Source organism: Orcinus orca, chromosome 7, assembly GCF_937001465.1.
Source record: "Orcinus orca chromosome 7, mOrcOrc1.1, whole genome shotgun sequence".
NCBI lineage: Eukaryota > Metazoa > Chordata > Mammalia > Artiodactyla > Delphinidae > Orcinus > Orcinus orca.
Genome location: NC_064565.1, coordinates 98729138 through 99017495, shown reverse-complemented (window position 1 = coordinate 99017495; position 288358 = coordinate 98729138). Strand labels below are relative to the sequence as shown.

The 288358-nt window shown below is 39.2% G+C and overlaps 3 protein-coding genes across 11 annotated transcripts; 2 read left to right on the top strand and 1 right to left on the bottom strand.

Moving 5' to 3' along the window:
• The first annotated feature begins 175117 nt into the window (after positions 1 to 175117).
• LOC125964978 (uncharacterized) lies at positions 175118 to 176345 on the top strand. Its single transcript, XM_049712192.1, has 2 exons — positions 175118 to 175357; positions 175971 to 176345. Exons 1-2 carry the CDS (start codon positions 175118 to 175120, stop codon positions 176343 to 176345), a joined length of 615 nt encoding a protein of 204 aa, XP_049568149.1.
• FN1 (fibronectin 1) lies at positions 176120 to 245505 on the top strand. 7 transcript variants are annotated; one of them, XM_004262746.4, is made up of 46 exons: positions 176120 to 176498; positions 177396 to 177524; positions 178490 to 178627; positions 180003 to 180134; positions 181102 to 181239; positions 183707 to 183865; positions 186090 to 186281; positions 187059 to 187238; positions 187895 to 188071; positions 189103 to 189255; positions 190728 to 190856; positions 191878 to 192021; positions 197677 to 197798; positions 200194 to 200374; positions 200569 to 200745; positions 201572 to 201700; positions 201803 to 201892; positions 202740 to 202934; positions 203897 to 204169; positions 205488 to 205754; positions 211723 to 211817; positions 213243 to 213411; positions 213850 to 213936; positions 216269 to 216460; positions 217710 to 217982; positions 219097 to 219279; positions 221422 to 221511; positions 223606 to 223875; positions 224811 to 224927; positions 225596 to 225760; positions 226286 to 226441; positions 227123 to 227236; positions 228062 to 228331; positions 229501 to 229688; positions 230535 to 230622; positions 231478 to 231654; positions 232433 to 232522; positions 232765 to 232944; positions 234072 to 234161; positions 235119 to 235585; positions 236585 to 236723; positions 238942 to 239106; positions 240985 to 241110; positions 241634 to 241740; positions 244321 to 244431; positions 244752 to 245505. In XM_004262746.4, the coding sequence occupies exons 1-46, from the start codon at positions 176348 to 176350 to the stop codon at positions 244821 to 244823; spliced, it is 7437 nt and encodes a 2478-aa protein (XP_004262794.1). In that variant the 5' UTR covers positions 176120 to 176347; the 3' UTR covers positions 244824 to 245505. The 7 variants fall into 7 exon arrangements, with proteins under 7 accessions (XP_004262794.1, XP_012388494.1, XP_004262795.1 ...); XM_012533040.3 differs by lacking the exon at positions 217710 to 217982 and having other exon boundaries at positions 235479 to 235585; XM_004262747.4 differs by lacking the exon at positions 217710 to 217982.
• Positions 245506 to 255144: 9639 nt separating this feature from the next.
• ATIC (5-aminoimidazole-4-carboxamide ribonucleotide formyltransferase/IMP cyclohydrolase) lies at positions 255145 to 285750 on the bottom strand. Of its 3 annotated transcripts, none has more exons than XM_012532420.3 (16): positions 285618 to 285750; positions 285194 to 285320; positions 283963 to 284039; positions 283041 to 283107; positions 279615 to 279703; positions 279159 to 279310; positions 278670 to 278826; positions 270282 to 270407; positions 269334 to 269441; positions 268420 to 268505; positions 267322 to 267411; positions 264666 to 264794; positions 259112 to 259204; positions 257757 to 257939; positions 255702 to 255857; positions 255145 to 255376 (listed from the first exon to the last, which is right to left on the bottom strand). In XM_012532420.3, the coding sequence occupies exons 1-16, from the start codon at positions 285634 to 285636 to the stop codon at positions 255257 to 255259; spliced, it is 1779 nt and encodes a 592-aa protein (XP_012387874.2). In that variant the 5' UTR covers positions 285637 to 285750; the 3' UTR covers positions 255145 to 255256. The 3 variants fall into 3 exon arrangements, with proteins under 3 accessions (XP_012387874.2, XP_033284000.1, XP_033283990.1); XM_033428109.1 differs by lacking the exon at positions 285618 to 285750 and adding an exon at positions 285428 to 285450; XM_033428099.2 differs by lacking the exon at positions 285618 to 285750 and having other exon boundaries at positions 283963 to 284136; positions 285194 to 285322.
• Between the last annotated feature and the right edge of the window lie 2608 nt (positions 285751 to 288358).

The window sequence follows — 288358 nt, the reverse complement described above, 5'->3', positions numbered from 1 at the left end:
ACAGAAAGAGTATTTAACATAGTTGTTAGTAGTTACTCATCTTCCAGAGACATTAGAGACAGTATATTTGTTTTTTCCTTCATTTGTTTACTCATTTGTTCAAAACACTATCTAGTACCAACTTAGTCTACAAGGCATTGAGAATACAATATTGAACAAGAAAAAATCAGTGGCTGTCCTTAGGAAAAATTAGAGCGTATGGGTGAATACATACACGTTAGCAGGCAATTATGTCACAGTGCGATAAATGCTACAAAATGAGGACGTGCCAGATGCCAAGAAGAAAGGGAGAGGCATGTGGACTTGGGGATTGCAGCTGTCTCCTGGGACAAGTGACATCTATACTGAGACTGCCGGATGAGTAAGGGCTAACCAGTCAGCGATGAGGAAATACAGAAGTAGAGGGAACAGCAGGGACAAATGCTCAGAGTTAAAAAAGAGCTTTAGATATTTGAGGATCTGAAAGAATAAAAACAAAACATGCCTGATGACTAGACAAGTGAACTGGGGCCAGATCCTATGGGACTTTGCAGATTGTGTTTCAGAGTTTGGACTTGGCTCGAAGGGCAATGGGAAGCTGTGAAAGCATTTTCAGCAAAGGACTGACATCATCAGACTGGTATGTGTTTTAAAGTAGTACATATAAGAGAAAATAACAGTATGGAAGGAAAAGTGTTTGAAAAACAACTTTGCTATGATACTTTTGTATGAGACAAAAAAAACCCTGAGATGACACCCCCCTCACCAGACACAAATTTCATGATATTTTATTATTTGAGCACAAGTGGCAAGAAAGTGTACAACAAAATATACCTGAGGAAATATGTCTACAGAACACAAAGTAGCATTTGGATGAGGCACTACTTGATTCCATCTTAGTAGAAAGCTGTCAGTAATGGAGCAAGTTAAATAATGTGCCCAACGTTCACAGCTGCAGATGCAGGATTCACTGCAATGGCCCTGGTAAGACTCCTCCACCGTAGCTGGAATTCTCTATTTTACCTTTTGAACTTTATCTAAATATGTTTTTGATGTTTGCATTTCTGTGATGATCATTATCAGCCTGAAAAATCCAGGAGAAAAGTCTCAAGACCATCTTTACTGACCTCTACTTTCTAAGCCCCCTTCTTTGAACCCCATTTTTAGATTAATGTTCTGCATAATTCTTTCAGACTCCTGCCCTGTTCACTTGGAGCTTGAATTATCCAAATGGATATCCAAGCTGATTAGATTAACCAGATAATCACCAAAGTCCCATTCTGCCCTGTCATGTAGACACAGTTTAAGTGGTTAAAGGCTCTGCTCTCTTGGCTGTGATAAAATGAAATGCAACACCTTCATCAGTATCACTTTTATTTCCCTCTGCCTTACTTTAATGGAATCCATTATTGAGCCTTTTGACTTTTTGCCTCGTCCTAAAATCACATAATATTTCTCTAGAGTAGTATTGTTATTCACCTTTTTGTCATGGTTGAAATATGTGTACAATACTGACATGTCTATAAACCAACTTTATTTATTACCATGCTGACAAATTGTGAAACAGTTGATAGGTAGATATCAGTAGAAAAATCCTTGCTATGGGAACAAATTCCAGTATGATTTCATCCTAGTAACTAGTAATTTTTAACAGACTCCAGTAACGTATATGCCTCTCTCCATAACTGGACCATAAACCCTTGGAGGGCAAGTGTTATAGGTTGAATTGCATCACCCAACCCAAATTCATATTCATATTGAAGTCCTAAACCTTCAGAACGTGACCTTATTTGAAAATACGGTCATTGCAGATGTGACTAGTTAAGATGAGGTCATTCTGGGTTAGGGTGGGCCTTTAATCCAATATGACAGGTGTTCTTAAAAAAAAAAAAGGAGAAATTTGAATATAGACATGCATTCAGCAAGGATACCAGTGTAGACTGGAGTTATGCTACCACAAGCCAATGAAGCTGGGAGAGAAACCTGGAAGAGATTGTTTTCCCTAGCATCTTCAGAGGGAGCATGGGCCTACAGAAACCTTGATTTCAGACTTCTGGTCTCCAGAACTGTGAGACAATAAATTCCTGTTGTTCTAAGCTACTATCTGGTTTGTGGCACTTTGTTATGGTAGCCCTAACCAACTCATACAGCGAGGATTATGGTTCCCTCATGTTTTTGTGCCCCACAGGGACTCATGAATGTTGGCTGAGCTAAAGTTGCAATCATAGACCCCAGTGGACCTGAAGCTTGAGCCAGGTAGGGCAATGAGATGCCTGGAAATGGGACCTAGCAAGATTTCCTCCTGGTCTTGAGATATGCCCTCGGGAATGTGCTGGGGTTGACACTAAGTACTTGCACCTGATGAAAAGACAAGCATGTGGTCAGAGCATCTACTGATTCCACAGTCCACCTCCACTCTGAAAGAGGACGACAAAGAAGTGTCTTGATGGGCCAGATGGGATGCTTATTTGATGGGGCTGAAGCATCTATACCAGTTTCATAAGGACACTCAGGCTTGGGAAGCTTACCCCCCTCAGTTCTTGTAGACAAGTGTGTGGAAGCAGATGTACATTTTACCTTCATTAAAGGAATCTGTAGCCTTTGCCTTTCACTCAATCATATCCCCGGTCCATTGTGACTCATGAGAAAAATTTAATGAAGCCTGTCCCAAATGAGCCTCTACTTAGGATGAGCCTACTAGCCTGGGATGGAAAGGTACTGGTGGGGATGGAGTGGGGGGGTAGATAGGACTAGGTTTCACCTTTTTGTTTTATGAAGTCTTTTTTCCACTAAATATAACACAGTGGGCTTTAACTTGCTTTGTCTCAGCTGCACATCCCAAGGAAGAGGTCATTGCCCTGTCTACTCCTACACAGAGTAAATAAATAATAATCCATCTCATTATTTTAAATTTCTAAATTTGGTAGTTTGTTGGTTGAGATATACACACACACACACATACACACACCCACACCCACACACATCTAGATATACAGTCATGTATGAAGTGCATGAATCTTAAATCTTAAATGTGTAGCTTGATGGATACACTCATGTCCCTGCCCAGATCACCAAGATCTGGAATATTACTGGCACCCCCAGAAGATTTCCTTGTGTTCTTCCCCAGGCCTTTACGTGTGCGATTTTTAGTTAACCTCTAATTATTTTTTCCTAACCCTGCTGACAAAGAATGCCTTCTGAACATTTAAGAATCTATGGCAGGGACTTCCCTGGTGGTACAGTGGTTAAGACTCCGCACTTCCACTGCAGGGGGTGCAGGTTCGATCCCTGGTCGGGGAACTAAGATCCTACATGTGGTGGGGTACTGCCAAAAAAGAAAGAAAAAAATCTATCGCAGTTCACAGAAATCCCGCCCAGAGCTTGTTGTGTTGCCTCTGTATTGTCCGCATAGTGCAGTTTGCAAACTGGCTGCCTGTGGCTGAAATCTGCTCTTCAAACATGGTTTGTGTGGACTGCAAAATGTCTTTTAAGCATTGAACCATATTTAAAATTAAGGTATTTCACATGAAAATCCAAATATGAACAGGGGGAGAGGAGTTTCTCTTTTAAAAATGAGAAATTGTGTATCCCCTCTTGGAGAAAATCACCTGGAGCTGGGTAGTGGCTGCCCTCTTGACACCAGCAGAGGAAAGAGGAGCCACCTGTCCCCAGACTTATATAAGGTCAGCGTGTGCGCTCCCGCCAGCTGACCTCACGCATGCGCATCACCTGCATGGTCCTTGGAGCAGCTACAACTAGACAAGATGGTAAATGTAAGTTAGACTTTTAAAAGGGGACTCTTCAACCACCCGGAGGGAAAAATTAGCTTCTGTACTACCAAAATATTTTTAAAGGAAAATGGAATCGGCTTTTAAATTAATACACTGTTTCTCATAACCCCTTATGGTGATTTGATTTCTGAAAATGGCTGTTTGTTATACACCATTCCAACTCGTTTTACACAGACATACACGGAGGCTGGTGTCTAACATCTGGGTCTGGCTAATGTTTAATTTTTAATATAAACATTATACGGGAAGGCACTCATTTGTGGTGTGCCCACAGCTTCAATTTTGTTGTTGTATTTTTTCTGCATAACTAGCTCCATTAGATCTCAAACTAAACAGTGAATCGACTCATCTTTGTGATTATGTTCCAAAGGAGAACTCGAATCACCTTGTTAGACTATGCTTGGTGTTAAACACTATCTGTATGTATATCTGAAAATTCTCTGTAAATGGCATTTGAAAGTAGGACATAACTATTGTCTTTCATAAACACCTAGGTATTTATGAAACAAACTTATTATAACAGTTCCTCATTCAAATACAGTATAAAGAAAACTACATGGAGTGTAGCGGGTTTTTTGGTTACTTTTTTTTTTGGGGGGGCCATACGCGGGCCTCTCACTGCTGTGGCCTCTCCTGTTGCAGAGCACAGGCTCCCGACGCGCAGGCTCAGCGGCCATGGCTCACAGGACCAGCCGCTCTGCGGCATGTGGGATCTTCCCGGACCAGGGCACGAACCCGTGTTCCCTGCATCGGCAGGCGGACTCTCAACCACTGTGCCACCAGGGAAGCCCTGTATTTATTTTTAAAGATCTTTTTGATGTGGACCATTTTTAAAGTCATTGAATTTGTTACAATACTGCTTCTATTTTATGTTTTGGTTTTTTGGCTGCAAGGCATGTGGGATCTTAGCTCCCCTACCAGGGATCGAACCCACACCTCCTGCATTGGAAGGCAAAGCCTTAACTACTGGCCCCCCAGGGAAGTCCCTTTAAGAGTAGTTTTAAATATGATTCTGAACCTATTCATCCTCTAGGTTTAGGGAGAGACAAGGTCATCAGTGGAACTCATGCAAGGCCAATAGCCATAGACCTTACATGTAGACTCACTCAGCTTTGGCACTGCCAAACCAATGGGTCCTTCCTCTGAATGATGCCAGAAGTCTCAAACACATCCATCAGATATCACCTTTCCATTCCACCCTAGTATGATTTCACATAAGAACATCCTGCTACCTTTCCAGCCTCCTTCTCCCCTGCCCCTCTTTAGAGTGACACTTCTCCGATGTTTCCCAAATTAGTTGTTTCCAACTTTTCTCTTCCTCTTGAACCTAATTCTATTAAGCTTCCATCCTGGCCTACTGCAATGAAAGGGTTCTCAAATTCTATGATGCAAAATCTAATAACCAGTGCTTGGTACCATTCCCATGTCCTTGGGTCCATCTCTCTGCTTCTTTGCCTAAGGACTTTCTCCAGCTCCTTGGTCCTCATAGAGCCAAGGACTCAACCCGCTCAGAAGCATTTCTCAACTAATGAAGACAGGAATTGAGAGATAGATATTACAGATTCCATCTCTTGGTAGGACAATTCTGAAATGTGTTCTATACGGTCCCTCAGAGGATCCACTGTGGAATTGAACTCCAGCTTATAAACACTCCCTTTATTCCTTTCATTGGTTTTTCTCCTTTCTTTGTTTCAGTTTCCCCACCTCCTTGCCTGTGCTTTCCAGGCTCTGACCTCCCCGTTAAATTGTATTCATTCCAGTCCTCGTCCTAGGGCTGCTTTCAGGAGAACTCAGACTAAGATCTCTTTTTTTTTAGTCAATGTTTACTCCTTTGGCTACTGGGGATACTGAGTCCCAGTTCTATAAATATCAACAGACTTTGACAACCTGCAAAGGTATACACCCAGCCAGGTCCACTCTCATGAATCTGGGACTGCTATTTCCAGCCTCCAATCAGATGTCTTTACTTGGATATCCAGTAAGAAGCTCGAACTTAAACTCAAATGTGTTCTTCCTCTCAATATGCTCATCTTTTATCTTTCCAACCTCTGTAAATAGCACCCCCAACTTTCACGTTGCTCAGGTTAAACTTGGGAGTCATCCTTATTGTTATGCTTTTCTCTCACATCACATATCCAGTCTCACAAGGCACCTCTACCTTCACAGTATATCCAGAAATGAACTGTTTTGTTCAGTTTCGTTTTTACCTATTTCATCACTACTGCTCTGGTCCCACCTCCATCGTTCTTCACCTGCATTATCAGAATAGCCTCCTAGCTGGTCTCCAGCTTCCATACTTGGTCCCTTACAATCTATTCATTACCCAGCAGTCAGGATGATCCTGTTGAAACTAAGTCGTACTATGTCCCTGCTCCACAGAAATCCCTCAGAAGCTCCCCATCACACGCTTAGAATGGCCTACCTTCTGTGACCACTGAGCTCCTCCTCTACCCGCTTCCTTCACTCTGCTTCAACAACATTGACCCTTTATTGCACCTTGAACACGACAAACACACTCACCTCTCATATACAATGAGGGTATTATTTCATGAAACCTTAGTTTTAGCCATGATGTATGTGCTTGTGTATATTGGGGTCTATATAATATTGATTTCTTACTTTGGGCCATAGTTTCAAAAAAAGTTAGAAAAATACTTGCTTAGATGTTCACCTGAATCAGATAGCCCTTCCTGATGAAGGACTGAAAACTCCGTGAATTTATGTTTCAATATTCTCTGCAGTAGTCTATCTAATATTTGTAATCTTGTTGCGTACCTAAAACAGAACCCCAAAAACATAATCTAAGTGTTTCAACTCCTGAGACTTGAGGTTCTAATTAATTAGGCTGTTCAGATTACTGGGCATAGCACATTTCTCTTGCGGTCTTTATTCATTGGGTAAAAGGACTTTACACAGGATTTCTCCCAAACCATGTAATAATTTAATTTAACATCTTTCATCACTAAGAAAGTAGGCATATACTAACATCGAGGTATGGACATTTGAAGAACTAGTAGCACATATTAATTGAAGACACATAGGAGGGAATAACTTTCTTAATTAGAGAAAACATACAAAAACTCATGTACTATTTAAAACTTTCCATTTTGACCAGCATCCTGAAATAAGGAAATTTATTTTATTTTCTCTATGTAACTTTATTTAATGCCCTCTCAGAAGTTATTTGTCATTTTTATGATGGTATCCTTAGAGATGGCATAATAAATACTGCACAGAAAACTCCCATCAAAAAAAAATGGAAAGTAATGTAAGGATGTGAACAATGTTAGAAAGAAGGCCAAGCCTAGATATTAGATGTGGGTTGGGTATCATGAGAAAAAAAAAAAAAGCTGCAAGAGATCAGATGAGCAGAGATGGGAAGATGAAGTAGGAAAGAGGTGATTAAATATTCTGAAGGATGATTTTTGTACCATCTTGGAGTTCAGTTGGTATAAATAAATGTGAGAACCATCAGTGATTATTATTATCATCATTACTATACTCATCTAGGAAATTATAGCTTATTTGGTACTTTATTCTTCATATTAATGATGTGAAGTGTCATGACAACCCACTAAGAAAATAAAAATGAAAATAATAAATCAGCCTGCGGTACTTAGAAGCTTAACGAAATCCAAACACTTCCCAACAGAAGAGGACTCAGTGACACAGAATTGGCAGTTGTTTGTTGTTAGATCATTAGTTTTTACTGGTCTTTTTTCCCGATTTTAAGAAGGAAACCCTCCTTTCTCCAATAATCAGCTTGGATTCATTTAAAGACACCTGGACTGAGGTCATCAATTGGAAAAATAGAGTAGAAGCATCTTTCAATAGCTTAACTAACGTTTTCCAATGGGTTTTAAATTACAGTCATTTTTATTTAAAATACAGACAAGGCTCATTGAAATGGATTTCTTTTGCTCTAAGAAAACAGTGAAAAGAAAAGCCCGCATATTTCAAACTTGTGTAAGGAATGCATGACCAGATTTGTAATGACAACTTCGCCCATGCTCTAAGTGGGGTGGAGAAAATGTTATCTTCGAGTAAATGCTCAAGTTTTTACTGGTATCTAGGAAATGAAAGCTTTGAAAATTGCTGCTGGTGCTTCTAAAGCTAGGAATATCTTTAGTGGGAGACATCATGTCTGTTTAAGGGCGATTTTCCTCTAGAAGTTGGCCTTTCAGGGGGTGAGTAAAGACTTGGACTCCACACAGACAGCGGCCCTGGCATACTTTGCATTTACAGCCCAAATAAAGCTACTTTAACATTTGAACTAGATGCATCTTGTGCCTACTGTGCCCCTGAAGATTATTTTTTAAAAGATTTACTTTATCGAGAAGGTAGACTATGTTATAAATTATTTAATTTGTTCAGCAACTTTGAAAATGCTAATTTATTCACGCAACACCTTTTGCTGAACCCTATCAGGCACTTTACTGGACCCTCAGAATATGGTGGTGAGCAAGACAGGTCCCTCAATGAACCTATATTTCAGTAAAGTAGCTGAGCAAGTTACAACTAAACCAAACAAATGAAACACTTGTAAATGATGACAAGTGGTATGAGACAGAAAATCATAGAGAAGGTCAGGGAAGGCCTCTATGAAGAGGTAAAATTGAAGCTGATCCAAAACAAGAAGTCCTTGACTTAATGTGAAGCTTGTGCAAAGGTCCTGAGGTGGAAAATGAGCTCGGTATATTTAAAGAGCTTAAAGAAGACCAGTGGAGTTGAAGCAGAAACAGCAAGGAGAGAAGTGTTCAAAGATAAGGTATTGTTTTTATTTTAGGTAAATGGGCTGGCATTTGTTGATAGATAAGAGAATGGAAATTCAGAGAAAGTAAGCAATACCTTCAATATTGAACAACTAGTAAGACCGCCAGTCTTCCAAACCAGCTCTGTCCAATTCCAACATTCTTTCTGCAAAGCTACACCTAGTTACCTGCTGAATGCTCACCAGCTTTTTAGATTGTATGTACTAGTTTGGGATCACTTAAAATTGAAGCTCACTCAGATGTGCTCCCTGTCAGCAAAGTGAAAGCTTGCTAATGGCCGCTTTGCAGCAGTGGCAATGCATCCTATCGAGTGAGGTGCCTGGAAAGGCTGTCCACCGTAAGGAGCAGGACGTGAGTTTTCTGTGCCTCCAGTGAGACTGGGGAGCTTATGGAATGAAATTTAACACTTCACAGTCCCAACTCATCGAGTTTGGGATGTGATAATTTGGCGAAATTAAAAGACATTCAAGGGAAGGTCTTCAATAATTATTGAATGTCACTATTCTGCTTATTAAATGAATTATGTGTGTGTGTATGAATATGTGAATATGCCCATAAATACATACACTCACAAAACCGCACAATATTATTTTTGTTTTGAATCACAAGTGCATACACTACCTTTAAAATGATAAATTCAATCATAAAAATGTTTAAAAAATAAGAGATTAATTCCAATTTACTTTTTAAAAAATGATCAGACTTATTTCTATGCTGAAGATAGGCAAATACATACAGAGTCCAATATTATGCTCAACACTTTATACATGTTAATTTTATTGAATCTTTTCAATATTCCGATGCCGTGACATTTAGAAAGTCTATTTTACAGGTGAAAAAACTAAGATTCTGTGAGGTTATGTAACCTGTTCTATTTCACAGAGCTAGGAATCACCAGTGCTGGGCTGAGAATTCAAGTCTCTTTGCACCTCACCAAGAATTTGCAAAAATTTGTCTTTTTTAAGAGGAACCATTAAACTGATGATGCATATTTACACTCCCATATTTCAAAGCATTATCTCCTTTCTGGTTCATGCCTTAGGGATTACGGAAATACTTATTTCTGTAGAGGTTGTTTTCATATTGAAAGAGGAAATCATTTGGGCCTTTTATCTAAACTTTTACCTATTTTTGTGATTAATTGCCTAGGACAAGCCAACTTTCCTCCTTTCATCAACTGAAAGATGCAGAAATGTCTCTTACTCAATGCTTTGTTTGTGACAGTAGAAGGAGGGAGACGGGTGACAAAGGGCCATTCCCCTTTCAACCAAATCATTTGAAGGGCATGTGCCAATATTTGTTCCTCCAATACAACACGGTTCATTATATTTTCATGATGACAGCACTGGAAAATAGGTAGATTTTCTGCTTTCCCGCTGTTAATCTGTAACTAGTATTTTGTGTAGCATGTTTAAGAGAGAAGGGTTTAGGGTACATGAAAGAAAGGAAAACATTAGAAGAGTTATTTTAAAATTTATTGATACATGCTGCCTGACATCTCAAATTTTAAAAAATAATAACAAAAAAGCCGCACTCTTACTGAATTGCTAAGGGTGTGTGTGTGTGTGTGTGTGTGTGTGTGTGTATCTGTAGACTACCATTTGTAGTCGATTACTCTAGAATCACAGATTTTATTATTTAAAATGGAAATAAGCATAGGAACCAGAAAGAATGGATGTATTCTTCTTTATACTCTGTTCACAATCAGGATATACATAAGACAGGTCATATCAGAATATGAATGTTTTGATGTAAGCATTACTACTACTTATGGCATTGTTGGTCTAGATCAATTGAGGCATAATTCAAAAAATAGATGTTCTACCGGGACATTTTGCTCTCATCCAGTAACACATTTCAAGAAGAAGCAGGTATTTGGCTCACACAACTTCTACCATCAGCCTCTTGGGCCTCATATTCCCAAGTATAGGCTTGATTTGCTCCTTTGAAGGGGGAGCAGAGGTGGAGAACTTAACACCATGACTCAGTGTTTGTAGACAGACCACCGGGCTTCCAAGAAGTGGTCACCAGAAGGCACCTTATAAATGGAAGAAGAAAAAGAGGACAAAGTTTCACTAAATGTGAACCTAATCCAGGCTGCTCAATTTTTTATGAAATGGAATGTACTTTCTTCAATGAACATAATGCAAAACTGAGACCAGATGTTCAACTGATTTTAAAAAGTGGGTTGGGGGAAGATGAATAAGCTTTGATATCATTGTGGAGAGAAGCCATATATGTACAGGCTGTGGCTGAATGAGAAAAGGGATGCCCATCTCTATATCCTAGGGCAGAGCAGGATGTAATGCTATCATTGTGTCCCTTCAGTTATTTGGAAGAAGAAAAATCTATGTTGAGAGTCAAGTGCCTACAGCTCTATGGCAATAGTGGATGGCGAGAACCATAGACATTACTATTTGAAAGGGCTCTTACCTTATCACTTTTCCCATCTCTTTCAGAGCATCCCCAATAGGTGAACTTCCTTTAGAGGCCACAGAGATTGTATTTATCCCTCCCAAGCAGAGGCAATACGATTGCAGTTGTTAGAAAGTTCTTTATTAGTCTGAGTAAAAATATAATATAGCCACTGTGCCCAGTACTGATGTCCAGAAACAGAAAGCTTTAAAAATCACATATTCCTCTATGAAACATGTAGCTGCTTTAATGTTTGAACATACCTATCATATCTTCTTTAATCTTTTCTTCTCCAGGCTAGACCATTTCATTTTTTTTTTCAAATGTTCCCCATCTGACATGCTTCCATATCGCTCACAGACCCTTTTGCTGTTCTGCAAATGTTCTCAGTTTGTTAGTAGTATTCTCATGTTTTCACACTAAGAATTGAGCCTTGTATTCCAGTTAAGGCAAAGTATACAAGAAGCAGGGCTGTTCAGGGTGACATTTTCCCTTCACGTCCTATTAGGGACATAAAGCTAGATTTAACCATACTAAATCTGGACCCTTTGTCTAAAGATGTAGGGTCTTCAGCTATTCCAAGTTTTAGATTGCTGAGGCTACTAGCAGGGACACACGACAGAGGATGCCCAAGATCTCATTCCAGGACTCTTAAAGGACCCTAGGATTAGGGGTCCGAGGATTAGGACCTAGGATTAGGATTAAGATAATGGTGGTATTAGAAAGAGGTAGAAAGAACACTCTGGTTACTTTCAGAATCTTATTTAGAGTACACATTTAAGGCTCATAGTAACTTCTAATTATGGTTTTTTATTTTATCTTTTTTTCAACTTTATATGGGTTAAAATATTTGTCCCTAATCTGTACACGTACATATATTGAAAGAGTAAGCAAATGAAATACATAGAGAGGGACTACTATTTGCCAAAAACTTTTAGGCATGTAATTTTTAAAAATAAATTAATAAATTTATTTATTTATTTTTGGCTGCATTGGGTCTTCATTGCTGCATGCAGGCCTTCTCTAGTTGCTGTGAGTGGGAGCTACTCTTTATTGCGGTGCATGGGCTTCTCACTGCAGTGGCTTTTCCTGTTGCAGAGCATGGGCTCTAGGAGTGCGGGCTTCAGTAGTTGTGGCATATGGACTCAGTAGTTGTGGCTTGCGGGCTCCAGAGCACAGGCTCAGTAGTTGTGGCACATGGGCTTAGTTTTTCCATGGCATGTGGGATCTTCCCAGACCAGGGATTGAACCCATATTCACTGCATTGGCAGGCAGATTCTTAACCACTGCACCACCAGGGAAGTCCTAGACATATAATTATTGAACAAAAAGAAAACTTTGAACAAAGTGTCTTCAGAAACTGTATAACCCATCTATCCATCTATCTGCATAAGTATATGTGTACATAAATGTGCATATGTGTGTATAGTGTACATGTATGTGTGTGTTTATGTGTGTGTGTATTGTGTGTCTACAGAAATGTGTGTGTGTGTGTATCTTGTTTCTTATTAGGAGCACTTAGACCTTAGTGTACCTTGCCCAGAAATAATAGTCAAAATCCTATGAGCTACATAAGCTTCTTGGCAAGTTATTACCCGGTATCAAGTGGATTCCAGGGCCTGCATAAAGGTCTACTTGAATATATGGCAGAACTAATGCAGAGTATGATGGGACTATCAATCCCCAAATCTAGGAACTATAATTCTATTAACTAAAGCCTTCAGGCAAGTCTCTAATACCCAATACTTACGTAATTAGTTTTTGAAACTAAGTGTTCCTATTTATCTCAGGTTGCCTTCTTTTTGTTCATTTTAATCTAGTTTTCTGACCTATGAAGAGTATTTTGAATTTTGATTCTATTACATGTAGTATTAAATAACTCTCTTTTAAGCTTTGAGTTCTCTGAAAGCTTAGTAAACATGTTTCCCCTTCAAATCATCAGTAAAATGCTAAACAGAACAAAGTCAAGAGCAATATCTGGGGCACTTCATTAGAGCTTTCTCTCTGGTTGACATGGACACACAGCTCCTCACTTGTGGTATGCGGATTCAAACTAACCTAAGGATATTTGGAGAACTGACAATCAAGTTGAATTTCTATTAGTCACCTAAGTGTAGACTTAGAGTTTCTTAAGTCTTCCATCTAGTTAAATCAAGATTGGCTCAATGCTAAACTGATTTCCAACAAGAGTGCCAAGGTAATTCAATGGGGAAAGAATAGTCTTTTCAACAAATAGTGTTGAGACAACTGGATATTTATACACAAAAGAATGAAGTTGGACCACACTCACACCATATTAAAAAAATTAATACAAAATGAATCAGAGACGTAAATGTAAGAGCTAAATCTATAAAACTGTTAGAAGAAAACATAGGCATAAGTCTTCATGGCCTTGGATTAGGGAATAGATTCTTAGAAGTGACACAAAAGCATAAGCAAAAAAGAAAATATTTGTTATAAATTGGACTTCATTAAAATTAAAAACATTTGTTCTGCAAAAGACACCATCAAGGAAGAGGTAAAACAAGCTACAGCATGGAAGAAAATTTTTACAAATCATGTTGCAAAAAGGGATGAAGTACTGATACATGGTACTACTTAGGTGAACTTTGAAAATGTGATGCTAAGTGAAAGAAGCCAGTCACAAAAGATGATGCATTGTATTATTCCATTTCTATGAAACGTCTAGTATAGCCAAATTACAGAGACAGAAGTAGATTAGTGGTTACCTCGGCCCACGGGGTGGGGAGAATGGGAAATGACTATTAATGAATACAGGGTTTCTTTTCTGTGATAAAAATGTTCTAAAATTGATGGTGCTGATGGTTGTACAACTCTGTGAATATATTAAAAAAACACTGAATTGCACACTTTAAATAGGTGAATTGTATGGTATGTAAATTGTATCTCAATATACAAAATTACTCTCTTAGAGTCTGGGGCAGTGTTTTGTCAATGATGAAAAACAGAGGAAAGATTGAACAACTTAACCATGTAGCCCCTAACTGTCCCAATTTTCAAAGAAGAAATAAAAAGAGTTTGATTCTAGAAGCCACTGGTCAGCATCCTTTTTATAACTTCCAGAACAGAGAGTTTACAAACATTTAGGAAAGGACGTGGTGAGCGTTAAGAGCTAATGTAAGTCCATGCTATATCAACACCATTTCCCTTTTGACAGTTTTAGTAGGTTGGGGGAGTTCTGTAGACATAATGCACCCTGATTTCAACTAAAAGGATTCTGGTATACTAAAAGTATTTTAAAGATGAAATGTTTCTGCTTGAAGAATATCTCATTCTAGATAATACTTACTTGAATACAGATCCTGCTTCATCAGAAGAAATTTTTTATGGCTTCCCTAGTTAACTGGAATATGTGTGGCCTGCAAAAAGCTGGTGTGAGACTTGGATTGTTGGAGGTGTAAGACTTGAATCTCTAACAGATGTTACAGCTTCTGATGGTCAGCTTCTGGAGTCATTTAGTAGGTGACTTCAATGGTAATGAACAGCATTAAAACAGAACATAAATTTGCCTATAATGAGGCTATATAATGCTGACTGTTACCAAAACCAAAGTCCCAGGGATCAGCTTGAAGAGGAAGTGTCACAGGAACAGTTTTTTTCTGGACGTGTGTGTTGCTCTCTCTCTCTCTGTCTCTATAGTTGATACTGCTGTATAATTATGAAAAAGAGAGCAAAAAACAACCCAGATATAGACAATTACAGCTCCCAGCCATTGGGAATAGTGAGTCTAGAGTGAGCTGCTGTCTTACAAGAGCCATATATGCTCATCTTTTCCCAACTCTGTGCTCAGGGGAGTCATTTGAGTAGCCTGAAATCATTCATGGTGGGAGGATTTACACCAGGAAAATTGGCAAATGCTACAAACCTGGACTTTATTTCCCCTGGAGATCCAGTTGTTAAGCATTTACCAGCACACCCCTGGCAAGTCTCTCAGTGCTGGGCAGCTAAAGCAGTGCAGTGCAAGAGGACATATCTCTGAATGTCCACAGCATGCAAGTCTTGGCACAAAGATGCAAAGATGGGAGCTGTAATAATACACACTATATGAAGCAACACCCATGTCCACAGTGAAGAACAACACTGACTTAGAGTCAAGGTTAAAATAAAATGTGCTAGTACTTTAAATTGAACAATAACAACATCCAATTTACACACAGGTATATATATATATTTTTTTTTTTTTTTTTCTTAATATCTTTTTTTTTTTTTTTTTTGCGGTACGCGGGCCTCTCACTGCTGTGGCCTCTCCCATCGCGGAGCACAGGCTCGGGATGTGCAGGCCCAGCAGCAACGGCTCATGGGCCCAGCCGCTCCACGACATGTGGGATTTTCCTGGACCGGGGCACGAACCCGTGTCCCCTGCATTGGCAGGTGGACTCCCAACCACTGCGCCACCAGGGAAGCCCTTTTCTTAACATCTTTATTGGAGTATAATTGCTTTACAATGCTGTATTAGTTTCTGCTGTATAACAATCAGCTATATGTATACATATATCCTCATATCCCCTCCCTCTAGCGTCTCCCTCCCACCCTCCCTATCCCACCCCTCTAGGTGGTCACAAAGCATTGAGCTAATCTCCCTGTGCTATGCGGCTGCTTCCCACTAGCTATCTATTTTACATTTGGTAGTGTATATATGTCAATGCTACTCTCTCACTTTGTCCCAGCTTACCCTTCTCCCTCCCCATGTCCTCAAGTCCATTCTCTACGTCTGCATCTTTATTCCTGTCCTGCCCTAGGTATTTGTTTTTCTCCTTCTGACTTACTTCACTCTGTATGACAGACTCTCGGTCCATCCACCTCACTACAAATAACTCAATTTTGTGGGAATGTAAATTGATACAGCCACTATGGAGAACAGTATGGAGGTTCCTTAAAAAACTAAAAATAGAACTACCATACAACCCAGCAATCCCACTACTGGGCATACACCCTGAGAAAACCATAATTCAAGAAGAGTCATGCACCTCAATGTTCACTGCAGCACTATTTACAATAGCCAGCAACCTAAGTGTCCATCGACAGATTAATGGATAAAGAAGATGTGGCACATATATACAGTGGAATACCACTCAGCCATGAAAAGGTATATATTTTGATAGACTGGTCTGCTTCTTGGTATACAATTACAGTAACCATTCCTTGATCTCTTAGGAACAACTTTACATAGTCATAAAATTCACGAATTCATTTGCCTGTATTTTCCTTTGTCTCTGGCTCACAACAGCAGGTATCAAGGATGATATCTAGCTACTAAGAGAACTGTCCTTATAAACCATGAGTGAATAAGTGTAACAACTTCAGATTAATAGGAACAGTTAGAATAGAAATGTAAAGTAAGTATATTCAAAATAGATTCTTGGGAAGACTGAAAATGGAATTAGGTGGGTATATGCCTATGCCTATGTACATTGTGGCCAAAATTCCAATGGAAAAACCAACATCAGAAAAACTGGATTTTGTTCCCCCCAAATGCAGTGTCAGAAACAGCATGATCTGCTCTCTGTGGAACAACACCCAGAGGCCTCTCTCGTGGAAAGGCAACATCTGTTTGAAGAAGTCCTTTGAAGAGAAACCATATAAACCTGTGGGAACGGCATGGTACATACACTCCCTTGTTTAAGGAGTGGCCAGAAGAAGTAGGGAATCAAGCCCCGAAGGCAGAGGCCCTTCAGTTACCTTGGCTAAGGCAGCAGTGCTAATTCCAGCCTCTCTGATGTTTAACACATCAAGAGAATGGGATGGAGGGAAACAAGATTATAACTGACATCGACCTTGCCAGTTTCCTGGCATTCTATCAAAGCTTGCTTGGGTCTACCTCTGCATATAAAAAAGTTAAATTTGGGGGAAAAATCTGGGAGGAAGGATTTGGAAGTTCAGTTGCATCTTCCATGCCCAAACCTGTCCTCGTCATTAGCCGACAAGAAAATTTATCAGATCCAATAATCCATCAGATCATCTAGAGCAGGGGTTCTCACTCTAGGCTCCTTGGATAGAATTCAGAGAGTCGTGAACTTGGACTTTAAAAAAAGACATCTTTATTTTTCCTAACCTCAAATTGAAATTTATGATTTCCTTCAATTAGGAAGGTAAGCAAAAAACCACAGTGACTGTTACTATGATTCATTCGTAATAGAAATCACAGATACTTTTCTATCACAATGCAGTGGTTGTAGATATCTTTACAAGCTACCTACTCTCATCACCATTTTGAAATGATGAAAGTTGGTAAACTTGCCACTCCGTCTTGTTATTTAAGAATTAATAAAGAAACACATATATTGCTACATCAGAAATTTGGTGTTTTAGTGGGTTTTTATTTTTTTTGGTGTTTTAATGTGTTGAAAACTGTACTTCAGTGTGATTGGTTTCTTTTGTGATTCTGTGTAACTCTAGGTCTTTTATTTTAAGTGTTTCAAAACATGATCCAGAGAAAGAGTCCACAGGCTCCATCAGAAGGTCAAAGGTGTCAGTGGCACAGAAGAGGTTAAGAACCAGTGGAGGCATGGGCTTCCCTGGTGGCAGAGTGGTTAAGAATCCACCTGCCAATGCAGGGGACATGGTTCGAGCCCTGGTCCGGGAAGATCCCACATGCTGCGGAGCAACTAAGCCCGTGTGCCACAACTACTGAGCCCGTGTGCTGCAACTACTGAAGCCTGTGTGCCTAGAGCCATGCTCTGCAACAAGAGAAGCCACTGCAATGAGAAGCCTACACACCACAACTAAGAGTAGTCCCCGCTCACCACAACTAGAGAAAGCTCACATGCAGCAACAAAGATCCAACACAGCCAAAAAATAAATTAATTAAATAAATTAATTAAAAAAAGAAAGAACCAATGGAGGCAGAGGTAAAGAGTCACAGGGGCAATAAGTCTTTCCTGAAGGCCGTCCTTCCTATGTGTCAGAAGGAAAAGAAAGGAGGGTCCGACCAACCCCATATTCAGTTATAATCTCATTTAAAGTTTGAAGACAAAGGTGATTTATACAATACTTCCACCCTTAAGGGGAAGAAAAAGGGAAATAAGTAAAAACATTAAGAACCTAAATTCCCAAGGAAGTGAGGGGGAGGAAGAATCGGAAGACCACTTAAAAGTGTGAAAGCTTTCCTTTGAGGTCAGATCGGATAATCCTGGGTCATGGAGTGCATGTCTGAGATGGAAGCAGAGACAAAGAATCTTTTGAGGACCAAAGCGGTGAGTAGGAAGTCGGGACAACCCTGTGGCCTGTCGACTCTGCCGTTACCGAAACTTCTTGTGTGATCCTGGGCACGTGACATGACTCTTGGCGATTCAGCTTTTCCTTTTCTTGGCCCCGCTTTCTATTCAGCTGGCTGTGCAGAGGTCCCAAGATAAACACTTTGCTGAGAGACAGCATGGATCATTTTCTTAAAGGAAAGACAATGCCAAGGATCTGCTTCCAAGTCTTCAATGATGGCTCCACTCCTGGCTTTAATCCCCACCCTGTGTCCTACATTTATTCTTGATCTCACTCTTAGCTCAGCTTTCCATCTGCTGCCAGGTCATTGCCTGCAGCTGTTAGAGAACCTAGCTCTCCTTCACAAGGCCAGCCTGCATGCAGAACTAAAGAAGGGACCTTTGCCTTATGCTATCTTCTCATCGTTGCACCACTGTTTTTCTCCCTGGGACTTTCCTCTCCCTTCTAGCAAAACCTGCCGTCAGACCATCCATGAATACTGGCACACAACTCTGTGTTTCTAAACTTGATAAACATAAAACCTCTTTAAAAAAAAACAATGGTCACTTCCAAAGAAATGGGTGCCAGTGACCAGAGCAAAAGAGTTTTGACTTTATAACTAGTAAAACTATTATATGATTTTGGAAGTAAAAATGCAGTATGTGAAGAATATACATGAGAATTCCTATGGGTCCATGGACCTCTGTTTGAGAGACAGCAGTATTCGCGTTTGATGACAGCTTTGTGTTAGTCTTTCAATGGTTATTTGAATGTTGACAAAGATCAAAGTTTTAAGCCAACAGGATGAAGCTTAGATGATGGAATTTCAGGCATCAGGAATTGGGCAGTAAGAAGCAGTGGCAAACTGGAATCCTTTTGGACAATCCTAGAATCACGTGACATTGCTAATTACCAATTGTGTCTATTTCTGACGTTGGGCTTTATGATTGAAGCAATTCAGGTAACTTTTAAAATAAGGTCACCATACTAAACTGAAAGAGACCAGAGGCCACCTTAGCTATGCCAAGGATACAACAATTACAGTTATCTGTTCTCTCAGCAAAAGAACAAATTTAGCGCTGGTCATCAAGATGCTTGCTGTGCCAGTCTCACGCTTGTTTTTAAAGATACTATTCAGTTGATCCACAGAAACTTTGAGAACAACCTCTGACATTATTAACCAGAAATCAACCTCCTCAGTTACTGTCTACTTTTGAAAAGTTGGCTTAGAGATTTTTTCCTTGAATAATCCAGCTCATCAGAGTTTCCACCGTGCATTGCAGCAGAGCTAAAATGGTTTTTCTATAATCCTGCATCCTTACGTTTACATTTCTTTTCCATTTTCAAGCATAAAACCATTTTTCCCCACATCAAACTTAGTTTTATTAGGTTGGATTTCAACTTGCGTGCCAGGCAGAGGAAAATGTAGGTTTGAGCACAGAAGTAAAGCCTTTCTAAGAAAGGCCAGAATCAGGAAAACAGGAGTTGCTTAAGACTCCTGCTTTTACCATACTGACTTCTGAACATGTGACCACCTGGCTATCTGGGACCCATGCTGATCTATGGACCACATGTACGTGATCTTTGTTCTCCTTACACCCGGCTATACTTCTTCTCAAACCCTGCCTGCATCCCCATTTTATGATGAAGGTAAAGTTTTTGCATTCAGGTAACTAAAAATATCTTGGCCAGGACAACGCCAATTTATTTATCTACTCCTTAGCAGGTAGACATAAAGCAATAGGTGTAAGGAAAGAGACCATGGCTCATGAAGTAGCCCTGCATGGCTTTCAAGATCCTGACTTGTACCTCCTATTCACAAGGCAGAGCAAAAGAGCTGGCTCCCAGGTGTTCTCCTGAATGGACAGGTAGTTGTGGCCTCTACCACAACTGTCAAGACTGCTAGCGGTCTGCCAGCAGTGTCTGACTTGCTGTGAAGGTGGGCAAGTCTTGGATAAGTGTGTTCTTGCACAAATCAGAGATGCAGAGCCTTCCTGGCAAGCCATAGGTAAGCATGCTTTCATCACTGAAAAATCCACCATCCCCCTTCAGATCAGGATGAAGTTGATATCACTGGGCATCAGCAAGCACATGACCACATGCTTTAGAATGTTTACTCTGGCCCACTGGAATCACTTAACTTTTGAAACCCAGTTATTTTAGATTCCAAAGGAACTTATTTATAATCTGAGTTTTGGAAATGTTTTGGATTCCATAAACTTCCCCCCTCCCAAAGTAATAACTTATATTCACACATTTCTTTTCTCCAAGCACCTGAAAGGCAAAACATTTTTCTAACCACTAATGATTACCTTATGAATATTGCATTTAATGGGCATTTAGATCTACCTATTTTGCATTCATTCAGATTCATTGCACTCAGTGCATCAAAACAGAACCTAGTGGGGATCATAACATCAAGGAAATATTTATACTTGTAAGTTTTTTAGGCTTAAATTAAGTTGTGCCAAAGGTAAGCCAGTAGAACCCTTCAAGGTTTACTTCAAAAGGCGTTCTGTTGTATAAGCCTCATACTTTCTCTTCTTGGTTTAGCAAACTTTTAATTTCTTCAGCAAAAGCATATTACCTTCCCATTCTCAACCACACCACCAAACATATGCATATTAAGAACTGATACCAGAGAAAAGAGAAGTCTTAAAGGATGGTTTCAGTGCAATTACATAGGAAATGATTTTCTTTGAACACGCACATATGATAAAACTACATGAGAAATTGCTGTTCTTCCTTGCAAGACAAATCTAATAAAAATTATAGCTACAGAATGTTTAACCATAATGCACAGAATGTCAGGTGTGTTCTGATGAGCTGAATTTCCTAATTGGTGGAAAGTTCAAATTCCCACTTTTAGTTTCAATTTTCTCCTTTGCTGAAAATCTTTCTGAAATGCATTTTTCTGCTTTCATAAGAAGTGAGGGGACTTTCTTATTCTTCATTTTAAAGGAAAAGAGGTTAGTGACTGTCGGTTAGCTCTCTGCCTCCAAATCTTTACTATTTATCAGAATAACAGAATTAGCTAATTTGAATTTAACTATTCATTATGGATCTTTTCAAATACACACACATATATAGTATACATTGAAGTGTTTAAATACAAATACATATGTAAACATAAATATTGATATAAGAATAAATACAAGCAATATAAGGAATCTCTTCTCACCCATCACCCACCCAGGGTCAATAATTAAAAATATTCCACCATTTTTTTCATCTATCCCAGCAACTCCAACTCTTTTTCTCAGTAGTTAAAGCAAACCCCATCAGTGTGTACCCAGTACCATTATGAACTTCCTTTTTAAAAACATAATCACAATAATATTATGCTCGACAAAAATAACAATAATTCCTTAAAATCATTTCATACTCAGTCCATGTTTAGATTTCCTCTATTGTTTCAAAAATGTGTTTTTATGGTTGATTTATTTACACAAAGTCCTAAACAAGGACTGTGTTTGCATTTGGTTGATTTGACTTTAAGAATCTTATCTATACTAGTTTTCCCTTTCTTTATTTCACATTGTCCATGCCATTAATTTGTTAAAACAAACAAACCAGCCAACCACTGACTGGGCTGTTGGTCCTCCTTTGTATCCTTTCGTATTCTGTAAGATTCCATCTGATCATAGACTTATGGTTGTATCTAATATGTTCCCAATGGCTTCTATTTCCTATTAGACCTAGTGACTTAATAGATGCATATGCAATTTTTAAGGTCAGAACATCTTACAGGTTGTACTGTACACTTCCTACTGCATCACATGAGTAAGGACAGAATATCTGACTGTCCCATTCTTCATGCTATCCATAATGATCAGCTGGTTCCAGGTATCTGCCTGATCCATCCTTTATAAAATTTCCATCAACTTTTCAACTAATTGTTTTAAGAAGTCTGGATAATCACTGCCTCAAACCATTAGTTCCTTAGCTGTTGCAAAATGATGACTGTCTCATTTTATTATTTCTTTTGCATGTGTTGGCTGGAATTCTTCTAAAAAGACATTGTTTTTCCTCATCTATTTAGTCATCCTGAAATAAGAGTGAGTACAGGAAAGACAAGATAAATACTAAATTTTTTAAATTTAGCTATTTCCAGAATGAGTTGATGTTCTAGCCACTAACAATGACCAATGTTTTGCTTTGTTCATATCACTAAAAACTCATTGAGTTGTAAAATATTTGAAGTATTCCAGTCATTTTCAGTCAATATCTTTATAATGCTCAAATTGTCCCAACTTAGGGCAGTGGGAATCCCTTTGCATTGGGTCCTATATCCTTTTGGCAAAACCCTGTAGTTTTCAGTAGCCTTGCTGACTTCTGTCCCATGTACCAGGATAGAGAATACATTTCTGCCTCAGACTTGAAATCAACCATTTCTCTAAGGAGCTCTGATTCCTTTGAATGGATAAGAGTATAGAGAGAGCATAATCTGGGTGCAAGGGATATTCATTGCTACTGGACTGGCCCTCTTTCCAGGACTTTTAAGTGTACAGAGCAAGGAAGTGCATATTTTTATTTTAAAAAAATGATTTAATAGGAATATTTCACAACCGAATTGTACATCACAAGGTTTCCTCTTAAAACTTTTATTTTATATTTATATCTCTTTTCACCTATGCTGAACAACATTTATTTATTTGCTTATTCACTTTATCATACAAGTTTCAAAAAAAATACCAGTGTTATTACTAATAATAGGACTCCTGAATGCATTTCTTTTTGTCCTTACATATACTCTACCTAGGACGGACAGTCAGCAACCATGTTTTTTTTTTTTTTTTTTTACAACTTTATTGGAGTATAATTGCTTTACAATGGTGTGTTAGTTTCTGCCTTAGAACAAAGTGAATCAGTTATACATATACATATGTTCCCATATCTCTTCCCTCTTGCATCTCCCTCCCTCCCACCCTCCCTATCCCACCCCTCTAGGTGGTCACAGAGCACTGAGCTGATCTCCCTGTGCTATGCGGCTACTTCCCACTAGCTATCTACCTTACGTTTGGTAGTGTATATATGTCCATGCCACTCTCTCGCTTTGTCACAGCTTACCCTACCCCCTCCCCATATCCTCAAGTACATTCTCTAGTAGGTCTGTGTCTTTATTCCTGTCTTACCCCTAGCTTCTTCATGACATTTTTTTTTCTTCTTAAATTCCATATATGTGTGTTAGCATACGGTATTTGTTTTTCTCTTTCTGACTTACTTCACTCTGTATGATAGACTCTAGGTCTATCCACCTCATTACAAATAGCTCAATTTCATTTCTTTTTATGGCTGAGTAATATTCCATTGTATATATGTGCCACATCTTCTTTATCCATTCATCCGATGATGGACACTTAGGTTGTTTCCATCTCTGGGCTATTGTAAATAGAGCTGCAATGAACATTTTGGTACATGACTCTTTTTGAATTATGGTTTTCTCAGGGTATATGCCCAGTAGTGGGATTGCTGGGCCATATGGTAGTTCTATTTGTAGATTTTTAAGGAACCTCCATACTGTTCTCCATAGTGGCTATACCAATTCACATTCCCACCAGCAGTGCAAGAGTGTTCCCTTTTCTCCACACCCTCTCCAGCATTTATTGTTTCTAGATTTTTTGTTGATGGCCATTCTGACTGGTGTGAGATGATATCTCATTGTAGTTTTGATTTGCATTTCCCTATTGATTAGTGATGTTGAGCCTTCTTTCATGTGTTTGTTGGCACTCTGTATATCTTCTTTGGAGAAATGTCTATTTAGGTCTTCTGCCCATTTTTGGATTGGGTTGTTTGTTTTTTTGTTATTGAGCTGCATGAACTGCTTATAAATTTTGGAGATTAATCCTTTGTCAGTTGCTTCATTTGCAAATATTTTCACCCATTCTGAGGGTTGTCTTTTGGTCTTGAGAAACCATGTCTTAAACTGATTTGAAATATTCTTTATCTGTATAATGCTACCAACTTGACGTGAACTCAAGTTTGTTTCTATTTACTTTTTTATTTTTACAGAAATTACTTTTTTGTTTAATTTTACAAAATATCTATATAATTTCAAAGTCAAAATTATGACATTACAATACATCGTATTACTATAATAAGACTACACATCCAGAGACATTAAGCCCACTCATTTTCTTTCTCCCCTATCAGTAACCACTTTTATTCATTTTTGGTTTGTTGTTCAATTGCTTCTTTTTGAAATCTTAAAAATATTTACATATTTACATACCCTTTTCTATGAAAAAAGGAAGCATACTATTTACACTCTTCTATACCCAGCTTTCTTAACGTAAACATCCTAGAGAATGATCTATAGCAGTATATAGAGATGTTTCTCTTTCTTTTTATATTTACAGAGGACTGTATTGTATGAAAGTCCCAGAGTTTATTGAACCAGTACACTGCTGATGGACATTTGGATTGTTGCTAAGCCTTTTTTTCCTCATACAAGCTCTCATGCAATAAAAGACTTGTCCATACTTCATTTCATGTTTTTTCCAGTGTACCCTTGGGATAGTTTCCTAGAAGTAACAATAGTGGGTCAAAGAATATAGAAAATGTAGTGTTTCTAGTTATTATCAAATTTCTATCCATAAAGTTTGCACCATTTTGCATTTTCCTTACCAGTGCATGGGAGCAACCGTTTTCCTACTGCCGTCAATAGTGTGTTTTGTCAAATTTTTTACATTTTGCTCAATCTGATAGGTGAGAAATGGTACATCTGTGTATTTTAAATTTTGATTTCTCCCACCAAAAGCATGACTGAGCGTCCTTTATATGTTTATGGGTCATGTGTGTTTCTTTATCAGTGAAAGTTCTGTTTATATCTTTTACTCATTTTCAACCAAGTGGTTGGTCTTCTTTACCTCAAAACTTAAGTGATCTGAATATATTAGGGGCATTAAATTCCTTCACAGAGGATCGGTGCCGACCAGCTCTCACCAGCCCGAGAGTCTTGTCTGCTCACCCACCAGGGCGGGTGGGAGCTGGGAGCTGAGGCTCGGGCTCCGGAGCTCAGATCCCAGGGAGAGGACTGGGGCTGGCTGCGTGAACAGAGCCTGAAGGGGGCTAGTACGCCACAGCTAGCCAGGAGGGAGTTGGGGAAAAAGTCTGGACTTGCCTAAGAGGCAAGAGACCATTGTTTTGGGGTGCGCGAGGAGAGGGGATTCAGAGCACCGCCTAAATGAGCTCCAGAGATTGGTGCGAGCCGCGGCTATCAGCACGGACCCCAGAAGCAGGCATGAAATGCTAAGGCAGCTGCTGCAGTCACCAAGAAGCCTGTGTGCAAGCATAGGTCACTATCCACACCTCTCCCCTCCTGGGAATCTGTGCAGCCCGCCACTGCCAGGGTCCTGTGATCCAGGGACAACTTCCCTGGGAGAACACGCAGTGCACCTCAGGCTGTTGCAGCGTCACATCAGTCTGATGCCACAGGCTCATTCCACATTCCATACCCCTCCTTCTCCCCGCCTGAATGAGCCAGAGCCCCCTAATCAGCTGCTCCTTTAACCCCCTCCTGTCTGGGCGGGGAACAGACACCCTAAGGCAATCTACTTGCAGAGGCAGGTACACATCCAAAGCTGAACCCCAGGAGCTGTGCAAAGAAGAGAAAGGGAAGTTTCTCCCAGCAGGCTAAGGAACAGCAGATTAAATCTCCACAGTCACCTTGATGTACCCTTCATCTGTGGAATACCTGAATAGGCAATGAATCATCCCAAAATTGAGGCAGTGGACTTTGGGAACAACTGTAGACTTGGGGTTTGCTTTCTGCATCTAATTTGTTTCCGGTTTTATGTTTATTTTAGTTTAGTATTTAGAGCTTATTATCATTAGATTTCTTTATTGATTGGGTTGCTCTCTTCCTTTTTTTTTTTTTTTTTTTTGGTACACCGGCCTCTCACTGTTGTGGTCTCTCCCATTGCGGAGCACAGGCTCCGGACGCACAGGCTCAGCATCCATGGCTCACGGGCCTAGCCGCTCCGCGGCATGTGGGATCTTCCCAGACCGGGGCACGAACCCGCGTCCCCTGCATCAGCAGGGGATTCTCAACCACTGCGCCACCAGGGAAGCCCTCTCTTCCTTTTTTTAAAAATATATTTTTTTTTTCCTTTGGTTTTTTTTTGTGTGTGTGTGTATGTGTATGCTTCTTTGTGTGATTTTGCCTGTACAGCTTTGCTTTTACCATTTGTCTTAGGGTTTTTTCTGTCCTTTTTTTTGTATACTTTTTAGCTCTTGTTATCAGTGGTGGGTTTGTTTTTTTGGTTTTGGCTGTTCTCTTCTTTCTTTCTTTTTTTTTTAATACTTTTTAATTTTTTTATCTTTAATAATTTTTTACTTTAATAACTTTATTTTTTTCTTTTTCTTTTCTTTTCTCCCTTTTCTTCTGAACTGAGTGGATGAGAGGGTCTTGGTGCTCCAGCCAGATGTCAGGCCTGAGCCTCGGAGTGGTAGAGCTGAGTTCAGGACATTGAGCCACCAGAGACCTCCGGCCCCATGTAATATCAGTTAGCAAGAGAAATCTCTATCTCAATGCTAAGACCCACCTCCACTCAAATATAGTGCTGAACACCCTATGCAAACAACTAGCAAGACAGGAACACAACAACACCCATTAGCAGAGAGGCTGCCTAAAATCAAAATATGGTCACAGACACCCCCAAACACACCACCAGGTGCGGTTCTGCCCACCAGAAAGACAAGATCCAGCCTCATCCACCAGAACACAGGCACCAGTACCCTCCAAAAGGAAGCTTACAAAACTCACTGAACCAACTTTAGTCACTGGGGCAAACACCAAAAACAACAGGAACTACGAACTTGCAGCCTGTGAAAAGGATACCCCAAACACAGTAAGTTAAGCAAAATGAGAAGACAGAGAAATATGCAGCAGCTGAAGGAGCAAGGTAAAAACCCACCAGACCAAACAAATGAAGAGGAAATAGGCAGTCTACCTGAAAAAGAATTCAGAGTAATGATAGTAAAGATGATCCAAAATCTTGGAAATAGAATGGAGAAAATAAAAGAAGCATTTAACAAGGAACTAGAAGAACTAAAGAGCAAACAAACAATGATGAACAACACAATAAATGAAATTAAAAACTCTCTAGAAGGCATCAATAGCAGAATAACTGAGGCAGAAGAATGGAAAAGTGACCTGGAAGATAAAATAGTGGGAATAACTACTGCAGAGCAGAATAAAGAAAAAAGAATGAAGGGAAATGAGGACAGTCTCAGAGACCTCTGGGACAACATTAAATGCACCAACATTTGAATAATAGGGGTCCCAGAAGAAGAAGAGAAAAAGAAAGGGTTTGAGAAAATATCTGAAGAGATAACAGTTGAAAAGACTTCCCTAAAATGGGAAAGGAAATAGTCAATCAAGTCCAGGAAGCACAGAGAGCCCCATAAAGGAAAAATCCAAGGAGAAACATGCCAAGACACATATTAATCAAACTATCAAAAACTAAATAAAAAGAAAAAGTATTAAAAGCAGAAAGCAGCAAATAACATACAAGGGAATCCCCATAAGGTTAACAGCTGATCTTTCAGCAGAAACTCTCCAAGCCAGAAGGAGTGGCAGAACATATTTAAAGTGATGAAAGGGAAAAACCTACAACCAAGATTACTACACCCAGCAAGGATCTCATTCAGATTCAATAGAAAAATTAAAATCTTTACAGACAAACAAAAGCTAAGAGAATTCAGCACCACAAAACCAGCTTTACAACAAATGCTAAAGGAACTTCTCTAGGTAGGAATTGCAAGAGAAAGAAAAGACCTACAATAACAAACCCAAAACAATTAAGAAAATGGTAATATGAACATACATATCGATAACTACCTTAAATGTAAATGGATTAAATGCTCCAACCAAAAGACATAGACAGGTTGAATGGATACAAAAACAAGACCTGCATATATGCTGTCTACAAGAGACCCACTTCAGACCTAGGGACACATACAGACTGAAAGTGAGGGGATGAAAAAAGATATTCCATGCAAATGGAAATCAAAAGAGCTGGAGTACAATACTCATATCAGACAAAATAGACTTTAAAATAAACACTATTACAAGAGACAAAGAAGTACACTACATAATTATCAAGGGATCAATCCAAGAAGAAGATCTAACAATTGTAAATATGTATGCAGCCAACATAGGAGCACCTCAATACATAAGGCAAATGCTAACAGCCATAAACGGGGAAATCAACAGTAATACAGTAATAGTAGGGGAGTTTAACACCCCACTTTCACCAATGGACTGATCAACAAAAATAAAAATAAATAAGGAAACACAAGCTTTAAATGATACAGTAAACAAGATGGACTTAATTGATATTTATAGGACATTCCATGCAAAAACAACAGAATACACTTTCTTCTCAAGTGCTCATGGAACATTCTCCAGGATACATCATATCTTGGGTCACAAATCAAGCCTTGGTAAATTTAAGAAAATTGAAACCATATCAAGTATCTTTTCTGATCACAATGCTTTGAGACTAGATATCGATTACAGGAAAAAATCTGTAAAAAATACAAACACATGGAGGCTAAACAAGACACTACTAAATAACCAAGAGATCACTGAAGAAATCAAAGAGGAAATTAAAAAAAAACCTAGAAACAAATGACAATGAAAACACAACAAACCAAAACCTGTGGGATGCAGCAAAAGCAGTTCTAAGAGGGAAGTTTATAGCAATACAATCCTACCTCAAGAAACAAGAAACATCTCAAATAAACAACCTAACCTTACAGCTAAAGCAATTAGAGAAATAAGAACAAAAAAAACCCCATTCATAGCAGAAGGAAAGAAATCATGAAGATTAGATCAGAAATAAATGAAAAAGAAATGATAGCTAAGTTCAATAAAACTAAAAGCTGGATTTTGAGAAAATAAACAAAATTGATAAATCATTAGTCAGACTCATCAAGAAAAAAAGGGAGAAGACTCAAATCAATACAATTGGAAATGAAAAAGAAGAAAAAACAACTGACACTGCAGAAATACAAAGGATCATGAGATATTACTACAAGCAACTATATGCCAAAAAAATGGACAACCTGGAAGAAATGGACAAATTCTTAGAAAAGCACAACCTTCCAAGACTGCACCAGGAAGAAATAGAAAGTATAAACAGACCAATCACAAGCACTGAAATTGAAACTGTGATTGAAAATCTTACAACAAACAAAAGCCCAGGACCAGATGGCTTCACAGGCGAATTCTATTAAACATTTAGAGAAGAGCTAACACCTATCCTTCTCAAACTCTTCCAAAATATAGCAGAGGGAAGAACACGCCCAAACTCATTCTACGAGGCCACCATCACCCTGATACGAAAACCAGACAAAGATGTCAGAAAGAAAGAAAGAAAACTACAGGCCAATATCACGGATGAACATAGATGCAAAAATCCTCAACAAAATACTAGCAAACAGAATCCAACAGCACATTAAAAGGATCATACACCATGATCAAGTGGGGTTTATCCCAGAAATGCAAGGATTCTTCAATATACACAAATCAATCAATGTGATACACCATATTAACAAATAGAAGGATTAAAACCATATGATCACCTCAACAGATGTAGGAAAAGCTTTTGACAAAATTCAATACCCATTTATGATAAAAACCCTCTAGAAAGTAGGCATAGAGTGAACTTACCTCAACATAATAGAGGCCATATATGACAAACCCACAGCCAACATCATGCTCAATGGTGAAAAACTGAAAGCATTTTCACTAAGATCAGGAAGAAGACAAGGTTGCCCACTCTCACCACTATTATTCAACATAGTTTTGGAAGTTTTAGCCACAGCAATCACAGAAGAAAAAGAAATAAAAGGAATCCAAATCCAAAAAGAAGTAATATAGTCACTGTTTACAGATGACATGATACTATACATACAGAATCCTAAAGGTGCTACCAGAAAACTAGTAGAGCTAATCAATGAATCTGGTAAAGTAGCAGGGTACAAAATTAATGCACAGAAATCTCTTGCATTCCTATACACTAATGATGAAAAATCTGAAAGTGAAATTAAAAAAACACTCCCATTTACCATTGCAACAAAAAGAATAAAATACCTAGGAATAAACCTGCCTAAGGAGACAAAAGACCCATATGCAGAAAACTATAAGACACTGATGAAATAAATTAAAGATGATACAAACAGATGGAGAGGTATACCATGTTCTTGGATTGGAAGAATCAACATTGTGAAAATGACTATACTACCCAAAGCAATCTAAATATTCAATGCAATCCCTATCAAAACACCAATGGCATTTTTCACAGAACTAGAACAAAAAATTTCACAGTTTGTGTGGAAACATAAAAGACCCCAAATAGCCAAAGCAATCTTGAGAAAGAAAAACGGAACTGGAGGAATCAGGCTCCCTGACTTCAGACTATACTACAAAGCTACAGTAATCAAGACAGTATGGTACTGGCACAAAAACAGAAATATAGATCAATGGAACAGGATAGAGAGCCCAGAGATAAACCCATACACATATGGTAACCTTATCTTTGATAAAGGAGGCAAGAATATACAATGGAGAAAAGACAGCCTCTTCAATAAGTGGTACTGGGAAAACTGGACAGCTACATGTAAAAGAATGAAATTAGAACACTCCCTAACACCATACACAAAAATAAACTCAAATTGGATTAAAGACCTAAGTGTAATGCCAGACGCTATAAAACTCTTAGAGGAAAACATAGGCAGAACATTCTATGACAAAAATCACAGCAAGATCCTTTTTGAGCCACCTCCTAGAGAAATGTAAATAAAAACAAAAATAAACAAATGGGATCTAATGAAACTTAAAAGCTTTTGCACAGCAAAGGAAAACATAAATAAGATGAAAAGACAACCCTCAGAATGGAAGAAAATATTTGCAAATGATGCAACTGACAAAGGATTAATCTCCAAAATATACAAGCAGCTCATGCAGGTCAATATCAAAAAAACACAGAACCCAATCCAAAAATGGGCAGAAGACCTAAATAGACATTTCTCCAAAGAAGATATACAGACTGCCAAAAAACACATGAAAGAATGCTCAACATCATTAATCATTAGAGAAATGCAAATCAAAACTACAATGAGATATCATCTCACACCAGTCAGAATGGCCATCATCAAAAAATCTAGAAACAATAAATGCTGGAGAGGGTGTGGAGAAAAAAGAACACTCTTGTACTGTTGGTGGGAATGTGTATCGGTACAGCCACTATGGAGAACAGTATGGAGGTTCCTTAAAAATCTACAAATAGAACTACCATATGACCCAGCAATCCCACTACTGGGCATATACCCTGAGAAAACCATAATTCAAAAAGAGTCATGTACCAAAATGTTCATTGCAGCTCTATTTACAATAGCCCAGAGATGGAAACAACCTAAGTGTCCATCATTGGATGATTGCATAAAGAAGATGTGGCACATATATACAATGGACTATTACTCAGTCATAAAAATAAACGAAATTGAGCTATTTGTAATGAGGTGGATGGACCTAGAGTCTGTCATACAGAGTGAAGTAAGTCAGAAAGAGAAAGACAAATACCGTATGCTAACACATATATATGGAATTTAAGAAGAAAAAAAAATGTCATGAAGAAGCTAGGGGTAAGACAGGAATAAAGACACAGACCTACTAGAGAATGTACTTGAGGATATGGGGAGGGGGTAGGGTAAGCTGTGACAAAGTGAGAGAGTGGCATGGACATATATACACTACCAAACATAAAATAGATAGCTAGTGGGAAGTAGCCGCATAGCACAGGGAGATCAGCTCGGTGCTTTGTGACCACCTGGGGGGGTGGGATAGGGAGGGAGACACAAGAGGGAAGAGATATGGGAACATATGTATATGTATAACTGATTCACTTTGTTATAAGGCAGAAACTAACACACCATTGTAAAGCAATTATACTCCAATAAAGTTGTAAAAAATAATTATTTATTTATTTTTGGCTGTATTGGGTCTTCGTTGTTGTGCGCAAGCTTTCTCTTCTTGCGGTGAGCAGCGGCTACTTTTCGTTGTGGTGGTGCATGGGCTTCTCACTGCTGTGGCTTCTCTTGTTGCGGAACATGGGCTCTAGGTGCACAGGCTTCGGTAACTGTGGCACACGGGCTTAGGACTTGTGGCTCGTGGGCTCTAAAGCACAGGCTCAGTAGTTGTGATGCACGGGCTTATTTTCTTCACGGCATGTGGGATCTTCCCAGACCAGGGTTCAAGCCCATGCATTAGCAGGCGGATTCTTAACCACTGTGCCACCAGGGAAGTCTGACAAGAGGTTCTTGAATGGCCATTTATGGAGGATTTCTTTAAGCAATTTTCACATTTGTTTTTAGATTAACTGTGCCATAAACCAGGCAAATTACACACACCAAAAATAAAAGATCTTGACAATCTTGTATGTAACTGATAGACAAGAGGGAATACTTTCAGGCAGCAGTCACAATTTTTCCTTGACTGCTAACATCTGCTTGCTAACCCTTGCACTCATCCCCAGGGTGCTGGGGTTTGTAAACATTACTTGACGATTACACACTGAATATTATAAAAACGTGTCTCTCAATCCACACCCAAAACCCTCCAAAGAACATTTCATATTTTCAGACTGTGGTCAGCAGGGGACTATTTGTAGTTTCTTAACTAAAAGTTAAATAGATCCTTTATTAAAAATGAATTCCTGGATTATCCTTGCTGGAAACAAGATGGCCATAAGCCGCAAGGTCAATTTTGAAGTAAAATGCTATAGAAATTGAGGTTGTTTCTCACCTCTCCTGATAGGAAATGCTGCAAATTATAAGAACAGATTATTTACTGAAATGAGCATATAAATAGCCAGACAGCTATTTCTTTGCTTTTACAGACTTCAAGCCTCCAAACCACTTTTAGGAGTCAAGAATAAAACTGTATAATTTCTGTCAAATCTTGATATTCAAGTAATGCTCACAGCAGCAACGTAAAATATAGAGTTTGATAATGAGAAAAAAAGATACAATATTTCTAAGAGAGTAAAGTTTAAATGCAGAACAAACACCTGAAATAAAAATTATTATTTTAGACAGATTCAGTACTTTTCTGTTGACAGAAATCAATAGGGCTACCACAATTAGCAGACATTTGGTACTGTCCAAAACATTCATAAAACATTTGGTCCATGCCAAAAGGTCCTTGAAATTTGGTTCTTTCCAGAATGTCCATGAACATGTTTGGTCCATGTCAAATTGTTTTGGACAGGAACAAATCCCAAGTTCCTTTTGGCATAAAATATCAAGGACCATACAAATATCAAGGACCTTTTGGCATAAACCAAATGTCCTATGGACCAAATGTTTTATGGGCATTTTATACAAGACCAAATATCAAGGACCTTTTGGTGTGGACCAAATGTTTTATGGAAATTTTGGACAGAACCAAATGGTCTTGCAAATATCAAGGACCTTTTGGCATAATTCAAATGTCTTATGGGCCAAATGTCTTATGGAGATTTTGTACAGAACCAAATATCCTGCAAGAGATTGCCACAAGCTGAGAATATACGATAGGAAAAGAAATACCACTCAACTCCAGAAGAGCCTTCTGCATTATAAAATATTTATAAAGCCATTGTGATTCATAAGAATTATGCTACTTACATAATGAACATCCTAAATGTAAAATTATGGGTAGGCATACTCCCAAATCAAGTTCCAAGTAAAATAGTGAAGTAATATTCTATGAAAAGGAAGAAATAATGAAGAGAGATGAGAGAAAAGAGAAGAAATATTTGAAACTGCCATAAAAAGAAGTATTATACATTTATCTCTTTGCTGTCTGATTCTTTTTTCCTTGTATATGGTCATTATGGAAGAGGGACATAATGAAAACTTTGGAAAAATTACTCCACACTTGGACATAAAGCGTAGGAAGAAAACTACCAAAGGTTGATATATTTTTTTAAAGTGATTGATGAGGAGACCTTCAAAATGGCAGAGGAGTAAGGCATGGAGATCACCTTCCTTCCCACAAATACATCAAAAATACATCTACATGTGGAGCAACTCCCACAGAACACCTACTGAATGCTGGCAGAAGACCTCAGACCTCCCAAAAGGCAAGAAACTGGGTAGAGTACCTGGGTAGAGCAAAAGAAAAAAGAAAAAACAGAAACAAAAGAATAGGGACGGGACCTGCACCTCAGGGAGGGAGCTGTGACGGAGGAAAAGTTTCCACACACTAAGAAGGCCTTCACTGGTGGGGACAGGGGGTGGCTGGGGGGAAGCTTCGGAACCACGAAGGAGAGCACAGCAACAGGGGTGCAGAGGGCAAAGTGGAGAGATTCCTGCACAGAGGATCAGTGCTGACCAGCACTCACCAGCCCAAGAGGCTTGTCTGCTCACCCGCCGGGGCAGGTGGGGGCTGGGAGCTGAGGCTCGGGCTTCCGAGGTCAGATCCCAGGGAGAGGACTGAGGTTGGCTGCGTGAACAGAGCCTGAAGGGGGCTAGTACGCCACAGCTAGCCGGGAGGGAGTTGGGGAAAAAGTCTGGACCTGCCTAAGAGGCAAGAGACCATTGTTTCAGGGTGCACAAGGAGAGGGGATTCAGAGCACCGCCTAAATTAGCTCCAGAGACAGGCACAAGCCGTGGCTACCAGCGCAACACCAGAGACGGGCATGAGACGCTAAGGCTGCTGCTGCAACCACAAAGAAGCCTGTGTGAAAGCACAGATAACTATGCACACCTCCCCTCCCGGGAGCCTGTGCAGCCCGCCACTGCCAGGGTCCCGTGATCCAAGGACAACTTCCCTGGGAGAACACACGGCACACCTCAGGCTGTTGCAACAATGTCATGATGGCCTCTGCCACCGCAGGCTCGCCCTGCATTCTGTACCCCTCCCTCCCCCCTCCCCCACCAGCCTGAGTGAGCCAGAGTCCCCTAATCAGCTCATCCTTTAACTCCCTCCTGTCTGGGCGGGGAACAGACGTCCTCAGGCGACCTACATGCAGAGGCGGGGCCAAATCAAAGCTGAACCCCAGAAGCTGTGCAAACAAAGAAGAGAAAGGGAAATCTCTCCCAGCAGCCTCAGGATCAGTGGATTAAATCTCCACAATCAACTTGATGTACCCTGCATCTGTGGAATATCTGAATACACACTGAATCATCCCAAAATTGAGGCAGTGGACATTGGGAGCAACTGTAGACTTGGGGTTTGCTTTCTGCATCTAATCTGTTTCTGGTTTTATGTTTATCTTAGTTTAGTATTTAGAGTTTATTATCATTGGTAGATTTGTTTATTTGTTTGGTTGCTCTCTTCCTTTTTCTTTTTTCAATATATAGATTTTTTTTCCTTTTTCTCTTTTTGTGAGTGTGTATGTGTATGCTTCTTTGTGTGATTTTGTCTCTATAGCTTTGCTTTTACCATTTGTCCTAGGGTTCTTTCTGTCCGTTTTTTTTGTTTGTTTGTTTTTTTGGTCTTTTTGTATACTTTTTAGCTCTTGTTATCATTGCTGGGTTTGTTTTTTGGCTTGGTTGCTCTCTCCTTTATTGCTTTCTTTATTTTATTACTTTTAAACTTTTTTCATATTATATAATTTTTTTAAATTTTAATAACTTTATTTTATTTTATTTTATTTATTTATTTCTTTTTTCCTCACTTTTCTTCTGAGTCATGTAGCTGACAGGGTCTTCATGCTCTGGCCAGGAATCAGGCCTGTGCCTATGAGGTGGCAGAGCCGAGTTCAGGACATTGGTCCACCAGAGACTTCCTAGCTCCATGTAATATCAAAATGCAAAAGCTCTCCCAGAGATCTCCATCTACTCGCTAAGACCCAGCTCCACTCAACGATGAGCAAGCTACAGTGATGGGCACCCTATGCCCACAACTAGCAAGACAGGAACACAACCCCATTCATTACCAGAGAGGTGGCCTAAGATCAAAATAAGGTCACAGATACCCCCAAACGCACCACCGGATATGGTGCAGCCTACCAGAAAGACAAGATCCAGACTCATCCACCAGAATACAGGCACCAGTCCCCTCCATCAGGAAGCCTACAAAACTCACTGAACCAACTTTAGTCACTGGGGGCAAACACCAAAAACAACAGGAACTAAGAACCTGCAGCCTGTGAAAAGGAGACCCCAAACACAGTAGGTTAAACAAAAAGAGAAGACAGAGAAAGACACAGCACATGAAGGAGCAAGGTAAAAACCCAGCAGACCAAACAAATGAAAAGGAAATAGGCAGTCTACCTGAAAAAGAATGCAGAATAATGAGAGTAAAGATGATCCAAAATCTTGGAAATAGAATGGAGAAAATATAAAAAAAAATTTAACAAGGACCTAGAAGAACTAAAGAGCAAACAATGATGAACAACACAATAACTGAAAGTAAAAATTCTCTAGAAGGAAACAATAGCAGAATAACTGAGGCAGAAGAATGGATAAGGGACGTGGAAGAAAAAACAATGGAAATAATTATTGCAGAGCAGAATAAAAAAATAGAATGAAAAAAATTGAGGACTGTCTCAGAGACATCTGAGACAACGTTACATGCACCAACATTCGAATTATAGGGGTCTCAGAAGAAGAAGAGAAAAAGAAAGGGTCTGAGAAAATATTTGAAAAGATTATAGTTGAAAACCTCCCTAATATGGGACAGGAAATAGTCAATCAAGTGCAGGAAGTGCAGAGAGTCCCACACAGGATAAATCCAAGAAGAAACATGCCAAGACACATATTAATCAAACTATCAAAAATTAAATAGCAAGGGAAAAACAACAAATAACATACAAGGGAATCACCATAAGGTTAACAGCTGAACTTTCAGCAGAAATGCTGCAAGCCAGAAGGGAGTGGCAGGACATCTTTAAAGTGATGAAAGGGAAAAACCTACAACCAATATTACTCTACCCAGTAAGGATCTCATTTAGATTTCACGGAGAAATTAAAACCTTTACAGACAAACAAAAGCTAAGAGAATTCAGCACCACAAAACCAGCTTTACAACAAATGCTAAAGGAACTTCTCTAGGCAGGAAACACAAGAGAAGGAAAAGACCTACAATAACAAACCCAAAACAATTAAGAAAATGGTAATAAGAACATACATACTGATAACTACCTTAAATGTAAATGGATTAAATGCTCCAACCAAAAGACATAGACTGGCTGAATGGATACAGAAACAAGACCTGCATATATGCTGTCTACAAGAGAACCACTTCAGACCAGGGAGACATACAGACTGAACGTGAGGGGATGGGAAAAGATATTCCATGCAAATGGAAATCAAAAGAAAGCTGGAGTAGCAATTCTCATATCAGACAAAATAGACTTTAAAATAAACACTATTACAAGAGACAAGGAAGGACACTACATAATTATCAAGGAATCAATCCAAGAAGAAGATCTAACAATTGTAAATATGTATGCAGCCAACATAGGAGCACCTCAATACATAAGGCAAATGCTAACAGCCATAAAAGGGGAAATCAACAGTAATACAGTAATAGTAGGGGAGTTTAACACCCCATTTTCACCAATGGACCAATCATCAAAAGTGAAAATAAATAAGGAAACACAAGCTTTAAATGATACAGTAAACAAGATGAACTTAATTGATATTTATAGGACAATCCATGCAAAAACAACAGAATACACTTTCTTCTCAAGTGTTAATGGAACATTCTCCAAGATAGATCGTATCTTGGGTCACAAATCAAGCCTCGGTAAATTTAAGAAAATTGAAATCGTATCAAATCTTTTTTCTGACCACAATGCTATGAGACTACATACTAATTACAGAAAAAAATCTGTAAAAAAATATAAACACATGGAGGCTAAACAATACACTACTAAATAGCCAAGAGAGCACTGAAGAAATCAAAGAGGAAATCAAAAAATACCTAGAGACAAATGACAATGAAAACACGACAACCCAAAACCTATATGGGATGCAGCAAAAGAAGTTCTAAGAGGGAAGTTTATAACAATACAATCCTACCTCAAGAAACAAGAAACATCTCAAATAAGCTAACCTTACACCTAAAGCAATTAGAGAAAGAAGAACAAAAAATCCCCAATCCTAGCAGAAGGAAAGAAATCATAAAGATCAGAAATAACTGAAAAACAAATGAAGGAAACAGTAGCTAAGATCAATAAAACTAAAAGCTGGTTTTTGAGAAGATAAACAAAATTGATAAACCATTAGCCAGACTCATCAAGGAAAAAAGGGAGAAGACTCAATCAATAGAATTAGAAATGAAAATGGAGAATTACAACTGATGCTGCAGAAATACAAAGGATAATGAGAGCTTACTACAAGCAACATATATGCCAAAAAAATGGACAACCTGGAAGAAATGAACAAATTCTTAGAAATGCACAACCTTCCAAGACTGAGCCAGGGAGAAATAGAAAATATGAACAGACCAATCACAAGCACTGAAATTGAAACTGTGATTGAAAATCCTCCAACAAACAAAAGCCCAGGACCAGATGGCTTCACAGGCGAATTCTATCAAACATTTAGAGAAGAGCTAACACTTATCCTTCTCAAACTCTTCCAAAATATAGCAGAGGGAGGAACACTCCCAAACTCATTCTGCAAAGCCACCATCACCCTGATACGAAAACCAGACAAAGATGTCACAGAAAAAGAAAACTACAGGCCAATATCATGGATGAACATAGATGCAAAAATCCTCGACAAAATGCTAGCAAAGACAATCCAACAGCACATTAAAAGGATCATACACCATGATCAAGTGGGGTTTGTCCCAGGATGCAAGGATTCTTCAATATATGCAAATCAATCAATGTGATACATCATATTAGCAAACTGAAGGAGAAAAACCATATGATCATCTCAATTGATGGAGAGAAAGCTTTCGACAAAATTCAACACCCGTTTGTGGTAAAAACCCTCCAGTAAGTAGACATAGAGGGAACTTACCTCAACATAATAAATGCCATACATGAAAAACCACCGCCAACATCATCCTCAATTGTGAAAAACTGAAACCATTTCCACTAAGATCAGGAACAAGACAAGGTTGCCCACTCTCACCACTATTATTCAACATAGTTTTGGAAGTTTTAGCCACAGCAATCACAGAAGAAAAAGAAATAAAAGGAATCCAAATCCAAAAAGGAGAAGTAAAGCTGTCACTGTTTGCAGATGACATGATACTATACATATAGAATCCTAAAGGTGCTACCAGAAAACTAGTAGAGCTAATCAATGAATCTGGTAAAGTAGCAGGATACAAAATTAATGCACAGAAATCTCTTGCATTCCTATACACTAAAGATGAAAAATGTGAAAGTGAAATTAAAAAAACACTCCCATTTACCATTGCAACAAAAAGAATAAAATACCTAGGAATAAACCTACCTAAGGAGAAAAAAGACCTGTATGCAGAAAATTATGACACTGATGAAATAAATTAAAGATGATACAAATAGATGGAGTGATATACCATGCTCTTGGTTTGGAAGAATCAACATTGTGAAAATGACTATAATACCCAAAGCAATCTACAGGTTCAATGCAATCCCTACCAAACTACCACTGGCATTTTTCACAAAACTAGAACAAAAAATTTTCACAATTTTTATGGAAACACAAAAGACCCCGAATAGCCAAAGCAATCTTGAGAAAGAAAAACGGAACTGGAGGAATCAGGCTCCCTGACTTCAGACTATACTACAAAGCTACAGTAATCAAGACAGTATGATACTGGCACAAAAACAGAAATATAGATCAATGGAACAGGATAGAGAGCCCAGAGATAAACCTACGCACATATGGTAACCTTATCTTTGATAAAGGAGGCAAGAATATACAATGGAGAAAAGACAGCCTCTTCAATAAGTGGTACTGGGAAAACTGGACAGCTACATGTAAAAGAATGAAATTAGAACACTCCCTAACACCATACACAAAAATAAACTCAAATTGGATTAAAGACCTAAGTGTAAGGCCAGACACTATAAAACTCTTAAAGGAAAACACAGAACACTCTTATGACAAAAATCACAGCAAGATCCTTTTTGAGCCACCTCCTAGAGAAATAGAAATAAAAACAAAAACAAATAAATGGGACGTAATGAAACTTAAAAACTTTTGCACAGAAAAGGAAAACTTAAACAAGATGAAAAGGCAACCCTCAGAATGGAAGAAAATATTTGCAAATGAAGCAACTGACAAGGATTAATTTCCAAAATATACAAGCAGCTCATGCAGTCAATATCAAAAAACAAAGAACCCAATCCAAAAATGGGCAGAAGACCTAAATAGACATTTCTCCAAAGAAGATATACAGATTGCCAACAAACACATGAAAGGATGCTCAACATCACTAATCATCAGAGAAAAGCAAATCAAAACTACAATGAGGTATCACCTCACACCGGTCAGAATGGCCATCATCAAAAAATCTAGAAACAATAAATGCTGGAGAGGGTGTGGAGAAAAGGGAACCCTCTTGCACTGTTGGTGGGAATGTGAATTGATACAGCCACTGTGGAGAACAGTGTGGAGGTTCTTTAAAAAGCTAAAAATAGAACTGTCATACAACCCAGCAATCCCACTACTGGGCATATACCCTGAGAAAACCATAATTCAAAAAGAGTCATGTACTGCAATGTTCATTGCAGCTCTCTTTACAATAGCCAGGACATGGAAGCAACCTAAGTGTCCATGGACAGACTAATGGATAAAGCAAATATGGCACATATATACAATCGAATATTACTCAGCCATAAAAAGAAACGAAATTGAGTTACTTGTAGTGGGGTGGATGGAACTAGAGTTTGTCATACAGAGTGAAGTAAGCAGAAAGAGAAAAGCAAATACCATATGCTAATACATATATATGGAATTTAAAAAAAAATGGTTCTGAGGAACCTAGGGGCAGGACAGGAATAAAGATGCAGATGTAGAGAATGGACTTGAGGACACAGGGAGGGGGAAGTGGAAGCTGGGAAGAAGTGAGAGAGTGGCATGGACATATATACACTACCAAATGTAAAATAGATAGCTAGTGGGAAGCAGCCACATAGCACAGGGAGATCAGCTCGGTGCTTTGTGACCACCTAGAGGAGTGGGTTAGAGAGGGTGGGATGGAGACGCAAGAGGGAGGAGATATGGGGATATACATATATGTATAGCTGATTCACTTTGTTATAAAAACAGAAACTAACACACCATTGTAAAGCAATTATACTCCAAGAAAGATGTTAAAAAATGCAAAAAAAAAAAAGTTATTGACACATTTAAATGGAAATGATAATGACTTTCTCTTGTCCTCATGCATTTTCTGATCAACAACTTCCTGCTTTTTTTATAAATAAACTCATTAAGTGATATAAACTAATTAAAGGATATTTTGCTAAGTCGTATTACTTTAAATCATCACACTTTTTTTCCTTCCAGAGTTTTTTATTATTGCCCAACCAAATTTAAGCTCATTGAAACAAAAAGCACAGTTATTTCAAGAAAAAATTCTTCAGTTACATATACATTAAAAAAAATATTGTAGAGGTCTTTGCTGAAGTATGAAACATATTCATTAGAATATGTGTTCCATAAAAGCAAAGCCATTACTTTGTTCACGGCTGTATCGCCAACATCTAAAACAGTTTTCAACAAATATAAAGCATTTACGGTAGTCCTCTCTTGCACAGAAGTAATAAAGAGCTCATTTTTTCCCCAAATATAATTTAGTTAATCTTTATAATTAGGAAAAAATAGTGTTTATTGGCTGGAAGAAATTGGAATGAGGTTTAAGGAATTCAGGAGGTGATGTTGATTAAGTACTACTGTGTAGCTTAAACTACTGAATACGCTTTCGCAGATAGTGTGTGAAACAGTGAGGCTGGGTCCCCTCCTACTGCTGTTTGACTGTAGATCAGAGCCAGCTTCCTGGCATGCAACCTATGCAGTTGTGCAGGACCCCATGCTTAGAAGGACCCCATGCTTGGTTTAATGCTCTACTGTTGCTTTTTGAAATGTCTATCTTATGAGCAAGGGGACCTACACTTTTGTACTATACTGGGTCCTGAAATTATGCAACCAGTCCTGCTGCAGAGAGTTTCTACAATGATTGAGTCAGCAAGAGAAAGATGCTGTATGGATGACCAACAATCCAACACATAGAAGACAGATTAGGAGGGACTACATGAGAACCCATACACTCCAAAGGTCTTTAATAAGAGAAAGCTCCAAATAATATCCATTCGTCCTTTTTCTTTATGTTTCCATTGTGCCTAAAAAAAATCTATATAAGGGCTTGAGTTATCACCGTGCATTTATCAGCTTTGACTTTTTAGCTGACAAAATCATAATTAAGTTCCAAAGTCCCAGTAACTCTCTTAAGCAGGTAAGTTTTCCTTTCACAGCTCTCAAGAACCATGCGCCCACCCTACTAAACATTTCAAAGGTTCTAATTTTACTTGGTAGGTCACTCTTTGTAATTCAGAAATCGTAGTCCTCAAGAGAACTGTAAAGTCAGCTTCTTTAAAAACATGAAAGTCACATACTAGGGCTTTACAAGTCTCTGAAATCTGAAGGCTGTAGTGGGACTCTAATGTAATGTCGACATTCCAGACACGTCACCAGCACTTGTATTATACTTCCTGTGTACTACATGGTCCACAGAAAATGTCCTTCAATCCATTGAGACATACCATTTGCCATGACTTCAGCTCTTTATACTTAAGATTATATCGCTAAAGGAATATTACCACTTCTTACATTTAAATCTTGAAGACATTTACAATGTAGTAGTTTGGAGTTAAATATCCATCTTTACTCTTCTGTCACAAGATGTAAGGTTGGACTAATAATCTATTTTGGTTGGTAGTGAAAGAGCACATGACATAGTTAAACTCGCTCATTGGGTCATGGATCTATTTCAAGCAAATGATAAATCATGTTCAATATCATCATTTACGTGGTATGTTTGCAAACCTAAAACTACCACAGAAAGAAGAAAGTCCATAAGACTATTCCTTAAAGTGTTTTAGTTTAATTAAAACTAGAACCAGATATATTTGAAAAAGTAGATTTCAGAACCATTTTCATCAATCCGTAAACATGCCTTGGGTTTGGGATCATAGGTGTTTAACTTGGGGCAGACATTTCCCACCTGCTCCAGTTGGAAAACCCTGCTTTCACTGTTACCTTGATCACAAACTTACAATAAATCTCTATTGCTAGTTACAACTCCTGCAAACTGAGGGACGTTTATGAGCCCAACACTGTGCCAGGGATTTTATATACACCATTTTATTAAATTCTTATACTGTTCTGTAGAACTCTGAGCAGTTCAAGCCCCTGTCCCACGCCTCTGCCTTGCTTCTCTAATTGGACTTCATCCATACCACTTTCCTATTTTTACGTTCACATCTCTCTACTTTGCATCCCCCAATCGCCGTAGCAAATTTCAAGGAGTGATGCGTTCAGGAACTACACTGAAAATATTCTTCTTTGTCACGTGTCACTCTGTCTGGACCTTCCTTCCTCCCTCTTACTTATCCAATGTCTTCTCCTTCAACATCTGGTTTAAGTCTTTCTTCTTCCATGAATAGTATTCTACTTGTCTTTTTGCTGTGAATTCCTGGTGTAGAACTTCCGTGAGAGAGAACTAAAAGCATGAAGGGCAGGATACACAGCATGAATAAAGGAAAAGAGGCAGGAGCATGTGGAAGGTAAGGGGGAGAATGAATGGGGTTGTGCGGCTGGATTACAAAGTGGAAGTTGAGAAGTGAAGGAGGAGTAGGCCAAACAAAGAGTCAGGATCAGATTGTTAAGGACATAAGAGTCTTAAGTTCTCTTATAGGCAGTGGTAGCCACTGAAAGACTCTATAGCAGAGGAGGGGCCCAATCAGAATCCTGCCTTAGACAGGTCATGCTGGTGGCAATAGGTAGAGGATGGATTGAAGAGTGAAAGGGCAATGAAAAAAATGGGGAAAAAATCACGAAAGGACATCAGCTAAGTCAAAAGTTTAGCTGGAAGACAGCAGAGAGAGGCTATGTGAGGTAGGGGGTATGGAGGAAGACCATTCCTGGCTGAAGGAACAGCACGTACTAATGCTTCAGGGCAGGAACATGTTTGATCTATTGGAGGAATGCCAAGGAATCCAGTGTGACTGGGCCATCGAGAATGAAAGGGAGAGAGGCAAGAGATGAGGTCAAGGAGCTAGAACAGCCAGGGCCAAAGTACGCAGGACCATAGAGGCTCCGTAAGAATTCTGACTCGTACACATTTGTGTTTGAGGAAACCATTGGAGAGTTTTGGACAATGAATTGAGATGTTCATATTAAGTTTTTGGAAGCATCACTGCCTCCACTCTGTAGAGAATTAGCAACAGGCAGGGTGAGTACAGACACCAGGTAGGGCTATTATAGTATTCCCCATGGAACATGATGGTTGGTGGCTTGGACCAGGGAGTACTGGTGGAGCTTGCAGAAAGGCCTGATTGACAGGACTGTGTGTTGTGTTAGTTACAGAGTGTGGGAGAAAAAGGAAGCAAGGATGACCTCCAGAGTGAGAGCTTATCATTGACGGTGGATAAAAACATAAAAAGCAGTGTGAAGGCAAGGCATGAGATGCTACATGCACCCTAATTGTAAGGATATGTCTTATACTATTGAATGAAAGAATCTTTTCTTTAATAAATGCCCATAACATCTTCTTTTCCCTGCTTAAATTTTCCTGAGCATCAGATATCCTTGAAATAGCAGCCCAAAGCCCCTTTCCAGTGCCTTGAGTGGGATGGTTTACTCCAAATTTGCCATATCTAGGATTTGACTTTGAAATATGATTTCCTTCTGAAGAACCCTATATTCTAACCAGAATAAGCTGTGTTGTCAAGCTGTTTTTTAACCTTAACTTTCTTAAAATAAATGGGTACAGATTATTAAAAAGAAGGGTTGGGGCTTCCCTGGTGGCACAGTGGTTGAGAGTCTGCCTGCCGATGCTGGGGACACGGCTTCGTGTCCCGGTCCGGGAAGGTTCCACATGCCACGGAGCGGCTGGGCCTGTGAGCCATGGCCGCTGAGCCTGCGCGTCCGGAGCTTGTGCTCCGCAACGGGAGAGGCCACAACAGTGAGAGGCCCATGTACTGCAAAAAAAAAAAAAAGAAGGGTTGGACGTGTTTTAGCTTTATACTAAGTCACACACATGGATTTCAGTGGGAAATGGTTTCCTCAAAGTCATAGAAAGGGTCTTTTGTTATAAATTTAAATTGGAATTTTTTTTTTCACTAACAGATGAGAGCTCTGTGCTGCAGCCAGTATCCAGCTTTGCAAGTTCTTAACAGCTGGAATCAAAATAAACTTCTTTCTATGAAAATGAGCTCATTACTATTTGGTTTGCACTGATGCTCAATAAATCCACAAAGTGCTTCTCTAGATCTGAGGAGAATTTTGTGAAACTGTACAAGGAATTTTTAAAACAAAGTTTTAGGTCTGGCAATATTAAAATTAGAATATCTTTTTGCTCCCCCTTTATTGTGAAGACAGGTCTCGAAGCTGAACAAATTATACGTATTAGTATGTATATATTCTAAAAGATATACTCAGTTAAATTTAGTATATTAAATATGTTGCATTAAAGTTAATGGCTAAACCAATATTATGTTATAATCTAATATTATAAAAGAAATCATAAAGCATAATAATAATAATCACAGTAATTATATTTTTATCACAGTAGTTATATTTTTAAGTTTGCCAGGCCCTATGCTATATGCTACCTCATTCTGTAAAACACGTATCTTAAATCATGTAGAAAAGTGAAAAAGTAATACAATTAGTTTTAGTTGTTTTTCTGCCTTCACTCTGATGTTAATATTTCTATGATGAGATCAAATCCCATCCTCAGGGTTGATTTCATTATGTCTTTAAAGTAAGTTTTCTTAGCACTAAATTTATAATAAAGTAACTTAAAGATGTCAGCTACTGGGAGAAAAAAAAACAAGCCCTGGTATAAAAATGTCTTAGAAGCAGGAACAAAGAGTGAAAAATCAATTTTTGGTCTGAATTTAAGTATGTCTCAAAATTTTTAGCTGAACGTTTGAGTCAGTTAGGAAATAAGAGGGAATAAAATAATACAGTAAACTTACTAGGTCTTACAATTTAAAACTATCCACTTCTTAGTCAAAATATGTCCAATGTGCCATTTTTATATCCCTTTGATGTGAATTCCAAAAAGACTTAATGGAGAGACAACGGATAGTGGACCCATAATTAAAACAATAATGGCTGTGAAATACAACCTCTAAAGTAATTTTAGTGTGAACTTCCCTCTGTGAAACCCATAAAAAATCATAAATAACACAGTTCGATTTTGATCAGCTGGGAATGTTCTAATCAGCTCAAATTCCATTATCTTTGAGCAAAGTCCAAAGCTTCCATTCACTATTAAATGAAGTGAAGGCCTCTAGCAGACCTATTCACTTGAGGATGTAACCTTTAAATGAATGCCACCTTTGTAAATGCCACTTAAGAGGATCCTCCTAAAAGCCATAGTGAGATGCCACACTGGCCTTCTTGTTGGAGTTTCCCAAGGCTGATTTCCTTATAGGAAAGGGGAGAGTGATGTCTGGCACCAAAACCAGAGATTCCTGGGGTTTTATTCCCAAACTCTACGTCTGACCACATTCAACCTGTAAATTTCCCCTGTGCAAGATTTCACAACTCAGAACAGTGTTTTACTTATGTGTGCCTTGCAGAGTATAATGTCCCTCTGTGACAGGATTGCACCTTAGGATATGTGAAGGAAAGGGATTCTTAAACAATTTTGAGCACCATGACTGATTGGCTTGCCCCATCCCCGAGGAAAGATATTAACAATATTATGTTTTAGATCCAGTTTACATGTTATAGGCATGACTCCTATCCTGGAATATTTTGTTCTGATTTCAGTACCTGCATGCTATGGGATTCAAAGAAGGAAACATTATTATCTTATTTTACTCTTGATTTATTAAAACCTCTGACATGCTTTTCGTGAGGTGAAATAAAATTTAGGCCTCCTTCGAGAAAGTAGGACATAAGAATGCTGAATTAGGTCCTTCCCTGGTGGTGCAGTGGTTAAGAATCCACCTGCCAATGCAGGGGACACAGGTTCAAGCCCTGGTCTGGGAAGATGCCACTTGCCGTGGAGCAACTAAGCCCATGCACCACAACTACTGAGCCTGTGCACCGCAACTACTGAAACCCATGCGCCTAGACCCGGAGCTCCACAACGAAGATCAGCCCTCGCTCTCTGTAACTAGAGAAAGCCCTCACACAGCAACGAAGACCTAATGCAGCCAAAAATAAGTAAATTAATTAAAAAAAAAAGAATGCTGAGTTATTAGGGCAATATTCACTGTTGCTATGTTGCCTGTGATGGTAACTTCCAGACGCTTTAGAGGAGGTGGGAAAAATTGTCAGACACAGAGCCTTTACAGCATACCTGCACTAGTTAGATTATGAGGACACAGCCGAAATTTCTGGCTAACCACCCCCTGCTGAGGTGACTGGCTTGCTAATCAAGCAGTATCTTCCATTTGGCCTGTATGCAGCCATTTTAAGAAAAAAAAATTACAGAAGACTCCATTAATGTCTAGCTTAAAGGAAATTTTTCTATTTGGAATGTGAAACATTTATTTTTCAAAATACTGTACAATATTTGTACAATTTTCTCTGAAAGTGTGCAATCCTAACTCAGCTCAGGAAGATGCTCAGAGACATAGAATTCTCATCTCCGTGGTTTGAGGTTCCATCTTTATTCCCTGAACTTGTTTTATAACCTGGTAGGAGACCTCCTAGTGTGTGAAATGTACAAGATATGGGGAAGAGGCCCACAAACCCTATTCCTAAAACAAAATCTAATTTTTCATTAGGTAGTAATTATTAATTAAGTATATTTTAATTGGAATTTTACCATGCACCATCAGCTCTACTAGGTATTCAAACATAGATTTGAATCAAACAAATGCAATCACAGCTGTCATGGAGCACAGGGTTTAATGGGAGATAACATACAATAACTGATTAACTCTTGGTGCCATATCTGGAATGGTGGAGACCTACAGGGGTGATGGGGAAGTGCAATGGGTCAGGAGACCTAAACCAGCAAAAGGTTGGAGAAAGTAGGTGTCCCCAAGGACTCCCTTGAGGAAAGAACTCTAAGTGAGAGCTGAGGTTTGAATCAATCAGAGAAAAGGGTTGAGAGAGAGCTGGAGAGGGGGCGGGATAATGCTGGAAGCACAGGAAGGGACTGTGGGAAACCACAAAGGGGATTTAAGGGGGCAGTGGGTATGATATGATTATACATATATTTAAAGCTGAGGAAAATACAGAAAGGGAATGAAGTTCATTAGATATGGAAAAATCGGTGAGAAGCCTTTTGTAAGAGTCTCAATGAGAGATGCTCATGGCTTAGTCTAGACGCATAAAATTCCATCCAAAGACATTTAGAAAGACTTGAATTTTCTCTGAGCTAAACTAGAGCTTGGGGACATCAAGCAGGGGTGAAAGAGTAAGGAAACAGAAATACCAACCCACGGGCAAAGTCATAACATTTGGAAGTTGGGGTGTTTGGAAAAACCTTGCCTATTTTTCAGTTTTGGCTGAAGTTGGCACTGTTATTATTACCCTACTGAAAAAAAGAGGAACGTGCTACTTGACAAAACTTGCAACCAACGTTTTTGGTTAACGAAAGCTGCATTTATTTTGAACAACTTTTCGTTTTATTTCAGTCTTGTCTTTGATCTGACTCCTGTCAGAACCTTTCTTTCACGAGAGGATTTGAATATTACAGGAGGCAACATCTGTAATTTAAAACAAAGTGGTCCAGTTTGGCCTAGTAATTATTTCAGGGTGGGTTTCCAAAAGAGGGATACATCTATGGTAAATGTGCTGTACTGTCCTGCCTTTCTTCCCTGCTCAGCTGGCATCCAATATCGCCTCATGCCTTTCCTAACCTAAGTTTAAATCCAAGCCATAGGTGATCAAAATTATTCACAGATATTAAACAAATCTACTAGTATACAAGCACAGGAAGGGATTTTTATCTGTTTTTCTTTCACTGTGTGCTCCAGAACCTAGACACTCAATAAATAGTCATTGAAACAATGAACAAACAAATGTGGACCAAAAAATGTTGGCATAATTCAAAATATTTCATCTTTTATTCAATGTCCAGGGCTTCCTGAACTCAGAAAGTACATTCTCATTCCCCTGGCATTCAGAACCTCCCCAGTACAGTCCCATTACATATTTCTCTTAATTTAACAAACCTATATTATTCCTGTCTCCCCACAAAATGATTTTGGTTTTCTGTTTGTATCCCTCTTCTTATTTTGCTCCCTTAGCATGGAATTGTGCTTTTCCTCCCCCATCCCTCACCCCCTAGGTCTACTGTCAATTTTTTCTCCATCCTTTCAGGACTATCTCAAAGGCCAGCTCTTTCAGGAAGCCTTTCCTAGGAGCTTCTCACCATATCTAGACATACTCACTCCTCTTAAAAACTCAAGGCAATTTTTCTTTCATTACATCTCATTTAGCCTGCCTTTTATTAAAATTAGTTGTGTACCTATTCTATACCGTTGTATAGTTAGTATTCACTAAGGAAAACTGAACCACTCTAGAGAGAATTGAGGAAATTTATTATGTAGGTGATGAGAGATTTAACAAAAACAAATAGTTTTAATGAGACAAACCAGAGATCAACAATAGCAGGAAGCCCTTCCCTCACGTGAGGCTTGTGAGACAATGAGAGAAAGTGGTAGAGGCAGTATTGCCAGAACCCAGAACCATAGGGCCAGAAGCATGGTTGGAGCTAACCAACAAGATCTGGGATCATGGGGAAAATACTTGTCTCCCAGGAGTTGTAGTAATTGAAGAGACTCAGGTGCAGCCAGCATTGCCACACAATTACACAATTCTTCTCCCCTCAAATGTCTCCAATGCCTTGATTAGCCAAATCTACTTGGAAATCAGTTGACAAGGGAGCCTAAAAAGGGAGATACAGTTCCTTACAATACAGAGAAGAACAGGAGAACAAACAGGCAAATGACCTGTCACTATAATTTCAGGAGAAAAAAAAGCAATTTGACTTTTCAACACCTAGTGAAATGTCTTACACAAAATATTGATTAAATTTTATTATATCCCACTTCTAAAAAGGGGAGTGTCATTCTGTACAAAGATGAAAATAAGAATTTATACATGAGGTGTTATGTAACCAGTAATTCTTTCTGCGTGTCCACTAACCATCAACATAATTTTTAAATCATATGAAGCGTATTTTTTTATAAGCAAAGTGTCATTATGAATTTGGCACTCCATCTCCAGTAAGTTCTGCCTTTCCCTTTTTCTCTGAGACTCTCTTAGCTTGTTTGAGTCACCAGAGCACAAGTTCTAGATCTTGTTTGGGTCTTGAAGTCCTGTGAAAAACTGATGAAACTGTCGATTTTCTGCTGGGGGTGAGGTGGGATAGAAGATGATATTTGCATATATACTCAATGTTGCATACAATTTCTGAGAGTTTGCATAGCCCAAAGCCTGCCCGTTAGTGTTCCGTATCACAGAATAGTGGAAGTCTTGACAGTCACCTATTAATCAAATGAAAGTTGAAAATAGCACACAGCTTATACCTGATGAGCTACCTTGGTTTCCTCAGTGTGGTCAACTGTAAGCAACCCAAACAGATGACTGGAGTCTGAAGAGGCATAGTCTAGAGCCTCAACATGTTCTCAACTGGGAGAGAAAGTGAGAGGCCCGCGTACCGCAAAAAACAAAAAAAAGATCACATTAATTTACAATGCAAGATACACTTTACATTCCTCTATGCTCCCCCAAAAAAGACACTTACAAGTTGCTGACATATTTAATCAGATTTTACTGTGTCTCTTGAGTTCTAAGTTTCTTCATCTTTTATGTCAACTCTGTCATGGTATCTTTGAATCTAGTCTATAGCCTGTTAGATGATAAACAATGAATTCCTATTATACTTAAAGAAAAACCACTCTCTAGCCCAGGAAACCTGGTTTTCAGGAAAAAATATACCAAATAATATACCAAAAAAGATATGCCCCAAATCTTAACTATGCAAAGATTGAGAATATGAACTCAAAGTACACCCAAGGTTTCCAGGCACAAGTCTACTCTGTCCTTTTTCCCAGACAGGTATGTGTCCAAAGCCCCAGACTAAATACGCCCAGACCTCAGGCCACACTCCTGAAATTCCACATTGCTTTGAGTGAATTTCCAAAGCTGTGTCAAGGTGGGGTCCTTTAGTAAGCTGACTCAGGAAACATATTCTGGCCTTCTATTTTGGAATAGGTTTATACTTCAGGACCAGGCTGCTCCTAGGTGGGTAGCTGTCCTGCTGGTGGTACATCTGACCCCACTGCACACCCACTGATTCAGAATCTCCAAGAGCGGGGCCTGCACATCAGGTGGAAAAGCACAGTTCTAGAGAGTATAACCTCCCGTGGGGGATCTTGTCCTGAAAACACCCTGGACTGTAATAGAGCTTTTCTTCTAGGGAAGGCCAAGAGACAAGATTCCATCAATATTCTAGAGGACATTTGCACTTTGTTTATTCCTTACAGACCTCAGGAATTCTAGAGCTGCCAGGATAGCTCCCACATCCCCAGGCCCCGGGCCCACCCCAGCACCAGGCTAGCCACGGACCTAGACTCCAGACTGGCTCTGTGGACTGAGGTTACAGGCTGATTCTCGAAGCCCCAGGCTCCAGGCTCACCCTAGCACCAGGCTAGTGTCCAGGCTGGCTTCCACAAAACCAGGCTCCCAGGCAGTTCCAGTACCACACTGGACTCTGAGGACCCATTCACTGGGCCCACTCCAGTGGTCCCCAGCGCTTGGTTGGCCCAGGGAACCCAGGCTCCAGTCCTACCCCAGGGCCCACCCACTACCCCCTTCCCCAAGGGGCTCCCCAATGGATTGTAGAATGAAACCCCTCTTTTAGCCTAGCACTATCTGAAACACTGACTTCTGGTCTTGACATCTTTTCTAATTTTTCCTCACTATTTCTCTTCCAATACCATGTGCTTCTGTATCTTATAAGTTTCTAGTTCTGTGTGTTTTTTACTAATATTTTCTCCATCTGAATGTCCGACACCAAATATCTCTTATTTTTGAAATATCCCCTCTTTCATGAAGCCTGACCTCACCCCCGCAGTCAAAAATACCAACTCCCCTTTTGGAATACCTACTAAAGTTATAAAGTTTCATTAGAGTATTTCTCACATTTTCCTCTCTTTCATAATAACCCATACATCTCCTTTATGGCTTTCTTATCTTGGTATCCCCCATAAAGCCTGCTAGCATGGTGCTTTTGGCAAAGCAGATGCTCCTCATATTTTGATGGAATGAAGGCTGCAAGTAAAATACTACTGCAAGATTCAGATGCACTGCATCTACAATATTTTTATATTTATCTGCTGAGGTCACTCCTTTTTGGTAGTTGAGATTTGGAAGAATAAAGTGTTATAACTGGAAATCAAACTGAAAATTACAGTGAAGAATGTAGTATGCTGTGTGGGCAGTAGGGAAGTTCTTTTACATAACCCATTGTTAGTTTTCTGCATCAACTTGGCTAGACTATTATCCAATCAATTGTTCAAACGCTAATCTTGGTGTAACTATATTTAATAGATGCGGTTAATGTCTCTAACAAATTGATTTTAAGTAAAGGAGATTACTTACCTTCCATAATATAGGTGGGCCTGATTCAATCAGTTGAAAGATCTTAAGAGCAGAAATGAGGTTCCTCCGAAGAAGAAATTCCACCTGTGGAGAGAGAGCACAGCTTCAGCTCATGACTCTGAGCTGCTGCCTGTCTTTCCTGACAGATGCCCTATGGATCTGGGATTTGCCCGGTCAGCTCCCACAACTGTAAAAACCAGTTCTTTGCAATAAATAAATAAGCAAGCAAATACCAGTCATCCTTTAGCATTCATGGGGGATTGGTTCCAGGAGTCCTCACAAATATTAAAATCCATGGATGCTCAAGTCCCTTATACAAAATGATGTATAAAATTGTTGAATTCACAATTGTGAAACCCACGGATGTGGAGGGCCAGCTGTAAATAAACACATTCTTCCTACTGGCTCTGTTTCTGTGATGGAACTCAGACTGATATACTTATTATGAAAATTTTCACCTGAAATTTTAAAAAGTTCGTGATTTTGTATGTATGTATGTACGTGCATATACGTGTTTCATAGATATATGTGTACTCATATACATACATACATAAATACCCACACATAGTACAGATTAAAACAATAAAAGATACCTTTTTTGCCTAACAAATAAGCAAGGTTAAAAATTATGATAGTGCTCAATGTTACTGAGAGTTCTATGAGATGAACCCTATATGACTGTGAATAAGAATGCCTTTCTCAGAAATTTAAAAAACATACAATATTGCTATTTTAGTTAGAAAAAGAGAATTTTTAAAAGTCACAGAATTAAATAATACTCAAGAACATAAGATTAATAAAGAATAAGTTGCCACTTATTTGGTTAATTGATACCTCTTATTATAAAAGCTGCTGTCAGCTAAATCAAGCATTAGATTAAAAAGTGTCATTCATCATCACATGAACAATGAATCTCGACACTTGGTAAGCCTCCCCTGACTCAGGACAAGCCAAACAGCAGATTTCCAGTTGGCTCTTCCAAAAGGGACATAGGAGGGGCTCGAACTTAGCTTGTCTCCCCCGGAAGGAGTCACCACTCACAAGGCTGTTCTCTTACTGACTCAGGGGATGTGACACGTCCAGTTGCTTAACAATTGATAGCTTGACAAATTTTAGTTTAGTACATTGATATTACCCTGTGTGTTGTGAGTGTAATGAATAGAGGAAAACAGATTTTCATAACGTTAGCAAAATATTTTTCTCATAATATAATTCACACAAGCCAACTTCAATTCTTCAGTGACTTTAGATTATAAAAAGTCACAGCTAGAAGAGATTTTAGACCAACTCTCTCTTTTCACAGGTGAGGAAGCTGAGGGTATGAGAAGTGAGGTGATTTGCTCAAGGTCATCCCAATGGGTGGGGACAAAGGCAAGACTGTCATCCAGACCTTCTGTGTGATCTTACTATGTCACCATGTCACCTTCCCTTCTTACTTATGACTTGTTTGGGTCAGAACAATCATTAGCCATCATTAAAGCATAATAGAGACAAGAAAAAATGAGGTTGAACCTAATAATTTTCCTTAATTATAGTTATTTCTTTAAATGTATTCATGTAATTGTATTCAGTTATGCTGTCAAAATCTGTAGCCACCTGCTCCACATGGCAAATATACACTTGAAATGTGTCTAGTATGACTGAGGAACTAAATTTTTAAGAATTAATTTTAATTAATTTAAATTTAAAATTTTAAATGTGCTTGATTAAATTATTAAGAACTTTTAAGTTAGGTTTAGAACAATGTGGATATGTGAATCTACTTTTCTAACTGAAAATTTTATGAAACCTAAATGAAGAGCAAGTATTATTTTCAATGAAAATTGAGACATACTCTGTAAAAAAATATATACAGGATTTCAAAGACTTAGTACACAAAAAAGAACATAAAATACTTCATGAATAACTTCTGTATTGATTATATGTTGAAAAGGTAAGATTTGGGGATAATTAGGTTAAATTAAATGTTATTGCAACTAATTTCACTGTTTCTTTTTACTTTTTCAATGTGGCTACTAGAAAATTTTAAGTTACATGTACGGCCCTCATTATATTTCTATTGGATGGGGCTGATAGAGAACCTCAAGTTTTTTTCAGATTTGTAATGAAGTGTATCTAAATAGCTCTTGTAGGGGCACATATGAACAAACTTCTGCTGCTACTCACTTTGGATCCTCCTATGCTGGTTTCTGAAACATATCAATTAGAAATGAACACTTGCAATTTGGGATGTTGGCTTTGTGATTTATTCCTGGTGAAATAGACACCTGTAGAAAATCTTGGGGATTTGAGAGTTAAAAAGCAGTTGAAGGAAATCATTGATATACAGGGGATCTATGTTGCTTCCCTCTTATCACAGCACATTGATATCACTCTCATAAATCCTGAAGGTATTATATTTTTAATAGTGTCTGAGCCCTGGATGTTTCATTGATGAATATTGTGGACACTCTGAGGCTCCAATAGGACCTTTCTCTTGAATAATATATCCCTTAATGCTACCTCCCACTTTCAGTCTGAGTAGTTGTAACAAACTTCAGACATCCAACTGATATCAGGTTTCTTAGCATAATTTCATTTGGGGCTCGTAACTGAAACCATTGTGTTTGTTGTCCATGACATCTTAGACATATGGTATGTCCCTCCTAATTGGCGGCCAAATATTTCTCCTAGGCTTTGGTTTCCCTTTCTGCGAAAGAGCAGGCTCCCTTTGACATGCCATGCCATCCCTTGGGTATATCATGAACCTCCGTTTCAGATGCTCTGAATAGTGTCTCGACTGCCTTCCATTTTTAGCACTCAGATGTCCTTTGAATATCTATTATGGGCTGAATTGTGTCCCCCCACCAGAATCCATTTGTTGAAGTCTTAACACCTGGTACCTCAGAATGTCACTGTATTTGAAGACAGGGTCTTTAAAGATGTAGTTAAGGTAAAATCGGGTCATGCAAGTGAGTCCTGATCCAACATGACTGGTGTTCTAATAAGAGGAGATTAGGACACTTACATGTGCACACACAGGGGGGAAGACCTTACGAAGACACAGTGAGAAGGTGGCCATCCGCAAGCCAAAGAAAGAGAGCTCTGAAGAAACCCAACTCACCGACACCTCAATCTTGGACTTCCAGCCTCCAGGACTGAGAAAATAAATTTCTGTTGTTTAAACCCCCTAGTGTGTGGTCTTTTGTTACGGCAGCCCGAGCAGAGTAACACAGCATCCTTCTCGGTTGCCCTTGATTAAGCGTCCCTTCTCTAGACAATCATCAAATGCCTTTTTGTTGGATGTCACTTTTATTTGTCCTTGAAGGAAGATGTTTCTCCATTTGCCCAAAGACATTAGCTCTGTGGCGCTCCTCAGTTTCCTCCAAAGTGAATCTTATATGTGCCAGGTTGTCTACTTTTTAAAGTCAGACCATCCCATACATTGCCTCCAAATTTGATGAAAATTCCCCTAGCCAGTTTTTCATGATGTGTTAATTAAAATAGAGAAGCCATTTAATTTTTATAGATCATGCTTAGATTCTAATAACAGTCAGCCTTAGAGAATTTAAAAAGCAGTGAATGGGGTAGAAGGAGGAAGGCCTGTGCAGGATTATGGATCCAGGTTGAAATTTGACTGTGTACTTATTCCCTCGGTGGCCTCAGGGAAGTTTTAATCATCCTGAGTCTCTGTTTCCTCAGCGTTACATTAGGGTTACTAGTCCCTACCTCAAAGGGTTACTTGGAGAATTAAATGAGATAACATATGCCAGGCTCATGGCAAGTAGTACCATATAATAAATATTAATCCTCTTGCCCCAAAGGGAATGAAAGTCTCTTTGAAATATGACTACAGATTCTTTTTAAAAACAACAACAGCTAAAGTGTTTTATAGTTAAAGAAGGGGGAGGAAGAACATCTGTTTATGGTGCCCTTTGGTGAAACAACATTCATTTAAATTCTAGGGCAATGATGTAGCCCTAATTCTCTAGACCCTGGAAAGCAGTTAGTTGGAAATGCACCATTGTTTAGCGTCTCTGGAAGGAAGGGGGTCCTTGATGAGCTTTAAACACTTAACACGTGGTAAAAACACTTTGCCACATGACTCAGTTCTAAAGACTTGTTTGCATCTTTCCTTTTTTTCTGATCAAAATAATAATGGTAATGCTTAGTTCACTAAGAAGAAAATTTATGCCTAACAAATTATTTATGGGAAGTTTTTAAATAATACACCTAGAATACCCATATTTATGCATTTACACACATACTTACTCACATCTACCTATCAGTAAGAAGTACCATGTCAATGCGAAAGATTTCCCCATTCATATTTGATTGAATTCCACAGACACGTGGGTACTAACTGTCGGCAAATTTCTCTCATGCTTCTGAATGGAGAGGAGACAAATAAATTGAATGCAGTCGTGCCCTCAAGTCCTGGCCATAACTCTGCTATTAAAAATGGAATTTGAACTCAACATCGCATGATTTTAAAGCTCTTAGAAAGGTGCTGGGTGAACATTAAATGGAGTAGAACAGCTGCTGGCCCCTCATATCTCTTTTCTAGTTAATTGCTACTGACGAAACTGGTTAGTCCCCTCAGTCTGACTGCTCTTGGGAACATGTCCAGGCCAGGAAGATGGTCCCTTCATTAGACTGCATTCTTCTCACTCAGCACTCTGCTCCCTGCTGGTAGGACAAAGCCTGAGTATTAGTTCCTCCCTGCTGTGCTGCTAAATTGAGGGGGTCTGTTATTAATCCACACACTCTTCAGAAAAGAAAAGAAATCAATCTATCCAGATATTTTAAATAATAACACATCAGCAAGGTGATATTCCACCAACACAAATGACAAAAGCGTCCAGTTCATTTATGTCTTTTTCCCATCAGCTTTTCCAAGATTCAAAGGAAATGTGACTCTTAAAAGTACAAAGCAATTAAAATACAATCCTGTCAAATGTTAATATTTTACATTTCCTCCCTAAAGTCATTAGATTAGAAATAAAATATTTTTATAAGAAACATTTATTAAAGGTATAACTAGGTAGTAGAGGTGATATAGAGATACATAAAAAGATGACTATTATTGAATTGGTGAGAATTACTTTGGATACTGTATTAGATACTGTATTTGAATTTGGGGCTGCTGTAACAAAATACCACAGACCGGGTGGCTTAGACAACCGAAATTTATTTTCTCACATTTCTGGAGGCCAGAAGTCCAAGATCAAGGTGTGGGCTGGTTGGGTTTCCTCTGAGGCCTCTCTCCTTGGCTTGCAGATGGTGCCTTCTCTCTGTGTCCTCATGTGCTCTGTGTGTGTGTTCTAACTTCTGCTTCATATAAGGGCACCAGTTATATTGGGTGAGGGCCCACCCATATGACTTCATTTAACCTTAAGTACATCTTTAAAGGTCCTATCTCCAAATACAATCATATCCTGTAACCCTTCCTTCAGAAGGCAACTGGAGGTTCTCTATTAAGAAGGAACGGTGAAGCTAGAAGAACAAGGTCTTGTTTGGATAATATGTATCAATGGCAGTTGCATTCAGTAAAATAAAGACCAAAGAAGAAAACTGTGAAACCTCCCCATGTGCACTCTTGATCAGTCAACAATTTAAGAGAATTTGAAAACGCTGGATTGAAATGTAGTTATTTTGTATACAGTAGTTCCCCTTACCTGCGGTTTGGTTTCAGTTTCACTCTCTGAGGTTTCAGTTACCCGTGGTCAAAACAATAAACGATTCATAATATTTTTTTGCTTTTTAAAAAACTTTTATTGGAGTATAGTTGATTTACAATGTTGTGCTACTTTCTGCTGTACAGCACAGTGAATCTGTTATGCAGATACATATATCCACTCATTTTTAGATTCTTTTCCCTTACAGGTCATTACAGGGTATTGAGTAGAGTTCCCTGTGCTATACAGTAGGTCCTTATTAGTTATCTATTTTATATATAGTAGTATGCATATGTCAATCCCAATCTCCCAATTTATCGCCCCCCTTCCCCCTGGTAACCATAAGATTGTTTTCTATAATACATCTGTAACTCTATATCTGTTTTGTAAATAAGTTCATTTGTACCATTTTTTAAAAATTGTGTGCTGTTCTGAGCATGATGAAATCCCGAGCCGTCTTGCTCCATCCCGCCTGGGATCCCCAACCATTGGCATCCTCTGCTCCTGACACCCAACCATCACCGCCATTGTGGCTCAATGACCCAGGATCACCTGAAGCACAAATACAGTCAGAAGGGCAATAGTTGCCTAATGCTACGTCGCAATGCCTGCATCATTTATCTCACTTCATCTCATCAGGTAGGCATTTTATCATCGTATATCACAAGAATAAGGGTGAGAACAGTACAATAAGATCTTTTGAGAGAGAAAAAAAGACCACATTTACATAACTTTTAATACAGTATATTGTTATAATCCTTCCACTTTATTATTAGTTATTGCTGTTAATCTCTTACTGTACCTAACTTATAAATTAAACTTTATCATAGGCATGTATAGGAAAAAACATGTATGTATAGGAAAAAACGTAGTATATATAGGGTTTAATACTATCTGCAGTTTCAGGCAACCACTGGGGTCTTGGACTATATCTCCCTTGGAGAAGGGGGAACGATTATATGTACAAAGTGGAGGTCACGTGGTCGGAAAATTGAGCACCAGACAGGGTCAGGGCTTCTTTACTTCTCATATCCATCCAAGTACCCTGAGACCCATTCCTCCTTGGAACCAGATAGAACCTGAGAGCCCATCAGTCCAACCTGATTAATCCTACAAGTGAGGAAGCTGAGACCCTTGGAGGAAAAGCTTGCCCAAGATCAAAAGGATGTAACACAGTCAAGGCTACAATTTCGACTCACAGCTTCATGACAGTGCCTTTTTCACCACATCATATTTCCTCTTGCTCTGAAATTCTTTGGCTGTTTCTGGAGGTGTTTTTGTTGTCAAACCACCAGTATATTGCCCTCCTTACAATGTATATATTTATATATATTTTAATACTGTATAACGCAATTATATATACTATAAACAATAATATATACACTGTCCTCTTTATATTTTATGTATATTAAAATATAAGTATAGTATACTATATAACATATATTACATAACACACTAATACAATTGTTTTATATCATGTATATATTTTGTGTTGTACATATAACGCCACTAGTTCATCAGGCTCTGACTCTGTCAGGGCAGCTGCTCTGCAGTGTCCCCTCTGGCTCCTCATTATCTCTCCATCATCACCCCCACCAACCTCTTTTGCCGGACAATCCCACAATGTTCCCCCTATAGCTCCACGCTTGACTCCCTTGTCAAGGTCTGTTTCTCAGATTCTACAGAGGATCTGGTTCCTAACTGTTTGCCTGTACTTGAATCCTCTACTTCCCCAAACTCAGGTGTGTTCTCCTGGTGTTTTTATATTTCCCTGGGCTTCTGACCTGGTTTTTACCTGGGGCCCTATCTTCCTATGTGCATTATCCTGTAATCTTGCTGTGATACAAAAATCTGATCTGAGGCAATTTTATAATAAATCACTATAGCACACAGGAGGAAGTTAAGAAATTCTGGCTAAAGACACTTCTCCTTTATGTTCTTTAATCCTGAGTAACATTTTCCAAGCAAAAAAAAAAAAAAAAAACGGATAACAATATGTCTTAGTTTTAGTTTTCCATTCTTGCTATTTTTATTTTTTCCTTTTTCATTTAAATCACTAACCCAGCTCCTCCCAACCCAATGGACCCAACCCAACAATTATCCTCTGGGTCCTCTCTCCTTGGGTTTCATCGAACAACCAAGTATTCAACACAAGCTGAGAACTGTGAACATAAAGTCATTGGATAACTGTAACACCAATCCCTGCCAAGTAAATGCCTTAATTAATTCATAGTTTATCTGTTAGAAAAGTCAGCTAGTTCAGTTTTGTGTTTTACACAGACATTATTTTCTTTTCATCATGCTGAAAGCCAAATTTGGTTTTAGTGCAAGCTACGCTCTACTGAAACATTAGAATCATGAAACTAACCTCCAGAAGATCTAAACATGGGTTTAGATCTAAACATCTAGATTTGAGGCTGGCTTACTTCAATTAGCCCCGAAGTGGTAATCTAACTAAATTTCTCTTAAAAGCCAGGCAGATATTTGTTTTGGTTAATTTTCAAGGACTGAGTTTTTGGCATAAAAAAGACATTGTGAGAATAAGAAATTCAAGTGACTAATAATAACACATATCACTGCAAACTCTCTTGTACCGTCTTTTGACTTTTCCACTGATTATGAGAAACAGCAATGTCCCAGCTCATGCGCAGAGTCAGTGGCAGAGCAGAGAAAGCTCCACTGGATGGGAGGTACTCTGTCCAGGCAACTTTGCTCTGCTGTGCTTTTTCCATCTGCAAAAGGTTGTGAATTATACTCTACTGGCTAGGAGTTAAGTCTAAAGAATGTGTCTATACTGAAAAGTCTACGCATAATACAAGGGGAAAGGTTTACTACAATGAACACATAAAGCAAGATGAGCCTGATTCACCTACTAACGTTCTTTCTTTTGAAACATTTTTTAAACATTATACAGCCCAGTTACCCTTTTCTACAATTTACAAAATAACCATAAAGGTGACATCTTGTAGGAAGGAAGAGTGTGGTCTCTGTGTGCAGACCACCTAGGGATATGCCCTGCCACTTATTTGCTGATCTAACTTCTCTGTGTCTCAATTATTTCATTTGTAAAATGGAGATAATCTTATCACCCTCTTTTTTGTTGGTGCGAGGACTAACTGAATTAATACATGGATAGCGCTTAGAACGGTTTCTAACACGTGGTAAGCATTACACATACACAAAGTTAATTGATATACGTAATTTAATGGTCAGTCTCACATGTGAGGTTTAATGAAGAGTCTTATTGTTATTTTTCTTATTGCATTAATGTGAAATTATTTATATACTGATTACAAATTATCCTCCAGAGACTATGGATTGACATAGTATATAACAGTCTAATATTCTACATCTGGCCTTCCCGATGATATTTATTTTGCAAAAATTATGCAGGGTAGCATTATTGGGGTTTTAACACAGGGAGAGCTGGGTAGAGAAAGAGGCAAGGTAATAAAGGCAATTAAGTATAGTGTTTATCAGTAACCAACAGTCTCCAGGGGACCATTTACATGATAACCTCAAACTACACCTCCACAGATCCTGGGGCACAGTAGCTTCTCGAAGCTGAATTTCATGAAACCAGCCGCTGAAAAGGAACTTCCATGGAAAGACTGTTTGGGGCTGAGGCTACTGACTAAAACACCAACTTTGGGGAAGTACATTTGGGAAAACCCTGATTCATAAAATTAGAGAAACCACACTCTGCATATTTATTATTTTAAAGTCTATCCAAGAGGGGAATCAAATCAAAGAGGACTTATTTTTATTAAATAAGATTCTAGAATTTGTTGCTAATTAGGGGCCTTTAAAGACAGTTATAGGATTAAAGGTTCAACTTGAACAACTTCTTTCTTTCTTTTTTCATCCGCTTTACCAAGCACATACATTTTGAACCACTCAAGCAGATCACATCAAAAAGATATTGAAGAATTTGTTCTCTCTTATCACAGATAATTTTTACAGAAAGGACAGTTTTAATTACTTTTTCAAAGTGGATTTGGTACTGAATATACTGAGAGTATAAGGACTATACTGCTGAAATTTTTACAAACAATGTTAGGTACATGCTGTGTAGTAATCAATTTAAAAACTTATTTTTCAGGTAGTAAGAAGGTAATTGGTCTCCTCAAAAATATTAAATCATTTTAATAACTGTTTAAGTTAAAGATCTGGCCTGTGGCTTCAGAAAGCCAAATACTTGCCTGATTAACATCATGTAGAATAAACACCTGAAAATTAATACAAATTTCATTTTTCATTCAAAAGGACACCGTTCATTACTCATGGCCCTCCTCAGATACCAAAACAGTGCTTTATTCCTCCTCTTGGAGCTAGTCAACCACTAGATTTTAAACATTTGAATATTTCTGTGCTACAATCTTTTTGCCCATAAAACAATTATTCCTGAATCTATTTTATATCATAAACAATAAAGGTTACAAATTTCTTTGAACTGTTCACATGGAACAATTTCCTAAATACATTATCATACAACCTCAGAACAAGGAGAGACAATTGAAGTCCTGATAGTTTCTGGACCATTTTTCCACCATCTGTGGGCTCTGGTATTTTGTGTACATTATTTCTAATTATTCTGGGACAGGAAAAATTGTTATTTATACCCACATGTATATTTATCTCTCTTTTCTTCTAAGGATGGTGGAATATGGTGATGGAAGGATGTGGGTAGGCAAGCTTGGAGGGACTCAGGCCAAGTTAAATAAATCTGCATTAAAAAGAGGGAGATTGAGAGCTATGGTAAAGAGCTGGGAAGATTTACAAACCGTACTTGGCAAGAAACAAGAGAGGAGAAAAATGATTTTGGAAAATATGGAAATAAAATACAGTGGAGGGTGCGATGTAAGCCCCTCCTCCCATTTCCCATACAAATTTTGAGTAAAACCACTCTACTAAAATGGTATGGTCAGAGTGGAGTCTTCACCGTGACTGTGAAGGGGGGTTGAATTGGCACTCTGAGCTCAAACGGATGGTGTACAGGACTGCTGCTTCTGGACTACACTACCACACCTCTGAAGCCAAGTGTTGACCCCATATTGTAGAAGACGATCTGGGGCTCTGAAAAACTCCATGGGCTTCTCAGGGTCACCTTCTGGTCAAGCAGCAGAGTTGAGGTTTGAATCAAGTTCCCTCCAGCTTCTCTCCATGTTCTTTCTGCTGATTATTTCCTATCCACTGAGAGACATTGTCCCCTAGACTGAGCTCTTAAGATTAATTCATCTGCTTCCCAAAGCCTAACAGCGCCTGGAACATCATAAATGTTCAGTAAAGCATTTGTCACTAATGATAGGTGTAGATATTTCATGGTGGCCCTAGACTGTGAGCTTCCGGAGGGCAGTGTTGTCCTGCTGTTCTGCCTTCCACTGCATTCTTAGCACTTAGCCCAGGACCTGACACAGAAGAGGAGCCAAGCAAACGTTAGAAGAATGAGTTCTCAGATAACCAGTATCTAGTCTGCAGGTTCTTTCAATTCTTAACCATTTTTTGTCATCCATTTTCAAGATGATAACTTTCTAGTGGAATAGTCAAGCATGGCAACTTTTCAGATTTTTAATAATGTTACAACTATGCTTAAATTGAAAACATCTTCATCTGCAATCTACCTTTCTATTTCCAGAATTTGCATCCCATGAGAGATATAATGAATATCCATGGTTGAATTTTACAGCGATGCTTCCTCATCAGCATATCCAACAACTTTGGGCATTCTGAGACAGAAGGATTTAGCAATAGATTCCGAAGTCTTCACCATTCAGTTCTTTTAAAGTGTATCATTTTTTCATGAAGATTATACTTCTAGGTCAAAATGTATGAGTCTTTGCTGGATGCCTCACGGATTCTAACACTGGGCTTTTTCATTTGACTGCATGATTCATTTCAAAGGAAAGATTTCTGATTTCAGCCTGTGGCTTAGAGCCCTAGATATTATCTCAGCATGGGCATGTAGAACATAAATGCCATTTCCAGCACTGTGCAACACAGCAGGGCATGAGTAGCTTGCTGACAAATAAACTTTCCTAGGAGCAAGATATGAAATAAAACCTTGGAGAATTTAAACTTAAGAGCTAGTTTTGTTTACCCTTGCTGGGTTAATCAGATGCATCCTATCACATTGATTCTTCCACTCTCATAACACCCTGTATCACTTCTAATAGAACTTACCAAAGGCGTAATTTCACAATTATTTGTATGATGCTGTGATGAATGGCTACCTCCCCTTACAAGATTATCAGATGTCTGACTCTAAGCTGTTATTATCGGTTGATTGTTTGGTTCACTATTACATCTGCATAGCCTAGCACAGGGCTTAAGTATTCAATAAATGTTTCTCAGTGGATAAAATGAATGATTTTACATTTATAACTGGACAGGGTCTGTTTCCTAGAAGAAGCATGAACAGCGGTAGTTCTTAACTTGGCTCCAAACATAGCCCTAAACCAATAGAATCAGAATCACTGTGGATGGTTAATAAAAAGCAGAGTCTTGGGCTTTGAATCAGAATCTCTAGGGATAGTGGCATGGCAATCTACCCTTTAATTACAGACTACAGATAATCTCAGACATACTAAAACTCGAAAACCCACTGCTACTTAGTTCTTTTATTTGATAGCATCGTGCACTTCAAAGGGAAGATTGCCATTTTCAGGCTAAGAATTAGAGCCCCAATGTTATCCGGCACCCATATATCGAAGGCAAATGCCACCAGAGAAAGTCAAGAGTTCACTCAACACTGGTCGCACTGTATGTAGACTTGCCTTCGCCACGTGTGTTACTTCCATTCATCTGCTTTACTTTAAGAGGGCATGAGTTCTAACAAAAAGCTGTGCTTGAGATTCTGGAATTCTCATTCTCTGGGGACAGACATGCAATTCTTCTCATCAGTCAAGAAGCACTGCGGGGGCTTCCCTGGCGGCGCAGTGGTTGAGAGTCCACCTGCCGATGCAGGGGACACGGGTTCCTGCCCGGTCCGGGAAGATCCCACATGCCGCGGAGCGGCTGGGCCCGTGAGCCATGGCCGCTGAGCCTGCGCGTCCGGAGCCTGTGCTACGCAACGGGAGAGACCACAACAGTGAGAGGCCCGCGTACCGCAAAAAAAAAAAAAAAAAAAAAAGCACTGGGCACAAACATTTCCAAGCCAAGTGTGTACATTTGATGTGAAAAGCACACCTCCAATTAATCATCTTGTTCCCGGCTGGAACACTTTCCCCAGAATTACTGCAAGAATGATTGAAGGACCATTCTCACCTGTTTTCCAGGCACAAAGGATTCATACTAATTTTGTCTTTGACCTTCTTTCCCTAATTTGGTGTATTTGTTTATTGTTGTCAGATTGTAAGCTAGACACTTCTCAATCAGGTAGCTGTAATGGGCAAAATGTTGACTCATTTTGTAAGACATCTGGAGAGGGGGAAAGTGTTTTGTTTACTGAATTTGAATTATGAAAGGTGGGAGTGTTTCAAAAAACAAAAATAACCATATTGCTTATAATTTGTGCTCCCGAAATGCTGTTTAATAGCCAGACCAAGTCAAATAACACTTTGTTCCCACTTGCTAACAGTGAATTTCCAGCGGGGCTGGTTTCACAGAGTAAACCTAACGCAGTCTTCCATTCTCCTTTACCTGTTTTGCTATATTTCAAGAGCATGTCTGCTCTTTTTTTGGAAAAGATTGTTTCCATCCATCATGTTCTCCCTTATGTAAAACCTAAAACAACTTTTGTCTTTTCCTCTCAGATCTTAAACGAAGCAATCGATTATGACTGCATGAGCGAACTCTTTACACTTTAATGAATTCTTTATCTTAGAGGAACATGTTGTGTTTTATGCTTCAAAAGGGGCGGCAAAAAATGAACCTCAAAGTCAAATTCATCCAAATGTCTGTTGTAATTAGGGTGGGTTTAAACATTGCCATTCATCAGCACTAAAAAAGCAGTGTAACCTTTCGTAAAATTTATAGTTCTGAACTATCTCACCATTACCCGTCAAGCATATTTGAATTTTCTGAGTCTCCCTTTGGGTAAATCTTCTGAACCCTCTAGCAAGAGCTTTTGTTTTGTTGGAAATACAGCTCCCATGGGACTGCCTAGTTTCTCAGCCCCCATGGGACTGCCTAGTTTCCCAGCCCCATGAATACTTGGAATGAGAAATCTCCTTTTTTTCTGGAAGTATTGTGCATAGAATAGATGCCAGCCATAGATAGCACCTTCTTGAAAGTGTGGACAGAGCCTTAGTTATATTAATACATCTCTGCCTCCCTATCAGGTGTCAAACCTGGCAAAGGGAACTTGATTAGAATGAAGACATTTTCCAAGTTGACTAGGGGTAAACGAAGCCAGCTGTCACAGCAAAATTACCCAGTACCAGATGGTAGTCACTGTTGAAAACCAAGGACATGTCTGTAGATGGATAGTTAATCCACCTTAGAGAGGATGAAATGGTTAGGTCAAGTGTCCACTTCTTTTCTAATAGAAAATGGGAAAAAGTACTTAGAATTTGTGCTACAACACGAAATAAGAAAAACTCATGCAAACGTCTAAATGATTTAGCACTTTTTTCTCATGACTTTAAATTCAAAGATAAGGACACAACCTAAAATGTTGAGATGATAACAGACCCAAATTAGCACTTCACAGCTGGACACAAATGCAAAGTGAACCAACAGTTTTCATTGTCTTGTCACCTGCAGCTAATATAAAGCATACATTCTCCCTTTCCCTCCCCAAAACCCTTTCCCAGTTTCCTGCCCAGACCGTCATCCTTGGTGACAGCTTGCTACACCAGAGGTTGTCAGAATGTGAGCCCTATGCCAGTGGCATCAGTAGCTCCTGAGAATTTATGAGAAATATAAAATTTCAAGTCCCACCCTAGACCCACTGAACCAGAAACTCCGGGATAAAAGCTTGGCAACCTGTGTTTAAAAGAGCCCTCGAGGTGATTTTGATGTTCACTAAAATTTAAGAACTACAGGCCCAGGTCATGTGTCACACTGACCTTAATTACAATTTGTTTTATTTGCCTTTAAGATTTTCTCATTTTATAAGTAGCATAAGGGGAACAGGCGTCTAGGTGAATGAGAGAGGGGTCCTACAATCCAACAACTTTGGGATGTTAAGGGTTGCAAAATGTAAACTTTCTGCTGCTTCTCCATCCTTATTTTCTTGATTTCTCCACAAGATATCGATGGCATGTAGGTGCTTTCATGAATCCTTAGGCTCCACACTTTCTACATTTTATAAGAAGGCCTGATAAGTTCCCCTTCTCCAATTCAATAAGATTTTGTCTACTTTTTTCCAGTAGTTTCCAATTAACAAATTCTTAGAATTTCTTTTATCATCTCTAAAGTTTTCTCCCACTACATTAAATACTTATTTTATTAAATACTTATTTACAGCAACAGTTCTCAATTTTGACGTCATATTAGAATCACATAGGGGAGCTTTTCAAAAAAATTCCCAATGCTGGAATGTACTCCAAACTAATTAAATTGAAATATCTGGGAGTACGATCTAGACATCAGTACTTTTTTTTTTTCAAGCTCTTAATTGTGCAGCCTGAATTCAGAACCACTATGTTATAGAATATATATGCAACCTATTTTAACATCTTTCTTTATTAATCTTGGAATTTAATTCAGGATCTGGTTATATGAACACCCATGTATCAAATACTCTTTTTAATCCATTAATCACATTAAAAAAAACTCCATATACTTGTGCAGGCAAAGAAAATGACTAAACAGAATACTTTCTTCTTGGAATTCAATATCAACAAAAGTTGACAATGCCTTACTTAGGTCAGTGATAGTAGTCTACTGAAAATATGATTTTTTTAGTAAAGGCCAGTATTAAAAGAGAAGAAATAAAAACTCATTAATAGAAACAAAATTTTGGACTCTTTTCTTATATTTACAACTTGTTTCTGATGCAGATTAGCTTCAAAAGAAGGTCTCGAAAGCTGAGTGCTACCATGTGAGTACATCCCTCCCTAAGAATGTAAGAGAGAATAGGGAGCCACAAGCTATGTGAGAATACAATCTCAGGCTCCAAGTAGAAAACAGAAGCTGCTTATCTGAGAGTTCACAGATATCTACTTTCTGACATTTCTACTAAGGCTTCAGTCACTCTTAAGATGCAATTTTTAAAAATATAATGGAAAGGAGCTTTCGTTCTTACCAATGTATTTACATTGCATAACATCCTGGGTAATCATGTCCAGAGGAGCTCAAATATATGAAATGCAGAAACTTCAACCTTGATCATATGATGCTGGGAAGCACAAGCCAGCAGAAGCAAAGTCATGTTTTCCATAGAAAAGCAAGTCTGACTCCAGTGGATTTATATTAAGAAACTGATACATTTAAAAGAAATGAAGGAACACAAAGCATTTCTACGGAAGTTTAAGATTTATGCTTATTGAGCATACGGGACACTCATGATCATATAACCGGTTTGTGGTACAAAGGAGAATATAAAGAATCCCAGAGTTATCTGCCATAGCCCTTAATTTCACTGCCTAGTCAGGGGTCGGCAAGCATTTTCTGTAAAGAGGCACATAGCAAATATTTTCTGCTTTGCAGATCATACCGTCTGTTGATACTACACAACTCTGCCACTGTGGAACAGAAGCAACCACAGACAATAACGGTGAGGTTGGGTTCCAGTAAAACACATTTTACAGAAACAAGTAGCTGGCCAGCCCTGGCTAACAGGGCAGGCATGGCTGCACGCTGGTCTAGCGCATCATTTCTTTTTTTCTTTTTTTTTTTTTTTTTTGTGGTACACGGGCCTCTCACTGTTGTGGCCTCTCCCATTGCGGAGCACAGGCTCCGGATACGCAGGCTCAGCGGCCATGGCTCACGGGCCCAGCCGCTCCGCGGCATGTGGGATCTTCCCAGACCGGGGCACGAACCCGTGTCCCCTGCATCGGCAGGCGGACTCCCAACCACTGCGCCGCCAGGGAAGCCCCCTTTTAAAAAAAAAAAAAAATTATTTAATATTTTTGGCTGCATTAGGTCTTTGTTGCTGTGTGCGGGCATTCTCTAGTTGAGGCGAGCAGGGGCTACTCTTCGTTGCGGTGCGCGGGGTTTCTCGTTGCGGTGGCTTCTCTTTGTTGTGGAGCACAGGCTCTAGGCCTGCAGGATTCAGTAGTTGTGGCTTGCGGGCTCTAGAGCTCAGGCTCAGTAGCTGTGGCGCACGGGCTTTGCTGCTCCGCGGCATGTGGGATCTTCCCGGACCAGGGCTCAAACCCGTGTCGCCTGCATTGGCAGGCAGATTCTTAACCACTGCACCACCCAGGAAGCACCATAGTGCATCATTTCTATGTGTGACCACACAACTCATCTGCCTTGAAAGTCCCTGCCTCCACCCACCCTCCTATGCTGGTGCGGCCTTGAGATCTGTCGACAGATCTGAGTCTTCTTACCACTCCTCCAAGGTAATTGGATCCATTTCACCTTTTAGGCTGAGGACTGTAAAATCATGATCTCTAGGATAAAGCAGGCTCTTATAGCCTGAAAGCTTTTCTTATCATGCCAATTGCCTCCTCTGTATTTCCACTTAGATATTCCGTGGGCGGCTCAAACTCAACTCAAAAGCCATTGTTTTCCTCAGAAGACCTGCTCCTCATTGTGGACTTTCTGTATAAAGAATGGCCCTCCCATCTACACAGTTATCCAAGCTGAAGACCTGAGAATTAGAGGCAACCTACAGGGCCATGGCAATGGCTAGGTAAGATGTGGCAGCTGCATACCATAGACTACTTTTCCGTGCTAGGCAGCATCAAAAGCCATGAATTTCAGATCCATACGGCAGCATGAATGAATCTCAAACACCCAGTGCTGGAAGTGCCAAAGGTAAGAAACCAAACATGCTCTGTGATGTAGTACCATTTGTGTAATATAAAACTCATTCAGGGCTTCCCTGGTGGCGCAGTGGTTGGGAGTCCGCCTGCCGATTCAGGGGACACGGGTTCGTGCCCCAGTCCGGGAGGATCCCACATGCCGTGAAGCGGCTGGGCCCGTGAGCCATGGCCGCTGAGCCTGGGCGTCTGGAGCCTGTGCTCCGCAATGGGAGAGGCCACAGCTGTGAGAGGCCCACGTACCGCAGAAAAAAAAAAAAAAAAAAACCCAACCCATTCAATAATAAAAACAACACTGTTTTTCAAAGATATAAAAATTCTGGTTCATAAATCAAAAGCACTGAAGTGGGGGCCCTTGAAGTGGAGGCTGGGGAAAAAAAGAAAAATGATATCAACAAAATAAGAGAAGAAACTTACCAGAACAATGATGACAGTAAGCCATAATGATTAACTCAATTCTCTGTACTTAAAAATGTTTTTTTGAAGTAGAAAAGACTGCAAGGCTGCAAATCATATGTGCCACTAAAATGGGTGAAGCAAATAACTATTTGCCAATCATGATGTTTAAAAATTTAACGAGACGCAAGAAGAGATATGGGAACATATGTATATGTATAACTGATTCTCTTTGTTATAAAGCAGAAACTAACACACCATTGTAAAGCAATTATACTCCAATAAAGATGTTAAAAATAAATAAATAAAAAGCAAAAAAAAATAACAAAATTGAGGTTACATAATAATGGAAATTTGAACTATTTAGATCTTTTTCAGTTATATAGCATAAACTTTTGTTCATCTCATTATTAAATTATTCTACCACAAATGAAACTTTCTAGAGTTTACTAACGGAGCCTGACATTAGCCCACTTCGTGATGCAAATGCCTTTAAATCTGCTGCTGTAATGAGCTGTCCAGATGTGGTGCAGGGTATCAAGACACACACCACATGCAGCAAAGCATGATTCAACCAGACACACACCATGACATCATCGCATAAGCCTTCTTTAGATAACATAGATCACATAAAAGTTTATAAGCAGAAACTCGAGACGCTAAGTTGTCATTTCAATTTGGAAAATTATTGCTTGATCAAAATATAGATATATTACTTTTTATTCTCTGCAAGAATAATTCAAAGTGAAAACACCACCAGTTGCTGCTAAAGGGAGCACAAGCCACCTGAGGGATGATTAAACTGGCCAGTCTCTAATGTGTGCCTTAGTGAAATTTTTGAACTTTGTGGTCAATGATACAAACTCTTGAAAAAATTATTTAGGTACTAAGGCTTTTTGATTAAAGCTGAATATATTAGATGTGAGAACAAGCCACAACTTTTATCAATGCAAGCATGAAAAACAGCAAAATGGTATTTTATTTTATTTATTTTATCTTATTTTATATTTTAGAAATATGGTATAGATCTTTTAATTTGTTACTATATTTTCACTTTTCTGTTGGTTTCAGTGGCATCATATAGAAAGACAGGACTAAATATAGATTATCCCCCAGCTCTTTAAAATCACGTTAATTCTATTTCTCTCAAACCAGTAAGCATAGGCAAACCCAACATCAAAATCATTCTTAGAACAGAAACAAACTCACAGACGTAGAAAACAAAGTTAACGGTTACCAAAGGGGAAAGAGTGGGGAGGGGGGGATAAATTAGGAGTTGGGGATTAGCAGATACCAACTAGCATACATATATATAAAATAGATAAACAATAAGGACCTACTGTATAGCACAGGGAACTATATTCAAAATCCTATAATAGACCATAAAGGAAAAGAATATGAAAAAAAAATGTATATATATGTATAACTGAATCACTTTGCTATACACCAGAAACTAACAAAACATTGTAAATCAACTATACTTCAGTTAAAAAAAAAAATTCTTAGGAAAAACTGCAGTGTGGACAAAGGCCATTTCAAGGCCTCTGTATGTTCCCTTTCCTTTTCCCTTCCTCACTACTTGTCCCCGCCTGACCACCACACAAGGTCCTTGTACCACTGTTCCCCACTTCTGCCAACTTATTTCAGGCATGTCTCTTTCCTTTCCTTCATTCCTTCAGAATATCCTGTGCTCTGTCGCAAGAGACACTGTGCGTAAGTGCTTTACAAACTGCAAGTCACATTACAAGGCCTTTTTCATTACCTACAATGATCAATATTAAGTAGGCTAAAATAAATATTCATTATTTTTAAATAATAGAAAATTTAATTGGAGGAGGTAGGAAGGAAATATTGAGAATGAGTCTCTTCTGCTCTTTCATTTCCAGGTATGTTGGCAGAGATTGCTAATAAGCTCATGTGTTACTGCCTTTCCTGGCCATGTCTGGATTTTCATAGAAGGCAAGATACTCTAATCCTAAGGAATTTAAAGATACGGATGTCTAATGGTAAAATTCCAGACCCTGGACTTTCGGCTAGGAGGGAAGAGCTGGAGCGGAGAGCATCCTGGAAACACCAGCTAAGCCACACACCACACAGTACTGGCTGCCACTCAGCTCAGTCCAGGTTCTATAAATATTGGCCTGGCATTGGAGAAAAAATCCAAAAATAAACGGTGATTATATAAATTCTAGTTTTATGTGTGTTGACAAGTTTCTGTGACTCTATATCCTATTTCTTTTTAATAAATTTATTTATTATTTATTTATTTATTTTTGGCTGCATTGGGTCTTCACTGCTGCGCACGGGCTTTCTCTAGTCACGGCGAGTGGGGGCTTCTCTTTCCGGTGGCTTCTCTTGTTGCAGAGCACGGGATCTAGGTGCACGGGCTTCAGTAGTTGTGGCACGTGGGCTCAGTAGTTGTGGCACACGGGCTTAGCTGCTGCACAGCATGTGGGATCTTCCCGCACCAGGGATTGAACCCGTGTCCCCTGCACTGGCAGGCGGATTCTTAACCACTGTGCCACCAGGGAAGTCCTTTATATCTTATTTTGAACAGTCAACACTTTGTCTTAAATTCCTGTCTTGTCAGACTTTACAATATGGGGACTTTGTTATTAAAACTAATCTGGGTGGACATAGATGATGTTACATTTTAAGCCATCTGAATGTATATTTTATATCTTTAACTGGAATTTGTTACTGCTGTTTTAGATTTTTTTTTACTGTTGTTATTTAATGATAAGGCTAAAATTATTCATGTTTTGAAATCTCATTGGAAATGACAAGCTATGAACAACTGTCTTTCATCCAAACCATTAGAACAATGACACATGTTGACTCACTGGGGTCTTGTTACATCCAGTCTGGATTTTAGACTATAAATTCAAGCCAGTTTCCTCAACCTAAAGTGCTATATCACCATATTTGGGCAAGGACTGTAGTGGTTCTATTATAAGCTTCTAGACTGGGTCTAGACGTTGAAAATTTGAAGCAAATTTTTTTTTCTATATACAAAGCTAAATCACCATATATTTGGTACCCATTAAGTAAACAAGTTCATTTTAATGTAACCCTATATTAGAGTTTAAAATATATGGGGACCTTTTAAAAAATAATGATGTTAAAATGCTTTTCCCCACCCTCACCCCTTAATTGATGCTGTAGGTAGAAGCAACCCAATATCTCTGCTGGACCTTAGATGTAGATGGGTATATCTTTGCTTATCCTATGTTAAGGGTGGAAACAGTTCTATCTCTATGTTGGGTACCCTTTTAATAACTGAGTCCTACCATTTAGGGCAGATTTACAGGTTCAAAATAAAGTTGGCTTTCCTAGGAGACAGAAGGAAGTACTATTTTATGTCCTTAACTTAGGGATACACTCTCATGAACCCTTTCTGATATGATTCCCATATAAGAATTTGCTCAGTCATTTTATTTAGCAAATAGTTATTGAGTCCCTTCTATGTGTCAGGCACTGAGCTGAGTACTGGAGGTACTGGCAAAAACAAGACAAATATCATCCCTACCCTCATGGAGCTTATAGTCTAATGTCAGAGACTAACGTTAAACAAATAATTATATAAATATCCATTTAAATGACAATAAGGGTCATAAAAGTGGGAGAAAAATAAAGTACTATTATAATGCATAATAGGGACATATACTCTGATTTGGGGAATTGGTGAAAAAATGAACTTAAGCTGAAGCTTGGTGATAGCCAAAGAGGGAGGGGAAGAGTGTATCAGGCAGAGCACATGCAAAGGTCTGAGTGTGAAATGAACTTGAGGGAATTCCCCAGTGGTCCAGTGGTTAGGACTCTGCAATTTCATTGCCTAGGGCATGGGTTCATCCCTGGTAGGGGAACTAAGATTCCCCAAACCTTGTGGCATGGCCTAAATAAATAAATTAATAAGTAAGAAATGATCTTGCGCTTCCTGGGGACTGAAAGAAGGTCACAGGGTGAAGCATAGTGAGTGATGGCGAGAATGAGGCTGGTCTTTGTGTCATGACACAAAACTTCTATATCACTTTAAATCATTAAAAAAAAAACTAAGTTACAGAAAAACATACATTTTAAATCCCATATTTGTAAAAAAAGAAAACAAAAAAACTGTATATTTTTTTCATAGGTCAAACAAAACATCTAGAAACATATATGCCAAATTCTGAAAGTGATTTCCTTTGGGAAATGAAGTCGATCAAAGGAAAATGTGGATTTGCACTTTCGACTTTACAGATTTCAAATGTGTTTGAATTGATGAACATCTGTTCTCTTTACAGTTTTAACAAAGCAGTCTGTTAGTGTCCCCTTTTTCTTCTCAACAAAAGCATGTGACATCAGGATTGGCAATGCTTTCATGTGTGTCATCTAAAATGAGTGATTTTGGGGACTTCCCTGGTGGCACAGTGGTTGAGAATCCGCCTGCCATGCAGGGGACACGGCTTCGAGCCCTGGTCCAGGAAGATCCCACATGCCGTGGAGCAACTAAGCCCATGCACCACAGTTACTGAGCCTGTGCTCTAGAGCCCGCAAGCCACAACTACTGAGCTTGTGCGCCACAACAACTGAAGCCCGTGCGCTTAGAGCCTGTGCTCTGCAACAAGAGAAGCCACTGCAATGAGAAGGCCACGCACCGCAACGAAGAGTAGCCCCCGCTCGCCGCAACTAGAGAAAGCCCGTGCACAGCAGAAGACCCAACGCAGCCAAAAATTAATTAATTAATTAATTAATTAAATGAGTGGCTTTTTCCTTTTTCAGCTATACCCCTGATGATTCTTCAAATTGTTCTACAGTACATGAGGCACCCACACATCTCGCTGCTATGTGAATATCAGTGTAGACGTGTAGGGATCATCAGTCAGGGGTGTGGGTCAACACCCACAGGGACATTCTATGAGTCTCACGTGCGAATTTTCAGAGAAGAGGCAGAGGTATTCCTAATGCAATGTCAAAAATGAAATCGTCGTGAACAGTAGCAATTGGCTTTAAGCTCTCAAGTACCCCTATAGTTTTCTATGTACTAATTTTGGTTTCACTTAGCCAAAGGAGGAAAATACAGTGGTAATTAGTGATATCTCAGTAATCCATCTCTGGAAGTTTTTGGCAATGTGTTTAGAAAATTAAGCATTTTGAAAAATAATTTCCCAAAATGCAAAATAATTTTACTACCTAAAACAAATGAATCCTTTATTCCTGATATTGAGTACACATTAAATAATCCCAAGTGGAGATTTTTTTTTTTTTTTTTTTTTTTTTGCGGTACGCGGGCCTCTCACTGCTGTGGCCTCTTCCGTTGCAGAGCACAGGCACAGGACGCGCAGGCTCAGCGGCCATGGCTCACGGGCACAGCCGCTCCGCGGCATGTGGGATCTTCCCGGACCGGGTCACGAACCCGTGTCCCTTGCATCGGCAGGCGGACTCTCAACCACTGCGCCACCACGGAAGCCCCCAAGTGGAGATCTTTTTGGCGTAAAGCTTGATTTCTTTTTTTAATAGAAAAGAAGACCCAGGTACTGTTTATCAGCTATATAAGCCAAAAAAAAAAAAAAAATCAGTCTTTCAAAGCCAAAAATACTTACAAACTTGAATATGTTTAGATTTCTGGGATGGCTGAATTATAATCAACATGGAAAAGAAAACATCACTAAAACATTCTCTTGACCAAAATACACACTCCACCCTTCAGCCACTTCCTCAGGCAAGCATGTGGACAGAAAACTATTTACCCTCCCTGGTCTGCTTGTTAACTAGTCACCATTGTTAATTAGAGGAATCCAGGTCCGTCTGCACAAACAAGTCAATTAAATGTATTGTTAACAGATGTTATGGGCACCTATGATAATTTTATTATCATCCTATCATCTGGAAGCATCATGGGAAATGAAATAGTTTCTACAGAGATTTGTTGTTGAAATGCTACAAAATGCAAAACAACTATGAAACACATCTAAATAAATGAGACCAAATGAAAAGAAAAACTATCCTCCACATTAAGAACTGGGGAGAAATGGAATAAAGATGGTGCTTAAAGAGAGAATAAAATTCCCCCAATATTATGCTAGTTCATGGTGGCAATAAAAACATTAATACTTGGAGCAAGAGTGAGAGTGATTTCACCAGTTCAGCGACTACTAAAAATCTCTGTTCTTACCTTAAAGTCAAATAGATTTTAAACACAAATATCTCTTGAGGCTTGACATTAGTTAAAAAGTGATTGTTCACTGGAGGGTAGGAGAAGGGGGGATGTGGATGGGAAAAGGTGAGAGGGCACAGGGCATATTTATAATGTGTATATATATATGTATATATTTTTAAAATAAATTTATTTATTTTTGGCTGTGTTGGGTCTTCGTTTCTGAGCGAGGGCTTTTTCTAGTTGCGGCGAGCGGGGGCCCACTCTTCATCGCGGTGCGCGGGCCTCTCACTGTCGTGGCCTCTCTTGTTGCGGAGCACAGGCTCCAGACACGCAGGCTCAGTAGTTGTGGCTCACGGGCCCAGTTGCTCCGCGGCATGTGGGATCCTCCCAAACCAGGGCTCGAACCCGTGTCCCCTGCGTTGGCAGGCAGATTCTCAACCACTGCGCCACCAGGGAAGCCCATGAATATATTTTTAAAGAAAATATTTCATATCATTAGGAAGTCTATTAAGTTCTCATGCTGATGGCTTTAATATTCTCAGTGGATTCAAAAGATGTTATTATGATATTATGTACTTATGCTCCCCAGTGAAATGGCATATTATCTAATCACTTAATTATTTTTTTATATTTCAAGATAGGCATTTTTCTTCCTGAATCATTATATTAAATCAGTTCTCTTAATAAAATTGTTTGTCAAAGTCTCTCTTTATGAAACCAAACTGATGGGATTTACCAATATCAACTAACCAAGAAAATAAACAGCAGTCCTTTTCTTGAAAATGAAGTAGTGGGATTTATACAACCACTTGAGAGAGGCTTAGTCAATCCCTGAGAAGCATAAAGAATTATTCTGGAATAGATTAAGTGCCTCTACAAAGCATTCTTCCAGCAAAGAAAGAGATAAGCGTCATCTATTTGAGTGACAGGGAAGTTTGTCTAACAGTATGACTTGCTAAGGAAAAATTCTCACTCCAAAGACTTTTTACACAAAATGGTGACTCACAGATCTGGGGAGAAGGGAAAGGAAAAGTTCTGAGAAGGTAAACAGACTTCACCTCTTACATATCACCAGTTCATACCTGAGCTGAACTGGTAAGTGTGACACATTTTCCTAGCTGGGTACATACATGATTCCATGAAGATACTTTTGTTTCATGAGCATAAAAAATGAGTGAGAGCGAGAGACAAAATGGATACCTTATATCTAATGAATCGATAATTACTATATCTAAAAATATAGATCATCTTTAGAAAGGATCTCTATGATTCTAACAAGAAGTAACATGCTTATTTAGAATTGTAATCATTTTTCTAACAATTATCAACGAAGGGTCATAAGTATACAAGTCATTTCTATTTCCAGTTGCTAAGCTAAAAAGGGTTTCTTGAAACTCTGCTTCATTTCCAGTGAACTACAGTACAATATTGTAGTCTTTAGTTGCTACTGAAAACACAATTATTCCAAGTGGTATGTAGATCCTTCTGTAGGTAAGTGATGCTTCGTAAGGCTCTAAAAAATTATTTATCCCAATAAATTTAAGGTAGAGATGCATTTCTCACAGTGCTTCACTCTCCTTGCTTTTTTTCCCCAGTACCCAGAGGCATAGTAGACATTACGTCTTCCCCCACACCCTCAAGTTCACAGTTGCACACTCAGGCTATTTCAACTCACTTGTACACACTTCTGAGTTATCAATCAGATGGACATCCAGAAAAGAAACATCTTAATTTTTAAAAAGAAGTTTGTGGGATCTAAATGATAAATGAAAAGGATTTGTTTTAAAATTCAGCAATGGAATACCATTCATTTTTTAAAAAATAGTATTGAGTACACTATTTAATGACATGGAAATAGGTTCATGATTTAGTGTTAGGTGGGAAAAAAATAGTTACCAAATACTATGCTTAAAAAGCATTTATACAGGGGCTTCCCTGGTGGCACAGTGGTTGGGGGTCCACCTGCCGATGCAGGGGACACGGGTCTGTGCCCCGGTCCGGGAAGATCCCACATGCCACGGAGCGGCTGGGCCCGTGAGCCACGGCCGCTGAGCCTGAGCATACGGAGCCTGTGCTCCGCAACGGAAGAGGCCACAACAGTGAGAGGCCCGCGTACCGCAAAAAAAAAAAAGTATTTATACAGTTATAAGTAGAAATACACATACAGAGATATGGAGATCTGGAAAGTTAGAGCAAATTGATGGTGATTATCTCTTAGTGGTGAAATTAATAATAATTTTTATCACTTTTGTAGAGAGTTTATGTAACTTACGGAAGTACATTTATTTATTTCCGCCCTACTTTTACTCATTTTTCCATGTAGAAATTGAGTTTGGCAACAAGATTTCACATGGCTGCTTTGATGATAGGATATTAATAGTCGTTTTATCATCCTGGTGGTAAAGCCTTATCTTCCACTTCCTAGTATGATAGCTCTTCTTTCAGAAAGGCCATTCCGTAGGCATTTATTCAGCATGTGGTGAGTGTAAGTGAAGGGTCAAAATATAAATATTTTAATCACAGCTTCTTTCTTCCAATTAGACTCCCCACTTTTCATCTCTCCACGGCAAATATACTGTCAATATATGACTTTGATAATCAGGAAGAATTAGAATTACAGGAGTCCCTAAGAGAATCTCCAAGGAGGACTAACATATATTGACATGTATACTGACATGTATATGGTAATATATACCAAGTGTTTCATAAGCATGATCTGTGGATTCGAGATCTTAAGTAATGTGCCTGAGGTTGCCTAGCTAAATGGCAGAGCTTGGACTGAAACCTAAGTCTAATTGACTGAAACCCCATACCTTTCCTCCAATAGGTAGCAACCTCCCTAAAATATTTCTTGACCATCTACTTTATGTCTGACACTTTACATACATTCATTTGACCCTCAGGATAACCTCAATGGGTAGTTATTGTTATGCCCAATTTACAAATATGGGAACTGTTGTTAAGAGAGTTTGAACAATTTCCCCAAGGTTACACTAGTGCTACAAGGCATACTCAGATTTTAGCTTTTCAAAGCTGAGATATTCCTACTACTGTATAAGTTTGCTAGGGCTGTCATAACCAAATTCTACAGCCTGGTGGCTTAAACAACAGAGATTAAGCTTCTCACAATTCTGGAAGCTGGAGGTCCAGGATCAAGGTGCTGGCAGGTTTGGTTTCCTCTGAGGCCTCTCTCCTCGGCTTACAAATGTCCATCTTCACACTGTTTCCACCTGGTCTCTCCTTTGTGGGCACGTCTCTGGTGTCTCTCTGTGTGTCCAAATTTCCTCTTCTTATAAGGACATCATTCAGATTGGATTAGTGTCCACCCATAGGACCTTAATGGCCTCTTTAAAGGCCCTATTTCCAAACAGTCACGTTCTGAGGTACTGGGTGTTAGGACATGAACATATTAATTGGCAGGGCAGCGAGGGTGGGGTAGGGTGGACACAGTTTAGCCCATAACAGGCACACAGTAAGATCATATACAGATCTTTTACATACTTTCTTCAGCTCAGGTTTTTACCTCTTCCAAGGACTGAAAACTTCTTAATCTATGAGTGTGCATAACTCTAATGTATAAAAGTTTAGAAATACACTCATTGTAGAAAGAGTGATTAAATGGACCGAACTATAGGCAGGAGGATAGACTACTTAGCAGCAAACTATATAACTATGTAGAAAAGGAAGAGATTACACCCATTCTTGCAATGGTTTATTGTTTCAGCTTCTCCAGGGAATAGCAGAAATACAAGGGCTGATCCTTAGACTGTTTTGCAAAAACTCAATCTCTGCCCTAGGGTTAGGTGGGGTGATGCCTTAGGGATGTCCATGGCCCCCAGACATACCACCTCCTCACATCCTGTGGGGGGAAACACGGCTGAATGAGTCAGTGGCTAAGTTGGGAATCAACCCAGAGCTTCTGGAATAGTAGGTTCAACATGTAAAAATGAGAATAATCCCCACAATCATTTTCACCCTGAAATAGCTGATTCTAAAGATATGATTCATTCAAAATAAAGCTAAATATTCCACCTACATACTTTTTGAGTCATTAGGAAAAGAGGGTTTTTTGGTATATAAAAATATATATACTTTTAGGGCATTTCCCTTTTTATACTTTTGGCAGAAACAGAAAGATCACAGGAATTCAACTCAGGAAAGAGAGGGAGGGAGGGGGAGAGAGAGAGATACAGAGAAAAAGAGAAATACAGAGATACACACACACACACAAACACATATACACATCACAAAACAAGGTATAAAACTAGTCAATGAGCAATGTGTTCAGATAGTATAGACACAGAATGAATTCAGAAACCTGTTCTGAAATCTGAACTATCAACACCACTTCACTTCATAAGACAGGTTCCCATTCTTTTTCCATTTGTTCAGTGTGGACTTCATTTAAGACATAAATTATTAACAGTCTTCTGAAACCAATAGCAATGTCCACAAAATTATGTAGATAACAAATGTCAGCATGTTTTCCATTTGTTTGTATTTGTCCTAATAGCCCGATGCAATTGTTTTACTAGACTGGCTTACCGTTAGAATATTTGTTAATATAATACAAATGAATTCAAAAGGATTTGGAAAAGATTTCGGGGAAAAAAAAGCTCAACTTGAAGCAACGTAGCTAGATAATCCAAATAGTTGATGTCACTCTCCACTTTTTATTCAAGACAAGCTTTCTTTTGTTAAGTACATGATCTTATGCCAACAAATCATTGTTCTCAGTCCTGCACTGATCTAGTGTTTAAGGTAGACGTGGCAGCCACTTCCCTTCTAGGAAGCTAGGGACACAATAAGAGGATTCATGGTTTGGGCCATTCACTCGGGTTATCACATTTCAGCCTCGGATCCAAGGGTCTCCTCGTCCTCCTGTATGCATATTTTTGATTCCTCTTTTAGGGACCAAGACTGAGGAAGAATCCAGTGGGAGGCTTAATACCTCCAGCATCGTAACAGCTGACGAGGTGGAGCCAGTGACAAAGCCCTCAGAGAGGACACCCTAACCAGCCAGGGCATAGATGTCAGTTGTTGGCCATAATGGTGGCCACATAAGCTTGGAGAGAAGAAGCTTCGACCCGTCCATTAGTATCAACAAGTTATGTAATTAGCATGGCTGCCTGAATGGTAAACTTTTAACTGTAATGCTAAATTATATTTTTTTCCCTGGGTCACGTATTTAGTCCCATAGTTTCTCTAGGTCTCCTTGACCTCAGAGGATTTAAGGGATAGATTGTATGGGGGAGAAGGAAAGAAGTGGGAAGCATTACCCCCAATTTTGAAATAGCTACACATCTCTTTGGAACTAGAACAAAGGTAGTGCACAAAACAATGGTAAAAGTGGGATGATAAAGCTTAAAATTTTGATTGGGCCTAGGTGGCATGAACTATATCTGCTACATTAGAATTTCTATCATGTTTAATATTAAATAAGTGAACACTCTTCTTCCTAAAACCTACTTCTTCACAACTCCTACTGTTCTAGCTTTGTCCAGACTGCTTGGTCTAATTCTCTGGTCCCTCCCCCTTCTTTCAGCTTAAAAATATTGACATTTATTAGGACTCCTTTCTGTTCCCTCTTTGTTGTATTTTCAACCCTAGCTCATCTCTTCTACTCACATAAATTTAAGTATTATATATACTGACAACTCCTACATTTATATCTCTAGTCCGGACTTTGATTCTCAGCCTCAAACTTGAATAGCCAATTGTCTACTGTTATCTGCAGTTGGCTAACTCATCCAAGATGGAATTCTAGATACCTTCCTGTATCTCCACTCCCATCGGCCTTACCTTAACCCAGTAGTCCCAACCTTGGGACCTGGCACGATCATTTTCTACCCAGTTACTAAAGTCAGAAATCTGGGGATTATGCTGAGCAAATACTGATCTTCCTACCTACAAAATATATCTTTGTTCAACATTTCCCACCTGAATTACTGAAATATTCACCTAATCTGTATCATTACTTTTTCAAATTAAGGTACCCCTCAAATCTATTTTCTGCATAGCTACCAGACAATCCCTCTTAAACAGAGGTTATCTCCTGTTACTCTCTTGATTAAAAACCTTTCAGGGGCCTCCTATTGTATTTGAGTAAAATGTAAACTTTTTTCCATATCTTACAAAGCTCCCCATGGCCCTGCCCCTCCTACCTGCCTCCTCTACCTAAGTCCAGTCATACCAGCCATTGTCCTTTCTAGAAGGTTGCCTGAAAGGTTCTTTCCTTAATTCATCACAGGGCTGACTCCTTTTCATCCTCTGAGTCTCTGTTTAAAATTCACTAGTTTTAGTTAATTGTGTGTTCGTCTTACTGTTTGTCTCCCCCACTGAAATGCAAAGGTCAGGGATCTTGACTGCCCTATTGTATTCTCATTGCCTAGAATGGTGCATGACACATGGAAGTATTCAGTAAATACTATTGAGTGGATAAATTAAAGAATGAGTGCCAAAATTATACAACAGATTTTATGTAGAACAGTAGTAAAAACTAAAAGTGGTAATTAAAGTTAAAAGGTAACTGTTTATGTCCAGCTATCGTTTAACCCAATTATAATTAAGCTTAATTTTCAACATGGTAAATAAACTTTGTTATTTTTACTTAATTATAATGGAACACTATACACCTATGACATATATATGCTTAGTATTCATATCTGTATAGTCTAACCCTCACAGTTAATCACGTCTGAAGATTGCTGGCTCCCAATTCTTAAAAAGGGAAGGAACATTGATTTTATTTGGGAGAGCTTTAGAAAATTTTGGCAAATTTGTACATTTGCAACTTTGGCAAAAAAAAAAAGCATAATTTTATTGACCTTATATGGGTACAGATTTAATGCTTTAGCAGAAGTATTTGTTAGCATATGCAGATTACAGCTGGTTCACCTGGGGATGGTTATAAGCGATCACGCCATTTAATTCTTGATACCAATTCTTTCTCAGAGTGCTACTTTCTCATTCTTTGTTTTCCATAAAGTATTAGTCTTAGGCTGAAAGCAACCATGTTGAATTTTATCCTTCTTTTTTTTTTTTTTTGCATACTGAGGGACGTCAGCATGAAACAAAGCATGTACTGTTTATAAATCTTTATTGGCTGGACGCTAAAATAACAGCTGCAAGTAGTTAAGAGTTAGGGGACTCTTCCCTGACCCCTCCCTTTGGCCATTTAAATTCTCTTCTGATGAACCTACAAACAACCCAGCTGATAGAGATTTGGAACATTCTCCAAGTCTTATTTTGACTAATCTAATTTTCTACAACACTTGCTTAGTTTTGCTTGGTTGGTATATTTGGGATTTTCTTTATAAAGATTTTTTTTAATTTGATGGATGTATGGACTGGATAAATGATGGATGATTATAAAAGGCAACACTTTTTACTGTTCTCTTTCTGGGAGAGATACTTTTTAAAAAGTCAGCCAACAAAGCTTCTAATTTAAGGTTTTAGAGATATGAGAATCTTTATACATGCATATTGCTCAAGACAATAAAAATGGACTTTTTCAAAATGGAATTTCCTACTAAGGAACATTCCATCACAACCTCTAAAATTATTAATTAGCAGGCCTAGTCACTCATGGCATTACCTTTTCCACTGGAAGAGAATTTCTAGCCAGTTTTCCATGAGTAAATGCAATGTTTCCAAGGGATGGACATGGGAAAATACTGCAGAGTAAAACCGGTCAAATTGAATTGAACTGAATCAAAGGAGGCACTATAAATACGTTAGATTCAGCACATCATAAAGGCTTCTCAGGAACTATTAGGGTAACCATATCCTTCACCCCTAATCCTAACTTGAATTCTAAATGAAGATGTTTCATGAACAAAGATCTTTACAAAAACATATCCAAGGAAATAATTATGAATATTGTAGGAGAGGAAAAAGTTTTTCTTGACCCTATTAGAGTTTCTGGCTGGGTCTGAAAATTAAACTGACAAAGATAGATGAATAAGAGAAAAGCATACAGGTTTATTTAATATAAGTTTTATGTGGCCTGGGAGCCTTCAAAAGGAACTGAAGATCCAGAGAAAGTTAAACCTGTGTATTTTATGCTGGGTTTGATAAAACGTGGACAGTCTCAGAGGAGACAGATAGGTTAAGAAGTATGAGAAGAATGCAGTGAACTGAGGGAAACTGAGCGAGGTCTCAGTTAGAGCAAGGTTGTTAGAATTTTTCATGGTGTTCCCTTGTCTTCAGAGATAAGGATGCTCCCTTCCTCTGGGTACCGGGAGATCACCATTCACCTGAGGGTTATATGAACTGTTTCAGGGAAGAAGGGAAGGGAAGGGAAGTCAGAGTGACCTTCTTGCTTCTGTCATTTTCTCATATGCTTTCAGCTTAAAATATTCAATATGCCAAGGGTGCCCATATTTGGGGGGTAGTGTGTCCTGAACCCCATCACTGTCAAGAAGAAAACCACGTGCAGTAATATCCAAAGGGTCCCAGGTGATTACCAATAAAGATACACACATACTTACAATAATGAGACATGTAAACCCTTCTTCAGTTTCTTTTTTCCTCTTTGGAATAAAGAAGGATGATTTGACAGTAGTGCTTAATTTCTTTTCATAAACAATAGAATGCTAGAGCTGGACAGAATGGTCCTCAACATTCACAAATCCAGACAACATTTTCCTGTGAAGAAACAGAAGCCAAGGAATGGAAGTGAATTATCATGTGAGGTACATCTACCCACCAGACGTGTTGGGTTTAAAATTCTTCTCAACTATACCACGCTTTCTCCTGGCAAATTTTCTGACTGAAGGAAGATATTCAAAGAGGAGCTTGGGAAAAAGAGAATAAAGTGAACTGCCAGATGGGTTAATAAGAATTGTTTTTCATCTGTCTTCTAGGCTTGCTCCAAGGAGTTCTGTGAGGGAATTGAGCAGTAATGCCAAAGGCTTCCATTGTATGGAATGGATTCTCTCCTCCGGCCCCCACCCCCACCCCACCGCCCATGCATCTCCCCACGCACTAGTTAAGGACCATCCTTGGGATAATTGAGAGAATAGCCACTTAGATTATTTCCTGTGTTCAGGGCTTCAGATGCAGCATGCCATTTGAGAAAGATTGAATTTTCTAACACAAAAAACAGAGAGCAATAGGTAGGCAGTGGCAAACCGAGGTAGAAGATTGAACAAACTAAGGAAAGAGCGTGGTGTAGAAAGGCAAAGCAAGAACATGGACTTTATGACATTCTGAATTGAGTGTAAATCCCATCTATGCCACTGACAAGCTATGCCACAGTGAGAAAATGATTTAACTTCTATAAGCCTGATTTTCTTGACCCGTAAAATGGGAACAATCTAGCCTACCTCTCAGGAACCCTTGTAAAGATTAAATAGGATAACATATGAAGCACTGGCCCAATAGAGATACTTAATACATATTTTAAGGAGGGAATTTGAGTGAATGGAATGAACACACGGTCTTTGGAGTTGGATGGACTTGGGCTCATTTCCTGGTGTTGCCACTGATTCTCCTAATACGGTGCCTGGGATACTGTAGATGCTCAGTGAAATGCCAATTTCTTCCCTTTCTCTTCCCAGGTCTACCTCCTTCCATCAACCTGTGAATATAGAGCTAAATCTCTCCAAATGTTGTGTGCAACAGAATCACCTGGAGGACTTGTTAAAACAGACTGCTGAGACCCAGCCCCAGAGTTTCTGATTCAGTGTGTCTGTAGGGTGCCAAATTTTGTGTTTCTAACAAGTTCTCACATGGTGCTGAAGTTATTTCCCTGTGGACCACACTTTGATATCGATGTAGATATAGAACAGATAGTTTTGAGTGCTGGAGGACAAAGTCTTCAGCATGTTGGGCCCTCTTTTTGGTTTTTGATTGAAAGCTCTATTAAAGTACATTAACTGAGACAGCTTAATTTACTCTGATACTGATCATGACAACATGCTTGATTTCTATTCTCAGGTCTACCTTGTTTTAATTCTCTGTTCCTCCACTTACTGCTTTGGAATGCAGAGCTCGGCTTGAAATCAAAAAGAACAAGAAAATGACTAGGTCAATACTTGCTGAACCAGACAATCTCAAGTGAAAAGCACAGCAACATATTTTCCAGTTCTCTAATTTTCCCAGATTTCTCATTTCTTTTTACAGGTGAAAACTTGGGGTAATCAATTAAACGGTATATCAGATATTGTGATCCAAGCACTGTCTGACCCACAGCTTGGGACACACACATATGCAGCAGACTTAGGGCCAACATTGTATGTAAGCAGTTAGTTGCTGTTTATATCAGCGGTCAAACACTGGTGCTCCAGTGCTAGCTGGAGGACATATTTTGTTTTGTTTTATCTGAGTTTTTTATTTGATGACTGTTATGGACTAAATGTTTCTGCATCCCCCTGCCCCCCAAATCCCCAAATTCATGTATTGAAGCTCTAACCTCCCGTGTGGCTGTATTTGGAGATGGGGGCTCTAAAGAAGTAACTCAGATTAAATGAGGTCATAAGGCTGGGGCTCTGATCCTATAGGATTAATGTTCTTATAAAAAGAGACATGAGAAAGCCCCCCCCCCAACTCCTCTTCCTTTCTCTCTCTGGCTCTCTTTCTCCACGTGCACGCACTAAGGAAAGACGCTGTAAAGTGAGAAGGTGGCTGACTGCAAACCAGGAAGACAGCCCTCACCAGAAACCAACCATGCTGGCATCCCAGTCTCAGACTTCTATCCTCCAGGGCCATGAGAAAATAAATTTCTGTTGTTTAAGCCACACAGTCTATGGTATTTTGTTACGGCAGCCCAAGCAGACTAGGACTGTGCTTGCATCCTATTGACCCAGAGTGCTTTTTTAAACTCTGAATTGGTCATTGTGCTGGATATCTTCCATTTGCTCCTGTAGATCTACTCGGCACCATTCTCCCTCCTCCATTTATGCTAAGTTGGATATTCCATCTGTTTTCTATTAGCAAACCTGATGATATGATTATCAACATTTTAAAAAATTGAGAGATTTTGCATGAAAATAAATCTGGATTTTCACATTCTCATGAGAACGTTAGATCTGGCAACAGTGTTGGCAGTAACATACCAGCACTTCACTTTGTGACGGGGTGTTAACGCTCAAGTTGGACATGCTTCACTCAATTACTTTACCGGTTGGCCTCTGTGGCTATCTGAGAATACTAACCCTATTTCTCATGAGATAATGTAAAGAGCTATAAAGTCCAGATGCTTAGAAATCTCTTTTACTGGCTGCTGTAGGTGTTGCTGGTAAAAGCCCACAACCTTTTCTGGAATATTGTCCTTGGGGTGATTGAAATCATTTGGCTTAGGAATCCCTAGGAATTTGCCTCCTTCCCAAGACAAGACCAGCAATAAATTCTAACATGGATATCTCCATTCTGGAAGGAGCAATTATTTATCCTGACTAGGATTGATATGTCTTCCAGAGATGGGCTTGCCTTTACTACCCACAATGCCTCAGCCAGCCTCAGTCTGGTTCATTGAGTAAGTATCCTGCATAACATTACTTTGAATCAAGGGACCCACTTTATGGTCAAAGAGGTGCAATGACGAGCACATGACCATGGGGTCTACAGGTCATGCCACATACCACACCATCCAGAAGCTACTGGCATGACAAAGCAGTAGAACAACTTCTTAAAGACACAGCTGAAACACCAGCCTAGAGATGACATTTTGTGAGAATGAGGCACTACCCTTTAGGACACAGCATAGAATTTTAGCCTATGATCTATTTTTGGCTATTGCATTGGTCCTGTGTCTTTAATAACTAAAAAATATGGGTCCAGTACCCAAGCTGTAGAAGTAGGAATGACCCCATTCACCATCACTCCCAGTGATCAACTTGAGCAATTTTAGTCTCTGGTTCCTGGAGGGTAAATGCTTCCCCCCAAGAGGCCATCATAAGATTCACCCTAAACCTAAAGCTTTGGTGGCCACCTGGTCACTTCTTGGGCCAGAAGATCAGTAGGCAACAAAGGAGCTCACACACTGGTGAGGGAAGTTGACCCTGATCACTGCAAGGATGTAAGACTGTCACTACATAAGGGGGAAAAAAGGAATATGGGTAGTAGCACTTAAGGAATTCACCTCATCATCTCTGGTGCTCCCAGACCCAGTTTTACTGTGGCTAGCTGCCATGATCATGACCTAGTAAGTCTTGGAGTCCAGAGGCTCAAGACCCTTAGGAAGGAAGGTTTGGATCTTCTATAGTTTTCCAGTGCACAAGGATCCTCATCTCAGGCCCTTTTTCTAGCTTATCCTAAGATAGCATTTTACCCAGAATTAGTGTTCCTCTCCCTGATACTATATTGCAACTGCCCATCTCTCAGCTAACACTTTAAGGGGGATTATGTGAGTTCGCTGAGAGTATGATCTTACAGGCATCTAGAGGAAAGAAAGGTTCACTTCATGCCACTGAGTATTTTGCATATGAGCCCTGAGGCATCTGTATATTTTGAAGACCCTGAAGGCCTATCATGCTTTAGGAACAGAGTTTACTCCTAATGCAAGTAAAATTAATAAGGTAGTTTAGCTAATTATCCAGAATCCCAAATGTATTCTAAACAAATACCAAAGATCTGAGGTACATGTGTTTTAAAGTTAAATTACTCAAATCACCTCTTTTTTTTTTTTTTTTTTCTTTTTTTGGCCACACTGTGAGGCTTTTGGGATCTCAATTCCCTGACCAGGGATTGAACCCAGGCTCCAGGGAAAGTGCCAAGTCCTAACCACTAGACCACCAGTGAATTCCCTCAAATCACTTCCTAAGTTCTCTACTTCATACAGCTTACATAGATCTGAAATCAGAAACTTTTGAAATTTGTGGTAACACTCTGCATACTCGTCTTTTTTTCTTTTTTTTTTTAATTTCAGAGCATGTCAGACCTGAAGAATATGAATTTAATTATTAAGCAAGAATTTTCCAAGTAATAACTATTAGTTTAACTCCTTTCTATGCCAGCTTACAAATAACTTCCAAATTGTGGTATTTTTTCTTTTCTTTCACATTTTAGTCATGTCCCAAATCTTAATTATTTCTTTGAGTGAGAGAAAACTTTGGAATACAGAGAGAAACTCTTTTCTTAAATATATCTTGTTACGTTCGTGCCTAGAATTGCTGGGACATTTGGAAATGACACTTTCTGCCATTACAAATGACTTTGTATAAACACAACAAAGAAAACAGTGACATTTACAATTATGGAGAGGGGAAAAATTCTAATTCTAAAAATGATTCTTTATTTTACTGGTAATAAAAATAATAGGTGGTGGTGTTTTTCTCCATAACAGTTGCCCGAACTACTCAGTTTTTATATCAGACTGACATTTATTTTCCTCTTAGATTTCCTGTGGAAAAATGCAAGCATTCCAAAAGTGTTTCTACTTTTTCTTAAGATCATAGCGCGTTACTTGGAAAATAAAGATTTTCAATGCTTAATATTCACTGTTTTGAAAAAGTTTGTAAATTGAGTGTTTAAAACTATACAAAATCTCTTTAAAGTTTAGTTGAAAACATTAAGTATACTGTCTCCAAAATTTTTGTTTAATTTTAGAGGTTTTTCTCAGTTAAGTCATGGTACTCAATTTCATACATTTTGCTTTATATTGTTAGTCTTGAAAGTATTGTGAACTCAATTTGATTGTTCTATGATACGATTTTTTAAAATCACCTTTCTCTGTGTGATATTACCCAGCTTCAGAATATTTTTTTCAAAACCTCTCTTTCTCCCTGTCTTATTCTTCCCCTTCCCTTCCCTCTCCTTTTTCCTTCCTGACCAATTTTATCTGAACACTGTCAGATGAAGCTGAACAAGGGAGTCATATGTTCTGGGGGAGGTGGCAGCCATGATGGCCCAGAGCAGCTAGCTGAAGCCCAAGATGGAGAGGAGGACATCCACATGTACAGCTACCCACAACGGGATGCTGGAGCCTGAGTGGGGTGAGGGGCACCTGTGCAAATGTGAGGCCCTCCAGGGGATGTTAGAGGAGCCTTAACAGTGTGAACAGGGCATTTTCTTGGGGAATGGTGGTCCAGAGTAGGGTGGTAAGCCCTGAGCTGAGTCAGAAGGATGTTCATTCAGGGGTCGACCTAATATGGAGCACCAAGGGAGGACAGTGTCTACACGATTTGGAGGGTGGGAATGACTGACACATAGTGTTGGAGCCTGGGCAAGTTGGAAGTGGTGTCCACAGCTGAGGGAGTTGGAGGGGTTAGCATCACTGGCTTGGTCTGGAGTATCAAAGTCTGAGTTGGTGTCCACGCAGGAGTAACCCATTACAGGGTGTTGGAATCCAAATAAGTGAGGAGGAGGGCAACCACATGGTGAGTGGGGTGTTGTCTGGAGCCGGGTGATAGAATCCAAGTGGGCTGAGGGAGTTATCTGCTTGGGTTATATTTACAGTAAAGAAGTCTGGCAGACACTACCTTAAATGAGGGCTTAATGTAAATAGCACTAGAAATGAGATAAATAAAAATTATGAACCATCTGATAGAATGCAATGAGAAGAAAACAACATCCTCTTCATGATATTAATACCACAGATGCACAACCTGAAAATCTAATCATGAGGAAACACCAGACAAACCTATGTTGACAGATACTTTACAAAATAATTAGCTTATAGTCGTCAAAAGTATCTAAGTCATTCTCACAAACAGTGCACAAGTTTCTCTTTTCCCCTCATCCTAGCTAACATTTATCTCTTAGTTTTTTGTTGATAGCCATTCTAACATTGAGGTGATGTCTCCTTGTGGTTATGATTTTCATTTCCCTGATGATTAGTCATGTTGAAGATCTCTTCATGTACCTGTTGGTCATTTGTATGTCTTTGGAAAAATGTCTATTCAGGTGCTTTGGCCATTTTTTAAATTGATTTGTTTTCTTGCTATTAAGTTGTATGAGTTCCTTACATATTTTGACTATTTAACCCCTTATCAGATAGATGATTTGCAAATATTTTCTCCCATTTCATAGGTTTCCTTTTTATTGTTTCTTTTGCTGTGCACAAACAGTTTTGGTTTGATGTAATTCTGTTTGCTTACTTTTGCTTTAGTTGCTTGTGTTTTGGTGTCATATACAAAAAATTGTGGCTAAAACCAATATTAAGGAATTTTTCCCTGTTTTCTTCTACAAGTTTTATAATTTCATGTCTTACATTTAAGTCTTAAATCCATTTTGAGTTAATTTTTCTGAATGGTGTAACACAGGTGTCCAATTTCATTATTTTGTAGGTGATTGTTCAGTTTTACCAGCATTATTTATGGAAGAGACTATCCATTTTCCATTGAGCATTCTTGGCACCCTTTTCAAATATAAGTTGACCATATATATGAGAGTTTATTTCTGGGCTCCTGATTCTGTTCCATTGGCCTATGTGTCTATTTTTAATGCCACACTGTCTTGATTACTACAACTTTGTAATATAGTTTGGAAGGCAGCTATGTTCACCACTATACCATGTAATATAGTTTGAATTCATAAAATTTCATGCCTCAAGTTTTGGTGTCTTTCTCAAGATTGCTTTGGCTATTCAGGGTTTTTGTGTTTCCATACAAATTTTAGAATTGTTTTTTCTATTTCTGTGAAAAATGTCATTGGAATTTTGGTAGGGATTACATTGAATCTATAGATAGCTTTGGATAGCATGGACATTTTAATAATATCAATTCTTCTAATCCATGAATACAGGGTATCTTTCTATTTATTTGTGTCCTCTTCAATTTTTTCATTAATGTCTTACAGTTTTCAGTGTACAGATCTTTTACCTCCTGGGTTAAATTTTTTCCTATTTTGTTGTGATTGATGATATACAACAGAAGAAGTATCCTATTGTAAACAGAATTCTTTACTTCATTTCTTTTTCAGATAGTTTGTTGTTAGTATACAGAAACACAACTGATTTATATGTGTTGATTTTGTATCCTGCAACTTCACTAAATTCTTGGATTAGTTCTAACAGGTTTTTTCTATGGAGTCTTTAAGATTTTCTGTGTACAAGATCGTGTCATGTGTAAACAGAGACAATTTTACTTCTTCCTTTCCAACTGGATGACTTTTATTTATTTTTCTTGACTAATTGCTCCAGCTGGAACTTCCAATACTATGTTGAATAGGAATGGTGAGAGTGCACACCCCTGTCTTGTTCCTGATCTTAGAAGTAAAGTTTTCAACTATTCACCATTGAATATAATGTTAGCTGTGTATTTGTCATATATGGCGTTTATTATGTTTGAGGTGTATTCTTTCTATACTCAATTCATTGAGAATTTTTATCATGAAAGGATGTTGTGTTTTGTCAAATGATTTTTGTGCATCTATTGAGGTGATCATATGATTTTTATCTTTCATTCTATTAATGTGGCATATTACATCTATTAATTTGTATGTTTTAAATCATCCTTGCATTCTTGGGATAAATCTCACTTGATCATGGGGTATGATCCTTTTAGTTGTTGAATTCAGTTTGCTAGTATTTTGTTGAGAATTCCTGCATCTATATGCATCAGAGGTACTGGCCTTCGGTTTTCTTTTCTTGTAGTAATCATTTCACAATATATACATTTGTCAAATCATCACATTGTAAAGTTTAATCTCACACAATGTTGTATATCAGTGATATTCAATAAAGATGGGGAAAAAGGTGTCTGGATCATGGAAGTCAAGGAAAGACCAAAGAACTGTTCTGATTTGACATAGCCTATGGATACATGAAAACTAAATCCAACATGGGATTCTGACTTGGATTTTCTGTACAGAAAGTTATCAGGACAATTGGCAAAACTTGAGTGGAGTCTGAGAATCAGAGCATAGTAAAGCAAATTAGTTTCCTAATTTGATGATTACATTACAGTTATGTAAGGGAATGTTTTTTTTGTAGGAAACACACAATAATGTTTTTTGAGTGCAATGGAGCATCATGGCACCAACTTCCTCCCAAATGGCACAGGACAGGAAAAAATAATCTTTATAATTGTTTCAGAGTGAGAAAAATTTTTTTAAATTTATCTCTCATAAATTTTATTTTCTTGTCTTTTTTTAAAATTAATTTTTATTGGAGTATGGTTGCTTTACAATGTTGTGTTAGCCTCCACTGCACAACAAAATGAATCAGCCATACACATATAGATATCCCCTCCCTTTTGGACTACTCTCCCATTCAGGTTACCAAAGTGTATTAGGTAGAGTTCTCTGTGCTATACAGTATGTTCCCATCAGTTGCCTACTTTATACATAGTATCAATAATGTATATGTGTCAATCCCACCCTCCCAATTCATCCCTCCCCACCCCTTTCCCCTTTGGTATCCATACATTTGTTCTCTATGTCTATGTCTCTATTTCTGCTTTGCAAATAAGATCATCTATACCATTTTCTAGATTCCACATATATGCATTATTATATGATATTTGCTTTTCTCTTTCTGACTTACTTCACTGTGTATGACACTCTCTATGTCCATCAATGTCTCTACCAATGACTCAGTTTTGTTCCTTTTTATGGCTGAGTAATATTCCACTGTAAATATGTACCACATCTTCTTTATCCATTCCTCTCTTGATAGACATTTAGGTTGCTTCCATGTCCTGGCTATTGTAAATAGTGCCGGTATCAACATTGGGGTACATGTGTTTTTTTGAATTATGGTTTTCTCTGGGTATATGCCCAGTGGTGGGATTGCTGGGTCATATGGTAGTTCTATTTTTAGATTTTTAAGGAACATCCATACAGTCTTCCACAGTGGCTGTATCAATTTGCATTCCCACCAACAGTGTATGAAGGTTCTCTTTTCTCCACACCCTCTCCAGCATTTATTGTTTGTAGATTTTTTGATGATGGCCTTTCTGACTGGTGTGAGGTGATACTTCACTGTAGTTTTGATTTGCATTTCTCTAATAATTAGTGACTTTGACCATCTTTTCATGTGTTTCTTGGACATCTGTATGGCTTCATTGGAGAAATGTCTATTTAGGTCTTCCACCCATTTTTTGATTGGATTGTTTGTTTTTTTGATATTGAGCTCTATGAGCTACTTGTATATTTTAGAGATTAATCCTTTGTCAGTTGCTTCATTTGCAAATATTTTCTCCCATTCTGAGGGTTGTCTTTTGGTCTTTTTTATGGTTTCCTTTGCTGCACAAAGGGTTTTAAGTCTTTCATAAAGTTTAATACAAAAAGAATTCATTTTATTACAACTAGAACATTCTGATTAAATTGCCAAAATAATGTTTTTTTCAGGAGGCTTTGTGATAAAGATATCCTGGATCTACCCACTTTTCTCAGTCTTTTCTGTTACTGCCTCTGTCTGAGCCAGGAACCTCCTGCTGTTGAACATGGACCTGCCTGCTTCCTCCTCTGCCAGCTTATGACCTGGTCTCCACATAGCAACTAGAGTGACCTTCCAAAAATAGCCAGATCTTATATCTCTCTCCTTACACAGCTCATCTAGGCTTCCTGTAACTCTTAGAATAAAATCTTAAGTCTTTACCACAGCCTTTACATCCCTCCCTGGAGCATTAGGATGGTCTCCTTGTTCTCCCCTCCCACTACTCTTTCTCTCATTCACAGCTGTTGCCTCAGAGCGTTTTGGCTTACTCTGCCGGGGAGCCTGATTCCTCTCTTCTTTGTACTTAGGTCTTGGTCCAAAGGCCACTTCAGAAAGGGTATCTTTGAATTTCCTAATCCAAAGTAGCTCTTTCTGTTTCTATCTTACCAACTTATCTAGATTTTCTCCATTGAATTTAAGAACCTCTGAAATTATCTTCTTTCTTTATTTGTTTCGTGGTGATCTTCCCTAACTAGGCAGAGATCTTGCTTTCCAGCTCGCTGCTATATTTCAACACCTAGAACTAAGCCTGGTTCTCATTATGAATGAACGAATAAATGAATGAATTACACAATATAGGTTAAGAATACAGGTTCTGTGGGAGTGACTTTTGAATCATGAAAATATTTTTCAGTTCAGAAAATGAAGTTAAATAAAAGAAGGAAATGAATAGCTGAAAATTATAAAAGTCAGAGATCATAATTTAAAGAACTTTTGAACAGAGTACTCTGACAATATACTCTTAGTGAGATGAATTTTTACACATCCTTAGTGAAATGTATTCTAAAAATCTTGAACTTAGTAGGTTTTTTGTTGGTAATGGTATGCATGTGGTAACTCAAACTATTTTGTGTGTGATATAGAAGAAAGCAATTAATAAATTGTTGAGAATCAAGCTTCTCATTGTGAGAAAAGGAAGTTACAAATATGGATGGATGGGAAAAGGTGAGGAAAAGCCCTATAAATTTATTAAGATAATATGAATCATACACATACACACACATATTTCTATTTATATTCATATATATTCTAGGTCCTCTTAAAGGTCCTAAAATCAATGATAACCCTAATTGTGCACTTAAAAATGGTTAAGATAGCAAACTTTACGTTCTGTGCTTTTTAATTAATTAATTTTTAAAAAGGAAAGAAAAAAACCGATGGTTGTCTTTTATCAAAGAATACAATAGAGCCCAGATCTTGGTTTCTAATATCGTTCCTCATTAAACTAAACGAAAGCTCCTTGGAGAAATGGCCAATTCCAGGTCCAGGGTAGGAAAAATACAAAATAATTGTTGAGGAAAAAAGCAAGGAAATGCTCAAACACTAATAATTATGTTTCAAATGAACATAGAAACTGGTTTGGAAGAGTTTTCATTGTCCAAATTTGGTGCAATTTGAGCATCAAACAAAGAAAGAAAAGGGTATCTTTACAACAGAGTGATCTTGAGGTTAACCAGACAAGTTGACATTACGTTACTTTTTAAAGAAAAGTAACGGGAGGTACGTGTTACCTGTGCAGTATTTTTTTTTTTTGAATTTTATTTTATTTATTTTTTGTATACAGCAGGTTCTTGTTAGTTCTCTATTTTATACACATTAGTGTATACATGTCAATCCCAATCTCCCAATTCATCCCTCCCCCACCCCATCCCCCCTGGTCTTCCCCACTTGGTGTCCATATGTTTGTTCTCTACATCTGTGTCTCTATTTCTTATGCAGTATTCTTGATAAAAATGTTTTCTATGGTTTACAACTTTTTAAAATAAAAAATTGGGGTAAAGAAGTGTAACATCGACCAAAGACTGCAGAGTCTGCAGTTAGACTTCCTGGGTTCAAATCCAGGCTCTAAATATTAGTTGCAAGACCAGCATTTTTAGATCTGTTTCTCATCTGGGAAAAGAAGGCAATAATGAACCTGCCTCATAGGATTTTTTTCTTGAGTTGTAAATGTGAAAAATGCGTGCTAAGCACGTGGCAGCTACTTGATATATAGTTAGTACTCAATAAATGTTAATACTGATTATTGCACTTCCCCAAAACCTGTAATAGCTCTTCATGAAATAAGACTATCATTTAACTGGTAATGAAATGGTGCATATTTATAAAAATATACTTTTGGGGGCTTCCCTGGTGGCGCAGTGGTTGGGAGTCCACCTGCCGGTGCGGGGGATGCGGGTTCGTGCCCCGGTCCGGGAGGATCCCACATGCCGCGGAGCGGCTGGGCCCGTGAGCCGTGACCACTGAGCCTGCGCGTCCGGAGCCTGTGCTCCGCGACGGGCTAGGCCACAGCGGTGAGGGGCCCGCGTACCGAAAAAAAAAAAAATATATATATATATATATATATATATACACTTTTTTAAATTTGTTTTTTTTCTTTTATATTAGTTTTAGGAAAATAAATTTATAAGATTATTTGTACCTGCATGGAAATGCATCTTAGAATGTCTTTATCTAAGACAAAACTAAATCCCTAGTTTTGTTTTCCTCTGTTGCAAATCAACTAATCTTTTCAAATGTGGAAATGACAGAGCTGTTCATTCATTTAACTGTATGTGACTGACCCATAATAGTTGCACAGGAAATGTGAAATAATGAAGGAATAAAAGAATGAACAAATGGGTAAACTGACTCTGGAAGTCAGATCATCTGACTATACTCCTGACGGCTGAGAAAGCTATGAGCCTCTACTTTCTTCTCTATGTGTCTGCATCAGTGGTCACTTCCATGTGCTAACTAGATTTGGGGCCAAAGGGCTCCTTTGTGTCCTCCATCCTTTAGTCCTATCCCGAATTTCACTGTTGCTTATGTACTGTTTTTGTGGGCTATGAATGGTTTCTCTCATTCTCTCAGGCCAAGTAATGGGCACAAAGGATTTGTGATTTAAATGGTGACAAGAAAATTAACTTCTCTTCTGGTGGCTTCTAGCTGAAGAGTCATTCATTTCTGTGTGGTTTCTGGAAGGAGGATCCCTTGATAGTCCCTGTTACTCATTAACAGGTTTACACAATTAGTTTAACAGATTGAATGGTTTAACAGATTAGTCACTTAACTGGGTCTTGAGAAAACAGGACAGTTAAGAACTGGCAGAGTGAAAGGAGAAGATCAGATTCTGGAGCGTGGGATGTTTACCCAAAAGAAACAGCAGTTCTGGTGGCCAAGCCAAAAGGTGGGGCTCTGAACAGCAAGAAAGCAACACAGTTGGGTGGGACGGACTGAGGAAAAGACAGATGAATGTGCAAAGGCCAAACCTCTTTTCTCTTTATTCTAGCGCTTGTCATGCATATTTCAGGAGAGTATAAAGATTACTGAAAGGTCTCTCACCTTTTTTGCCCTCATTTCTCATTACATACCAAAAAAAATTTAAGCACTCTGATGGAAAATTAATCAAAAGAGGTAAAAGTAGATAATGAAGATTTTCCCTCTTCCGCTAGTCCCCATGGGTTTTTGAGTAAAGTGTGTAATGGCCTAAACCCAAAACTTTGTGCCATTCACCTGACGGATTTGAGGAACTGACTTATGAAAAGGCTGAGAGATGACCACTGAGTTTAAATCACATGGACCCTGACACCAAAGTGATTCAAGTCAAGAAAGTAGAAAGCAGTCTCCATTCAAAGGGCAAAAAATCTGTCCCAGCTGGAAACACGTGTGACTGAATCACATCCAGTGAATGGGCTCATCACAGCCTCTGAAGGTTTTATTCTTTGAATTTTAAAATACTCAGTGTTTCTGATTTTTCAAAGTTTGCTCTATCATGGAATTTTTCCAATTTAATATCATATCCAGGAATTGGCAGAAAGGGAGTGCTTCACCATTTACTATCAGACATGAGAAAATTATTTTTGAGAGTCACTAAAGTATGGGGAGAAGGGCCACATTCCTGGCAACTGGATTTTCCCCAATACTGCTCACCTCTGTCAAACTCTATGAAAGGGCACTCTACTGATACACTAATAGAATTGCAGAACTGATGCAAGACAACAAAATATATGGAGATGATGTTGATACTTACCTCCTTTTGGAAGTAGAAAGGAGCAGTGATATAAGTAAGGTGAAATGGTAGAAGAGCTAAAAATAAAGCTGGAGTCTATTTTTCTTTTTCTTTTCTTTTTTTTTTAGCGGTACGCGGGCCTCTCACTGTTGTGGACTCTCCCGTTGCGGAGCACAGGCTCCGGACGCGCAGGCTCAGCGGCCATGGCTCACGGGCCCAGCTGCTCCGCGGCATGTGGGATCTTCCCTGACCGGGGCACGAACCCGTGTCCCCTGCATCGGCAGGCGGACCCTCAACCACTGCGCCACCAGGGAAGCCCTGGAGTCTATTTTTGTCTTACACTTGATTTGGATGAAGTAAGTATTCAATAACACACACCACTTTGAAGATGATGGAAATGCAATCGTCGGTAGGGTACGTAGTTGGAAAATGTGGCTTTTGGATCACACAGAACTGAACACAAATTCTAGTTTCATCAATACTGGCACCGTGGCAAGTTACTTCATGTCTCCAAAACGTAGTTCCCTCAATCACAAATGGCAGTTACACTACCTCATTCCAGGACCAAAGACTTAATATACATTCATCAGCAGATAATTTATGACTAGGCAATAAATGGTCACTATTCTCCACAGAGAGCTGTCTCAGCCCAGCGTCCCTTTTGACCCTGCGCACCAGGCTCAGCCCCGAATGTAAGTGCTTCATAGGACCACAGGCTAGGAATATTCATTCCCTTTCTCTCATCTCACTTTCTATCCTGTCCACAACCTGTTAGAGTGTATCACTGACACATAGAAATTAAGGATATAACAATCATGAAAGGTTTGGATACATTTAGAATAATGACAAATATAAGATTTTATTTTTAAAGCCAGATTAAAACAAGAGGTGAACTAGTCATTGCTGCTTTTTGTTTTCTCTCTGAATTCTCTCAGACTTGAGTTACTTCCAAAATCCAGCTTTAGGCCTTAGAAATTAAAAATATTTTCACACAAATGCTCCCTCTTCACGACCCCTATCTGGAGCCCGTCCTCAAGCCGTCCTCAAGCCAGAAGGAAGGTTTGTCCATTCAGCAGGTGGGAACCTTGGACTTGGACCTTTTACTCTTCCCACCACTTGATCCTTATGTCTGCTCCCTACCTCCTCCAAAACGCTGTCAGAGTGTGACTGTGTTTTGACCTGGTTTTTCTGAAATTCTTGGGAAATGCCTCAATCACTCGCTCTTTGACTACTGCAGTTTCCTCTCGTATATTCTTTCAAAATCTTTGCTTGTGAAAATTGTCTTATCCACTAAATTGTAACCAGCCTACCTTTCTAAAACAGAGCCTTCCCATTCTTCCTTGTTTCATATTCTATTGAAAGCCAAGTCTAATTCAAAACCAACCTCTGTTTCTAAATTTGGACTGTACACGAGGATGACTCTGTAGTATTCGCTATTTATTGGGTTCATTCAAGCCATTTTCTTTTTCTATCACTCAATACAGATTTGAGTTGGGAGGTGGTCTTCTACTGGACTTGCCATAAATTCAAAATATTTATTCCAGCCTCAAAGGTTTGAAAACTCTTGCCTTAAATATTTATCTCCTCGGTTGGTGATGCACTCTGAAAATTTCCTAATGTTCCTGTGAATTAAGGACATCTTAAGATCTGTTTCAATGAGGCAATTTTCCTACTCCACATTGGCTTAACTTCATGCATGCAATCTAATATCCTATTTAAGAGGATATTGTCTGTGGATGAGAGAGAAGACAGGAAGAAAATTGATTTATTAAATCTTCGGGCAGGAAAGAGGTGAGTCTGTGGGTCGCGGACTTTCTGGCTGCTCCCGCCTCCTTCCGTCGGATCCGCGCTCTCCCTCGGCTGCGCCGGCTCGGCCGCCAGGGAGACAAAGCACCGCCGCAGCCGCCGCAGCCGCGGCAACCGAGCAGGTCCCAGGCCATGGCCGGGCCACTCCCCGGCTCCTCGTCTCCCATCCCGCCACTGCTGCCGTCCCCCTAGGCCGCGCCGTGAGGTTTTTGAACACCAACTACATGCCAGGCACTGGAATTCAGACAAAGAACCTCGGCTCTCCCAGAGCAACCCAAAATGACCCAGATGTGGAAGCAGAGGCCCAGAGAGGCTTAAAGCTTGCCCGGGGTCACACAGCCTGGACACCACAGAGCTGACATTTGAACCCGGAGAAGAGCAAACCAGAACGGAGCAGAGGGCAGGGAAGTAAGCAGTGGCCTGAGAGGTGTCAGCTGAGATGCCTCCTCCTCCAGGAAGCCTTCCAGGATCTCCCTATTCACGCTCTCATGGTGTTTCCACCATTGAAGCCCTGTGCACACAGCAGGTACTCAGTCTATACTTATTACCTGGATGAACAGTCGCCAAATTGTCCCCAGCTCAGCTCTCTCCTCTCTTCTGTTCCCTGATCTAAACCTGCTTCTGCCTGTAAGGCCTTCCCTGCCTTCTCATTCCTCTCTGGTCTCTCCACTCTTGCTCTCCCATGGTCCCTAGTTCAGAATTCCACATTTCTGTGTTTTTGCTGCATTTTCCACTCCAGATGGACAGCAACTGCACACAATGTCAACACCAAAGCTAATGGTCCAGAGGGAACATTGGTTCCCAGAGCCCAGGGGGCACCTACTTCTACAGGTTCTTAGGTGGCTTGTGTGTGTCAGATGAGGCTTCCTCCTCCACTCCTACCCCCACCTACAACCCGCAGCCACATCCTGAGGATTTCTGACTTCTGACCTCCGGAGCTGCAAACCAAGTGTCCAAAGGGCCTGTCTTTGGCTTTACTTTGGAGCAATTAGTTATCCTAACCAAGGAGGAGGTCACTCATCATTTCATTCCCACCACAAGGACGTGTGGAAAAACTGGGGTGATCGGAAGGTTTCCAGACAAAGAGAAAAGGTCTGTCTTGGGGTACCACGTGCCCTCGGCTCACGGGTGAATAATGTTTAATGCCGCTTAGGGAACTCTCTTGACATTATTTGTCAAGAAAAAACAAACCTCCTGCAGCTTGATACACGGAGAGACTCACCATCATGGGTTGAAGGAACCCACCCCCAACTCATGAAAACAATACATAATACTGAGCCCTTATGTGCCACACACTGTCTTATGTGTTTTACATGCATCATTATTCCTGATAATGACCTTTTGAGTTGGCTACTGTGATACCCCCATTTTATAGATGGGGAGACCGAGGCCCTAGTTACACAGCTGGGAAAGGGGCGCTGCTGTGTTGGTCACCAGAAAGCCCCTCTTGGCATTTTTCCATCAGGAGTCCAGAGGGACCCGCCACTCACACACTCCAGAGAGGTGGGCACAGCTTGTAAACTGGCTGGTCTTAGGGCCACGGCCTGTGGCTCCTGATTGGGGCAGGGCACAATCTCATCTCCTCAGATCTAGACCCGAGTCTAACCAGCTTCCACCTGCTGCAATGAGTGGAAAGTATATTCCAATCCTTCCATCCTCCTTTGCTGCAGCCCACAGCACAATCACCAACCGAGATGTCCACAGGACCGGGGCAGGTGGTGCAGGTGCAGCAAGAGGCAAGTCATGGGCACGTGTCCTAATGGGGAGGGCTGCTCCTCAGCTAGCTGCTGTCATGTTGCAAGTTGGGCCCTGTGTGGCCAGACCTTACTGTTTTCCAGTGAAGCCAGTAATCGTGATTTTTAATGAAATTAGAACACTCTTTAACACCATACACAAAAATAAACTCAAAATGGATTAAAGACCTAAATGTAAGACTGGATACTATAAAACTCTTAGAGAGAACACTCTTTGACATAATCGCAGCAATATCTTTTATGATTCGTCTCCTAGAGTAATGGAAATTAAAAAAAATAAACAAATGGGACCGAATTAAACTCAAAAGCTTTTGCACAGAAAAGGAAACCATAAACAAAATGAAAAGACAACCCACAGAATGGGAGAAAATATTTGCAAATGATGCTACTGACAAGGGATTAATCTCCAAAATTTACAAACAGCTCATGCAGCTCAATATCAAAAAAACAAACAACCCGATCAATAAATGGGCAGAAGACCTAAATAGACATTTCTCCAAAGAAGAAATACAGATGGACAAGAGGCACATGAAAAGTTGCTCAATGTCACTAATTATTAGAGAATGCAAATCAAAACTACTATGAGATATCACCTCTCACCAGTCAGAATGGCCATCATCAAAAAGTCTACAAACAATAAATGCTGGAGAGGGTGTGGAGAAAAGGAAACCCTCCTACACTGCTGGTGGGAATGTAAATTCATACAGCTACCATGGAAAACAGTATGGAGGTTCCTTAAGAAGCTAAAAATAGAGGTACCACATGATCTAGCCCACTCCTGGACATATATCCGGTGAAAAACATGGTTCGAAATGATACATGTACCCCAGTGTTCACTGCAGCACTGTTTACAATAGCCAAAACATGGAAGCAACCTAAATGTCCATCGACAGATGAATGGATAAAGAAGATGTGGTACATATATACAATGGAATATTACTCAACCATAAAAAAGAATGAAATGATGCCATTTGCAGCAACATGGATGGACCTGGAGATGATCATACTAAGTGAAGTCAGACAGAGAAAGACATATCATATAACATCGCTTATATGCGGAATCTAAAAAAAATGATACAATTGAACTCATTTACAAAACAGAAACAGACTCATAGACATAGAGAACGAACTTACGGTTACCAGGGGGGAAGGATGGGGGGAGGGGTAGATTGGGAATTTGGGATTGACATGTACACACTGCTATATTTAAAATAGATAACCAACAAGGACCTACTGTATAGCACAGGAAACTCTGCTCAATATTCTGTAATAACCAAAATGGGAAAAGAATTTGAAAAAGAATAGATACATGTATATATATAAATGAATCACTTTGCTTTACACCTGAAACTAACACAACATTGTGAATCAACTGTACTCCAATATTAAATAAAAATTAAAAAACAACATATTAATACAAAAAAAATATCTTCGGGCAGTAAACAGACTTCCTGTCTGAGCTCTTTGCCATAAACACAAATAACCCTAAACTGTCACTTCCATGTCAGTAAATCTGAAACTCCACATTCCCTCCAGCGCGTAGAATGGCTGTCTTTTCCTAGCCTTGGAAACAGCTATTTAACTACTTTGTGATTGTTACCAAGTTACTATCTTTATCCTATCAGAAAATGTTTTCTTCTCTGTCTTCTGGCTTAGTCATCAGATTTTTCTTAGTTAGTTTCTGTTTCTGTATCTCCTCTCACCCCAAACGACTACATTTCTTCCCACATGCAGTGGAAGGTCCCAATGGCCCATAACCACAGATGTTATTACTTACGGATAGTGGAGGAATTGAAGAGAGAATGTACAACTCATGCTGGTTATCCTGGGTTGTTTGAAAGACTCAGTCATTCATAAACCATCATCCGTGAAAAAGCAGGTTCAGGCTATACTTCTATCCAGAGAAATCTACAAAAGAGCTGCCCATATGAATGCCCATGTGAATGGCTGTTTGGTCACAAATCACATCTGCTTTGCAGAACACCTATCCCGTCACTTTCCATTTAGGGACCTATTTAGAACTAATGTTTCATTATTTTTCATCTATGGCTTATAACTAAATGTGACAGGGCTTTCCTAAATGATGCTTATTCAGAACCCCCCTGAACCCTACTTTCATCTCCTGGATTGATGACTTCCTGTTTATTTGAGTTGCCCCAAGACGGTCTAAAATGATTTTTATGATATGCCACATATCTAAGTTTTAAATCAGACCTTTCTAAACAATACCCTACAACTTTTGTGAAAGTCTTATGCAGGCGTTTTCACATGATACTCACAAACAGAAAACTAATTTTATTTGAAAATAAATTTATGTGGTCCTAAAAGTGTTTTTCTAGTGACATAGCCCCCACCTCCACAGGAAGAGGAAAAGAGCAGACCTTTGATGCACCAGACACTGCATTAGCTGCTTCGTGTACATTATCCCAACTTTTCTTCACAGCAATCTTATGAATGATATTAACTCCATCTTGCATATGAGAAACAAAGTTTCAGAGATATCAACTAGCTCAAGTGGCTGACCTGGGATTTCATCTAATTCTAATGCTCAGGCTGCCTTCATGGGTCACGTCCCTTTCAAAGAAGATGTTTTCCCTTCCTTTCGGGAAAAAAAAAAAAATCTACCTAGAACAGGAAAGGAAAAAGGTAAACCAATTCACCTCGAATTTGGAGGGGGGAGCAAAGCTATCATTCTCCCAAGCTCAAAAGAAAAAAATGTAGTAATAAATTGCTTTTAGTGAAATATATAATGTAGATTGTAAAAGCAATAAGTTGATGATTTTGTTTAAATAATATGAGCGCCAAACATATAAACATTTAACACAGTCACTTTTTATTAGAGATCTACACAGACTTTTAAAAATGATCATTCTACCCATCTGCTCCACATCTGTAGTCTTTCTGTCTACAACTTTACTGCTGGTGGCAACAATGAAATCATACCATCTCTCTCCACTGTTAGACAAATCTAAGAGGCCTCCCCACTGAGCATAGTGTTAGGGAACAAAATGGAAGGAAAATGAATGTTTGGGCATATGCCATGGGGGTCAGGAGCAGTCTGTAGAAGAAAAATTGAGAATCCAGAGAGAAAGTACCTAACATTTCAGATGGTTGAGGTATCCTAGGCAACAGAGCTATAGACATACTCTGGAACAAGTACAGTTATAGATTGTAATGTTAAGATTCCAAGTTAGAAGGCCCAGTCTGTCTGTAAACTGTTCTATCTGTAACTGATCTGTTGCCCACCAAATGGTTGTTTTTATTGTTGTTTTTTAACTTTAGTCTACAAACTGTGAAATGATAATTACTACTGTGTTTATTCAGATTCAACAATGAGTTAAATCACCAGTCCACAGAATTAGAGATAGACCCAACCCACTGGAGGTGACAAAATGCCTCTATTATTTCTCTATGACTGTTAAATCTACGTTATATATTTAACATGAAATGTATATTTAAGTTTTAAATACACATTTAGGAATCAATATAAAATATGTCCACTGTGGAAGGCAAAATAATGGCCCCTAAAGATGTTCATTTCCTAATACCTGGAACTGGTGAATGTTATCAGGTTGCATAGGCCAGGGGAATTAAGGTTGCTAATTAGCTGACCTTGAGATGGGGCGATTATCCAGGTGGCCCAATGTAATCTCAAGGGTGCTTGAAAGAGAAAAAGGGAAACAGAATAGAGAAGGTCAGAGTGAGTTGATATGAGAAAGACTTGATTGATAATTGCTGGTTTTGAAGATGGAAAGGAGCCATGAGCCAAGGAATGTGGGCACCTCTAAAAGCTGGAAAAGGAAAAGCAACAGATTCTCCCTAGAGTCTCCAGAAGATAACACAGCCTGTTTTTAGCCCAGTGAGACCAGTTTCAGATGTCTGACCTCCAGAGCTGTAAGGTGATAAATCTGCATTGTTGCAAGTGACTAAGGTTGCAATCATTTGTCACATCAGCAATAGGAAACTAATACAACTACTACAGTCTTCCCTCTGTATCCAGGCAGGATTGGTTCCAGGACCCCCAGAGCATTCCAGAATTCAAGGATGCTCAGGTCCCTTATATTAAACGGGGTAGTAGAGTCAGCCCTCTGTATCTGTGGATAAGGAGGGCCGACTGGATTCTGAAGCAAAATGTTAATGAGTATAAAAGTCTGGGTATATTGACTAATAAAGATACTTATATTTTTAGATACTGACAAAAGTATTGTTGATTCCCAGGGGAAGTTTAGTGTATTTAAATGCCATTAAAGATTTTAAAAGGAGGGAAGAGGGACAGTAGCTGAAACAATGAAACAGGATGTAGACCATTGATAATTGTTGAATGGTGGGTGATGGGTACATGGGGTTCATTATACCATTTTACATGCTTTTTCTGAATGTTTAAACATGTTCAAAACCAAGTTTAAAAACATTTTTACACCCCTCCCCAATTAAATAACTTTCAAGAGGGGTCCTTTAAGCAAAACCAGTACTATATTAAACAAATATTCTGTATTCCTTTTCCTAGAATGAAATACGAAAGACAAAAATCAAAACATTTTCTCTTGTGATTTAATATGAAGCCTTTGGTATTGTTATATTTCCACTGGAGATGATAAATACCACATTTTCATAGCAGATGATTTGTTTTCTGCCTAAGTTTGAAAACAAAGCTCTCTGTGCCTACTCAGAGAATTATGTGAACATTTTTGGTTCTATTAGCATAAAGAAATGCGCCTAGTGATGAAAACAGAACGGGAGAAACCAGACACAATGGATTTGTATGATAAAAACCAGAACATAAAAATATAGCATTGCACCATGAGAAAGTATACTACTATCTTGATAAGTATACTAATTAATCCCACTATTGCTAGCATTATGTAAAAATTATTCCATCTTGCGTGATGCATTCTATCAGAGTCTGAAAAACAGATAAACAGAGACTAAGTTTCTATGAGATTAGTACAACAAAAAAAGTAGAAATTTTCCAAAGAACTGGGTGAGTCTTACGACTTCTTTGAGATAATCGAATGACCAACATGACAAGCTACTATAAAGCAGATAGACGTTTTTATTTTTTAATTATTGAATTTATTAGCTTCTTTTGGCCTGGGAAAAGGATAAATGTTTAAATCATATTGGTTCACACAGAGATTTCTGCACAGAAGCAAACCTACATACAAGTAGATCCACTAGAAGAATTAGACAATTGGAATAAAAAAGAAAAAAAGGAAAAGGTCTGCGATTCTTCTTTGTGCTGGTATAATTCTAACAGAGGGTCTTAGCGCCTACATAATTTTAGTATCTACTGTATATTTTTTTCCATCTCTGCTCTCTCTTGATATTCCCTTTCCTTATGCCAAGTAGCAGCAGTATTTTTTGGAGAAAGCAGAGCATCATTCTAAAAAGTTTACATCTAAAGTCCTTATGGAAATCATGTCTCCTTGTCTTTATTCTACTTTCTATGGAAAGTTGGATCATAGATTCTGTGATTCTTGGCCCTTATCTATCCTTCTTCCTTACAATAAGTTTCTATTCTTATAGATTTATACATCATAATGCAACATTAAGAACCATGACATAAATTTTATCTTCCAATTCCAGGAAAATATAAGACCTAAAAAAAAAACCCATCCTATATTTAAATAACTCCACAAAAGTTTTTACAAATTCTGCTGTTACCATTTTATCTTTTTAACACTGCAACCACCACCACTGCCACCACCAAGAAGCATTTCTCTATATTTGATCTATGCAGTGTGAGAACCTGGCCTCTGGTTCTCTTTGATGAAAACAGAAAACAGCTGGTAACCATTATGTATATTATATACCTTCAAACACTGCAAGACTGTTATTAGGTTACCTTCTTCCCTTCTCCAAGATAAGCAATTCTGATGTCTTTAACTCTTTCTTTTAAGTTCCATTTCTAACCCTTTCATCAACATTCATGGTCTCTTCTGAATCCTCTCCAAATTTCAGAGTTCCCTTAAAGTGTGGGCCCCCAAACTGGAAAGTGCTTCCTTATAAATTTCTGACTAGCGCTGAGTAAGAAAAAGTACCATCTATGTATCCATCTGTCTATTTAAAGTTAAGTGATCATGGAGGGCTACCACCATAGACCATAGATGTTGGGTGTATTTTGGTGCTAAAGCAGCATGAACATTAAAAGGGAGAAAACATGTCTGTTTTTGCCTTAAGTTCTTGGCTTCAGTGAGACCACACCTAAAAGGGACCTTAAGACATGTCTAAAACCAAATAACAGACAATGTCTGGTCTAAATCAAAGACAGAGGCATTCTACTGACTCAGAATCATTATCCTGGAAACCACTTGTTCTTACATGGTTAAAGGTTGATTACCTAATTCCATTAGGGGTTGGGGGATGGGGTAGGGGTTTTGTGTGTGTGTGACAGAGACACTCAGGTAGTTCTTCTTTGTTCACATATCTTTGCCAGTCTTAAAATGCAGATAGTTGCTTTGTGAAAATGTATCAGTTTTATTTGTTTTGTTCCATGAAAGAAGCCAAGGTGTCTAACTATACATAGCAAAATTTCCCATATTTTAAAGCAAGAACCTTACTCCATTTTCCTTTTAAACGTCCTGCCTATTGCTCTGATGCCCACCTCCTTTTAATTGTCTTTTCTAGTCGTTCACTTTGTTTTTCCCTTCTACCCCTTTATTTTCCCTGTCCTGTTTCCTTCCTTCTTGTTCATCGTATCTAATATCTACATACATCAACTGTGAATGGAGCTGAAGAGATCTAGTAAAAATGTGAGGTGGGGTGGAGGAGAAGAGACTTAGTTAAGGATAGAAAGTCGCCACAGTTCACATTTGAAAACATCAAATAGGAATGATGGTATTAGGAAGCAACAGAAAAGACAGGAAATAAAGTTATGGAGTGATCAAAACCTGTCACAGTACCTCAGACTCAAACTTTCAACAGCTCAAAATTTGAGACGCTTTTATTCTAAAATGTGTCATGAGTTGTATTTCATCAAAAATAAAGTTTGGAATAAAGCAGTCCATTTTTAAAAAATTCTCTCCACAGCCCGGGGGAGAAAAAATCTCCTAGACTCTCCACTTCAAAAAGAAGCTCTGTTTATTCGTGTGGTGAAAGTGAGAATTAAGCCCAAAAGTCAGAGGAAGAGAGAGAGGCATCCCAGCTCTGGCAAACCACGGACAGGCCGGAGAATTCAGAGCCAACCTGCTTGGCAAATGGATGTTTGAAAATGTTATGTCTCAAGGGTAGGAAACACTGCAGGCGGAGTGTTTGTGGTGTTATCAGACAAAAATCTCTGTGTACCTGGACTCGGTGTCCAAGTCATTTCAAACCCCAGGCTTTGCACCAAATTATGTCAACATATGACTCAGAAGAGGCAGAAAGGGAAAAACAGGCACCAAGAAGGCAAAGCTGGGGAGAAAAGAGCAAATAAAAGACATAAGCCAAGGTAAGCCAGCTCGGTGCTGAGGAGAACGGCAAATACATTTTTCTTAACCAGTCAAAGGTAACAGGGAAAGATGAATGTACATCTTCTCATGACTAGACCTTTCTTCTCAGCTCAGGGGAACAAGGAGATAATCAGAAAATGTATAAGATGTAGAAAGAGAATTAACATTGCCCTTTAATACAAACCTTTGCCAAAAAGTGCCAGTTATTTATATTCTAGTCTCTCAGCTCCAGTGGGGATTTGCGTTAGGTTTTCTGAACAGTTTATAAATATAGTACATGCATTGTTATTAGAAAATGATACTGTGAGGAAAATCAGATCATTTCTTTGGGGATAAACTACTGGACATTAGTCTCTCACATCCCTGAACCTCAGATAGTGGGCCTTGATACTTTCCTCAAATATCATCTGGTTAATTCTAGTCTCAAATTGCACTCACTTAAAATGACCATACCTGTATTATTAAAAATGCTTCCATGAAATAAGGAAACTTTTATTTCTCTTACTGCCTGGTCAGAATGATCACTACCAGAAAATGCTGACTGAAAGAAAAAAATTTTAATTTCTTTTCCAGTATACTATAGCAGTTGTGTTTCAGTAAAAGTGCAGTGATTTCTGTTTCCTTTTAAGCGCCAGTGCTAAATAAAGGCTATGAACCTGCTGGCCTGGGTCTGAATATAAAGTGGATGTTTCGTATAGTGTATAACTTATGATGTGTACGTAGTGAAGCCATCAGCGTGCCTATAGAGTGAATAAGTCCCTGAATCAGTCTCCTGGAAAAAGGCGAGTGTGGCAAAAAAATGCCTTGAGAATTTGACCTATTTTACCAGACAATTTAGAAAATCCAGTGTTTTTTGCCTTAATATAACATGCAGTGGTTGATCAAATAATCTCAAGTACATACAATAAAATCCTATGTCCTGATTCTCCTGGCTCTGCAGACACAACCAACCGTATAAAGACAAGAATATAAAAAGGAGATGAATGCTGGACGGCGGTGAAAAGGTGGCAAATTCCATTCAGTTAGGCAAGATTGACTTGAGAGTTTAAAAGTGTATTTGGAAACGAGTAAGACATTGTAAGAGATTTTTTTCTCTTAAAAGAAAAATCTAATACTTTTCATTTTTTGTTATATTTTATACAAGATTCCTAAATATTTCACATGTGTTTCTAGTGACATTTTGTGCTTTGAAAAAAAAAAGGGGGTAATGAAATGTTAATGATTATGAAATGCTAATGGCCCGAGGGGTCCTATGTAATAAAATCCATGTTGCTCAATCTGATAAACTGAGAAGGGCAATAAACGTGACTTTTCTAATTTTAACTAGCATATAATTATAGAATAAAATGAGTTGTGAATCCAATTGCTTCTTCGGGACTTTTGTTCTAGACATAGTTTCCTTTAGAAACTTGAGAACGAAGGGTGCCCGTGAACTAACGTGGAAACAGATTCTAATGAGTGTAGAAAGGCCGTGCTTGGGTTAGCCAGTAAGGAGGAGACCAACCACATCTTCTATTGTAGCAACATCACAGCTGCCACTGCTCTGTGCCCAGGCTGTTCCAGGCATTTGATGGCAAAGTCAGTGGCTCAGACACCCTGTAGTCACTGAGGCTCCACATATATCCCCATATATGTTGTGAGTAATGGACTGGCTGTGGCTGAGAGTCTGAGACTTTCTGCTTACAAACTGTGTTGTATGGAATACTAACTGCCATGTGGTAGACCTCTCAGCTTTGCTTGAGTTTTTTAAATTGCTAGTCTGCATTTTTCAGAACTTGAGAAGGGGAGGTTTGAGACTGATGTGTGCAAAAAAATGAAGGTGACCACTGGGTGATGTACATCCATCCTCAAGTGCTACAAAGTAATAAGCAAAGACTATGAACTCCACTCTGGGACCTGAGCAGGTCCTGTGTGTTAAATGGCCATTCTAGAGCAAATAGAAAGAATTTCTGTCAGTGTACTAGCTGTCTGGTATGCACAAAGAGCAGGATTTCCATGCATCATGTAGCAATTAAAAATAGAGGACCAAAAATAGAGTTATATGACATGGTTCCTAGCTACTTGTAGAGTCTCAGTCAGTGTTTCTTGGACAGGTGGCTGGGTGGATGTTTGAATGGAAGGAAAGAAGGAAGGAAGAGAAGAAAGAAAAGACTGTCATCACCCCAACAGTTTGGGAGTCAACATTTTCAATATTATCCAGAGTAAATATTTGCCTCCGGACATCAAAGGGAGAGGTTGGAGGAAGGGACCACTGTACTTCTCCAAAATCCTCTCTCACCTTCTTCCCTAACCCCAAATAAGAGGAGGACTGATGTGGATGGGTTAAGGATAAGGCCAACTTGGTGGTGACAGAACTGAGAAAATGTGCTGAAGGAAAGGGCTTGAGGTTCAGGAATTTGGGTCTCAGATGACTTAAAGTTAGATTTCTTAACACTCCATTTACTTCAACAATGTTTGATGAATTTGTAGGATAATTTATGTACCTCTCAATGCTTTAGATATCTGAATTCCATCAGTTCAATCAAAGGACTGTTCTCACTGCATGGATTTCTTTTTATGATGTTAATAATGAAATCTTGCAACAGCAACTCTTGTCTGAACCAAATTTAATCTTTTAAGTGTCAAAGGAAATACTTTAGATACTATAAGTTCATGTTGTAGGAGTTAAAGGAGTAGCTTCTTTTAAAAGTTTGAGGGCTTCTTGGGCTTCCCTGGTGGCGCAGTGGTGGAGAGTCCGCCTGCCGATGCAGGGGACACGGGTTCGTGCCCCGGTCTGGGAAAATCCCACATGCCGCGGAGCGGCTGGGCCCGTGAGCTGTGGCCGCTGGGCCTGCGCGTCCAGAGCCTGTGCTCCGCAACAGGAGAGACCACAGCAGTGAGAGGCCCACGTTTGGAAAATACAGAAAAATGTAAGAAATAGAAATTATCTGTTAGATTTCCTTTCAGAGATAAGGAGGGCAATGCCAGTGTTGCCAATATTCTAGTTCTTTTTCTTCCTCTTGAGAATAAAGTTCCCCAAAGTAGGCGGGGCATAAATGAGTTCTGGTCAGTGGTATAAAGATGCAAGTGATGTGTCTCAGTTCCAGGCTATACCTTTGCAACTCCTTTCTTCACCTGCCAAATGAATGCATAAAGGAATTCAGTTTCTAGAAGATGGGAAGTGCCTGGTTCCCCAAATGCAAATTGAATGCAGAAAAGTCACCCTCCAATCCTGCATTGGATGATGACACAACAAGTAATAAACTTTTAGGGTTAAATCACAGAGACTTGGGGGGTTGTTTATTACAGCAGGTAGCCAACCCTGACTAATACAGACAATCACTAACATTTCCTCATGGTACCTTTCAGTCTTTTTTCTATGTATATATTCAGCACAGCTGTGGTCGTTTAAAAATACACCTTTGTATTCTGAATTTTTATTTAATATTATCTCAGAAGGATTTTCTGTTCTATTATAAATGCTTCATAAACGTAACTCTTAATAACTACATAGTATTCTATCTATGTATATATTACAATTTATATAACCAAAGTTTATTTGCAGATAAGTTCTATTCAGTTTTTTACTGTAACTATCTGGTAAACATGTTTATGCATAAGTTTGTGTACACATATCTTTTCATTTTCTTTAAATAGATTGTTAGAATCACTGGGTTAAATAGTGTGAATATTTTAAGTATTGATTCAGATATATACTGACAAACAGTTTTTCCTAAAATCTGCATTCCCATCATAAGTGATATAGAAGTGCTTCTTTATCACAATTTCACTAGTATCAAGGATTATAATAATGAGTACTTTTAATTAAAATTTCTGTTTTTAACATGGGAACATGCCTTTGACAACAGGGTTAACAGACTATGAAGAAAATAAGTTGTACAGTGTATGCTGGGTTCTACAGATTATCTGCTTCTTAAGTAGTGGAGCTGCAGATTCCACTATGTTTACAAATTCCAGCATATGAAAGGCAGAATCTTCAAGAATAGGAGACCACTTTAACAGCATAAGCTGTTCAAAATCTATTAGAATGAGGGCAAAGGACTGGGAGATAATATTTGAATAGGACTCTGAAGAATAAATTGGGAGCCTGCCACTCAGATAGGAGGGCAAAGGACACTACAGATGGAGAGCTATATATGTAAATACATGGAGGCATAAATGACGGGCCAAGAGTGGAAAATAACAAGCCCATCTGTCGTTTTAAAACTTTGGAGGATGGCACAGAAGCTAAGACTGAAAAGAAGCTGTAGCCTGTGAAGGGCTATGTATGCCAGGCTAAGGAGTCTGGAATTTATCCTGTAACTAATAGAAGACAGACATGTTCATAACTTAGTTGCTTTTTAAGAAATAAAAATGACTTTGCATCATGTACAAGCCACTTTATGGACATTATCATTTTTGATTCTAAAAACAGCTCCACAAAGTAAGTCCTATATTATCCACACTTATAAGGTATGTCAAAATTGAGGTCAGCAACGAGTCACCTGCATGTAAGAGCTAAGATGTGAACCTAGGTCTTTCTAGCTTCAAGCCCATGATCTTCTCATTGTACCATATTGCCTTCTATGCTATAATGATGTGGAGGAAAAAATGGAAAAGAAACACAGTAGAGGCAATACGACATATTAGGAGGATATTACCTTGTTCAGGGAAAAGAAAAGTAGATCCTTAATTAACTATCTCTAGGTTAAAGTAGAGTTCAAAAAGCCAAAATCAAAGGAAAGAGATTTTCAAGAAAAGGGGACTAGATTTAACATGGCAAGTACCTGATGGCCTTCTCAAGAGACTTCCGGAAGAGAGGCAGAAGATAGGGTGGGAGATGAGCGGTGGGAGCCAGAGTAGATGGGAGGTGACATTATAGAAATGGTATGAAAGTATGGTTGAGACCCTTACATCATATCTTCTCTGATTCTTTTTATATCATTGCTAGGACCACTCATCATAATACTTCAAGATCATAATAATCAGTTTATATTATCAGAAACTATGTTATAGTTATAAACATATTTCCATTTGTCATCAAAATATACTTGAGTGGAGAAGCCATCTCATAACATTAGGAATTAAACTGCAGAAACTGTAGAAAAGTCCTAGCTTCAATAATATGATAACAGATTTCTCATGACATCTCTGAAAAATTGCACTAAGAAGTATGCCTGTGTCATTCCGTCTATATCCAGGCACCATAGTAATTTACTGCAAATCAGAGATGAACCTTTTGTTCTAAGGAAGAATATAGAGGAGAGAGGTTTTAGTCAACTAAGGTACTACTGAATAAATTGTGCATACTATGGACGAATTTAATTATACTGCTACTAATGCTTTATGTTAAACTCTATAGAGACTATAAAAGGACACTGAAGAAAGACCTTAAGAAGTCCCTATATGTGGTGTTTGTACTTAATAAATTTCTCAGTATCCTTAAGATAAGATCTTTGCAAAAATTGGCCTTGTCTATGCCTATTAATTGTTGATCATTAATGACATGACTATAGATGCCCAATCAGTGATCCAGAAATAGTTTGTTATGTCATTTAGAATTTCTGTTATCCTTCAAATCCTTGAATTTCCTCACATTCTAGAGTTTTGTTTCAGAGATCTTATAAAGACTATACATGTGTGTATCAGTCAGAAAACAGAAGTTACTCTAGACATTTCCAACAGAGGAGTTTAATACAGGAAATGTGTTACACTGGTAATGGAAGCTCTGAGAAGGCAAGTAAAGGATGGTGACAAGACCAGAGGTTAGAAAATTAGTAGCCACAACTACTAGAAGGAGGAAGGGAGAAATCAATGCTACTGAAGTTTCAAAGCCAAGTCCCAATGCCAAGTGGAAGCATAGTGGGAAACTCAGTGGGAATTGGAGCCACAGAAGAGACAAAGGAGAGACAGAGCCATTACTCAAAGCAGAGAGAGAAAAGAAATACCTTATCTTCTCCCTTTCTCCTGATTTCCAGCCTCTCACTTATGCCTCCTATTGGCCAAACTCTCCAAATGCCAGAGTGCAAGGGAAGCTGGAAAGTGGAGCTCCCTCCAATATGTAGAAGGGCAGGGAATGTATCTGAGAGCAAAACAGAAAAATGACTAGCAAAAAGCACTAATATTTTAAAAATATGTTAATCGTGGGCTCAATCAGAAAGCCTGAATTCACAGAAAAACTCAGAAACATATAAAGAAGAAGAATCTTGGCTTCACAGTTTCCCGTAACTGCTGATAATGGTAAAATTCTAATGTCTTTTAAAGAAAGAGGAAAAAATGCTGATAATCTCATAAAAGGAGGACAGAGTGGGCATCCAAATAATGAGGGAAGTTTTGGAATGAGAACTTCCACTGGCACCTTCTTGGGTTACCCTATCCCTGCTATCAGCACGTAGCCAACTGAGATAAGTATGTGCAATACCAGTTGTGATCTAAAGCCAAGCAAGACTGAACTTCCCTGGGGCTCCACACTTTCTATTGACAAACGTCTGACATTCCTGGGCTGCTTTATAACTTATTGGAAATACCATTCTATGGAGCTGGCCTCAGAAAAATGTTGCTTTCTGGGATGTTATATCATCATTCACTTCCCAGTCAGAATTGGTTTCTTATGTTAAGAATAAATCACAATTTCTTGTCAATGATTCTTCAGTTTATGGTGAGGGAGCTATACACAGAAAAAAAATTAACAGTGGCTGGCTCTGAGAAGTGCTTCAAAGAATATCATTTGCATCATGAGTTCTTTCTGAAGTCAAAATCTCTCAGCTCAATTTTCACCAATACAATACAAACCTCATTTGAAATAATACAAATATAATACCAACCTAATTTGATTAACTACCATTATCACTATATACACAGCGTTGAAGCCACATACTTGGTGGTCATGATGCACTCCCTAATTGCCTAGAGAATAATGAGAATAATAGTATGGAATCTTGAGATCCAGAGCTGACGGTCTCAGGAGAGATCGACACTTCCAGGGAAAGCGTTGATGTTAAAAATGTGCTTGAAGGATATTTTCTGCCTGAATAGTTGGATGATTAACTTCTCAGAACCCTAAAATGTTATAATGGCGAAAGAGGGGAAATTCTTGAGGAATTCAAGACACTCCACCGTTCACTCACAAAGTAATAGTAACAGTTAACATTTACTGAGCATTTACGGCATACCAAGCACTGTTGTACACACTGCACTTCTCTTAACTCTTTTAAACATCACAACAACTCTAACATTTTCATCTTAGAAGTGAGGAAACAGGCAGTAAAAGACCAATTTTCTAATGCCAGAAAATCAGAACTTGCCCTAGGATCACACAAACAGTGTCAGAGACAGAAATGATCCCAGGCAGACTGGTTCGTTCCAGAGTCCACTCTATTAAATATTCTACTCTCTGCCTGTTTCTTCTAGATGGTGATTACATTGTCTTGGCCACCTTATCATGGCACTTTAAAGAGTATTTGCATGAAAGCTTTGGCTTGAATCTTTGCCTGGTGAACTGCAATAGATTTAGACGTTACAATGGTAGATTACATCACTGCATGTAAGCCCCCTTCTATCCTATAAGGATTATATTTGCTCAATAGTTGTTATGGATTTCTCAGGACCACATCAGGGAAGAACCATGTTGTTGACATAGAGTTCTGGAAACACCTGGAATAAGCTTTCAGCCATACCAGCTAGTTGCTATGGATTGCTGTAAACAATTTACCTTAATCAAGTTTAAGGTTTTTTGTGGACAGGAATCTTATCCAAGCTGCCAAAATTGGAGAAAGTCAGGCTGAAATGGTGATGCTAACCTATAAATTAACTGAAGTGTTTATCTGAGGAGTTAATCCACACCTCCTGAGAGACTTCTCTAGCTCATTCTGTGACTCCAAGGTCTACCAAAAGAGCCATTCTACTGCATTACAAATGAGGAAATAACTCTCAACTTGCCACAGTCATATGCTTCCAGCCCACCTGAGAACTTGCTCAATAAATAAGAATATAACTTAGTTACTGCTCTGTCTGTACATATTGCATACTCACCTGCACCCTAAAATTTATTTTTGTTAGAATTATAGAGATAGATCAAGGTAAGATCTGGGTCATTCTTGCTTCATAAAAGGTGCACAGGGGTGGCATCATCATGTTACTAGCTATGAAGGAGTTTAATCCAAGAGCAGAACTAATGGAAGCATTTTACTACAAGCCAATTAATTTTCTTCTAGTTCTAAGGACTCGCAAAAACCATAGAGCAATAATTCTCTGGCCACTTCCTGTTCTAAAGTGGTCTCACTTGTTTCTCTTCTCAAAGCAATCACAGAAAGGGAACTCTATATCTAATAAAAAAGGGATTCTGGGGCTTCCCTGGTGGCGCAGTGGTTGAGAGTCCGCCTGCCGATGCAGGGGACGCGGGTTCGTGCCCCAGTTCGGGAAGATCCCACATGTCGCGGAGCGGCTGGGCCCGTGAGCCATGGCCGCTGAGCCTGCGCGTCCGGAGCCTGTGCTCCGCAACGAGAGAGGCCACAGCAGTGAGAGGCCCGCGTACCGCAAAAAACAAACAAACAAAAAAACGGATTCTAATTATGCCAGGGATTGCTATGGTTCAGCATTAGTTTTTGAGATGCAATGGAACTCAAATTACACGAGCAATGTGATTTTTAGTGTCAAAGAACTATCTTGTTGAAGGCTCCTCCGGTTATCTATGGCTACATATTAAATTACTCCAAAATTTAGAGGCTTAAACAATGACAACGTTTATTTTGCACACAAATCTGCAATATAGGCAGAGCTCAATGAGGGTAGCTCATCTCTGCTCCACGCAACATCAGCCCCCTCAAAGGCGAGGGGGGCTGGAATCATCTGAAGACTCATTCATTCACATAAATGGTGACTGATACCAGCTGTCAGCCTAGCTGTTAGCTGGGATTTTAGCCAGGACACTGACATGTGGCCTCTTCATGTGGCCTGGACTTCCTCATGACATGGCGGCTGATTCCAAAAGGACAAGTGCCCTGAGCAAGGGAGAGTCAGGCAGAGGCTGGATTTCCTTCTGTCCTAACCTTGGAAGTTATGCAATGTCACAACCATCACATTCTACTGTGTGAGACAGTTAGAAAGATGCACCTAGGTTCAAGGGGAGAAAAACAGACCCCCACCTCTGCATGGGGGAATGTCGATGCACCAGTGTAAGAAGAGCACATGGGATGGGATATATGTTGGGGCTGCAATCGTTGGAAAAAACAATCAGGCACAAAAACCTACTAGTTTCTTTGCTCATCTTTTGAGTCAGCCCAAACAGAGCAATGCCACTCTCTAGGAGGCTTGCCTTACACTCTCTATTTCTTTGAGAATGCCCATCAAAGTATTTTTCTTACTCCTTTTTGGATTCAAAAAGAAGACTGCCTTTTTCTGTTCCTCTAACATCGGCAAAACTCCATATAAAGTATATATAAGTTTTACATATATCGTATGTCCTACAGAAAGACTGTATGATTGGCAGTTGTGTGTATTATAGACAGAATCTTTTTTATGTCTGTGGTCTTTTGAATAATTTTTGTGAACCAAAGAGGAAATATAAAGGGTTATATGGATTCCATTTTAATATTTATGATTAGCTTTATAATATTGTATAATTTATACTACAAAACACGCTTGCTGGATGCCTATGCTTTCTTGTTTGAAAATACTGCTATTACTATTTTCCTCATATCTTTGGGATGTTGTAAATATAATCAGGTTTTAAAAAAAAAACCTATGCAACCAGAGGATAATCATTTTATCTTTGAATTTGTAGATAATAAATCAGATTCTATCATGGTCAACACTTGTTGGTCATACAGGCCAACTAAGATGATTTGGTGAGATTCAGTGCATTGACCGTAGATTCCCAAAGAGGAAAAGACCTCCAACAATACAGTCATCCCTAGGTATCCCCAGGCCATTGGTCCCAAAACCCCCACAGATACCAAAATTCATGGATGCTCCAATTCCTTACAGTTGGCACTCCGTATCCTTGGGTTCTGAATCTGTGGCTTCAAACAACGCTGGATCGAATCCACAGATGTGGAGCCCACGGGTACAGAGGGTCAACTGTATTTCAAGTCAATACTGTGTGTTTATTTGAGGATAGGATGATTATGAAGCTTCCATGCCTTTTGTAAATATTTTGCTTCCGCCTAGATTTTGCTAATTGTGCTATATCACATTCTATGAAATATTCTGAATGAAGATGGAAAAAATCATGGAATGTCTTAAAAAGATCAGATCTCCGTAACTAATACAAGAGTAAACACAGCTGAAAAAACTGATTGCCCTACCCTTAATTCAGAGACTATTACTTAGTGGAAGAAGAAAAAATCTATCAAAGAAGGAGCATCATTGATTCTAACACCTAATCAGAGAATCTTAAAGAAAAAATGAAGAAAGGCAAAAACATTTTGGATTTATAGGCATAATTCTGCATAACTCCTGACAATAGTAAAATTCTGTCATATTTTTTAAGTTGGCAATTTTGTAAAGAAAGAAAGAAAAGGCAGGATTTTCCCTAATCTGGTGCATTTGTTTTAGGGGGAAAAATGCTGAAATTGTGTTGTTTTAAAGGAAACATGCTCTGAACATTTGTTGACAAGACCCAAAGGAGGGTTTTTGTGGAGGTTATTTTGTTTGTTTCTGCCTATGTAGTGTCTGTACTTTTGAAAATCCCCCTGGTAACTGAATTTTAAAGATTATTGCTCAAACCTAGTAGATTTAAGGCAAATTGTTTACGAAAGTGTTGTGAAAATAAAAAAGACTTGAATAAAGCCATCTTTAAAAGTAGCAGCTATGAATTGGAGTGGTTGGAAATTAAAAAAAAAATACTTTCAGCATAGCCAAAATTGTTACTGAGTCAAGATAATTTTCGCAAATAGGTGTCTGAGTTTGCAGGAAGGGGTGAAAGAATAAACAACCCAGGGACACAATTATTACAAATTAACGCAAAATAAATAGCCCGCCTGGAATAACCATTACCTACCCACATACCTGCACACATTAGTAATGAGACTTCTGTCAATACCTACCTATAAGTCACTTTCATTCTTTTACAGCTGAACTTGGTCCATGGAGGAGTAGAAGGTGAGAAGAAGAGAACAGGAGGCCATAGTATAATAATTTAGGACTCTACATTTCAAATACTATTTTAATCCCGTATATTTCTTTTTCCCCCCTGAGATTGAATCAGTGTTTCAGGAAATCTTTCCACCTAAGCAGTTAGTTAAACTAAGAGAATAAAATAACTAGGATCTTTGAAGAAAGGAAGAAAAGAAAGATAAGGAAGAAGGGAGAACATAGGAGAATCAACAGTGAAATGAAGGAAGGCCAAAAAGAAAGAAAAGAGAAAGATTAGGCAATACAGAGGAAAGGAAACAAGAAAAAAAAAGGAAAAAGTGGGAAGCAAAAAGTGAGGATACCGTGAGCCAAACACTAGCCCATTGAGGCCCACAGACTAGATCCAGCCCATTGCCGGTGTGTGTACAGTACCAGCCATGAATGGTTTTTACATTTTTAAATGGTTGGAAAAAAATCAAAAGAAGAACAATATTTTATGATACATAAGATTGGTATGTCCATACATAAAGTTTTATTGGTTATATAAAAACTTGTGCTCATAAATAAAGTTTTATTGGAACACACCTATGTCCATTATTACATGTTGTCCAGGGTGTTTTTGTGCTAAAAGGGCAGAGTAGTGTAGTTGTGACAGAGACTATAACCCCCAAAGACTAAAATATTTATTATGTGGTCCTCACAGAAAAAGTCTGTGGACCCCTATAAATATTTATCAAATATCAACTATGTACTCAGCACTACCCTCTATTTGATGGAGGATACAAAAGAAAAGAAAAGAATGAAGACGTGGTTTCTATCTTTGGGCACTTACAATCTAGTTGAGGAAAGGGAAATTGGTAACTGTTGTCCCTTGTAGTTGATTTCTAGGAACTACAAAAATAGTATTCATGTATGGTTTATTTCTTCTTTTTTTTTTTTTTGCAAATGTTAACATCAACTTTACTAATGTTCATCCAAAACAAGAAAGGTTCAAAATGACTTTCAAAATAGGAAAATGTGCAACCAATCTGTGCTATATCTATGGGATGGGATACTATTTAATAATAACAAAAAATAACTTTAAAGCCACCTAAGACACAGAAGTAACTTAAATGCATATGGCTAAGTAAAGAAGCCAGTCTGAATACGGTTTCATATCATATGATCTGATTAATATTAAATTCTGAAAAGGACAAAATTATATAGATGTTAAACTAATCAGTGGTTACCAGGGTTCCATGGGTGTCCAGGGTGTTGAATAGGTAGTGAATGTATGATAACTTTTTTTTTAACATCTTTATTGGAGTATAATTGCTTTACAATGTTGTGTTAGTTTCTACTGTATAACAAAGTGAATCAGCTATACATATACATATATCCCCATATCCTCTCCCTCTTGCATCTCCCTCCCACACTCCCTATCCCACCCTTCTAGGTGGTCACAAAGCACCAAGCTGATCTCTCCATGCTATGCAGCTGCTTCCCACTAGCTATCTATTTTACATTGGGTAGTGTATATATGTCAATGCTACTCTCTCAATCATCCCAGCTTACCCTTCCCCTTCCCTGTTTCTCCAAAGAAGATATACAGATTGCCAAAAAACACATGAAAGGATGCTCAATATCATTAATCATTAGAGAAATGCAAATCAAAACTACAATGAGGTATCACCTCACACCAGTCAGAATGGCCATCATCAAAAAATCTACAAACATAAATGCTGGAGGGGGTGTGGAGAAAAGGGAATCCTCTTGCACTGCTTGTGGGGATGTGAATCGGTACAGCCACTATGGAGAACAGTATGGAGGTTCCTTAAAAAACTAAAAATAGAACTACCATATGACCCAGCCATCCCACTACTGGGCACATACGCTGAGAAAACCATAATTCAAAAAGAGTCATGTACCACAATGTTCACTGCAGCTCTATTTACAATAGCCAGGACATGGAAGCAGCCTAAATGTCCATTGACAGATGAATGGATAAAGAAGATGTGGCACGTATATACAATGGAATATTGCTCAGCCATAAAAAGAAATGAAATTGAGCTATTTGTAGTGAGGTGGATGGACCGAGAGTCTGTCATACAGAGTGAAGTAAATCAGAAAGAGAAAAACAAATACCGTTTGCTAACACATATATATGGAATCTAAAAAAAAAAAAAAAAAATGGTTCTGATGAACCTAGGGACAGGACAGGAATAAAGATGCAGATGTAGAGAATGGACTTGAGGTTTATTTCTTCTTATTCTTGCTAAACTTGATACCTTGTAAACAGTCATAGTATTAGAACTCATGCAGTTAGAGTACAATTGCATCCTTAAAACTTCTATTTATATCCTTAAATTCTAGTTTCACATCATCATCTACGTTTTCAACAAACCTACAAAATACCACAAATATGCAACACACAAAAGCACAACAAACATACAAAATACCACAAAGGCTTGATCTCGAATAGATAATCCAGCAAACCAGTGTCTCAGCGAGACAATTCCTAAAAGAGAGGAAAGTTTTGGCAGAAGATGTATACAAACATCTAAGGATTTAATGTGACCCTTTATGTTGGGGTGCTGATCCAAAGGGGATGATATGGGTCACCCTCACCAGGCTAAAATAGAAATAAAATGCCCTAATGCTCCCCTTGAGTGTTTTCTTTAAAAGTGGCAATTTTTCAACACTCTTAATGGCTGCACTGTCCAATATGGTGGCCACTGACCAAGTGTGGTTAGTGAGCACTTGAAATAGGCTGGTCCAATTTGAGATGTGCTGTAATTATAAAGCACACATCCTATGTCCAAGACTTACTATGAAAAAAAGAATGAAAAACATCTAATTAGTATTTTTTTCTAGATCTTGATTACATGCTAAAATAATATTTTGGATATATTTGATTAGAGTAAGTATTTTATTCAAATTAATTTTGCCTGTTTTTTAAACTTTAAAAAATGTGGGGCTTCCCTGGTGGCACAGTGGTTGAGAGTCTGCCTGCCGATGCAGGGGACACGGGTTCATGCCCCAGTCCGGGAAGATCCCACATGCCGCGGAGTGGCTGGGCCCATGAGCCATGGCCGCTGAGCCTGTGCATCCGGAGCCTGTGCTCCGCAACGGGAGAGGCCACAACAGTGAGAGACCCGCGTACCGCAAAAAAAAAATGTGGATACTACAAAATATTAAATGACCTATGTGTTTGCATCATAGTTTAATTGGACAAAGATGCTTTAACACGTTGATTGGGCCATTGCTAGGTCTGTGTTAAAGAGGTAGCTGTATGGCTCATTCCCTCAACTCCTTCATTGCTCAAATGTCCTCTACTTGACAAGGTCACTCAGTGTAAATTACAACTCCCTAAATTCCTGACCTCCTTATGCAGCTCTATGTCTTTTCAATTAACATTTATTATCAACCTAACTCACTACATAGCTTATTTATTATATTGATTGTTTATGGTCTTTCCCCCCTGCCTCTACCTCTGTAAGGTAGAATTATATCTGTTTTTCCTCACTGATGCATCCTCAGCACATAGAACAGTGCCTGGGACGTGGTAGGCAACTTTTTAAAATATGCTGAATAAATGAACGGTAAATGTTAAAAGAAACATTGCAAAATATTCTAGTGAAATATCTATGGTCAGTATGTGAGGCCTTTAGGCAAGGTTGTCAAAGGGCGGTGTTTTTTTTTAACCTGCTTTCCTGTAAGCTTATATCCTCCAACTTATGCCCAGCTCTATCCTCCAGGCCGCTGCCCCTGATGCTGAGACCTTGCTGTTCTTTACTTCCTGCTTCTAGGCCAGCTGAGAGATTTAGGGTTTGGGGCACTAGAGATCAGATTTTGGCCCTGGAGCAATATTACTGAGCCTCCCCCATGCCGTTGAATTGATATGTAGTACCTTAATAAAATGTTTCTGTGATGCAATTTACATACATGCCCTCATTTAACTGGATTAAAGTGAATATGACAAAGTGAGATTTGTTCATTCACCTCTGAGTTTGAATTGGAAAGTATTACCAACAGAAGCTCCTAAGAAACAGTATGTAAAACACAGCTGGGAGCTAAATTAATGGCACCTAATACATAACAGTGCAAACCATCAGATTTGGGGCTATAGGTATTAATGACACACCAAGCTTTTCCCATCAGGAATAAAAAGAAATATTGCTCTGAAAATGGTCCAAATCACCCAGAAGTTCTTGATTTTATCCAAAACTCATCAAATTCCATATTCTTTTCATATTTCTGCTTAAGTTTTGATACATTAAATCACACCCAAATCATATTTAAATGGAGATTGCTCATGTCCAGGAAGAATTATTGTAGCATCTGCTCATTTATTATATCAAAGTTGTTAATATCCATTCTACTTTTTTTATGCCCCATTTTACCAGGAAGAGAAATGGTCTCATTTTGGCAGTCTTTACACTAAGACTACTACTTAGTTTCTTGATGTAAACCTTACATCCAAGTAGAACTGCCAACTCTTATCATGTGACCTAAGACTCGTACTTCTTGTCTAGTAATATTTTCCCAAGGGAACTCCCAGGCTCTGTGATTGATATCCTCACCATTAGAGAGTCACTCCTTTGTTTATGTTGTATAATCTGGGACAAGACATTTTTATCCTTAGAAGTCTTTGTTGAAAATCATTACTCTGTGGAGTGTTACATATGGTTAAGGTATTATTAGAGATTTATACCTTAGCATAGATTAGTATATCAAATTGTTTCCCTATTTAATTGCCAGTTGACATTGTTGTTCTGAGAGAATGAGGCATACGAGATGAAAACTGATGAGAAGTTCAGGAAATGAGAGAGAGTGCTATATTTCAGAGTATTGAACTTAATCTAAAGTAGAGAGGATTCCTTGGAGAATGGAAATAAAAGGCTTTGGTCAGTCATGAGGAGACTGGGGGCCAGAAGAAGGGAGAGAGATCAGGACGATCAAACAGAGCTGGGAGGTAAGGAAGGGGCTATGTAGAAATTTCACTTAGTGCTCCATGGCTCCTTTACTCTCTCTTACTCATCATTAATACTAGTCAAAATGCCTCTTTTTATTTCAAATTACTGTCTTACCCAAGGACCTGGCAAAAACCAGAAGGTACACTTAAACATTGGAAGATTTGAGGAGAATTTAATTAAAATCATTTTTTGAATGTGTGTGCAGGGTTTAGGAGAAGCGAGAGGGCGTAGTACAGTACCTTGAAACTAGCAACAGAAGGGAACTGTGACCAGCCCTGGGTCTGAAAATGCAAACAGTGGGAAAGAGTATTAGAACTCAGATACAAAACTGGATGAAGCGGTTCCCTGACGTGAGCCGTGGCCTTTGGTAGAGGAACAAAGCCAACCCTCAGCAACCCGGCAGACAAGGAGGTGGGAGAATAAATACAGGGACCTCATACTCCTCCCAGCCTCCAACTTCCTGCTAGAGCCTCTGTTAGCCAGACCCAACCTTTAACAGAAGGTCCTGTTAATAGCAAGGGAGCCTAACCTATTTTCAACAAGGAAGAGAAAGAAACTGTTTCTGTCAACTTTTTATAGAATATTACATTTTTAATAAACTATTCTTCATTTCAAAGTGAGTTCATGCTTTTCTCATCCTCCCCATTGTTAGTCAAGACTTCAGAATTTCTACAGGCACTAAATTCTGGGTTGAAAATAATGTATCATATTGGAATCAACGGAGTACAAATGTAAAGTGCCCCTAACTTATAACAGATTTTTTTTTAGTTGTTGCAACTGTATTCAATCAACTGTACCCAAGCAACTGAACTAAACTATTCTAAGTCAAAGCCAAAAAAATGACAGGCTCATGAAAAAATTATTTTGGAAGCTGGAAACATTTGCCTTGGTATCACTCTTAATGTTACTTGAAAATTTTGTACACAGGGACAGACATAGGATACCCACACACACACAAACACACAGACACACCCCTATAGCCAGCAAGCTAAACTGGTATTCAGAGCTACACAGTTCACAATTAAGTGAAAAAAGAAAAGAAAAAAACACTGCTGTCATGCACAGACAGATGAACAATTGGGATGACAGCTGTATGCCAACAACCTGTGGGTGATAAAGAGCTGAAACAAGATTCCAAGTTAGGTGGAAAATAGGATGTACTTCTAGAGTTGTGTTTTCTATAACCACCAACAAATAAAAGAATATAATATAGAACTTAGAGGTCCTAAAAATTAAAACCCATACCTTGCAAGAATCACTGTTTCAAAGTTCCAGTTCTGAGGTTCACTAGTTCGCCAATTACAATTCCAACATTTTGCATAAAACAAATGCATAAATTAATTAACAATTCCCAGGAAATAGTGTTGTTTTGAGTCTTGGGGTTTTATTTGTCTATTTATTTATTTATCAGTCTTTGCTTATTTTAGCAAATAGCTTTTTTCTTAACCAAAGAACTTGAAATGAAAAGAACTAAGTCAAAGCAATACTAGATGATGAGTATGTTTTTTTCCATAAAGGCTTTGCTTTTATTCTTGGAAGAAAAGAAAATGACTGTGAGATCAGTCCTTTGACAATTCACAGACATTGACTGTAACAGCTCTCTTTGAAGCCGACGTTCAAGCATCAGAGGCTTTGTAGCTCCTATGTTTTCAGCGCTGGTATCCTAACAATCTAGTATAGGAGATAATGAGTCTCTATCTCTTTATTTGCCTCTGCTTAATGTTAGCAAAGCAAAGACAGCTAATTTTTCATCCACTGAATACTTATTATTCCCCCAAAGCCAGTGTTCTCACTGAAGAATGACTGGATGTTAATTGAAAGTAAAGGAATTCCCTTTTTAAAAAAATCGAATGATTTAGGAATTATAAATTCCTACTTTTCCACCACTGATTACCACTTATATCCAAGATACTGTTACTTCTACATACACTAGGATGAGCATATGGGTTGTTAAGAATGGTGGCCATTCTGATTGGTAAGGGCTCATGATACACCAGTTATTACATATTTAGAACATTTATGTCCATTTTATATCAACAACAAAACCCAATACCATCATAGACTCTAAATACAAAGCTTGTGGAAGATGAGAAATACAACCTTCTTTTTTTTTTTTTTTTGCGGTACGCGGGCCTCTCACTGTTGTGGCCTCTCCCATTGCGGAGCGTAGGCTCCGGACGCGCACGCTCAGTGGCCATGGCTCATGGGCCCAGCCACTCCGTGGCATGTGGGATCTTCCCGGACTGGGGTACGAACCAGTGTCCCCTGCATCGGCAGGCAGACTCTCAACCACTGTGCCACCAGGGAAACCCACAACCTACTTTTCATGTCTCCTCCCACTCCACGCCACATTTTATGGAAATGCTTCAGTATTTATGATTAATGGTAACTGATTTTTCATATTATATTTCTCTTTTAAGAATCACTTTTGGGGACTTCCCTGGTGGCGCAGCGGTTAAGAATCCGCCTGCCAATGCAGGGGACACGGGTTCGATTGCTAGTCTGGGAAGATCCCACATGTTACGGAGCGACTAAGCCTGTGCACCACAACTACTGAGACAACGTGCTACAACTACTGAAGCCCATGCTCAGCAACAAAAGAAGCCACCGCAATGAGAGCCTGCGCACTGCAACGAAGAGTAGCTCCCGCTCTCTGCAATTAGAGAAAGCCCACGCGCAGCAATGAAGACCCAACACAACCAAAAAAAAAAAGAATTACTTTTGGGACGTCCTGGCTGTCCAGTGGTTAAGACTCCGCATTTCCAAGGCAAGGGGCGAAGGTCGGATCCCTGGTCAGGGAAATAAGATCCCAGCTGCTGTGCAGTGTGGCCAAAAAAAAGTAATAATAATGTCGTATGTCAATTGTACCTCATTAAAAAAAAATCTTAAAAGAATCACTTTTTACATTTACACTAGGTTTTATAATTATATTAATTATTTAGATAGCGAACATGTTTTCTAGTCTTGGTATTACCCCGAATCTTTTTAATTCTTAATATTCCCCCTTTTAAAGTTATGTTTTATTTCTCTGTGTTGATTCATTTTTTGATTGGATGGAGAAATACAGGAAGGTTACTTGGGTAGTATACAGGGGAGAAATCCAGGTTTGGGGGGCCTGAAACTTATACAACTTTAGGAGTTCTATTCAAGAAAAAAAATACACAATTATGATTACTCATTTATAGTATGTAAATTTTAACTTGATAAAAAATTAGGTATGAAAATAATTTTTATTCAGGATGAGAAATAAATTGCAAAATCTTAAAGTATGAACAAATACTACAAATGTTACAAAATCCAGAAAATAACATAGTGTTTATATTAGTTAATTGCCTGCTATAGTACATATTTTTCTACATTTTTTACTGCATCTTCTTTATACACCTCTTCATGACAGCTTTGTAGTACCATTTTCTATACAGAGGAGCAAAAGGGAATTCCTAGAGCATAGTTGATCAGATTTTGCCTCTGATTACTAATAGTTTCAAAAATTACTTTTAATTTCACAACTTGCTATTGATAATGTGATATAATTTTTTTGAACCCCTGTCATACTTGGGAAAACCACCATCTAGTTTCTTTCATATAGAGCAGAGTGGTTGAAATATTCACAGACTCACTTCAGCTTGTCCATTTCAAACTCTGCTTCTCTACCACTCACTCACTTTGGAGGTTAGGGTTCTTCCCATGGAGGTAAAATCTGTCTTTGCATCGTGATGTCATGATATCTTTAACTATCTGCTTAACATATTCTGTCTTTAAAATTCAGAAATTTTATGCTTATGACTATGTGTGGGGTTTATTCATCAGTGTGCTTGGTGTTTTATTAGCCCTTTTGTTATAAAAACCAAATCTTTATGGACTCAGACCTGTGAATTTTTGTCATCAACTCCTGAAAGTCCCCATATGTATACCGAACTACTCAGATCTCTCTTCCAGGTCAGTTGTCCCTTCTCTCTTCATATTTATTTTTTTAATCTCTCAATGCTGGGAGAATTCCTGAGTTGTCTTCCAATTTACTGGTTTTTGTTCCTGCCATTTAAACCTGCTATTTACTGCTTCTGTCACCATCACGTTTCACCTCTAAGAAATGTTTCCTGACCACCCTGATATAAATCAAATGTCCTCACAATTTTTAAATTCTTTTAAAAAAAATACTTTTGGGTGGATGGACCTAGAGTCTGTCATACAGAGTGAAGTAAGTCAGAAAGAGAAAAACAAATACCGTGTGCTAACACATATATATGGAATCTAAGAAAAAAAAAAAAGGTCATGAAGAACCTAGGGGTAAGATGGGAATAAAGACACAGACCTACTAGAGAATGGACTTGAAGATATGGGGAGGGGGAAGGGTAAGCTGTGACAAAGTGAGAGAGTGGCATGGACATATATACACTACCAAACGTAAAATAGATAGCTAGTGGGAAGCAGCTGCATAGCACAGGGAGATCAGCTCGGTGCTTTGTGACCACCTAGAGGGGTGGGAGGGAGGGAGACACAAGAGGGAAGAGATATGGGAACATATGTATATGTATAACTGATTCTCTTTGTTATAAAGCAGAAACTAACATACCATTGTAAAGCAATTATACTCCAATAAAGATGTAAAAAAAAAAAAAAAAGAAAGAAACAAACGGTCTTGTAATAACATAAATGGGAGAAGAATTTGAAAAAGAATAGATATATGTTTATGTATAACTGAATCACTTTGAAACTAACACAACACTGTAAATCAACTATAGTTCAATATAAAATAAAAACTTAAAAAAAGAAAGGAAAAAAAAACTTTTGGCCTCGCAGTGTGGCACGTGGGATCTTAGTTCCCCAACCAGGGATTGAACCCATTCCCCCACAGGGGAAGCGCAGAGCCCTAACCACTGGACCACCAAGGAATTCCCCCTTGCAATTTTTAATAATAACATTAAATACATATTTTCTGAAGTTTTCTTTTGTTTCTTGGGGGATGTTGTCAGAGCTTGTATAAGTCCCTGCACAAGTCTTTCAGAGTCAGGAGAGGATAGCAAGGTACAACTTAGATTTTTGTTGTTGTTGATTTCCTAGTTGTTTCAGAGGACCAGCCTTTTGAGGGAAATAGAGAGTGTGTACAACATTTGAAGGCATCACTCTTGAGCTGAAGTCTCTTCTCTTTGGTAATTGTGGCAGCCCGCCATTGCCCCATTCCACTACAGTCAATAGCTAATCCTTAAAGGTTAGCTATTACAGAATCCTCCTTCTTCTTTGAATATAATAAAAAAATAAATATTTGGTCTTCCTCCCTAGTTCCTGGCACACAGCTCCTAAAACCCTTGCAATCTCCAGTGATAAAAGTATCTTTCATATGCTAATGAGAAGATAAGTGGCTGGGAAGATATCAGTAGCTGAGGACCCCTAGATACCTTCTGGTCACCAGAAAAGTCAAGGCATGATTAGAGCGTTGGAACTTCCAGTCCCACCCCTATACCTCCAGGAAGAGGAGAGGGGTTGTAGGTGGAATTAAATCACTAATGGCCAGTGATTTAATCAATTATACCTCTGTAATGAAACCTCGATAAAAACCTCTAAGCAATGGGTTTGGGGGAGCTTCCAAGTTGTCAAACACATCTCTATACAGGGAGGGTGGTGCACCCCGCTCCACGGGAACAGAAGCTCCTGCATTCAGGACCCCTTCAAACCTCGCCCTACGCACCTCTTCACCTGGTTGGTCATTTATATCTTTCTCATAAACTGGTAAACCTAAGTTAAATGTTTCCCTGAGTTTTGTGAGCTATTCTAGCAAATTATCAAAACACTTTTATCTTTTCCTGCATTATAGAGTATTTTAAAGAAAATGGAAATTACCCATTTCTTTTTTTTTTTTTTTTTTTTTGCAGTACACGAGCCTCTTACTGTTGTGGCCTCTCCCGTTGCGGAGCCCAGGCTCCATGGCTCACGGGCCCAGCCGCTCCGCGGCATGTGGGATCTTCGCGGACCGGGGCACGAACCCGTGTCCCCTGCATCGGCAAGCGGACTGTCAACCACTGCACCATCAGGGAAGCCCGAAATTACCCATTTTTTAAGTGTGAAGACTGCATCCATTAAATTGTCTCAGTCCAATACTTTTTTTGGAATTAAGCTCTCTGAGAAACAGCTGTGAGAATCTCCAGTTTTATAGCCAAGTCAGACAGTGTGGGTAACCTGGGGGCCAATGCTGTGACTGACACCTAAAGGGAGGGCACCTTGTGAGACAGAGCACTTAAACCTGTAGGTAGTTAGCAGCAGAACTGACTTGAATTGTGGGACATACATTTGGTATCAGAATTAGTTGGTGTCGGGAGGAAAAAAAACCTGACAATGCACCACCCCAGAAAAGTGCGCGACCGGAATGAAAGCCATTTCCTATTTTCTGTGCGTCACAAGTATACTCACCTCTGGGGTCTTCTTAACTTACACACACATTTCTTTAAGTGCATCAATGCTTACCTTTGACTCCAACTCTTTCCCCGGCAGACTTGGGAAGGTCAATTACCTCATGGTAACTTAACCAAATAAACAGAATAGGAAGAAAGTTACTTGTCCAAGAGGATTAACAAAGCAAACTACCAAAAAGATTCATGTATTTAAAATGTCTAAGTCGGGTCCAGTTACTCAGGTTTTTGCTCTCTTCAATCCTTTAGTTATACTCTACCTGTTCTACTTGGTTACTGGCCAACTGCCCAAACCTTAAGCGTATAACCATTTTTCAGTTGATATCTTTAGGATTTTATAGATTATCTTTACAAATAATGATAATCTTAACAGAGATGCCGTTTCTGTTCCATTGTCTTATGTAATGTTGGGCATTTGCTTCAGATAAACATTCTCTTTTATGTTTAGGAACTGTCCTTCTAGTCTCAAGTTAAGCACTCAATTTTTTGTTTTTATTTGTTTTAAATGAGTTGGACATTGTGTCATCAGATGCATTCTCAAAATCTATTGATGCTTCCATGTCAAATAGTTTAACTTTGATCTGCTGATCAAAAATTTATTAACCTTGATAGTACTGAAACATGTTTGCATTTTTAGAATAACCCCTACTTGGCTACGGCATATTATTGTTTTAGCACAATACTAAAAACAAATTGCTGTCATTTGTAAAATTTTGTATCATATTCACAAGTGCAATTGGCTCATGTTTGATTTTTTTAGCTCTTTGTTAGGCTTTGACATACAGAAATATGATGGTTATGTAAAATTAATCGGTACACTTTTTCTCTCTTTTCCTGCATTATAGAGAAATTACCCATCTCTTTGTTAAGTATTAAGAACTCATCCATCAAATTGTCTTAGTCAACACTTTTTTTGGAAGTAAGCTTTCTAAGAAACAGTATTTACTTTTTATAATTACACAAGGAAAACATGTCCATTTATGTTAGTGCTGTCAAAAAATTAGAACTACAGCTCATCAAAAAGTTTATAAAATCAGGGCTTCCCTGGTGGCGCAGTGCTTGAGAGTCCGCCTGCCGATGCAGGGGACACGGGTTCGTGCCCCGGTCCGGGAAGATCCCACATGCCGCAGAGCGGCTGGGCCTCTGAGCCATGGCCGCTGAGCCTGCGCGTCCGGAGCCTGTGCTCCGCAACAGGAGAGGCCACAACAGTGAGAGGCCCATGTACAGCAAAAAAAAAAAAAAAAAGTTTATAAAGTCATTTTAATATCACAGTTCAGAGTGTGTGTTAACTTTTTGCCTAGTCTTTTCTGCCTGTAATTTTCCATTTATCTCCCTGTCATTGACGGTGCTCACTGCTGCTCCTCATTCAGATACATAAACACAGAGCATTTACTTGACTGTTTTGTTACCTGATTTCTCTCTCTGTCTCTCTTTAAACCTAGATGTATGTTGTGAAGATCTTTCCATGCCAGTAAAAGTTTCTAATAATATCATTTTTAATGGCTACTACTTTTTATGGTAAGGGGGCACTATAATTCATTGAATCAATTGTGGAGGATGACTTTTTAGACCTTTGGACCTTATCTTTTATCATCACTGCTTCACTAGAACATCTCTTCTCAGAATCATCCCCTCCTTTGGACGGCTGGACACTCTCTCCTGTGTAACCTGCGATTTATCTCTGTTTACCCATCCTGACAAAAGCAGGAAGAGGTTTATCCATTGCTATGGGTTCAAAGGCTTTCATCAGAAATCAAGTGTACCTGTTGAAATCATTCATCAGAAAAAGAAAGAAAGAAAGATGGAAGGAAGGAAGGAGCAAAGGGAGGACGATGGGAGGAAGGAAGAAAGAAAAAAAGAAAAAGGAAAAACTCAGAAAATTTTGCATGTCTTTCTCAGATTTGTGGCCCATTAGCTTGTGGACAGGAAGGGAACTCTGTGCCAAAAGCCATTAACCCCAAGAGCTCTCTTCAGTTAGGGTGGATTCTTTTTCTCCTTGGTTGTGGCAGCCAGCCAGTTGGAGCAGTGTTTCCCTTTCCTAACTGGCATAACTACCCTCGTTAGGAGCAGCTAAGGGAGCCCTGGCTTTTTGCCTAGGAATGGCCATCTACATCAAGTGTGAGCTCAAATCATTTAAGAGCCATGGCAGGAGTCGTGCTCCGTGTGGGCTACGGCCGCTCTCACAGATATTTGTACCTCAAAGACCTCCCAAAGCCCCCCTTTCCTCTAACTCCTATGCCTCCTGAGGTATGAAGTGCTTCTGAGATTTTTTCACTTACTTCTACGTCTGGCTCCTTCTTATACAGTCAATCAAGCCCTGGTTGTTTGGCTCATCGTTCAACCCAATCTATCTGCATAACATCTCTTAAGAATTCCATTCAGTTTGAACATGTGGGTGGTATGCTTTCCTGGCCTCACCAGTGATCCAGTTTCCTCTGCATTTTCATGGGAATTTAGGGGGTGGGAGTATCCAAACATATGTGCTCAAAGTGCCACCTGGAAACAGAAGCACTGTGTTTTTTTCTATGTAAAAAAGCTTAAATAATATGCTTTACAAACTGAAAAGATATTCTCTGAAAAATAAAGATTCCCGCCTAAGAGGATGTTTCATTTAATTTTCTCCTACATTTTCCTCCTTACCTGTTGGAATTCATTATATACCAAGTTCTGACACTTTGTTCCCCGAAAGCAGGATGAAGGCTACTCACTGTACTGAAAGCTCAAGGTGATCAGAGACTGCGGTCTTTGTTCCTCTAGTACCTTGCATAAAATAGATGCTTAATAAATATTCTTAAATCAATAGAAGGGAAAGCTGTGCAGACAACTGCTTCTTTAGCATTGGGTAACATGCAGAGTTGGTGACAACACCAAGAAACTTGGGAGCAGAACAACCACATGTAGTACTACTATATCTGTTCGAAAGGTGAGAGGAAAAAGTAATATTCTTCGATTACATAGGCAGGAAGTGGAATACCATTAAACCCAACGTGGGACTCAGGGACATAATGATAAAATACATCACAGTAGATTTCATACAAACCTGAACATAGCACATTTTGTCAATTTCCTCTACTTGAAATGTACAAAAGACTATGTAATAGCAGGGAAGGAGGGAGGAATTATTCTAAGATGATTTAATTTCCCTAAATCTATGAGAAATGTATTTTGGAATTCTCACTAAAAGACTTCAGGTCCTCAGATTTGAAGCTGTATGAGTTCAGGAAATTGATATTTTGCCAGGAATTTAAAGATTGCTTTCTTTATTAGGTAAGAACATAATTTCTGAATGTACTAATGCCTTTGGAGCATGACTCTCTTTAAAAATCTCAAATGTGAAAACTTTTTTTTCTATTTCAAGACATTTAAAATGCAGGAGTAGACTTTGTAAATGAAACTTCTAATATTCATCTAAAGTAACTGTAAAAAAAATCAATAATAGAGTAATGCCAATTGTCTTGCATTTGAAAGAGCTAAAAATGTAGGAAAAAATTCTTTGTTACACAGAAGAAAAGACCATTCTTACCAAAAGTTTTTTAAAAAGACTGGTTTGATAAAAACGGCTAAGAATGATATGATGTGATATTCTTTTTAATGAAAAAAAAAATCCTTCCATTTGGCGAATAATTAAGGATCTAGTATATGACAGATACTGTTCTAGATGTTAGGGATAAATAACAAACAAAAGAATTCCCTACAGTCATGGAGTAACATTGTAGTGGGCAGAGCAGAAAGTAAACAAATTAATAAGGAAAATATTTAGTATATCATATGGTGATAAGTACATGGAGAAAACTAAACAGGCGAGGGGAATGGAGAATACCGAGATGGGGGTGGAGGGGGCATTGTATTAGTTTCCCAGAGCTGCTGTAACACATTACAATAAACTACGTGACTTAAAATAACACAAATTGGTTACCTTACAGTTCTGGAAGTCAGAAATCCAAAATGCGTTCCACTGGGCTAAAATCAAGATGTCGTTCCTTCCGAAGGCTCTAGGGCAGAATCTGTTTCCTTGCCTTTTCCAGCACCTGAAGGCCATGTACAATCCTTGGCTTGTGGCCCCCCTCCAGCAATCACGTCACTTCAACCATCACGTCACTCCAACCTCTGCTTCTGTCATTTACCCTTCTCTGACTCTCACCCTCCTGCTCCCTTTTTAAACAACCCTTGGGATTACATTGTGTCCACCCAAATAATCAAGGAAAATCTCCCCATTGTAAGATTCTTAACAGGCCGTGGATTCTAGGTGACTAGCATTGACTGATCCACATTTGGCAAAGCTAAAACCAGGATTTTCATCTACTCCTCTTTCTGCAGACAATCCAAGTCTCTGTAATGCTCTTTGGCAACACTAAATACTCAGCTCTGGGTACAATATCTTGCTGGGGATGACTGCTTTAGGGATTGGGGTGTTATCTTGTTTCTAAAAATGATGGATGTGAGGCCAGTGCTATGGAAATCTTGTGTGTCCTATTGACTTTTGGGGTTTTTTAGAAAGTGAGAGATCTGACATTTAACGAATACAACTTCTGAGGTCCTAGAAGAACCACACTCTTTCCTGAAAAAATAGCCCAGGCTGCCCATGCTCAAAGAACCTCGCCTCTCCCAAGGTACCTGGAGCCCCACACACCAAGACTAATATGCTGAATAATAAATCAGTGAGAATGGCTTTTGAGCTTTAATTTTATGTAAGAATCTTGAAATTTGGGCTTTTAGTTCACAAGGATAATGACATTTATTGTAGAATTCAATGTCCCTAGATTCAATATCTAAGGATTTTCATTTAAAAGAAAGCTTTGTTTATGGGCTTTAAAACTTCTTCCTAGAATTGTGATCACTGAAAGAATATTATATTTACATTTGGGAAATCTTTAAATGGTTGGAATTGTACTAGCAGAAGTTCTATGCATTTCATTACTGGAATATATTTATGATATTGTTTGATCTCTGAAAGAGTATTTTGGATGACCCCAGATATCCATGTGGGTTTGGAAGGAGAATAATTGAACATTCAGCCTTGGATACAAACTGGCTTTGGAGTTCACTGAATTAATGCATTGTTCTGACCCACTTCAGAGCTTTCTGGGCAAACTACTCTGCCCACTGGAGGTCCCAAAGGGCTTTTCAATGGAAGGGTGATTAGTATTGGGGATGGCCCATAAAGGAGAAAGCAGGACTGTCCCCAGAGGGAAGCAGCCACACTCCTGGCTGCCCATGGGTTTAATGGTTAATTCAGTTGGTTAAGAGAACTAAGAACCAGAAAACATGCGGTAGGAACTTTTTCCACATCCATGACATTTCCTTCCAGATGGAAGCTGTTCCACTAGCTATGACAGTCCTGGCCTTTCATCCTCCTCCCCCAAGTCCTCAGGGGAGGAGTGACTTACCTAATTAGTAAATTTGAAAATAATAAATTGGGTACATTCACTGGGGCAGCCTACTCACAGAGACCCCTTTGGGAGGCCTAGCCCAGTGCAGCACTGCCTGGACCCGGGACTGGGTACAAAAGTCTGCCCGATTCTATGATTCATTTTAGGAAATCCATCTGCCTCTAATGCCAACTGACATCTAATGCCAACTGAAAGCCTTCATCAGTAATAAAGGCGATAGCTGCCTCCCTTATTATTTGTCTTATTTCTCAATTGGTTCGGAATATGAAAGAATGAATGATATTTACTAAGCCCCCGAAAGGTAACATCAATGGGGAAAGAGGTGTTCTTTCTGCTGGACTTTCCAAATTATTAGATTAGAAGCCTGGAGCTGCTGGTAGACATATTATCACTGTATCTGGGGGCAGGGGGTGGTGGTGGGGGGAGTCCTTCCTGAAAACAAGCCAATGAGAAGGAAGAGCCAGGAGTATTGGAAAGAGACTATGTCCTGATGACACACATTAATCAACTGTGTCCAGCTGTATCTGATGCCCGTGAACTTTGCAGTTATAAGAGCCAACACATTCCCTCTTTTGCTCAGACCAGTTACAGTTAGATTTTGGACTCTTGCATTGAAAGAGGTCTGACCAATATTGTTTAAGGATGGGCTGGTTTTCTTGAATCTCAGTCGCGAAAACATCTGCTTCTTAATCTGTTTCTGAACTGGATAAAATGTAAATTTCAGAGTTGCAAACCATTAGCTTGAGCTTAAGATCCCGGTAGACAAAGTTAGTAGCTGCTCCCAGCCCTACCCCTTTCAGAGATGTTCTTATGGGGCACCTGGAGGGCGCAGGTGGCCAGTGTGGCTGAGGAATATAATGTTCCTTTCCCAAACAACAAAAGGGCTGCTTGCTGGGTAACTACATAATGTTATACTTTCTCTTTGGGTTTTTTGTTGTTGGGGGGTTTTGGGTGGGTTTTTTTCATTTGTTGTTTTTTAGCTTTTGTAATAAGTTAATTTTCTTCACACATGAATATATATTTGATTTGAAAATGTCTCATGACAGTAGCTTTAGTAGCTCATACTTGAAAGTTTAAAAAGAGGGGCACTTCTCACCTGGGGAATGTTAATGGGAATTAAAAGAAATGTGATAAATTAAATATGCTTCCTTAAAGAAGGTGTCAGAAGAAAAGGCACATTAATTAGAAATGAACAGCACTGAGAGTTTAAAACTGATTTCATGTTTGTCTTATTAACATTTTAGGAGTACAAATATGCCTGTCATCATAAAAGAATTTCCTCAAGCCTCCCTTATCAAGACTCAATTGCAAAGCTGAGACAATTTGCTCTAGGGCAAAAAAAAAAAAAATCATGTGGAACAGCAGACGGTGGGAATTCTACTAGAAATGTTCTCCACTAGGATCAGAGCCACTGGATCATATATCTGAAATGGGATACTCACTGTGGTGTATAATGTGGCGATCACAAGGGAAGAAGACAATAGGGTTTAAGAGACCAAAAGGAAATCTAAACACAGACAATTCACTTCGCTATGAAACTGGTTGCTTAATGGTTGGTATGTCTAGACTGAATCCACACATAATCATGCATCAGAACAGGAAGAATTTACCAAAAAATGGGGGTGAGGAACAGGTTACATTTACGACTGAATTTATGAAAAGAAGCCATGTGTAAATTAGGCAACTCCTACTGTGCATAATTTTTTTTATGTGTTTTTCTTTCTCTCTTTTAAGTCCAATGAATTCCTTAGGTTATTTACATGTTGTTGAATCTACCTCTGAAAATCACTGTCAAAACTGAATGGCTTCTTCTTCAATCCCAGCTCCTGGTGCTTTTTCTACTGACCAGTCAAATGCCCTTGTGGGCCACACCTCTGTGCCATGTTTCCTGTTGTCTCCTCTGTCAGGCTGCAGAGACCTCTTCCCACACCTGCATTCAGACTTCAAATCCTGCCTGTACTTCAACACCATTCCCTCGGGACACAACCCCTGCCTCCGGATTACCCATCACATTCTGCCTGCTCACTGACTGTTTCCATGTGGTCCATCACCACCATACATACTTTATTGATTACTGTGGCTTTATACACAGTTTGGAAGTAGAGTAGTATTGGTCCTCAGACTATGTTCTTCGACAGTATTGTGTTGTCTTTTTAAGTCTGAGGTCTTGCATATAAAATGTAAAATTAGTTTGTCTATATCCAAATAATACCATATTGGGATTTTCAACAAAATTGTCTTGAATCTGCAGACCATGTTGAGAAGAATGGCTATCTTAAAAATAATAGCTCTACTTATTAATAAATGTGGAATATGCCTGCATTTAAAGAAAAAATGAATGGCTTCGCTTCATTAATTTTGGCAAAACCTCTTCATAAATATGTGTAGTAAGACATTTTTCATAGAAATGATGCCATCTCAATCTTGAAGTGGACAAAATGGAAAATTAATCTACCAAAGTAATACAAGTTGAGAAGAAATTCATCTCTTATTCCTTATAAAAAAAAACTGGAAAAACTCAGATAAAACAGAAAAACAGCTAAATAAAATGACAGGAACTTCCGGGAAGATGGCGGAAGAGTAAGACGCGGAGATCACCTTCCTCCCCACAGATACACCAGAAATACATCTACGCGTGGAACAACTCCTACGGAGCACCTACTGAACGCTGGCAGAAGACCTCAGACCTCCCAAAAGGCAAGGAACCCCCCACGTACCTGGTTAGGGCAAAAGAAAAAACTAAACAGAGACAAAAGGATAGGGACGGGTCCTGCACCAGCGGGAGAGAGCTGTGAAGGAGGAAAAGTGTCCACACACTAGGAAGCCCCTTCGCGGGTGGAGACTTCGGGAGGCGGAGTGGGGGAGCTTGGGAGCCGCGGAGGAGAGCACAGCAACAGGGGTGCGGAGGGCAAAGCGGACAGATTCCAGCGCAGAGGATCGGGCCGACCGGAACTCACCAGCCGAGAGGCTTTTCTGCTCGCCCGCCGGGGCGGGCGGGACTGGGAGCTGAGGCTCCGGCTTTTGTCGGAGCGCCGGGAGAGGACTGAGGTTGGCGACGTGAACACAGCCTGCAGGGCGTTAGTGCACCGCGGCTAGCCGGGAGAGAGTCCGGGGAAAAGTCTGGACCTGCCGAAGAGGCAAGAGACTTTTACGTCCCTCTTTGTTTCCTGGTACACGAGGAGAGGGGATTAAGAACGCTGCTTGAGAGAACTCCAGGGACGGGCGCGAGCCGCGGCTAAAAGTGCGGAGCCCAGAGACAGACATGAGATGCTAAGGCCGCTGCTGCCGCCACCAGGAGGCCTGTGTGCGAACACAGGTCACTAGCCACACGCCCTTCCGGGGAGCCTGTGCAGCCCGCCACTGCCAGGGTCCCGGGATCCAGGGACAACTCGCCCGGGAGATCGCACGGCGCGCCTCAGGCTGCAACGTCACGCCGGCCTCTGCCGCTGCAGGCCCGCCCCACACTCCGTGACCCTCCCTACCCCCCGGCCTGAGTGAGCCAGAGCCTCCGAATCAGCGGCTCCTTTAACCCCGTCCTGTCTGAGCAAAGAACAGACGCCCTCCGGCGACCTACACGCACAGGCGGGGCCAAATCCAAAGCTGAGCCCCTGGGAGCTGTGAGAACAAAGAAGAGAAAGGGAAATCTCTCCCAGCAGCCTCAGGAGCAGCGGATTAAAGCTCCACAATCAACTTGATATACCCTGCATCTGTGGAATACCTGAATAGTCAACGAATCATCCCAAATTAAGGAGCCCTGTGGATGAAAGGCTCTTGGTGCTGCAGCCAGGAGTCAGTGCTGTGCCTCTGAGGTGGGAGAGCCAACTTCAGGACACTGGTCCACAAGAGGCCTCCCAGCTGCACACAATATCAAACAGCAAAAATCTCCGAGAGATCTCCATCTCAACGCCAGCACCCAGCTTCACTCAACGACCAGCAAGCTACAGTGCTGGACATCCTATGCCAAACAACTAGCAAGACAGGAACACAACCCCACCCATTAGCAGAGAGGCTGCCCAAAATCATAATAAGTCTACAGACACCCCAAAACACACCACCAGACGTGGACCTGCCCACCAGAAAGACAAGATCCAGCCTCATCCACCAGAACACAGGCACTAGTACCCTCCACCAGGAAGCCGACACAACCCACTGAACCAACCTTAGCCACTGGGGACAGACACAAAAAACAACAGGAACTACGAACCTTCAGCCTGCAAAAAAGGAGACCACAAACACAGTAAGATAAGCAAAATGAAAAGACAGAAAAACACACAGCAGATGAAGGAGCAAGATAAAAACCCACCAGACCTAACAAATGAAGAGGAAATAGGCAGTCTACCTGAAAAAGAATTCAGAATAATGATAGTAAGGTTGATCCGAAATCTTGGAGATAGAATGGACAATAGAATGGACAAAATGCAAGAATCAGTTAACAAGGACCTAGAAGAACTAAAGATGAAACAGGCAACGATGAACAACACAATAAATGAAATTAAAAGTACTCTAGATGGGATCAATAGCAGAATAACTGAGGCAGAAGAACGGATAAGTGACCTGGAAGATAAAATAGTGGAAATAACTACTGCAGAGCAGAATAAAGAAAAAAGAATGAAAAGAACTGAGGACAGTCTCAGAGACCTCTGGGACAACATTAAACGCACCAACATTCGAATTATAGGGGTTCCAGAAGAAGAAGAGAAAAAGAAAGGGACTGAGAAAATATTTGAAGAGATTATAGTTGAAAACTTCCCTAATATGGGAAAGGAAATAGTTAATCAAGTCCAGGAAGCACAGAGAGTCCCATACAGGATAAATCCAAGGAGAAATACGCCAAGACACATATTAATCAAACTGTCAAAAATTAAATACAAAGAAAACATATTAAAAGCAGCAAGGGAAAAACAACAAATAACACACAAGGGAATCCCCATAAGGTTAACAGCTGATCTTTCAGCAGAAACTCTGCAAGCCAGAAGGGAGTGGCAGGACATATTGAAAGTGTTGAAGGAGAAAAACCTGCAACCAAGATTACTCTACCCAGCAAGGATCTCATTCAGATTTGATGGAGAAATTAAAACCTTTACAGACAAGCAAAAGCTGAGAGAGTTCAGCACCACCAAACCAGCTCTACAACAACTGCTAAAGGAACTTCTCTAGGCAAGAAACACAAAAGAAGGAAAAGACCTACAATAACAAACCCCAAACAATTAAGAAAATGGGAATGGGAACACACATATCGATAATTACCTTAAATGTAAATGGACTAAATGCTCCCACCAAAAGACACAGATTGGCTGAATGGATACAAAAACAAGACCCATATATTTGCTGTCTACAAGAGACCCACTTCAGACCTAGAGACACATACAGACTGAAAGTAAGGGGATGGAAAAAGGTATTTCATGCAAATGGAAACCAAAAGAAAGCTGGAGTAGCAATTCTCATATAAGTTATATATATATATATGTAGTTTGCTTGAGTGCAGTGTTTTTTGTTTTCTGTACTGAATTCATTAGCATGGGTCGGTATAAAATTTAGCATAGGTCAATATGTAATTTGTAAACTAATAAGGTCTTAAAAGTGAGGAATTAAGTCTTTTAAATTTAATTATTTATTGTAAAGAGCAGAATAGCATACATAAACAGGTGCCTAAGGAAAACTTGTATTCTAATATGGAACTCTCATGAACACCTTTTTTTTTTCTTCTAACGGTATGATAGTAGGCCATTTGATTATTTTTATGGCTTTAACTTTACAACAATGAAATATTCGTAAATTTTAAAAAGTATTTTTCTTTATTTGATGCGGGTGGGATACTGGAGAAATGAAAGGTCAAACATCTATTGAGGAATCCATACTTGTCTATATATTGTGTACTTTTATTTCAAGAACTGATTTAAAATTCCTAAAAGGATGCTATAATAAGTTATTATGCCATTTTACAGACTGAATTAAGTGAATTTCAGGGAGGTATGAAACTTGCCTAAGGCTATCCAGCTACCAAGCGGTAGAAGTGAGAATTAAATCCAGTATACCTATAAAAAAAAATAAAAAAATAAAAAAAATAAAAAAAAGAAGGCGAGGGCAGCACCAGGGTATGGGGTTGTTAGTTTTATAGGGGTGAGTAATTTCATACGCTGATGAGTGGGAGGAGTATTCCAGCTATTTTGGGGAAGGGGTGGGGATTTCTAGGAATTGAGCCACCGCCCACTTTTTGACCTTTATGGTCATCCTTGGAACTGTCGTGGCACCTGTGGGTGTGTCGCTTAGCTTGCTGATGTGTTACAATGAGTGTATACTGAGGCTCAAGGTCTAGTGGAAGTAGACTCGTCCGCCATCTTGGACCTATTTTGTTCTAATCAGTTTATGTTGTGTCCTCGGGCTATGTAATTCTTTTAAAGGTTGTGCCCTGCCCCCTTTCCTCCTGTTTCATATTGAATATATAATATTTACCAGAAAAAAAAAAAAAAAGAAATGTCAGTAGAAACGTCTAAGACTGAAATACAAAGAGAAAAAAGAATGAAAAAAACAGAACAGAATATCCAAGAACTATGGGATAATTACAAAATGTGTAATAAATGCACAGGACAAATATTAGGAGAGAAGAGAAAGAAAGGAGCAGAAGAAATATTTAATGTAATAATGACTGCAAATGTTCTCAAACTAATGGAAGACACCAAACCACAGATCCAGGAATCTCAGAGAACACCAAGCAGGATAGATACAAAAAAAAAAAAAAAAAAAAACCTATTCCTAGGCATATCATACTCAAACTGCAGAAAATCAAAGACAAAGGAAAAATCGTGAAAGTAGCCAGAGGAACAAAAATCCTGACCTGTAGAGGACCAAGGATAAGAACTACATCAGACTTCTCTTCAGAAACTATACAAGCAAGAAGGAAGTGTAATGAAATATTTAAAGTATCAAAAGAAGAATCCCAGGAACTGAGAATTCTGTATCTAGAGAAATTACACTTCAAAATTGAAAGAGAAATAAATGCTTTCTGAGATAAAAGTTGAGAGAATTTGTCACCAGTAGACCTGCCTTGCAAGAAATGTTTAAAGTTCTTCAGAAAGAAGGAAAAGGATATAGGTCAGAAACTTGGATCTTCATTAAGGAAGAACATTAGAGAAGGAATAAATGAAAGTAAAATAAAATATATTATTTTTCTTAAAAAAAAAAAAAAGTATCTTAGACATAGAGGTACTGAGATCTGAAAGGGACCTTGCATGTCATTTAACTTTATATTGGATTTTGTGAATTGGGAGATTGGGATTGACATATATACACTAATATGTATAAAATAGATAACTAATAAGAACTCACTGTATAAAAAATAAGTCAATAAATAAACTTTTAAAAATTAAAAAAAAAAATGAGAATAGAGGACCAGGGCCATTTAGAAAACTGTTAGGAACAGTTCTCAAAATATGATAGCTTTTGAGTAAATAATACTTTTGTGTTGTTGTTTAATTTTAAGGAAAAATGTATATGTAACAATGGTAAAAGCAGAACTGAAGGCACTAGTGGTACTCCTGCTAACATTCCCAATGGTAGTCCAGATTTTTATGATGATCAAGTTGGTCTTCCTTTTTTTTGTCTTTCTTTTTCCCCTTGTATCCGAGGCTAGGTAGCTTAAAATAGAGATTATCACAGGAGGTTAATTTTCTATGTAATTCTATGTTATATGTGAGAAAATTTTAGTGAAGGACTTTATATTTGGAAAATAATGAAGTCTTTGAAATTAAACATATCCTTTTGTTAGAGGTAGAATAAAAATTCATCTACATATAATATATCATATTCTTATCTCTTTTCTCAGTACATTTATGAAATTAATGTAAATAATATTAATAAAATGTCCCAAACTCCCAAGTAAAATCACCTCCCTCCTTTTCCACTATTAAAATTAAAAATGTTACCTGATAGACATATCTAAAGATGAATATATTAAATCATATCAAAGAAAGGAGAATAATTTGTTTTTATTTTTGGCGGTATGCGGACCTCTCACTTTTGTGGCCTCTCCCGTTGCGGAGCACAGGCTCCGGACGCGCAGGCTCGGCGGCCATGGCTCACGGGCCCAGCCGCTCCGCGGCATGTGGGATCTTCCCGGACCGGGGCACGAGCTCGTGTCCCCTGCATCGGCAGGCGGACTCCCAACCACTGTGCCACCAGGGAAGCCCAGGAGGATAATTTTTAAAAATTTATGCCCCAAGAAAATATTTCGGTCATCTTATAATATCGAGTGGTGTACAATTCAATTCAACACTGTTACCTGCAAAGAAGATACCTTGATAAAGCTACATTTTACCATTTGTTTTAATTTTGAATTCCTTTTCATTTCATCATGTGAGCTTTACCTCACTTGCCATTAAAATGATTAGGATTTAAACTTAATGTTAAAATAAATTTTCATTGATTTGATTTAATTCATTTGAAAAAAAAAATGACATAATTTACTTCTGGGGAAAAGTATAGCTAATTTGTGCTTATCCATACTTACCAAATGTTAACTGAGGTAAAACTTTAAATGTTAAATAACTTTAAAAGTTAGCTTCCCAGCATACTCAGAAGAAAAAAAGGGCTTTTAATGACTGTAAAAATGAGACAAGTTTGATAGCTTTTTAACTTTTTATCTAATATATGTGACTTGATATGTTGTAGTAGATATTTCTTTAATAAAATTCATGCACAGTGTTGACACTGGAACCTTTTTCCTACACAATCCTTAATTTTTACAACTTTTATTCTTAATTACAACTAATATGATCTATTTTAAAGAGAATGTTTTACATTTCTTTTCCCCCTGAAGAAAATGCAAGTGTAATCTTTCACTGGTCACAGAGGCCTTGCAGGCCAGGCAGCTCAACACACTCCCAAGAAGGATGCAGTATTTAGTAAACACTAGGCATTTTGTTCTGTTTCTTTATTCAATAAACTAAACTGAATGTCCATCTTGTGTAAATCAGTGCCATTTTCATTGTTACTTCCATTCTATTTTATTAGAGTTTCTTCATTGTAAACAACAGAAATCAACTTGGCTATTGTAGACAAAAAGGCATGTTTTGGAAGAATATCAGAGTTTCCTACAATCAGCATGAAACTGGAGAACTGGGTTTGGGGTCAGACTCTTTTCTGAGCTCCAGACCTGTATCACCTACAACTAGATTTCTTAAAGTCATCTTAGGATCACTTCCTCCCCTTTATAGACAAACTTCTCTCCTTTTGTGGCTCTCCATTGTCCTTAATATAATCAAGGATCCTCAACAAGGCCTCTGTGACCTTAGACAAGTTAAATGTGTCACCTGTTCTAACTTCCCCTTTCCTACCTCTCACTCACCACCCAATCCTCTCCAATCTGGCTCCTGTCTACTTCATTAGCATCCTTTCATGCCAAGTTGTAGCTTGAATGCCAGGCTAGAGTTTCCCAACTGGTTAGCCAAAGCTCAAAACACTTCTGCAGATTGATGGCAGATATACCAAGATATTGAGCCTTTTGGGATGGCCAAAGGCACAGGTTGGTCCATTAATTGACTCTTAGGTTTGATGATGTGAAAAATAGCAGGAAGCTCTGCTCTACTCCAGCCATGCTGATCCCCTTCCAATTCCACAAATGCATCAGCCTCTCCTCCACTTCAGGGCTTTTATCCATGATGTTTCCATCGCCAGGAATACTATTCACCAACTCTTCACTCAGCTCAGCCTTTGAGACTCAACTTTTACTTCTGTTCTTCTAGGAGGCCTCCCCTGACTGCCAACATTTGGCTAGCACACCCTATCATTCAGTCGCACAGAGCCCTCGACTCCACCTTTTGAAATATTTGTGGCACTTAAAATTACTTTCATCAACGTCTCCCACTCAAGGCCCAGTGGAGCAGGGACTCAGTCTGGTTCACTACTAGATCCCCAGCAGCAAGAACAATTTATTGAACGGACATTCAATAAATTTCTGGGGCTGAATGATGGTTAGCAATCTCGATTTTCCAGATTTAGTTAATACAAATAATAGCAATTACTATCTTATATGCATGTGTTCTTTTAAAACTGTTTTTATAATTAAAATCCTTTCTTATTTGGAAATTTTTAAAAAGTGAAAGCAAGAAAATCAACAGCATGCCTAAGGCGGCCCAACCCTCCTGTGGGAGCTAAGTAGTGAGAACTCAGGTTTCCTGCCTTTCTCCTGTGTTAATTAGAAGACGTTTGAGAAAGCTGTGGGCACATCTCTGTGAGACTGAAATCCTGTAGGGCAACTAGAATTCTTTTTTCAGAAAACATGCATGACTGCCACAGTCAAAGACAGACTTTTTGGTAGGATGATGTATTGGCCTGACCCATTTTCACAATCCCCACATGCTCATATCACTTCCTGCTGGTCTGTTGGAAATCTCAAGCATTAGGAGAGATTTGGTTATGAAAATTCTTGATTATCTCTCATCTATCAACTTTGTGTTTTGATTTGGAAACACATGCCAAAATGTGTTAATTAACTAGACGGGGGGAATTCTTTCACAATAGATACAGATATCAAATCACCATGATGCACACTTTAAATATCTTAAAATTTTGTTAATTATACCTCGATAAAGCTGAAATTTAAAAAAAAAAACAAATAAATGTGATTGGAAAAATCTCTTTGGAAAAAAGAAGAAAGGAAAGGTTAGAAGGAAGGGAGGTAGGAAAAAGAAAAAAAAAGAGAGAAAGAAAGAAAAAAAATGCATCCAAAAAGATAAGGAAAGGGTTAAAAGATGCTTTACTATTGTGATGGTTAAACAAAGAATTTTTACAATTTTGTGAAGTTGCTGGCTTTCCACGTGGGTTTTTCTGTAATGATTCCTCAAAATTTACAGAGGTAACTGGCAAAAGAGAAACACTTCTGATAAGAAATACAAGGAAGCAAATATAGCAGCCATGTGTAATTCTGATTTCTTTTCAATACATCATGTGACATTTCTGATTATAAATTGATCAAGATGACACTTGGTATGAAAAATTTACTATTATGTAATGTAGACATGTTATTCATAGCAATATGCCAAATGGAAAATGTGAGTGTTTTAACTGGAAAGTGAGTTATTTGGTCTTTCCATTTTGTATAAGTCTTTAAAGCATAAATTAAAAGCAGAAGATATATTATATGGATTCAGGATCTGAAGACCTCTACTGTACTCCATAAATCTTTCAGCAGCGTGGAAGACGGCATATTCAATTGGCCAGACGTACACTCTTACCTCTTCCCTAATATTGTTGTTCTACTTTGAGATGATGAGGTTAAAGAAAAATGTACCCTGAAATGGGTATTTCCCACTCTAAATATTCAATATGTCCAGACAGGCCTTATTTTTTTTCTATTCGCAATGCCCTGTGTGTTGCATCATCTTGAAACATTTTTCATTCAGAAAATATTTCAGTCTTTCATGGTTTTGCAGTGTCTGTATGAAAGGGGACTCAGTACTCAGAGAAATGATCTCCTAAATGGCCACTTGAAATGTATTTATTTTCATACCACCTGAATAATTTATGCGGTATATTTTGCTACTCACAGAGAAGAGGAACTCAGAAGGTGATTTTTTAGAGCTAAGAAAGCTGTTTTCCCCCATAAACATCAAGCTAGTACTCAGAATGTCCTTATAAGCAATATAATAAATTAAAAGATGAATATTTAATATATAAGTAGAAATATAAAAATTCACACTTACATTATTGCCATACACCTTAATGAATAAAAGAACTACAGAGCATGAAACTGAAATGTCAAGATGACGAACCATCCAAAAGGGAAGTTGGTCCGTTGGCCTAGAATGTATAAATTATTTCCACCCTAAACATCAGTACAGGAAACCATACAGCTATTTTAAATTTGAAAGGAGGAATAATTTTCACGTAGCATATGTGACAGTGACCGTGGCGAATATTAAGTGTTTGTGCTGAACTCTCCCATCCTGTCCCATCCTACGGGTAATTGCCAGAATCACCTTCCTAAAAAGCTCAATTCTGAACGTGTTGAGCCTCAAGTTAAAAATATTAAAATAGTTAAAAACCTTTTTTTTTAGAAATATATACTGAAATCCTTATAGATAAATTGATATTATGACCTAGCTTTGCTTTAAAATAATCTGGGGTCTTGGAAAGGAGGGAGGGAGTGGAGGCATAAAGGGAATAAGGCTGGCCATGAGTTGGTCATCATGGAAGATGGGTTCAAGGGGTTTGTTATCAGATACTTTTGTTTAAAAAAAAAAAAGTTTAAAAAAGTTTAAAAAAAAAAAAGTTTAAAAAAAAAAAAAGACTCAACATTGGCATTCAAATCCTCCTATAAGTCGGGCCTAGTGATTTACCTTTCAGGTTTACAGTCAATTTCTCAAGCATCCAAAGCCACGTCAAATCATTGTCGAAATTTTGTCCCTGGGCATATCTTTTCTTAAATCACTGCTTTTGTTCAAGTTGTTTTTCCTTCCTGGAGTGTTCTTCCCTCTTAGCTTTACTTTTTGGACTCCATTTTCTGAGCCCGAGTTCCTTCTTCTGTAAAATGATGGGGTTGGACCAGATAACTTCCAATGTCTCTCCCACCCTATAATTATTGACCACTCGCTTCTAAGGAAAAAGATCTACTTAGGAATAAAGTCTAATAAGCAGAGGACTCGACTAGACATAGACTGAGCTGAAACTTAAGTACAGCAAGATCAAGTTATTGAGGGAATTTTGATAAAATTAAGTTTCCCCCCTTTTGTGTATTTCGCTATTCCTGATTTCTTGGAAACATGATCCCAAAAGAAAGCTGTTCTAAATATTCTCTCAGTTCTACTTAGCAATAGATTAGATGATTTCTTGGAGCGAGTTGTGCCTTAGGAAGAAGGGGTAGTTAGAGACTGAGAATAGATCTTATAACTGGTTGTAGGAATTTGACTAAAGAGTGTGAGACTATGACACATAAAAAGGAAGAATGACTACAGTGGTTTGGCTTTCCATGTACCATCTGAGCACTGTTCTCCTTATTTAAAATGACTTGGGGGAAACATTTTTGTTTCATGCGTTTCCATTATTAAATATTACCTAAAATTATTCGAAGAATAAAAACTCCTAGCAGCCAGTGAATTTAACAAAAGAGCAATTTTGTTTCTTTCTTTAATAAATGTTCTTATTCTGATTATAAAAGTTACACACATTTTAATTGTGGTAGTTTATCATAATTAGAGCAAATTCCCTTTATAATTACTCTTTTCCAAAATGTCCTTAGTGATTAAACCAAATGCCTTTTTGGCATGTACCTCTGCCCTTCTTTGTGAGCACTACCTCTCCTTACCCACCCACCAGGGTGAGCCCCAATGACAGGCATGTTTATGCGCTGTAAGCCTGTCTGATGCTAAACACAGTTGATTGGACCAGGAGGTAGAGATTCTCTCCACCAGGATTCTGTAATTGGTACTAAAATTAAATAATCAATCTGGATGGTTAATATGGCAGTATTAAATCTGTGTTAGAACTCTTTTTGTTGATAGTGACAGAAATAAAAATCTAAATGTGCTTAAACAAAATATAAATAATATATTGGGCTCATTAACTTAGAAGTCCAGAGAGATGATGTTACTGCACGGCTGTTTATAGGTGCTCAAATGACATCTTCAGGGCTGAGTTTAAGCATTTCTGAGTTCATTTTCTTTGGGTTGTTCTCATTCCCAGGCAGCCTCTTCCCCTATAGAGGAAGTAATCCACCAGTAGCTTCACACCTATGTTCTACCACTTTAGTAATCCCAAAAGGAAGCACAATTATTAGTTAATTCTATAAAAATTCTTAGGAAAGATTTTCATTGGCCTAGTTTGGATTGTGAGTCCATGAACCAATAGCAAAGGCTAGAATATGTCCATGCTCTCATTACCCAGACCCAAGTCAAAATCCTACCCTTGAAGTCAGCCATGCCTGAAGACCATGGGCTGAAAGTGGAGAAGGAATGGTTCTTTAGAGGAAAATCGAGGTGCTTTATTTCATTACAAGGTCATATTAGAAAAAAAAGGTGATCATTGATTGGTTAATTGGCTGATGCTAAATTGATCTGTGGATTGACCATCTAGGACCAGTCTTGGATTAGTCAGCTCTTGGATAGGAAATATATAAATGGAAAGTTGTTTGCAGAATGGACTGACTGGGTGGCTATACACCCAGGCTTTCTTGGTCTCAATGACTGTGATGTTTTCCCTTTCTTTTGACTGAAGGTTGAGCCTTAATCATTTGTTGTTGGTCATCTTATCTTGGACTGTTTTGGAAAAGAATGACTAAGGCACTTGGGTCAATCCAATGATGGTGAAAAAGCATACACAGGGTTCCTTCCTAGTCAAGCTGAATATTCAAGCTCAGTTTACCAAGTTCCCCGGGGTGAGCCTCATGTATCAGGAACAATCCTGCTTCTCCAGTGTAGCATGGTGGCCTAGTGGTCCAGTGCACCTTGTTGGTTTGTTTGCTTGTTGCTGTGGTCTGAATGTTTATGTTCCCCCAAAATTCATATGTTGACATACCAATGCCAAATGTGATGGTATGGGGCCTTTGAGAGGTGATTAGGTCATTAATGCCCTTATAAATGAAACCTGAGGGAGCTCCCTAGCCCCTTCTACCATGTAAGGACACAACAAGGAGATAGCAGTCTGCATTCCAGAAGGGGGCCTTCAACAGAATCCAACCACGCTGCCACCTGATCTTGACTTGCAGCCTCCAGAACTGTGAGAAATAAATTCGTTTGTTTATAAGTCATCCAGGCTGTGGTATTTTGTTATAACAGCCTGAATGGACTAGACACTTGTTTACATATCTTTGAAGAAAATGAAATTTACACAGACGTGGTATTTGCCAACAGGCAGAATATATGGATTGTCTCTAGTCCCAGTCACTGTCCAAAGAAGCAGATATAATCAGTTTCTCATTTCTACAAAATAAAAACTTTTTATTGGCAAATTTGAAATAATTTAGAATGAATAGACTTCCCCTCTTTAACAATTATAAAAATTCAATTTAATTCATTCAAAGTGAAGCTTCATCTATGAATCTTTTGATCACTTGGCCTAGCTCAATTTCCTTCCGCTTCCTTTTTCTTCCATCTTCCTTTCCTCCGATAATAATAATAATAATAATAATAATAATAATAATAATAATGTGTTACTCATTGAGCAATTACTTTGCACCAGGCACTGTGCTAAATGTTTTTCATGGATTATCTCATTTAATCCACTCAATAAGGTAGGCTATTGAAGACAATGCTTGTTTTGCAGAAGCACAGAGAGGCTAAGAAACTTTGTCCAATGTCATAAAATTCATGATTAAGCATGGCATTGAACCTAAACAGTTTGATTCTCAAGACCACAACTTTGGCCATGGCACTGCACAACTTTTCACAGCATTTTTCGTCTATACCACTTATCCACAGCACAGTGCCTGGCACGTAGTAAGCACAAAGATAAACACTGTGTAAGTGTAAGGCATACAGTGTAATGACTTGATACATGTATATATTGCAAAATAAGATTGATTTTATCATAACATTTCCCAACTATTTTTAATACTAATTCATAAAATAATGGGTATTATTTAATAATTTAAAATAAAACTAAGATTAAAATTGAAGTGTATTAGAACATTAACTACATTTAATGCATAGAAAAATCCTTTAAGGTTTTGCAAATACACCCCATCCTTTCATGGGCATCTTGTACCTAAAATTATTTGAAATGTCCCAGGTCATGGATAACACAATTCGGCAATTGAGGATTTTCCAACCAAGACATTTGGGGTCATGTTTAATATACGTGGTAGACAGAATTCTAAAATGCCCCCACCCCCCATATTTCCCACTCTAATATGATGAGCTATCAAGACCTGATTAGTTATGTTTAGATGGCAAAAGGGATTTTGCAGATGTAATTAAGGTTATTGATCAATTGACTTTGAGTTAATCAAAAAGAAGATATCTGGGCAGGTCTAATTGATCACACGAGTCCTTAAAAGAGAGAGTTTTCTCAGGCTGGTGGCAGAAGAAGTCAGAAAGATTTGAAGCACAAGGATCCAACACACCATTGCTGGCTTGAAGATGAAGGAGGTAACATCCAAGGACTCGGGAGCATCTTCTAGTTTTTGAGAACAACCCCTGGTAACAACCACAAGGAAGTGAATTCTTTCAACAATCTGCCTGGACTTGGAAGCAGATTCTCCTCCAGAACGTTCAGAAAAGATCCCCACCCCATGGTGATTTGGGGCTTGTGAGATCCTAATCAGAGAGTCCAGTTGAGCCCACCCAGACTTCTGATCTACTGAACTGTGAGATAATAAATAAGTGTATTTTTTTTTTTTTTTTTTTTGCTGTACACGGGCCTCTCACTGTTGTGGCCTCTCCCGTTGCGGAGCACAGGCTCTGGACGCACAGGCTCAGCGGCCATGGCTCACGGGCCCAGCCGCTCTGCGGCATGTGGGATCTTCCCGGACCGGGGCACGAACCCGTGTCCCCTGCATCGGCAGGCGGACTCTCAACCACTGCGCCGCCAGGGAAGCCCAATAAGTGTAATTTTAAGCTGCTAAATCTGTGGCAGTTTGTGACACAGAAATAGAAAACGAATGCAGATTTTTATTGATTGACCCATATGAAATTGCCAATATTCACTGATTTTGCTCTACAATGATTTCATTTTGTTCAGCCTAATATTATTTGGATGTGTTCCATTTAATATTATTTGGTTGATAGGTTCTTACAGCCTTGACATCTTAGGAAGACAGCAAAAACCAATGTTCACAAACTTTACTCACTCCCTTGTTCTTTACTCCCCCAAATGCACACACCAAAAAATGTATTAATATATATGTTGATCATTTTATGAGTCCTATACCAGAGAAAATGTCTCCAACCTTTAATCAAGTTGTTTCTAACTGCTTCTGTTACCAATTATGAGCCATATTATACCTAGTGTCTGTTCTCAGATGTGATCTAAAGTGTTTGAGGTCAGAAAGTTTGTCTTTATTTCCTATACAATTTTTGGTACATACTCTCTTAACAAATAAGCAATACAATGTTCAGGTTTACAATGATGGCTCTTTGATGTGTAAAGTTTGTCTGATCCAGTTATGCAGAGTGATATGCAGGGTTTTGTTTTGGCATGACCACTGGGGAGAAAAGATGTTTTACAGTTTACACCATAGATTGAGACTTTTAACGTTTTTTTTCTTCAAAGTAAAAGGGTCGAGGAGTGTAGAAGTTCCCACCCACGCACTGAAACAGAATGCTGAGGGGAGAGCTGATGACTGAGCTGAGAATTCAGCGAGCCATCCTTTCAAAACAGCTCCTGAAAGCATTTGAGAACACAAATGGGCAGAGGAATCTTCAGCGGCATAAAGAATCCAGCAATCATGTTTTCATTACAAAACAAGTATTTTCCTTTACCACTTATATATGTAGCCCAAAAGACACAAAAGTGAACTCAGTGCAAGTAGGTGCAATGTTTTGATTCCACCCAGAGGGTGTTGAGACAGAGTAAAGACCGAACAGCTCCTCCTGGCTGTCATTGAGTGTGGCGTTTATTATCGAATCAGGAAATATGTTTCTAGTGAAGCCCAGCTCTAAGATGGAATGAAGAACTTAATGGTCATGCATCCTGACCATTGTGTAACTCAATGTTGCTTCATCCATCCAGATAAAAAGAAGCTGTGATTAATTTATAAACTATGGCCAATTCACTAGAATCCATGCTTCTAAACCCTCAAATTCTTAGGACCATGCTTCCAAATCAATACTGTCCATTCTATGGGCAGCTTTTTTTTTTTCTTACTGAGTTTCCTCTTATAAATTTTAGAATGAGCCAAGTAATTTTACCAAGATCACTTACAATATTGCTTCAGGAATAATATTTTCAGAACAAGCAAAGGAACACTAATAGAATAAGACCCTTCATACACACAAGGATCCTTTTAAAATATCTTTAGAAAATAGATATGGTTCTCAACACCTTAATTTGTAAAGAAATTATTTCACATGGTCCCCTTCTTCCTTATTTTAAATGTTTCTGATTCTTTTCTATTATTATAAGCAGAGATATGCTGAGTAGTTTTAGTGTATTTTATTAACTAATATAAAAGAAAAAGAAATTTTGAAAGGGCTTAGCTCTTATAGAATATAACTGAAAGAGAACTTGGAAATCAAGTTCAATAAAACCCAGTACAATACAACCATGAATGAGTCTCCTACAAGTACCATAATCAAGTGACTGCACAGTCTTTGTTTTATTACTGCAGCCCATTTCAGTCTTGGATAGCTTTTACTATTAGAAAGTTTGTCTTTGTGTTGAAATAAAATCTGCCTCCCTATAATTTCCGTTTATTGCCGTAAAAGTCAAACTGTACTTAAGATTGTAGTTATTCTGTTCTTATCTTACTAGTTATTATTTAATTATACGTCTTTATCTGGTCACCGTGAAAATTCTGCTAACATACTCATTGAATCAAACTACATTCTACACTGTACATCAGTATATATTTCCACTGAAGCAATTTCCACAAGTAAGATTTTAAGTTCCAAGTGGCATGGTCCTAAACTTTGCCTCAGAAGGCATTTCATTACTGAAATTCATTCAAATCCATTTCTGAAGTGTCTTGTAAAACACTCACATGAACTCATATTATGACAATGAATTAAAGCTCCTTTGAGGTCATGTTTTTTTTAATTCCTCCAAATAGAAATGTTAAAGCTCAAATGTCAAAGTAAGCAATAGTAATACTAACACAGTTAATATCAAAGATAAATGTTAAACACATGCATACATTTCTTTGCAAAGAACATCTGCAAATGTATAACCAAGAGTGGTTTCATTATAGAAAAATCTGCTTGAAAAGTTGTATCAAATTATTTTACATGCCATATCTTGGCATTTTCTAAGATCTAAAAAATTTCACAAAGGTTTATTTCTAGAGAATATAGCTAGTAATGATTATGACTTTAGATTAAGAAAGGGGGGGGGGCTTCCCTGGTGGCACAGTGGTTGAGAATCTGCCTGCTAATGCAGGGGACATGGGTTCGAGCCCTGGTCTGGGAGGATCCCGCATGCCGTGGAGCGACTGGGCCCGTGAGCCACAACTACTGAGCCTGCGCATCTGGAGCCTGTGCTCCGCAACAAGAGAGGCCGTGATAGTGAGAGGCCCGCGCACCGAGATGAAGAGTGGCCCCCGCTTGCCACAACTAGAGAAAGCCCTCACACAGAAACGAAGACCCAACACAGCCAAAAATAAATAAATAAACAAATGTGGGGTTTTAAAAAAAAAAGAGAAAAGGGACATCTTTACTCTGTACCTAATGATTTTCCACAAGCACAGTCCTGGTAGCTCTCTTTGACAGTTTTCTCATTTTGTCTCTCCTCTGGAGAAATGAAGTGACTTACTGAATTTGTAAATTTGGTAAGAAGAACCAGACAAGGTTGTGTTCCATTTTTCTCCCCTAAGCATGGAGCCTGGCCATTGAAATCTTTATTGCTTCTCTGCTCTTCCATGCAGTTGACCTTGCTGGGGCTATCACATGCCCTGTGTGGGTCACTCCAGTCCAACGGGACCTATAACAGGAAAATGAGACTCCCTAATTCTGGGCACAGTTAGCAGACTTACCTGACTCTCATACTGAATCACTTCCTTCATCTTTGCCCCCATCACTCATCTGTTTAGAACTCAGGCAGGGAAGAGATGGCTATTTTATGAGCTGTACTTCCCACCTCCAGGGATTCCAAATGTGGGACATAATGGAGTAGAGTAACAAAGATCCTTGGATTACTTAAACAGAGAGGAGAAACAGTATTTTTATTCTTGCAAGATGTAAAACTTCAGCTCTTTGTCTTTTCTTTTACTTAGAAACAAAAGCAAGTTGAGGATGTATAGTATTCCATGCCAAAATGTATGTTCTAATATTCTGACATATGCAAAATGCGTGCATGAATACCTAGCAGGTGTAATTTTGTCATTATTATTTTATATTCAGATATCTTTAAGTGACATTTAAAAATTGTAAATTGGCAAGAGCTATTTTATAATCATAAAAGTTTTCACCCAAGGAGTAATCTAATTCAACATTTCTGTTTTACAAATAAGAAAACTGAGGCACAAAGAGATAGCAAGGTCACACAAATATATGACCAGAGTGTAATCACATAAAGATGCTAATTGATAAATATCATGAAACCAAAAGTCATAAATGCCACTCTGTAGACCACGTATGCGTGTTTGCAATATGCTAATGACGTAGGCAGCTAGAATTTTATCCCGTTTTTATAAAGGAGGATGATTAAGTTATAAAAATAAATACTTCTCCTGCAATCATAAGGCAAATCAAGAATAAAAGTAATAAATAACCTAATTTGTATCGGTGCTTCCTATACCAGATTATACATATTTAGCATCTGACAGTAATTATACTCTGAGATGTTAGAAAATGTTGGGTTACTTTTCAATACAAAATCATATTTTTCTGAGAATAGCAAGGAAAGTTGACTAGACTGTAGTACTACACATTCTTAATCATATTCCTGTGTAGCTAAAAATGAAAATAGTTAAAGCAAGTGTCTATAAATTACGTATAATAATTGCCCTTCTTAGAGCTCTTTTGTGTTGTAATGTTAATGACAGCTTGTAACGATTTTTGCACAGTGCAGTAAGCTCTCCCATCTCACTTTCCACTGCATCCTCATTTTTGTCGTGAACGCGAAATAGTGTCCACATTTCCTCTCATATTGTTTTATGCACTAAGTGGTCATTTGACCCTTAATGTCTTCTTTCATATCAGCAACTCTGACAGGAGAGCTTTCTTTGAAGTTTGCTGCTTAGGCAAAAGTCCAATATTGAACCAATAGAAAGCATAAAAACGAATCATGAAAATGGACAAGTCATTTGGCAGAATGGCCAAAAAGAATACAGCTTTACAAATCAAAACAAATTGAGGGTCTAAAATCCCTGGTTGAACAAACCCTTCTATGTGACCATGAGAACTGACTTACCCCAGGAATTGTCACCTCTGGCTTGTGGGTACTTCATCATCTAACCTCCCAACAGGTATTGTTTGAGCATCTGTCATGTGTTCCATGCAGTGTTCCATGCTTGGAAGGTGAATACAAAAGAAATGTAAGGATGATCCCTGCCCTTAGGGGGCTTATACTTTAGTTCCGGAAAGATAAAACCAAACAGCTGAAACAAGCAGACTACAATTTCAATGGAAATTGAAACCCCTATACCAGGGGTCAGCAGACCTTTCCCTAAAGGGACAAACAGTAAATATTTTCAGTTTTGTGATCCATATCGTCTCTGTCAGTACATAACTCTGCCAAAAGTGGAAGCAGCCATAGACAATATGGAAAAATATGGGTATGGAGGTATTACAAAATAATTTATAAACACTGAAAGTTGAATTTCATATAATTTTCTATCATAAAATATTATACTTTTGACTTGTTTCAACAATTAAAAAAAAAATCTAAAAACAGTTCTTTCTCACAGCTTACCCCAAAACAAAACGTAGGCTAGATTTGGCTCCTAAGTTTGCTGATCTCTGGGTTAGGGTTATCTTAAAACATAGAGGAATTTAGAATTGATGCATTGAAAGGCATGCACATTTTGTTTCTAGTGTCCATTTAATTTTACTTAATGTAATATATCTGAGGTATAATTTTGTACATTTTTCATAGATGTACATTAGATCATTAACACATTCTGGAAATAACTGCTAGTCCTCCTTTCTGATTTCTGATCTAGAAATCGAGCTCTAGGCTCACGTGCTTCAGTAGTTGTGGCATGTGGGCTCAGTAGTTGTGGTGCGCAGGCTTAGCTGCTACACAGCATGTGGGATCTTCCCAGACCAGGGATGAAACCCGTGTCCCCTGCATTGGCAGGCGGATTCTTAACAACTGCTCCACCAGGGAAGCCCCTCTACCATAATTTTTAATAACATCAATATTCAGAATTTCTTCCTGTAATCTTCTCTTTTTTTTTTTTTATTTCTGAGAGTTATTTCTTGCTCTCTGAATACCCACACACATATAGATGACTACTCTTGTTGTATCCTTGCGGTATCTTCTTTCTCTCTATAGTCACTGATTTGTCAGATTTAATTTGCTTTAGTTTTTCGTTTTCTGCTATTCTTTGTATTGCCCTTATTCAAATCTTTCTGTTTTGTTTTCTATAAGTCCATTTTGATCTTTCTTCAAGACAGAGGCTTTCCTCAACCGCTTGATGATTGTGGGCTGTCCATTCATATCTGAGGTTGAGGCACCGATCTCAAGGTCTGATTGGGAATTCTGTGCAAATGGTGAAGCTTATTGACTGAGTGGCATCAGTGTAGGTGCTTGGGTTTGGGATCCAGCTATTTCATTACACTACAGATCATTCTCTCCAAAGAGACTAAATCCAGAAGGAAGTTCTCCAATCTGCCACATGGAGATTAAACATGTAGACTTTCACTCAATCCTCCTGTTTTCAGCTTCACCTCTACACCTTCCTACAATATGTTTAGGATTTGTCTGGTTCCATCTATCCAGACAGTAAAATTCCTGGCTCTTACCTGGACAAAGTGAGGGAGGGGTGGACCAGTCCTTGGCTGGGTAGAACAGGGGAGGGATTAAAGATGGTGTCTGGTTGCTTCTTATATAGAGACTTTCAAACACTTCTCAGCCCCACTTTTCTTTCCCACCGTCAGAGGTACCCGGTACCTCCCACTGTTGTGCTTTTTAAGGTTTCTAGAATGTGAATCAACTTGCTTCTTATTGGCTTCTTCTGTGACCTCAGTCATTACTTCTCTGTCTGCTTTCCTCCTTCCAGAGTTTTGTTGATATTTCTTATCTTCTGTCTTCTTTCTTATTCTCTTCATTCTTGTGGTTTTTTACTGTTGTTTTCTCTGAACTCTCATATCAGTGTGGTTTCAGGAGAGTGTAGAGGAAATACATGTGCTTTGTTTTCTTTGTTTTAGTAATGTGCATTTTGAGTGTTACCAAAATGCCCTTTGAAAACAATGCATCAATTTACATTTCTAAAATCTGTGCACATGTATACCTTTTTGCAATGAACACACTTGCCGATAGTATGTAAATCAGATTGTTTCATCTCTGCCAATTTGCTATTAAATTTTACATTCTTTAAGAGTGACACCTCCATAGACGCAAGAGGGAAGAAATATGGGAACATATGTATGTGTATAACTGATTCACTTTGTTATAAAGCAGAAACTAACACACCATTGTAAAGCAATTATACTCCAATAAAGATGGAAAAAAAAAAAAAAGACTGAGACCTCTGTCTTACCTGTCTTTGTTTCCTACGTGCAATGTTTGGCGCAGAAACGTTTGCAGGAAAGAGCATGGACTGAAGAGTCAACCATCACAGCCCTTCATCTGACTAGGAGTGTGCCTTTGGTCATGTTATGTTATGGCTCTAGGGCTCCATATATTAATCTGAACTCATTGCTACACTCTTCTTAGCACTAATACTCTAGCTGCATGCATTAGTGTGCTAGGGCTGCAGTAACAAAGCCCAACTAACTGGGTGGCTTAAACAACAGATATGTATCATCTCACAGTTCTGGAGGATAGAAGTCTGAGACAAAGGTGTCAGCAGGGTTGGTTCCTTCTGATGGCTGTGAGAGAAGCATCTGTTCCATGCCCCTCCTCTAGCTTCTGGTAGGTTGATGGCAATCGTTGGCATTCCTTGGATTGTACATACATCACCCTGATCGCTGCCTTTATTTCCACACAGCATTCTCCTGTGCATGTCTGTCTGAATTTTCCCCCTTTTACAAAGACACCAGTCATAATGGATTACGGCCCACCTTAATGATCATGTTTTAACTTGGTTGCCTCTGTAAAGGTTCTATCTTCAAGTAAGGGCACATTCTGAGGAACTTGGGGTTAGGACTTCAACATATGAATTTGGTGGGGGGGACACAATTCTACCTATAACAGAGCTCTTAACAGATGCTCAAAATATCTGATGGATAACCTGAATTTATTATTTCTAAATAAATGGAGAATATCAGGAGAGTTTAGCATAGAAGCTGAATTCTGTGTGTGTATATGGAGGGCAAGGAAAAGAAATAAAAATGGAAGCAGACTTACAAATAGCAGGGCAAAACCAATAAACAAAACCCATGCAGTCACCAGGAACAGAGTAGTTCAACAACTGGGCATCTAAGGAAGACAGTGACAGGTCCTGTATATTGGTTAATGTGACAGATAGGCCTGCTGTCACAAAGATGATCAACAGCTCAGGGGCTTAAAGAATAAAGGAGTGCATTTCTTTCTTTTTTTAAATTAATTGATTAATTTATTTATTTTTGGCTGTGTTGGGTCTTCATTACTCTGTGCGGGCTTTCTCGTTGCTGTGCGCAAGCTTTCTCTAGTTGTCGCAAGCAGGGGCTACTCTTCCTTGCAGTGCACAGGCTTCTCATTGTGGTGGCTTCTCTTGTTGCGGAGCACGGGCTCTAGGCTCACGGGCTTCAGCAGTTGTGGCACGCAGGCTCAGTAGTTGTGGCACATGGGCTTATTTGCTCCATGGCATGTGGGATCTTCCCAGACCAGGGCTCGAACACATGTCCCCTGCATTGACAGGCAGATTCTTAACCACTGCACCACCAGGGAAGTCCAGGAGTGTACTTCTTTCTCATGCAACAGTCCCAGGGTCAAAGGTCTAGGTCAGTGGAGAAGCTGTGTTCTTCATGATGATTCAGGACCCGGGCTTTTTCTAAGACATTTTTATCATTTTCTTGGTAAAAGCTGGGTGCTTTCCATGTCTGCATTTCAGCTGGTGGGAAGGAATTAAAAAATCTGGAGCAGGCATGCTGAATGAATTAAGTCCCAGACAGAGTAGGGAGACATCACTTCTCACATTCCACTGATGAGAACTGTTTCCACTGCTATGCCTAACAGCAAGGGGGCCTGTAAAATGTGGTCTAGTTATGCACAATGGGACTAACTGTGGAAGAAAAGCATGGATCTTGGTGGACAACCAGCAGTCTCCACAATACTCCTTAAAGAACTTCAAAGGACAGAAAAAAAAAGTCTTCCTTCTAGGACTAAATTCAGTGCTTACTATCAAAGAGTATATAGTGCTATTGGGGAGAAAAGAATCAGTGTAAATTTCTTTCAATGGGCTATAATAATATGCCAGTCTCTGTGGAAAAGAATATAAGTGTAATCAAAATGAGGAGGAGAGGGCTTCCCTGGTGGCACAGTGGTTGAGAGTCCGCCTGCTGATGCAGGGGACAGGGGTTCGTGCCCCAGTCGGGGAAGATCCCACATGCCGCGGAGCGGCTGGGCCCGTGTGCCATGGCCGCTGAGCCTGCGCGTCCGGAGCCTGTGCTCTGCGACAGGAAGCCCACAACAGTGAGAGGCCCGCGTACCACAAAGAAAAAAAAAATGAGGAGGAGAAAATATCAGATTGGGTCAAAATAATCAGAGACCTATAATCATTACTATTGTCACTAATAACCGTCATCTTTCTGTTGGTTTTCTCACTTGCACATGGGGATAGCCATCATCATCAGTAACAACTTCACACAGAACACAATTTATATCACCTTAGTTAGGTACTACTTATGTAAAATGATAATAGATCCCACAATTACCTACCAATTAACTTAATAACCATTTAGTTCAACACCTGGAGAAGCTGTGGTTCTAGCCTTTGTTTCCTGTGGTGTCTTCTTTCCCTTGAGGATTCAAGCTTAAACTTTCCTCCAGCTTCATTCTTTGACCTCATGTTCCAAGAGAAATAAAATTTGTTCTCAAAAAGCAGACAGGTAGAAAAGGATATAATAAGCTAAAAGGAAATATTACAACAATAGTCAAAAAGTTATGTAACAAAAAACTGTCACAAGTAATACTTTTATTGGGCACAAAATAAGAGACACAAAACCAGCTGTCTAAAATATATACAGAAATTCCAAGTTGTATTTGAAGTAAGGTGTCAGAGGATAGGATTTTTTCGAATTGTTGGTTAGTATATTTAAAACCTCTGAAAACTGAAAGGGATTCTTGCTTCCAGCTAAGACAGAGTAATAGGGAGCAAACTTACTGTCTCACTTGAAACAACCAAAGAGAGGGGGAGAGAGAGAGAGAGAGAGAGAGAGAGAGAGAGAGAAACCTCTGGAAAAAGTATATAAAACCATGGTCTTCAAGACACTGGATATCAGCCAACAAGGGACGGTGATCTTTGAGAGAGACAAAACAAATAAGATAAGAAAAATTTGATAAACTGTACTTAATCAAAATAAAAAACTTTGGGGCTTCCCTGGTGGCGCAGTGGTTGAGAGTCCGCCTGCCGATGCAGGGGACACGGGTTCGTGCCCTGGTCCAGGAAGATCCCACATGCTGCGGAGCGGCTGGGCCCATGAGCCATGGCCGCTGAGCCTGCACGTCCAGAGCCTGTGCTCCGCAACGGGAGAGGCCACAACAGTGAGAGGCCGCGTACCGCAAAAAAACAAAAATAGAAATAGAAATCTTTGCACCTCAAAAGAAGACACAATTGGGGAAAAAAGACAAGCTACACACTGGGAGAAATATTTTCAAAGCAAGTATCTGATAAACAACTTGTATCTATCAATAGAATGTATAGCATTTTCAAAAAAAACTCTATATAAAACAAATAGCCAACTAAAAAAACAAGGAAAAGACTTGAACAGCCACTTCACAAAAGGAGATACACAAACGGCAAAATGCACATGAAAAGATGTCTAACATCACTAGTCACTAAGTAAATGCAAATGAAAACCACAAAGAGAAGTCACTATACACCTAGCAATATGGCTAAAATTAAAAACACTGATCAAACTAAGTGCTGACAGGATGTTAAGTAACTGGACTCCTCATACATTGCTGGTGGGGAAGTAAAATGGTACAACTTTTTAGGAAAACCGTTCTGCATTTTCTTAAAAATGTTAAAAAAATATCTACTATTTTATGATCCAACTATTCCATTCCTAGACATTTACCCAAGAGAAAAGAAAGTATATGTCCATGCAAAGACTTGTACACAATTTTTATTGTAGCTTTGTTTCTAGTTACCAAAAACTGGCAACTACTCAAATCAGCAGATGAATGGATAAAGGTATCGTGGTATAGCCAATGGAATACTACTCAGTAATAAAAAGAATGAACGGAGACTTCCGGGAAGATGGCGGAAGAGTAAGACGCGGAGATCACCTTCCTCCCCACAGATACACCAGAAATACATCTACGCGTGGAACAACTCCTACGGAGCACCTACTGAACGCTGGCAGAAGACCTCAGACCTCCCAAAAGGCAAGGAACCCCCCACGTACCTGGTTAGGGCAAAAGAAAAAACTAAACAGAGACAAAAGGATAGGGACGGGTCCTGCACCAGCGGGAGAGAGCTGTGAAGGAGGAAAAGTGTCCACACACTAGGAAGCCCCTTCGCGGGTGGAGACTTCGGGAGGCGGAGTGGGGGAGCTTGGGAGCCGCGGAGGAGAGCACAGCAACAGGGGTGCGGAGGGCAAAGCGGACAGATTCCAGCGCAGAGGATCGGGCCGACCGGAACTCACCAGCCGAGAGGCTTTTCTGCTCGCCCGCCGGGGCGGGCGGGACTGGGAGCTGAGGCTCCGGCTTTTGTCGGAGCGCCGGGAGAGGACTGAGGTTGGCGACGTGAACACAGCCTGCAGGGCGTTAGTGCACCGCGGCTAGCCGGGAGAGAGTCCGGGGAAAAGTCTGGACCTGCCGAACAGGCAAGAGACTTTTACGTCCCTCTTTGTTTCCTGGTGCACGAGGAGAGGGGATTAAGAACGCTGCTTGAGAGAGCTCCAGGGACGGGCGCGAGCCGCGGCTAAAAGTGCGGAGCCCAGAGACAGACATGAGACGCTAAGGCTGCTGCTGCCGCCACCAGGAGGCCTGTGTGCGAACACAGGTCACTAGCCACACGCCCTTCCGGGGAGCCTGTGCAGCCCGCCACTGCCAGGGTCCCGGGATCCAGGGACAACTCGCCCGGGAGATCGCACGGCGCGCCTCAGGCTGCAACGTCACGCCGGCCTCTGCCGCTGCAGGCCCGCCCCACACTCCGTGACCCTCCCTACCCCCCCGGCCTGAGTGAGCCAGAGCCTCCGAATCAGCGGCTCCTGTAACCCCGTCCTGTCTGAGCAAAGAACAGACGCCCTCCGGCGACCTACACGCACAGGCGGGGCCAAATCCAAAGCTGAGCCCCTGGGAGCTGTGAGAACAAAGAAGAGAAAGGGAAATCTCTCCCAGCAGCCTCAGAAGCAGCGGATTAAAGCTCCACAATCAACTTGATATACCCTGCATCTGTGGAATACCTGAATAGTCAACGAATCATCCCAAATTAAGGAGCCCTGTGGATGAAAGGCTCTTGGTGCTGCAGCCAGGAGTCAGTGCTGTGCCTCTGAGGTGGGAGAGCCAACTTCAGGACACTGGTCCACAAGAGGCCTCCCAGCTGCACACAATATCAAACAGCAAAAATCTCCGAGAGATCTCCATCTCAACGCCAGCACCCAGCTTCACTCAACGACCAGCAAGCTACAGTGCTGGACATCCTATGCCAAACAACTAGCAAGACAGGAACACAACCCCACCCATTAGCAGAGAGGCTGCCCAAAATCATAATAAGTCTACAGACACCCCAAAACACACCACCAGACGTGGACCTGCCCACCAGAAAGACAAGATCCAGCCTCATCCACCAGAACACAGGCACTAGTACCCTCCACCAGGAAGCCGACACAACCCACTGAACCAACCTTAGCCACTGGGGACAGACACAAAAAACAACAGGAACTACGAACCTTCAGCCTGCAAAAAAGGAGACCACAAACACAGTAAGATAAGCAAAATGAAAAGACAGAAAAACACACAGCAGATGAAGGAGCAAGATAAAAACCCACCAGACCTAACAAATGAAGAGGAAATAGGCAGTCTACCTGAAAAAGAATTCAGAATAATGATAGTAAGGTTGATCCGAAATCTTGGAGATAGAATGGACAATAGAATGGACAAAATGCAAGAATCAGTTAACAAGGACCTAGAAGAACTAAAGATGAAACAGGCAACGATGAACAACACAATAAATGAAATTAAAAGTACTCTAGATGGGATCAATAGCAGAATAACTGAGGCAGAAGAACGGATAAGTGACCTGGAAGATAAAATAGTGGAAATAACTACTGCAGAGCAGAATAAAGAAAAAAGAATGAAAAGAACTGAGGACAGTCTCAGAGACCTCTGGGACAACATTAAACGCACCAACATTCGAATTATAGGGGTTCCAGAAGAAGAAGAGAAAAAGAAAGGGACTGAGAAAATATTTGAAGAGATTATAGTTGAAAACTTCCCTAATATGGGAAAGGAAATAGTTAATCAAGTCCAGGAAGCACAGAGAGTCCCATACAGGATAAATCCAAGGAGAAATACGCCAAGACACATATTAATCAAACTGTCAAAAATTAAATACAAAGAAAACATATTAAAAGCAGCAAGGGAAAAACAACAAATAACACACAAGGGAATCCCCATAAGGTTAACAGCTGATCTTTCAGCAGAAACTCTGCAAGCCAGAAGGGAGTGGCAGGACATATTGAAAGTGTTGAAGGAGAAAAACCTGCAACCAAGATTACTCTACCCAGCAAGGATCTCATTCAGATTTGATGGAGAAATTAAAACCTTTACAGACAAGCAAAAGCTGAGAGAGTTCAGCACCACCAAACCAGCTCTACAACAACTGCTAAAGGAACTTCTCTAGGCAAGAAACACAAAAGAAGGAAAAGACCTACAATAACAAACCCCAAACAATTAAGAAAATGGGAATGGGAACACACATATCGATAATTACCTTAAATGTAAATGGACTAAATGCTCCCACCAAAAGACACAGATTGGCTGAATGGATACAAAAACAAGACCCATATATTTGCTGTCTACAAGAGACCCACTTCAGACCTAGAGACACATACAGACTGAAAGTAAGGGGATGGAAAAAGGTATTTCATGCAAATGGAAACCAAAAGAAAGCTGGAGTAGCAATTCTCATATAAGTTATATATATATATATGTAGTTTGCTTGAGTGCAGTGTTTTTTGTTTTCTGTACTGAATTCATTAGCATGGGTCGGTATAAAATTTAGCATAGGTCAATATGTAATTTGTAAACTAATAAGGTCTTAAAAGTGAGGAATTAAGTCTTTTAAATTTAATTATTTATTGTAAAGAGCAGAATAGCATACATAAACAGGTGCCTAAGGAAAACTTGTATTCTAATATGGAACTCTCATGAACACCTTTTTTTTTTCTTCTAACGGTATGATAGTAGGCCATTTGATTATTTTTATGGCTTTAACTTTACAACAATGAAATATTCGTAAATTTTAAAAAGTATTTTTCTTTATTTGATGCGGGTGGGATACTGGAGAAATGAAAGGTCAAACATCTATTGAGGAATCCATACTTGTCTATATATTGTGTACTTTTATTTCAAGAACTGATTTAAAATTCCTAAAAGGATGCTATAATAAGTTATTATGCCATTTTACAGACTGAATTAAGTGAATTTCAGGGAGGTATGAAACTTGCCTAAGGCTATCCAGCTACCAAGCGGTAGAAGTGAGAATTAAATCCAGTATACCTATAAAAAAAAATAAAAAAATAAAAAAAATAAAAAAAAGAAGGCGAGGGCAGCACCAGGGTATGGGGTTGTTAGTTTTATAGGGGTGAGTAATTTCATACGCTGATGAGTGGGAGGAGTATTCCAGCTATTTTGGGGAAGGGGTGGGGATTTCTAGGAATTGAGCCACCGCCCACTTTTTGACCTTTATGGTCATCCTTGGAACTGTCGTGGCACCTGTGGGTGTGTCGCTTAGCTTGCTGATGTGTTACAATGAGTGTATACTGAGGCTCAAGGTCTAGTGGAAGTAGACTCGTCCGCCATCTTGGACCTATTTTGTTCTAATCAGTTTATGTTGTGTCCTCGGGCTATGTAATTCTTTTAAAGGTTGTGCCCTGCCCCCTTTCCTCCTGTTTCATATTGAATATATAATATTTACCAGAGTATGTTTTAATAATTAATACATGATATATTGTATAATTAATTTATATATCATATATATAATGATATCTATAGGTATTTGTTCTAATAAGTCATTAAAAATAAATGAATATTCTTTTTCTTCCATTAAAAAAATAAAAAAAAAAATAAAAAGAATGAACTATTGATACTAGCAACAGTGTAGGTGAATCTCAAAATAATTATTCTGAGTGAAAGTCAGTACAAATGAGTGTATACTGTGTGCTTCCAATTATATAAAGCTCTAGAAAGTGCAAACTAACCCATAGTGACAGGAAACAGATGAGTGGTTGCCTGGGGATAGGTAAATCAGGAGGGAGGGATTGCCAAAGGGTGCAAAGAAACTGGGGGGCAATGGATATTGTTCACTCTCTTAATAGTGGTGATCATTTCTTGAGTGTGTGTGTGTGTATATATATACATATAGATATATCAACGTGTATCAAATTGCATACTTTAAGTTTGTGCAGTTTATTATATGTCAACTATACCTCAATGAAGCTGCTTAAAAAAATTGGAAGAAAACAATATATCCACGTTTTTAAATTTTTTAAATTGTCTCTTATAATTTGGGAACAAACAGGATCACAATTTGCCATAATTTTCAAATCAGTTCTCTAAATTGTAACTTTAAACAATTATCATTAGTCTCTAATTAAAAACCAAATTTTAAAAAGAAGAGACAATTAAAGGACAAAGATTTTCATGAGTAAAGGAAAATACTTTTGAATTTGATATATCGTGTACCTATGTTGAAAAACTCGGTTCTGGAGTTTTTCAGAACTGGAGCTTCAGAAAACCGCCTGGCAAGAGCTGTTCATCCAGAACACTATTCCTCCCCATTTCTTTTTAGTTATTATTCCCACCTCCAAGAAAAACTAAATCTAATTTAAATTCTACCTGATGAGATAAATTAACAACTAAGGAATAAGATTGTATCAGGTAGGGTTGGTAGGCTTTTTTTTTTTTTACTTCCCACTCCACCCCCCCCCCCCGCCTCCACACACCCCCCCCCCCAACAACAACCAATTTTCCCCCTCTTGAGGGCAATATGGCTCCCACTGAGCATGCATGTTTTGCACAGAGGCAGCTGCCACCAGAACTGTGGCCCTAAAACCAGGCTTCGGAATAAGCACCCTGACCTCTTTGGGCTCCTCCCCTGCAGCAGGGAGAGGAGTCTGCCAAACAGTCCAAGGGGTCGGCCCCGGATGCAGAGCAAGGCAGTGAAGAACACAGCATGAAGACCTGGGGGAAGAAAAAAAGTAACCGCCATTGAATTTGTTCAGATTTCTTATAACTTAAATGGGGCAAAATCTTTGGGGGAAGCCTCGTATGTCTTGGTAAGGAACATGAATTTTGTGTCTAGACTTTAAGTTCCAGCTTTGTCCCTCTTTCGCTGAAAAAGCTTAAGGACCATCTTTAAGTTTTCTGAGTCTCAGAGAGTAAAATGGGGCTATGGATATTTATTTCTGGCAGTTGCTTTGAGGATAAACTAAAATAACATATGCAGAGCGCTTAGTGATATGGCTGGCTGGATAAATAATCATTAACTGTAAATTTGAGTGTTTATCATCTGTCCTTCTTTCCTTTCATTCAAAAGTGTCAAGACAGAGACTCTGCCCCATCAAGCTTGTGGTCTAGTATAGGGTCAGAGGTAGCAATCAAAGTACCAAAACAAAACAGGTTGTTTGAAGGACATTGTTTCACAAAAGAATGGCCCTGGATACAACAGGGGAAAACTGGTAACATGTCAGTTAGCAGAGTTCTGTGTGACATCTTCTGAATACATTAGTCTCATGTTGAAAAAGTCATTCACAAAATCCTTTAGCCAATTGCTTTGCTCGTATTTTTATTCCAGAGGGAGATCATTAAGTGATACTACAATTTCTACAAGGCTGGTGATTCAGAAAGCTCCATTCTAGCTATTTTTCTAAGCCTTGTAGCCTCATCTGTAAGAGTGAGAGGATAATAGTACTTCCCTCAGAGGGTGCTTGATGGTTGAATTAAAAACTGAATATAAAGTACTTGGTACTGAGTCTGGCTCAGAGAAAGTACTTAATAAAATCTAGCTGTTTAGATGTATTTCTCCACAGGTACTGAAACCTTTATGACCTTGTTCAGGTGCTGATGCATGCCTTAATTTTTCATGTTTAACGTAGTAATGATTTGAAATATCCATTCCATCTCAGTAAAATTTTTACAGCTAATGAGAGACTATATCAAATTTATCAAGAAAATAGTTTGGCTTAAATTTAGGGATAGTTGTAATTATGCTTTTATTGCTATAATTCAGTTGAATATGTCCTTAATTTTTAATAACGAATTAATCAACAGAAAGAGTGTCTATTGGCCACCTATATCACAGTAGTCTATTGTTAGTATAAAAGTTTATTTAAGAGATAATGTTTATGGTTGTTTTTAAGCACCTGATGCAACCTTCAAAGTTAGCTGCATATAAGATGCTTAAAGTATGTGAATGTAAAAAGATAGAAAATAAGTTAAATCCCAAAAATCTTTTAAGTTTTCAAAAAAAATTTTCAGCCTTCAAAATAAACTTTTAAAGCCACCTACATAAAATAAAGCAAGATTGGAAAAAGGAGCAACAGCACACAGAAATAAAAATTTTCTAAGAAACTACTACCTATCTTGGAAAGCTGAAATGTTCTATAATACAGTTCTGGGTGAGCGGTCCAGCTACCCAGTAGTTTGTTCCACTTTACTAGAAGAATAAGACTCCTTTGCAAAGCCTTTTGGGAGTTACATCACTCTAATGAGAAAAAGAGCACTTCTGTTAAAAAACAAAGGACACCGATTAAGGCTTTTAAAAGTGCTGATTAAATAATAAACTAACTTAAACTATAAACAAAATGCTGATTAAGTGAAAACTGGCTAGCTTTCAAGGCATAATTTAAAGCCCTTATCAAGGATTTTTTTTTCCCCTGGTTGCAAGGCCCTGTCAATTCTAGACAACTGTCCAGACATTCCACCCATGAGGGCTGTCCATGGGGCAGTTTATTTTTCCTTCTAGCACCTGTGCTTAATGAGTAGCGGTTTTGCAAGCTCCGCTGTTTTCAAGGGAAGATAGGAAGGATTTCATGCCCCCCAAATAAAATCAAGATAAGAAACAAAACTACTGTAATTTATCTCCATTCAACCTACCCACAGAAGACCATGAAATAGTAAAAGACACTGCAGGCCCTTAAGGCAGAAAGTTCCAAAGGTCACCTAATCAATGGCCTCCCCTCCAACAGAACTGAAAGAGATTAAGAACAGGATAAAAGCCCAAGGTTTTCAGGAAAAACAGCCCACCTTCATTTAAATGTAACCCTTGGGGTCAAGAAGTTACTTTGTATCAGGGATGAGATTTTTTGTTTTTCAATAGGCAAGAGATTTGACTAGGACAGTTATTGTCTCTCATGTGTGTATTCCTCTTAAAGAAAAGCCATTCTTCACTTAGAAACAAAACTGGCTTTTCAAACTTATCCCTTAAGTTGTTTTGATTTCAATCCTTTCTAAATGACTGGCTCTGATAAATTTGTTTTGTGCTTAACCATAATTTCAACAAATGAAGTCAATTCACTTCAGATTTCCATAATTGCACATGCTCCTCATTAACCTTCTCCAGTAACAAAACATCCAAATAACACCCCCAAACTCACAAATATATGTGCTCCTTTTTGTTACTGAACATTTTTTTTTTTTTTTTTTTTTGTTCGGTACGCGGGGGCCTCTCACCGTTGCGGCCTCTCCCGCTGTGGAGCACAGGCTCCGGACGCGCAGGCTCCGGACGCGCAGGCTCAGCGGCCATGGCTCACGGGCCCAGCCGATCCGCGGCATGTGGGATCTTCCAGGACCGGGGCACGAACCCGCGTCTCCTGCATCGGCAGGCGGACTCTCAATCACTGCACCACCAGGGAAGCCCTGAACATTTAAGTTTACCTGGGTTCTGAGAAAATTCTATCTCGATGGCAAGTCCAAGTAGAAACAAGGCACAGTCGTAAATGAAGATTTGTTCTGTCTCTACCACATGCGTGGCGTCACACAAATATTAGGTTTTGTCAGAGGTTACTGGTGGAGAAGAAAGAATCCACTACTGTTTTAAAGGCAAACTTCCTCTTAGAAAAATGAAGAAATGAGGGCACCCTGCATATGCTGCAGCCACTTGAGTGCATGTCACTGAAACAAAATCAGAAGATGGTACAATACAAGTAAAAGAAGAATAAAGAAATCCTACGCTTCAATCAATGTTTTAAAAACTTTTTCGGAGTGTAATTTACATACCATAAAATTCACCCATTTTAAGTGTACAACTCGGTGATTTTCAGTAACTTTACCAAGTTGAGCGGCCACCACGACGATCTACTTTTAGCACATGTATTTTCATCACCCCAGTAAGATTCCCTGTGCCCATTGACAGCTAATTCCCATGCCCAGCCCCAGCCCCAGGCACCTACGAATCTACTTTTGTCACATTTCCTTCTCGAAATTGAGATGAGAAGAAGAAATCCAATGATATATCCTACAAACAGGAGGATACCATTTGCTGAAGAACCCATCCTGTCAAAATAGTCTTCAGATTTCTTAAGGGAGTGCAAGGGAATCTTGGACACGAGGCATACCTAGTTTGAACAGGGTCAGAGTGGAGAGATTTAATTATCTCTCCAGTTAGAGATATAGACTTATGCAATTACAAGGGGCTTTGATAATGAAAGAATACTGTGATAAGCCTTGCTATCTAAGAAAATGTTTCTGTCTCCAAAGAAAAAATAAGAGTCACTTTCAAGTAAAAGGGTGAACTCTCAAGCATTTCTATAAAATTCAGTCAGTATATTGTTATATTTTTGCTTCTGAGACATTAGAAATATACCATGTCCTTAAGCAAATTATATTTCAATGGATTGTAATATCAGTTTCTTCTGAAATGTAAGTCACTTGGGCTTTTTTCCTCCAAGCTCTCTTGTGTATATTATTCTAATGTATTTTGAGTACAGTAAATATATCAAACTATCATGGTTTTGGTTGACAAAATACATTTCTAACCACTTATTTCCTTCCCCCAGAATCTACGTATTTTAAGAAAGCATTAGCTTCAGGTTTACCTTGCTTACATCCTGATTTCCAGGTACCGTTCCCTCTGGAAGGAACACCCAGCTTCCCAGAAATTTACTAAGAATTTTACAAGAGGCCCTTTTAATTTGAAAAAGAAAACTGCTTTGTCAAGTGATGATGAGAAATCAGGGGGGGAAAAAACAACAGAAAAAACCCTCTAACCCAGACAAGACTCTAAATTTGGGGAAATCTGTGGCACTCTTTCAACTTGCAAAACTGGTCACAAAGATGCCTCAAGAAGTTACTTTACACTACTTGTAGGAAACTGATGTTTGCTGTGTGGTTTTTTTCCCCCCCTTTAATCCCCTGTGTTAATAAAAGCAAATGTTAGTTTTGTGTCTTTGATGTGTTAGGTATTTTATAGACCAGAGTTCAAATTACCCCATGGCAGTCGCTGAAGGCAGAACTTTTGGAGAAAAGCAATCGCAGAAACAAACGTATTTGGCTAGCAGTGTTCATAGATTCTAAAAGCAAACGGGAGGTCTGCACTAGGAACCTAACTAGGAGGCAAAGCTTTGAGTTTAGATCTCTCAGGAGTTACTGAAGAAAGTTGAGGACTCCTTTTGAAGATCTTTAAAAAGCACGTATGACTTGTGTTTGTCTGTAAAAAGGACTGATGTGATGAGTTGCTAAATGCTAGAGACTTCTCAGATTCCCTTTCTACCCTGTGCCTTTAGAGGGAAAGAAAAGGAAATCTTAAATGGGAACTTTCCATATTCTTGGAGTAAGTAACATTTTGGAAAAAAAAAAAGTCTGGCAACGGGGCTGGGGGAGGGGAATTCTGTGATGAGACCGATGTCCACCAAACGAAAATGCCAAATAAAATCAAGGAAGGGACTGTAGGAAGGAAAGACTGGAAATGGTCTTTTCTCAGCTTTTAAGGACTCAAGGATCTCTGCTTTGTGTAACGGGCGCGGTGAACATGGGCAAGGACACCACCATTTTTCTCCGAGGTCGGTCCAACTTTTCAGTTTTCAGTGGTAACAGGCATCCCATCCCCGGGAAAAGAAGACTTTCTTGCATATTTGGAAAAAAGCAAACTGCTGCTCTGTCCTTTCAAAAGAAACCTCGTTCTCTGAATTACCCCCGGATCCGTCAAGCGCCCCGCAGAACTCCTGGTACTAAGTAAAAGCTCATTAAAAGGATCGTTTCTCCCTCCTGCCCCCCAGCTAAAACGTCCTCAGAACCGGGCAGGCACAGCGTTTAGGAGGGGAGAAGTCTTGAACAGGAAACTGTGAAGGCAAAGAGAGTCTCCAGTCAGTGCACAGTAAACCAAATAAAGGGAACAGAGTGAAGGCCAGCCGCGCCCTGGGACGGCAAAGTCTACATTCCTACAGCTGCAAGGTGGTGGCTACTTTATGGTTTTACCCTCCCCCTCGAACTGCACTCCAGTGAGCAGAGACTTTTTTTCCAGAGGAGACGCAATGTCCTCAACCACCCCCACTCCCCGCCGCCAACCCCAATAAAATAGAAAAAGGAAGCGGGGTTGGGGGGGGTGGACTTGCGACCCCTTTGCTACACACGACTCCAGCCCCTCCCTTTCCTCCCAGTCAACCCCTTTCTAGCCGCTTCCCAATCCCTCCGCCTTTGCTCCCCAAAAGTTTGATGACCGCAAAGGAAACAGAAAAAAAGTTCTCTTGCCCAATCCTGGCGGGCGATCAGCATCTCTTTTGTTCGAGGAGAACCCACAGCCCCCCTGACGTCACCCGGAGCCCGGGCCAATCCGCGCGCGGTCGGCGGCGGCGGCGGCGGCGAGAGGAGGGTGGGGGGAGTCGAGCCGGTCCCTCCTCCCCAGCGCCCAGGGCCTCGCGGGGGGCGGGAAGGGACAGTCCCATATAAACCCCGGCCCTCTGGGCTCGGCCGCTCGCGCCGGCTGCGCTTTTCAGGGGAGGAGAGAGAGCCCTAGGCGCGAGCGGGGGAGAGGGGATCTGCAGCCACAACTTCTTTCGTCCTCTCCTTCCCCTGTGTACCTCTACCCTTCCCTTTCCCCATCCTCCAGCCCTTACCTTCTTGGCGGCACTGAAAGGGACTCCGGCCGCAGGTTGCGAAGGGAACCAAACTTGGTGGCGAGTTGCCTCACCGTCTGAAGATGCTCGGGGATCCGGGGCCCCGGTTGCTGCTGCTGCTGACCGTCCTGTTCCTGGGGACAGCGGTGCCCTCCACTGGAGCCTCGAAGAGCAAGAGGCAGGCTCAGCAGGTCGTTCAGCCCCAGTCCCCGTTGGCTGTCAGCCAAAGCAAGCGTGAGTACTGACCTCGGGCTGAAACAGGCTGTTGCAGGGATGGGACCCGTAAAGCCAACCGAAGTTGTGGCTGAAGTTTTGCGCGCGCGCGCGTGTGGAGAGTGTGCACTCCTTAATGAGAGAAACCGGCTGGGGAACCAAAAGACTTGCTTTGAGCAGGCTGGTTCTGAGGGCCTAGAATAAGATAATGCCTTGGAGAACAGGGGCTCTGCGAGGTCCCGCAGTGCTCTTACCAACTCAGGTCTAAGTCCTATGAATTCAGGAAAACTTGCCTTTAAAGAGAAAATGATGTATGCCTTTAAACTTTCCATGTGGGATTACTGTGGGGTTAAACGTTTTCAAAATGGGGGTGAGGAGACGGTAGCTAAATAACTGTGTTGTTCCTACTTTGAATGAGATGTTACTGGTTCAGATTGCATCCTGAGGCCCCCAGGATGCTTCTCCAAGGAGATCAGAAATCCTCTTCCAGTTTTTCAGACACACCCTCCCTTTTCCTTGGCTAAAGGAAACTGCTGAATGTTGCCCTTCTTGACTTATTACCCCCAAAGAGCACTGAAATTCCTTGCATGTTTTAAAATGTAGTTCCCAGTTATCTGCTTTTCAAAATGTTTCCACGCCTTTGATGCAGACCCCTGGCCAGATGGAAATGACATCATTGTATAACATTTAACTAAGTCGGAAGAAAAACAAAAGGAATAACCAAATATCTTATGTGTGCAAATTTGCGGTTAACTCTTTAGATATCTAGTCGCTTTTAATTCTCCTGGTGCACTGATGGTTAACTTTTTCCCCTACATTTGTTGCTTAGGCTCATCGGTTTAGTTGTGCAAGAAAATTCCATCATTTGGAAAAAAGAAGGATGCAAATTTAGTGACTTTTCCCTTTAATTCTTTATAGCTGGTTGTTATGACAATGGGAAACACTATCAGATAAACCAACAATGGGAGCGCACCTACCTGGGCAGTGCCTTGGTCTGCACCTGTTATGGAGGGAGCCGGGGCTTTAACTGCGAGAGCAAGCCTGAACGTAAGTGGGGGCAGGGGGAGCCTGTCTTGTACTTAATATCTTCTCATAGATGGGGAAGTAGTGCCTGTTAATTAAAGTTAGCATTAGTAATAAAATTACATTCACCATTTCCCCAATAGAATTATTTGTCATTTCCTCTTGAAAAATGTTTAATAACTGCTTATATTTGCTTTTCACATGTTCCTTTTACCTTTAAAACAATAGAACAAATGTATCTCAAAGTAGTTCCCAGAGTCTTTTTTTGGGGTTTTACTTTCCCAAAGCCTTTGATGAAAAAAAAAAGAAAAATGTTGTGTGTTCCTGCTTCCTCCAAAAAAAAAAATGATTATAACATTTTAATTTATTAGAAAGTAAGTTCAAATCTTAAACTGTAAAATTATGGGACAGAAAACACTTTGGGCAGTACATTGTAAAGTGATTTGTCCCCTGCAGTTCAACATAAAATCATTAACCACTTCAAAGTTGTCCTTCCTTTATGACCCTTGATATATTTCTTGTAAATTATGGCAACTCCTACAGAGAAGCACTGATGAAGCTAAAATGGAAATAGTAGGATTAATAACTGACAGTGCCTGGGGAGGGGCGGGAGGAGGGGCTCTTCAGATTGTTTATTTTTATGTGGACCTTGGTTTGACTTTCTGAGCCAGAGAGGTGAATCCAAAGCCCTTCCTTCACAATCTAGCCGGTCCTAAGGTCATACGTTAGGGCTTTTTCCTAAGGGCCTGAGAATCCTTTCCAATGGCTATTCATTTCCAGAAAATTAGAGAACTTGTCAAAGATTGAAAACTGAGGCTTTATTAGAGCCTAGGGTAAAATCAAGATCTCCCACGTCAATTTTTTTTAAACTTTCCGTTTGCCCCTTGCTACTCATGGAATGGAAAAGTGAGTTTTCCTTTGGATGGGAGTAGTGAAAGAGAAAAGCTTTACATATGTAAGGCTCATGTGAACTTTCCTTCTCCCCTCAGCTGAAGAGACTTGCTTTGACAAGTACACCGGGAACACTTACCGGGTGGGCGACACTTACGAGCGCCCTAAGGACTCCATGATCTGGGACTGCACCTGCATTGGGGCTGGGCGAGGGAGAATAAGCTGCACCATTGCAAGTAAGAATGGCCTTCTGTCAAGGGATGCTAAAATAGCACAATATGAATTTTTCCGTTACCATCACTGTCACCTTCTGTTATCCATGACTGGATATTCCTAATTTGGGGATTACCCTAGGTGACCAGGCAGTTTTCTGTGGCCACCCGACTGGTTCCTGTGCTTCTGGAAGATGGCTCTGAGCATAGGTGGAGTCAGTGTTTAGTCTGTGTGCATTTATGAGTGTGTGTCTGTGTCTGTGTGTGTGTGTGTGTGTGTGTGTGTGTACACGTGTACGTACATAACATAACCACGTGGATTTCTTGGGTTCCATTGCATTCTTAGATGAGTTGCCCATTTTACGTTATCTGGGCATCTTCAAGCCAGACTGACCATGTGGTGATCTGCAGTGATTGGGAAGATGGTCACGAAGAGTGAATTAACCATTGTGTGGTCTGCTCTTCTTGTTTGCAATGCCCAGACCTCTTGGATCTCACAGAAACAGTCTGATTTCTTTGTAACCAATAGTTTATGCCCGGGAAGCAGATCTCTCTATTCCCAGGAATAATATGGAATGATTAGCCTGATAGTGTTTCCAGGGTACTCTGGGATCTGGACTGACTCTCAGCAATTCTAGTTTAGCTAAGTCAAACTTTCCAGTATGATTCATTGGGTTACCAATAGATTCTATTAACATAGCATTTAGTTTTTTTTTAATCCATCGTTGTATAAAGTCACTTGATGGCTCTGTCGAAAAGACAAATCAGCCTCTTGTGAAGAAGCCCAATCAGCCTTTCCCATATTTAATGTCAGGCTTTATCCAAGTGTACTGGTAAATCTTAAGAGTCAGTGTCCCATAGCGTTTACAGTCTAGTGGACAGTTTAACCTTTGCATGTGCCCTTGTGTTAAATAGCCTAGAAAAGTACCCAGATTTCCACACTTGCTATATATACATCTTTTTCTTTCCATCAAAATGACATTTCTAGGGTGAAATACAGACTCTCCACATCCTGAAAGCTGGAATGCTAGGCCTGATGTGGCTTTTTTCATTGAATTAGTCTCAGACTTAACCCGCTGTGTATGTGAGAGGCCATGCCTGGCAACCTTTCTTTTCTGCTTTAGAACCCAATTTCCTGTGATCTCACTGGGGAACCAGGATTTATGTCTCCTTTCTTTGCCATTCAAATTTTCTCTGTGGTTTCCCATTGTGCTTAAACAAGACATTTAATTGAATGACCCAAAGTGACCAGACCTGTTAACTTTTCCCCTGTCTCTGATGGGAAAGCTGTTCTCTTACTTTGGCTAACCTAAGTGCCTGTCCTGGTTGGAACATGAGACTTTTCTTAAAAATATTTTCTAGACCACTCTCTCTAACATTGGCTTTTTATCTTGAACAGACCGCTGCCATGAAGGGGGTCAGTCCTACAAGATTGGTGACACCTGGAGGAGACCACACGAGACTGGTGGTTACATGTTGGAGTGTGTGTGTCTCGGTAACGGGAAAGGAGAATGGACCTGCAAACCCATAGGTGTGTGACTCCTGGGGATGAATGAAGGGTGGGGAGGCACAGTTAAAATATTGGGTTGAGCCAAAATCTACTTGGACAAGATATATGAATTCCAATAAAAAAGATAACAAACTGAGAATTCTATTTCAAATAATGAAATCTTATTAATCCATAGTCTTCTTAAAGGAATCAGATCAAAAAGTACCAACCATGTATAGATGTCTTAATTTTGTTTCAAAAACACAAGATAGAGTTGAAAGATTTAGGGAGAAGTCATTTGTTTTCTCTAAGATCTGATTTCAGATTCCTCCTTGGTCAAGATGACAGTTATTTAAAAGAAAAAAAAATGACGCTTTTGACATATTTCTTTATTGGAACGCACTGGACAAAAACACGATATGGTGTGTGCTCTGTCATCCCCTTGGTCATTTTTTGTCAAAATAAAAATTGCTGAGTTTCTTTTTGTGTCAATCCTCAGCTGAATTCTATTGATACAAATCTAAAAGTTTTTGACTATAAATTTTATTCTGATTGATCTCTAATTCAGCGGCTTTTATTTTTCTTTGTGTTGTCTCTGTTTTTACAGCAATCCAAATTTTAAATAGCTTTCTTGTCATTTTATTTAGGCATTAATAATTGGTCTTTCATAATTAAGGTTGGAATTTTGCATATTTACTCTCCCTCTGGATACATACATAGATCTTTTTCACTCAAAATACTGGTGTGAATAATGGTACTAGCGGAAAATATACAGTCCATGGACTTATTAGGAGAACAGAATTTCTGCCTGCCAACTTGGCTCGAGCTTTCTTTCGCTTTGGTTACACAATGTGCTTAGTTACAGGGCGTGCCTTTCTTTTTGAACAGAGTACCACTTAAAAAAATGTGGCTGGATTTTTGCTTACACAGTACAATTTAAATTACAGGGAAACTGCCCAATTCAAAATAACCCCTTTTTTTTCTGTTTTTCTTTCAAATTCCCCTACAGCTGAGAAATGTTTTGATCACGCTGCTGGGACTTCCTACGTTGTCGGGGAGACCTGGGAAAAGCCTTATCAAGGCTGGATGATGGTGGATTGTACTTGTCTGGGAGAAGGCAGTGGACGCATCACCTGTACCTCCAGGAGTATGTTTTAGATCTTTATGTTAAAGATGAGACCAGGCGTTGTGTTCTGGATTCCTAGAGAGAATTGTCATGTGATGTCACTTAGAACACATCCATTTCCACCAACGTGGTGGAACATCCACCAACATTTGGATGTCAAGAAAAATTCCATAAGCAACTTACTTTGCTTCTTCAAAGAAGACTAAATTAAAAAAAAAAAAAAACTTAGTTCAATAAGGTCTTAGGTTATCAGCTACTGAGGAAAAAACCTTAATATGCATTTAAATGCCAAATGTGTTGTGGACCTGAAGATTAGTTGCAAATGTTTCATCTAAAGTATCACTGAGATATTTTCTAAGTAGCAAAGAAATCGTTAAAATAACAGGCAAATGCATCTTTGGGCATGTGGGTGCTCTTGACATAGAAAGGAGCTAAAGCTCTAAAGTTTTTGGTTTCCTTCTATGTTTGAAATTTAAATAAGGCGTATTCATTGACAAAATTGATGAAAATAAAAGGTACTTACCCCATAGGTTAAAATTATGTGTTTATTCTAGGGTTAAGGACGGTGTCTCTTTAGGTTTACCAGTGCTGTGAAGAAGCTACCCTCTGGTATCTCTGCTGCTCTAAGACTGCCCGGGAGCCTTACTTGTTGCCTTAGGGGTTCAAAGCTCCTTTTGTGAAATTTCAAACCAATAGTGATTATAGAGTTTGCTAAGCAAAACAGCCATTAGCTATCGATGTTATAAATACATTTAAAATCAAATCTAAATAATTTTGAACATATTTTATTTATCCAGCTTAAAGCACTTAGCCATCTTAACATGTTCATCATCCAAATTTGAATTCTTTGCAAGCAAAAAATTGTCTTTCCTGAAAAGTGATAACAATTCTAACCAAATAGTTCCCAGAACCTTCCAGTTCATTAAATCTTTTGCATTTAAAATTTTATTATGATTCTCAGACTTCCAAGACCTTGGAGGCAATGTTTTAGCTTAAGACAAATTAGATGTTTGACTTAAATTCTTATCTATTATTTAAAACTCTTCTAATAGCAAGTTGGGAAAAGTTTCTCAAAGAAAAGTCATTTATTCCATGAAATTGTATAAGCCCCTACTTTATACAAGATGGTATAGGGATGCAAAAATGAATTGGACATTAACCCAGCTTTCAAAGAGCACTTAGTAAGTAGGTCAGAGTGATGAGAAAGGCTTATACATATTCACATTCTACAAAACACAGTATTAAGGACTTCAAGACAAATACTGAAATAGTGCAATGGAAGTTCAGGGGAAGACATCACTTTTAGCTGGGAATTTGGGGAAAAGTGTAACCAGCAATGATATCTTTATTCAGACTTCTGCTGTGGTGGGAGATCAATGTGGGTGTGTATTTGTGTGAACTTACATTAACTAATTATTTTTTCTCTAACCCAGTGCAATGATTTTCTGATTCACAAACAAATCAAATCCTCTCTACTCACATTGTAGCATATGGGCAAAGCTGGATTATAATTGAAACAATCTATTTGCCAGATAATTGAACACATAGACGAGTAGTAATTTAGTTACAAATTATCATTTTATATTAATAATCCCACTTTTCCGTCAGAGAGTTAACACCGAGCAATTCAAAAGAGGCCATTTTGTTATTGATGTTAAATAGATGTTTGTTTGTGGAGGTGGGGTGGGACCAGGGGAGAGAATAGTTTAGTTGGTAGAAGAGGTTGGTAGTCCCCTGAATTGTTTTACATAACAAATGAAGAAAGAGATGCTGCTATCTTTTAACTGCTCCTTTGGGGCAGTTGGGGGAGACCCTTTGAGACCTACCTGCCTCCCTATTGTTCCTAGTTTTCTAAAGAGAGTCCCCTATGGAAAGGCAGGCTGTATACAATAATGACTATGAGAAAGCCCGGAGAGCCTGAGAAGGAAAGAGAGGGGAGACTAGAAAGCCAGAGGATGAATTTGGTCAAATGAACAATGTGAAAACAATGTAGTGAATGAAAGATTTGACTTTTACCAAATTTAATGAATTGAATGAATGAATGAAGATTTAATGAATGAAAAAAATTGTTTTGGCAGACAGAGAAGTGGAACTAGACTACATCATACAGCTCCCTTCACACTGTTTCAAATGCAATCCCATCTTTCAGAAGTTAACACCCGTGGCACCGCAGCTGAATATAAACGTATCATCCAAAAACAGCACCAAACTTGAAACAACTCTTTTTTTTTAATTTTTATTAGAGTACAGTTGACTTATACAGTGTTGTGTTACTTTCAGGTATACAGCAAAGTAACATACATATACATATATCCACTCTTTTTCAGATTCTTTCCCCATATAGGTTATTACAGAATATTGAATAGAGTTCCCTGTGCTATACAGTAGGTCGTTATTAGAAACAACTCTATTCTTATTTTAGGTTCGCACTGAGCACTTGCCAAGCTCGACCTGATTTACATGTTTCAGTGTTTCCTTTCTGACACAGACAGATGCAACGATCAGGACACTAGGACATCCTATAGAATTGGGGATACCTGGCGCAAGAAGGACAATCGGGGGAACTTGCTCCAATGCATCTGCACTGGCAACGGCCGTGGCGAGTGGAAGTGTGAGAGGCACACAACCCTGCAGACCACGTCTGCCGGTGAGTCTCAGGGCCAGTGGGACCCAAATGGGGGCGCCTTGCATAAAGTATTTCTGCAAATCCATCTTTCCCTTGACATGCCATTGAAGGATGATTTGCAGTGTTTTGGCTAGTAAGCTGAGTTCATTTGCAGACTCTTAGTTGTTAAAAGTTTGTTTAATGTCAAATTTTAAACTTAAATAAAAATGAAATGAAAATGGATCTTAGGGGGAAAAAATCCATTTTAGCCCCAAGAGGTAAAACTGATGTCTAAGAAAATGCTAACCTACATGATTTATACATAAAGGTATAGATAGATAAATATATATAGATCTATAGATGTATACGCATATGGACACACACATATACATACACATTTATATGTATTGTGAATATCTAAAGTGCATTTTAATGGAAATGCGAGATTTTTGTTGAGTTACATGATCACTTGATTCTTCTGCTAGGAAAAGGGGAAAAGTACATTTGTTCTTTTTCAGAATGGAATATATCTCCTTGTCCTGACATTCTGCTTTTTTTTGTAGCAGACACAGTCCTTGATGTGTGGTTTCCATGCTCCAGCAAACTTTGTTGCGTTCCATAAAATAATGCACAATCATTTTTTCCATGTATTAGCATTCACAATTTGAGAAAATCAGAGGGGGCCTAGAGATGGGAAGGAATGACACAATATCTAAGCATTTTTTAAATAAAAGAAGTTTTAATTATTTCTGGTACAAGAACAAGATCTTTGCATTGTAGCTTGTTTTGTAAGAATCTAAAGAAAGAAATAGGGGAATCAGGAGTGTGTACTTCTTTATTATTCTTGCTCTGTTTTGATCAAGTTTTCACTACACAGTGTGCTAGCATTGTTGTTTAGTCTTTTATCAATTGGTCATCTAGCTAAAACTATTAATTACTTGTTTGGATTTTTTTCCTTTTGATGAGTTTTCATCTTGCTGTGAGCACTTATGAAGGTGAACAAGATTAGATTTGATAATATCTTTGAGTTATTTGATTATTTTCAGTAAGATTGCTGCTAACCAAAAAAAGAAACAATTACAAATCTCAGTCTACTGAAGTAGTTTAAATTCAAAGGGTAGTTGGGTTAAATGCAGTAAGCATTCAATAATTGTTATCTGTTTTTATTAATATTACTGATATTATACTGAAATGGCTCCATTGTTCAAAAATGTTTGAGCAACGTAGGGTTAAACCAAATGGAACCTTCTACAGGATCTTAGTGCTCCTTTGCACTGTGACTCTGCCAGGTGGGGTGTATGAATACAGACGCCATGTTCCCCCAACATGTGTGACTTTGGGACTGTGGTCTGTGAAGTATTTGGGTTTTAGTGTTTAGCTTACGGAGCTGCTGAATTCAGTCTATCAGTCATTCTAGCTTCAGTTCTGATTCCACTCTTCCTTGGGCCTTGCCCTCGGGAGAACAAATTTCTATAAGTTTAAAGAAAAGATCAACATATTCTGTTGTCTTACTCTGAAAGGAAAGCAGTATTAAGAGAATTGATTGGTTTTAGAAAACACCACAACAGAATTCCCAAGTAATCCTGAGGAGAAACAAACAGTGGAAGGAGGGGCAGCAAATAGAGACTCCAATATGGCTGCCCGGGGCCTCCTCTGAGGAGCTCAGAGTTACACCAATGGCAATAGGTCTGCTGCAGAGGGGCAGGGGCTTCTCAAAACAGTATCAGGAAGAGAGATGCCCAGATAGATTGGGCGAATGGGAGATGCTAAGAGAGGAAGTGTGAGACAGACCATTCCAGGCCAAGGGAAAAGCATGAGGACAGCACAGGGTGCAGAAGGGAATGATGAGCAGCTCAGTGAGGGAAGAGATAGAGCAAGGACGGAAGTGGTCAGAAGCGAGCTGAAAGCGGGTTAGGTGTGGAGGATCGTGAAGGCGTGAACTTTGAGCTCGCTGGAGTGAGTAAGGAGTTGTTGAAGGTATCTGCTCTGTTGAGTGGCAGAATAAAGTTGGTGATTTAGAAATATACTCTCGGTAGCTCCAGATAAGCTAGAAGATGGAAACCCCTGGGTAAACTCTTGTGGATTATTTCCTAGGCTGAGCGCAAAAGCCAATGCAGGAAGGGACGGGCATTTGTTTCCAGTCCCAGCTCAGTAACAGCACAGATTGCAGAGTCATCTGTAGGGGACCTTGAAGATCCGAGAAAGCTACTGCAGAAAGTGGTTTTCTCTAAACCTGCTCTGTGCCTTGCCTTTCTTGTGCCCTTAGGATCTGGCTCCTTCACAGACGTCCGAACGGCCATTTACCAGCCACAGCCTCACCCCCAGCCGGCTCCGTACGGTCACTGTGTCACAGACAGTGGTGTGGTTTACTCCGTGGGCATGCAGTGGCTGAAGGCACAAGGAAATAAGCAAATGCTTTGCACTTGCCTGGGCAATGGAGTCAGCTGCCAAGAGACAGGTCTGTGTCATCTTTTTAAAACAGATTTTAAAAGGCAATACATTCATTGACCAAAAAATGGAAAACAATAAAACAAACAAGAAAAGCTTGTAATCTTACCACCCTGTAATAACAACCAGGATTTGGTGTTTGATATATTTTCTTCCGATCTTTTTAATCTATGTATTTTCTTTCCTGTAGTGAGTACTAAACTGCTATGTACTGTCTCTGTTTGTCTAAAATGTTGTTACAAGAGGTTACTTTCTGAATAGCTAATCCACCCCTATCTGGTACTCTAGATCTCAAAGTTCTGAAACTCTGTGACGTAAACTTCTTTCAACAACCTAATGCATCTCTTCCGCGCTCTAAAAGTGGTAGTAATTATAGCAATAATAATTGGCACACGACTTTTCCCCTAGTACAGCCTCATGTATTAATTCTTATAGCACCAACAGAGTTGTATATACACCTCCAGTATCCCTTGAGCAGCATCTTTAATTAAACCTGTAGTAATATAGCTTTGCAAATGGGAAACTGAGGCATGGTAGCAGAGGTGGTAACAAAGGATGTCAGAAGGAGAACTCGGGTGTTGCTCTACCCTCAAAAAACGTGGCTTCATGAATAAGGCATTTTGACAATATTATGATCTGGTTAATACTTACAGCTGGTCATACTCAGTTTTTTTTTTTTTTTCCTTCTGAGGACACATGCTCAGTCTCAGTTAAGTATAAATAAGGAGCTACTGGTGGGAGATAAATGCTGCTGTATTTACTGAGACCCTTTTGGTTCTGATTGTAGCTATAACCCAGACGTATGGTGGCAATTCAAATGGGGAGCCTTGCGTCCTACCATTCACCTACAACGGCAGGACTTTCTACTCCTGCACCACAGAAGGGCGACAGGATGGACATCTCTGGTGCAGCACAACTTCCAATTATGAGCAAGACCAGAAATATTCTTTCTGTACAGACCATACTGGTGAGTATCCCAAGGGAAAAACAAAACAATGAGAAAACCCCATTTCTCATGCCCTACTTTTACTAGCCAGCAAGCTAGCCATTTATTTTGAGGCTACATTTGAGAAGTATCACTCTTGTGCAATCTGGACCCAAGAGACATGGAACTAACTTCGCAGCTAAAGATCCTTCCAGGTTTCCCAGTAATCTTGAGAAATGACACCAAGGGAAAAGCCCTCCAGTGCATTTGTTTTTGACACACTGGGATTGTTATGTGATTAAAGATATTTATATGGTAAAATCGGTAGACACTCCCACAGGGATGAAGAATATACAGGAGGCAGGCCTGAGTGCTTTTGCTTTTCTTTTGGTTAAAGCTATGTCAATGGTCAAAGTGACCATTTAATCTTTTTTCTTTTCTTTTTTTGTCTGGGAAAATGAGAGGGAAAATTGGATTTAAATCTGTTTGAAAGGTGAAGGTGAATAATATACTTATAAGCCCCCTACACTAAGGAGGCTTAGAACTATCTTATCAGACATCTTTTATTCTGAGACAGACTCTCTGTGAATTAGTTGCAGAAACCTGGCTCTCAGAACCTTTCTGTAGTAATTCCCCGCTGTACATTGGAAAGCTCAGTTGTAATCTTTTTCTTCCTATTTGCGGGTTGTTCTGGACAGTCTTGGTTCAAACTCGAGGTGGAAATTCCAATGGTGCCTTGTGCCACTTTCCCTTCCTGTACAACAACCAAAACTACACCGACTGTACATCCGAGGGCAGGAGGGACAACATGAAATGGTGTGGAACCACACGGAACTATGACGCTGACCAGAAGTTTGGATTCTGCCCCATGGCTGGTAAGATGAAGCCCTTGTAGACAATCATTTGTGGAATAAGACAGAAGAATAATGTCCAGTTTACTCCTATTTCACCCATTAAGACAATTTTGAGATAGCAGAAAACTTTGTGATATATGTATAATCAAATATATAGGAATTATATAATTAGTTATATGATTTTAAAGTCCCATTCATATAATTTAATGTCCAAAAATATGTAAATATGATAAAAATACTTTTTTTAAAGTCTGGAAATATGCATGTTTTCAGAGGTTTGTCTTTTGTAAAAAGCACACAACTGAGTAGCTCAAAACATTTAAGTGACTGCTCTAGTCACAGACCTTCCATATTTACATGCCATTTTGGAATAAGCTCTATTACTTATTAAATATCAAAATCTCTGTTTTCTGACCAGTAGGGATCTTTTTTTTAAAAGGGAGGCTCTAGTTTGTGTGAATGGAGAAAGGGGAACCAATACCCTTTATTTGTTTTCAAATTTCAAGAGTCGCTAGACTACATTTGATTTTCCGATTATAGAAACAAGAACCCATGCACTGTCAGGTGTGAATATGAGGCAATGAAACATCAGAAGAAAACTACTTACACTAACTTTTATTCCTCTCATTTCAGCAAAAGAGAATGTTGGATTTAGAAGGAAAACACACGTTAGCTTACAATTCTATACCCATATACATTGTTTCCCTTTGATCTAGAATAAACTGAGACTAGAAAAAGTGATGGGACAATAGTCAAATCCAGGCTTCTAGAACACTGCAAATCCTTTGAGTGGGTAGGCATTATTGTGGTTTACATCTCTTAACCATTCTGTAATTTTTCCGTACAACAAACCTCATCTTTGGACTATGTTTTCTGTCTTTGGTACTCAAAACTCTACACACCCACAGAGCAGCGCTGATTATTTTGAGGCACACAAGACTTCTTTCCAAGTGAGAGCTCTTAGGATCACCAAACCAGACTGATAATATTGCATACGTTTTAGTCCTGTGATCATTTATCCAGTAACACGTTTCTCATCTGTTTCCAAACAGCCCACGAGGAAATCTGTACAACCAATGAAGGGATCATGTATCGCATTGGAGACCAGTGGGACAAACAGCATGATATGGGCCACATGATGAGATGCACATGTGTTGGGAACGGTCGTGGAGAATGGACATGTGTCGCCTACTCCCAGCTCCGAGGTATGCTCGCTTGTTAATGAAAATAGTTGAGAGGACAAAGAATACAGAGAGCCAGACTTTTACATGAAAACTTGTACTTTACCAAAAGCAGGAGAAGAAATATGCAATGCCACTCCATTAGTCTACTGTGCTGGATAAGTTTTGCATGTTAGACAGCCACTTAAGAAAATCTGGCTGAGCAATTCTAAGATTCTGAAACATTCCCAGGATGTAAGTACTTAGGCTGAGCCAAAAGTATGACTTCAAAGGCTAGAACACAATCACTTGATCCTTTTAGCTCGTAGGTGTGCTGTTGGATTCTTATCTAGAAAGGATGGGGTAATTTTTGTAAAGAAAAGAGACCATGCTATTCTTTTGTTTTTTAACATCTGTCCCTAATACTTTATTAGTCACCTCTAAGCCTGTTCCCAGCTATGTGGGCTCCGAGGAGGGGGTCACCATTCACCAGCTCTCAGCTGGGAGCTTGAGAAGGCCTTGGCCTATCTCTCTGGGGTCATGGACTGTAGAGTCTAAAGGGGCCTTTCCTGGGTCAGTATGGCGCATCCAGGTAGGGGCACAGATGGGGGCCAAGACCCCAAGCTTACCACCCCTCTGCCAGGTTAGTTGTGTTTGGATCCAAATTTAAGGAGACAAAGCCATAGAGACCGATTTCTTTGTTCACTTAGTTTTTTTCCCCTTTGGACCCAGGTATAGGATATAAGGGTGTTGAACTATTAAAACTTTTTATTTTAGTTTTTCTATTTCTTTGATTTGAAAAGGAGGATTTAGGTAGAACTCGGAGCTAATAAATAGTCCATGTAGCCTCTGTGTTGACAGTGGCCTGAACTTGTTCTCCTTTTATGGTGCCCAATGGGTGACACAATCCAGGACTAAAATAATTACATATGATGTTGCAGAGCTGAAAAGGACACTAGAAAGACATACAGACCAACTCCTCATTTTACAGAGGAAGGAGCTGAGTCCCAAAGAAGGAAGTAATTTTCTCAGGATCTCAGTGAGTTAGCAACAGACTTGGCCTAGTTTTTTATTAACTTTCCAGATGCCTTTTATGGTATTTATTTCCCAAATCCCAAATATCTCCCCACCCCTGCTAATCCAGAGATGAGACCATCACATCATGCTAGGCATCCTATAAGTATGTTTAATCTCCCTTCTATTTATTGCAACAAGCAGAGATCTAAAGGTCATTATCAACCCAGCAAGAACTTTTCCGAAAGTTAAAATTTGTTGTGTATGCTTTGATTTCTAATCTTCACAAGTCTATAAGAAAGAGAATTTTTTTTTTTTTTGCAAAAATTGTAGTACTGATTAAGCTTTGAAAAAAATGTTTATTCTATGCCAATAGAAGAGTTACTTTAGTGGGAGGTGTTGATAATTACGTGGAAGGAAGTGTATGCTTCGCAAAGCGTAGCTTCTTTTATTTCGTCAGAGAAACTTAAAATTTCTCCACCCACCCCACTGTTTCTAAACAGATCAGTGCATCGTCGACGACATCACATACAATGTGAATGACACATTCCACAAACGTCACGAAGAGGGACACATGCTGAATTGTACCTGCTTCGGTCAGGGCAGGGGCCGGTGGAAGTGCGATCCCATTGGTAAGTAGCCTCGTGTCTCTAGCTGGATTTGGACACTGAGTGTAGCTAGCAGGTTTCAGATAAGGAGAGTTATTTGATATTACTTGATTGAAGCTGGCTGTAGACTTTGATCATGGCCTGCAGAGGGCTTGGCAAAGTCTCTTCTCTAATCATGGACCAATATATAATCTTGATAGTGGTGGTCATTTATTTTTGCTGAATTTGGTAACACATGAAGGTTTATTTTAATTGAAACAAATTTGCTTTGGGGTTCTGAATCATAAAGATAATTATTGTTGTGAAAGAGAACTTTCCTTTGCTGGACTGTGCAGTAATGTGGACAAATGATTATGCCAGTAAATACCTCCCTCCAAATACTTTATTTTTCTTGGCTGCCCTTTTTAATAGATCTAAGCAAGTAGTGAAGGTTAAGCCTTAAAAGAGCTGTGTTACCAGCTTTAATGTAATCCATTAATATTCCTTTACTCAAAGAGACATGTTGCTCACCCAGAAAACAAAGTGATCAGATGAGTTTGTTTGACCTGAGATTGCCAAAGCAGAGAGGCCTGAGAGGGTTTCTTAGAAGCTGCTCAGTACGTGTTCATTAGTTGAAATTTAGTTCAATTCATTTATATATAAAATTAAGTCCTCCACATTTTGAAGAAATGTATAAAGTTATATTTTATCCTTGCTATTCAAATGGTAAATCATTTGCATTAAAATGGATAAAATATAATATCTAATTTATTTTCCTCAAATTAATATTCAGAATGTCAATATCTACTGAAATCTAAATCTTAACATTTTTATTTAGAAATGATATTCTTTTAGAAAGCTAATTACTTCTCCCAATGGGTACTTTTTGACCATTAACTGTCTAGTAAGGTAAAAGATATGAACAAAATATTTTTTAACCGTATATATTTGTAAGGGCAGTTGCAAGTTTTTATTAAAACTAAGAATATGTGCTCTAGCACACCAAATTTAAATTTGTAGCTTCAAGTCTTCAAGGCTGCTTATCTTTTACTTGTATATATTTTAGATCAATGCCAGGATTCAGAATCCCGTACCTTTTATCAAATTGGAGAATCATGGGAGAAGTTTTTGCATGGAGTCAGGTACCAGTGCTATTGCTATGGCCGTGGCATTGGGGAGTGGGGCTGCCAGCCCATACAGACCTATCCAGGTAAGTAGCTCTATTACCGCAAATTGAGAACTGTCCACTGGGTTATGAAAACAGGGCAGCATCAGTGTTTGTTAACACTGATGGCTAACTTGGTGTCCCCTCCCTTTCCCATCCTTTTCTCATATCACTGCCTAATCATCAGTCGAATTTTTTACTAAAATGGTTTTCCTTTCTCCCCAATCAAGTAGAAGGAGTAGAAGGCTGTGAAAATGTGCCTGTATGTAAACTTGTTTCTTAACTTTGTAGAACATTCCATTAGGTTAAAACACGGTGCTAATTTCATTTCTCATCTGTACATGAAAATAGAAACCATGAGGTGAGCGATGCTGGGAGTAAAGGTCAGGGTTTTATGTTATGGTTCTTAACAGAGAAGATGCATGGAGAAATTGCATGAAATACAACATAGGGTATGTGTCCATTTAGCATTTCATCCAGGCCCTCTTTTTGTCAAAATGTTCACCTGTTTGATCAGTTGGAGCCTGGAACAAAGTATCCTGGGTCAAGAGTTGAGTAACTTGGTCAGTTGTCTGCCCATGCAGTTCAAATACTCGAAAATGTTTATTGCTGGATTTTTTTCAGGTCACAGGACATAATGCCTAGCTGAAGGTGTTATACATTTTAGAAAAAATTTTTGAATTTAATTTTCACTGAGTGATTAATTACAATAAGATGAGTTGAATTATGAAACTCTAATTTTTAGGCATCAGTTATTTGAGCAATTACTGAGGTCAAAGCCTCCTGAATCTCTGTTAACTTAAGACATGGGGCCTATATTCAGAAACAAAAAGAGAGATCTTCAGGACGTTGGAATCTGCCTATGACAGAAATCAAGATTCAGTTAACTGAGTCACTTTATAACATGATAAGAGGTTCACTGTCTAGAGAACAAGATATGAAACAACTTGGCCAAAGACAGTGTTTGCCAAGACATGGGTCCCAGCTCTGTACATGCTGCTAAGGAGATACAAGTCAAGCTTCATTCATTATTTCCTCATCTGTAAAATGGGCAGATGGTAGCTGATTACCAGCACTAACAAACAATCTGTGATCCTAGAAACCAACCACCTAGATATACCCTTTCCGAACTATGAAGAAACCTTCCTCTCCCCAATCTTTAGACACTTTCCGGGCTGCAGAAGATGATTTGGCTTTAACGGGCTCTCAGCACAGATTGACCTGGCTCTTAAATTGTATTTCATGGTAGATTTGTGTGTAGTAATCACTTAAAATAATTTTTTTGTGTAATAATTTTTCAAAATCTGATTGCAGAATTACTGTAAGTTCAGAAAGTATATAACTGAGGTGTTTTTTTCTATAATGATGCAACCAAAGGATAGAAACTTCTAAAGAAATGCTCTTAATGTCTGCGTTTATGGTTGTTATTGGTGTGGTGTGGCAATCTTGAAAGTGATTTCCTTCTTTTTTTTTTTTTTTTTTTTTTTTTGCTGTACATGGGCCTCTCACTGTTGTGGCCTCTCCTGTTGCGGAGCACAGGCTCCGGACGCGCAGGCTCAGCGGCCATGGCTCAGAGGCCCAGCCGCTCTGCGGCATGTGGGATCTTCCCGGACCGGGGCACGAACCCGTGTCCCCTGCATCGGCAGGCAGACTCTCAACCACTGCACCACCAGGGAAGCCGGTGATTTCCTTCTTAGTGAATTGGAGAGAACTTTTTTCTCTCTCTCTTTTAAAGTAAGCCTGTTCACGTAGCAGCTTGCGGGAAGCCTTTAGGTGGACATGCCAGAGATGAAATCTAGATGGGAGGGAATCTTCCTGTGTTGGAGTTTCATGTGTTGACCTTGTTCCTACTCTTTAAAAAGGGGAACAGTAGAGTGCATTGAGCATAGAGGAGATTTAGGGGAGAGGAGATTGGCCGCGGTACGCAGTCTGGGTCTTATCTGTGTGTTTGGTTTGCTCAATGGTTCCTTCTTGGCTTCTGGGGCTTTCAGAGTGTGGGAAGGATAATGGAACAACACATTACCGGTAGGTTGTCTCTGAGCCTTGCCCTGTTTGTTCCTCCAACAGAGGACTCGGTAGAGATGTTCAAACTAACAGAAGATAAGAGGCTTTTGGTTTGTCGATAAACAACCAGGAAAGCACAGATCTCAGCAAAATAAATAAAGAAAAAAGGGCTGAGTTGCAAACTCATAAATGTTTAACTTCTCCGGGGTCACCATTACTGGGAATTATTCATTTGGGCCTTATTTCAAACTGTTTTTAAAAGTATAGACATTGTATCATATCTCTCTACTTAACTATTTTATTGTCAGTCTGATCATATTGAATAAGAGAGGGAGTAAAATTTTCCCAGCGGTGAGTCATTGCTCAGTTAATTGAAAAAGTTTTACCAATTAACCAATATCAAAAGGATTATCAAAATTTTAAATCTAAATACTGTAAATGATGTCAAAATTTTCAGATTTCTTGTCTTCAAATCATATGTAGCAAAAACAGAATAGAGTGATAGCTGGAATTTAATTGACCTTACAAGTAATGGACAGCTTCTTTTCTTTCTGGACAAAAATGTGCTAAATGCAAGGCATCCCATTACTGTTTAATGCGGTTCCCTTAAAGGTGAGCTATGGCACAAGCCCGAAATTGAAAACATAGGTTTTCAAACCAGCCCTTGAAATTTGAGAAAGAAAACTTCTGTTGTTTTGCTCCATCACTGAGTAAAAACCACGGCTCCTGTTTCTTTTCCCTCCCTTCTCCTTTACTCTCCTCATCCTGTGGACATAGCAGCAAGATTAAGCTTAACGGTAGGCAGTAAAAGTCATTTGTGTTATCCTTCTAAAACTTAATCTTGATAGACATTTAACCATCATAATTTTTTTAAAGACTATTTTTTAAGAGCAGTTTTACATTCACAGCAAGGTTGAAAGGAAGGTACAGAGATTTCCCGTGTTCCCCCTGCCCCAACACACACACAACTTCCCCTAATTCAACATCCCCACCAGAGTGGTACATTTGTTACAATCGAGGACCTACACTGACACTTTATCACCCGAAGTCCATGGTTTGCATTAGGGATGACTCTTGGTGCTGTACATTCACGGCATTATAAACTGTTTCCCCTCAAAATCATGGTTGCTAAATTAAACAAAATACATATGAGGTGTCTTTCAACATGAGGAAACTATGGTAGGGTTTCTTTAAAGGATCAATATTTAAACAACGTTATACCAATTATTGTAAGTAATTTAAGGATGTGATATTCCTATATTTACTGGTATGTATGGGAGTACTTTAAATAATCACATTTCTAAAATTTTGCCTCAGTGTTTATTTTTAAAAACTTATTTACGTTCATAAGGATCTTCAAAAGGGGTGATTTAAAGAGGGTCATGTGGGCTTCCCTGGTGGCGCAGTGGTTGAGAGTCCACCTGCTGATGCAGGGGACGTGGGTTCGTGCCCCGGTCCGGGAGGATCCCACATGCCGCGGAGCGGCTGAGCCCGTGAGCCATGGCCGCTGGGCCTGCGTGTCCGGAGCCTGTGCTCCGCAGCGGGAGGGGCCGCAAGAGTTAGAGGTCCAAGTACCACAAAAAAAAAAAAAAAAAAAAAAAAAAAAGAGGGTCATGCAACTGACTTCTGCCAATTAATTAAAACAAACACCCTGCCATGTTCTGTGAAATATATACCACTTTAGAATTAAAAATTGAGAATTTTATATATTAATTTTGGTTTTCATATAGCTTACAAATATGTGCATTAGATGAAATTAAGATTCAAAGAATGTTTGTTAGTCTTCAGCCAACTTTGAATTATTCTCAGTGTGGAAGTGAGTATATTATTCTAGAACTTTTGAGTCTACCTAGATACGCAAGTTGTATATTTGTTCTGCTAGAAAAAACTTTGTTCTCAAAGAGAATTTAATAGCAAAGATAATAATTAAGTTTGAAAATCAATTTTTTTTCTATGACGTTATAGAAAATTTAAAACTGCTTATGATCTGCTGAACTGCTTTATTAAACATGCAAAGTTTTGCTCTGTTTGACAGTGGCAGTTAGAAATTCTTGGAAAGGTTATTACAAGGAACTTTATTTTTATTTCTAAGTTGAACATTGATTGACATCATTAAAAAACAGTGTTTAGGGAAAAGGTAGTGTTCTGTTCTGCAAGCGTAAATTTTCCATCTATTTCATTATTATCCTAAATGGAGTCTACCCTATTAAGAAATTGATTCCACTTCTCTTATTTTGCCTTTTTTAAAAAAAAATTATTTGTTTTATTTATTTATTTATGGCTGCATTTGGTCTTCGTTGCTGCTCGCAGGCTTTCTCTAGTTGTGGCGAGCGGGGACCACTCTTCATTTGAGGTGCTCGGGCTTCTCATTGCAGTGGCTTGTTTTGTCGCAGAGCACGGGCTCTAGGCGCGCGAGCTTCAGTAGTTGTGGCATGCGGGCTCAGTAGTTGTGGCTCACGGGCTCTAGAGCGCAGGCTCAGTAGTTGTGGCGCACGGGCTTAGTTGCTCCGCGGCATGTGGGATCTTCCCAGACCAGGGCTCAAACCCGTGTCTCCTGCATTGGCAGGCAGATTCTTAACCACTGCGCCACAAGGGAAGCCCTGCCTTTTTTAGAAAAACAAAAGAAACAAACCACACTTTAAATTTTGTTGGTAATAGTTATACACATTAAGATGTGGAAATATTGAGTTTAGTATATACTACAAAATGTCATTTTGTTGATAAGTATTTTTGAAAAAATATGTTTGATCTCTTAATAATTTGACCAATCAATGGAATGATTTTAGAGTAAACTTCCTGAATAAAAATAAAACTAAAACTTTTTTCCAAACTGATAAGATGCTTACACTGATGGGATGAGAAATAAAAACTGAGTCTTTAATTATTACCTTTGTCTGTTTGTCTAAGATTCTACCCCATTTAGAAATGTGTTTGTTTTACATCATGTCATATGGCCTTTGGAATGTTTTTTCCTTCTTGATGGTAGATTTGTTCTTGATGAAAGGCTCCACAAACTAGAATTTCCTCAAAGAAGTTTAGTGTAATAAGTAAATGAAATTTGTATTCTGTATTACATTATTTGTGTTAGGGTAGTTCCACAATTTTCTCACAATTCTTTGAAAATGGAAAAGAAAGCAAACTAAGTGGCATTTAAAAAAAATCATTTTATTTGCTTATAAACAAGTTCTATTTGCATTTCTCACATGAAGGACAATAATTTATCTACTAAAAAAGGATTTGTCTCAGAGAACAGACTTGTGGTTGCCAAGGGGAAGGGGAGTGGGGGAGGGATGGAGCGGGAGTTCAGGGTTAGCAGATGCAAACTATTATATATAGAATGCATAAACAACAAGGTCCTACTGTATAGCACAGGGAACTGTATTCAATGTCCTGTGATAAACCATAGTGGACAAGAATATAAAAAAGAATGTATATATATGTATAACTGAATCACTTTGCTGTACAGCAGAAATTAACACAACATTGTAAATCAACTATACTTCAATTAAAAAATAAGGATTTGTCTCATTGATTTCCAGTGTCAATGTGTAAAAAATTAATCTCAGATAATTTTTATTGTGCTCCCATTTACGGATAAGCAAAACTGTCTTTAATTATGGCCATCCATGTGCACTAAATTTTAAGTTGAAGTGAGGGAATACTCAAGGTCACCAAATCTCACATTTTCATTTTCAGGTTCAACTGGTCCTGTCCAAGTAATAATCACTGAGACCCCCAGTCAGCCCAACTCTCACCCCATCCAATGGAATGCACCAGAACCATCTCACATTTCCAAGTACATTCTCAGATGGAAACCTGTGAGTATCCTACTTGGAAACCTTGGATATTGTGGCTCTTGAAATTAACAGATTCTGAGAATGTTTTCCAGCTTTTGAGCCAATAGATCTGATGAACTCTATTCACATTGTATTTGTTTAGCGACCAAACAATATGTGGTCAATCTAATTGACATATTGATTTAGCTTTTTTTGGTACTTTAAACCAACTAACTCCTCATGTTAGAAAGGTCTTCTTTGCGAAGACTTCAAAATGATAAGGTTTAAAATTACTCTTATCTAGTATGGAAAGAGAATATAAAGTTTTTCAATGTCTTGCAACTCCATCAAAGGGAAAAAAAAATTACTGGCATCATTTTCCATGATTTGAAAAACAAAAAAGCTAAATTAATATCTTTCTTTTTTGGTTCACTTTTTAAATGATCATTTCTTTTCTTTTTCTTTTTTTTTTTTTTGGCTTCACCACACAGCTTGCGGGATCGTAGTTCCCTGACCAGGGACTGAACCCCGGACATGGCAGTGAAAGCGCCAAGTCCTAAACAATAGACCGCCAGGGAATTTCCATGATCATTTCTTAAACCTAACTTTCTACCCTATGAAGTTATTTTGATAGAAGGGAGAGAGATGATGAGAGGGAAGTACAGATGAGGGATAGTTAGTGTATTTAATGAGTGACCTTGTGATTTCCTAATAATCATCTAGAAATTGAAGAAATCACACTAAGGAGGATATTGGTCTATTAAATTTTAGTTTCTCTTACCCTCTCAAACCCACCCTGCTATCTTTCCAAAATGTATGACTCATAATTTGAGAAATACTATTTTAAACACAGGAGAAAAATGCCCACTTTTAATCACAGCTATTGGTTTCTAGGAACTAAAAGCAAAACAAAACAAAATATCTGACCAACTCATGCAGTTGTATTAAATTCTTTTTGAAAAATTCAAGCTGTTGAAATCATTCTTTTTCTTCTCTTACCCTCTTTTGTTAATGTCCGCAGTATATGGAGTAGCTGTTTGCAGAGCTGTGTGTCTAATGATGTTAATCGATGGAATCAATATATTTCCTCTCCAACACTTTATTGTCTCTCATTTTTTCATATAATCACCAGTTTTATTTACTTTAAACTTAACTCTGAAGTATTATGTGAGACCACAGTAATAAGGGATACACATAGGTATACAAAGTATATTAAGTTGGAAAGTCTTCAAAGAGTGGAGGTTATTAATTTCTTTGAAATTTTTAACAATTTCAGGATTTTCCTTAATGTTTGTCACCTGAGAGTTTATTCTTGAGTATTTTCTTCTGATAGCAAACCAACAAAGTTCACATTGCATGAAAGGCTTATTGTTGAATCTGAGCTAATTATAATGACCAATTTAATGTTTTCACAACATATTTAAATTTAAAGAGTACTAGGATCACTTTCATTTATTTCAAAAATATAAAGGGACACTTGAGTGTTTGAATTATTGAGGAACTGGTTGATTGGATAATTTTTTTAAATCACTGGGTATTAAAAATGTATTTTGACTTATATTAGTTTGGAATCTACACTTAAAAGGATCTTAACTTGTTTGAAGTAAGGATGTTTCTTTTCTACACATTTTAATGCAAAGAATTTTGTGCCATGATAGATTAATGAAGTTGGACAGGATGTGAAAGTATAAACTGGAGACAAAGATTAAGTAAACTGAGATCGCATTCTTCTGCAGATCGCATTCTTTTGCCCAAAGTTGGCTAACCACTTATGAGGGGTGGTTTATATCCAAGAATGAGTCATAAAACCAGAGCAGTTAAACCTTGTATGTGATTGTCCCAGGCACTGAGTCATGAAGGAATGTTATGCCTTTGACTGCTCTGCAAGAAACCTGGTTTGTAGCCCACCAAGTGAAAGATAGAATATATGTCCTTTTCCCACTGCAGAGAGGACTATATCTCTGTTCATTATAGAAATTTAAAAGTTGGGAAAGACAAAACTTGGGGTCTACATATTATGTTGCTGATATTAAATTGAATAATTAATCTGGCAAAAAGGAAGGTGCCCAGGACCTCCCACTGTGTAATCTTGGCCATGTTACATAATTCTGTTTCTTCACCTACAAAATCAGGGTGATAATACCAGTAACTTGGAGGATGGGGGAGATGAAGATTAAATGAGAGTATGCAAGGAAAGCAGCACAGAGCATGGCACATAGTAAGCGATCAGTAAATATTAGCTTTAATAATCATTATTATTAATGTTAACAAATTCTGCTACAGGTTTCTATTCCGATTCCAATTTTCCATGATTTTCCTCCAAAATGGAGCTGCATAGACCCCTCATTCTTCTTTGAAGAATACTCCACATCATCTCTGAATGTTCATCTTTGTGAACACTTGTGTGATTTTTTTTTTTTTTAACTTAAATTTTTAGAAAAATTCTCCAGACCGTTGGAAGGAAGCCACCATTCCGGGCCACTTAAACTCCTACACCATCAAAGGCCTGAGGCCAGGTGTGGTATACGAGGGCCAGCTCATCAGCGTCCAGCACTACGGCCAAAGAGAGATGACGCGCTTCGACTTCACCACCACCAGCACAAGCCCAGTGGTGACCAGTACGTACCCCAGCCACCAGCCCATCTGTGTCCGCATTTCTCGGACCTGGGCTCCCCGCAGGAAGTGCCTTCCATCTCGATTCATATTATTCCATGGATGGCACCCACATTTTTTAAAACCTGATAATCTACAGACGATGCTAGTAAATTTCCTCCATAGCTGAAGGCTCTCTCCCCTCTTTCTATGACTCTAGGCAACACCGTGACGGGAGAGACAACACCCTTTTCTCCTGTTGTGGCCACCTCCGAATCCGTGACTGAAATCACAGCCAGCAGCTTCGTGGTCTCCTGGGTCTCGGCTTCGGACACTGTGTCCGGATTCCGGGTGGAGTATGAGCTGAGTGAAGAGGGAGATGAACCGCAGTACCTGGGTGAGCTCAACGTGTTGACGACCAGCTGCTGGGAAACCCTGCTTGGGGTGGGGCTGGGGGCATCCACGCAGGTGGCCCGGGAAGTTCGGAAGTAGTTGACAGCTCAGACTGCACAAACGGCCCTCCAGTGTGAGTCTGGAAAACAACTGATCCTTTTTAGAACCGAGCTGGTTTTTTCCTGAGCCATGCTCACTTTCCCGTTCCCTGATGGGAGCTGTGTTATGCGTTAGCCTGGGCGCAGGTCCACAAAACAAAAGTGTGTTCTTCCTGGAAGTAATTGCCAACATGAGGACTGCAGTGGAGAAAACGTTAGCTTTGGGAGAGGCACAATACCCTCATTCGTGCTTTTCAGATTCTCATGTTTAGGGGACTTTTAAAAACTTTATCATGGAGAAATAAATATACATACTGAAAAGTACACAGATCATAAACATAGAGCTCAGTGAATTTTTATAAAGTGAACACACTGTGTGACTAGGACCCAGATCAAGGAAAAGAACATCCCTCCTACCCCACTCCCCATCATCCCCCACCTATAACCGCTACGGGGACTTCTAACTACAGAGGACTATGTTTACAAATCTGGGCGTGGATTAAAATTATACATCCTTAGAGAAAATATTTGGGGAAAGGGGGAAAAAAGAAAAATTATCCCATAGTGCATTGATAATTATTGACTATCCATAGCACATTTCCTTCTAGTTTTCACTCACCACCTCCCCCCGCCCCATGAATACGTAGTTTTAAAAATATCCTTCTCATAGGTTATGGAGTCATTAGAGGGATTGGTACACTCTGATAGTAACCTTTCCCTTTTATTTCAAAGATCTTCCCAGCACAGCCACTTCTGTGAACATCCCTGACCTGCTTCCTGGCCGAAAATACATTGTGAACGTCTATCAGATATCCGAAGAAGGAGAACAGAGTTTGATTCTGTCTACCTCACAGACAACAGGTACACGTGTACTGTGTGGTGTGAAAAGACTTTTTTTTCTGTGAAACAGACCTATAGCAATATTTCCTGACTGTTTTTCTCATTTCTTCCTTTCTTTGTTAGCACCTGATGCCCCTCCTGACCCTACCGTGGACCAGGTTGATGACACCTCGATTGTCGTTCGCTGGAGCAGACCCCAGGCGCCCATCACAGGTCAGCTTAGCTGCCTCTTCTTGGCTCCCATGTTAATCTTGATGCCATAAAAGGTGAGGGAGAGAATTCTGATCTATGAGCAGGCAAATCACTTAAATCTCCTATGTAATTATTGGACCGGGGTGGAGAAGTGTGTGTGTGTGTGTGTGTGTGTGTGTGTGTGTGTGTGTGTGTGTGTGTGAGAGAGAGAGAGAGAGAGAGAGAGAGAGAGAGAGAGAGAGATTGTCTTACAGCCTTACTTTCTTATGGATCATTTCCTCTTAAATCTGTTTTATTGACCTCCTTCACACACAAAACACACCCACACACAATCACACACATAAACCTCTAAAGCCAGCTCATGGACTTATTACACCAGGCATTCCTGTGGTAGAAGAGGGGTAATTTTTCTAAAAACCTCACTCTAAGACTTATTCTTAAAGAGGCAGCCAAGCTGCCTTCTTAGCTCATTAGGTGACTCAGCTGTCTCTGATGTTCCTAAAAGACACAGACGTGCTAGACAACTCTGTGCTCAGAGTGGTTCCTTAATTGCTTCCTTCATCCAGGGCTCGAAGAAAAGAAATCGGTTTAACATGAATATTTTCACCCTCTGGCTTCTCTAATAGACATTTATTAAGGATCTCGTGTCTTCAAGGATGATATTTAATACTAAAAAGTTTTGCATGACTTCTTATTTAATCTTTGGACTGAATAGTCCTTATAAGATGTAGCACTATTGAGCAAGTCAAAAAGAATCACTCATTCTGAACTAATCCAGCAAGATGCTAAGGGCTGTTAGGAAAGGGGGCCTTTTGAAACCTCTGTTTCATCAAACAGTGTATCGTACTTTTTTCTCCTGAATCTGCAGGATACAGAATCGTCTATTCCCCATCAGTAGAGGGTAGTAGCACAGAACTCAACCTTCCTGAAACTGCCAACTCTGTCACTCTCAGTGACTTGCAGCCTGGTGTTCAGTATAACATCACTATCTACGCTGTGGAAGAAAATCAAGAGAGTACTCCTGTCTTCATCCAACAAGAAACCACTGGCGTCCCACGTTCAGGTAACCTGATGATGCTTCCTGTAGTATCTTATTTCTTAAGGCTGAAGAAAGTAACATCTTTAACCTCCTTTTTGCTGGAGGAACAAAACCAACCTTGGCTTGTGTTCATTCCATGAGCCTGCTGGGGACGACGGGACATGTAAGATGAAAGAATAATTGCATCTGTGGGAGGGTTGCTTTGTCTCTGTCAACAGTTCTTTTATGCAAGTTGTCGCATGGATTAGTATATCCTTGAACTTATGAAATTTAGCTGAAATGTCTTCACTATAAAGTAACTTATCAAAACTGGCTATTGGCCTTCCTGATTAAAACCTGACAGCATAAAGTCTTCATATTTTTCCCCAGAAACTTAAGGGGCAGTTCATCTGTTGCTCTTAAGTATTATAAAATTATTTAGTAAAATAAAAACCACCACTTTTTTTTCAGTTCTTGCAAGAGTTTGCTTTGGGGTTTTTTTTGGTATGTTTATCTTAAACCCCTCAATAAGATACTTCATATGTTGGAAACTCATCTGCTTACCAACATATTTTACATAAAAGCTCTTTTTTTTTTTTTTTTTTCCGGTACGGGGGCCTCTCACTGTTGTGGCCTCTCCCGTTGCGGAGCACAGGCTCCGGACGCACAGGCTCAGCGGCCATGGCTCACGGGCCCAGCCACTCCGCGGCATGTGGGAGCTTCCCGGACCGGGGCACGAACCCGCGTCCCCTGCATCGGCAGGCGGACTCTCAATCACTGCACCGCCAGGGAAGCCCTACATAAAAGCTTTAAATGACACGTGTAAGCAGTGACTGAACTACAAAAATATAACCCAAAAAAGCGTATTCTCTGATTAAAAGAGAAAACTTAGCTCTGGAATGAGAGGCTCTATGAATTGCCCTATACCTTAAAAACCCAGGAAACTGGCTTTTTAAAAACAATCCTTAGCAGGAATTGAAAATGACTGGTTGGCTCTTGTCTGTTAGATAAAGTTCCCCCTCCCAGAGACCTGCAGTTTGTGGAGGTGACGGACGTAAAGATCACCATCATGTGGACACCCCCCGAGAGCGCGGTGACCGGTTACCGAGTGGACGTGATCCCCGTCAACCTGCCTGGGGAACACGGGCAGAGGCTGCCCACCAGCAGGAACACATTTGCAGAAGTCACTGGCCTGTCCCCTGGGGTCACCTATCACTTCAAAGTCTTCGCCGTGAACCACGGGAGGGAGAGCAAGCCTCTGACGGCACAACAGGCGACCAGTACGTTTGGGGTCCTTTACCTCCACCTCAGACCCTCCACCCTCACTTCCAACCTGTGCTGGGTGGGCAGCATGCCATCACTTGTAGGTTCACAGTTAGAAATAGGAAAATACTCAGGGGATAGGGAATGTATACTGGACATAAAGCACATTAAACTTGAAAACAAAACTTAGACAAGCTCCGTAGAGGCTAAATGGTAACCCATTTCCCAAATACATGTACCGGGGGAATGGCACTAAGAGAGGAGAACTTCACCTAATTTTCCTTGCTAATGGAGACATGGAGTGAACATTTGAGTACATTTTTGTGTAACTAAATATACCTAGATCAAACTTTAAATGTAGTATCTTTATCCTTCTATAGTAGAATTATTTGCAAATAGTAATTGCTGAAACATATAGTGCGTGTTAGGCACCAGGTCATATGCTCAGTTCTTACAAGCCTCATCCTCATATTTCATCCTCGTTTTGAGTTAATGAGGAAGGTCTTATTATTATCCCTACGGGATACATGAAGAAAGTGAAGCTTATAAAAAATTCTGCAACTTGTAAAGTCACAAAGCTGGGAAATGATTGAGCTGGAACCACACAGACCTATGTCTTTTTGACTCCAAAGCCCATGTTTTCAGTGATTATACTTGACTACCTCTTAAACATTTCCTCCCTCTGAAAAGTGTTTTAAATTATTGTAGGGAGGCTGCCAGTTACACACTCAAGAAGGAAACTCACAGTTTCTATGGTTCTTTCTGATAGTGCAAACTCACCAGGGTCTTACTATAAATCTGAGGTTCTGAGTATATGCTATAATCATTGTCTAATCTGAATCATGTGAAAATAACTTTTATTACTCCAGCAGAGGACTAGTCATTGAATAGATGCAGAGAATATCACTTTTGTTCCATGTGGAGCTCTCCTCTTGCCCTCATTTTCGAGGGCTTATTTCTCTTTTTTCTTAACCTGTTTGGCTCAGAGCAGAGCAAATTGTGGCTTCACAAGTATTTGTTTTTGTTTTTTAATACCATCTCTGTATGTTAGTGTAATTTCTGAGGATGATGGGAAAGCCATGCTATAAAATTAGCCTTCCCACAGGATCAAAGTCAAGCAAAAACAGTGAGCAATTTCTCATGACTGACACAGAGTTTTGCAAAGTTCTCTGTAGCACTCAATCTCTTCATGGCTAAATATTTCTAAGGTTTTGATCTTAGTTTCAACCTGGAGGAGAAAGAACTTAGAAAATTCGGTCAGGCTTTAGGATTTCAGTATGATAATTTTGAGGTGCAAATATTTCTCGACGTGTTTCATTTCATCTTTTTTTCTAGAATTGGATGCTCCCACCAACCTCCAGTTTATCAATGAAACTGACACCACCATCATAGTGACCTGGACTCCACCTCGTGCCCGGATAGCCGGGTACCGACTGACCGTGGGCCTGACCCGTGGAGGCCAGCCCAAGCAGTACAACGTAGGTCCCTCGTCCACGCAGTATCCACTGAGGAATCTGCAGCCTGGCTCTGAGTACTCCGCAACCCTCGTGGCCGTGAAAGGCAGCCAGCAGAGCCCCAGAGCCACTGGAGTCTTCACCACCCGTAAGTCAAAGGTTAAATGTCTTTTCTTAGTGATATCATAGGTTCTTATCTATATTTACATTCTCTCTCCTTCCTCCATTTTTTTAAAAAGTTAACTTAGGGAATTCACTGGCTGTCCAGTGGTTAGGACTCTCTGCGCTTTCACTGCCCAGGGCCCAGTTTCAATCCCTGGGGATCCCAAAAGCCCCTCGGCACAGCCAAAAAAAAAAAAAAAGTTAACTTAAAAAACTTTGTACAAGATTAAATAATGTTTTTAATTAAAAAAAAAGATTTAAAGCCGTACTACTCAAAGTGTGACCCATGAACCCATTGCTGGTCTGCGAACTGTTTGTTGCATGGACTAAGGAGCTTATGTCAGAATGTAGATGATGGAGCACACCGTTTAGTTCAGTTGATACTTTTTTGAGGCAAGGTTTTCTTAATGAAGGAAGCAGTGCATTACCTGACATATGTTGCCAAGATCCTTATTTTCTCTGGGACCAGCACTTGGAGTAACATTGTTTAAAACACCCAGTTATTTGAAAATTGAAGGCTACTGTATTAAATGAATTTACCAAATACTAGTTAAGGCAAGAAAAAAAATCAGCACCTTTGTCTACATCCTAATACTTTGGGTATTGAATGATGGCAATAAATGTGGAACAAAAACATCTACCAGTTGAATAGAAACCAACAGGACAAGAAGCTAAGGAAATGATGTCTTTACAAGTGTTGACTGCAGCAGATTAAAGTACCTTCTGCAGAACAGAATAGCTTTTTTTTTTTAAATTACTCTTGAAATTCCACAGAAGGAAAAATACTGACAGTAATGTTTGGTCCTGTCTGTCTTTTGCTCAACACTTTACAGGAAGTGGCCTTAAATCTCTTACATATCTATATCACTATTATACAGGACTGTATTCATAAACTGATTTCTATCAAATGCAACTCATTTACATTACAAAGAAATATGAGACCCATCATTTCTAGATAAGCATTAATTTTTATTTTTAACTCACTTTGAATTCCAGAAGGACCTAACTTAATACTTTTTCAGCATATATTGCAACTATGAACTAGCTTGCAATTTCCTAAAAGCTTTCCACAAATCTTACTCTTTGACTAATTTGAAAAGTAGATGTTAAAAAGCATTCAAAAAGTGAATATAAGTTTAGGTTTTACATTACTATGGAATTTATTTCACAAAGAAAATTCTCTATAAAATTATCCCCGTAAGAATTCATAATTTACTAAAAATTTATTTCCATTTAAATTTCGTGTATGAAGTTTGGCTACTAAAGGCTTTTTCTTAAGTAACTGCTAATCATAGGCAAGTAAAATCTGTTTTTATCTCTAAGTTAACCTTTAAATTTTGCTTTTTTATGTTACATGTTACTAAGATACTCTAAAATCTATTAACATGAAATCAATATCTTTGCATTTCTTGTAAATGTCTGTTTCTCATAGATGACCTTCTTTTCATTAGAATGGAAATTTCAGTAGATTTAGTCTTTTACTGACCATGTATACTGCTGTATATTATCTATTTTACTTTTTAACTTTTTAACGAGACATACTTTATGTAGTTTCTTTTGTTCAATAGAGTGCCTATAAAAGAAAAAGCATTTTATTTATTATTTTATTGAACTATACTTGAATTACAATGTTGTGTTAATTTCTGCTGTACAGCAAAGTGATTCAGTCATACATGTATATATATTCTTTTTCATATTCTTTTCCATTATGGTTTATCACAGGATATTGAATATAGTTCCCTGAGCTATACAGTAGGAACTTGTTGTTTATCCATGCTATATATGCTAGTTTGCACCTGCTAATCCCAGACTCCCAATTCTTCCCTCCCTTACCTCCCCTCCCCATTGGCAACCACAAGTTTGTTCTCTATATTTGTGAGTCTGTTTTTGTTTCATAGATATGTTCATTTGTGTCATATTTTAGATTCCACATATAAGTGATATTATGTGGTATTTGTCTTTCTCTTTCTGACTTACTTCACTTAGTATGATAATCTTTAGGTCCATCCATGCTGCTGCAAATGGCATTATTTCATTCTTTTTTATGGCTGAGTAGTATTCCATTGTGTATATATACCACAACTTCTTTATCCATTCATCTGTCTATTGACATTTAAGTTGTTTCCATGTCTTGTCTGTTGTAAATAGTGTTGCTATGAACATAGGGGTGCATGTATCTTTTAGAGTTATAGTTTTGTCTGGGTATATGCCCAGGAGTGGGATTGCTGAATCATATGGCCACTCTATTTTTAGTTTTTTGAGGAACCTCCACCAATAGTGTAAGAGGGTTCCCTTTTCTTCACACTCTCTCCAGCATTTATCATTTGTAAACTTTTTAATGATGGCCATTCTGACTGGTGTGAGGTGGTACCTCATTGTAGGTTTGATTTGCATCTCTCTAAGAAAAAGCATTTTTAATGATACTAAAAATAATTAAATGGAGTGGGTGGGGCAATATTGACTATTTCAAGTACTTCTGGAGACTGATATATTGGACATGTTATTTTATTATCTGCACAATACATTTATTGATAAATATAATTTTATTTGAGTTAACTGATAGGTTAGATAAAGGTCAATGTCATGCCTTGCACATTGTATACTTAAAAAAAAATTTTTTTTCCATATGGTTTATCACAGGATAGTGAATATAGTTCCCTGTGTTATACATTAGGACCTTGTTGTTTATCCATTCTAAATGTCATAGTTTGCATCTACCCACCCCAAACTCCCAGTCCATCCCTCTCCCTCCCTCAAAAAATATTTGTTGAATAGATGATTGAGAAAATAGCTCAACCGAGCTTAGATTTAAATAAACCTCTGTAAGCAGTGAGTTCTACGACTTCATTTGAACTTCAAGTACTCTCTGAGGCTGTAAACATCAGCAGGGCTTGCATATTTTTGAAATTGCTTTACGTTTCTGTAGCTTTTTACTGTTAACAAGCTGAATTCTGGGAATAACTTTTCTGGGTTTTATAACTTTTGTTAAAAGCACATGGCAGGGGGTGGAGGAGCTGTTTCTGGGGAAAATCAGCTTACTCCTTTATAAATAGGGAAAAATTTATTTTTTTAACATCCAGGCTGTCCTTCACCTAACAAGACCTGCCAGAATCCATAGCTCATCCTTACAGTCACATTCTTTGTTTGCCATCAGTTTGTGGGTTTGTGGTTTGGAGAGTTTCCCGTAATGGTCTTCCCAGGCAGAGAGCATCATCTTAAGCTTGAGAAAGTTCTAGCTGGCTGGCTCAAGCAATAGAAAACACCCAATCTTAAAGCCTCAGACAGTTGAGGAGAATGTTTTTTGTGAAAAAATTGTGGCTTTCACAGATGTTCAGTGAAAGAAGCGGACTGCTCTCTGAATTGTTTCTTGTGGGCATTAACATGGTCACCCAGGGCTGGCCATGGCATTTTGGCAAAGTCAGTGGCAGCCAAGTGGTGCATGATTTCAGAGACTCTGGGGGGCATCACAGGTCACCCATCCTAATTCCACTGAGAATACCATCCAAACGATAACACACTCATGAAACATCTTTCCAAACCAGTAGAACTTCAGTTCAGCCAGTAAAGCAGCCATTACAAAGTATGCCCACATGTATTTTATTTTTTCAGACAGCAGTATTTTAAAAATACTTTTGGGGGGCTTCCCTGGTGGCACAGTGTTTGGGAGTCCGCCTGCCAATGCAGGGGACACGGGCTCATGCCCCGGTCCGTGAAGATCCCACGTGCCGCGGAGTGGCTGGGCCCGTGAGCCATGGCCGCTGAGCCTGCGCGTCCGGAGCCTGTGCTCCGCAATGTGAGAGGCCACAACAGTGAGAGGCCTGCGTACCGCAAAAAATAAATAAATAAAAATACTTTTTAAAAAATTGCACATTAAAATCCAGATTGGAAAACACTGGAAGAATTGCAGTGCTGGGCCTGAATTTTCCCATGACTGGAGCTGAGTAGTAATGGAGTAGTACTACTTAAAGACTTTTTTTAAAAATGTTTTATTTTATTTTTTTTATTGGGGTATAGTTGTTTTACAATGTTGTGTTAGTTTCTACTTTACAGTGAAGTGCAGTAGAGTTCTCCGTGCTGTACAGCAGGTTCTCATTAGTTATCTATTTTATACATATTAGCATGTATATGTCAATCCCAATCTCCCAATTCATCCCACCCCCTTCTTTCCCCCCTTGGCGTCCACATGTTTGTTCTCTGTGTCTGTGTCTCTATTTCTGCCTTGCAAACCGGGTCATCTGTACCATTTTTCTAGATTCCACATATATGTGTTAATATACGAGATTTATTTTTCTCTTTCTCAGAGTAGGCTTAAAGACTCTTAATGTTCATTTGTCTAAGTCTGGAAGATAAGTCTTTGTCTCACCAGCCATTCATAATTTAGTATAAATGCGTTTACTAGTGTTTTGTCCCCAGTGGGCACAAAAATTTGGTTGAGACGTAAAGAGGAAGGAATTATGAAGGCACTAAACATGTGACCAAGGCCATCCACACGCTTGAAAGCCCTGAATTGGACTCACCAGACACAAATGTCTTGCCTTCTGAGACCTCACCTTTCCCATAGCAGCCAGTTATTGAAATGCTTATTACAAGATTTAGTTGTTCTGCCAATTATATTTTAGAGATTCTAAATTTATGAAAAGATTTGTAAGATTGTTGAAAATATCTATTTCAGATTTATGTACACATACTCTTTTTCTTCCTCTTTTTCTTGTTCTTTTTTTAATTAATTTTTTAAAAATTAATTAATTTATTTATTTATTTTTGGCTGCGTTGGGTCTTCATTGCTGCACGTGGGCTTTCTCTAGTCACAACGAGCAGGGGCTACTCTTCGTTGCGGTGTGTGGGCTTCTCATTGTGGTGGCTTCTCTTGTTGCGGAGCACAGGCTCTAGGCGCGCGGGCTCAGTAGTTGTGGCGCACAGGCTTGGTTGCTCTGCGGCATGTGGGATCATCACAGACCATAGCTCCAACCCCTGTGCCCTGCATTGGCAGGCAGATTTTTAACTACTGCACCACCAGGGAAGTCCCTCTTGTTTTTTTTTAAGTATTATTTTCACTAAGAAATAGCAGTGATGTCAGGATGCTAGGAGATTCGAAATAAACTTTTATTATAATTCCTAATTCCAGTGGCAGAATACTAAATTTCTGCAGTGTGATTATTCTGAGTGAATAATCACATATTTAAGGAAAGTATCTTTAGAATTTATAAGTGCATCCATGGTGGCAGATTTCATTTACCTTTCACATGGCATCTCTTTCTGCAACCAAAAATAATTGGCCATCATTATGGAGTGATTCAGCATATACCTATTTTTAGATAATCATCTATAATTTAACCATTGTTCTCAAAATAATGGTTAAGAAGCGGAGTGATAATCAGTTTGTGATGACCAGTTTTACTTTTTATATGGGATTCTATACTGATGATATAGGGAAAGTTATTGTCATCAAACTCAAATCCCAAACATGATGAAAAGACACAAATTTCAGAATCCAAGGAGTTGAAAGGGTCCTCTGTGGTCATCCAGCTCCTTGTTACTTAAATGTGATTCCCAGACTGACAACACTGGCGTAACAGAAATGCAAACTACCTAGCCCCATGTGGACCTACAGAATCAGAATCTGCATGTTAGCCAGGTCTCAGATGATTTGTGAGGCACATGAAAGGTTGAGAGGCATTGACCTACTCCAAATTTTCACATATGTCACGTTCTGGATCCATTAGCTGACTAAAACTGAGGTTCTCGATAAAAATATTTGTTATCGGGACTTCCCTGGCGGTCCAGTGGTTAAGACTCCACACTTCCACTGCAGGGGTTGCGGGTTCGATCTCTGGTTGGGGAACTAAGATCCCACATGCCGCAAGGTGCGGCCAAAAGATTAAAAAAAAAATTTTTGTTATCTGCATTCTCTGTGATTCTAAGGCTTGAACACATGCTTTGATTCCATTTCACAGTGCAGCCTCTGGGCTCCATCCCACCTTACCACACAGAAGTGACTGAAACCACCATTGTGATTACATGGACACCTGCTCCAAGGATTGGTTTTAAGGTAAATTGCAGATGTTCCTAATCCCTTGTAATCCAGCCCTGGGTTGGCCTCGTGTTTCTGGATGTAGTTAAAACAGGATGCTCAGGAGTCAGGAGACTTGGGTTTCGTCCTGTTTCTGTTCATACCTCTCTGACCACTTTGTCAGGGCATCACAATACTTCTGCTTCCCTGAACTGCTGGAAAGATGGACTGAGGCAGTGAAAGTGCTTTGCAAAGAGGAAAACATTAGTATGGAACTGTTAGTTGTTACCTTGTTTTCTCTATCCTTTCTCCCAGGGAGTTAGATTTAAAGATATATAGGGAAACTGCTCTTGTTGTGTTGTTCTAAATAGGTATCAGCAAGTTCACAAAAACCAATTTAAGGAGACCAATTAAACTCAGTGTCACTCAACAATCACATTTTTATCCAATCAGTTTCATCTCAACTTGTTCAAAGCCCCTTAGGTGAATCTCTTAATAGACATTAAGATTAAGGTCTTCCCTATAGATATCTGGATACATGTTCTTTAAAGTAATGGTATTAGGGAAGTGATGAATACAAATGAATGTGTTTAAAAGAATTCCTTTTTTTGGCATTTAGAGTGTGGAGAGAGAAATATGTATTATAATTGAAAATCAAGACTAAATCCCCATGATTGTTTGTTTAAAAAAATATACCAAAGATCATTTCTTTTTCGAAATACGCAAATGGCATATTGATAATTATGCTACTTAAATATAAAGAAACCCTTTTTGAAGATTGTCAATATACCTTTTAAATTTCCCTGATAGTGTCATTTTGACTTTCAGGAGCCTTATAAAGTACTAAGGATGTCTCTAGAGCTGAACACTGATGACACGATATTGCCTAGGCTTTTCAAATAACATACTGAAAGGATTGAAAATTAAGGGCACATTCATCTTAATTCTTCTTTTGTAACATATCAGCCTGCAGTTGAAGCTGTCCTTCTTTAAAAGGAGTGTTTTTGAAGTACAAAATGTTACAGGGACTGGTACATTTAAGTTGAATGCTAATAACTCATTAAAGAGAGAACTAGAGGATTTCTTCCAGCAAAAAGAAATTAAGAAATGAACGGCATGTGGCCCAAAGCGCTTGTGTACTTCTGGTTTGTACCAGGAGATTATTTATCAAGCAAAACAGTATGTAATGATGTGTCTCTGGAACCTTCCATTACAAGCTACCTTAACTTAGTTTTGGAAGATACTTCCCCTAAGTGGCACCCGCCCCCACCGCCCCCAGTTCCAGGGAATTTCCAGCTACATTATTTAATAGAGCTAAAGTAAGGTCCCAACTCATTCCCAACTACAAGCAGAGTGCAGTTCCTGAGGAGTCCACATTATGCAAAGCATAACCACAATCTCTCAGCAGTAACCCAACTCTGGAAATATTTGTCCTTGGTGTTTATTTTGCTTTTTTTTTCCTAGCTGGGTGTACGACCAAGCCAGGGAGGGGAAGCACCACGAGAAGTGACCTCAGAGTCAGGAAGCATCGTTGTGTCTGGCCTGACTCCAGGCGTGGAATACATTTACACCATCTCAGTCCTGAAAGACGGGCAAGAGAGAGATACACCAATTGTGAAGAAAGTGGTGACACGTAAGAGGAGTTCTTTGCCTCTTTTTGTTTTTTAAATTGTTCCACTTTTTTAAAGTAGCTGATAGCAATATCACTTTTTACTTATGACAATGACCCAAGGGAAAGATTTCATCCCTACTTGTATTATTAGCTACTTCTAAGTTTGGAGTAGCAAGTTCAATTCATGTCATATAGTCTATGGCATCGGAAGTGTTCTTTCCATGTCAAAAATGTTTATGAACTGGCAAGACAGAAAAAAATTTCAGTAGTGTTGCAAAATTAAAAATTGTAAAAAAAAAATTCTCTCAGAGAATTGCTGTCCAGCATGGACTTAAATAAATAACTTCTTTATTTTTACTGATTGTGGAAGGGAGGGAGGAAAAGAGAGAGAGGTATTCCACAGCTCAAGTGCTTTGTGCTAGCTTTAACTTTTAATTAAAAAAATTTTTTTCTGCATAGCACTGTCTCCACCAAAGAACTTGCACCTGGAAACAAACCCCGACACTGGCGTGCTTACTGTCTCCTGGGAGAGGAGTTCCACCCCAGGTAAGCCTGGGATGTATCATAGGGCAAGTATATGCAATGCCTTCCCAAGACAAAGTTTAGAAACTGTGTTCCCCTCAGAGAAAGGGTCAAAATTATAAGTACCTAGCTTTCCATAAAAAAATACAGGCATACATCATAGAGTGACATATAGGGTGTTTTACTGCATGTTTATTTAAATTACAGGAAAGAGAGCAAGGTAGACCCTTATTGAGCTATAGGGAATCATGAGGGCTGAGGAAAAGCATTCTGAGCAGTCAGTCCTTTCTGCTCAGTGGCATTCCAAACCGCCAAACAAATGGCTGAAGTTATACTTCCTAATTTTCCATTTGTGGGTTATCATAGATTCTAAGTATATTACTCAATAAACTTAGATATTTCACAAATATTTTATCATGAGTTGCACCACAAAAATCTCAGGGTAGAAATGACCTCCATTTTACAGAGTGAAAAAACTGAGACTCAGAAAAAAATCGACTTACCCATAGTCTCAAATTTTAAATGTTACAGAACTGGGATTGTAACTTAAGTGCTCAGACTCACTCTTACACCAGACTTCAAGTATTTGGATTTTTAATTGTTAGTTTGTTTTACTTATACTCAATAATGAGAAATTTGGCTAACTGGCATTCCATGACTGTTTTTAAAGCTTTACATAAAGCTTCTGTCTAGGGCTTCCCTGGTGGCGCAGTGGTTGAGAGTCCGCCTGTCAATGCAGGGGACAAGGGATCGTGCCCCGGTCCTGGAAGGTCCCACGTGCCGCGGAGCGGCTGGGCCCGTGAGCCATGGCTGCTGAGCCTGCGCGTCCAGAGCCTGTGCTCCACGACGGGAGAGGCCACAACAGTGAGAGACCCGCGTACCGCAAAAAAACAAACAAACAAAAAAAACAGCTTCTGTCTAAACTCGTTCACACATATTAAAAAAAAAATTATTTACAGTATCCTAAAACGTGTAAAGATACCTATGGCAATATTCAAGTACCATGATGTACCAGGGCAATGGAAAGCGAAATTTTAGGCATTCCTGACCTTTGCCAAGTCCATGTGAAAGTCTCTTTCAATGACAAGTGTAAACTAAAATATTTAATATGGGGTATATTGGGGGAATCACTATTGAGATATCAGGATACTCATTACTGAGGAAATTCTAAATTAAACAAATTTCAAAATTAAACAAAAACAGAAATGCCAACTAATGTTGATGGTACCTATAACTCCTATGCTTTTTCATTAATGGCTATATTTAGTTTATTATTTCACTCTTTCTATTTGTACTCTAATCTTTTAAACAGTTCTTCCCTTTGCTTGGGCACACAGCTAAGGCAATTTATTTATAAGTCAGATCAATATGTGCAGTCACATGCAATAAAGCTAGCTTAAAATATCCTTTTTAATTCCCCTCTGAAGTAAAGTGACTTTAGTGAAGTTTTCATTATCTGTGGAAACATCATTTAAGCCAAAACTACACTATTTCCAGCTGAATCACTCTAAATTTGAAACTTTTAGGTTGGCAAGTTTCATGCCTGTCAGAAGCTAGATCATTAATATTTAGTCTTAATGGATGGCTTAGCCTGTCCATCTGAATGGTCACTAGCCAGTGTAATGACCCAAACATTGATTTCCCATCCACTTGGATTTCCTTGTATAGACCACTTCAGTGGCCACCCTATTCCTAATTATAAAATGTACCATCATTTTCTCTCCCTTTAGTAAGTTTAACTTAAATATACTTCCTTGCTTTACTTTTAGTCTTTCCCCGTGGATTTCAGTTCATCACTATTTTAATTTGAATGTCTCTCTCCTCCCCTCAACCCTCTCGCTGCCCCACTTCTATGATTCCTGAAGTCTTCAGCAGTTAATATACTTTTTCCAGGATAAGTAGAGCCGCTTTTGCTTTTTACTTTTTCTCCTTTCCTATTCCCTTCCTGTAAATCCCATAGGTTTAGACCTTGGAAATTAGGAGAGCCCACTTTGGGGAATGTGCCTAAGGGTGAGAGCCATTCCATCCCAGCAGGTAAAATAGAATAGTCTTCAGCTGTCCTGCAAATGATCCATTAAGAAAAACAGGGTAGAGTGGTAGAAGGACCATGGAATTTAGAGACAGAAAAGCTTTTGGTAATCATTTCCCCTTTCCAAGATTTTCTTAAACTGAGGATATTAATACCTCCCTCAAAGGGTTGTTGTAAGCCCCGAAAGACAATAGGTAGAGTCTTCAATACATAAATGCTGAGTCCTCTCCCCATTCCCTTTCGAGGGTACATCGTTGGAGTTGAGTTTAATAGGCTCTGGGTCACAAATGTTCTGGGCAGTAACTTCCTCCTTTCTGTTTTCTCCAGACATTACTGGCTATAGAATTACCACCACCCCTACAAATGGCCAGCAGGGCTATTCTTTGGAAGAAGTGGTCCATGCCGATCAGAGTTCCTGCACTTTTGAAAACCTGAGTCCTGGCCTGGAGTACAATGTCAGTGTTTACACTGTCAAAGATGACAAGGAAAGTGTCCCTATCTCTGATACCATCATGCCAGGTAATGGAAAAATAAGCTATTATCCTCAGAGTGGCAGTTTCAGTAAGAGTGGGGATTGGCATCTTAATCCTCAGTTGGTTGAATGTGTCAAATATGTTTGGGATTTAATTCTGACCTCCAAACCACACTCTCTAGAACCATGAAGTCAAGGCAACTATTTGGACAAATGCTTGCTGTTAACACTGCTTGACTCTCTGCTTCACTGGGATGCTCTTTGTCTCGATGGGTATGCAATGGAGTGGCAACCATGGCATTAACTCTGTACTGTCCGCTCACGTGGAACTATTACTAAAATGATGTCATGTGTCTGTACTCAGTACTGACAGGCGAAAAGTAATATGGTAAATGCATCCCATCCGTACATTTGTGCCTGATCTTACAGTCTCCGTATGTGAGCACTGAAATAGCTCTTGGTTGACACATTCATTTCTTCATCGTGCCGTTTCAAATTCTTTTTTTAAAATTGAAAAAAAAAAAAAGAAAGGCCACACCTTTAGGGTGTTCTTTCTTGTGGATTGAATGACAACATTGAAAAGACCTATTTAGGGATAGGTTTGTTGTTTGTCCAAAATTGAATCGTGACAGATGAAAGCATTGGACAGATTGTGTTCTTTGCATTATTTGGTGGAATGCTTTTACTAATGCTTCTTAAATAATTTTGATTATGAAATGAATAAAATATTAACAGTAGCCTTGGACTCAGGCCTGTCTTTCCCCTGAATGTGCTTTGGAGTGGCACATTTTATACCATACATTCATAATGCATTAGCATTATGACCGTGATGTTGTCATGAGTTTTTCTACTGGGAAAAAAAAGAAAAACTCATCAATCAATTTTTTTTAACCCTCTTCCTGAAAGTTTTATTTTCCTACTAAAATAGTTTTGGATTTTTTTTAAACTTTGCTGATACTTACTACAGGTATTACGTCTAGGTTCTAAGAATGGTTTCAACATCCTAAACAGGACTATAATTTTTAGAACCTGAGAGATTTAAATTTTACTGTTTGGGGGATTTTCAAAAAAAAAAAAAAAATCCCTGAAGTAATATTGTAACCTGTTTTATTCTCCCAGGGAAACTATTCATGGTGCTTAAAAAGTCTTTTCAGATAATATGGAGCAGACTGCATATTACCATCATTGCTTTAACACTATCAGTTTTACCACTAGTAACCTGATGTACACTGCTTTATTTTTTCCTCTTTTTTGCCTCTGTTTTCCTTTGCCCTCCTTTGCTTTGTAACTCAATAGAGGTGCCCCAGCTCACTGACCTAAGCTTTGTTGATATAACCGATTCAAGCATCGGCCTGAGGTGGACCCCGCTAAACTCTTCCACCATTATTGGGTACCGCATCACAGTAGTTGCGGCAGGAGAAGGTATCCCTATTTTTGAAGATTTTGTGGACTCCTCAGTAGGATACTACACAGTTACAGGGCTGGAGCCTGGCATTGACTATGACATCAGCGTTATCACTCTCATTAATGGCGGAGAGAGTGCCCCTACTACACTGACACAACAAACCGGTGAATTTTGAAAACTTCTGTTTTTGAGACATGGATGGTGTTGCATGCTGCCACCAGACACTCTGGTTAAATGTGGATGTTTCAAGGGAAAAGCCAGCAATTTGCCAAAGAGTAAGAGAGGGTGGATCGATTGGTAAGGAGTGGAATGCATATGCCAAACTGATTGGATGAAGATATATACAATAGTCTTAAGTACATTTTCATTTAAACCGTGAAGATGTGTAAAGCCAGAGATAGATATCTGATCTATCAAATACAAAATGGAAAAAGTTAATTGAATTTGCCGACCTAGAATTATTTTTTAAAAATCTAACATTAATACCAAATTGTATCTTGAGCACCATTTAATAAGAAGAAATGTACTTCCAAAATGTAACATTAGACCCTTCTTTCTATTATTTGATAAACTCTACCATGTTCCTTCTTTGTGACTGTCTAAAAAACGATTGAAATTTAGGGTAGAGTGGAAGGAGGTTTTTTTTGCGGTAGGAGAAAAAGAGACTTTGGAACATTCTAGATTTCATTGCCATGGTGAGGTAAAGAAACTCCTCTTTAACCACAGTCTGGGGACCAGCATGCAACATTATAAAGGTTCTCTGCCCTGCATGGTAAGAAACATGCTGAGAACCAATTTGCATGAACCCCTTTCACTTGTAAGTAGAATTCACTGAATGGAATTGTAGCTATGGCAGTAGCTGTAGTCATTCCTGTCAGAGGGAAATTTAAGACCCTCTTGTGTTTTTGTCTGTGTGCATGTGTATCTTTGGAAAGTATTGCTATGTTTCTCTTTGCTGTGTAGCAAGCTAAGCCTCTTCAGCCTGGGATTAAATAATCATCAGTTGTATTAATCATGTACCTGGATTTTATGTATTTGAAAGTGAATTGAATTGACCCTTTAAAATATATTGATGGCAGAAAGGTTAAAGGGGCCTAACAGTACTGGGTGTAGTGTTTTATTTTTAACGGTAGTTCACTATGATTTAGATTAGACTATTTGCATGATGATGACTCGTTTCCTTTATGCATGAAATACTGGTTTTACCTTTCCAGCTATTCTTGTTAGCTTTAATTTTTAAGTGACATTAACTTAGTCTTCCTTCTTATTTGAAACCAGCTGTCCCTCCTCCCACTGACCTGCGATTTACCAATGTTGGTCCCGACACGATGCGTGTCACCTGGGCCCCACCTCCATCCATTGAATTGACCAACTTACTGGTGCGCTACTCGCCTGTGAAAAATGAGGAGGATGTTGCAGAATTGTCAGTTTCTCCTTCAGACAATGCAGTGTTCTTAACAAGTAAGCGGTCAAGTATATTTGTTCAATAAATACTAAGCTAGCACATAAGGAAGAGATTCTGTGTCCTCAGGTAGGAGCGAGAAAGATTAAGACAGCTACAACAGAACTACAGGCTAGACTCCAAATCTAACGTGCAGCTCTATAAATTTTGAAAGATGTCATGTTTGTTGTTATTTTAATATATCTTTGATATCTACAACTTTTTAAAAATCAGAGTGGAAAAACCCCAACAGTGAAGTTCAAAGACTTCAAACAAGTTCTGCTTCCAAATAAGCACATAAAAATAAATGTGGGCCCAAAGAAATTATATGCCTAAATCTTAGTGTTTAACGAGACAAAAAATGAGGATTGAAACTAGTGTCACGGTATCTGTCTTATTCTCATTTAAGTGTCAGCAGGTAATCTATTTGGCATTTGAAGACTTAGAAACAGTGACTGGTCACTCAGGGTACATCTGGATTCTAATTTGAAGAAAGAGCCGGAAGTGTAATTTGTACTTCAAAAAGAATCTGTTAGTAGGATTTCTCTGAAGGCTGAGGACTTAGAAAATAACTGAAACTAAAATAAACAACAACAATTTATGGAAATTGTTTCTAGTTTCTACCCTTTGAAATTGATATTTTTTATTAAAGAAAATAAAAGGAGGCTGCAACATGGTGCTGTTTCACATGTTGCTTCTCATTATTTTCACTGTAATAGTAAAATACACACATAAGAACAAAAAGCAAAAGCTTCTACATAAGGGAAAAACAGTTCACATTTAGGTACATTACCAGATGATGGTCTGAAAACATCCTCTATCTTTCAAACGTATTTTAGAGAGTGAAATACAAAGAAAGGCAGCTCAGCACGACCATAGTCTTGGGTTCCAGTTCTGTGGCTGAGGGCGAGAAATCCTCATGTCTGCCTATCAGTGGGGCTATGATTCTGTTCTGGAGCATTCTGGAATCAGTAGTTACAGCATTACCCAATACACAAGGCTCTGCTTCAGGACTTCTGTCTCCCCACCTTAGCCATAGACCTGTCACATGTTATTCATATGCTCTAAGATCTTATTCTAGATTCTATTCTAGATCTCAAGGTAGCCATTTCCCCGCCCCCCCCCCCGAGAGAAGCCATTATTATCTTGTTTTACAGATGAAGCAACTGAGGTCTCCAGTGGCTAAGTAAATTGTCCCTGGCCAAGCAGGAAGGAGGAAAGGGGAGTCCAAGCATCCCATCTCCTAGTCTGGTGCTTCAGGGGCCCCTGCAGAAGGGGAGGTGGTGTAGAGGGGAATGGGGGTCTTTTGAGTAGGAGTTCAATGGTTAGAAACTTTACTCTGTACCTTTTCTGGTACCTCAGAATGAGAGAAGAGGAGACCCAGGAATATATATATTCAACTCTTAAGTATTCTGTTCTTACCTTAATAGGACAGAACCCATCACTCCCGATCAGTATGACCCTTTTTCAGTAAGGGGTAATTGTTAAGACCACTGGTCTTGGCTTAGGGCTCAACTCCTGTGTGATCTTGGGCAAATATATCGAAAAAATAACTTCTCTGTGCCTTAGTTTTGTCATTAGGAACTGGGGATAATTGTAAACCAAACTTGTGGAGGTAATAGATATGTTCATTATCTTGAATGTGGTGATGGTTTCACAAGCGTATACATTTGTCAAAATCTGTCAAATTAGACACTGTAAATATTTTCAGTTTATTGTTTGGCAATAAAGCAGCTTTAAAAAGTAGCAAACTAAAAAAGAAAAAAAAAAAAGGTAGCAAACTACCTGCTAGGGTGATTGTGAGAGGTAAATGATATTCACAGTGCCACAGTCATTATCACATGCCCTCAACAGACGTGCCGTTAAGTGAATGATAGAAATATTACTGTGCTGCATACAGCAACTCCATCTTATTTCGGATGCAGCTGAGTCATACCCACACAGGTGGAGCTGGGGGCAGGGCTTAGAGATGCTACAGGGCAAGGTGACCCTTCCTCATCACCTACTGACAGCCCCTCTGCAGGCAGCAACACTCACTTAGGTGTAAATAGGCTCTAAGACAGGACTCTTGGATATTTTATCCGTTGAAATAGTCCTAAGGGTGCTTTCGTTTTTCATTCTTTCAAGCACATTTTAAAAATAATTCCAACTTGCCTCTTCAGATCTCCTGCCTGGAACAGAGTATTTAGTCAGCGTCTCCAGTGTTTACGAGCAGCATGAGAGCGTACCTCTTAGAGGAAGACAGAAAACTGGTGAGTCATGTGGGCAACATGCTTATTGAGTAGCTTTCACCTACCGATTTTAAAGAGCAAAATTCCGTGCTACTTCTGAAAATACATCTCCATTTTTGTGGGAGTGCTTTTCACCTCGTCATTACCTTTGATCACTGGTCTTAAAAATTACGACATCTTATGGGAATGTAGTTGGTGCAGCCACTGTGGAAAACAGTATGGAGGTTGCTCAGAAAACTAACAATAGAATTACCATATGATCCAGAAATCCCACTCCTGGGCATATATCCAGTCAAAACTATAATTCAAAAAGATACGAGCACTCCTATGCTCATAGCAGCACTGTTCACAATATCCAAGACATGGAAACAACCTAAAAGTGCATCAGCAGATGAATGGATAAAGAAGATGTGGCGTGTGTGTGTGTGTGTGTGTGTGTGTGTGTGTGTGTGTGTATATATATATATACACACACACACACACACACACACACACTGGACACTACTCAGCCATAAAAAAGAACAAAATAATGCCATTTGCAGCAACATGGATGGACCTAGAGATTATCATACTAAGTGAAGTAACTCAGAAAAAGAAAGACAAATACCATACGATATTACATATGTGGAATCTAAAATATGACACATGAACATATCTACGAAACAAAAACAGACTTAACAGACATAGAGAACAGATTTGTGGTTGCCATGGGGGAGGAGGGTAGGGAGGAAAGGACTGGGAGTTTGGGATTAGCAGATGCAAACTATTACATATAGGATAGATGAACAACAAGGTCCTACTGTATAGCACAGGGAATATTCAATAACCTATGAAAAACCATAATGGAAAAGAATATAAAAAAAGAGAATGTATGTATATGTATAACTGAGTCACTTTGCTGTACAGCAGAAATTAACATAACACTGTAAATCAACTATGCTTCAATTAAAAAAGTATTGATAGATTAAAAGAAATTAAGACACCTTATTCAACTATTACACTGACTTCCAATCACTAAGATTATACTCTCTGCTTCCAGGGAGGACTGAAATTAGTCCAGAAACTTTGTTGTCTATCTTTTTAAAAAAATCTCCCAAGAATAATATCTCATAATCTCTATTATTGAGAGGTGGTGAAATCCCTTCTCATTAGGCAGATCTGTCTAATGGCTGACCCAACACTGTCATTGTCATCTAAGTATTTTCCCTCTTTACTAAGTCAACGAGTTTATCTCTTTTTTCTACTTGATGAAATATTCATTTACTATAAAAAGAAGGTGAATAGAATCCCATAATATTATGTCCCTTCTTAAATATGAGTGCTTCTATTAATTTTTTCCTTTCAAAAAAGTGTAATTTAATATAGCCATTTATTTATTTCTTATAGTCCACTTGCTTCCAAAAAGAAGCTGTGGTATCTCAATTTGGTTTGAGTATATTATTGAATAGAGTAAGTAAATGTTATAACAAAAATGAAAATTGCTGGAAGTCCCAGAGAGGTTAAGTGATTTGAATTGAGATCAACTCTAAATTTTTGTTAATTTTTCTGCAATGCACTAAAAATTCTCAATTCATGAGGAATTACTTGCATTGTAATTTGTCCAGGATGACGTCTTATTTTCATTTTAGAAAGTTTTTTGTTTGGCATTCTTACCACCCTGTTGACATAGCAGTTCCCTCTTGAGTGTAGATAGCTTCTTTAAGAGCCAAACACTTAACCTGAGAGTGGGCAGATCTTGCCTTACTTTGAGAGGTACACTTATAAGGTAGAAATAGAATACTTGAACACTGAAGCCTTTGAAAATATCATTTCCCAGAATATCTCACACACCTGTCTTCAAATGTGATGCGGAAATCACTTGGATTACTTAGCAAAAGAAAAAAGAAAAGAATGCTTTTGGACATTTTGAACAGCGTCAGTTTATGATTTTGAAATTTATCTGTGGCTTAGAATCAGTGTATCATAACCTGAGGTTCATGGCACTTCACTGTGTTAGTGGAAAAGGATGGAAACACTGGATGGATGTTACTTTCCCTTACATTCTTCCTCACTTCCTAAGTTGGTGGTGTCTTTTTTTTCCTTTTTATCTCTTCCTCCCCTGGGTGGCAAAAACAGGTCTCGATTCCCCAACTGGCATTGACTTTTCTGATATCACTGCCAACTCTTTCACTGTCCATTGGATTGCTCCTCGAGCTACCATCACCGGCTACAAGATCCGCCATCATCCTGAGCACATGAGTGGAAGACCTCGGGAGGATCGAGTGCCTCCCTCTCGGAATTCCATCACACTCACCAATCTCAATCCGGGCACAGATTATGTGGTCAGCATTGTCGCTCTTAATGGCAAAGAGGAAAGTCCTTCCTTGGTTGGCCAGCAAACGACAGGTAACTTGTTTTCTGGTCTGCAAAGAAACTCAGAGGACTTTCCTATGCAGGTGATAGCTTCTCTGACACAGCTTTGTGTTGTCTGAGTCATCATCTCTCTCTCTTTTTTTTAAAAAATATTTATTTATTTATTTTGACTGTGCTGGGTCTTAGCTGTGGCACATGGGATCTTCATCGCGGCATGTGGGATCTTTTAGTTGCGGCATGCAGACTCAGTTGCGGCATGCATGCAGGATCTAGTTCCCCTACCAGGGGTCGAAGCCGGGTCCCCCGCATTGGGAGTGCAGTCTTACCCACTGGACCACAAGGGAAGTCCCTGAGTCATCGTCTCTTAAAAAAATAGATCATGGTTATGAGAATATATTAAAGAAGATAATTTCTTTATCTCAAGAAATTTCCCACCGGAGTTAGATACTTATGCATTTCTAAGAACTGAAGTTTTATTCAAAATGTAGAAAACACTCTGTTTCAAAGTTCTCTTAAAAATTATTTTAATATAATCATGTACTTGTTCTTATAAGATAGATGCTTAAGTACTTAGGGGAGAAGTATCATCATATCTGTACTTTAGTCTCAAATGGATTAACAGAAAAATAGAGAGAGACAAGGAAATGTGGCAACTTCCCTAAGGGAAGGGAGTATGGGTGTCCATTATATAATTTTTATCACTTTTACGTGGTTTTAAAATTCTTTAAAATAAGAAGTTGAGGGGAAAACTCTCCAATACACTTGAACTAATCATCTCACCACGATTTGAATTGTCTCCTTCACCCCTTACTTGCATTGTTCATAATTTTTAATTTTGCTGATTTTGAGTAGTACTTACATTATTATATGAAGGAATCCTAAAGGCAGTGACCCGGAAAATGAGCAAAAGGTGGATCTGGGCATCCTTTGAAAGTTACGGATGTGAAAACTTTCCCATGTTTTTCTAGTTTCTGATGTTCCAAGGGACCTGGAAGTCATCGCTGCCACCCCCACTAGCCTGTTGATCAGCTGGGATGCTCCGGCCGTTACAGTGAGATATTACAGGATCACCTATGGAGAAACAGGTGCGTTAGTGAAGTGCTACTTCACAGTCTGATTGAGTATTCTGTCATGGGTAACACGAAAGCCCAGCAATGGATACATAATTAAAGAAGCTTTGACAAGTCCATTCGCTGGAGCCTTGACTTCTTTCTAAGAGTATGTGGGAAATATGTACGACATAACTGGTGGCAAAATCAAGATAAAAAGTTGTTTGTATAATACTAGAGGGGAACAACAGAGCTGAGGAGGGATTTTAAATTCACAAGTGTATTATCAGTGGTGAAATGATAAGTGATTTGTATTTATCTTCCTTTTCCTTTCCTATATTTTCAAAATTTTATTTAACATGAATGTATTCCATTAAGATTTTGAAAAAAGACCACAATATATGCAACCTTGGGTTGAGGACTACCTTCTCTCCCTTTCTAATTTTAATCTACCACATGTTAAAGCTGGAATGTTAAAATAGCATGAACTGCAATTTTCTCTCAATTTTTACACACTCATCAAGGCTTACTACCTGCATAAATAAATAGACCTTTCTGTTCAGGCCCTATTTAATAGCACTTTTTTAAAGGGAATAAGCAAATATGTAACTTACAAGCTGCTCTCAATACGTTAATTCAGTTACTCAGCAATCCCTAAGTGTCTCTCAGCCCCTCACACTTTAAATTCATCCCTTTTCAAACAGGAGGAAGTAGCCCTGTCCAGGAGTTCACTGTGCCTGGGAGCAAGTCTACAGCTACCATCAGTGGTCTTAAACCTGGAGCAGACTACACCATCACCGTTTATGCTGTCACTGGCCGTGGGGACAGCCCGGCAAGCAGCAAGCCCATTTCCATTGATTACCGAACAGGTACTGACTCGTCTTCTGGGATGACACAGGCTCATTTACTCAGATAGCTTTTACTATGTTCTCCCAAAGTATTTTCTTCATTGTGGAATTGATTTTCTTTTTTAATAAGATGAAGCAACAGCTACAGAGTTTTGAGCCAGATATACAAGGAAGCACCCCAAGGGCAAGGATTTTTGTCTGTTTTGTTGATGGATGTATTCCATGAGCCTATAATAGAGACAGGGACAGAGGATGTTGAGTAAATATTTGTTAATGAATGAAGAGATGAGCTAATAAGGTAAGGAGGCAAACATCTACAGGAAATGTAGTTTCTTTGTGAATGAAGCAGCCATCTTGAAAATAGGCAGTATCAAGATGCAGGTACCACCTCCCGAAATTCTCTGTGTTTCTGCAAAAGAAACACCTGGGGGTCATTAATAGTAGTAAGAGATTATTCTATCTGTATCAGAACTGGAGATGAGGACTTGTCTAGTCTTGTCCCCATGGACGGGGGCTTCATTGGTTTCTCCTGGTTTTTATTTGTAGAAATTGACAAACCATCCCAGATGCAAGTGACTGATGTCCAGGACAACAGCATTAGTGTCAGGTGGCTGCCTTCAAGTTCCCCCGTTACCGGTTACAGAGTGACCACTACTCCTAAAAATGGCCCAGGACCATCGAAAACAATGACTGCAGGTCCAGGTAAGAATAGCCAGCACCTCACATACATCAGGATAAACAGAGTAGGACCGCACAATATGCTTTTTTAAATAAATGACTACCTGGCTCTGAGTACTATACAGTTTCGTATCACGTGTCAGAGTTTCCCCATTTGTGAATTCGGGGCTCAAGGCTGTTAACAGCTCCCTCCATGGTAGAATTTTTAGGATGAGTGCATTTCTGTTTTTACATGTGTAGCAGTGTTTGATGGTGTGGACATCTTGAATTAGTAGGTTCATCTTTGTGGTTTTGTTTATCTTGCACACTAAGAAGGCAGAGATGGGCCTAACTGACTTTTAAAGATTCTTTTAGCTCTTGGTTTTGTTTTCATATAAAGTAATTGTGAAATTAGGATTCTAAGGCAATATTTTAAAGTCCAGTTAATTTTCGTTTTCTCAAGAGCAGCATCATTCATTGTTGGTGGCATCATATTCAATTTTAGAGCTTATCCTTTAGTGTGGCTTCACTCCAATATGGTAATTTGTATTAGCAATGAACGTGTCTGTCCAAGAGGAAATCCATGTGTGACTCCTCCATATTTTCATGCTAATTCTGCAAATGAAAATTCCAGGCCACCACGCATTTACTACCGAACTCTGAAAGTCACTTGGTTGTCATAGTGAATGACATAGATGCTGCCTTTTCTTTTCACTCCCTTTGCAGATCAAACAGAAATGACAATTGAAGGCTTGCAGCCCACAGTTGAGTACGTGGTTAGTGTCTACGCTCAGAATCGAAACGGAGAGAGTCAGCCTCTGGTTCAGACAGCAGTAACCAGTATGTAACCAGTGCCTGTTTTCCATGTTCAAAGTCAAATTTTGTGCTTAGGTGTCTGGATACCTAGTTTGTATCTTGAGCTGAGCTCTTTGCAAACATTTTTCCTTCTCAGTGCCAAGGAATGAACATATAGGGAGAGAAGTTGTGGAACTACCATAGTTAGTTGCTGTGCTTTGAATTTCTCCTGCTCAAATCGCCTCAGCAAAATCTTATTAGCCTATAGCAAATCTACAAAATATTTTGCTAGCACCTTCTTTTCTACAACTGGATGGTAAAGTTGATTGAAGTGTGCCTCATGAAACTATTATGTTTCGAGCATTTGTGGCTGGACCAGACTGTGGCTGGACCAACGTTTAATGTAAATATTATATTTATATTAAATATACATACATTACAATATTCAATGGGGAGGGAGGGGGAGAGTTAAAGAAAGAATATAACAATCTGAATCTAACATTGAAAATCAACTTTGCCATTTCCAAGGTATAAAAAATCCAGGTCTGTGAGACTAACATCACATTGCAAAAACAAATCTTGGTAGAATATCTTAAAATGAATATAAATAAATCCTCATCTGGGGACATTTTGCAGGGTATCTCCGCATCTCATGTACACCTATGTTTTAATAAGTGATGCGACATTAAATATTTTCTGAACTAAAAAGCCTTAAGCAAGGATCAAGTAATTTTCCATTTAATAGTGGGTTAATTGGAATTTAATTCATCAAAGAAAAATGGTATCTGCAGAACTGCTTTGCATGTTATAAAAATGCTTATTTCGCAACTTGCTTTTCACATAACCTCTTACCATTAATTTGCCTAACAGACATTGATCGCCCTAAAGGACTGGCATTCACTGATGTGGATGTCGATTCCATCAAAATTGCTTGGGAAAGCCCACAGGGGCAAGTTTCCAGGTACAGGGTGACCTACTCGAGCCCTGAGGATGGAATCCATGAGCTATTCCCTGCACCTGATGGTGAAGAAGAGACTGCAGAGCTGCAAGGCCTCAGGCCGGGTTCTGAGTACACAGTCAGTGTGGTTGCCTTGCACGATGATATGGAGAGCCAGCCCCTGATTGGAACCCAGTCCACAGGTATATCGTTAATTGCACTGCTGGGTGCTCATGGGAGCAGCGGCTTTATGCCCTGCTGAATGCATTCTACTTTATCAGGCTATCGATTCCCGTGCAAGTGGGTACCCCCAAAATCCACCTGTCTATTAGGAAAGACCCTCTTTAAAGAAGAATAGTAAGAAGCAATAAAATGTAGGTGACGTTTACATAAAGTCTAATGAAAGGAAATTTTGGAGTAGCTTGGTTTCCAAACAAGGTTATAAAGCGAGACATTTGAAGAGAACATGAAAATTGTGGATTATTTCCTAAGCCTTGACTCTCTGTGGTTACTTATGCTCATTGTATGTAAAGGAAAGAAATTTGGCATCCTAAGGAACCCAAACTGGGCCATTTCATAGCAGCAGGATTCTGAGAACACGTGGGTAAGACCTTCCTTCTCTGGTTAGAGATAATGTGCTAGGTGTATAATTTGCTAAAAGGATTGAGAATCAGACACATAGGAAACAGTTGATAGGGCAAATGCTTTCCACCTTCTTTAAACTCTCATGCTTTATTTCTAAAGCAGAGTGGAATGCTAAAGATGTCTCCTCGTGACAGCATAAACCCTGGAGGTGACAATCTATATTATTGCTCTTTGCTTCTCTTTTCTGCTTCTGTTGTGAGCCAATTTTCTTCTGCTGCTGCACCACAGAGAATACTTCAAATTTAGCAGTGATATCCTCCATGAGGTCCAAACAAAGAGAATAAAATCATAATTCTGTCTTTGGAGGGATGAAATACTCTGTGAGGTGGTTTTCCATGCAAAGATAATTTCTGTCAGAAAGGGGCTACTGCTCATCTTTCCATAGAAATGGAAAGATCAATCCTAATGGCCAATAAGCCAATTTGACTTTAATTTATTAAGGGAAAGCAAAAAAACCAACTGCTAAAACCTTAAGTCTCAGAGTTTTGGCATTTACCCAAGTGCTTCCAGTGATTCTGAGCACTGCTGGATAAAAAACACATATTTTTCAGCAAACGTTTTCTTCATTTTGCACCCCCTTTTGTCCTTTCTTGTACTGAATCTTTGCTTGACTAGGGTACCCACCCAACCAAACAAGTACAACCTATCTACTTCTCGGAAGTCACTTTATTTTCCCCCTTTCCCCATTTACTGTAAAATAACCTCTAACCAATGACCATCCTGACAGCCATTCCTGCACCAACCAACCTGAAGTTCACTCAGGTTTCACCAACCAGCCTGGCCGCCCAGTGGACGGCACCCAATGTTCAGCTCACTGGATATCGAGTGCGAGTGACCCCTAAGGAGAAGACCGGACCAATGAAGGAAATCAACCTTGCTCCCGATAGCTCATCTGTGGTTGTATCAGGACTCATGGTAAGAAGTGTCCTTTTTCTCATTGGACTAAAGAAGTAGGTCATTTCTTACACAGTTGAAGGTGGTGGAAATATAATAAATCTGTGTTCTTTGCCTCTGCCGTCAAATTAAATTTATCATAATTTTGTATCAAGTAGAATTACTTTGTGTTGACCTAAGCTATCAGGGACAGAATTTTATGAGCAGCATTGGATGTTGCATAGCTCTTTAAGTGTATTCTGTTTATTTTAAAATGTTGTATTGTGTGTGAAGGGGGGGCAATTTATATATCCATAGGCTGAATGCATAAATCTACTTTAGTTATGCTTTTTCTCAGCCCTGTTACCTTTGCAAGGAATATTCTCCAGTTTTTACCAACCCAGCCTGATACTACCTTCCTTAAGTCATTTTTAATCCTTCTAGATGTGCATACAGAAAGCTAGCCAGGAACCTAGGAAATTGTTCTCCTTCTTAACATAAGGCCAATTCCAGGAGAAACTACAGAAAGAGGGTTCAGAGATAGACTATTCTCTTTGCCTCTCTATGATCAGAAAAATTCATGATTTGCACCTGTCAGATCATCAAAGAGAAAAACAGGCTAATACCATTTTCCTCATTTTGTATCAGCTTAGCATAAATATGTAAGTTATGGCTTACTTGGGCTCAACCCCAGGTGCATTTTTTAATTCATGTAATTAAATATCTTGTCAGTGTAGGAAGGAAATTAATATAGGAACTTACAGTTCTGCGGGTTTTGCTAGCTTACTTTTTCTTTTCTAACCATTGCATTTTTTTCTAACGCTGGAGTGAAAATTCCTGGGCTTCAGAAGATCACATTGCTAAAGCTTACTGCGCCCTTCTTTCTAGGTGGCCACTAAGTATGAAGTGAGCGTCTATGCTCTAAAGGACACTTTGACAAGCAGACCAGCTCAGGGGGTCGTCACGACTCTGGAGAGTGAGTAATCAAACTTTTTAGTGTCAAAAAACGTTCTGGATAAACAAAAATTAAAGAATGGCAAATGCTTTCTAGATCACTAAGTGAACAGTGGGATGATTCCCAGTTTGGAAATAGATTTGCTTTCCCAGTTACCACTGTTGCCTCCTGTGCCTCTCCAGAAAGTGGTCTACTGGCGCGTACGTGCAATCACTTCATGATGTGCTAGAGTTGGTGCAGTAAACTAAGACTAACACCAAGTTATGTTCTACTGGTTAGAATTTGTTTTCATAGAGTTAAGTTTGAGGAGGACGCGTTGGCTTCTGTTGTATCTAACAGTGCAGTAAGGGTTGGACAGTACTGGGCCCGGGTTCTAGTTTTCTGCCATAACAATAACCCACAGTTATTCTTTCTCAGAAATCACGTAAAGTGTCAAAAGTCTTCTCATCTATGAAATAGGGATGGCGTTGCACCTGTTGAGAAAAAAATATGAATCTATATAAGAATGAGAAAATACTAGCAATACATTATTATATATATACCTTCCTTATATGATTACACATATTTTATATTATAATAACAATAATTTTAACACTCACTGAGGTATTTGTAGATATAGAAAGCCAGCCTTGGGAACCACTGACAGTACTTGTAAAGCTTTCCAGTTCTTAAAAAAAATAGTACACGAGGTGAATATTTTCATGCTTCCTAATTACTGTCTGCTTTTTCTCTCGACGCCACAGGAGAAAATCTATACATTATTAGTCATGTGTAGAAATTGATGTATTTGTATAGAATAAAGAAACGTTTTAAAATATCGAAACCTTACCTATATGAGCCAGCCAGGCACTAATCTCTGGCTGTCATCCTGTGCAGATGTCAGCCCTCCAAGAAGGGCCCGTGTGACAGATGCTACTGAGACCACCATCACCATTAGCTGGAGAACCAAGACTGAGACGATCACCGGCTTCCAAGTCGATGCCATCCCAGCCAACGGCCAGACTCCGATTCAGAGAACCATCAAGCCAGATGTCAGAAGCTACACCATCACAGGTCCGGGAGCTCACATTTGATAACTGCCATTCACAACATAAATTAGCTTATTAGTCTTTCTACCACTTACACTGATTAAATTTATCTTCAGTGTTTTATGATAACCCAGCTCTATTTTTTTACAACGTATTTTCATCCCATGATCAAAACATTTTGTCCTGTGAACGCCTGGTTTTGTCTGATGTTTGCCAGAGGAATGGCATAAGTCCCATTCATCAGAGATCTTTCATCAATGAACCCTCTCTTATGGGAAAAAATATATATATACATAATGCTTGAGAGCCAAAAGAAACTCAGTGATAGTGTCTACTTCTTAACATTCACGTAGATTATAAAGCAGAATTAAATTTGAAAAAGCAAACGACACTACTTCATAGAGATCAAAGTTGTTGTCAGATAATGTTCAATATCTGGGTCAATTTAGGTCTTTTTGAGATTGAAAATTCTGATTCCAGTTCCCAACCAGTGACCATCTGATAAAACACAGTCAGCAGGTGCTCACCCCTATCACCAAGATAGTGACTTCTAACAGCATTTTGGGATTTTAAAATTTATTTTAGCCAGTGTCTTTTTGTGCATCTGTGCCTTTCTTTTGAGATGTCCTTCTCATGAGCAGTTAACACCCATACCATGCTCTAATTTATTGTTCAAATGTGAACCACTTCCTTGGTCTGTATAAACAGGCAATGATAGGAGGAACCATGAAAATTGCAGATGAGTTTGAAAATTTTCCTAGTAAATGAAGATCAGATAAAAATCATCTCTTCACCAATCCCAGGTTTACAACCCGGCACTGACTACAAGATCCACTTGTACACCTTGAATGACAATGCCCGGAGCTCCCCTGTGGTCATCGACGCCTCTACTGGTAACTACACTTTCTACTGAAGAAATGCCACTGACTTATATGTTTGTGTGATCAGTCACGTGAACTTGAGCAACAAAAATGAGGCTGATACTTTTGTATTCCAGATCACAGTGAATCATTTTTACTGTTTACAGAACTCTCAGATTCTCTCAAGTCTGTTTTTAAGGGCTGGGAAAAGAATGTGGGAATAATTTTCTTGGTTATTCATTTCCTTAAAGAGATGTAACTTTGTTTTCTTTTAGCCATTGATGCACCATCCAACCTGCATTTCCTGGCCACCACACCCAACTCTCTGCTGTTATCATGGCAGCCACCTCGTGCCAGGATTACTGGTTACATCATCAAGTATGAGAAGCCCGGGTCCCCTCCCAGAGAAGTGGTCCCTCGGCCCCGCCCTGGTGTCACAGAAGCTACTATTACTGGTATTGCTGCTTCCATGCTGCCGTTTTCCTCTTTACTCTCTAGGACACACAAAGTGCTTAGCAGACTCCAACTGTGTCTTTGGTGCTGTACCATGAGAACAAGAAGCCCCATTTCTGACAACTTCAAAAAGCATTCTCTATGGAGGAGCTGTCAAGCTTGATACATCTCAGAATTCACAACAAAGCAATAATTTCAATACTGTCATAATGGCATAGCTAGAATCTTTTTATCTTCTGTATAGTTGCCAGACAGCTATCAGTTCTTCCTAGAAAAAGACATTTTTCAAAGCAAACTAGCAAATTTTGATACTGTTCTCTCACTCAGCAACCTAAAGAATGATAAGTCTGCAGGATTTGCCAGAGTGCCACCTGCGATGGCCCTCATTATCCGGTTTCACAGGATAGGTCTTGAGGCAAAGTGCTTCCCAGTCATCCATACTGGAGAGAGTGCTTGGGATGGGGAATAAGAGATCATAGGCCTCTGGTATTGTTTTTGTCCAAGAGATTGTACGGTAAACTGTGTATATAGGCTATCTAGACTTAAAAATCCTATAGAACACACAGGTACCAGAAGGAGACACTGCTTCTTTAGAAACCTTGGAGACAGGAAAATAGAATCAGATATGGAAGGCGTTGAATTGGATACTTCCTACAGGGACCACACAAAGAGTGGTCACTCTTTCCTGCAGAGCACTTTTTTGTAGTCTAACTTTTTCATTGATCCTGCCACTGAGAGCCATCTGTTTGTTAGGCCTAAGTAGATTCATGTATACAGTCTGCACTGATCTCTCCCAAGTGTGTATTTCGCTGGCAGTGTGCAACGCTGATGGATTTTCTTGAATTCAGAAGGGCAGATGAGACCCCATGTGAACCGAATACCCAGGAAAAGTAAAGTGCTTATTCAGGTGTCAGACTTGACAGGAAGATAATTAATTTGCTAAGTGGCTATTGTATACAGAGTATTTGAGTGTTTGCAGAAGCAAAACGAAGTCAGTTTTGCCTTTCAAGAGGCCAGTGGCCAGCTGGAGAGAGGAAGCTTGCTTCCCAGTAGTATCTCCTGGTGAGATCAACTTTCATTTGACTAGCTGAGCCCACAGACATAATGTGATGATCTGTCCTTCCATCAGGTCTGGAACCAGGAATCGAGTACACAATCCAAGTCATTGCCCTCAAGAACAATCAGAAGAGTGAGCCTCTGATCGGGAGGAAAAAGACAGGTAAAGAGCACCTTCCTCGGTGGTTAACAGGGAGATGGCCAAAACAAAACTAATTATGAATGATTCATTTTGCAGGGCAAAAGTGCTCCAGGTTTCGATGCATTTCTCATGAAACTTTTTTTTTCCCTCTAACAGCATAGCATGTATGCTGTGCTCTTTGATAGCAGGAATAAGCTAACCATCTGCAGAACTGTTTTATTTTTTTCCTAGCCAGTCAATATAAAAGCCTTTGATTCATCTTTAAAAACTTCAAACCGGATATTAAAATGTAAAAGCCAAGCTGCGATCGTTGCTGTTCTTCTATACATTCTTTTGAAGTTAAAAATGTTTTTATAAGAAGGGGGAGGGGAGGGAAAAATCTTTCTCATTTGTCTTTATTTATTATTTGGTTTCTAAAACTTCGAACTAATGTCTTACTTTTTTATCCAATTTCAGTTTAATTTGAAGAAAATGCTTTATTTATGCTGATAGGAGAATTTTAAAATAAATTTTATGTGTGTATTTTAATCTGTTCTTAGCATTTCAAACTGTGAAAAACTACTGCACCAAACCTCTGGAATTCTCATACTTCAGACGCTGATATAATTAGTCTGGATTCTAGTCCTCATAACATGATTCTCAAGTGAAACAGAGAAAAAAGGCTGCATATTTCAGTTCCGTTAGGCTTAATTTGAGCAGAGGCAGCTTCTATGGGGCTCAGCGGTTCAAAGCTTTGTGTGTATGATAAATTCATACTAACACTTTTTTCGTTCCAAACTATAAAGAAAACTTTGAGAAAAATCATAAAGATTTCTTTCTGGAAAAAAAGTGTTTTGTGACCTAAGAACTGCTAATTTTCCAGGAGCTTTGATCTGATTGAAAAATAGTCATTGTTGCCTGAACTGATAACGGCTCCCGAGGCTACTTCCGGGAGCTTAACACGCTTTGCTTTTTTTGGCTCTAACCTCTCTTGGCTAGATGAGCTTCCCCAACTGGTAACCCTTCCACACCCCAATCTTCATGGACCAGAGATCCTGGATGTTCCCTCCACAGTTCAAAAGACCCCTTTCATCACCAACCCTGGGTATGACACTGGAAACGGTATTCAGCTTCCTGGCACTTCTGGTCAGCAGCCCAGTCTTGGGCAACAAATGATCTTTGAGGAGCATGGTTTTAGGCGAACCACACCGCCCACAATGGCCAGCCCCGTAAGGCATAGGCCAAGACCGTATCCACCGAATGTAAATGAGGAGATCCAAATTGGTCCTGTCCCCAGGGGAGACGTAGACCATCATCTCTACCCTCACGTTCTGGGACTCAATCCAAATGCTTCTACAGGACAAGAAGCTCTCTCTCAGACAACAATCTCATGGACCCCATTCCAGGAAAGCTCTGAGTATATCATTTCATGTCATCCAGTTGGCATTGATGAAGAACCCTTGCAGGTAATTCATGTTTCTCTTTACTTCTGGGCAGCCTGGGAAAAAACTAAGCTAGGCTACTGAAGTGACCAGAGCTCTGATGTCCAGTGGCGTACTTCTAGAACCTCTTAGAAAGGTGGCCTGCTTAAGTCCTGATTTTCTTTTTTAATCTCAGTACAGCTTTAGGGGATGTTCCAAAGAGTGTCATTAGCTTTCCTTTAGTAGAGAATAAAATCATTTCTATTATTATTGATCATTTGAGGTTCCATGGTAATATAGACAAAGAATGATCTTAGAAAAGAGAGAGAGAGAGAGAGATTCTGCCTGAATTTGCTTTTGTCCAGGAAGGGCTAAAATGCCATCATTACGGTTTGTCCTTGAAGAATCCCATTATCTACAATAAGTCAAAGGAGAAAGAATTTGGCTGAAGCTGTGCCTATAAGTGATTGATTCTCTGACTAAAACTTCTATGCTTTAATGTGTCTTGCTGATATCAATGTTCACTGTTTTCTTATTTTTAGAAAGTGGCAGACTTTTAAAAACTGACTACACTGTGGGGGATTTATGAGCTTAGAAACATGAGTTTGAGGATTTGGCAAAGGGTTTGAAGGACCCCACGTTGGGGTCAGATGCCACTTGTGTGGGATGAATGTGTATCCCACATAGCACAGCATCCACGTTTTATGTGAAGGGGGCAGCATGGCCACGGCTGCCAGTGGGCTTGCCCAGACTGCAACTACAGCAGGATGAAGAGGAGGCTGTCTCTAGAATTAGTGAGGGTTCCTGGTAACTGTGGAGCACGTAGGGTAGATTTTTGGCAGGAAAATCTGTCATGTAGAAACGATAGCCCCTCACTCAAGCTCCATTTCTCTCCTTCTCTGGTTGGGACCTTTACACTCTTCATCTTTGTCTCCCTTTGCTGTGTTTACACAGTAAGAGTTACTGAGAAGAGAATAGGGAAAGTCATATCAATTCCTCACTATAATGCTTTCTCCCCTACTTTGGATGTGCTAATAATTGCAGTTCCGAGTTCCTGGAACTTCTGCTAGTGCCACCTTGACGGGTCTTACCAGAGGGGCCACCTACAACATCATAGTGGAGGCAATAAAAGACCAGAAGAGGCACAAGGTTCGGGAGCAAGTAGTTACCGTGGGCAATTCTGGTATGTGAACGTCGGGGTTATTTGGGCAAAAGTTCTGGACTACCCCAGAGATGCTTCTTCAAGTGACTGTTCCTTTCTTGCTGTTGTCTTTTGACTTTAGGAAATAATTCCATGAAGTAACTGAGCAACTTTAAATTCAATTATTTTCCCCTCAGAGTATCGTAGTATCTTGTAAAACACATACATAAATAGAGTCTCAAACAGTGATATGATGATAGACCTGGAAAGGACTTCAAATATTGTTTGGTCCAACACTGTGAGTCCCGGCTAGGGAGTATCTGGGTTGATATAGGACACAAGTCTCCTGATCTCTGTTCCCAGACCCTCTTCATCTTACCAGGTTGCTGTCCTCCTAAGTTTTAAGTGCTGAAAGTGATTACCTGTAAAGGAAATTCCTTATCTGCCGACATCAATGCCTGCTGGGTTTTGATCCTGATGTAAAATGCTACCAACATAGCCCATTTCTGTCCAAAGAGCTCCCTTATTCCCATGTTATTTCATGATTATATAGGCCTAAAACCACAATGAGGTTAAATGGTCACTGACTCTTTGTAGCACCTGGAAAGTTCTGTTAAACCAGTAGTGTATCACCCAGCTTCTCAAACTCCAGGAAGCTGGAGAGTCATCAAGAAACATGAGATAGGGAATAATCAAAATCATGAATCCCAAATTCTCCAACTGGAGGGTTCTCCATTCCCCATCAGCAGGGAGTGCTGAATTCTGTCTGCCAAGTGACAGGCTTTATTGCTCGGGCCAGTTACTTAACCTCAGGCTTCTTCCTCATTCGATAGGTGACTGTGTTCTTTCATATGTAAAAAAGCCTGTGAATTAAGCAGTTTATTTTTTGGGGGGGGGTGGTATTATCCTGTGCTTATTGTGTTATATATCCATGGTAATGCACACGTTTTGCTTCGTGTGGTTTTGCTAGTAGAATGCCATGTGAAAGGAATTTTCAAGAGCACAAAGGTCTTTGTGCTTTTTCCACATCATTTTTTAAAAAAAGATTCCATCTGCAGATGGAATTTGGTCAGGTGGAATTTTAACTCCTGGCTATCTTTAGGAAGGTTATTGAAACCCCTCATAGCAGTTTAAGTTCCTTCCGTTTTTCTTTCCGACTCCTTATGCCCAGCAGCACTATTCTGCGTTCTAGCCAGGTTCTCCCAGCTTTGAGACATTTCAGACATGTTAGTTCCAACAAAACTCTATTTCCTTCCACTGTGATGCCTTTCAAACTGTTAGACACTCCAATTATCTGTTGCTTTTGAGCTTTTGATTTTTGCACTGTGGAAAAAATACACGCAGTGGGATTCAAAGTCACAGAAGTTGACTTGGTTTTTAGAGAATAATTTGAAGCATGCTTTGTTTGCATAGATTATTTTAAAATAAGCTCTCCCAAAACATAAAGACCAGATCTAAGCCACATGAAGAGATTCCATTACTTAATTTCTAAGCCACCGATATCCCATTGCTTTCCCTCATCTGGAACAGTTGGTTTTATTGACAGAGTAAAGCAGTCTGACCATTATGAAAAGACTGTACAAAATCTAGGCTTTTTGCACTATTATACCAAAAAAATGCAATAAAATAAATGCGATCACATTTTAATGGTATATAAAACTGTGACACCTTTTGCATTAAAAGCAAAAGATGCCCCCTAATGATTATTCTTTATTTGGCGAGCACTTTCTAAGTGTTGGTAATAGGCCAGTGCTTTGAATTCATGATCTCATGTAATCTTCACAAGATCCTGAGTAGGTAGAGATATTTTTATTTTTATCCCCATATTACAGAGGAGGGAAATAAGGCAGAGAAATGTTAAATAACTAGCTTAGGGTCACTCAGGTACTGATGGAGAGGAATTTCCAGCCTTCGCATACCACTGAAATTCTTAATTGCCTCATGATCTGTTCCATGTTATATAGACTAGATTTACTAGAAATGATTTTTTTTTTAGAACTGAGGGCAAAAGTGAAAGATGGGCTCCTTTTAAGAGGCTTGTGGCAAGTGTTCACTAGCAAAATCTAAGCATTGTTTATTAGAGCAGTTGATGCACTGATAGAACAGATGAGTGCTTTTTAGTGCTACGGGGTTTTTTGTTTTCGAATAAGTCATTATATACAATAATTCAGTTCTCTTCTTATGGTCCAAAACCATAATAAGATGTCTTTTTCTTTTCTTTTTTTTTTTTTTTTGCCTTTTTCTCCTTTTCTTCATGTAGTTGACCAAGGCCTAAACCAACCCACGGATGACTCGTGCTTCGACCCCTACACGGTTTCCCATTATGCCATTGGAGAGGAGTGGGAGCGATTGTCTGAATCTGGCTTTAAACTCTCATGCCAGTGCTTAGGCTTTGGCAGTGGTCATTTCAGATGTGATTCATCTAGTGAGTAGCTTGCTTTGTCCACCTCTTGCAGTTCCATGCATTCTCACAATGTGCCAAAGGAGGAAGCATGTTTGGCAGATGCAACCTCTTCCAAACATGAAGCAAACGAGTAGAGACTGCTTGACTCAAAGTAACATTTTGCATCATATAAAAATGATGGGAAATTTTACTTGTTGAGTATTGCTTCATCTCAAGGGTTGTATTTCAATATGACTATTAATTAAAAATAAATTTGCGACGGTAATATGATTTAAAAAATTTTTTTGTGAAATGAATAAAGTCAGACTCTTTGGAGCCAGGTCTAATGAAGGGTATCAGAGACACAATGGAACCTCAAGTCTCTTTTAATCTGTAGTGTTGAGTGAGCTCAGAGGTGAACATTTATACTTACAAATATTCTACCTCTTTCAACACAAACCAAATATACATATATCATAGTATATATACACACTCACACCCACACACACACACTCTTTCATATCTCACATACACACTCATATCATACACATACACACATTGGGTAGCTTGAATCTTGCCAAGTAATGTGGAGAGTACAGATAATCCATTTGTAGATAATTAAGAATCAACTTCAATTGAAAAAGATTTGATTTTCAAAGTATAAAAGGATTTTATTATTTAAAATTATTTTTTAGTTAAAATAATCCTAGGAATGACTTATCATGCTTTGAGGTTTAGTATCAGAATTTTTAAATCCTTTGGTTCTGCTTTGTTTTTAGAGGATGTGATTATTATTGAAAATTGGTTCATTTTCATAGGTGTTAATCATTATGCCTTGTAACAAGCCTCCTATAGACATATCCAGGAATTGTACTGGGTGAAATATGACATAATGATTTTTAAACGATCTTAAGAGTACTTTACTTAACTTGTATACACGAATTGGTTTAATTCAGACTGAAATATAAACACAACTGATTTTTTTAATGCAGACTACTGTGCTTGACCATCTGAAAATAGAAAGAAGTGTCATATGCTGTTTAGGAGTTGGAAGTTTTAACATTTGGCATCAATTAGGGGTTTTAAATTTCTGAAACTGAGCTATTTTTAAGTCTGTATATTTATTACCTATGTAAGTACTTAGGGCGCAACTGTGGGAGCAGAGCTGTAAGTTGATTTATGTGATTCTTTGGCTCAACTTACATATTCTTCACTTAGATGTCATAATGATTGACTAACTTTTTTAAAGTTTTAGGAATGACTGACTTGTTGACAAAACAGAAGTTGTGTGTATTATATAAACTTCCAAAGTTTGTTTTGTTTTAGTATAAACTTTGAAGATTAAAAAGTCATCTTTTATGTATGGTAGTTAAAGATATATAACTGTGAATCTTAGATATTCCTTAGAACCAGTCTTATTTGTAGGAATGATAACCATTGATTTATCATTTTGTTTTTGTTTTGATACATAGGTTTATTCTTTCACTTTTCCCATTTACAAGAAACAGGTCGTAGTGTGTAGAAACCAGCTGATCTTTGCTTTTTGGTTAATTGAACTTTGTATCCAGGATCTCTGCAAATCCAAAAGTGACTTTTCATCTATTAACTATTTTTAGCCTTCCCAATTTTAAACCTTAATAGGGAGAATTCAAATGAAGGTCATTGACTATTCTTGTGAAACGATTATGATGGAATAGACTGGATCTTAAAATATCTGAGAAAATGTTAAGTGGTAAAGATAATATTTTCAAATCCAACCAAAAAAGTGGTTTGTCAGAGGGATCATGACCTTCATCTTTCCTTGCCACTCCTTCCAGATACCTGGCTTTGAAAATCTGGTGACATGTCCCAGTACGCTCACCATCTTGTGAGTCAGAACACGCCAATAACTCCTTGCCTCTGATCTTCCCCACCCCCCAGAATGGTGCCATGATAATGGTGTGAACTACAAGATTGGAGAGAAGTGGGATCGTCAGGGAGAAAGTGGCCAGATGATGAGCTGCACGTGTCTTGGAAATGGAAAAGGAGAATTCAAGTGCGATCCCCGTACGTTGCCACAAATCACTTTTAGTGCCTTTTTGAGCGCTCCCACCTTCATTACTGAGCTGTAACTCTCATCCCCAGAAGTGATTGGAGACTTTAGGTCTTCTTGAGGAGTGAACGGTGGGTTTGTTAATCTTTTGATTTGGGACAGCAGAGACAAGCTTCAAAAACGAGCCATAATTTAATGTTGTTATAGGGCACTTTAGCACTTTTCCGACCTGAGTATTTTGACCATAATCTGCAGTGAAATGTAACAAGAAAGCCTTACGGGTCTTTAGATTCAACTTTTAAAATATGATCTCTATCTTTGCACTGAACCGTTTCCAGTTTATTAGATCTAGTCTTTGGAAATGCTGCCCTAAGACCTATACAGCAGTACCTCTCTTACGGATGATTCCCATTAACACGTGGCACGTGGGCTGTGATGACAAATTTAGGAGAGAAACAAACCCACCCCCGTAGAGGGGTCAAGTCTGTATTATTGTTCTCAGTCTTACACGCGCTTATGATTTGTGTGTCCACGTAGATGAGGCAACGTGTTACGACGATGGGAAGACGTACCACGTGGGAGAACAGTGGCAGAAAGAATATCTTGGTGCCATTTGCTCCTGCACGTGCTTTGGAGGCCAGCGGGTAAGACCAGATAGGCCAGGCTCTGTGCAATTTAGACAACGGGGGGAGGTTCCTGTACGGACGATTAAGAGTTATGCTTCCTGTGGGCTGTGCACACAGGTGTGGTAGTGCACCTTATGAAATGGGGAAATACTTCAGCTCCTGTTGGAACATAACGCTACTGACTACCCCTTTCCAGTTCTCCCCCTTTGTGGCAGCCTTAGCCCCCTCCCCCATACCTACTATTCTCAGACTGCCTCCGTTCTTCAGCAACTGAAGTGTTAAACGCTGGGTAGCACTGGGCTTCTTGCTCCGTTCTGTTGGGCAGGTGCCCCTGTGATACTGCTGTTAAATATTTTGAATACCCAGATCTAAGAAAATACCACTTCTTTGTACCCTCTCTCAATCCCCAAATAGATTCCTGCCATAGGTCTAGTGCTATGCTCAGGAATATGGGACACACAGAGGGAGTGAGAAATGGTCCTGGCTCTTAATGATATAGCTGGAGACATTAAATTAGCATACATTGAAAGTCCAGCTAATTAAGTCAGGTTCTGAGTGGATCTGACAAACCCAGTTCCCATGTAGGCTGATGTCAGCAGGAAAGGTTTGGTGGCAAAGAGAAGAATGAACTGGCTGGGTTTTGGGTTGTTTTTTTAAAAAAATTATTTATTTATTTATTTTTGGCTGCATTGGGTCTTCGTTGCTGCATGTGGGCTTTCTCTAGTTGTGGCGAGCGGGGGCTACTCTTCATTGCGGTGCACGGCTTCTCACTGCAGTGGCTTCTCTTGTTGCAGAGCATGGGCTCTAGGTGCACGAGCTTCAGTAGTTGTGGCACTTGGGCTCAGTAGTTGTGGCTTGTGGGCTCTAGAGTACAGGCTCAGTAGTTGTGGCACAGGGGCTTAGTTGCTCCGTGGCATGTGGGACTTCCCAGACCAGGGCTCGAACCCATGTCCCCTGCATTGGCAGGCGGATTCTTAACCACTGTGCCACCAGCATAGTCCGCTGGCTGGGGTTTAGGATGGTTACAATCTGGTTGAGGGATGGGGGAAGCAGAGAGAGCAGGGCGAGCACAGCCCCTTGGAATGGGAAGGAGCTGGCACATGTGGGCTCCAGTGAAACAACCCTCTGCCTGCTGTCTAGTGGGAAGACATTAAATGGGAAGAAGTGGGGGCCACTTATGGAGGGCCTCGGCAGTCCATTATTCATGCCAGTACTCCTCAACCATTTCTAATCTGTGTCCTACTTCAATATAACAGAAAAGTGCTGTGCTTTCCTCTAATCTTTGAAATTACAAAATAAAATGCCTTATAACTCAAATAAAAGCAATGAAACATAACATTCCTTTGTTTTCAATGAAAACATACCCTCCCCAACAGCTTTTCAAATTCTGGTCCTTGAAGAGCATGCTCCCTAATCCCGGGTAAGGCTCACTGGTTGATGCCTTTGGCATTAGCCAGTTGCAGGTGCCCAAGAGAAAGGGAACATGATGGAAGACGGTTTTTAGGAAGATAAAACTGGCAGCAGAGAAGGGTCTTCAGGGGTCTGGCTGAGGGCAGCCCCTGGAAGCTACTCTGACCTTATTCCACCACTCGTGGTTGGGTGGGGAAAGTCTCTCTCTGTCTCTCTTTAACACATATAAAGACCGTGATCACAGAACTCAGTCATCTCTGGTCATGTGCTCAGTGTAGAAAAGTGTGATGGAAAGTGAATTTGTTGAGAAGTCGGTTTTGGTCTCACTTCAGCCTCTCTGCCTTATGATTTACGTACATGAAACCTTTAACGTGTGACACCTGTTCTGTTCTAAAGCGAAGTGCGAAATGAAACACTTTAGACAGGAGTGGGAACTGTCACGTGTTTATATGAAAGCAAGATTCACTGATTCTTATAAATAAAAGTAGGTATTTACCTGTACTGTCTTAGGTATTATGGGGAATATGCTTTTAAATGGACAAATATGTCTGAAATATTTCACTGACAATATAAGAAAGAAAGTGATTGTATTACTTTGGGTTCTTCTGGCTATAAGAGAAAAGCCCAACTCAGGTTAATTTAGGCAAAAGGCGGCTCACATGACTGGAAAGTCCCAGGATCTCTCAGTAGAAAGGACATGACCAGGAGTCACCCAGCTGGGTGGCAGTCCCACTCCACTCACAGGTCACTGTGTGACTTCCCCGCCCCCCAGTCAGTCATTCCTGTGGGTCTCCTTTCCCTTACCTATAAAATGAGGGTGTCTGTCCATGTCATCTCACGTTCCTTTTAAAAGCTCTAGGATTCCAGGAAAACCTCCTCCATCATGTAGTGTGGAAAGCTTATTAAGGAAGTCAGGACTGGAATCAGCCTTAGCAGATGGGTGGGGTTTGTAAGACATTTCAGGAAAAAGGAAAAGCATCAATAGAGGCAGCTATAAAACATGCGTTATCAGCCAACATGTATTCTGCAAGTTATAAGTGCATGAAATCATCCTCAAAGCTTCCTTCGTGACTAACTGCGTATATTTTGCCGACTCGTAAGAGGTGAAATTCTTCGACACAAGCTCTAAGTTGCGATGTTCTTGTGTTGTCATAAACCCCATCCGACTTCATGCCTCTGCTCTCTCAGGGCTGGCGCTGTGACAACTGCCGCAGACCAGGGGCTGAACCTGGTCACGAAGGCTCAACTGGCCACTCCTACAACCAGTATTCGCAGAGATACCATCAGAGAACAAATACTGTAAGTGCATTTGCACCCTGCGTGTTTCTCCCCTAAATGCCATTAGGCACATAGCAGGGAGCCTCTTTCTGTAGGTACCTTTCTTCTGAATGAACCAATTTTAAAAAACTTTTAAAAGACTTAAGAGTAGAAAGAATATTGTATCCTGTAACATAATTTGGGTTCTCTTGAGCATCTCCCATTGCCCAATACATAGCTAAGCTTTTAAAGCTAGACATATTTTCCTATGCATAAGTAATTATCAGAGTAGCCACCCTCCCCTTTTTTCCTCTGTAGCCTTTACAGCATTGCTGTTAATTTTTCTTCTTCTTTTTTAACAGAATGTCAACTGCCCAATTGAGTGCTTCATGCCTTTAGATGTACAGGCTGACAGAGAAGATTCCCGAGAGTAATATTTCCAACCCAGAGAAACAAGCACGGATCTCTGTCAAGGTCCATCCAAACTGGAGTGATGCTAGCAGACCCCAGCTTAGTTTGTTTCTTTCTTAAGCCCTCTGCTCTGGAGTAACTTCTCCAGCTTCAGCTCAATTCACAGCTTCTCCAACCATCACCCTGGGAGTGTTTTTAGACTTTTCTCATAAATGGGGCAGTATGTTGCCAGCTCTCCAAAGTATTCAATACTGCTCAGTATTTTAAATGAAATGTTTCTAACTTGTGATTTGGATTGGGATCAATAGGGAAGCACATGCACCAACCAAGATACAAAATGTCTTGAAATGATATTACCAGAATTTTCAATAGGGAAGTTACCCAAACACTTCTGCTTCCACTTAACTATCTGGCCCACAATACTGTAGGAAGAGCATGTCCCTGTTGCTGTGATATTTGAAATATCCACAGTACTCACTATTTCCAAATGATTCTAGTATTGCCTAGAAATCTTTCTCTTACCTGTTATTTATCAACTTTTCCCTGTATTTTTATATGGAAAAAATTGTATTGAAGACACTTAGTATGCAGTTAATAAGAGGAATTTGGTCTAATTATGGTTGGTGATTATTTTTTATACTGTACATGCCAAAGCTTTACTACTGTGGAAAGACAACTGTTTAATAAAAGATTTACATTCCACAACTTGAACATCATGGCTTCTTTTTTACATACAGAAATTTGGGGGGAAATAAGAATCTTCCTGAATGTTTTTTCTTTGCTATTCAGCAAACATTTGAAAAACCATGATGGGCACGGCTCTCTAAATTTTGGTGATTTACGTACAAGCTTTTCTAAGTCTCACTCCCCAAACCCAGATTCAGTCTTGTCATTTTATCTCTTCAGTAATGGAGATAACTTTATATTTTCCGCTTTACCAGATTTAGGTGCATTCAGATACTTAACTTGCTAGCTAGCTCTTCAGAAGTATAATCGAAACAACCTTTTCATTGTTCTTTTCTAACCATTGTAATTCCTTCCTCCCTCCCACTTCCTTTCCGTCCTTCATTAAATAAACATCTATTCGAAGCGATTACCTGCAAGGAAAATAAAAAGATGACTGAGATGTTAAAACTACTTAGATCGGGAATCCCCTGGTGGTCCAGTGGTTAGGACTCCTCGCTTCCACTTCACGGAGAGCGGGTTTGATCCCTGGTCGGGGAACTAAGATCCTGCATACTGCACAGTAAAGCCAAACAAAACAAAACAAAACAAAAAACCACCAAAAAACTACTTAAATCGCATGGCATAGAGGGGTTCTGTCTTAAGGAAACGCTGCGGTATAATAACGTCAATCCAACTTGTTTAAATGCCAGCTGACCCTGGAGTGCCCCAGATGAACAAACTGTGTGCAGTCCTGGTCTACAAAGGCCCTTTTATTTTTCAATTTAACTTCGGGGAACCAACAAATCTAAAACTTTGAGATTAAATCTGGCATATCCAAAATAGTAGAATAGCAGCACTGGAAACAGTCAATTATTAATTAGTAAAAGATTAGTCATTCATAATATACAAGGCATGGAAAACACTTTTTTATACACCACTGTAACAGAATATCAATAAATACCTGGCAATAAATATTAAGACTAAATACAGAAAGAGATTTCCTCAGGGTTCATTGGTTTTTAAAAAAAAAACAACAAAAAAAACCTCATGTTGGAATGGATTTAGTTTATAAAATTCCTTGCCATTTAGCATCTCATTAGGGAGAGGTGGTTTTTTTTTTTACATCTTTATTGGAGTATAATTGCTTTACAATGGTGCATTAGTTTCTGCTGTATAACAAAGTGAATCAGCCATACATATACATATATCCCCATATCCCCTCGCTCTTGCGTCTCCCTCCCACCCTCCCTATCCCAGCCGGGGAGAGGTTCCACAGTCTAATTTGACAGGACTCCAGCTCAGAGGAGTTTTCCTTAGCAGGACACAGACTCACAGCCCGGACTTCTGTTAACATCACTAAACTTTTAGCTTTGTCAAGCCAGTAGTTACCAAGGGAGCTGCTCTGTACATGTGGAAAAAAGGAAGAATCACAGGAAGAATATTAAATGACTGTTCCACATACGTGGGTCATCATTGTTCATGGAGAGAGAATATGACCCAATACAAATTCACACACGGTGTAAGGGGAAGCCCCACTGCAGACACACACCAAAGAGAAAGCGGGCTCCTGCCTCCATCTTTAATGTGAAGAGGAAGCCCAGGTACTGAACTTGTGAAAGTCTGCACCTCAGCTCCATCCTATTGAAAGGTCTTTACATTTAAAAACATAATGAAAGAACACCTTTGGGTTGAGACTGACTTTGCTTCAAACCACTTATCTAGAGACAAACCTAAAACGATTTTCCCCAACGTGAGTTTAAGTAAATCCAGTTGGACTATATTAATTAAATGCATAGTGAGCCCATCAAAAACTTGCACACTGAAAGGTAAAATCTGCAAGTTCCACATTTAAGATTTTAAAAAGCACCACTTTTTCCAGAATGTCTGCTAGATTCTCAAAAGCAATATATTAAATTTACAAATGAAACTCTTTCAATAGTGAGTCAGTAACTACATGTAGATAATCAGAACAAATTAAATTTCAATGGTCTTTTATGTTTTGGCATCACAAGGCAAAACGGTAAAACTTTCTTTTTTACTATTTCTCAGCAAAATCATTCAAACACAAGGATTTCCAAAGATCTTTTACAGTTTTTACTGACTCGTGTTACTGTTGTTCCTGAGAATTGTCTTAAGCAGGCCAGACTGAAAAGGCATAATTAAAAGACCAATCTGGATTCAGGCAAGAAACTGGCAATTCAAGCAAAGTCAGATAAAAGTAGTAAATATATGAGTTTAAAAAGAAAAATCATAATTTTGAAGCTATACCTTGTCTTGCTGGACGTGATTTGTAATAAAATTTATTGTTGAGTATTTTTGTTGTTTTCAGCTCTAATGACCAGAGTGAATTATGCAAGTTAGTCAGTATACTATCACTATAAGCCCGTAAGGCACACGGTCTGCGGAGGCGAATAAAGAAATGCTCAGGTGGAAATTACAAGTATAGGAAATGACTTTTCCATTTAATTATATTTCCATTGAAAATTCTATTCCATTTCTAGTTGTATGAAACTCATTAAAGTGATTAAGAAACACACATCAGCACATTTAAGTGCTGAAATTGCTTCCTATTCAGTAAGTTCCCATTACTGCGACAGGGAAAGTGGCAGGCTCCAATTAAAAAATCCCATTTTCAGGAGATACATTTCAACCATTAAAAAAAAGATCACTCTTGGGACTTCTCACGTTTGGGGACATTTAAAGATTACCACAAAGGCTGATAAAGCAGACGCAGCACAAAGCAGGGCAGCACCTTGCCCTGCCCTGGATTTTTCAGACTAAGAAAGTTTTAGAGTATATATGGCAGTCATATTTGAGATGCAAGTTATTTATCATTGCGACATCATCCCATTTCATAGTCTCGTTAAAATAAGAGATTCAATTTGAATTGCAAACAAAAATCTATATAAATTACAACGGAAGAGAAGAAAATACTGTAAGTAATAAAAGAGCAAGAGAAATGATGCTTCAGCTGAAAGCCCCAAACGGGAAATTCCTTTTTTAACATTCCTCAGCAGAGTTAGGTATGAAGGTATGAGATATTAAAGCATGTTTTACATTTCCTTAAATTCCTCTTTAGAGACGTAAAAGTTCTAACGATCTGAGGAGCCAGATTTATCCTATTAATGGCTCTTGTGTGGAGCCTCCAAAGGCTTGAAGTTATTAGCTTTGCTTGGAGGTGGCCAGCATGGGGTGATTGTCAGCACCCAGTGCTGGCTAGGGCTGGAATCACCCACCCTGCAGGCAGCCCATCCCCCAGCAGAATGCCCTTACGGAAAATACACTGCAGGCCCAGGATGCTCCCAGGGAGCTCTTTGCATCACGGTACCTCAGAAACCACCATTGCGTTCCAGAAGGAAACCTTGCCACTGCCAGGAGGTTGCTGGTCAGGACTGTACAGTGAAACCTGCTGATCCGTAAAATTCAGCATTAGTTGTAAGATGCCGAGCCAAGCGCCGAACATGCCACTTTGGTGGAGAAACTGGAACCCTTTCATACACTGCTGGTGGAAAAGTAAAATAGTGCAGCTGCTGTGGAAAACAGTTTGGTGGTTCCACAAAAAGTTAACCATTGAGTTACCATATGACCCAGCAATTCCACTCCTAGGTATATACCCAAGAGAACTGAAAACATATGCTCACATAAAAACTTGTACACAAATGTTCACAGCACCATTTTTTGTTAACAGCCAAAAAGTGGAAACAACCCAAATGTCCATCAGCTGATGAATGAATAAACAACATGTGGTCTGTTCATACAATGGAATATTATTTGATCATAAAAAGGAATCAAGTATTCATACATGCTACACCATGAACCTTGAAAACACACTAAGGGAAAGAAGTCAGGTACAGAAGGTCACGTAATGTATGGTTCCATTTATACACAATGTCCAGAATAGGCAAACCAATAGAGACAGAAAGTAGATTAATGGTTACCAGAGGGAGAGAAGAATAGACAATAACTGCTAATCAGAATGTGGCTTCTTTTTGGGGTGATGGAAATGTTCTGGAACTAAACAGTGGTGACGGCTCTACAAGTTTGTGAATATACTAAAAAATCACTGACTTCCATTTTATATGTGTATTTTATTTCAACTGAAAAAAATGGCACTTTAGTTACAAAAGACCTCAATATCCTTTTGCTTCCTGGTAATGTTACCAAGGCTGTTGCCCCAGCATCACACCCCTGCCCCTCCCTCGAATGGAAACCAGTTACTCTTATCTAAGTTTCAGGAGGAAACTGCAAAGAGAAAAAAACAAGAACTGGTTAGAATCAACTAGACCCAAGATGGTGGAAGATCTGACTTCCAGTACACTTTGAGCCTCATTCTATGCTCCTTGTAATACATTAGCATGCTAAGTGACACACCCACCAGCGCCGTGACAGCAACTGTAAAAGCCCATACAAAGACTGAAAAGGAGTGTTGCATCAGTCTGCAGGTCCAAACCACGCCCCTATTCTCAGATAACTCGTGGATATTCCTTCCCCTCTTTCCAATTCCCTCCCTTTTACCTTGACCCTCCTATATATTTGGTGTCTCTGCTCTAACTGGGTTAGGAAGTTGACTTGTGAACTAGGTTCCTGCTTTTCCATTCTTTGACCATTAAATAAAGTTTGTGCTGTTCCAGTCTCAACATCGGTTTTGCTATTGGCAAAAATGGAAAAAATAGGAAAAAGAACCTCCCTGGCCGAGACGAGGGGTCCCGGCCCGGGCTAGGACCCTGGGACGGGTCTAGTTGACCAATTCGGTAGCAGTAAGAAGCGGTCTGGGAAAACAGAGTAGATGAAAGATTGAAGAGAGACTTCCCTGGTGGTCCAGTGGGTAAGACCACGAGCTCTCGATGCAGGGGGCCTGGGGGCCTGGGTTTGATCTCTCATCGGGCAACCAGATCCCGCATGCAGCCTCAACTAAGACCCGGCACAGCCCACACACACAAAAAAAAGATTGAAGGAACTCAAACTTTCTGGCTACCTATTCAAAAACTAAGGCAAAATCCAACTTCCACACAGTATCATCTTCCACTACCTTCCATGCCCCATATACACAAAAGCATTATGAAAATAATAAGCAGCATTTTTTTTTAATGAGCAGTATTTATCATGTCTGAGGTGGTGGTAAATATTTTGTTTCATTTACTCCTCAGAGCAACGTGAAGAGGTAGGTACTGCAACATCGGTTTATAAGTAGAAAGTGAGGAAAGGCTAAGTGAATCACCTACCATCACACAGTTTGTTAGTAGCAGAGCTGGAACCTGAACCTGACAAACTGGCCCTGGGTTGTGTGCTTTTAACCAGGAGCTATTCAGCCTCTTTGGGAGCAAATGAATCTCCATTTTATAGATGAGAAAACAAATTCCAAGAGGTTAAGGCATGTGCCCAAGATCAACAAACTGGTGAGTGGCAAAACAAGGGAGAGATGATCATGAACAGCCCAAACGTGGTTTCCTAGAAGGAAAGAGGGGGCCATAATCAAGAACAGGTATGGGGGGACATGGCAGGGGAGCTGCTGGCAAAATCCTTTTTCTTTACCCGGTTGGTGGTGATATATGTTTATTTAAAAATTATTCGTGGGAATTCCCTGGTTGTCCAGTGGTTAGGATTCGGTGCTTTCACTATCGAGAGCTGGGTTCAGTCCCTGCTCAGGGAACTAATATCTGGCAAGCCGCGTGGCATGGACCAAAAAAAAAGATTCTTCAAACTGTAGATGCTTTAAGCACTTTCCATAGGCATGGTTTATTACAATTTATTTTTTAAAATAAATCTGTGCCTGTCACAGTGTTTAGCAAAAGTGAGCTTTAAGAGTGTCCAAGAATGGAAGGCACTGGGAGCTTAAAAACCTGCAGGGACTTGTGCTCTCAGGAAGGGACGAAGGACTGGGCTTCAGAAAGAAGGTGCCTCTGGAGTCAACAGGATGGGTTCAGGGTGCCCTTGGTGGACTATTTACAAATGAGTGAGGGCTCATGCTTTTCTTCCTGGGCCCCAGACGCTCCCCCAATTCAAATCACTCTTTACTGATCCAGATGTTTTGTTATGGGTTTTCTGCTCAGTCTAGAGTAACCCATTTCTCCAAGGAGTCCTGGATCCTTTTATTAGATAATGGTATTAGAAACCAAGATCTTAGCATTAGGTACGCTCATTGCCACTGGGGTGTCACACTTCTTGGCCCTTTCAGTTGATAGATATAGTCATGCATTTTAAAGTGTAAGAATATTCATTAAAAAATTTTTTTGTTACTTTTAGATTAACTGATTGAAATATTTACAGATGAAATATCTATAGACTTTGCTTCAAAATAATCTGTGTTGAGGCATGAGAAGTGGAGAAACAGATAAAACTAAAGTAGTCATAAGCTATTATAGTTGGATGATAGATACATAGAATTTTACTTTTCTTGTGTTTATCCCAAAATATCCATAATAAAGACCTTTTAAGAAATGAGGAAACTACTTATAACTACATACTAACAATTTTGAAAACTTAGAAAAAATGGTCAAATTCCTAGGGGGAAAAATATACCTTGCTAGAACTGACTTAGAAGTGAAAAAATTATTTAAGAAACTAAAGCAATTATTAGAAAATATCCTATGATATTTATTGGTGTTTTTTTATTTTCTTAATGGCAGAGTAGATTATATTGGACTACTCCTCCTGCAGATAATTAGGAACACTTGACGAAAATATTAAAAAATCTATTTAAAGCCCCTGGAAGGCAACCAAAAACTGGTGGAAACCAGAGGGGCTCAACCTTCAAAGGGGATCAACATCAATTCTCCACAAACTGATCTACAGATTCAATGCAATTCCAATTAAAATCTCAAGAGGCTTTTTTGCAAAAATGGACTAGTTGATTCTAAAATTTACATAGAAATGCCAAGGAGCTGGAATAGCCAAGAAATCTTTAAAAAGACTATTATGAAGGACTCACACTACCCAATTTCAAAATTTACTATTAAGCTACAATAATCAAGACAGTGTGGTGTTGGTATTAGGACAAATGTAACAGTAGAACAGAAGAGAGTCCAGAAATGACACACAAATATGGTTGAGGCAACAAGGCAATCCAACAGGAAGAGTTGTCCCAACAAACGATGTTAGAACAACTGGATAAATGTATGGAAAGAAATGAAACTTGACCCATGCATCACTTTAACACTGGAATAGATAAAAGACCTAACTGTAAGAGTGAAAACTATAATTGCCTAAAGGAAAACATAAGAGAAAAATCTTCACAGTCTTTGGATAGGTAGGCGAAGGTCTCTAGTTTTTAGATGCATAAAGATGCAAAGATGAAGATGGGATACAGGATGAGATTTTCCTGGAGGAGACCCTAAGATGGGATGGGGTAGGGAAGTTGGGGGCACCAAATGTTTAGAATAAGTTACTGCTCAGATTCTAGCTTCTGTTTTGGGAGAGTGAGGTCACATTACTATTACATTACTAAAAATATACACATAGACCAGTCTGTCATGAACTACGGACTACGATTATTCCAATTCTTTATGTCTGAGGTCCAAAATTTAAAAATTACCTCAGAAAGTATTAAAAGGAAATACTCTAAAGAGCATTTTGAGGGAATTCCCTGGTGGCACAGTGGTTAAGGATCCACCTGCCAATGCAGGGGACAGGGGTTCGAGCCCTGGTCTGGGAGGATCCCACATGCTGTGGGGCAACTAAGCCCGTGCGCCACAACTACTGAGCCTGTGTTCTAGAGCCTGCGAGCCACAACTACTGAGCCCATACACCACAACTATTGAGCCTGCGCTCTAGAGCCTGCGAGTCATAACTACTGAGCCCATGCACCACAACTACTGAGCCCACGCTCTAGAGCCTGTGAGTCACAACTACCGAGCCCATGCACCACAACCACTGAGCCTGTGCTCTAGAGCCTGCGAGCCACAACTACTGATCCCATGCACCACAACCACTGAGCCTGCGCTCTAGAGCCTGCGAGTCACAACTACTGAGCCCACGAGCCACAACTACTGAAGTCCACGCACGTAGAGCTCATACTCCACAAGACAAGTCACTGCAATGAGAAGCCCGCACACTGCAAGAAAGAGTAGCCCCCGCTCACCACAACTAGAGAAAGCCCGCATGCAGCAACTAGGACCCAATGCAGCCAAAAATAAATAAATAAGATAAATAAAATTTAAAAATATTTTTAGAAAAAAGCATTTTGAGTCTTTAAAAATTAATATTGTGCCTGCATATCTGGGCAGTAACGGTGGGTGGAATTTCAGCTGTCACACGGTCCTCTTTTCTGCACATGTAAAACAGTGATTAGCGAATGAATTTTTTTGATAAATCTGGACATGAGTATTTATATCTAATTGAGATAGTTTGTAGTGCCATTCTTTAAAATATTTATGTAAACGTATTCAAACCATACAGTGTTAAATGGAAAAACAATTCTTCCAATGATTATACCCTCAGTGTTAACCTTTGGTCAAGGGGAGATAGAATGCACACTTAACAAGTTATAAGCCAAAATATGTATCAGCTGTTTATTGCTACCTAACAAAGCACCCCAAAACTTTATGGCTTAAAGCAATACATAATCTGTTTCTGTGTACCAGGAATTCATGAGAAGCTCCTTTGAGCAGTTCTGGCTCAGGTCTCTCAAGAGGTGGCAGCAAGATGTCGCCTTGAGACTGGAGCTCCACTTCCAAGGCAGGTCATGCACATGGTGGGCAGGTAGTGTTGGCAAGATAGTTTCTCCTTCAGCAGGGCTGCTTAAAGGTACCTACAGCATGGCACTGGCTAACTCCAAGAAACTAAGGCTGAAGTTGTAATGCCTTTTACAGCCTAGCCTCAGCAGTCACACATCTTTCCTAAAGTATTTTGTTGGTCACACAAGTCAGCCTTGTCTTCAGTGTGGGAGGGTACTAACTATACAAGGGCCGGAAGATTAGTCAATATATTAATGACTAGAAGGATAACCTTAAAAAAACCCGTCAGAAGTCTTTTAATTTAGGGAAAGTGGGTTAAGGACATGGGAAGAGGGCAGGACTCAACTTTTAAGGTGAAAGATGACAAAACGTTTCAGTTGGCCTTCGGTGGAATATGTGAACAATCAGGACCACATGGGCAGGGCACATAAACGCACAATTATGTCCTGATGTAGGAAGGCACTGCCATCCACTGTGCCCTACTTCTGGTAGTAAACCTGGGAGAATACCAGGTCCATTTCTGAGCACCAAACATTGAATACATTTTTTAGGTAGCTCCAGAGGAGACATCAAGGACTGGTTTAAATTATGGGAAACATTTCACTTAACACAGGAAAAAGGAAGTACTGGCAGTATCCTAATGTCGGGCCAACAGAAGCTTTAATCCCCCCTAAGTTTCTAGTCCACGGGTTACAATCTGCTGTTTGTTTAGAAGGTAGTCACCACACTCTTTAGAACTATGATTAAAGGAAACTCATGAGCAGAATCCCCTATGAGTAAACTAGTGGGACTTTAAGATGCCTGTGCCACCTGCTATGGTGGCTGCTCAGTTTCCTTGGTTTACCTAATGATTTACAGATATTCACACAGGTAACATTTTGGGATGAGCTGAGCCCCAGGAGGCAGGGATGCTCCTGTATTTCTTACAAATAACCATGTGTAATGTTTGTCAAACTAAAGAGCCTATAACTAAGACAAATTAAATACAACTACCAGACACAATGGCTCCAAGATTATTAAAATTTAACGCTTTATTTTTTAAAAAAGGTTATTTTCAAAATTCCATATGTGATTTTTCACCTACACATAGGCAGGGTATAAAATAATGCGTGAAGAAGTCAGTGATGGAAGAGCCGGAGATTCGTGTGAGCGAGGATTATTCCCAGCTCATCGCAAGCCTCGATCACAACTTTGTCAGCAGTGGAACCGGAAGGGGCAGCGATGTAGGCCACGCCACTCTGAGGGGGAGACAGAGACGGACTCTCAAAACACAGCCTCGTGCCAAAACACGTCCAGAATCAACCCCTCACACCCAGTAACAAGTGCAAGCTAACAACGATTCACGCTGCAGACTTATTCGGTCAAGAGGCAAAATAACGGGATTTGGGTTGTCCATACAACAAAAGGAGAAGTCAAAATAATACTCTAGGTGTTACTGATATGTCACATCATCATAGCCTGGATATGTAATATAACTCACAGAACTGAAAAATCAGAAGCAGCATCTCTGAAATGGTTGCTGCATAATGACCAAATCCATACACACACCAATTCCATACTTACCCTTTTAGCTCTGTCTACATTGTCCCGGAAAGGAAAGAAGGCATCAGAGCTGATGGAAACTTCAGTAAGTTTGTCAACCCATTCCCTCTTCTCTGCCTCGGTTAATAACTCGGGGACCTGCTCAAACAGTGCCTTCCACTTGATCAAATCTTCACCCTAAGAGTGGGGGCAGAGGGGAAAGACAGGTTTTACACCATCTTCAGTACTATCTGATACAAATCAGAATGCCAGAAAAACACTTGGGCATTTTTCCTAGGACTTAATTATAAATAATGACTCATTTATATTCAAGTCCATATTTCTAGAACCTTTTTTTGATGTTGTATAACATTTCATTAAGGAAGAAAATTAATCTTAAGTGTACCAAATAAAGACTGTACCATTTACAAGCCAGTTTATTCCAAATATATTTTGTTCTTTAATCTCTAAGTTAAATCTACTGCTTTATATCCCTGTATCAAAGCAAGCAAGGAAACAGATAATTTCTAGAAGTACATTTCTACAATAATTAGTCTTAAGTACAGAGTCAGTCTAATAGACCAACCAGAACATGACTCAACAGTGTTCATTTTTAAAAAGTACTTCTATTTAGGGTTTAAACCAAAAGGCTTAAACAACATACTTTTATTCTTATTCACATATATAAGTTCTCTTCCAGGACTTACAGCACAATTTGTTGTGTAATAATCAAGCAGAAAAAGCAAATATTAAAGTAATTTTTTAAAAAAGCTATTTGAAGCATTTCCTGGTTACAAAGCACACTCTGCAACGACACCTGTTGATCATGTCATGGATTCCTATCCCTGAATGGACAGCCCAGTGGAGCTGACTCGCCCCCTCAGAAGACCACTGAGTTTTTGATTACTAAGCTTCTCTTTGTGTTTTGCATCCAGTACCTGTTAAGCATTTCTATTTCCAGAAACTGGGCTAAATCCTATTCTTTTAGCAGGCTACCTAATACTTGCAATTTTAATGCTCCCATATACCTGCTTCAAAGTAGAAAACATTAAAGAACATGAAATATAACATAAGTACACTGAGTTGTTAATGGAGCTTGTAGAAAATGTAGAGGGACATTTGTTACCTGCTATCAAGTAATTTGTATGCAATGTTAAATACACACCTATCACATAGTAAGCATCATGACTGGCACTGTGACAGACACCCAAGATGGGTGAAAAACAGCCCCTGTCATCAAAACTTATAATCAGGGACTTCCCTCGTGGTCCAGTAGTTAAGAATCCGCCTTACAATGCAGGGGATGCGGCTTCGATCCCTGGTCAGGGAACTAAGAACCCACATGCCACAGGGCAACTAAGCTCGCATGCCACAAGTACTGAGCCTGCGCACTCTAGAGCCCGCACACCACACCTAGAGAGTCCACGTGCCACAGCTAGAGAGAAGCCTGCATGCTGCAACTAAGACCCGACACAGCCAAATAAATAAACAAACAAATAAATCTTTAAAAAAAAAAAAAAAGCTTATAGGGACTTCCCTGGTGGCGCAGTGGTTACAAATCCGCCTGCCAATGCAGGGGACACGGGTTCGAGCCCTGGTCCAGGAAGATCCCACATGCCGCGGAGCAACTAAGCCCATGCACCAACAACTAGTGAGCCTGCATGCTACAACTACTGAAGCCTGTGCACCTAGAGCCCACACACTGCAACAAGAGAAGCCACTGCAATGAGAAGCCTGCACACCTCAATGAAGAGCAGCCCCTGCCTGTCACAACTAGAGAAAGCCCACGCGCAGCAATGAAGACCCAACGCAACCAAAAATGAATAAATTTATAGGAAAAAAAAAGCTTACAATCAACAGGGGAGGTACAAACATACAAAACTAAACCAGTGGTTATAATCTAAAAAGACATATGATCCGTAGTGTCAGAAAGGGATAAAGAACGCCTAAGAAAGGTAAATGAGACAGAAGAAGTTTAGATTAGCAAATTTAGATAATACAGAACTTCAAGAAAAATATCTTTTATCTTTGTAGTGATGAAGATAGTCTGTTACACAGAAAGGATACACTCCACCCACACTCAACGACAGCCCTTACCTCTCCGATGGTTCCAGTAACATACTGATCGATGGCGTTGGAGATTTCTGCTCTCTTCACTCCAGTTTTAAACTTCATGGAAAGCACTTGTGGGTGATGTCTAAGCCACCAATAGTTTGCCTTATCCCCGGCAAGGCGTGTGCAGTGTATCCGAGACTGCTGTCCAGCTCCAATGCCAATAACCTGAAGAACGAAGAACACAGACGTTAAAATGAATACCAACACGCTTCTCAATGGATCTTTTGTGCATATTCCCCCAAATCCATCAATTTTGTGGGGGGAAAAGAAAATCAGGCTGAAATAAGAGAAATACAAATAACTTTAAAGTCATTAAAAAGGTTAATTGTAACATGTTTTAACTATGATTTATATGTTTTACCTCTTCAGTGAAATTTGAGGTATGGTTATTAATTAATATCTGGAAGTTTCTAGAGCTCCTGGACATCAGTAGTGAAGCGTGGTCTTGCTGGAACTTATCAGACAAGCAGCCACAGTCTCCCAGGTTTTTGGTATTACAGATTAGCAATCTTGCAACAGTAGGCAATCAGCTAAATTCCGAATTTGAAAGGGTCTTCCAGGTCACATGCCAATTAACATCCATCCTCCCCTCCTACTTATGGGCCAAATAATTTAACAAATGGCTAGAGAGGAGCTCAAGACACTATGAGAAGAAACAGTGCTAAAGCCACAGCAAAACCAGGTTTATCCTAGAGCTAGGAGAGGCCCAGTGATGAGCCAGCTCAGTCCTGCATCCTATGGCTTTTAACTAGGAAAAGTTAAATACCTAGCTTAACATCAGACAGTAAAAGATGTTCAATATTTTGACTGTGGTAGTGGTCACGGTCAAACAATACATAATCTGTGCAAACTGGTCAAACTCTATACTTAAAAAGGGTGAATTTTACTGTATATAAATTATGCCTCAGTAAACCAGATTTTTCATCATGTTAACTCTTAGTCTACAGATTCTTGGTAAAATAACGTTAAAGTATAAATAAAAATACCCTTTATGCTGCAAAACGATGGGCTAGTGGGTGGCAGTATGTTCTACTCCCTCTTCACTGGAAATGCTACCGATAGGGATGAGGGGAGCAAAAAAACTAGTTCCCTAACAACCATTGTCCCCTAACCCAAAACGTGCCAACTCGTTCCAGGCAAGAAGCAATAAGAACAATTTTAACACTTAGTTCCAAAGATACTTTGTATTCATTACTGAGTAAATACTGACAAACCGAGAAGAGAAAAACTTGGCAAATTTTCCTTTTCAAGCAGTCTAGTTCCCAAGACGGATGGATTTTTGAACATCATCTTGCAAAACAACAGTCCTCCCAAGGTGAGTCTGACAGCTTGGTTACCTGCCCGTCCCTGGCATAGCACACGGAGTTAGACTGAGTATACTTGACAGCAATGGTGGCCACAGTGAGGTCTCTGAGCGCAGATTCCGGCAACTAAAAAAACACAGAATGGTAAATGGGGTTTTTTTTTTTTAAACCTTCATTTAACTTTTAGCATCTTATGTGTCCCTTATAACAGACCTGTAATATATAGTTCTATCCCTCAAATGAGGGAGTGAAATTAACTGTTCATAGGAGACACTATCATGTTTTACTGAAAGAATCATATTTAACGTATTTGTCATGGAACTCTGTGCGACGCCTAATACGTCACAAACTCAGATTGATGCCATTTTGCAACAAACTTTGGCTTAAGCCTCTTTACGTATCACACTAGATATGAAATACCATAACCACTCCAAAACTGCCAAACAGTATTTTCTCTATCACAGTAGCACCGAATAACTGGAGATGTGATAAAATTTATGTTAAAAAAAAAAAAAACATTCCCTGGTGGCGCAGTGGTTGAGAGTCTGCCTGCCGATGCAGGGGACATGGGTTTGTGCCCCCGTCTGGGGAGAACCCACATGCCGCAGAGCGGCTGGGCCTGTGAGCCATGGCCGCTAAGTCTGCGCATCCGGAGCCTGTGATCCGCAACGGGAGAGGCCACAACAGTGAGAGGCCCGCGTACCGCAAAACGAAACAAAACAAAAAAACACTGAGAGTAATTTTCACAGACACTACAAATAACTGTGATGCACATACAGCCAAGACTGCTCAGGAAAAAACAAATTAGGATCATTTTTTGGTTTGCCTAGAATATTCTACATAGAAAGTATTCAAAAATGTATTATGTACTACCGGTTCAAACAGAATGAAACAACTACTATAACCAAAAATGTCACTATCTTTAATATAAAGAGCAAATACAAATTGAAAAGAATAATAATGATCTATGTTGGTACGCTAAGCGGACAAAAAATATAAGCACAGCTAATTGATAAATTATCTAACTGAAAAACTGTTAAGTCAGACTTCATCAAAACTAAAGCTTCTGCTCTTAGAAAAGATCCTGTATTAAGAGGATAAAAAGACAAGTTACAGACCATGAGAAAATATTTTGCAAACCACATATCCAACAAAGAACTAGTATTCACAATATATAAAGACCTCTCAAAATTCAGCTACAAGAATAAAAACATAATTAGAAAATGCGCAAAAGACATGAAGAGACATTTGAAGAAAAAGGATATACAGCTGGCAAATAAACACATGAAAAAATGTCCATCACTAGGCATTAGGGAAGGCAAATTAAAATTATGAGGTATTGCTACACACCTATCTAATAAGAAAGCGACAACACCGAAACCTGGTAAGGATGCAGAGTAAACTGGGATCGTGCATATGTTGCTGGTGTAACATATAAAATGATGCAGCCTCTTTGGAAAACAGTCTGGCAGTTTCTTAAACTAAATATGCAACTATGATGCCAGCCAGCAAATACACTCCTGTGTCTTTAGAACAGAGAAATGAAAACTATGTTCATACAAAAACCTGTTCATGAATGTACAATGAATGAAAGTTACAGAAAGGGGAACAGATTAGTAGTTGCCCAAGGTTACAGAGGAGGCAGAGGCAGGAGAGAAGTGAGTGTGGCTATAAAAGGCAACAGAAGCCTCCTTGCAGTGAGGGGCATGTTCTGTGTCTTGACTGCATTAATGTCAATTATCAAGGTTGTGATGCTGTATTAATAGTTTTGCAAGACACTGTCCATTAGGGGAAATGGAGTAAAAGATACATGGGAACTCTTAAAACTGCATGTGTATCTATAATTTTTACTTTTTAAACTCAAAATTAAAAGCTTAAAAACCACTGTTAGAATTTTTTAAGAATTTATTATACTAAGGTACTATTGATGTATTGATAGCATATCCTTTTCTATCTGTATTTGCTCTTTGCCAACTATACATTTTATTCCTTTGGTTCTAAGAAAGATTAATAACAAAAGCCAGCCTTCTTAGCTGCCTACCTTCAAATATAACCCTAGTATTCCGAGTTAGGATCAAGGACTATGAGACATGTCAAGGGGTGGGAGTGAGAGAATCCAGTGTAATAAACATGGCACATATAGTTAAAACAAATTGAACCATTATTCAAGAAAAATGGGAGAAGACAGAAAAATTCAAGCATGTTTGTTAATACTTAACACACACTCATTACACTTCTCCGGCTTCCTCAGGACTGAAACCATTCTAGACCTAATAGTATAATCTGATGATTTTGAGGCTGGAATATTAATAAAAACCTGTTTTAAAAGAAGGGAGGGGAATATAAAGGAGGATAATACCATCATTCTCATCCTTAGTTAGGTTTCCAAATTTCCATTAAAAATACATATGAACAAGTACAAAAGAATGTAGATAAAAGATTAAAATCAAACCCTTGTAAAAATATCCAAGCTAGCACAGCCAGAGGCACAAAACCTATCAAGTGCTACTAAAGTAATCAGTCCAATACCTATAAAACTACAAGGAAAACTTACAAAAGTAAGAGTCTCAATAGGTAGACACAGTTGTCAGCATGGGTACCACGGAATCTAGCTCAGTACCCTTTTGGTATTTTAAAAAATACATTAACCAGCCAGATTAATAAAGTTAAAAAAAAAAAGAGTCTCATTTTACTGTGAGCTGCTTAAAAACATTGCTACCCCAGTACCTCAGGGCCTTGACCAAAGGAGTGGATTCCAAAGGACTGAAAGATCTTTCTATATATGATTCCTACATGTTCCTTCACTTCAGGGCACCATTAAGTTTCAAAGATAAAAATGAAAGAATAACCAGTAAACCAACAAAGATCATGTCTTAATCACTATATGTTTATTAACAGAACTATCCTGATAAAGATTTTAAAGCCTATTTTCAGCATTCTACTTAAAGTCGCAGGATTCAGACCGGGAAACAATAGCCAACTCGTCCACTTGTTACAAAATGACTTCTTAAGAGACTAATCCTTTTCTAAGAACAAATAGAAAACCTGAATACAGAGCTCATAAAATATCAAGTACTGAGAGGCAAGAGGCAAAGACCCCAGAGATAAAGGAAGCTGGAAGAAATGAATGTGATGATGCTTTTCCCCTCAAGGCATTTTCCAAGTTGCAAGGCAGTAACTAAGAGGTAAATGAGCTAAGCCCCGCATTAAGTCAACTCTATGAAGGGAAAAAAACACCATCCAGACCCTCAAAATATCTATATGGTTCTTTCATATTGCAGACCAAAAAACTGATCAAATAGTCAACCTACAAAAGATATGGAAAATTTTATTTGAGGCAACCTGAGGAACCCAGGAGACAGTCTCTCAGAAAGATCTGAGAACTGTTCCAAACAGGTAAGGGGGGTGGCCAGGATATACGTGATTTCGATGAAGGGGCACGTGCAATCAATCACACTTCTCGGCAGAAGGTTACTGCTATTCTCGAGGAACAGACATCCTAGTTCATGGTTTTAAGTGCTTTCCTAAGTACGGGAAGATACAAGAAACTGGGTTCACAAAATCTCCTGAAAATATATAACTATCTGAGGGCCAGTTTTATCAGTTTTCCCAGAGCACAGTAAGTACCTCACCCTGAATTCCTTTCAGTGACTGCAGTGGCTAAAGACTTGATTCTTGCAAAACTGGATGGTAGGTGACATTCTTTATTTTATGATCCCCTCCCTTTTGGTCTTAATTTCAACCAAAGTTTGGGAGGCATTTTGTGACTAATTTGTCCCATGGTGCTAGGAATGGTCATTCAGTTCAGGCAAGGATTTCGCTGATAAACCACTCGATGTGCCATTACTGGACTCGATGTGCCATTACTGGACTAGGCCCTCTTGGCAGTAACCAAAAGCCTCTGGACCACCTGATTTACTAGTCTATTATGGTCCAGGAAATGGTTCCCTCTTGTTGCTTCTTCCCATATCTATAGTTACACTATTATAATCACTGATCTTATAGAAAGATGTATTTGGTCAATCATTTCAACTCCCCTAGTCATCGTTATTTTTATCAAACGCTCAGTCACATATTTGGAAGAAACAATAATCTTGTAAAATAGGCAGAATAGAAATAAAATAGCTAGTAATATTAATAAGGTCATAAGTGTTTAAGCTAAGAACTTCCACTAGGTGCAGCCCAGAATCTCCCCACGTTGTCTGACCAGTGTGCTCTGTACCAATCACTTTCTTTAAGGGAACTGATATATTGGCATTGTACATAAAGTTCACCAAAGATGTCTGCATACACAAGGCAGAGTGGTGGCTCATCGTGACCCCCTCACAGGATTGAGAAAGGAATGTTATCTTCTAAGGAGTTACGTGGCTGGCACCAGAAGAAGAAAAATTGAGCTTTATGGTTGAGCAGGTATTTCTGCCACTGGGGAAGCCTGGTTAACGCATAATGCAGATGCACAGTGCACGCTAGAGGGGAAGGAGGAGGCCAAAGAAAAAGTTTCATGTTTAAATTTTTCTTGCCTTGCCTTAAAATATGAATTTTTATTTCATCAATATCCAATGCCCAGCATGCAATCAAAAACACCAGCCACACCAGCAGGTAAGACCAGAAAACAAAGAAGTCAGTTACACATCTGAAGTACTGAAAGGAAAGTACAGCCAACATTAGACCCAGCAAAAATATCCTTTAAAACTGAAGGCCCAATTAAGGCATTTCAGAAAAACAAGTACTACTAGTTCATCCATTTCCTTATAGTATAACCTTGGGCAAATGTCTTAACTGTCCTCTCTGTCAGAATTTTGTAATCTTTACAATAGAGTTGACAGTAGTCACACCCCGCCCAGAGGGAGCTGTGCATATTAATTGATATAATACATGTAAATACAAAAAGAAAACCATTTTTATCCTAGGAATACGTCCTTCTAAAAGATGACAACAGGACAATAGCAAAATCGTGACTATGTGAAAACACCCATCACATCACTGAAAATGGAAACAACTTAAATATCCATCATAGTACGTGGATTGCCACATGGCCTTTCAGATGAAGATGTGGATCTATCTTTCTTGATATATAAACACATTTGTAGCTCAGTGCATAGAAAAAAAGGTAAGTTACAGAACAGATTTATAAAAGACATGATCCCATATATGTAGTATTGAAGGTAAATAACTACATATATACATATGCACAGAAGTTTCTAATATGGCCTTCTGTTCAGTTTTTGAGTTCTCAAACTTACTTGACAACTCAGAGATGAGCTAGCTCTTTGCATATCGACCAGTTTTAAATATGGGCCTTAATAAATGCATAAGCATATAAATATTAAAAACAGATCTACTGGGCTTCCCTGGTGGCACAGTGGTTGACAGTCTGCCTGCCGATGCAGGGGACACGGGTTCCTGCCCCAGTCTGGGAGGATCCCACATGCCGTGGAGCGGCTGAGCCTGCATGTCCGGAGCCTGTGCTCCGCAACGGGAGAGGCCGCCACAGTGAGAGACCCGCGTACCACAAACAAACCAACAAACAAACAAAAAACAGATCTACTGAATTACTAGTATTCAGTTCAGATATTTTCAGACTTACATCTTTATTCTTGGTAACAATGTTGCTAAATAATGACCTGTTGATGACACTATTATTTCTCTTCTGGCTTAAACGCAGACCAAAGAGAGTTCGAACTTCGTTTTCATCTGGACTGTAAGACTGGTCCATCTAAATAAAACAAAGTTAAGGAGTTAAAAGAGTAAAAAATACGTCTACATCCCTCAAAATTTTTCACTTAATTTATGTTCAAGATATTTCATTATAAGCAAGGCTATATGCATTTTTTCTAACTTAGGCAGGAACAAGATCATTTCAGGATGGGTGTAATAGAATGGTCAGGCACCAATATTTTGCTCCAAAATTTTTTATAGGTTTTATAATCTTATAGGGTTTTGTAACTTACACCAAACATTAGAACCAATGGTTCCAACAGAGCATTTCTGGTTTCAGTAACTGAAAGCACTATACATATGGTTTTTTCTTAAAAAAAAAAAAAACTAAAACAGATATGCTAACAAATAGGCAGTGGCACAAAAACTAACCTCTAATTTTTTTCTAAGAATCTATTACAAATACTTAAGACTTAGATTAAAAGTTAAAAGAGTGGGCTTCCCGGGTGGCACAGTGGTTAAGAATCCGCCTGCCAATGCAGGGGACAAGGGTTCAAGCTCTAGTCCGGGAAGTTTCCACATGCCGCGGAGCAACGAAGCCCGTGCGCCACAACTACTGAGCCTGCGCTCTAGAGGCCGCGAGCCACAACTATGGAAGCCCGCGTGCCTAGAGGCCATGCTTTGCAACAAGAAAAGCCAACGCAATGAGAAGCCCACGCACGGCAACAAAGAGTAGCCCCCGCTCGCCGCAACTAGAGAATGCACACATGCAGCAAGGAAGACCCAACACAGCCAAAACTAAAACAAAACAAAAGTTAAAAGAGAGAGAACAGCATTTGTAGTCTGTGTCTTTGTTATTTGAAAAGGAATATGTCATTCATTGCTTTCTTCCTCTCCCAAATTTTTAACTGAAATGATAGTAAGACATGGGAATAACCTGCATAAGACCACTCTCTCCTTAGACATTTTTCCAAATTTGACAGTATTTCTTCATTTAACCTTTGGATGATCTTTGATTTAGAAAGCACTGATATCTGTAACTTATAAGCAAGACCTCATACTAATTCTGCTTAATCTGCATTTTCCTGAATTCTAAAATGGTCCTTTTCCCTTTATATTATAAAATTTCTAAAACTGAGATGTGCCCGCCTATTAACTGATGTCATAAAAAAACCTCTCAAATAAACAGAATATTGAGGAAGCCCTGGTGTTCTTTTGACACCCTGAAACATGATACTGTCCGGTGCTAAAGAGGTCATGATCAGGGTCAGGCTCAGGATTTGGAAAACATTCTTCAGGATGCTACAAGTAACTGCTAATAGCCAGAAGTACTTACTACTCTTAATGACAACAACAACAAAAAGCAGTTAAGAGTGAAAATACAGTGGCAGCTAACTGAATGATTAAGTACCTTTTAAAAAAGCTACTTCTGTCAAGTAGCTTTTTAAAAAGTATTACATTTAATGTGGTATTTTTGTTTTCTTTCCTTGAAAAGCTGACATGGAGTCTATGGTGAACCATGTAATTATTGGTTTCTTAAAGTGAAGAACAGTAACTTTCAATATATGGAATTTGGATTCCACAAATTTTTTTTTACATTAATACCTTCTGAAAAACAGTATTATGAATTTTAACTTTCAATTCAAATAACTTTTTGCTTTATCCATTTATGATCAGACTATGGGCTAATTTCCCTAATGTATAAGAGCTTGTAAAAATCAGTAAGGAAAAAAACTCAACAATCTATTAGAAAGACAGGCAAAGAACATGGGCAGACAGTTCATAAAAGGGAAGTAAAAACACTTAAATGTGAAAAGATGTTCACCCACACACAATGAGAAACTAAAACTGCAATGAGATGCCATTTTCATCTATCTAACTGCTAAGATAAAAATGTTTAAAAACTTGATGCTAGCAAAGGTGTTAGGAAACAGGCACCCTTACACATTCCCATTAAGACATAAAATTGGTTGTACAACCTTAAAATGAGCAGCATCTATCAAAGTCACCAATACAGACAGTCTGCAACCCAGTCCTAATTTTATTCTCAGGACTTTCCCTGTAGCTTATTTCACTGCAGGGTATGTGTAATAGCTAAAGACTGGTGACTGGCTAGATAAGACACACAGATACGGGACAAACTCCCAAGATGATGAAGCAGTGTGCATTTGTGTCAGTGGGGAGAAAAAGAAGAAATGCAAATGCAAATATTTGCTGAATGTGTATAGACTACATATTTCAGGAAAGGTGAGCAAGAAATTGAGACTATTACTTTTAAAAAAGGTAACAGAGCGGCAGAAGGGAAGGATGAGGAGACTTCATCAAATAACCTTCAATACCTTTTGAATAGGAAACCACATTAAATATATTATTTTTAAAGAAATGAAAAGTAAGGGCGGGAAAGCTATCTTGATCTTAAACCCAAAAAATTAATAGGAAGAAAAAATTTGCAGGGTTAAGGATAAAAAAACCATAGTAAAAAAGGATAAATTAGAAGGGTGCCAGTATAAAGGAAAGATTAAATATGGGGAAAAAGAGAGAAAAGAGAAGAGCAAATTACTGTTTCAAACGTGAATTGCACTAACCTGAAGAACACAGTAGTTCCCATTTTTCTTCTTAGAAAGTAATTTCAAAGCTTCATCTTCATATCCCGGGGCAATAATACCATCAGATACCTATATGTGTATTAAATATTAATTTCTATTTTAAAAAATTAGAGAACACCTCTTAAACAATCTAGAGATAATTATCTGTCGTAAATAATGCAGTAGCAGTTTCTGGTTTCTGCCTCCACCAGATAATACAAATACTATACTTGGAAAAGGTAAGTCTATGTTAGAATACAACTTTCTACAGCTGATCTTATCTCATTGGCTGTCCTTCTGGTTGTCTGTTTCAATTTTAACCAAGAATATATGAGTGATTCGCTGTAATACACGTATCTTAGGAAGAAAAATGATTTTTTACTCTTCTGTTCACAGGGAGGTTTTGTACTAGAAAGAGAATGTTCTTCTAATTCTGGCTCTGCCAAAACCTGGCTAAATGACCCGAGGCAAGGCAGGCTCCTCAACAGCAAGAAAAGAGGTCAGAGGAAATCAGATTTAACACATCATAAAGATACGAAAGTCATAGATCACACCCCAAAGCCTCGTGCTGTAACCTGTAATGCAGCACACCAGCTCCACGGCAGCTGGGGATGGCAGGGGTGATGGTAAGGATCCCTAAAGCAACTAAATACTGTCAAGTCACAGGCCCTGTTAGCCTTAACTGCTAACTGTTTGTTTCCCTCCGAGGCATCTGATCTCCTTCATCTTCTTCTCTATCTCCCCAGCCCCACCCCCACCTTTCCGGAATGCCTGTTTGGTACTCAATTGATGGGGGTTAGTTTTTTAGAGTAGTTTATAATTCCCCTCACTATACAGTCTCTTTCATTACAGACCGAATGAAAGTTTACAGCCACGTTCACTATTACGTCACCATCCAAGATAGCATCCTCTATTCTTCAGAAACAGTAACTCTGGCATTAAGACAATGACTACTAGAAAATTTTAAAGAATTAAATACATAAAACTTGATCACAATAGCCAAATACCAATATTACAAGTTATGGTTTCAATAAACACTATGAACAAATTAAGCTCTACTTAGTTATGCATGGGACAAGATACAGAATGTCCACTAACCTCTCTAGAGATAATTTTGGCAGTAGGGACATCACAAATATCAGATAATGCAACAAAATCACCAAAGGAAGACATCCTATCAGCCCCTGTAAATAAAAATTAAAACGCAGTATTTATCACAGATTATCCATCCTTATACAGAAAAAGGTAATGTTCAACAAACCCCAATGTAATCATATAAAATCTAACTTCACTAAGATTTAAACAATAGATTAATAAGTCATTTAACTGAAATAATCAATAAGAAATATTCTTTCATTTTACCTCCTAGAGCAACATTCAGCAAACTTTTTCTGTAAAGGGCCTGATAGTAAATATTTTTTAAGCTTTGCGGCCACGTGACCCTGTTCCACCTCCAAGACTGTGGTTAGCAATCAGCCACCGACAATACTATGTGGCCCTATTCCAACCAGACTATATTTACAAAGCTAGGTGGTGGGCTGGATTTAGCCAATGAGCCACACTTTGCCAACCCCTGTGGTAGAAAGTAAACCATGAGAAAGTGTCTCAATAATCTCCCATTAATTTTACAATAATATTCACAGGTTATTAAGCTCATGCATTAGATACTTGTGAATTATATAAAATATAACTTTAACAAAATTCAGTGTACTTAAATAACCATACAACTTAAATTTAGCAATACAAATACATTCAATAGCCTAATCTGAAACTTCACGCACCAAATTCCAATTGTGCTTCCCTTTATTACATTAAATACTAAAACTAACACACACTTTTATAAACAAATTTATTCCAAGGCTCTCATATAGTCATTCTGAAGTATTAATGAAAAACAGATTAAGGTAATTTGAAATCCTATAACGAAACAAAGGATATTACTACTTTAAGATAAAATATTGCTTTTCCTCTCAAAAAAAAAACAACAGAAAAAGCGCTATTATTCTTCTGACCTCTTGCTCTTGCATATGCAGTGGATATGGGTGTGAGCGTTTCGTACATATCATACACCATGCAGACTTTAGCTTCATCTTCACTGAGTGGAACTCCAACAGCAGCGCCTGGTATAGAAAACCATAAATAAACCAAAAATCTCAAGTGACTACTTATTAATTCCTAAATCAGGACATTTTTCTAAACATCATCTAGTCTATACAGCATAATTTCTAGTGCTTGGGCCAAATTAAACAAAAACCTGTTTGGCCAGATAATTAAATGCCAAAAATATAACTGCAGGGGAGGGTGAGGCGGGGGGAATCTCTTCTCCAGCCTCTGAAAACAGAGCCACTGTCTTGAGTCTGCCAACACTAGGCGTGTATGAAGCTACTTTAATTCATTGCTGACTCTCTGTCCTGCTTGATATCACACACCGTTTATTTCTCTGCCACTCCCATTGTTTTCATATCCCAAAACTATCTGAGAACTAATTATGTGTTGAATTGTCAGTAGGTGACACAAATAACTAAGCTGTACAGCTGCCTTAAACACAGAAGAACAAAGGTCTCTCATACAATGGCCATAAAAAGTTAGAGTGCCGTAAGAACAACTTGTGTCTCCACTCAGTTAACTTCTCAACCATGTGGAAAAATGTTTGGTTTAGTCATACTGCATTCAGCACCATCACTTTTATTTTCTAAAACATGTTTCCACTACAAATACAACTATTATCTGACCTTCCTATCTCATAATAGTGTTACATATTATATATATGTAAAAGACATGTGCGCATGGTATTGTTATCAGATTTTATCCAGTTACTACACTGATACTGTTATTAACAAAAGTGGTTTCGGACTTCACAGAGTATCTATATTCGCTTTTGAGTCTTGTCAAACTTCCAAAAATTTTTTAAAAAGTGTATTTTGAACAGTTCCAGAGAATCCCAGAGGGCAGTGCTTTACCTGCCGGGCTGACATGTTTGAAAGAGGCAGCGGCTGGAATGCCTAAAGCTTCTTTGAGTTCCTTCACCAGCTGCCAGGCATTCAAAGCATCACACAAGTTGATAAATCCAGGGGCTCCATTCAAAACTACATATAAAAATATAAATACACATTAACAAGCCAGGTCAATAAGATCAGATATGTGTACATTTCCTAGAAAAATTTTAAAAACACATATATAAAGATTGCACAAATATGTTGCAAATAAAGTATAACGAAGAGGCAAACAGATATACACGAACATACAAGAACTTGCTGAAACTGAATAAAGCACCCGAGTCTGAGCCCATCTCAACAAACACACACACACCACAGAGGTGCATGAACACATACGTGTGCACACACCACTGGTGGACCAAAGCCAGCCAATCCATAAATAAATCAACAAAGAATTCAGGAACAGGAAAAAAGTACGACTAGACTAGTGGTCATCAGGGATCCACTTCAGTACAGAAATAAGATCAAACAACTGTGGCAACTTTACTGTACAATTTATAGTATAAAATTTAAATTGTAAGTCCTGTCAGTTTAACAAATAATGTTACAAACTAAAGCAAGAGTTTAGTGGGTGGGAGAGATGGAGGGAAAAGCGTGTGTTGGGTTTCTCTTCTTTTATACCAGACTCGGTACACTCAGTCTAAAGTTGAAATGCAGTTAAAAAGGAGACTACAACTTTTTCACTGCCTATTCTCTTAACAGTGGCAGGATTTTTAAAAGCCAAAATCTTGTGAATAAACATTTATAAGAAGTTCAGTGCACACACAAAACTAGTGGGCCACTAATTAAAAACAACTTTATAATTTCATTTCCTTTGTGTTATTTTGGATAGCACATACTTTTAAAAGCAAACCCTTGCCAAACATCTATTGAGTGCCTACTACAATGTTAAGCACTGTTCTAGGAACTTGGGATACTATCAGTGAATAAAACAGTCCCTCCCAAATTACTGTCATCGACAACCCGCTTAGATAGCCTCATCCAAGAGGGCAGACAGCAGAAGCAAGAGGAACTACACTTCTGCAGCCGGTGGAACAAAAACCACATTCACAGAAAGACAGACAAAATGAAAAGTCAGAGGACTTGTACCAGATGAAGGAACAACATCAAACCCCAGAAAAACAACTAAATGAAGCGGAGATAGGCAACCTTCCAGAAAAAGAATTCAGAATAATGATCGTGAAGATGATCCAGGACCTTGGAAAAAGAATGGAGGCAAAGATCGAGAAGACGCAAGAAATGCTTAACAAAGACCCAGAAGAATTAAAGAACAAACAAACACAGATGAACAATACAATAACTGAAATGAAAAATACACTAGAAGGAATCAATAGCAGAATAACTGAGGCAGAGGAACAGATAACTGACCTGAAAAACCAAATGGTGGAATTCACGATCACGGAATAAAGAAAGAAGAATGAAAAGAAATGAAGACAGCCTAAGAGACCTCTGGGACAACATTAAACGCAACAAAATTCGCATTATAGGGGTTCCAGAAGGAGAAGAGAGAGAGAAAGGACCCGAGAGAATACCTGAAGAGATTATAGTCGAAAACTTCCCTAACATGGGAAAGGCAATAGCCACCCAAGTCCAGGAAGCGCAGAGAGTCCCAGGCAGGATAAACCCAAGGAGAAACACACCGAGACACATAGTTATCAAATTGATAAAAATTAAAGACAAAGAAAAATTATTGAAAGCAACAGGGAAAAAAGACAAATAACATACAAGGGAACTCCCATAAGGTTAACAGCTGATTTCTCAGCAGAAACTCTACAAGCCAGAAGGCAGTTGCATGATATACTTAAAGTGATGAAAGGGAAGAACCTACAACCAAGAATACTCTACCCAGCAAGGATCTCATTCAGATTTGACGGAGAAATCAAAAGCTTTACAAACAAGCAAAAGCTAAGACAACTCAGCACCACCAAACCAGTTCTTCAACAAGTGCTAAAGGAACTTCTCTAAGCAGGAAACACAAAAGAAAAGGACCTATAAAAACAAACCCAAACAAGAAAAAGGTCATAGGAACATACATATCGATAATTACCTTAAATGTGAATGGATTAAATGCTCCAACCAAAAGACACAGGCTCGCTGAATGAGACCCACATATATGCTGTCTACAAGAGACCCACTTCAGACCTAGGGACACATACAGACTGAAAGTGAGGGGATGGAAAAAGACATTCTATGCAAATGGAAATCAAAAGAAAGATGGAGTAGCAACTCTCATATCAGACAAAATAGACTTTTAAATAAAGACTATTACAAGAGACAAAGAAGGACACTACATAATGATCAAGGGATCAATCCAAGAAGAAGATGTAACAATTGTAAATATTTATGCATCCAACACAGGAGCACCTCAATACATAAGGCAAATGCTAACAGCCATAAAAAGGGAAATCGACAGTAACACAATAATAGTAGGGGACCTTAACACCTACTTTCACCAATGGACAGATCATCCAAAATGAAAATAAATAAGGAAACGCAAGCTTTAATGACACATTAAACAAGATGGACTTAATTGATGTTTACAGGACATTCCATCCAAAAACAACAGAATACACTTTTTTCTCAAGTGCACACGGAACATTCTCCAGGATAGATCACATCTTGGGTCACAAATCAAGACTCAGTAAATTTAAGAAAACTGAAAACACATCAAGCATCTTTTCTGACCACAAAGCTATGAGATTAGAAATCAATTACAGGGGGAAAAAACGTAAAAACACAAACACATGGAGGCTAAACAATACATTACTAAATAGCCAAGAGATCACTGAAGAAATCAAAGAGGAAATCAAAGAACACCTAGAGACAAATTACAACGAAAACACGAACGATCCAAAACCTATGGGATGCAGCAAAAGCATTTCTAAGAGGGAAGTTTAGAGCAATACAAGCCTACTTCAAGAAACAACAAAAATCTCAAACAATGTAACCTAACACCTAAAGGAACTAGAGAAAGAAGAACAAATAAAACCCAAAGTTAGTAGAAGGAAAGAAATCATAAAGATCAGAGAAATAAATGAAATAGAAACAAAGAAAACAAGAGCAAAGGTCAATAAAACTAAATGCTGGTTCTTTTTGGGTTTTTTTGCATTTTAAAAAATCTGTATTCTACAAACATACCAGTGAATGTTATAAATAAGGTAATATGACATAAAACAAAAAACGCTGGTTCTTTGAGAAGATAAACAAAATTGATTAACCATTAGCCAGACTCATCAAGAAAAAGAGGGAGAGGACGCAAATCAATAAAATTAGAAATGAAAAAGAAGTGACAACAGACACTGCAGAAATACAAAGCATCCTAAGAGACTACCAGAAGCAACTCTATGCCAATAAAATGGACAACCTGGAAGAAATGGACAAATTCTTAGAAAGATATAACCTTCCAAGACTGAGCCAGGAAGAAATAGAAAATATGAACCCACCAATCACAAGTAATGAAATTGAAACTGTGATTAAAACTCTTCCAACAAATAAAAGTCCAAGACCAGATGGCTTCACAGGTGAATTCTATCAAACATTTAGAGACGAGCTAACACCCATCCTTCTCAAACTCTTCCAAAAAATTGTGGAAGAAGGAACACTCCCAAACTCACCACCATCCATCATCACCCTGATACCAAAACCAGACAAAGATACTACAGAAAAAGAAAACTACAGACCAAATAACATTGATGAATATAGATGCAAAAATCCTCAGCAAAATACTAGCAAACAGAATCCAACAACACATTAAAAGGATCATACACCATGATCAAGTGGGATTTATCCCAGGGATGCATTTCTTCAATATATGCAAATCAATCAATGTGATACACCATATTAACAAATTGAAGAATAAAAACCGTATGATCATCTCAACAGATGCAGAAAGAGCTTTTGACAAATTTCAACACCCATTTATAATAAAAACTCTCCAGAAGGTGGGCATAGAGGGAACCTACCTCAACATAATAAAAGCCATATACGACAAACCCACAGCAAACATCATTCTCAATGGTGAAAAACTGAAAGCATTTCCTCTAAGATCAGGAACAAGACAAGGATATCCACTCTCGCCACTATTATTCAACATAGTTTTGGAAGTCCTAGCTATGGCAATCACAAAAGAAAAAGAAATAAAAGGCACACAAATTGGAAAAGAAGTAGTAAAACTGTCACTGTTTCTAGATAACATAAAACTACGTATAGAGAATCCTAAAGATGCCACCAGAAAACTACTAGAGCTCATCAATGAATGTGGTAAAGTGGCAGGATATAAAATTAACGCACAGAAATCTCTTGCATTCCTACACACTAATGATGAAAAATCTGAAAGAGAAATTAAGGAAACACTCCCATTTACCACTGCAACAAAAAGAATAAAATACCTAGGAATAAACCTACCTAGGGAGACAAAAGACCTGTATGCAGAAAACTATAAGACACTGATGAAAGAAATTAAAGATGATACCAACAGAGGGAGAGATATACCATGTTCTTGGATTGGAAGAATCAATATTGTGAAAATGACTATAGTACCCAAAGCAATCTACAGATTCAATGCAATCCCTACAAAACTACCACTGGCATTTTTTACAGAACTAGAACAAACAAATCTTAAAATTTGTATGGAGACACAAAAAAACCCCAAATAGCCAAAGCATTCCTGAAGGAAAAAAACAGAGCTGGAGGAATCAGACTCCCTGACTCTGGACTATACTACAAAGCTACAGTAATCAAGACAATACGGTACTGGCACAAAAACAGAAATATAGACCAATGGAACAGGATAGAAAGCCCAGCCATAAACCCACGCACCTATGGTCAACTAATCTAAGACAAAGAAGGCAAGGATATATGATGGAGAAAAGACAGTCTCTTCAATAAGTGTTGCTGGGAAAACTGGACAGCTACATGTAAAAGAATGAAATTAGAACACTCCCTAACACCATACACAAAAATAAACTCAAAATGGATTCAAGACCTAAATGTAAGACCAGACACTATTAAACTCTTAGAGGAAAACATAGGAAGAACACTCTTTGACATAAATCACAGCAAGATCTTTTTTGATCCACCTCCTGGAGTAATGGAAATAAAAACAAAAATAAACAAATGGGACCTAATGAAACTTCAAAGCTTTTGCACAGCAAAGGAAACCATAAACAAGATGCAAAAACAACCCTCAGAATGGGAGAAAATATTTGCAAACGAATCAACGGACAAAGGATTAATCTCCAAAATATATAAACAGCTCATGCAGCTCAATAATAAAAAAACAAACAACCCTATCCAAAAATGGGCAGAAGACCTAAATAGACATTTCTCCAAAGAAGATATACAGATGGACAAGAAGCACATGAAAACCTGCTCAACATCACTAATTATTAGAGAAATGCAAATCAAAACTACAATGAGGTATCACCTCACACCAGTTAGAATGGGCATCATCAGAAAATCTACAAACAACAAATGCTGGAGAGGGTGTGGAGAAAAGGGAACCCTCTTGCACTGTTGGTGGGAATGTAAACTGATACAGCCACTATGGAGAACAGTATGGACTTTCCTTAAAAAACTGAAAATAGAATTACCATATGACCCAGTAATCCCACTACTGGACATATACCTAAAGAAAACCACAATTCAAAAAGACACATGCACCCCAATGTTCACTGCAGCACTATTTACAATAGTCAGGTCATGGAAGCAACCTAAATGCCCATCAATAGATGAATGGATAAAGAAGATGTGGTACATATATACAATTATTACTCAGCCATAAAAAGGAATGAAATTGGGTCATCTGTAGAGACCTGGATCGATCTAGAGACTGTCACACAGAGTTAAGTAAGTCAGAAAGAGAAAAACAAATATCGTATATTAACACATGTATGTGGAACCTAGAAAAATGGTACAGATGAACCGGTTTTCAGGACAGAAATAGAGACACAGATGTAGAGAGCAAATGTATGGACACCAAGAGGGAAAAGCGAGCTGCAGGGGATGAATTGGGAGACTGGGATTGACATATATACACTAATATGTATAAAATGGATAACTAATAAGAACCTGCTGTATAAGAAAATTAAAACAAAATTCAAACATTAATCTGTTTCTCTATACTTCTTCCAAACAATAAAATGCTCTTTGAATTTAAAAAAAAAAAACAAAAAAAACCCAAGTTACTGTCATCATGGAGCTTACGGTGGAGTTAGAAAGGAAACAAAATGCACAACAGAATTATACAATAGAAAATATTAGGTATTTACCCAAATGAGTTGAAAACTTGTGTCTACACAAAAACATGTACACAAGTGTTTATAACAGCTTTATTCATAAACTGCCAAACAGCATCCTGACATTCTTGATGTCTTCAAAAGGTGAATGGATAAACTGCGGTACAGCCACACACAAGGAAATATTATTCAGCAATAAGAGGTAATAAGCTACCAGAAGACACAGGAGGAAACTTAAATGCATATTGCTAAGTTAAAGAATCAGTCTGAAAAGGCTATATACTGTATGTTTCCAACTATATGATACTGGAACACAGCAAACGTATAGAGACAGTGGTTGCTAGGGGTTAGGGGGGTGGAAGGGGAGGAGTTTTTAGGGTGGTAAAACTATTATGTAGGAAAATTTCACAGCGAATACATTATACATTTGCCCAAACCTGTAGAATGTACAACATATTCTGAATCTAAACTATTGATCTTAGTTAATGATAATGAACCAATATTGATTAATTGTAACAAACGTACCACATTAATGCAAAGTTGTTAACAGGGGAAACTGGGGGAAGGTGGACATATGAGAATTCTTTGTACTTCCGGGAAATGTTTCTGTAAATCTGAAACTGCTCTTTTAGGGGACTTCCCTGATGGTCCAGTGGTTAAGCCGCTGCACTTCCACTGCAGGGGCATGGGTTCAGTCCCTGGTTGGAGAACCAAGATCCCACATGCCGTGCGGTATGGCCAAAAAAATTACTGTTCTCATGGAGCTTATACAAGAGGCATAGAAGAAACAAAATAGGCAATAAACAGTAAACAACAAAAGTAAAATATCCTATAAGACATACAACATGCAAAAATTAAATGAGACATCTTTTATAAAACTCTCCCATCTCCCTTTTTTTATACTTTAGACTAATTGTGGTAAGTGGGAGAAAACTTGGCTTCTGAAACATTTCAATTAGTTAGAATAACCCCTTCAAATTATCAAATTTCCAAAGACACTAACAACTCTTTAGACACAAGAGAAAATGCTATAGAGAAATGTTTAAAGTTGTTTAATTTATTAAACAGTTGAAACAAAACAGAACTCTTCTCGTTTCCAATCACAAGAAAACCAGTCATCAACATCACTCTCTCTCTCACACACACACACACACACAACTCTAGGGCTGAGCACACGGGCTTGGGCAGCATTAGAAAAGATTCAAAGTATACCTGAGGCAAAGTAGTAATAGAATTTACCGACTGCCAAGAGCAAAGAAAAGAGTATTTTAAATGCTCCTTAAACTTCCTGCACTGCTTCTCTCTCCTCCCCTCTCTCCGCTGGTAACAGGGAGTAAACAGCACCAATCTACCAATGTGCGGTCTGAGCTTGCCTTCTCAGTGCCTGAAGGAAGCTGTCCGTGCTCTCACCCAGGGCAGCCCCCCACCAACTTCAACCCTCCGAAGTCTTCACACCTACAAGTCTCTCCTCTGCCCACTGGACCCACTCTTCCCTTCTACCAGGGAGTAAGACATGCTTGCTCATTAAATGGTCCACCTTAACAACAAAATAGAACCAAAAACTGTAAAATCCCTCTTATAACTCTACAAATCCTTAAGTCCTGACTAATTTCTCTGTTCAAAGAATTATCTTTATCATTCTTCTTTCCTAACCTCACATTCCTATTTTGGCCCATTGTAACTGGGCTTCCAGATCCATCATTCCAAGGAAACTGTGTTTGTAACATTCCCAAATCAAATAGCTACTGCTCTCAGCAGCATTCCGACTGGTTGAAACTCTATAGGTTCTCTGATGGTTCTCCACTGCCACGTCAAGGTTTGGTCTTGACCGTCTTCTCCAAAATTCAGCCACCCCAGCCTGTCCTACATCTTCAAAACCATCTACACACCAGACATTCGAATCTGTATCTTCAACTTGACTTCTCTCCAGAACCCTGGATTATCTCAATATTTTTTGTTCACAAGTCCCACTGACAGCTCAAACTTCAGGCAACTATAAGAGGTACTATGTAATTTACTTTATCTTCTAAAAAGTGAATCACACCTGATACAATAGAGAGAAAGACACACACATCCAGACACGGCAAACTGTGCCACGTTAACGCTCAGCTTTTACCTGTGATTGGGAGCTTGGGCTTCAGGGTATATAACTGGGCAGGAGTTTGATGAGGGTTCATTCCATACCTCAAGGGCATCTGAGATATTCCTTTACTATATTCTTTCCTGAAGTAATCTGAAATTGCTTCATCATATCGTGCCGTATGAGTGAAAGCCTAGAATAAGAGTTAAGATTTGTGAAAATAGCCGCAGTATTTCTGAAAGTGAGGTAAAAATGGTTATAAGTAGTATATATCAAACTACAACCCACAGCCCGCACACATGCCTGTGCAGGAAAGACACCAAATAATAATAAATAGCACAAAGAATTATTCCCTTTCCATTTCTCTTTCAATCTTTTGACAGACTACCTCTCTGATAGTTGGTCTTCACATTTACAACAAAAGGATAGCAGCTCCAAGCAGAACCCTGGAGAGTGATGTCATCTGGTGAGAACTGAGTACTGTTGGTTTTGCAAGCACTGAACTAGATAAAAGCATGTCCGCACCTTCAAGGCTAACTGGCGTCTTGTCTCCAAAGATGTGTCTTTGCTGTCGGAGCCCTGCATCTCTGAGGACACAGCCGCGTAGTCCTCTGGTTCACACACTACTGTCACTCGAGTGTGGTTTTTGGCTGCCGCTCTCAGCAGGGTTACTCCCCCTTTGAAGAACAAAAGACGATTTGCATTTTCTTATCAGTTTCACCTCTTTCAAATCAAGTCACTGTATGCATACGTATTTTCTACTATAATTCTTGCCTTAAAAATAAGAGAAAAATAAGCCAGATGAATCTCTAAACAGAGAAAGAGCTCAGAAAATATCGATGAATCGGTCATCCCAGAACACAATCTGGGGGCAGCGACTACCTGCTAGGCCCTCAATAGGGAACATCCAAGAGTCACCTTGTTTACAGTGTAAAGAAGTGTCTCCTCCAGCAGTCTTCAAATATGGTTTTTCTGACTTACCAATATCAATTTGCTCAACCGCGACTTCAACAGTTACAGCCGGAGAAGCCACCGTCTTTGCAAAGGGATACAGATTACAAACAACAACTCTAAAAACAAAGAGGAATTCAGCTGTCACTAAAAACTCAAACTTCCGTGGTTTACACACCTCAGTCAGTAGCTGTTAACATGACCAAACCCCTTAAGACCTAAAATATCAACTGTGAGCCTGACGTTTTAAAGTTCTAAAGTTACTCTGAAACATCAGGACCTCCCACATTTGCAAGAGCATAGGTATACAGAAGGGGCTGTAGTCAGCAAATGCTCTCAATACACATTATTCCCTCCAAATCATATTGCAATGTTGCTGCTTGGGTCACCTTAGCTTCCCACTGTCCTATCAAGCCATCAAAATTTAAAAACAAAATTTTAACTGAAATAAAATACAAAGCTACCGATAATATCCTCAATTTGGAATGTGATCGCCATTATCTACGACATTGGATTTTACACTCTATTTCCAGTGGATTGTGTAAAATGATGAAAAATGATAGGTCATTCTAAAGGGGAATTATTTGTTTTGTCTTTAGAAAGGTCATACACAATAATGGTAAAAGGACAAAAGAGTAATTTAAAGGACAGACCTGATCTAAAATTCACCACCAGTGAAACAGAGATCCACCCCTAGGGCTGCAATGTGAGGAGATATGTGGGCAGGTTCCCCAGTGAAATAAGCACAACTGGTAAAAACTAACAAAAAAAGAAAAACAGAAGGGGGGGTGGTGGGCAACACTTCCCAATGCCTGATACTAAAACCAGACAAAATGTCACACATACACAAAAAAACAACCAGAACAGTATCTTATGAATACGGACCAAAAAGTCCTTAACATACTACCAAATTGAATCCAGTAAAATATAAAAAGAAGTACACAACACAGCAAAAAGAAGTATACACCACAGTACATCCCACGACTGTAAGGTTGGTTTAATATCTAAAAGTCAATTATTGTAATAGCTATGTCAATAAAATAAAGGACAAAAACCACCTGATTATCTCAATAGATGCACGGAAAGCATCTGATAAAACTGAACTCATTCATGATGAAAACAGTCAAAAATTAAGAATAGAACTTGCTCAACACGATACAGGATATTTAAAAAAAACAACCCACAGCTAACATCATACTTCAAGGTGAAAGACTGAAAGGTCTACCCTAAGATCTGGAACAAGACAAGGATGTCCACTCTCACCATTTCTACTCAACCCTGTACTGGAGGTTCTAGCCTGGTCAATTAGCAAAGAAAATGAAATAAAAGGCACCAAGATTGGAAAAAAGTGATGCTATCTCTATTAGCAGGTGACATGATCTTGTATCTAGAAAATCCTAAGGAATTCACACAGAAAAATCATTAGCACTAATCAGTAAATAAGTTCAGCAGAGTTGTAGGATATAATCAATTGAACTTATACACACTAGCGAGGAACAATCCAAAAGTAAAATTAAGAAAACAGTTCTACGTACAATAGCATCAAAAACAAAAACAAACAAATTTATGAATAAATTTAAGAAAAGAGTATGACTTGTATCTTAAAAAGTACAAAACAATGTTGAAAGAAATTTAAAAAAATCTTTAGAAAGAGATGCCATGTTTATGGACTGGAAAACTTAATATTGTTAGGATGGCAATATTCCTCAAATTGATCTACAGATTCAAGATAATTCCTACAAAAATTCCAATGCCCCTTTTTGCAGAAATGGGCAAGCTGACCCTAAAATTCATATGGAAATGCAAGGGACCCTGAATACCCAAAACAATCTTGAAAAAGAAGAACAAAGCTAAAAGACTCACACTTATCACCTTCACAATTTACCGCAAAGATAATGGCATGGTGCTGGCATAAAGGAGGTATAGATCAAGTGTACCAAGATCATTCAATGGGGAAAGAATAGTCTCTCCCACAAATGATGCTGAGACAACTGGATAGCCACACACTAAATAAAGCTGGACCGCTACCTCACACCCACATATAAAAAAAGTAGCTTAAAAGGAATCAAAGACCTAAGCATAAAAGCTAAAACTAAAAAACTCTTAAAAGAAAACATAGGCATAAATCTTCATTATTTTGAATTATGAAATGGTTTCTTAGAAATAACACCAAAGGCACAGGCAACAAAAGAAAAAGTATAGGTAAGTTGGATATTACCAAAATTTAAAACTTTTATGATGGTCAAAGGATACCATTAAGAAAGTGAAAACAATCCACAGAATGGGATAAAATGAATTCTTACAACTCAATAATAAAAAATAAGTAACTCAATTAAAATGGGCATCTGAACAGACATTTTTCCAAAGGTATACAAATGGCTTATGCTCGTGAAAAGATGCTCAACCTCATTAGGAAATGCAAATCATAATCACAATGAGATACCACATCACAGGATGGTTAGAATCAAAAAAATCAATAACAAATGTTGCTGAGTATATAGAAGTGAGAACTTTTGTACACTGCCGGTGGGAATGTAAACTGATGAAGCACTTTGGAAAATAGTCTGGCAGCTCCTCAAAAGCTTAAACAGTTACCAGATGACCAAGAAATTCCATTCCCAGGTATATACCCAAGAGAAATGAAAATATATGTGCACACAAAAATTTGTACATGAATGTCCATAGCTGCATTATTCACAACATCCAAAAGTGCAAACAATCCAAATGTCCATCAACGGATGAACTGATAAATGGGAGCATATCCATACAATAAATTACTTTTCAGCAATAAAAAAGTGGATTGATATATGCTGTAACATGGATGAACCTTGAAAACATGCTAAGAAGCTAGTCATGTATTATACAATTACACTGATATGCAATGTTCGTGTAAATCCAGAATAGAAAATACACTGGTGGTTGCCTAGGTTGTTGGAGGAAATGAAGAATGAAAGTTAATGGGTAGAGTTGTTTTGGGGGGGAGGGTCAGGGTGGGAGGTGGGGTGATGAATATATTCTAACATTAACTGTGGTAATAATTGTACAACTCTAAATATACTAAATTACTAAACTACTGAATTATCTACTTTAAACTGGGGAATTGTATGGTACATGAATTAAGCTGAATAAAGCCGTTATACATATGTATTAAAAAGAAAGACTGAATATCATTATGCAAATAACTAAGTTACTTATATGTATGACAATTTAGATCACAACTTCCTAAAAAAGCAAAGGTTGTTTAAGCATAATTATTTATTTTAGTAATATAAATTTGGCAAAATCAAAATGCTTATTTACCCACATACAATGTCACAAATGTCCTCAATAAATGTTTATAGTAAGTGATCAGGAAACTAAACCTAATGCTAACCTTGATCTTTAAAAAGAGACACCAGATTTGGCTTCTTTGTCTTTGATCCCTAATGTATTAAAAGTTCAACTTTGAATTTTTACCTTATAAGACTGAAATCAAGTCTGGCCATGTCAGCATTATCTTCTGGGATATTACGAGCCAAGATGCCTAATTTAACAAAGTTAGAGTATTAGGTTCAAAAAACAAGTCAGAATAAGGTACTTCTTTCCAACACAATCCCATCAATCAAGTTAAAGCCCCTAGCATTGCCTAATTAAGAATACCAGACAGTACAAATCTCAGATTAGTGGGTATACTTAAAAACTGTTTGCATCAGTTCCTGATTCCCTTTCTCTTGAGCAACAAAACATAAAAGGAATTTTCATATAACTGTTGTCAGTTCCATCACTCCATGTACTCCCATAAATACTGAAGCATTTTGAAAGAATTCCTTTGAAAGTCAGTTACACTGTGATGCTTTATTCTAAGTTTGGAATCATCATAAAAGTTTTTTCACACTCTAAAATCTAAGTATTTTCATTAACTCCAGCAGGAAATATCATACTCTAACTTATTTATCAGGCCAGGACTAATAGCAACCAGAGGAATCCATCAAGTAATAAAGCAAACCAGATTTTAAACAGGTTCTAATGTATTATGAACTTTAGCAGCACATGTGACAAAACCAGCATAACCTCACAGATAATTTTTTTTTAAGCTATGACCTGCCTTTTTCCTTATTCCTTTGCTTGTTCTACAAAGTAACTGATTGTTTTAAACTGAAAGTATCGGGGCTTCCCTGGTGGCACAGTGGTTGAGAGTCCACCTGCCGATGCAGGGGACGTGGGTTCGTGCCCCAGTCCGGGAAGATCCCACATGCCGTGGAGCGGCTGGGCCCGTGAGCCATGGCCGCTGGGCCTGCGCGTCCGGAGCCTGTGCTCCGCAACGAGGCCACAACAGTGAGAGGCCCGCGTACCGCAAAAAAAAAAAAAAAAAAAAATACTGAAGGTATAAACCACTTACCAGCATGGACTGCAGGATGCAAGGTTTTCACACGCCCCCCTAACATTTCAGGAAATCCAGTTACCTCAGAGACGTCTCTGAAAACAGATAAACAGAATATTGCTGGTGCTTCTGCTGAGTTGTCATTTTACATTTTACACCATTCCAAAGCATCTTCCAACATTTTTTCAGAGCCTGGATTTTCAGAATTCAGAAAATGAATCATAAGCCATACTAATGAAATATTAAGAAATAAATCCAACTCACAAGTAATTTGGCAATATACAACAAAGTATTAATATTCTTATCTCAGAAACAGACTAAAGAGAAAGCAAGGATTTATTTTTACGATTAAACTTTAAGCATAAAGACAGCAAAGTAAATGAGTGGGGCAATAAAAGATTGTTTAGTAAAGTGGTGTTGGTATTAGAATAACTGGTTAACACTATGCAAATAGATTCCGAATCAAAAGTTTGAGCTCTTTAATAAAAGTACCAAAATTAAGTATGTGAGGAATGCTTTCAAAACATTGAACAAAGGACTAAGCTATGTAAATTTAAAAAGTTTTTACTCAATACATGAAAAGAAAAAGCTGGAAAAAGATAATCACAAAACATGACAAAGGGACACATAAAAGACAGCATTTCAATATCAATCCATACCACCAAACTGACCTGAACCCTCTCTGCCTGAATTTACAAGCAAATTTTTAAAAACCCACAATATGTGAAAAAAGCAACAAGCAAGACCATCTATCTTCTGTATGAGCCATGAAACTAAAAAAATATGCTTATAGAAACACTGGAAGGAAACACATCAACATGTTGAACATGGTTACCAGAAATGCTAAGGGAAGAGAGACTGAATCTTCAGAGTTGAATTTTAATGATGTCAACAGTTTCACTAACGAGCCAGTCAAAACAGATCATATGCATCCTGCAAATCACAACTTCCTTCTTGCCCAACAGACAGTCCACCTAAATTAATCTGTTGTGGCTGAGGAGGGCTCTGAAATGAGGACTCTGGGGGTCCCAACTCCTTACTCTGTAAATATGAACAGAAGTTACTAAATTTCTCTGGGCCTCATCTCCCTCTTCCACAAAGGTCGTTAAGTAGTTTACCAATCTCACAGCCTGGCTAGGAGGAGTAAATAACGTTATTTTACTCAGTGCTTGGAATACATTACTTTCTGGTCAACGTCATTACACTAGGTTCTGATTGGACTCAACTTAGAAAGCAAGTTGTGCCTTACCTGACTGCCAGACCAGCATCTCTGAGAGCTTTTGCAGTCCCTCCAGAAGCGATCAGATGCAAACCCACAGAAGCTAGGTTCCTGGCAAATTCCACAAGGCCGGTTTTGTCAGAGACACTCAATAAGGCTGAAACAGAAAACATTTCTCATCACTCGCTGTACACATTACATTCCTCAAGGCCGGGGAGGGGGCGGGTGGGCAGTCGGGAATCTCAAGGCCGTCACTACCCAGACCTTGACCCGGGGCCGGGCCTGCCGCCAGCGAACCGCACTTCCGCGGGCCGGGGCCTAGCAGACCGCAGCGCCGCCTCCCACCCTGCCGGGCCCCCGCAGCTCCCGCCCGGCCGCCGCCATTGCCGGGGTGAGGGTGCCGCGGAGCACGGATGCCGATGGCGCGGCACCTCCGGGGCGCCAAGGGGCTCACCGAGATGGCCGGGTGCCATGGCTGCAGACGGCAAGGCCCCGGGGAGCGCGGGGCACAAAAGCGGAGACGCCACGTGCGGAAGGAGGGGCGGTGCGGCCAGAATTTACGCCGGAAGGAGGCGGGGCGGACCCGGTGGGAGCCTGATCCGTCACGTGACCCAACCCGCCCCCTGTTCAATTTCAGACGCGAAATTGGAGCCTCAGGGTTGTAAGGGAATGCGGGGTGGGGTGCGGTGCAGCTGGCTTCCTAAATCCAGAACTGGAAGGGATCACCGCCTACAGTCTCACACTCCGAGAGTGATTTGTCCCTGCCCTCAAAATGTGGTCGCCCCAAGCCTCGGGAGCTAACTCCTGTTGCCCAGGGCAGCCTGTCCCGGAGGCTGATCAAAGCGTCAGAAGCCCTGACGGAGGAATCAAGAAAAACACAAGGAAAAGTTCTTAGAGCAGCAAAGCTGGAAAGCATCTTGGCAATCATGCTTTCCTCCCGTTTCAATATATTAAAAAAAGTAAAACGAAGGCCTAAAGATTAAGTGACTCCACGGTTCCCAGAGGCAAAATGAAGTGAAATTGACATTCATTTGAGATTCCACCTTATACAATAGCCTGAAATCTGCTTATGAAAGGTGGTGTCTTCTGGCAAATCGGTAAATATTTAACTCAAGCCTGGATGAGAGGAATGATAATGGTTGGGGTGGGGGCGAGGGGAATGCCATTTTTTATTTTGGCCGTGCCTTGAGGCTGGAGGGATCTTAGTTCCCCAACGGGAAGACAAAAGTTCATAGCTTGTAATAAAGGAAATTTCCCTGGCCAGTCACTGTAGGTTTTTATAGGATACAAAAAGCAGAAAATAATGCAGAGATTTAGTGATAAGAGGAAAATAAACAGCACTTAGGCACTGGGCATTTTTCCTGCATGTGAATTTCAAGTATTCAATGTAATAAATATTTATTGATCCCTGTCTTCCTGAATGGCAGAAATACAGTGTCAGAAAGACAAAGATGAATATCAATTAATCACTGTTCTCAAGGAGCTCATGATGGAATGTAAGTGTAGCAACATAGTTAGGTACAACTAGAAAATACTAATAGAAAGAGAAAACATGGGATTAAACTGATTTTTGTAGAGGTCCTTTGGAATGCTGCCATATATACTAAAAAAGAATGAACTGTGGGTTCCAGGCCAAGACACAACTCTTCATTTAATGATGTTTGCTAAGATTAGTTCTAACTAATCCTGCCATAGTATTAAAGTTCAGACTTGATAACTATCTCATATGTTAATGGCAAGAGGAGTAAATGAATTTACTAGCTTTGTGATCCTGACCACATCACTACATCTTTGAGGACCTTAGTTGCCTTGTGTGTAATAAAGGCATAATATTTGTTCTGTAAGCTTTAGATTGTAAGATGCAAATTAATTTATTGAAAGTACAAAGTGACTTTATAGTGAAACTATAAAGTGACTAATAAGGGTAACAAAGAAGCATATTTCCTTCTTGGTTCATTCCCTTGATATCGTTGACTAAGTGTGTATCTCTCTGGACTTCATAGTATGCCCTCCTTAAAAATGCTAGTCACAAGCAAGCTAGTGTGTCAGAAATGAAACGACAGATATTTTCATAAAGATGTGGACTCACCTTCCAAGGGTCTATCACTAGCATTCCTGTTCCAGACAGACAGAAAAGAACATGCGTGCACTATAATGATTATATTTTCATTTCTTCTCTTCTTACTTCACACCCCTCCCAAAGGAAGCTTAAAGAATCTGAAATCATCTTTATATATCTAAAAACATTTGATATGTTTATAAGTAATTTCAATTTCTCAAGTGTGCTATTATCTGTTTTTCTTCTATGTTGTTTATTCTTTGTGTAAACTTATCATTTCCTCCAAAAAGCCTCCATTCTACTCCCAAATCTGTGAACTCCTACTAGACTCTAAGGATTAGTAAGGCTGCTCATTTGGGGCCAACTTGCTCTAAGGGTTTACCACTCACATGGATATAGTCTGCCATATAAAGTGATTCCCAGCAGCTTGGATAATCGGATTAATGCATTAAGGATTATAAATAAAATTTCTCTCTAATCTAGAGGTTAAACTATCTTATGACATATTAATGAATTTGAACATTTTCCTTGAAGGTTCTAGTGAAACAGGAGGGAAGCGGGGGCAGGGCACAACCTTTAAAAGAATGACATAGCTTGAGGACATGACATAAACTGATTAGAACCAAATAGATCCAAGATGGCTAGACCTTGAGCCTCAGTCTAGATGGCTAGAGCTTGAGCTCATTGTAACACATCAGGAAGCAAAATGACACACCCATAGGCGCCATGACAGTTCCAAGGCAGACCATAAAGGTCAAAAAGTGGGCAGTGGCCTAATTCCTAGAAATCCCCACTCCTTTCCCAAAATAGATGGAATACTCCTCCCACTCAGCCTGTGAAATTACCCACCCCTATAAAAGCTGACAACCCCCATGCCCTGGTGCCATCTCTCGCCTTCTGACATGGCCCACACTCTGTCTATGGAGTGTGTTTCTCTCTAAACAAATCCACTTCTTACCTATTACTTTGTGTCTCACTGAATTCCTTCTGGGACAAGACATCAAGAACCTGAGCTTCATTAAGTCCTGAGACCAGGTGTGTGATCTCAGTTAAAAGACCGTGGGTTCAAGTCCCAATCTGAGTTGCACGGTTTCACTAGGGGTGTTCTGAAATGTAAAGCTGGCAAACATACAAAG

Coding starts and splice junctions, on each gene's coding strand:
- LOC125964978 (XM_049712192.1), top strand. CDS start 175,118: ATGGTCTTTTCTCAGCTTTTAAGGACTCAAGGATCTCTGCTTTGTGTA. Junction 175,358..175,970: donor ATTACCCCCGGATCCGTCAA/GCGCCCCGCAGA, acceptor CGTCACCCGGAG/CCCGGGCCAATCCGCGCGCG.
- FN1 (XM_004262746.4), top strand. CDS start 176,348: ATGCTCGGGGATCCGGGGCCCCGGTTGCTGCTGCTGCTGACCGTCCTG. Junction 178,628..180,002: donor AATAAGCTGCACCATTGCAA/GTAAGAATGGCC, acceptor TATCTTGAACAG/ACCGCTGCCATGAAGGGGGT. Junction 231,655..232,432: donor CAGAAGCTACACCATCACAG/GTCCGGGAGCTC, acceptor CACCAATCCCAG/GTTTACAACCCGGCACTGAC.
- ATIC (XM_012532420.3), bottom strand. Junction 270,408..278,669: donor GCCCAAGCTCCCAATCACAG/GTAAAAGCTGAG, acceptor TTTTATATGTAG/TTTTGAATGGAGCCCCTGGA. Junction 255,858..257,756: donor TTACTGGAACCATCGGAGAG/GTAAGGGCTGTC, acceptor CCCCACTCTTAG/GGTGAAGATTTGATCAAGTG.